General features: G+C 45.0%; 1 long non-coding RNA gene across 1 annotated transcript; it reads left to right on the top strand.

Moving 5' to 3' along the window:
• The first annotated feature begins 12,450 nt into the window (after window positions 1–12,450).
• Window positions 12,451–202,184, top strand: LOC132587899 (uncharacterized). The gene is made up of 4 exons (XR_009556476.1): window positions 12,451–12,584; window positions 28,934–29,108; window positions 191,421–191,486; window positions 202,099–202,184. It is a non-coding gene; the product is annotated as an uncharacterized LOC132587899 (long non-coding RNA).
• Window positions 202,185–247,213: the final 45,029 nt, after the last annotated feature.

Here is a 247,213-nt window from a genome sequence, read left to right as displayed (position 1 = left end):
AGGATGAGTGAAAGACAAGAGAGCCAGCCAGATGGAAACCGTCGCTGTCCTCAACCAAATGCCTGGAGGAACATCTCTGCCTTGCAGACTCTACGGAACTGTACTAAGTCTTTAAGGGCACAGATGTTATTTGGCAGAGAGTTCCACCAGGTTGGAGAAAGCCCTGGCTGAAAACAGAGAAACAAGAGTTTCAGAGTACAAGCTTTCAAGAGCTGAAGCTCCTCTCCTCAGACACACAAAGGGAGCGTTGACTCTTGAAAGTTTAGACCCCCAAACTCTTGTTGGTCTGTAAGGGGGGTGCTGGGCACAAATCGAAGTGTTCTACTGCAGAACAAAATTCAAGACCAGGGATACTTTTGTTTTGCATTTTCTTTCTTTATTAAAGGAAGAATTTAAAAATTAACCGCTTCAACAAAATCTTTTACGCTGTACAAACTTAATATCACTTAAACATTATACAGTACCTTCATGTTTTCTTCATCTTCCTTCGTTCTTCTCTCAAAGATTAAATAATAAGATTTATGATTCACTAGTTAATCTTAGCTCATTATATTAACTTCATATGTTTCAAATCAAGTTTGAGTTAAGTTATTCTGCCAATAATATAATGTAACTCACTCCTTGGAGACCTTAAAAAATTAAGAGCTAGGGGAGAACAAAACTCCACTTTCCAGGGGCTAATTATGCCATGGAGGAACATACCCAGATGCTTACAACAGTCCCACCTCTCTCTAGTATTAGAGAGTTATCAGAGAGACCAACAAGGGCTGTCTTCTAGAGGATGGTGTGGAATTGTTTTCTGTGACCCCAGAAGGTAGGACCAGAACCAATGAGTTGAAATTAAATCAAAAGAGTTTCTGACTCAACATTAGGAAGAACCTCCTGACCGTTAGAGTGGTTCCTCAGGTGGAACAGGCTTCCTTGGGAGATGGTGGGCTCTCCTTCCTTGGAGGTTTTTAAACAGCAATGAGGATCCTGTGAATTTAAAAGGTAAAGGTGCAAGCACCTGTGCAAGCACCAGTTGTTTCCAACTCTGGGGTGATGTTGCTTTCACAACGTTTTCACGGCAGACTTTTTATGGGGTGGTTTGCCATTGCCTTCCCCAGTCATCTACACTTTCCCCCCCAGCAAGCTGGGGGACCTCATTTTACCGACCTCAGAAGGATGGAAAGGCTGAGTCAACCTGAGCCGGCTACCTGAAACCAGCTTTCTCTGGGCTTGAACTCTGGTCGTGAGCAGAGAGTTCAGACCGCAATTACTGTAGCTTTACCACCTCTGCGCCACAGGCTCTTCTCCTGTGAGTTTAGGGGGGAGGTATTTGTGAGTTTCTTGCATTGCGCAGGGGGTTGGACTAGATGACCCTGGAGGTCCCTTCCAACTGTTATGATTCTGTGATTCTATGAAGGTTTTTATTCAAGGTCTGAGCTTTCGTGTGCACACACATTTCCTCAGATACATATAAATGGAAGTTAACAGTCCGAACATGTAGGTAGGAGCAGCAAATTAGCATACAACATAATGAAGATGTTTAACAGATGCAAGGACCGAACAGGAATAACAGCCTTCATTTATATGGTTACCATTTATTTTGGTTTAAATTCTGGGGAGGAAACATAGGGAAGGAAATAAATATATCAAAATTGGAGATTGGAGGGCAGATGTACTCTTCTTAATTGTGGAAAGCTGAGAGTAATTCACCAAGACCCTGCCATCGTGTGCCTTCAGTTGCCTCACAAGCAGTTGCCTCACAAGAATGAGGAGGCATTCTACCACTGACCAACAGAAGCTATCTCACAGGGAGCTGTCTCAGGTCCTGAAGAATCCAATCTCGTTCCCACTCCAACTTCTCAGCTATTTGGCTACCTATTCTTGATTATTCTAGAGCAGCGGTCCCCAACCTTTTTGACACTGGGGACCAGTTTTGTGGAAGACAGTTTTCCCATGGATCAGGGGGGTCCAACTGTGCACTTTATTTTGGTGTGGTGGTTAAGTGTGCGGACTCTTATCTGAGAGAACCAGGTTTGATTTCCCACTACTCCACTTGCAGCTGCTGGAGTGGCCTTGGGTTAGACAGCTCTCGCAGAGTTGTCCCTGAAAGGGCAGCTTATGGGGCGAGCTCTCTCAGCACCACCTGCCTCACAGGGTGTCTGTTATGGGGGAGGAAGGTAAAGGAGATTATGAGCCACTCTGAGATTTTGAGCAGAGGGCAGGATATCAATCCAAAGTCGTCATCTTCTTATTCTTATTATTATTACTACATTGTAATATATAATGAAATAATTATACAACTCACGGCCCGGTTGCTAACAGGCCACGGATTGGTACCAGTCCATGGACTGAGGGTTGGGGACCCCTGATCTAGAGAGCCCCATGGCGCAGAGGGGTGAGCTGCAGAACTGCAGTCCAAGCCCTGCTCACAACCTGGGTTCAATCTCGGTGAAAGCTGGGTTCAGGTAGCCAGCTCAGGGTTGACTCATCCTTCCATCCTTCCTAGGTTGGTAAAATGAAAACCCAGCTTGCTGGGGGGAAGCGTAAATGACTGGGGAAGGCAATGGCAAACCACCCCGTAAAAAGTCTGCCAAGAAAATGTCCTGATGTGACATCACCCCATAGGTCGGTAATGACTCAGTGCTTGCACAGGGGACTACCTTTACCTTTACCTTCTTGATTATCTAACTTCACAAAATGAGATTCCTAGACTGGTGGATGATTTATGTTTGTGGTAAATACCACTGAGCTAATACCAAAAAGCCTGACTATCTTCTATAATTGTTAACTGTTTTTGTTTTTTGTTACTTTAGCATTGGGAGCTATGTTCAGCAGTCTGTAATGTGCATTACTGTATTATTTGATAGCATATTACTGTATACATATATCTGATCTTGTTACCATTTTGATAATCTTCTGTCTATGATAATTGATTTTGGATTAGTACTTTGTTATGTAATCTGATTTAAACTGCAATAAAAATGGTGTTTGACAAGAATCCGATCTCTCAGCTTCCTGGCTCGGACTGCCCAAACTCTCACATACATGGCTTGGTACTTGCAGACTGGTACGCAGGGACACCAGAGTTACTGCAAAGGCACACAAATTTTCCATGTGCGTGCCGATGTCTATTTGTAAGGAAGAATCAGTGTGCATTAACTTTACAAATGAAACCAGGGGCCAGTGTCCTGATAAATGAGCAGTTTCAGTCACATGTCTTGCTGAACACACGTTGAATGTAACAAGAGAATTACTCAATGCACATATAAAGAAAAAATAAGCATATGCTGTACCTGGATCGTGCGCGTGTTTACCAGGGCTCTGCTCTTTGAATGGAGTGGAACTTCTTCATTTGAGTAACTCCTGCGGATCAATGATACACTGTGAGTGCATCAAAATGCACTTATAAAAAGTACTTACAAAAGAAGAAATGCATTGTCTGAGTGCCTGGACGTGAATGAACATCCTCAGCTGCAAGAATATCCTGAATGAAGTCCCTATTACATTTGCAGTTTCAGCAAAGTCTCGTATTTCAGGTACCAACAATTTGTCAGATTAAACTGGCAATGCAACGCTACAACATTGCAAAACACTAGGGGTGATTAAAGAACTTTAGCAGACTTTCCCTTGATTTCACTTACATCAACATTAATTTGCACATCACCCCAGACCTCACTATGGGTGCGTTTTGGAGACACTGTAGTCAGTGCAAGATAATTTGATAGTTTAATAAACAAAAAAAAGTGCCATACAATATAGTTAGGACCCAAAGGGTGATGTTTCATATTCCCGTTTCATAGCACCACGACACAACGAAAGCAGATTAGCCTAAAAAAATACGTTTTAGCACTACCACTAGTTAAAATTAGGTCTTGGTGATTAATTGGCTAACAACTCCATTTATTGATTTACCCTTGCAATAGGGCTGCCACTTAGAATTTAGAATCCTGGAGTTCCAAAATACCTGGCCCTGTTCCTACAATGGAAACAGTGCATTGGAATTACTTCTTCATTTTGACTTTTATTTCCCTCTTTTGGGTGGGACCATCCACTTACAGTTTGGAACACCTGTCATTGCCTATTTAACTTCCCCTTTCCTCCACAATACCCATCTGCATAGGTGAAACACTGCAAGAAAGCTGTCTTTGATGCAAGTTGTACCTTGTGTAGTGTTCTGTTACCAAACTGCTTTTTTTGTAGCAGGAACTCCTTTGCATATTAGGCCACACACCCCTGATGTAGCCAATCCTCCAAGAGCTTACTGTAGGCCCTGTACTAAGAGCCCTGTAAGCTCTTGGAGGATTGGCTACATCAGGGGTGTGTGGCCTAATATGCAAAGGAGTTTCTGCTACAAAAAAAGCCCTCTGCGGAAGCATACATGTTGCAGCACTGTAACACACTACAGAGATTCTTGATAAAATTATTGCATACACTCAAATCAAGATTGCTTTTTTGTAAATGGAGTTTTATAAATACAATTTTGGGGAACAATTTACTAGCTGCAGAACGTCCCATTTAGCATCTTTCTCCTTCCTATATGCAGGTACTTAAAGGCTGTGTAGAAGCTTCATGATCTTTGTTTTCTTTCTTGGTTTATCTCATTGCAATTTGTTTAACTGTGGTTTAAATTATGTTTAAGTGTTCTTGTAAGCTGCTTTGTGTCACGCTTTGGGAAGAAAGTGGGATAATAAGTTGTCAAAATCACTAAATAAAATGTTCTGGAATTAATTTTAGAAATTCTTCTGTTCAGGGTAAAAGAATGCAGTGCAAAGGTATCTTCTAGAACAGCGAAGGGATGGACTGAAGGAAGGTCTTTTTATTCCAAAGGAATCATTTCATATTTCTCAACCCTGCTCGCGTGACCTGAAAAATTCCTTTTTTGTTTCATCATACCCAGATTTTCAGGTAAAATGCACACATTCTTCAGCATTCTTTGTGTATCAGTGAAACAACACCTATATACCATGATTTTATTTATTTTTTAAAAAAACTCACGAGAAAAACAGAACAAGGAAAAACCTTTAAGTCCAGCAACTACATAAAGTTAAAAATGTAAAAAGTGTGTGTGTGTGGGGAGGCGAAATACATATAGAGACAAAAATATAACAGTGGTGGCAGATCTACACATAAGTTTCTATAAACAGTTTCCAAATATCTAAGTCCTTACACAATTGCCCTTTATATGCCATGCATTCAAATACTGAATTCTAAGGTCCTCAATCCATTGATTTACTGGAGATGAACTTGGTTTATCTCATTGCAATTTGTTTAACTGTGGTTTAAATTATGTTTAAGTGTTCTTGTAAGCTGCTTTGTGTCACGCTTTGGGAAGAAAGTGGGATAATAAGTTGTCAAAATCACTAAATAAAATGTTCTGGAATTAATTTTAGAAATTCTTCTGTTCAGGGTAAAAGAATGCAGTGCAAAGGTATCTTCTAGAACAGCGAAGGGATGGACTGAAGGAAGGTCTTTTTATTCCAAAGGAATCATTTCATATTTCTCAACCCTGCTCGCGTGACCTGAAAAATTCCTTTTTTGTTTCATCATACCCAGATTTTCAGGTAAAATGCACACATTCTTCAGCATTCTTTGTGTATCAGTGAAACAACACCTATATACCATGATTTTATTTATTTTTTAAAAAAACTCACGAGAAAAACAGAACAAGGAAAAACCTTTAAGTCCAGCAACTACATAAAGTTAAAAATGTAAAAAGTGTGTGTGTGTGGGGAGGCGAAATACATATAGAGACAAAAATATAACAGTGGTGGCAGATCTACACATAAGTTTCTATAAACAGTTTCCAAATATCTAAGTCCTTACACAATTGCCCTTTATATGCCATGCATTCAAATACTGAATTCTAAGGTCCTCAATCCATTGATTTACTGGAGATGAACTTTTATCTTTCCAGTGCTGTAACATAAGTCTTTTAGCTGTAGTAAGGGCATGTAAACACCATGTATATAGATTATCTTCATAGCATGCAGAAAATACTGTGAAATGTGCATATCAAAGCTGTGCATACAGCAGGAGATTTCTGCAGGAAACTGAAATGGATGCCAAACGTATAAATGAATATAAAAAAAGAAGTGGAATAGGGAATATTTACCCATCCCTAATCCTTTCCTCATGGCCATCTCTCAGACTATTTGCGATCATCCCTCAGGGTCACAGAGGGGTCATGGATCAATGTACGGAGCTTCTGCTTGGCATGCAGAAGGTCTCGGGTTCAAACCCCGGCATCTCCAATTAAATTGAGTAGCTGGTTATGAGAAAGGCACATGGTCTGCACATCTATAAACTTTAGGGAAAAGGGGCTATTGTTTAATAGAAAGAGATATGTTTTACATGCAGAAGACCCACCCCCCCTGCCAGATCTTCTCCAGTTAAAGGATCTCAGCAGGGGTGGAATTCTAGCAGGAGCTCCTTTGCATATTAGGCCACACACCCCTGATGTAGCCAATCCTCCAACAGCTTACAAGGCTCTTTTTTGTAAGTTCTTGGCGAAATGGCTACATCAGGGGTGTGTGGCCTAATATGCAAAGGAGCTCCTGCTAGAATTTCACCCGTGGATCTCAGATAACAGGAGCTGGGAAAGATCTTTCTCACCTGTCACTCTAGACAGCCACATCCAATCAGAATGGAAAATATTGAGGTTGATAGACCAACAGTCTAATTCTGCGCAAGGAAGCTTTGGATGTTTGTGTGACTACGGGAGCCACAAGAACTTTGCAAATTATCCTGTTTCGTTTTCTTAATTCCAGATGGTTGGTCGATAGCAGCAAAACAGAACGGGGGTCGTTTGGCACCTTGAAAGCTAACTCAATTTATTCCATTTAAAGCAAGATCCATTCAAAATAGTAATCACTCCACTCGGAGTGGGTAAGGACTGTTCCTGACCATTGCTAAAGCAAAGCAGGATTAGCACAAAATCAGAACTAATTCAGGAAAGAACAGGGTGATACATGACACCCACACAACCTCGCAGCACATCCCACCTCTCACAGATGTTAATACCCTATATTAGCCCCTATAGTGAGTGAGAAATCCCAAGCCTTGTTCAGACCTGAGAGGAGGGGAGATAATAGCAACTTTGCTGATGAATCCTAATGGAGTGATTTCACACTGGATTCTCCCTTCGCAGTTCGTTCATAAGAGAGCAGTGAGAAGGAGCTGCAACAGAAGGTCCTGGAAGATGGGCTGAACAATCCTGTGCTGTGCCTGCACTGCACAACTGGCCATGGTGCAACAGTGGCTTTGCTAGTCACCTCCCTAAAGGAAAAGTTACACAGTGGCCAAAGGGGGGGGGGGGGAGTGCCCCAGCAGGTGTTGCTAGGCACTGCTGCAAAATTTCTCCAGAAAATTGGTGCTTGGATTTTTGCTGTTCGCTACTGAAGGATCTAGAAGGACAGCATGCCTCTCTGAGGAAGATTCGTTTAGAAACGATGCCACAGGTTGACCATTTTTGTTAGAGGCTTGAATATGTCTATTCCTTTTAGCAATATGTGTGTGTGTGTGTGTGTGTGTGAATACATCAAAAGAGACAAATATGTTAATTGAAATACTTTATTTGGACTTCAGAGGATCAGCACCAGCACTTTCATAGAGATGGGACTTTGCAATATACTTCAGCCAGTTTGGTGTAGTGGTTAAGTGTGCGGACTCTTATCTGGGAGAACCGGGTTTGATTCCCCACTCCTCCACTTGCACCTGCTGGAACGGCCTTGGGGCAGCCATAGCTCTCGCAGAGGTTGTCCTTAAAAGAGCAGCTTCTGAGCTCTCTCAGCCTCACCCACCTCACAGGGTGTCTGTTCTGGGGAAGGAGAGTGAAGGAAATTGTGACTGTTCTGAGACTCTGAGATTCGGAGTGAAGGGTGGGGTATAAATCCAAAATAACCATCTTCATCATCATCTTCTTCAGATGGCATGGCTGTGCCTTATTTACCAATGTCATTCAGAGGAAGTAATGAAGGCACTGGGGTGGGGCTGTGCATCATCGGGCCCCTCAGACCCCCTGGCCATCGACCAGAGGAAGAGTTCCCTATTACCCACTATGTTTTTCACAGTGCTGTGGGCCCCTAGAAAGGGAATGGATGTCCTCCCCAAGTTGCAAAAAGGGGCTCCAATTCTATGGGCCACAAAAGGAGGTGCCGTGCCCCCATCCTCCATTGCTTCCAGTGGAGGGGAAATGCCTTAAGAATATAATAATAATAATAATAATAATAATAATAATAATAATAATAACAACAACAACAACAACAACAACAACTTTATTTTTATATCCCGCCCTCCCCCGCCGAAGCGGGCTCAGGGCGGCTAACAGACATGGAGATCCCATGATTCATATAAAACAATGTAAACAATTTTAAATATATCAATTGCATAATAAATTATTTAAAATAGATAAAATGTATAAAATGGGTGCTAAAGAACATAAGAGAAGCCAGTGGCCCATCCAGTCCAACACTCTGTGTCAAACAGTGGCCAAAAAAAAAACCCCCAGGTGCCACCAGGAGGTCCATCTGTGGGGCCAGGACACTCAAAGCCTTGTGGGCTGAAGCAGAAATCACTGAGAGCCTGTTAAAATTTTGCCTGGCTAAAAAAGAAAGAAGGTTCACAAGTGGGGCTAGAAGCTCTTCCACTTTGCCCCCCCCCAAACATCAAGAATACATAGCATCACTGCCCCATACAGTTCCAATAATATGCTGTGGATAATAGCCACTGACGGACCTCTGCTATGTATTTTTATCCAATCCTCTTTTGAAGCTGGCTATGCTTGTAGCTGCCACCACCTCCTGTGGCAGTGAATTCCACATGTTAATCACCCTTTGGGCAAAGAGGTACTTCCTTTTATCCGTTCAAACCCGACTGCTCAGCAAATTCATGAATGCCCACGAGTTCTTGTATTGTGAGAAGGGGAGAAATGGAGTTCTTTCTCTACTTTCTCTTTCCCGTGCATAATCTTGTAAACCTCTATCATGTCACCCCTCAGTCAATGTTTCATACCATGAAATTGATACTACTCTTGGTTAAGGTAGACTAGGTTGGGATATACCTGGAGATTTGGGGGTAGAGCTTGGGAACTTAAGAACATAAGAGAAGCCATGTTGGATCAGGCCATTGGCCCATTTAGTCCAACACTCTGTGTCATACAGTGGCCAAAAACACCAGGTGCCATCAGGACGTCCATCCTTGGGGCCAGAACACTAGAAGCTTTGTGGGCTGAAGCAGAAATCACTGAGCTGTTAAAAATTTGTGCGCCAGCACCCCCCTAGCGCAGCTTAGAAGGAACTAAGATGTGGGGCCCGCCCCTCTTGTGTTCTCCAGGTTCATGTTGCTTCTGTGGGACCCTCCAGGTGTTTCCTCCTCCCAGAATCCCCCAACACCTCAGATACGTGCACTGGCTGTACCTTATTAAAGGGATCCAGGGCCCCTCAGACTCTGGCCATGGGTTAGAGTGGGATCACAGAGCTTCTGAGCAGTAGCTCCAGGGGCCATTTTAGTGGGAAAAGAGGTGTCAGAGACTCATTAGCACAACTCATTTGCATATGCCACATGCCTCTGACATCAGTGGAAGGCGTGCTAAAGTATATCAGCTCAGCATCAACCTTAAAATGCTTTTTGAATTATGTTTATTTGATTTATATCCCGCCCTCCCCACCGAAGCAGGCTTAGGGTGGCTCACAATGCATGATAGAACAATAAAAACATTTAAATTAAACATTAGATTAAAATAATTTAAAACAATATAGTGCTAATTTCCATCTAGTTTAAGGATGGCATTCAGTGATCCTAACATCCATTTAGATTTAATTGTTATAAAAAAAACCTTACTCCCATCATACTTTTAAATTACTTTCTCCTCTGTGGCCACAGTGGCATGAGGAAGATTTCCATCTGTCTGCTTTATATGTTTTGTTTTTTCCCCCATTATTTGTGGGGGGAAATGTTAGAAAGTTTATCAAATCTTAAGAGTTCAGCAAAATTCTCACAGGGCCTGGATCCCAGAAACAAGTATTTGTGAGGAGAAGGAAAGAGCATACTAAAATTTAGAGGTTCTGGAGCTCCGCTCCTTTGAGCTCCTGCCCAAAATGAGGCCTGAGTAGCACACTTGGTCCTTTGCCACTAGGGGGCATCCTTTGAGAATGACCAGGGGACTGGATGTGTCAATGTGCTTCCAAGGGCAGTTTCTGCAGCGGAGACGGTGCATGGTGGTGTTTCAGCAGCTTGGTTGGGGCGATGGCTCTCCCTGTTGGATTGGCACCTGCGTATGGAGCACAACAGATGTTGCAGCAGTTTGAAGGGCCATCACCAGTTCCGCAGGGGCTTCCATCAGTGTTCCCTCTAAGCTGAGTTAGTGTGAGCTAGCGCAGAGATTTTTGGCCTCTGGCTCACACATTTTTGTCTTAGCTCAGGAAAAACAGCTCGAGGGCAAACTAATTTATGCAGCGGTTCACAACTTTAATGTCAGTAGCTCAAAAAGCAGAATGTTTACTCACAAGGCTCCATGACTTAGAGGGAAGATTGGCCTCCGTGTAGTGACAGGGGCACCCGGTCTGGCACTCAGATGCCACAAGTCCTTCCCCCCTCCTCACAACAGACACCCAGCTGGGTGGAGGGGGCTGAGTGAGAGAATGGCTCTTGAGAGAACAACTCTGATAGAACGGTGACTGACCCAAGGTCACCCAGCTGGCTGCATGTGGAGGAGTGGGGAATCAAACCCAGTTTTCCCAGATGAGAATCCACCATTCTTAACCCCTACACCAAATTGTAAAGAGTTTCCATTTCCTACTGAAACATTTTTTTAAGAAAGGAATGTTTCAGATCCTGGTCTTGAGGTCTTACATTTCTGAGTCCGCATGCGTATGTAAACAGAATTCTGGCTGGGTGCACGAAAAATCCAGATGTAACCCAGCCTGAGTCCCAAACACCTCCGCACTTCACAATAAAGCAACACGTTGTCTCTCTCTCTCTCTCTCTGTGATAAACTGGGGTGCTGTTATTTGTTCATTGTGCCTATTTGCCTATGAGAACAAGGCTCTCGAGTCTGAAATGAACAAAAATCCACAGCCTAATGCGGAGGGAGGCAAGGCAAACAATTCATTTTTTTAAAGAGGGAGATCTCCGCTTGATACCTTTCTCCCACAGCGCAGGCAAACCACTTCTTTATTGATTGCTGAAGAGCATTTTTCGTGTCAGCTGGGGAATGGGCTGGAGGGAGGGGAGAGGCTGACAAATTCCCCAAGATCAGGCCCCGGCAGCCAGTCAATGCGCCTTCATTACGGATGGTGTCCCCGAGTCTCTGATGAATATAAAAAAAAGGGTGAGCGGATTGGATTGCAGGATGGAGGGCAAAAGAGACACATGGAGGACTGGAAAAGACAAAGGGAAGGGAGGAGGGAAGGGCCATGAGGCTGGAGAGGGGGGACAAGAAGAGGGCGCAGCAAACAAACAAGAGGAAAGCAGGAAACCAGAGCGGGGTGGGAAGGAGAAAGGGGGGCACTGCAGGGAGGTGACAGCACAGAGAAGACACGTTCACCGGCGAACGTCTGGAGGACAAATGCCCAAGCGATTAAAAACATTGCTGAAGGGTAGAGAGAACAGGGAGATGAAAAGAGTCACCCGATCCAGGAGGAAGGTGGAAAAGGAACAGAGGAGGATGTTCAGTTCTGTCTTGTGTCAACAGAGGGCGATAAAGAGCGAGGGGCAAATTCACAGAGAGATGGAAGCCACTGAGTTACCCAAGGATCATCTATCCACATCTCTTTTTATCCCGTTTTCCCTTCAAGCAGCTCAGGCAGCCCACAAAGGGTTACCAACCTGCAGATGGGGCCTGAAGATTTGGCATTACAACTGATCTCCAGGCAGCAGACCTCAGTTCCCCTGACAGCTTTGGAAGGTGGACTATAGGGACCCCCACTGATGTCTTTCCCTGCCCACAAACCCTGCCTACCTCATGCTCCACCCTCAAAATATCCAGTAATCCCAAAGACAGGGTGTCCCCTCCACTGTATTTCTCACACCAACCCGGTGTGGGTTTGTTTTATTATGGATCACAGGTTGCTGTTTTGCGGTTTCCCTGAGAATGTAAACGTTCACAACAACAACAAAGATGAGCGTGGGTGAGGAGGCCAACAGCTCCCAGGGACCTTTATTTTATTTCATCGTGGGAAAGAGGCGAGCTGAACCCATTTTTGTACAACCTGGCCAGCGGCTGAGAGAAAGGTACTCTCTAGAGGGGCCCCTAGGGGTCGCTGTAAAGCTCACGTGGCTCCGCCCCACCGCTTCCGCCCGTCTTGCTCGGGTTTTGCGCCGGGGCAGCCCCTCGCCCGCGGGCCACGGCCAACCCGCCCAGCTGGTGTTCCTCGCTGACCGCAGGCCCCCCAGCGCACGTGCCCAGCACGCGGGTAGCTAGCCCGCGCCTTTCCCTGCCTCAGCGCGCCTGCGTCAGTGTCTCCCGCCAGCAGCCCCGTCAAGGAGGCGCTGTGCCCGAAACCCCCGCGGGGTCCGAACGAGACCTGCTGGACTCCGCTTCTAGCCTCCTCAGGGGGACGCCTCTGGCCCAGCCGGCTTTGGAGTTGCAAGCCGGGCAGGTGAAAGGAGGGAGCGCGCCTGTCTGCCTTCGGGGCGGCTGGGGGGAGAGCGCATGCGGGGAGGGGCGCCGGAGCCTCGCTCGCTCGCTCGCTGGCTGCAGCCTCTGCCGCCGCCGCCGCCGCCTTGCCGCAAATGGCTGTGGGAGGGCCGAGGAGGAGGAGGAGGAGGAGGCGGCGGGAGTGAAGCGGCGGAGTTGAGCGCGAGAGCAGCCTCTGGCCGCAGCCGCAGCCCCGCCAGAGCAGCCAGGCGAGCCCCTTCGCGGGGCTGCCACCCAGGGCGGACCCGGCAGCAGCGGGTGAGCGGCGGGGCGGCGCGGGGTGGGTGTGGCCGGCGGGCTTGCGGGCAGCACGCGTGTCGCCCGGAACGTGGGAACGGCGCTCTGCGGGGGGTCTCGGGCTGGCGGGCGAGGGAAGGGGGGGGGAGCGCCCCGGGTTGAGCGGCAAGGGCCGCCTGCCGCAGGGACTTTATGGCGGCGGGGGGGGGGGGGAGATCTGGGAATCGGCGCGGGGATGGGCGGTTGGGGCGTTTCTTTCTTTCTTTAGACATCCTTTTCCCTCTTCCTTGTATTTGTTTTTTTGGACTCCCCCCGCGTTGCGCTTCTCCGAAGTCCTCGTTGCCCCCCCCCCCCCCCCCGCCAGGCACTGGCCCTCTTTGCAATCCAGGGAGGGGGTCCTGCCCCCCTTCCCTGGGCTGGAACGTGCCGCCTTCCGATGGACGCGCAGCAGGAAACTTTCGCCGCCTGGGCTCGTTGAGACGCGGCTTCGGGCGTCAGTGTCAGCGAGGTGCCCCCCTCCCTTTTTTTTAAACAATGCATACTTTGTTATGAGATGTGAATAAATATAATAAAAAGTAAAGCAAACAACAGATATCATCGCAGAGGTTACTCGGGATATATATTGGAACTACTGCCGTGTAAAGTGTCCTTTTAAAAAAAAAATAGGGAGAAGGGTGTTTTCTTTTTTAATAACCCTTTTATGTCATTTTAAAGCCACTGCAATTAGCTCTTGCAGCAGCATCTGCCAACCAAGCCACCCCTCCCCTTCCCGAAGTCGCCTGTGCCAGTCTTTCGCTGCACTGCTTTCTCCTCTCTCCCTCTTTCTCTGTTCCTCCCCATAAATCTCCTGCGCTTTTTGCCTCCCCCCCCCCCCCCTTTCTCCCTGGCAATTCTTTAAGGATGTTTCCACTTTCCAATTATTCTCGCAGCTGGGTGCTCGGCACTTCTGGGGCTGCTAGGCTGAAGAATTCTGATTTTCTTTTCCCTCCTCCCCCCACCCCATCGGCTTTCACTTCCACCACTACGTGGAGAATGGGCTGTTAAAGGTCTCTGCTGCCAGCTGCCCCCCTGAAGCTAATGGAAGAGAGGCTCCCAGTCCAGACTGGATCAATAGAGTGGTGACACCCCCCCCCCCCCGCCTTTCGCATCACGTGTTTAGTCATTGCAAACAGGGCGTGACTAACAGCCGGCATCCAGGGGCTCTCTTCTTTGGCTTGAAGTCTCTTTCGTAGGTGTTGTCTGCTGTTACCTGCAAAGCCCCCCCCCCCAGCATTTAACAGAGAGCGACCTGCCCCCCTCCCCCAAGTGTGGCAGCTTGCAGATCCCAAACAGCTTGTGCCCGTTCAGCGAAACCGGCTGTGAATCCCAATGGACTCTACTACCCGACTGGCCTGCCAGAATATATATTTTAAGTTTGGCAGTGGTGAATGGAGTTGCCAAGTGCGTCGGTTTACTGAGGCACAGAATTCCTAAGCCTCCCTTTTGCCTGGTATGAATAACTCCGTTAAAGTCCAGGGTTTGAGCTCAAAAAGATGACCCCGACACCCCCCCCCCCCCCACACGTCAAGCCAATCACCTGTCCGCTTTTGAAGACTTCACGCGGAGTATGAGTTATTTCACAGGAGTTGGAGATCTCCCTTCTTTTGTGTGAATGTACAATTCTGGAGCAGCTGGTCTTCCCCCTCTCCTCCATTTTATTGCTGAGTGATTTAAATCTCTTTGCTTTCCTGTGGCCTTAGAAAAACTCGACTTTCCCCAGCTCTAAGCAAAACTTTTCCCCTATTGGTCGTGCCCTTTTTGTTTTCAAAGCAAGCATTGTTAGTACCAGCCTTTCGGCTTGGCTGTGTTCAGTATTGATCTTCCATCGGTGTCTGCCTGGGTCCTGTGTTCCTCCTGTTAAGTGACACAATAGCATGGATCTTTTCCAGTGGATTTTGATTAAGAGAGAAAGTGGGACGTAAATACATTTGACTCTCCACCCCCAATGGCCTTTTCAGCTCTCTGCCACACTGCTTGCATCGTGGGTTCATCCAGCTGTAAGTGTAAAAATGGGTTGTGCTGTCTGTCAGGTTTAGTTATTTTCTGAAACTTTGCATAAAAACAATTGGCGGATATCTCTCCACGGTGTTTTTCTCGAACCCATTTTGGTTGCCTTTGATCAGAGAGCTTGGGAGTTTGGGGCTAATGACGACTGTTTACATAGTGCTTTAAAGGGGGGGGGTGTTGCATATTTTGTCTTGGTAGTGTTTTCAGCATCCCTGTAATACTAACCAACCTTGTTAGATGTGAGGGGGAAGTACTGAGTCTGAGGCTAAACAAAGTAAAGGTAGTCCTTCCTGTGCAAGCACTGAGTTACTGACCCATGGAGTGACGTTGCATTGTGACATTTTCTTCGTAGACTTTTTATAGGGTGGTTTGCCATTGCCTTCTCCCGTCTGGGTTCAGGTAGCTGGCTCAAGGTTGACTCAGCCTTCCATCCTTCTGAGGTTGGTAAAATGAGTACCCAGCTTGCTGGGGGGAAAGTGTAGTCTGAGGCTAAGACAACACTTATCAGAGAAATCCGAAGATGAAACTTGAGTTCCGTCTCTTTCTCTCTCACACACACCTAAGCTATACCAACTTGGTCTTGACAAGCATATGTTTAACTGGATTTTTTGAAAAGCCTGAAACTGTTTATTTGATTTGCTGTTCTGTTTGAAGGAAAGAATGGTTGCCTTTTGTTACCTAGCCAGTGTGGGAAGATTGGCAGGTACAAATTGCTAACCTATGAGGGGATTTAAGTCAGGATGCGGTTTTTGAGGTTGTTTGAGCTGACTGTGTCTCGTGCCTGTTACTGCTTACAGAATTCTAGACGCACAGGAGTTAAATATTGGCTACAGGTGTTACTGTGAACTTTTGGGGACTAATGCTTGCTTGGAACCTACCTGTAGGGTTCGTTTGGGCTTCAGTGAAAATGGGAATGTACCCTTTTCCAAAGCATTCTGTTTGCCTTTCCTCTTCTGGATACCTTCAGGGGGAATGAGAATGTCCGTAGCCCCTTTGTGGAGAGAACAGGGATGCTCTGAGGTCACTCTGGGCTCTGCATTTCTAATCAGATCTGGTTTGCCTTCATTGCCTCCATAAGCAATTGCTAGGACTTCTTGGGGCATCCCCTTCTTTTATATGGAATGTGTACAGCAGTGTGCTCATAAATATCTGTCAGGAAAGTCAGGCCACAGTTACCCAAATGCGGTGTTCCCTCTAAGCTGAGTTAGTGTGAGCTAGCTCACAGTTTTTTTAGCTCAGGAAGGATGGCCCCCGGGCGCAAATTAATTTATGCTGTAGCCAAATTGCTCACTCACAACTTTAAAGCTCATGAAGTAGAATTTTTGCTCACAAGACTCCACAGTTCAGAGGGAATATTGCCCAGATGTGGAAGAGACAGAATCCTGTTAAAAACAGTTTCAGAGGGTAGCTGTTTTGACCTGCAGTAAAACAGTGTGAGATTTGAGTCCAGTGGCACCTTACAGACCAACAATGAGTTTCAAGGTATCTGCTTTCAACACAGGACTTTTATCCCACTCCAGATGCTAACTGTCTGCCCCCAAGCACTTCCCCTCTGTGCTAATCAAGCAGATTACAATGGACGTTGTACCTCTGCACACCTCAGAAGCCTTCTTTACAACATCCCTCCCACCTGGGGTAGAAGGACTCAGAAGTCTCCATTTTTGCCCTACTGTATCTGACGAAAGGAAATGTTGACTTCAGAAGCTGATACCCAGTTGAAAACAGTTGCAAGTTACGATTCTTAATATTTAGGTTGCAATCTTGTGCAAGTTTACTTCTGAGCAATTGTTAGCAAAACTGGACTAGCCGCTTTGGGTTCCCCATTGGGAGAAAGGGGGGGTACAAGTAAATTGAATAAATTTAAAAAGATATAATGTCTATTGTTTATATGGTACTTATAACCATCAAAGGGGAGCGGCAGCTTTCTCTTCTAGCAGTTTTTGCAGTCTAAGCAATATGGATGATTTGAAAGGGGAAAGCCATTTGTCCTTAAGGCTGTTCAGGTTTGAAAAGTTGAGAAGGGTGAGAATGTTGTGTTTGGGGAGAGGGGAAGTCCCACCTGTGTTCAAACCTAGTAAGAACAGAAGGCACCCGATACAAACAAAGGAAGGTCAGCATTAACTAAAGGAGAATGGGGACTGTGGTTCTTCCCTGACCTTGTAAAACATGGATCGACCAGCTAACTCCTCTTCCCTCCCCCATCATCTTGCAAAAGTATGACTGTGGTTCTGTGCGTACCTAAATGCAGAAGATGGTAAACCCCTAAATGCAGGAGATGGCAGACCCCTGGAATTTTTAGGTACATTAAAAAAACAACAACACCCAGTTATCTTTGTTTAAACCTGTAGCCCTTAGTGACATAAAAGCTCTGGAAGATAATAGCCATATGCAATATGAAAATGTGTTCTCATACTTCATTGTGCTCTGGGAAGACCTGTTCCCAGCCTCGTTAAGGGCAAAGAGACTCCTCTGGTTGCTGTTTGTTTGTTTTTAAGATTGCTGAATGGTGATACGTCCATTTTTGCTTTATAGGTTGGGAAGCATTGGGTAACCTTTTTGTTTGTACTTGGAGTCAGATAATAGCTTTAAAGAATGACTGTTAGAGCGATTCCTCAGTGGAACAGGCTTCCTCGGGAGGTGGTGGGCTCTCCTTCCTTGGAGGTTTTTAAACAGAGGCTAGATGGCCATCTGACAGCTATGAAGATCCTGTGAATTTAGGGGGAGGTGTTTGTGAGTTTCCTGCATTGTGCAGGGGGTTGGATTAGATGACCCTAGAGGTCCCTTCCAACTCTATGATTCTATGAAAAGAGACATGGCTTCCTGTGTTCTGTATGAAGGTGTGAAGCTGCCTTCTATTGAATCAGACCTTTGGTCCATTGGGGTCAGTAGCGTCTGCTCAGATTGGCAGCAGCTCTCCAGGGTCTCAGGCAGAGGTCTTTTGCTTCACCTACAGTCTGGTCTTTTTACCTGGAGATGCTGGGGCTCGAACCTGGGACCTTCTCTGTACCAAGCAGATTCTTTGTCACTAAGCCACATTCCCTACCAATAATGCACATCTGCTTGGTATGCAGAAGGTCCCAGGTTCAAGTCCCCAGTGTGCCCAATCCTGGGTTGGTTTTGCAGGGTTTGTGGGGGTTCAGAGAGACTTCAGAACTCGTGAACAGGGAAGCTGGTGAGCTGACAGCATGCTCCGTAAGAATGATGGTTCTCTGTCATAGCTCCTTCAGCAATTTTCGATTGTCTCTTCAATCTCTGTCTTGCCAATGCATATAAACATATGGACATATGAAGCTGCCTTATACTGAATCAGACCCTCAGTCCATCAAAGTCAGTATCGTCTACTCAGACTGGCAGTGGCTCTCCAGGGTCTCAAGCTGAGGCTTTTGATGCCTACTTGCCTGGACCCTTTTTAGTTGGAGATGCCGGGGATTGAACCTGGGACCTTCTGCTTACTAAGCAGATGCTCTGCCACTGAGCCACCATCCCTCCCAACGATGCATAGTGACAACTGGCTGTATTGCATGGGTTTCTGCTACATGTACTGAAGCCCCCCAATCCCCAAAATGTGGCCTGAGAAATCAGGCTGTAAGGTCAGCTTCCTCAGGATTAAAATGCTTAACAAAACGAAAACAATTGCTTTCAGTGTTTGATTCGTGATGCTCCTCAGAGCGAGGGGTCGGGAGCTGGGACTTCCGAAGCCGGTGTGGAAAGCAGAGGCGGCTATGAAAAAAAGGCCAGATCTTGGCAAGGAGGCTCGGCAGAGCTGCGTGCTTCCAAAGCAGGCTTCAGAGGAACTTGGCATGCGCTTAAAGTATAAATGAGATAATTGCATGGTTGCAAAACCACTCATCGCAGAGTGGCAGCGTGTCATGGAGGCAGGATTGGTTGTATCTCCCTGCTGAGCTAGCCACTGTAAGGCAGGGGTGTCAAAAATGTGGCCCGGGGGCCAAATCAGGCCCCTGGAGGGCTCCTATCAGTCCCCTGAGCAACTGGCTGTCATCTTCTTCCTTCTCTCTCTTTCTTGCTTCCTTCTGCATCACCACTTGCTTTGCCAGGTTTGTTCAATTGCACAGGAGCTACAGAGGAAAGCCTCTATTTTCTCCATTGACTGAGACTCCTCCCTTGGGGAGGAAGCGGGGAAGGAGAGCTTGCTTTGCCAGGCCCTCTCGATCACACAGCAGAGCTACTGAGCCAAGCCTCTTTTCCTTCTATTGGCTGAGGCTCCTCCCCTTCCTGCTCCCCTGAGGAAGGAAGGAAAGATCCAGAGCTTCCTTTGTCCAGTTCCCTGGATCCCATGGGAGAGATACAAAGAAAGCACCTTACAGACCAATGAGTCCTAATGTTGTAATCATGTTTTATTTTAAGTTTTAAAAAAACTTTGTCTATGTCCTTTATAAAGTTTATATCACCACTACCTGGCATTGCATTTTATGGCTGGCCTGACAAAGTCTCATTTATGTCAGATTTGGACCTCATAACAAATGAGTTCAACACCCTTGGTAAGGTATGGAGAGCTCTCTGGATCAGGTTTGCACCTAGCTGAGGGATGTGGTGCTGAGTGGTAAGGTACATTTTTATATAGCTGTAAACAAAAACCCAGATAACTCATTAAAAACAAACCAGGGGCATAAAAATATCCTAAAGCAACCCCTGAGCACCCTACATTTTAACATTTTCCAGACTAACCAAAGGTATAGCGCAGGGGTGACCAAACTGCAGCTCAGGAGCCACGTTTCACACATATTGTGTGCCTCTCAAAGTCATCCCCCCCCCCATCAGCTGGCCTGGAGAAGGCTTTTGTCTCTTTAAAATCACTTCTCAAAGCCAAGCCAGTTGGCAGCTTGGAGAATGCATTTGAAGTTGTTTTCTTTCCACCTTTCCCTCCCCCATCCTTTCCTTTCCTTCCTTCCTGTCTAGCAGCTCTCAAATATCTGACATTCGTGTTTTGCAGCCGTCAAATATCTGAAGTTTATTCTATGTGGCTCTTCCATTAAGCAAGTTTGGCCACCGCCAGTAGAGGGGCTCCCTGATTGTTTCAGAGGGCCATGTTGGGTCTGCAGTGGAAGAGCCAGATTCGAGTCCACGAGCACCCTAAAGACCAATGAGATCTTTGGGGTATGAGCTTTTGAGAGTCAAGGTTCCCTGAGGCTAATACTCTTCAGCTGGTCTCTAAAGTGCTCAGAGTTGAATCAGGTTCCCTGATTGTTTGGCATCCAGCTGTTCTATTTGAGAACAGCCACAGACAAGGCATGGGTCTCTACCTGCAGGAGCATATACCTGCATAAATTAACCAGAAGGGAAAATGAAAACCTGGTGAAATCTGAAAATACCTTTTAAAACCTGGTGAAATCTGAAAATATTCCAGAAGTGTTTGTAGCACAGTTTGTCAGCTAAAGGGGCGGGGGGAGGGCAAGGGAGGAAAAACCAGCTGCTCAGGTCCTGGATGACTTCAGAGAATCCTCAAGGGGAGATGGTGAGACTTGGGGTGCGATTTCTAAATGGTACTTGTTCACTGCTCACCATGACTCTGTGCTTCCTCAGTGTGTGTTAATAACGTCACCTGACCTTGTTTCTCTTGTTGTTTTGAGACCTCTAAAAATGGGGGAAATAATATTATGGGGTTTTGTATTGAAAGTTTACAATGTTATGGTACAGTGTTTACTTGTAATCCACTTCAAGCTGGACTCTGGAGGGGTGGCATATAAATTAATGTAGGGAGCTTCTCTGATCTTGTCAGTATGCATCCTTGGCTGTCCCTGGGTGCACATCATTCTCCTTCCTGGCCACGTGACAAGTAAGTGGGTGGGGGGAGAGAAACAATACCAATGTGGCATTTTAAAGTGAAGAATTAGAAAACCTGATCGATTCCCTGTCCTTCACTCAGCATCTCGGAGCATTTTACAGTTCCCTTCCCTTCCTCTCCTCACAACAGACACCCTGTGGGGTAGGCGAGGCTAAGAGAGCTCTGAGAGAACACTTGACTGACCCAAGGTCACCCAGCTGGCTGCTTCTGGTGGAGTGGGGAATCGGACCCAGTTCTCTCCAATTAGAGTCCACCGCTCTTAACCACTACACCAAATTGGCTCGTGGCCCCAATTAACTTCTAAAATAGCTGCAGCATCCATGGGTTGGCCATGTGGGTGCCATAATCTCTAGTTGGGCCCTAAAAGTGTCTCATCCATTTGCCTGTAATTTGAATTTGAATCCATAAGGTACTGTTGAAAATCTGCATCGTTTGCGCACAGATATACGTTAAAGCCGTGAACATAAAGAATTGGACCCTTAGGATGCCGTCTGCAAGAGTGTGACTATTCTTAGCATCCAGCGACTGTGATGCACATTTCGGCATCATTTAAAGAGATGTGTGCAGCACTGGTTGGACTCCTGGTAGATGGTGTATAATGTAATCAGTCGTACAGGAAGACCCCCCACACTCTCTCCGCTCTGGTTGCTCAGTGCTTCCCTTGGAGAAATGTATGATGATACAGCTTTCAACATCATGCCCCTAACTTTCCAGAGTCATTTAAAAAAAAATCCCTTTGTCATTAACTTTACAACTAGGTTTCTAAAAACCTGAAACAGGGCTCCCCAGTGAAGACTCAGTGGCTGCTAAGAGGCACGGGCTGTTTCTTAATTGCCTACATTTTGACTGAGCCGGGAGGCAAAACAAAGACCTGCTTTCTGTTCCATGTTCCAGTTGAGTTGTGGTTTAGTGGTAGACCCTCTGCTTTGCATGCAGAAGGCTCCAGATTCAATTCCTGGCAGCTTGGATGTGGGGGTAATCTGGCTGTGACCTCTGTCACCCCATTGGTCGCCAGGGTTGATTTGGCTGATCTGGCTGGTTAGGTGGGTGTCCCCTACCTCCCTCACTGCTCCATGTGCGTCCCTCCTGAAGCTGCACGCTCAGTGGAAGAGGACGGCCATCCCAGATAGAAGGAGTGTACCGTTCTTTGGTCACGGGTATACAGCGGCTGCACTCTCCTGCTAGAACTTCCAGACAAGCTCAAGGTTCAATTCCTGGTAGCTTCAGTTAAGGGGATCAGGTGACCTCTGCCTGGGATTGCTGGATAAGCATATGGAGTAGAGGTCCAGCAGCGGCTATTTGCCACAAGGAATAGATGGAATACTATATCTAGGGAAGTGATGGCTCTGTATTCTTGGGTCTTGGGGGGCTGTAGTGGGAGGGCTTCTGGAGTTCTGGTCCTGCTGGTGGACCTCCTGATGTCACCTGGGTTTTGGCCAGACTCAGATTCAGTGGGAGCTCACAGGAGCACAGCTCCTGAACCTTTCTGAGAGTTCCACCTCCTCCTTCCCACCTTGTCCATTGAATAGTAGGTGCAGCTGCATAACAATCCCTGGATGAGCTCCACCACCTATTTTTCTACAAAATGACTCCAGGTTTTGACCATGGTGTGACACAGAGTATTTGACTGGATGGACCATTGGCTTGACCCAACATGGCTTCTCTTATGTTCTTACAGGGAGTAGCTGCCAGTCAGAGAAGGCAGTGCGGACCTCAATAGACCAGCAACACAGCTCTGTATGAGGCAGACTGATGAGTAATCTCTTTATTGTTGGTCAACCGCTGCTTGCCTTAGTTGTGGGGGGGCTCCAAGGGTCTCCAAGACAGATCTCTGTGAATAGGCAGGGTTCATACATATGGCAATCCCTTTAGAACTTATTTTCTGTTCTGTATGATAGATTCTATGGCAATATAAACTCAAATCCTGATTTGCAAAGCTATAGCACCAGACTTGGGGCAACACTCAGAAGCACCAATCATGTCGTGTGCAGGGCTTTTTTTTGTAGCAGGAACTTCTTTGCATATTAGGCCACACACCCCTGATGTAGTTAATCCTTCTGGAACTTACAGTAGGCCCTTTAGTAAGAGCCCTGTAAGCTCTTGAAGGATTGGCTACATCAGGGGTGTGTGGCTTAATATGCAAAAGAGTTCCTGCTACAAAAAAAAAGCCCTGGTCATGTGTTTTATTTACACTCACACAAGAGCCAGCATGGTGTAGTGGTTAGGCTGCTGTCCCAGGATCTGTGAGACCTGGGTTCAAGTCCCCACTCTACCCTGGAAGCTCATGGGGGTGACCTTTTGCCCTTCTAATCTACCTTATTAGGGGTTGTGTGGGACAGAATGGAGGAGAGGGGGAAATATTGTAAGTTGCCTTCAGTCCCGATTGGGGAGAAAAGTGAGTTACAAATATCCAAATAAAGAAAAGCCAGGTCTCGCTTGCTAATTACTGTGATTTATTCAATTTATTTGACTGGTTTTGTGAGATTAAATCTCATCTCCTCGTGATCTCAGCAGAAGTCAATCTTTTCTTTCCCAGTCCCCTCACTTTTTGCCTCCTTCATCTGCTTTGTTACTCGTACTGTCGTTAATTCATTTTCCCAGCCTCCTGTGTGTGTAGAGGAGCTACACATTTAGATTGCTGTTCAGTTTATCAGGCTAATTCTTGTATCCTCTCCATGTATTCTTCTTTATTGATCTTTATCCTTTCCTCAGTCAAATCAATCCCCCGTCCACTGCTATCTTTTGCTTTTAACTTTCCCATTTCTAAGCCCTTTTGCTCCCTTGTCCAATCAATTGCAACTGAGGTCATCTTTTCAGTTCTTGGGTAAGGTCAGTTTCAGTGGAATCCTGTCCAGTTTGTTCAGTTGCTTCTGATTGTGACTTTGCCATGTATGCAAATTAAGAGAAAGTTAATGAATTTTAACGCAGAGTGGTAAAGCTGCAGTGCTTCAGTCGGAGCCCTCTGCTCACGACCTGAGTTCGATCCCAGTGAAAGCTGGTTCAGGTAGCCGGCTCCAGGTTGACTCAGCCTTCCATCCTTCCCAGGTCAGTCAGATGAGTACCCAGCTTGCTGGGGGAAAAGTGTAGGTGACTGGGGAAGGCAGTGGCAAACCACCCCATAAAAAGTCTGCTGTGAAAGCAACGTCACCCCAGAGTCGGAAACGACTGGTGCTTGCACAGGGGGCTACCTTTACCTTTTTAATTAAATAGTAACTGGGGGTGGGGATTTCAGTTTCTTGTTTTTTTCCTCTTGCTTGGGCTCTCAGCAGTGCGGAGGTACAGTCTTAATAGAGACACGCACAGCAGCTACTTTCCTCATTGTCATACTTGACCTTGGAAGGACAGTGCTAGGTCTTTACAACTAAAGACACAATTTGAAAATTCTGTTGTTGCAACAGTTGTTTGGGGGAATATGGCTTTCTTCAGATTTTTTTCTTAGGTGCTCAAAAGCAAATTATAGAACAATGCGACCAGAAATCTCTGATATAAATTGACAGTATCAGATTCTCTTGTATCATTCTGTTTGATTTGCAGTTCAGTGTTTCTTTATGCCGTGATTCTGTTGACAGTTTGATTTGCTTTAATATTTAAGTAGCGTCTGAAATTCAAGCTCCAGTCTTTGTGGTTTTATCAAAATATCACATGGCTTGTTACTGATCCTAAAGTCCGTTAGCAATGGCTCCAGGACAAAATTGCAGCAGATAGATGAAATGTCTTTTCCTCAAATGCTCCCTCAAATGGCCGTGTCTGGAGACAGCACTCTCTGGGGCACATGAGATGTTACATTTCTAGAAATTTTAGAGCTGTGGAAGAGAAAAACCATGTGTTCCCTTCCAGATCTTTCTGGGGGGAAATAGAAACTTTGGGGAAAACAGAGAGACAATTATTTTCTTATCAAACATAAATTTATCTTGCTGCCTTAAGCAAAATACCGAATATACCCAGTACAAGAGGGAATGCTGCAAACTGTATTGAAGACATAATTAGTCACATTTAAACAATCCATGTATAATATTTCCAAAGATAATGTATACACAGGAATTACCATTTCTCAGTGCTGTAGATTTTTATAGCAACATCTCCATCCTACACACTTTGAGTGACTAAAACCTTTATGTTTAAAAAACACTTCACTCATTCTGAAAGAGAATATTTCGTAAGAGGTTTCCCTCCTTACAATGTTCCCTCTAAGCTGCAGAGTCGTGTGAGCAAAAATTCTACTCTGTGAGCTACTGGTATTAAAGTTCTGAGCTACTGGCATTAAAATTGTGAGCTACTGCATAAATCAGGGGTCCCCAACCCCCGGGTCATGGACTGGTAGCAGTCTGTGCCCTGTTAGCAACCGGGCCATGGGTTGTATAATTATTTCATTATATAATACAATGTAGTAATAATATAATCATAATGAAGATACTGGATTTATATCCTGCCCTCCACTCTGAATTTCAGAGTTTCAGAGCACTCACAATCTCCTTTATCTTCCTCCCCCACAACAGACACCCTGTGAGATGCGTGGGGCTGGGAGAGCTCTCCCAGAAGCTGCCCTTTCAAAGACAACTCTGTGGGAAGCTATGGCTGACCCAAAGCCATTCCAGCAGCTGTAAGTGGAGGAGTGGGGAATCAAACCTGGTTCTCTCAAAATGCTTAACCACCACACCAAGCACTTTAGAAGTAAAGTGCACAGTTGTATCATCCTGAAACCATCACATACACACTCCTGGTCCGTGGAAAAACTGTCTTCCACAAAACCGGTCCCTGGTGCCAAAAAAGTTGAGGACCACTGTTTGTGCTCTGGGGTCTTCCACAAAACCGGTCCCTGGTGCCAAAAAAGTTGGGGACCACTGTTTGTGCTCTGGGGTCACCCTTCCTAAGCTAAGACAAAAACATGTGAGCTGGAAGCTAAAAATCTGTGAGCTAGCTCACACTAACTCAGCTTAGAGGGAACACTGCTCCCTACCCTAGTTCTCTTCTGTGAAAGAGAAAAAGTCTTTTCTCACAACTTTCCCCCTAGCTTCCCCCTGCTAGGCCTTCGTATCTGTAGTGAGGCATAACTCTGTAGGGGCTGAACAGTTATTGAGTTAAGAGCCAGGATGAACTTAATTCATTAAAACATTTATAAACTGCCTTGCCTGAACTGTTAAGGTAATTTTATGTAGAATGTATGCCCATAACCTTAAAGATACAAAGTAAACAAACCTATACATAAAACAAGCTTGTTTAAAGCTAACTCACACTTGACCAAATTTATCCAAAGGTGCTCTCTCTGAAATAAAATTATATCCTTTTCTAAATCCAGTGAGAGGGCACTCTCTTAACTTCAAATTGCAACCTGTTCCAGATTGGTGGGTAAACGGCCTGTAATTTGGGCTACTTCAGTCTTCATTTCCCTACCCAAAGGGGGCAGTAAAGATTAGCTTTTGAGAGCAGCAAAACATCACATGGGCATACCTCTGAAAAAGTGATCCTTCAGATTGGTGGTCTCTGGTGGAATTCTAGCAGGAGCTCCTTTGCATATTAGGCCACATACCCCTGGTGTAGCCAATCCTCCAAGAGCTTACAAAAAAGTCTTGTCAGCTCTTAGAGGATTGGCTACATCAGGGGGTGTGGCCTAATATGCAAAGGAGCTCCTGCTAGAATTCCACCCCTGGGTGGTCTCCCCTGTTCTGACTTTCCTCTGTGGTTTGAGTCGAGATGGAGTCTGCTTCCCAAGCCTTATTTCAGCAGTGGTGAAAATGAAGGCACTGGGGAAGTAGTTATTGAATATTGTGTTCTGTGCCGTCTTTCATGGTGCCATGCATTGCTGAATGGTCCATGCCTGGCTAGTGCAGTCTATAATTTAGCCTAGCATGGCTTCAGGATCCAGCACGGAGCAGAAATGGGCTGGTGAGAATGTATGCCTGATTCTTTTTCTTTTAAATGGGACATTCAGTACCATTATTCAGGATTAGGCGGCCTAGATTAAATAACAAGTAGCTTTTTATTTTTTTGTTCAACCATTGTAAAAGCATCTGTAGATCTCATCAGATCTTGGAAGCTAAGCAGGGTTGGCCCTGGCCGGTAATGGGATGGGAGACCTCCAAGGCAGGCAGTGGCAAACCTCCTGTTTGTCTCTTGCTTTGAAAATCCTAAAGGGTTGCCATAAACTGACTGCAAGTTAGAGTTGCCAGTCCTCAGTTGGTGGTGGGGATCCCCTGGTTCGGAGCCCCTCCCCCTGCCTTGGTGGGGATCCCCTGGTTTGGAGCCCCTCCCCCTGCCTTGGTGGGGATCCCCTGGTTTGGAGCCCCTCCCCCTGCCTTGGTGGGGATCCCCTGGTTTGGAGCCCCTCCCCCTGCCTTGGTGGGGATCCCCTGGTTTGGAGCCCCTCCCCCTGCTGTAGGGCTATCAGGAAGTGGGGGGAAGGTATGCCAGACACCCCCCCCCTCCCATGACTTACCGGAAGCAGGGAGGGAAGACGCAGGAAGTAAACATGTCACCTGGAAATGATACTGGCATGCTGGCGACTGGTGTGTGTGTGTGTGTGTGTGTGTGAGAGAGAGAGACACTGGTTTTGGGTCAGAACTCATATGGTTTGAAGCCTGTTTTTTCATAGAGTTTTGCCCCCAAACCACAGCATCACCCCCAATGTCACCAGCATGCCTTTGTCACTTCCAGGTGACATAGACATTTACATGTTTACTTCCTGCTTCATCACTTCTGGCTAGCGGCATGTTCCCTTCATATGAAGCTGCCTTCTACTGAATCAGACCCTCTTTCGTCCATCAAAGTCATTATTGTCTACTCAGACTGGCAGCAGCTCTCAGGGGTCTCGAGCTGAGGTTTTTCACACCTATTTGCCTGGACCCTTTTTAGTTGGAGATGCCAGGGATTGAACCTGGGACCTTCTGCTTACCAAGCAGATGCTCTACCACTGAGCCACCGTCCCTCACCATTCCTCCTCTGGCCCGCAGTTCCGATGGACCAGGCAACCCTACTGTGATTTGATGGCCCTTTCCACCCCTGCCACCATCTCTCTTGAACCTTGGGAGATTGGGACAGAATTCAATATGTGTTTCAACTGAGTGTTTCAGGTGGGATGCCTTTTTGAGCTCTCCCTACCTGCTTTCAAGGTAAAAGGGGAGGGGGAGGAAAATGCAATAAATATTGTAACGTAACGTTTGCCATGAATGGTGAAGCATCAGAATGACATCTGCTGTGTAAATTTGGGGTCCAACGGTGTGTTGTAGAGTCACATCCCAGTGTACCTTTTATCAGAGGGGCTGGGGAAGATGTTAAATAAGCCAGGGCTTTTTTTGTCACAGAAATTCCTTTGCATATTAGGCTACACCCCCCCCCCCCAATGTAGACCGTTCTCCAAGAGCTTACAGTAGACCCTGTACTAAGAGCCATGTAAGCTCTTGGAGGATTGGCTACATCAGGGGGTGTGTCCTAATATGCAAAGGAGTTCCTGCTTGAACCCTGGGAGGTAATCCTGAAACTTGGTTTGTAAATGGAATTTTGGTAACTTATTAGGAAAACTAGTTGGGGGTCATGTGCTCTCAGTTACTGGGGTTTCCTGGGAAAGGACAGAAACAGCTATTCTAATGAAGAAAAGAGCTGCTACTTAGGAGATATTTCATGCTCAGTTGCCGAACAAAAGTGTGTGTGTATTTGAGAGTATTGTTTTTGTGGTTGGGATTTTTTTTATTTCCAAGCTGCAGCAAAACAGTAAACCTCATGCATTGGATTCAGTGACTTCCTTCCATGGTGGGGGGAGTCATTAGATCTAACCCTATGTAACATGCTAAGACATCTGCAGTATATTTAAAAAAAAGGATCAGCAGTTTCCCAGCAATTACTTCACTGTTCCATTTAAATAAAGTGCAGTGGATCTACACCTGCTGGCTACTTAGAACTTGACAGCTTCTGAGAAGCGCTGGCATAATTCAAATTATGTTTTGTTTAATATGTAATTGAGTGCCTGAACAAAACAACAAAGGGATAATATCTGAGATTGTGTTCAAATGCGTTCATGGGGGTGTGTATCATTTAGGGATAAGTAGGCGCCCTTCTCTTTCTCTCTGCCTGCTCCCTGGATTTATTTGGTGGTGGTTCCATTTGGATTGCTTTCTGGTTTAACGTCGTAGAATTCCTCCGTCAAGTTTCAGTGCTGCTGTGTGCTTGCTTTGCTGCAGTGTTCAGTTCATATTTTACTTTGTCCCCCCCCCCCCCCCCAATTGCTCTTACAGGTGGCTGATCCTGCAGGTGAATAAATGCATTGACACAGTGTAGGGAGGAAAGGAATCTCGGTGTGAGTGCTGAAATCCACAGTGGGCTGCGCATGCACAGTGATCTGCCCAGAAATCAAGAATTGAAGAATGAGAGATCTCTAATTCATCGGTGCTGCTCTAGAGGCAAGATCAGGTAATTAGAACTTCCCCAAATCAGGGGAGAAACTTGCCGGGGGGGGGGGGGGGGGGCAGAATGCTGTAAACATTTTTAAAATGGTTGTTTCCTTTTAAAATGCCTGGGAAAGGGTTGGCTTGTGTGTAGTTTAGGGAGAAAAGTGACGGTTTCTGCACGTGAAATCCCAGTATCCAGTGGAACAGGAAAGCCGTTTTCTTTCTTGGATACTGGGTACTCGGTGATCAGCCAGCCACTGTGCATGAAGTCCTTAGATGCAGATATGGTGAAAAGAAAAGAAAAAGATAGGCAACCAAGGCACATGTGGTTATGACCTTGCAAATGCAATCGGAAGGCCAGAGGGAGCCCAGAATACCTGTAGATTTCTCTCAAGTGGCTTTTAAATACTGTTTTGAATGCATCGACAGGGATAAAGCTGCATTTCCATTTAACTGGCATTTTGCTTAAAGCATAGGATACAGTTTTTTAATAATGCATTTTTTTTTTAAACCAAAGGAATCTTCCTACTCGCAGAAGAGCGCATTCAAAATCCAGTCCGTAGTGTTTAAAGATATGCCAGTCTGTGTGATGTTGTTTTCTTCTGGGGGTGGGGAAGTGATACAGAAATTCCCACTCGAACTAACTTGAAAATATCAAGTGGAGCTGATCGGAGTCTTCTGCTGCATTGCACAATGCAGATGGGAAAATGGTGGGAAACAGCTCAGGAGGCTCTTAATGTTCACAGTGAAATGGGGAGGAGTTTCAGTCTTGCAGAAAGAAATTAATGGATCTAGCTTGGTACTTTGAGCTGCAATTTGTTCCTGTGAGGAGGAAGCCGAGAATAAGGAAAGCAAAATTTTAAAAGAATCAAAACTTGGGTAGAAATTTAAACATTAGACGAAGGTGTATATTACTGGGTTGCATTCTGCAGGTATTGTGCTGACCAGAGAGGGGTGATCTCACAAGATCCTTGCACTTGCTGTGGCCTGTTGACTTGTGTGGCTTTTTGTCCATGAGGGTCCCCTTTGCAAGGCTTCCAGGAGCTCCCAAAGGAAGGCAGAGAAATATCCTAGTTAACTGTGTGGACGAAAAATGAATTTGTGGAAGTGATTTGGGGCTATTGAGTTCCTTTAAGTAGCTTCAGAGAGCAGCCTCGCGGGTCTGCGATAAAACAGATTTTGAGCCCTACAGAAGTCTGATAGGTCTCTAAGGCGCTACTGAACTTGAATCACACATACTAAATAATGCAGTTTCGATCCACTTCGGCAACCGTTTGCAAGTGGATTTTACCATTTCATCCAGCAAAAAAGGTAAAGGTAGTCCTCTGTGCAAGCACCAGTCATTATCATTACTGACCCATAGGGTGATGTCGGATCACAACATTTTCATGGCAGGCTTTTTACAGGGTGGTTTGCCATTGCCTCCCCCAGTCATCTACACTCCTCCCCCCCCACCAAGCAAGCTGGGTACTCATTTTACCCACCTCAGAAGGATGGGAGTCAACCTTGAGCTGGCTACCTGCACCCAGTTTCCGCTGGGATCGAACTCAGGTTGTAAGCAGAGCTTGGACTGCAGTACTGCAGCTTAGCAATCTGCACCACAGGGCAGAACCCAGCAAAGGAAAGGAAAGGTCCCCTGTTCTAGCACCAGTCGTTTCTGACTCTGAGGTGACGTTGCTTTCACAACGTTTTCACGGCAGACTTTTTACGAGGTGATTTGCCATTTCTTTCCCCAGTCATCTACACTTTCCTCCCAGCAAGCTGGGTACTCATTTTACTGACCTTGGAAAGATGGAAGGCTAAGTCAACCTTGAGCCGGCTACCTGAACCCAGCTTCCGCCAGAATCGAACTTAGGTTATGAGCAGAACTTGGACTGCGTTACTTCAGCTTACCACTCTGCACCACGGGGCAAAACCCAGTTACAAAGCACATTGAAAGTAGATTAAAAGTCCATTATTTAGTGTGTGTGAAAGTGCCTAGTTCTTTTAAGTAGATGTGTATACAATCCATTTGAAAATGGTCTGTAGTTTTGAAGGTGGTGGAAGAAGGTTTATCTGTTGCCCCTTGGTCTTCACAGTCATCCCTAATAAACATAATTTGCCTGGGATTGGACTCTTCCCTTCTCGTTGGCTGTTTTCGCACTGACCTTAATCAGCAGCAACGCCCCTCTTCACCACGCAGGATCGGCGTGGATTTCGCACTAATTGCCGCGGAGCACCCGGAAGAGCCGGAAAGTCCCGCAGCTTTTGCAGTGCAAACGGAAACCGCCAAAAACCAGTTTCCATTTGCGCCGCAAAAGCCGCGGGACTTTCCGGCTCTTCCGGGTGCTCCGCGGCAATTAGTGCGAAATCCGCGCCGATCCTGCGCGGTGAAGAGGGGCATCGCTTCTGATTAAGGTCAGTGTGAAAACGCCCACTGAGTCTTCTCACTCACTTCAACACTCATACTGCAGAGCCAGTATGGTGTAGTGGTTAAGTGTGTGGACTCTTATCTGGGAGAACTGGGTTTGAGTCCCCACTCCTCCACTTGCAGCTGCTGGAATGGCCTTGGGTTAGCCATAGCTCTGGCAGAGGTTGTCCTTGAAAGGGCAGCTGCTGTGAGAGCCCTCTCAGCTCCACCCAACTCACAGGGTGTCTGTTGTGGGGGAGGAAGGTAAAGGAGATTGTGAGCCACTCTGAGACTCTTCGGAGTGGAGAGTGGGATATAAATCCAATATCATAATCATCTTCTCACTGAATCCTGAGAAGACTAGCATCACTGGAATAGACAGTAGTGTTAGAAGAAGAAGAGTTGTTTTTATACCCAACTCTTCACTACCCAAAGTAGTCTCAGAGCGGCTTACAATCTCCTTCCTTTCATCTCACAACAGGCACCCTGTGAGGCAGGTGGGACTGAGAGAGCTCTGAGAAAGAGCCATGACTGACCCAAGGTCACCCAGCTGGCTGCATGTGGAGGAGTGGGGAATCAAACCCAGTTCTCCAGATTGGAGTCTAAACCATTACACCAGACTGGATCTCCAGGGGTGGGGGTGCTAGGAGAAGCTGAAGGCACCAGGGAAAAAAAGAGGAAGACCCAACATGAGACGGATTGACTCGATCAAGGAAGCCATAGCCCTCAGTTTGCAAGACCTGAGCAAGGCTGTCAGCAATAGGACATTTTGGAGGTCATTTATTCATAGAATCACTGTAAGCTGGAAGTGACTTAGCAGCACATAACACACACACACACAAGATCACTGACTTGCATGGCTTTTTTGTAGCAGGAACTCCTTCGCATATTAGGCCACACACCCCTGATGGAGCCAGCCCTCTTGGAGCTTACAGTAGGCCCTGTGCTAAGAGCCCTGTAAGCTCTTGGAGGATTGGCTACATCAGGGGAGTGTGGCCTAATATGCAAAGGAGTTCCTGCTACAAAAAAAGCCCTGTGGACTTGAATGAATTTACAAGGTTCAACTCTGCTTCGGGCAGCACAGTTAGTAGTTCTTCAAAAGCTCTGTTGGATCAGAGGTGATGACAGGCAAAATAAATAAGTACAGCCACCAATCCCTCTGTCATCTCTGACTGTCTCTCTCTCCTCCTCCTCCCCAGTTCTTGGCTGTATCTAGCCATAGTTTCTGTGACTTGAATTTGGCAGCCATTCTATGGCTGCGTCCCTCCCTGGCTGCATGCTTCGTTGTAACTAGTGGGAAAAGCTCGAGGGAAATTAATCTGTCTCCCACCCACCATCTCATGGAAAGATTAACATCTGGCCGTACTGGATGTGGGCAGCCAGCTGGAAAGGATCCCTGGCGTTCCACCCCGTTTCTGCCAGGGATGGGAATAGACATCCTAATCCTAGGCATCTGAGCTGGCACACTTTCTGACAATACCTTTTAGCAGGTGTTGCAAGGACACCGTTTTCTTTCTTTTCAGCCCCTAGTGCTTTTGTTACGACTGTTAGTAATAACACCTTCCCCCCCCCCCCCCAATCTGTATATTTTCCGTAAATCAAATTGAGGTTGGAGTAACAGACCCAAGAATTAAATGTTTGAGACAGGGTAAAATGTGTCTACACAGGCTGTATTGATTCCTGAATCAAGGGCATGGGGAGTTAGTATCTCAAGGGAAAGTTCCTTTCTTCCCGTCCAGTGTTTCACTGCTTGTAGGCCCTGTGTGTTTCATTGCAAGTATTGCAAGTAGATGCGGAGCTGGGGATCAAGGGAGGCGTTGTTTGGCTTGGGAGACTGCCGAAGGGTGTTGAAGCAAGCTTTTGAGGAAGTTGTGTTACATGCCCCCCCCCACACACACAGACACACACAACACTGCTCGAGACATCAAGAGAAAACAGTTTGCCAAGTGGATGTTTTATGTTCTCAGAAGTACAATGAGAATTAAGCATCAAATGCATCTAAATCCCATAAACCTCTTCAGCGGGGAGAACACTTTGTGTGTATTTGTGTCTGCGCACTTGTAATCAATTTGCTGTGTTTTCCTCCCCCCCACTTCCCAAACTTGCTTCACTCATCTTATTATCTGCAGCATCTGAAACTTTAGTAGGTTACTTTTGTCACCAAATGGTTTTTTTTTTAAGAGAAAAAATTCATCAGTGCTTAAAAACTTGCGGAAATTGCATTCCAATTAGACTCTTCATAATTTTGTTTGCAACAGAAGGAAGAACATGGCTGGTTTCTGGCTTTTTGCTTGCTTTCTAAGCAAAGCAGTGCCTCCTCCTCCCTCGCTCCTTCTCCCTCTGCATTACTTTAATGTTCTTCAGCATGCCTTTCAACAGATGTGCTTGCTTTGGGAGCATCACGGAATGTGTTGTCCCCCCCCCCCTTTTTTTTCACATACTTGCAGACGGTTCTGGCACTTGAAGGCTGTTGCTGTCAAATCAGTTTTCTCGATTGCTTCACAGGATGGGCAAAGTACTTTTAAAAAGTCATAATTACCTCCCTGAAGGGGGGGAGGGGCGGTCAGGGACAAAAGGCTCCACAATTGACATATTTTTCCATTTGCATTTGACTGACAAGGAAAGGAGACAATTTAAAAGTTAGTTTGTCTGCAGAACTCTGTTTCTGAAGCAGGTGGCTAATGAAGGAGAAGAGGGGAAGAGTGTAGTGGTGAATAAGCCATGATCTGGGAGAGCATGGCTTCCATTGCAGCTCAGCCTTGAACAAGCCTCGCAATGTGCTTTGAAGCTGGACTGGGACTCTTAAGAGCCCGTTGACTTCATTGGACCCAGGAGGATGTTGCTGTGTTCAGGATTGGCACTGCCACGCTTACCTTAACAAGGGTAGCCAAATTGCTGCTTGAGAGCCACATGTGGCTTTTTCACATATATTGTGCATCTCTCAAAGCCCCCCACCGCCCCGTTGGCTTGCTTGGAAAAGGCATTTGTCTCTTTAAATCACTTCTTCAAGCCAACCCAGCTGGCAGCTTGGAGAACACATTTAAAGTTGCTTTCTTTCCATCTCTCCTTCCCTCCCCTTATCTGCTTCTCTCCCTCCCTTCCAGCTCTCAAACATCTGTCATTCACATCTTGTGGCTCTCAGACGTTTATTCTATGTGGCTTTTATGTTAAGCACGTTTGGCCACCCCTCCCTTACAGAGTTGTTGAAATTATCAGAGATAATATTTGACTCTTTGAAAGTGCTGTAGAAAACGTTAAGTTAATAGTTAATATTAATTGTAACCAATACATTAAACTTTTGAGAATAATTTTATTCTAATGTGAATCTGTGCAAAACGTGACACACACATTCCCATTCTACCCAGGGCTGCTTTTGTGGCTGCAGGGCTAGGGACTGTTCGGCGCAGCAGGCTGGGATTCCTGGACTTAGCTGGGCTTGGGCAGCCAATCAGGAGCCAGGCCTGCCGAGGGAGGGGCAGGGCTTCTAGGCACGGACCTTGGAAGCCAGAGTTTTCACTCTGGTCCACCCCTCTGGTATGTAGGGAGCTGTTGTGTACTGGACTCAAGTGAAGACTGTTTTAGGAGTTCCTGCCTGGCTCATTGGAACCATACGAACGAAGCTTGGGGACTCGGGAGCAGTGGGCAGCAGGATCCAAATCCCTGCTACCCTGCACCAGTCAGAGACTCCCGGCTGGTTTGAATGACCCAATAACGTGCTTGCGTGGGAACCCTGAGTTGTATATAGTTGACCCCATTGACCCAGTTCTCCAGTCTTAGTAGTACAGCCACTTACCATGGGGTGCGGTCACACTCACCATTAAATCCATCTGCAACGTGCCTCTATTATAATCCGCACAACCAATTTTCCGATCAGACAACAGCCAGGCTCCCGTTCTATTCTATGTGGGTCCTGCGCTGGTCGATCAGAGTGCTCTACCGGACCTCATTTCATGAGGCGTCAATCTGCATTAGCGCAGGCGCAGTGATGCCCGCTATCTGCACTATCGAGCAGATCCAGCGTCTCCTTCCTTCTCCACGAGAGACCTCGCACACCCACCATGACCTCGTTCTCGAGGGCGGGGATGCGCGTCACTTTTAAATGGGTCGGATCACTAACAGTTTTGCTAATCCGTTGGCACTACTTTTCAAGCACGAGCACTACGTGTGCAGAAAAACACCCAGGAATTGAAATCAGTTCACATCTAGTTTCAAAAGTGTTTCCGGACATAGGGGTAAATGATTTATCGAGCCAACATTCGCTCGCTGTTTCAGTGGCGCAGTGATATCACTTGCAGGGGGCTTTGGGAGGGAAGCGGTGGTGCACTTTTGATGAGTTGCCAATGATGGAGCGTTCAAACAGAGAAATTCCGCTCAGGAACTGTCGGAAGAATTTTGTTCCGGATTTAAAGCAGTATCAAATTAGTCCGCGCCCCAGTCGTCTCAGCGCGGGACTCGAACGAGCTAACCATCATTCGCAGATGCTGACATTTGGACAACCGCTTAAAATCCGACATGCTTCCGGACTCCACTCATGCCCGTAGCGGGATTTTCTGAACGTCTGACCTCACCCATGCTGTATCTAATAAAGAGCTGTTTATCACAACTACCTCGCCTCTTCAATGCATAGAACCCACTATATTGTAGGAACCACAGTCTGGGCTGGCTTCACAAGTCAGCTCTTGCTTGTTAATACTGATTAGAAGCAATAAAGTTAAATTTCTAAAAATAATTTTATTCAAATCTGAATCTTTGCAAGACAAGTCATTTTTGACGCGAGGCCAATCAGAGGCTTCTGGTTTCTGGCAGATCTTTTTTTTTTGGCATCTTAAAAAGACAACCAATCTCCAGCTCCTCGTTTTCACTACTATGTTAGTTATTTAAAAGGGATCACATCAGAGCCAGTCCGGTATCACTCTCATAATCGCATGGTAGTCTTTCCATCCATTTGATGGAATGCCTACAGCTTTACCTGGCAGATGCTGTTCCCAGAACTGTTTGTGTGGTGCTTTTGTATATATGGAGTTCTAGTTCCAGAGGATTTATCTCATTATATTCTGTGCCGTTTTCTTTACGCAGAGCCTGGAACCAAATTTCTTACAGTACTTTTGAAGTGCTTCAACTTTTCCTTGGCAACAGGGTGAACATATGAACATATGAAGTTGCCTTATACTGAATCAGACCCTCAGTCCAACAAAGACAATATTGTCTATTCAGACTGGCAGCAGCTCTCCAGGGTCTCAAGCTAAGGTTTTTCACGCCTATTTGCCTGGACCCGTTTTAGTTGGAGATGCCCGGGATTGAACCTGGGACCTTCTGCTTACCAAGCAGATGCTCTACCACTGAGGTACCCTCCCTCCTTGGCGTGACTGATCTCTCTTTTCTGACATGCAGAATCTCACCAGTTTTGTACAGAGTTGTTTGCTTTGGTTAAGAAAATAGGAGTGAAGGCTGTATCCAGTAGAAGCGAGGGCTCTAGGAAACATGAATTGCTTTAACTCGATGAATACTTTTAGATGCATTTATTCTAGTGATGTTATTTATGATTTATGTCTTGTGTTCCTTGTATTTGATTGGGATGACCTTTGGCTATATGCAATAAATGCTATGTGTACGTTTGTATCCTTTTTTTGCTGTGTTGAATATCAGCTTTTGTTTTTGCTGAGACATTCCTTACAAAAATATTAATGCGAGTGCCTGGATTTCCCTTGCTTTTGTACACTGTTGATGACATCATCAAACAGCCAGATCTGGTCGGCTGCCTGGAGTTGGAATGTCATTCTGTGATCCACACATTGAAAAGCAGCAAGGGCCACAGAAATCCAGAAAAACCATTGTAGAAGCATGATTGGGGACAACGATTAATTGCACAATTGAAATAAGTATTGGGGATGCATTTCTTCACCCCAGTGCGATCACAAAGCAGACTCTGAAATCAAAAGGATCATGTGCTTGCTGCAAAATCTGAGTGGTTGTAAAGGCTGGGATGTGATTAATTTGTGAGATTTCCATTTGGGATGTGCTGTTCTTGTGCCCCAGAAGTTATTGTGAGTCCCATGCCAGTATTAGTTCATTTACTATAATTCTGTCCACAAGCCCATTTTGCAGAAGGCCATGTACAAAATAATTATTTTCTCCCAATTTTTATCCTCAAGGGTTGCATATACATCCCTTCTTCTTATTCTCCCCCCCCCATTGCTTAGAACAGGGGTGTCAAACATGCGGCCTGGGGGCCAAATCAGCCATCCCCTGAGCAACTGGTTCTTCCTTCTCCCTCTCTCTTCCTTCTTCATCTCAGCTTGCTGTACACAAGGCCTGCTCAATTGCACAGGCGCTACAGAGCAAAACCTCAGTTTTCTCCATTGGTTAAGACTCCTCCCTGTCCTGGTCTCCTGGGGAGGGAGGGAAAGAGCCGGAGCCTCCTTTGCCCAGTTCTCTGGATCCCTGGAAGAAATACAAATAAAGCACCTTTAAGACCAACAAGTGCTAATGTTTTAAGCATGTTTTATCTTAAGGTGTTTTTTTTAAAGTCATGTTTGTCTGTGTCCTTTAAAAAGTTTATATCTCTGCTACTTAATCTTAAATAGGTGCACACATGGCCCAGCCTGAAAGGGCCCGGCCTGACAAGGTCTCATTTATATCTGATCTGGCTCTCATAACAAATGAGTTTGACACCCCTGGCTTAGAATATCTCCAGCTCATAAGAAGATGATGATGATGATATTGGATTTATATCCCATCCTATACTCTGAATCTCAGAGCAGTCACAATCTCCTTTACCTTCCCCCTCCCCCCACAACTGACACCCCATGAGGTAGGTGGGGCTGAGAGAGCTCTTACAGCAGCTGCGCTTTCAAGGACGACAACTACACGAGCTATGGCTCACCCAAGGCCATTCCAGCAGCTGCAGGTGGAGGAGTGTGGAATCAAACCTGATTCTCCCAGATAAGAGTCGGTGCACTTAACCACTATACCAAACTGACTCTCCAAGTAAGTAAGAACAATACCATCAAACTATTAAAAACAGCATAAAATTTATCAATGATAAACAAGTTATGGAAAGCAAGTATAAAGCAGTATTCTGAAGCCTAGAATGATATTCATAAAGAAGGGTGGTTTTTTATATCCCACTTTTCTCATAGAGTTGGAAGGGACCTCCAGGGTCATCTAGTCCAACCCCCTGCACAATGCAGGAAACTCACAATCACCTCCCCGCTAAATTCACAGGATCTCCATTGCTGTCAGATGGCTATCAACCTCTTTGAGGAGTCTCAAAGCAGCTTACAGTTGCCTTCCCTTCCTCTCTGGACAACAGGCACCTCAGGTGAACTTGAGGAAATTCGGCCAGAACTGCGACTGGCCCAGGGTCACCCAGCTGGCTGTATGTGGATGAGTAGGGAATCAAACCCACTCCTCCAGATTAGAGTCCACTGCTCTTAACAACTACACCTTGCTTGGCTCTCTTTGGGCTAGAAACAGACAATTTAAAAAGTTAAAAAAAGGCCTGGATTTTCAAAAAATCTTAACAACCCTGTGAAGAAGACCAGACAGAGAGAGTGTCACTTGCCTAAAGTCATCCAAGGAGCTTCATAGCACCCTGGGAATTATAGCCTTGGCTCTCCCTCCTCCTAATCTACCACATTATCCTCCATACCACATAGATCTTGTGTGCCTAAGTATGCATTTTCTTTTGATAATGCTTTATCTTGGTGGGATGAACACTTGATAGGGGGTGATTCCTCCAGTTTCTTAAGCATCCAGTATTATGTCTATTAAAACTCACTACTTTTCACCATATCAATATCGCATGCATTTTGTGTCTGTAGAAGACACAGGTAACAAACTTTTAGGGCTGCAGCCTGTATGTCACTCATAGCCATTTGCTTTCCATAGCTGTTTTCCAATACAGCTCTTAGTGTGTGAATGGCTGGTCCCAAGGCTGGAAATACCACCAAAGGGACTTTATATATTGCAGAGATTTCTTTATTTTGCAGAGACTCAATACTGAAGATTTATTTATGTCATTTATACCTTGCTTTTCTCCCTCCGTGAAAACCCAAAGCGGCTTACAAGATTCTCCCTTTCTTGATTTTATCCTCACAACATCCCTGCAAGGCAGGTTATGCTGGAGGCCTGTGATTGGCCAACGTTACTCAGCAAACTTCCATGGCAGAGTGGGGGATTTGAACATAGATCTCCCAGACACCTGCCACTACACCACCCCGGAGATCTGTGAAAACAGGTTGGCAGGATTCGTGCCACATGTTATATTTCTCAGCATTTAGCTCTTACAGATTTCACCAGTTTATTATATTGAGGGAAAGTAAAAGGTAAAGGTAGTCCCCTGTGCAAGCACCAGTCATTTCAAACTCTGGGGTGACGTTACATCATGACATTTTCATGGCAGACTTTTTACAGGGTGGTTTGCCATTGCCTTCCCCAGTCATCTACACTTCCCCCCCAGCAAGCTGGGTACTCATTTTACCGACCTCGGAAGAATGGAAGGCTGAGTCAACCTTGAGTCGGCTACCTGAACCCAGCTTCTGTCAGGATCGAACTCAGGTCGTGAGCAGAGAGCTCAAACTGCAGTACTGCAGCTTTACCATCCTGCGCTTCTATAATATAGTGGGTTCAACGCAATGAAGAGGCGAGGTGGTAGTGATCATAGCTCATTATTATCACAGCATAGTATAGGGCTGTGCTATAAGACTGCCTACTGGGCCAACTATATATATACTCAAGGTTCCCGCGCTAGCATGCCATTGGACCATTCAGACCAGCAGGGGGCCCATGATTGGAGGAGGGCAGCAGGGATTTGGATCCTACTGCCCATTGTTCCCGAGCCCCCCAAGCTTAGTCCTACAGGCTCCAATGAGCCAGGCAACAGCACCATGCATTATACACATTTCAGAACACATATACAACAGCTTCTTAGGTCCTGACTTCCATTCTTACCTGAGAAGGGTCTTGTGCCTGTACAGCTTGCCGATTGACGTGGGAATCAAAGAGGGATGTGGCTTGTTCCCAGTCAAAAGGCAGAAGAAGATCTCTTCCTTCTAGTTGGGATGGGGGGAGGCACATAATATTGTTGCTGTCAGAGTTCATAAAGAGGCGATGGGGGAAAAAAGATTCAAGTCTCTTGCTCTTACCAGGAGGTGTCACTGCAGTTCAGTAGGAACTCCAGAGACAAAAGAGCTTCGAGCCTGATTGGAATTGTTTTCTCTGTCACTTGCTGTTAGTGGTTTAGCGAAGGATGTCACACAACTCCACCTGGAGAGCCATCATGCACACGCATGCTTAAAAAGTCTCGGCCTTGTGCTCTTGTATACAGCTGTGTGTTTGGAGGAATGCTGTGTTTGCAGTTGATGGAAGTGGCGATAAATGGTTGTCGTGATGCCCAGATTCAGCTGCACCTGAGAAACATTTTCCCTCAAGCTTCTCTGCCCCAGACCACCAGAGAGGAAGCAGGAAGCAGATAACTAACGATCTCTCCACAAGGAGTGTGTCTTTTTAATTGAATTTTAATTGTTGCTTGCATTGCTTTTTTTCTTCCTGTGACCCATCACTTTTGGAGCTTTGAAGAGTAAAAAAAATGATTGTGCAAGCACCAGTCGTTTTTTACTCTGGGATGACGTAGCATCATGACGTATTCACGGCAGACATTTTTACGGGGTGGTTTGCCATTGCCTTCCACAGTCATGAGAGCCAGTTTGGTGTAGTGGTTAAGTGTGCAGATTCTTATCTGGGAGAACTGGGTTTGATTCCCCACTCCTCTACTTGCAGCTGCTGGAATGGCCTTGGGTTAGCCATAGCTCTCAAGAGTTGTTCTTGAAAGGGCAGATGAAATGAGAGCCCTCTCAGCCCCACCCACCTCACAGGGTGTCTGTTGTGGGGGGAGAAGATATAGGACAGGGGTGGCCAGTGGTAGCTCTCCAGATTTTTTTTTTGCCTACAACTCCCATCAGCCCCAGCCATTGGCCATGCTGGCTGGGGCTGATGGGAGTTGTAGGCAAAAAACATCTGGAGAGCAACTGTTGGCCACCCCTGATATAGGAGATTGTAAGCCGCTCAGAGTCTCTGATTCAAAGAAAAGGGCGGGGTATAAATCTGCAGTCGTCTTCATGATCATCATCATCTACACTTCCCCCCCCCAGCAAGCTGAGTACTTGGTTTACCGACCTCAGAAGGATGGAAGGCTGAGTCAACCCTGAGCTGGCTACCTTAACTCAGCTTCCGCCGGAATCGAACTCGGGTCGTGAGCAGAGTTTAGGACTGCAGTACTGTAGCTTTACCACCCTGTGCCACAGGGCCGCTTTGAAGAGTAGGATAAGAATATAAGTCAGGGGAGGGAACCATGGCCCAGTGGCAGAAGCATCTGCTTGGAATGCAGAAGGCCCCAGGTTCATTCCCCAGCATCTCCAGATAAAAAAGGTTTGGGTAGCAGGAGATATGAAAACCCTCAACCTGAGACTGTGCAGGGCTGCTGCCAGTCTGCGTAAACGGTATTGACCTTGGTGAACCCAGGATTCAGCATGTGGCACCTTCATATGTTCAAGTGCCGTGATTAATGCCATGCGAGGTAAAACCATCTCTGAACGATATTCACCTGCTAAGGCCAGAAAAAGAAGTTATTTGGGGTGGGGGTGCTTGTGGGGAACACCTTTCAGTTTTAAAATTTCAAGGTGGCTCACAGAATCCTGAGAAGCAGCAAGTTAAATAAAGTGAATATCAGTGCAATACATTTCTGACGATAAGTGCGCCTTAAAAATGGCAGCAGCAGTAGAGAGAAGGCAGTAGCTACAGCAGTGCCACCCCCCTCCAAAAGAAGACAGCCGTGTGCTCAGCCCCCCTCCCAAGCTTTTTCTGTTTATTATTTTTTTAATAATTTATATGCTCAAGTATGTATGTCTAGAAGCTCAGGTATGTATGACTAGAAGCCAGTGATGTAGAATGGAGTTTGAGGTGACTCATGGCGTGGTGATATAACACCCCATAATATATGGAAGCAGTGATGCCTAAATGCTACCAGAAGGGAACTTTTTACTTATTTCAGACATTTTAATGCTGCCTTTTCACTCGACTTAGTGACTGCCAGGAGGCAAATAATCAAAAATACTGAAACCAGTTTTTTTTAAAAAGTTTATTTATTTATGTTATTTATAGTGTATAAGTATGAAACAAATAAATATGAAAAAATATTTCTGTTGTTTGTAGTCTGCCATTCTCACTCAAGTCAGTACAATCAACAGGATATTACATCCAGTAAATGATGCAATAAGGTCTGGGTTGCTGAAATGGGAAACAAAGCTGAGATATGGCAGTTGCTACTGTTATGTGTGTGTGTCTTTTTTGAGAAGGAATGCACAGGAACAGTTTTGGCTGGCTTGGTGTCAGGGGTGTGGCCTAATATGCAAATGAGTTCCTGTCGGGCTTTTTCTACAAAAAAAGCTCTGGGGAGTGCAATTAAAATGCATAAATAGGAAGGAGGATCAGTGAGACAATACTGAACAAAACAGGGAAGTCTTTGCCTGCTGGCCGATGAGGGACAAAGATGAGGGAAACGGCTGACTCTGCCTTAGAAGGGAATTCGAGACTTGGCACAGGGCTGCCATTTTCTGCATTCATCTTGTGTCCCTTTTAACTTTTTGTTCTTCCCTCAGGAATTTGTATCTATGTTGGGCATTTCCATTCTGTGAGGGGCAGCTAGTTGCAGCTGTCAATTGCAATAGCTGTGGCACTCAAATTTAAGCAACTATAGGATAACCTAAAAAAAAAAAAAGCTGAAAAGGTTGGAGTACATCCTCTGCTTCTGCTTGCAAAAGCTTAGCAGGCAAATACGGACAGTGGGTTGAAACTGCCTTGTGACTACCTATTTGTTTCCTTTATCGTCTCCCCTTTCTCACTGAGACCCAAAGTGGATAACAAAATTTAAAAACAATGCAATAGAAATCAGCAAAAGGCAATAGACAGTGCAATAGGATTAGGTTACAGAATTTGAAACAGTGCAGTAACAAACTAATCCGCACAATAAAAGAGTAGCATAATCTGTGGTCCTAGTTCCACAACACAGCAAAAGTCGAGATGGCAGGACAGCATTACTGAATTAACTAACACAAATTTGAGCAGACTTCGGAGGATGGTGGAAGACAAGAGGGCCTGGCGTGACTTTGTCCACGGGGTCGCAAAGAGTCAGACTTGACTGCGACTGAACAACGACAACAAGTCTCACAGCACCCTGTTGAGCAGTTCCATATATTATAGCCCATTTCTAGTGGTCATCTGCACATTAACTGAGCATGCCACGCACATCCCATCTCTGCAAGAGAATAATCTAAGCCAATGGAATATGTTCAACTGGCACAGCCATTGCTTGATTTGAGCATGCCCTGTAAACCACCCTGGGGTCAAAGGAACTATGTTGCCTTCAGAACTGGTTGAGAAGTATTAGTTGCTTATTGTATCCAGGAGCTTGCACCCCTCCAACTGTGCCCATTGACTGAGCAGACACCGCTAGGCCCTGCAGTGGAGGGAAAAAATGGTAGACTTTCTAGTGATACCCGATGGGTGAACATCATTATTTGGAATTTTGTTCTCTGTGCTTGGCCTCTACAGCAGGCAAAGTAATGAATAAAAGAAGGAGATTTACCAATGATGTGTAAGGGTTGCCAGGCTATGCCTGACACCATGGAAGCTTTGGTGGCGGGGCAAGGGGCAGACATGATGTTGTATGATGCACCAGCATCATGAGTGGGTGAAAACCCAGACATGATGTCACCCCTAAAATAGAATTTACTACATAGTGTGGGGAAGCATCAGCTGACAGTGCATTTGTGTTTTTACCTGAATGTGATATCGACATGTTGCGCAATGTCATTTCAACACCACCCGTTTAGTTCTCCTGCTAGTCTGGAGGCAGAGGTGGAAGAAAGGCCACACCAGTGGGGGTTTGCTTCCCAGAGGAGGCAAATAGCAAGGCTGCGGCCTGTTGATAAGCTTCAGCTGGTATACCGTATTTGCCAGCGTACAAGACGACTGGGTGTATAAGACGACCCCCCAACATTTCCACTCAAAATATAGAGTTTGTTATATACTCGCCGTATAAGACTACCCCTTCTTCCGCACACCATTGTATGGCCGCAGCGCGACCGCAGCGCCTCCGGCTTGTCCCTGCATCTCCCTGTGATCGGCACTAGTGCGCAAGTGCGTATGTCCGAGCTCTGCGTAGACAAGGGGCGGGCCGGAGCGCCGCTGCTTCCCGCTGAGCAGAACGGGCCGGTCACGCCGAAAAGGCTGGCACCCCTGTTTCGCTGCTGATGCTCGCCGCAGCCACGCTGATGACCCGCCGCGGCCGCGCTGGATACCACGCGATACTGGACGGTATGTAGAATGAGGTGGGCGGGCATCGGGAGGCCACTATGGGCACCGGCGAGCATCGGCAGGCCACTATGGGCAGGTATGTCTATCCCAACTGAAGTGCACCCGGCGTATAAGACGACCCCCCCCACTTGGAGGCATGTTTTTCAGGGCAAAAAAAGTAGTCTTATACGCCAGCAAATACTGTACATATGGCGTTGAGAATCCACCCCAGGGAATAATAAAAAAGGACTGTTAAGGTCGTATTCATGCTTAAGTACTGTTAGCTGCCTTTGATGGTGGAAAGTGCCATTAAGTTGCATCCAAATTATGACAACCCCATAGGGTTTTGAAGACAAAAGAGGACCAGAGGTGTTTAGCCATTGCCTGCCTCTGCATAGCAGCCCCTGACTGATTCCTCCCTAGCAATTACTCTGCCCCTGGGCTTCTATGTGAGCAGACTGAAGCAATCGATTGCCCAGCAGTTGCTGCAGGGAGCATTTTGATCTGTGGCTACCTCCCATTCCCCTCACAGTGACTGATCTCTAAAAAACCAGATCCAGTCTCTGTGAGGGGTGTGGGTGGTAGCCGCAGATCAACAGTTGCCCATGCAGCAACTGGTGGGGAATTGATCACTTGAGGTGGCTCACACAGAAGCCGGGGGCAGAGCAACTTCGGTGAGGAATCAGGCCTCGTGTTTGTTGCTGGTCTCCCTCCAAATACTAACCAGGGCCAACCTCTGCTTAGTTTCTGAAATCTGACAAGATAGGGCTAGCCTAGGCCATCTAGGTCAGGGCTGGTTGTCTTTAACCTGAGTTGAAAGTCTCATATATGAGGAAGGTGGTCTTTTTTAGCCAGAATGTCTCCAAGTCTCTAATCTACCAGTGAAGACATTGGAGTGCTGGCAGACAGAATGGAGACAAGGCCTGTAGTTTTGCCAGATGCATTGGGGATACCCTGAGTCATGATGACCCTTGGTGTTCACCTCAGTCCCTTAGTTGGAGCAGCGGTCCTGCATGGTGAGGAGAAATGTTCTGGCATGGTTGACACAGGGTTACTTCCCCGTTTGGTCTGCCACCCTCAACAGAGAAGGGAAGCAAGGCAGCAGTGGCAGGGCAACCCCTCCGTCGTGCCTGAATCCAGTTTGGCTGAGAATCCCACCCCCAAGGAACACTTCGGCTGAATTTCCAGTTGTCTGTATTGGTTTGTTAATTTCTATGAGCTCTTTCTGGAGCCAAATGGAAAAGCAGTAGAAGAATAGCTACTGTGGAGAGTGGTAGTTAAGAATGACAGACTCTAATCTGGAGAACCACATTTGGTTCCCTGTTCTTTCACGTGTAGTCTGCTGGGTGACCTTGGGCCAGTCACAGTGATCTCAGAATTCTCTCCTCTTAAGGTGTCTGTTGTGTGGGGAAGGAAGGCAATTGCAAGCTGACTTGAGGGTCCTGAAGGTAGAGAAAAGCGGGGTATAAAAACCAACTCTTCTTTGGAGTCTGTTTCGGGCGTAGTTTCTACAAAGCCCCAAAAGCAGGCCTCAGATTCAGCAGGAGCTCACAGGAGCACAGCTCCTGAACCTTTCTGAGAGTTCCACCTCCTCCTTCCCACCTTGTCCATTGAATAGTAGGTGCAGCTGCATAACAATCCCTGGATGAGCTCCACCACGTATTTTTCTATAAAACAACCCCTGCCCAGAAGGGTTCTGCAAAGATGACTTTCCTGTTTAGCACGTGTGTAGAGGGGCACCATACTGGAGCTTGGTTGATTCTTTGGCCCCTCATTTCCCTTCTGCTGCTTTGCCACTGTGAGATTTATAGCCTTTCTGAGTGAAAGGGGTGTCTCCCTTGGTGGTGGTGGTGCTGCTGTTTCTAATTCTCACCTAACGTCTTTGCTGTCCTGTTAAGGATTTGTAAAATATGAAGGCTTCTCTTTTGTAGCTGCTTCAAAGAGGGGGGAAAATAACATTTGGAAGGCAAGCTTTTCATATAGCCTTACAATATCTGATGGAAGTTTTATGTTCTTTGTGAAATGAAAAATACCTAATAAAAGGAGTGCGAAATCTGGCAAGATTTCACTTTCTATTTTGGCTCTTTGGTTTATAACGGAGTATATTGCTTCACTCCAATATTGCTTTTTCTCTTGACCTGAAGAAAGTCATGCCAGGTTGCTTTTATAGGTTTGTTGACAGAATTTTTCACTCTGGGACTCTTAAATGTTGGGTGAATGTTGATCTTATACATCATTATCTGTAAACACTAGCGGTGGCTTTTATCAACACATTTGGATTTTGCACCTACAATTAACTTTTCTGCCTCTTAACTCAGTCAGGTTTTATTACATGCAAGTCAACAGCATAGACAAATCTGCTCTACGATGTAAGATCTTAAGAGGTTATATCTAATTTAAACTTCAGTTTATAGATTTCAGCTTAATAGTTCAGTGCAGCTTGGAGTAGTACATCGTTAGGTATCTATACCTAAAAAGGATAAAAGGAAGTACTTCTTCACCCAAAGGGTGATTAACATGTGGAATTCACTGCCACAGGAGGTGGTGGCGGCCACAAGCATGGCCACCTTCAAGAGGGGGTTAGATAGAAATATGGAGCAGAGGTCCATCAGTGGCTATTAGCCACAGTGTGTATATATATATATATATATATATATATATATATATATATATATATATATATATATATATATATATATATATATATATATATATATATATATATATTTGGCCACTGTGTGACACAGAATGTTGGACTGGATGGGCCATTGGCCTGATCTAACATGGCTTCTCTTATGTTCTTATGTTCTTATAAATCCCCTTTACAAAGCTTTGGTAATATTAGCTGTATTACACATAACTTTTTAGCATAGGAGGTGATGATGTTGAAACAAGATGGCTGGTCAACAGAGTTTTGTGGGTAGATCCAGATTTTTTAAAAAATCATCCTTCATAACGTGCTAGCTAATTGACTGGATATGTTATTTCACATTTATAATCTGCCTTGAGTTCTAGTGAGAGAAACCGACTAAAAATGAAGCAAATAAATGTATTCTCCAGTGGAGAATGAATGGCTTTGGGGACATGATATATGTATGTATGTGCTATCAAGTTGCAACTCTTAGTGACCCTGGTAAGGGGCTTTCAAGGCAAGTAAAAAGCAGAGTTGGTTTACCACTGCCTTCCACTTCAGAGCCTTCCTTGGTGGTGGCCTCACTTCCAAGTACTAATCCTGTTTAGCTTCTCCCAGCAAGAGGCCTTCAAGGCAAATGGGAGGCAGAGGTTGTTTGGTATTGCCTTCCACTGCAGCATCTTCCTTTGTGGTCCCCCATCCAAATACTGACCCTGCTTAGCTACTGAGATCTGGGGAGACTGGGCTATAGCATACCATTCTGCATCCCCGGGACGATATAGAGTTTATAAAATTGAGTGGTGTGGCTTCAGTTATTCAGGCATTATGTCTGAACACTCAGCTTGTTCATGAGCTGAATGAATTTGTGTTCTCCTTCCTCCTTCCCTTCATGTGCAGAGCAGTTGTAAACCCTTCCTGGTTCATTAAGTCTTAAATTTGTCTTCTTTCTTTGCTTGAGAAGTTTTCATCTGATTAGCCACTTGGTAACAAAACCCTGGTGAAATCCTGTTGTAAGCCGCCCTGAGCCCGCTTGCGGGATAGGGTGGGGTATACATTGAAAAATTAAATTAAACAAGGATTCTCTTATAACCTTGATATAACTCTTTTTGCCCTAAAAGGGCTAGGTTATTGGCCACAGGGTTGGAGATGCCCTGTTCAAAAAAACACAAACACAAACAACATTTATTGAAAGGTGAGGGAAACAATGTGGTCAGGCAGTATGAATAACAGTTAAAATGCCAGGGAAGTTTAACAGTTTGAATAAAGCTTATAATGGCAATTCCAAACTTGGGGCAAAAAAGAGAAGAAAGTCTTCTAGTCAGTTTTCCTCAGAGTCACTGAGAAGCCATTTTGTTCTCATAGTCACCAAACAGCCACTTTTCCTCACAGGATTGGCAGCTAAGTCCAGAAGATGGCCACTCATCTGCTAACTACCTTTCACTATTTCTATGGTCAGTTTTCCCCAGGGATTACTTCTTTAGAAATTCTGAAGGAAAAACACCTCAGCTTCTTCTCTGGTTCTTTCTCCCCCTTGGAGGTCTCCCCCTCCTCTTGCCCTGTTGCTGTGAGCCTCTTTGTAGGAAGCACCTTCTCTAGAGGGCAGTGTCTTTATGTTAGGCCCACTATGCAGTAGAAAGTATGTTGCACAGTTTTAATAATTAATCTACATTTTTACAAAGCATCGACTAGATTTAAGTAACTTTATTCAAGTCCTTAGATTCGAGTGCCTGCTGAGCTGTGAAATTCACTGCATGATTTTTGGGATAAACTGATCACTCTTTCTCATCCTAGTCTACATTAGGGTCACCTCATCACTCTGGCAGGGGGATTTGGGGATGTTCTGGGACATCTCCAATACAATGATATCATTCAGAAGTGACATTGCCATGTTGGGGATGTTGCACAATGATGCTCTGGTTTTGGGGAAATACTCTATGGTAAAACTGACTTCAAACTATGGAATTTTGCCCTCAAACCAGAGTGTCACCACACAACGCCCCCCAATGTGATGATGTCACTTCTAGGTGATGTCATTGCATCAGAGATGTTGTGCAGTGATGTCACTGTTTGGGAACAGGGTTTCCCCCACCAGCTTGGTGGCTGACTATGAGGAGAAGGCCCCAAAACCAGAGGAACCCCTGGTCCTGGCAACCCTTAAAAAGTAAAGGTAGTCCCCTGTGCAAGCACCAGTCATTTCTGACACTGGAGTGATGTTGCATCACATTTTCACAGCAGACATTTTTTGGGGTGGTTTGCCATTGCTTTCCCCAGTCATCTACACTTTCCCCCCAGCCAGCTGGGTACTCTAGTCTCAATCTATTATGGATAAACCTAAGAGAACCCTTTAAACTTCTAGGAATGGGAAAAAGAGATTGTAGAGGTCTAAGGAACAGTAGCTCTCAGAAACTAAGCAGAGTCAGTATTTGGATGGAGTAACACTGAGGAAGATTCTGCAGAGGAAGATGATGGCAATTCACCTCTGCTTCTCACTTGCTTTGAAAGCCCCTTGCTGTGATTGTCGGAAGTCTTGGATGGGAGAACACCAAGGAAAACTCTGCAGAAGAAGGCAATGGCAGTCCACCTCGGCTTCCCACTTGCCTTGAAAGCTCCTGGCTGGGGTCAACATCAAGTTGCAACTTGACAGTGGATAGCATTAGTTGCTACTGGTTGCCCAGATGTGCATTAGGAAGGGTTGGAAGAGTAACCGACAGTGCATTCAGTTGCTTCCGTCATGTGCACTCTCTTGCTGGGCTGCTTTTCAACCCTGACTTGATTGAATTCTTAATGGACCCGTCTCTGGATCAGCAAGCATAGACAGAAGGGAGGAGGGTCATATGGCGAGTGAATTTAAGATTGCTCTTCATTAAGAACTGAGTGTGGGCACTCTTCATTCAACTGCATTGGTGGGTGCATGGCTCATCACTTGCGCACTGCTGACCTTTTGGTCAACTTCCACTGTAGTGTGTGTGCCTGCATGTTTTTAAAGAATCTAGGAGACCCATGTGTACAAAAGGGCTTGGAGCTTTGGATTAGTTCTCGGAGCACCAGAGGGAGAAATCTAAATAAATGCAAGCTGACAGACTGTCAGGGACCAGGAGAGCTCATGAGTTATGTCTGCATCTGTATCCTTCCTGCTCCATGTGGATATTTTTGGCCCTTTACCCTTTGTTGGCTCAGAGGCCTGGGAGGTGGGTCAGTTGAAATCTCTTTGCATTTTGTCAAAGAAGAAAGTCTAATCAGCTGGTACTTTCTGCATACCCAGAGAGCTGGTGCTTTTACAAGGCACTGCAGAGAGTTCTAGCTTGTCAGAACATAAGAGAAGCCATGTTGGATTAAGCCAGTGGCTCACTCACTCCAACACTCTGTGTCACACAGTGGCCAAAAAACCCAAGTGCCATCAGGAGGTCCACCAGTGGGGCGAGGAAACAAGAAGCCCTCCCACAGTGGTCCCCCCAAGCACCAAAAATACAGAGCATAACTCCCCCAGACAGAGAGTTCCAACAATAAGCTGTGGCTAATAGCCACTGATGGACCTCTACTCCATATGCTTATCCAGTCCCCTCTTGAAGCTGGCTATGCTTGTAGCTGCCATCACCTCCTGTGGCTGTGAATTCCATGTGTTAATCACCCTTTGGGTGAAGAAGTACTTCCTTTTATCAGTTCTAACCCGACTGTTCAGCAATTTCATAGAATGCCCACGAGTTCTTGTATTGTGAGAAAGGGAGAAAAGTATTTCTTTCTCTACCTTCTCTATCCCATGCATAATCTTGTAAACCTCGATCATGTCACTCTATCATGTGCTTCTAAGAGGCAGTTGAGAGGATATCTGCACAATCATTAGGTGCAGTTAGTTGAGTACGTATTTACTGGCTTCACTGAAAGCCCATGTTTCTTTCCAACTTACAGCATTCTCTGTACCTCCATTTTATCCTTACTGGGTAAGTTGCGGTTGAGAGTGTGTGAGTGGCCCAGTGTCTCCCAGCCGCTGTCCATGACAAAATGGGGATATGAACAGGGCTCTCCCATATTCTGCAGCTGTCTTACTATCAGGACCGGATCTACATGTTTTTTGAGGGGGGGGGGGCAAAATTAAACAATGATGCCCCCTTATCGGCCCATTCTATCTTATGGGTCCGTAGAATAGAATGGAGAAGCTCCTTACCCTTGATTTGAGCCAGCATCAGCAAATACACTCCTCTCCAGCCACTCTGCCATTGAAGAGGAAGATCACAGGTTTATACCCACTCTTCTCTCTGAATCAGTCTCAGAGTGACTTACAATCTCCTATATCTTCTCCCCTCATAGCAGACACCCTGTGAGGTGGGTGGGGCTGAGAGAGCTCTCACAGCAGCTGCCCTTTCAAGGACAACTACAAGACCTATGGCTATCCCAAGGCCATTCCAGCAGGTGCAAGTGGAGGAGTGGGGAATCAAACCCAGTTCTCCCAGATAAGAGTCCGCACACTTAACCACTATGCCAAACTGGCTCTCCCTGAGCACACTGGCTCTCTCCTTCCCTCCACTTGCCTGCTGCTCCTTTCCCCAGCGATCTCTGGTGGGGGTGGCCTTAGGAACTACACTGGCAGCCTGGGTCCTGATGTAGCACCTCCCTGACAGAGAGCTGAAGCTACCCACAGCCTGCAGGAGAGCCCTATTGAGGGCCTGTTGTCCCGCCACTCTTACGTTACCTGGGCTTTTCAGGAGAACTGGCTATAGAGTGGCAGAGAGCTGGGTTGGCGCTGCAAAAGAAAAAGACTCCAACATCCCCAAATGCCCATCACACATTTGCAGGAAGCAGTAGGAAGAGCTGGCTCCTCAACGCAGTCATAGAGCTGTGCTCCCAAACCAGCTGAACTGTTATTGTCTGTGAGCTGCAGAATGACTGCTGGCTAGAGCGGTCGGCTACGGAAAGCATCTACTTCCTTCTTGACGGGAGCTGCGTGGCTGCATTTTATAGGCCATGCTGGCCAATCGTAAAAGGAAGGAATCAATAGCGTTGGCGGCAGTGCCGTGCAGTGGAACAGAACTAAAGTTTTCTGGAATAAAAGGGGAGATTGGGGAGGGGGGCTCTGAAGATCCATTAGGCAGGGGTGGCCAACGGTAGCTCTCCAGATGTTTTTTGCCTACAACTCCCATCAGCTCCAGCCATTGGCCTTGCCGGCTGGGGCTGATGGGAGTTGTAGGCAAAAAACATCTGGAGAGCTACCGTTGGCCACCCCTGCAGTAGGGGACTCAGCCCCTAATGCCTCGCCATTGGCGATGGGCCCTGTCTCTAGTTCAAGTGAAAACCTAAGAAAAAGACTGTGGCAGCTACTTACATGATGTCAGTTTTTACTGTATCCCAGTTTGTATTTCCTCCGGCTCAAGATCCTGCACAGTCAGTTTCTGAGCACTATAATATAAAGGAATATAAAGGAATCTTGAAAGCTAAGAAGGGTCAGCCTTGCTTAGTACTTAGATGAGAGACCACCAAGGAAGTCCAAGGTTGCTGTGCAGAGGCAGGCGACAACAAACCGCCTCTTGCCTGGAAAACCCTATGAGGTCGCCATAAGTCAAGTGTGACTTAACAGCACTTTCCACCACCATAGTATAAAGGGAGGGAAACATTAGGTGTTGTGCAGCATCTTGCCCAGAGATGGTTAAACTTGCTTAATGTTAGAGCCACATAGAATTTTAAAAAGTCAGATGTTTGAGAGCCACAAGACATGAACGTCAGATATTTGAGAGCTGCAAGGCAGGCAGGAAGGCAAATAGATGGGAGAAAGAGGGGTAGAAAGCAACTTTAACTTTAAATGTATTCTCCAAGCCACCAACTGGCTTGGCTTAGATAAGTGATTTAAAGAGAGAAATGCCTTCTCCAAGCCTCCCGATGCAGCAGTGGAAGCTTCAAGAACCACACAATATGTGTGAAAGAGCCACACGTGGCTCCTAAGCTGCAGTTTGGCCACCCATGATCTTGCCTAAGTGGCACTGCACTGGTCCTATATCATTGTTTGCACATTGCTGGATCCAAGCCAATGTCTGTTTAAAGGGAGAGGACGTTCCATCTTCCCTTCTCTGGCCCATCCCTTTAGTAGAAAGATTATATGATTTGCATTTCCTTATAATAATTTTTTAATGTATTTTTTTTTTATTATTAATACATTATCCGTTTCTCTACATGGTTTCTGATAATCATTTTACATTTACCCCCAACCCACCCCCCTTAGTCTATACATCCTTTTCTTCTTCCAGCCAGGGACAAAGGACTCGAAGCTTCCACTGAATGTCCACTCTCCTTTCTTCCTTCGCCCATTTCAGATAGGTCAGCCACTTTTCTTTAATTCTTGATCTTCTTTCTTCCCATGATTCTTCTTGCAACATTATAGCGGCTATATCTGACTGGACAAAATCAAAGAGATAGTTATGCCAAGTACTTTCCTTCCATTTACTTTTATCCTTCCATCCTGCCGCTATTACCGCTTTACCCGCTGATATCATTGCTTTTAGTAAATGTTGGTTGTTCTTCCCTATTTTTTCATTCCCTACTAAACTCATCCGCATTAGTTCAAAGTTAATTCTCGGCTCTACCTGAAAGAATTTCTTTATCATTCCCACTACCATATCCCATAGTTTCTTGGCCTCAGGACACTCCCACCACATGTGGGAATACCATCCCTTTTCTTTCTTACAGTGCCAACACTTAGGGCTCAACCCAGGAAACATATTGGCTAAAGTAGCCGGAGTTCTATACCATTTGGTGAAAAATTTCAATTCCATTTCTCTAACCTTATGTATCTTAACTTTTTTTAAACCTTCCATTATCTTCTCCCCTGTTCGTTTTGTTATTTGGCCTTCTAAACTCCATGACCGTTGAAGGTAGCTTATTGCTCCTTCGTTACCTGAATTCATGCTCCTGTATAGGATGCCTACTAATCCTTTTTTTGTTTTACCCATTAATTTATAAAACTTTTCCATAGGTTCTTCTTCATTTAAGTTACTCTTCTCCACTTCCTTCTTAACTTTAGTGTACAATCCTGTAGCCTTAAGCCAGTATTGTGTTCCTACGACTTCTTGAAATTCATGTAATGGTTTTAACTTATCTAATATTAACAAATCTTCTACCCTTCTAAATCCTTTAGCCTTAAGTAGTTCGCTCCACCTATGCTCCTTGTCTCCTTCCATCAACATTTCTAATGGCGTCCATCTAGATACCCGATTTAGCCATTTCGGTTGCCATTTCTTCCAAACATTTAGCCCATTTTTCCTTGGTCCCACGTTTAAATTAAGTTCCTTCACCCCCATGTTTGTAAAGATGCCATGTTTTCCTACCCCATTATTAGCTTCATTCTCAAACCTTATCCATTTCTGATCCCCTTCCTTCTCTATTTCTAATAATGCCTTAAGCTGAAATGCTTCATAATAATTGACTATATCTGGGATTCCCCATCCAAGTTCCGATTTATGATTGTATGCCAATTTTTTTGGAAATCTAAGTTTCCTACTACCAAATATCCATTCCCTTATTTTAGTGTTCCAGTTAGTCATTTTTTGCTTATCTAACTCCAATGGTATCGTTTGAAAAAGGTACAACAACCTTGGCATCCAAAACATCGATACACTCTTTATTCTAGTGGTCAGGCTCATCGTCCTTTTCCCCCACTGCTGCATATCCCTTCCTTATAATAATTTATAGCTCTCCCCACCCACCCACAGACATGTTGGGAGTATTAAGCAATTGCGCTTGTTTCCTTCTGAACAATAGAGATTGTGAAAAGTGGAGCGTAGGACACGGGAAACTTTCAAAGGACAGAGCATTGGAGATGAGTGACATGCATTATCATAAATCCTCTCTCATATCCTTCGAATGCACACAGTTCGACAAAAGACGTTTGGGCCAAGTCCGTAGATTAATTTTTTTCTGGACAAACAGATGAGGACACCTTGGCAAGGCTGTGGATGTGTGCTGGTGTGTGTGTGTGTGCTTCTCTCTGTCAGAGGGATGAGCTGGCCAGTCCAGCATGTTTTCCCGTGACCTTGAATTCAAAGCTTCCTCATGGATTACAGAGGTGAAATTGTCACCCAAGAGTAATGTCCCAGGAGCAACCTGTTTGCTGGCGTCTCTGGTGCTTTCAACCTTTGGTATGTGTGTGTGTGTGTGTGTGTATGTTTTCTGTGTGTTTGGTGACAAATGAGCCAGAAACTTGCAAAGACAAATCAGGCAGAAGAAAATGGTGTTGCTTAGAAGGATTGGTTTTTATTTGTTGCCTTCAGGGGTGGAATTCTAGTAGGAGCTCCTTTGTATGTTAAGCCACACGCCCCTGATGTAGCCAATCCTTCAAGAACTTACAAGGCTCTTTTTTGTAAGCTCACAAGGATTGGCTACATCAGGGGTGTGTGGCCAAATATGCAGAGGAGCTTCTGCTAGAATTCCACCCCTGGTTGCCATCAACGGGAGAAATCTGTTCCACAAGCCAAGGTTGCGGATAACCTTCCCTTGAACAGCCAATAAAAATCCCAGTGCCCCACAGAGAGTATCATAAATGCAATCCAATAACCCACAAGAGAGTTTGCAAGCCCTCCAACACCCCCCTTGCCCAGTGTATTCTGAAGGCTTGGAGCCTCACCAGAGAAGGCCCCAGAATTCACCAAGGACATTCATACCTGGAAGATGGAAGTAACTGCTGGGAAATTGTTCTGGGTCTTAAGCTGGTACAAAATTCCATGTAGGCTTGTGGGAGGTCGAGAAACCTTGTCCCAGCTCAGGCTTACTGTTCCTCTTTTGTAAACCGGGCCCTGCTGGGTCACATTGGATTGGCATCCAGATTGTGAATAAGTTTCCTTGTAATCTCAGCTTTCAAATTCCTAGCCTATAAATCATTTGCTTGTCGTCCCCCCCCCCCCCCAATCACCGGATTGCACCCCCCCTACTTTTTTTTACCAGAAGTACAATTCACTTTAAGAGGATTATTGCTGAAGTCATATATTCTTTCTGCTACTGATACAGCATCCTACCTTTTTCCATATCAAAAGGCAATTTGGTTTTTACCTAATGTGTAGGTATGTAAAAGTTAAAAGAACGGTGGCTTCGAAAGTAGTAGTTACCCTTCAGTGCCCCATGTGGGTCTTTATTTGTCAATGAAGATCTTTAGGCAGTGAAACATAATACACAGAGTTTTTCTGGCAAATTAAGAGCTGCTTGGAGTATGTGATCAGTAATGTTGGGTTTGCACAGCTTTCCCTGTGAAGAAGCATAATCTCTTCTTACTTATTGTGCCTTTATTACCATTCGGAAAAACCTTAAAACAACCCTCTATTTTGTGTTTACTTAGAGCAAAGTGCAATGTCAATAACTGTTTTAAAAAAACCCACTGCATTTTGTAGATCAGCGTGAGGGTGTGTGCAAGTGAGAAAATTCAGTGAGAGCTAGAAACACATTTATGGAATGCTTAAAGCTGAGGTGTCAAACCTGTGGCCCGGGGGCTGGATCAAACCCCCTGGAGAGTTCCTATCAGGCCCACAAGCAAGTCTGCTTTCTTCTACCTCTCTTGCTTTGCCAGGCTTGGTTATTCACACAGGAGCGACAGAGAAAAGCCTTGGTTTTCTCTATTGGCTGAGGCTCCTCCCATGGGGACGAAGGAGAGGAGGACGAGATTACTTTGCCATGCCCTCCCAATCACACAATAGAGCTACTAAGCTGAGCCTCTTTTCCTTCTATTGGCAGAGGCTCCTTCTCCTCCTCATCCCCTGGGAAATGAGGGAAAGAGCCAGAGGTTCCTTTGCCCTCGATTACACAGGAGAGATAAATAATCTTTAATGGTGTTTTTCTGTGTCCTTTATAAAGTTTGTATCTCTGCTACCTGGAATTACATTTTATGACATGCATGGCCCGGCTCAACAAGGTCTCATTTACGTCAGATCTGGCCCTCATAACAAATGAGTGACACTCCTGGTTTAAAGTGTGGGTGGGGTATATTCAGGGCATTGGCCCAACCTGGCTACCTTGATCTTGTCTAATCTTGGAAGCTAAGCAGGATTGGATGGGAGACCACCAAGGAATGCTGGGGATGCTATGAGTGCCAAGCAATGGCAAAGCATTGAAAACCCTACGGGATTACTTTAAATCAGCTGCTGCTGCATATATATATATAGCATTTCATTGATCATTAATTTCCAGGGCTTTTTTGTAGCAGGAACTCATTTGCATATTAGGCCATGCCCCTTGATGTAGCCAATCCTCCAAGAGCTTACAGGGCTCTTAGTACTGGGCCTACTGGAAGCTCCAGGAGGATTGGCTCCATCAGGGATGTGTGGCCTAATATGCAAAAGACTTCCTGCTAAAAAAAAAAGCCCTTTTAAAGTGTGCTGTGGAATTGCAACCAACATGTGGTGACCCCATGAAGTTCCACCTCAAGGCACGTGAGAAGCAGAGGTGCTTTGCCCTTGACTTCCTCTGCAAAGTTCCCTTGTGGAGCTCCCATTCAAGTACTTTTCCTGATCAGCTTCCAAGCTCTGAGTTTGGCCTCGGGAGCCACATGTGGCCATTTCATACACATTGTGCAGCTCTCGAAGCCCCCACTGCCTGGTTGGCTGACTCAGAGAAGGCATTTCTCTCTTTAAATCATTTCCAAGCCAAGCCAGCCAGTGGCTTGGAGAATGTATTTAAAGTTGTTTTCTTTCCCCTCCCCATCTTCCTCCCTCCCTCCCTCCCTCCCTTCGCTGGTTTTATCAGTGGGCTTTGTTCTGTTTCTTTGCTGTTCTGCTGTTTTTATTTTTTATTTTATCGGTTTGTGAGGATTTCTGATGGTGTTTTGAAACAGGAGCTGCTTTGAGGAACCAGAGTTCACAAACCAGGGGAAGAAATGTTTTAGGTAAACAGAAATAACATGTACCCACTCTGTTCTTTTTTTTCTTTCTTTTTTGAGAAAAGAACTGCTGGTTCTGGCATATGTACCTGGTACAGCTTTATAAAAATAGAAGAGATGTGCTTGTTTCATCAGGTGGGTTTGAGGTAGGCGAATTAGCATTCTTAACTGAGGTTTATTTTGATGCGTTGGTTATAAAAGGTGTTCATGGATTGCTGTGGGCATCTTTTTTGTTTTTTGCCTTCCGCTTGCAGCTGACGTGGTGGCTCATCTAGGGGTTTTCAAGGACAAGAGGCACACAGAGGTGGTTGCCCATTGCCTGCCTCCGTGTAGCAGCTCCGCACTTCCTTGGTGGTCTCCCATCCAAGAACTAACCAACGCCAACCCAGTTTAGCTTCCAAGATCTGATAAGAGCAGTCTGGCTTGGGCCATCCAGGTCAGGGCGTGGACACCTTTTGGTCTCTTTTATGATGATTGCAAGCCCCCCCTTCATTGTTGTGGTGTGCCTTTCTTCCTAGAACAAGCATCAGAAATAAATAGCAGCCCTGGCTTGCAGTAGCCAATTGAAGCATAGCATGAACACATTGGCTGCAGATAAGAGCGCTTACAGCATGTTGTTGAACACAGCATGTGACTCTCCTCCCCTCTGTGGTACTTTTTCTGCCATTCTTATTTAGATTTGGTCACCTTTGCTGATACTGAGTTACAGCAGCAAGACCTCGGACCCAGGGCCTTACTTGTAGCAGGAACTTCTTTGCATATTAGGCCACACACCCTGATGTAGCCAATCCTCCAAGAGCTTACAGTAGGCTCTGTAAGAAGAACCCTGTAAGCTCTTGGAGGTATGCCAAATGAAGCACAAAAGTCTTCACCTGCTGGAAAAACACACCAATAGAAGGGGAGGAGGAGATTTATACCCTGCCCTTCATTCAGAGTAGCTTACCATCTCCTTCCCTTCCTTTCCCCACAGCAGACACCTTGTGAGGTAGGTGTGGCTGAGAGAGCTCTGAGAGAACTGTTTTCGAGAGAACAGCTCTCAGAGAGCAGTGGCTGACCCAAGGTCACTCAGCAGCTGCGTGCGACGGAGAAGTGGGGAATCAAACTTGGTTCTTCCAAATTAGAGTCCAGTGTTCATAACTGCCATGCTGAATTTGGCTCTCAGCTACACCAAACTGGATACAGACAAATCTCCCTGGAGAGAGTTCCAAAGTTTTGGTGCCACAACCAACGTCCTGAGAACGTAAACTGTGGAGCAAGGCAACCAGTGGTATAGTTCATAAGCCCGTTAGGGGAGGGTGGGATATTAATGCAATAAAATAAAGTAAAATAAAATAAATAAAAATAAATAAATTGGCACAGATAAAACCCTTGTTTCCCCCTCCCAAGGGAAATTAAATTGCACTGGACTTCTGGAATAGTTATCCTCACCAGCACTGCAATGCTGTCAGCCACAGTAGTTTCTACTGTCTATTTATGCTTTCCTCTCCTCTTGTTTTACCTGGAGTAAATCATATGCACTTGATAGTTTTATGCTCTCAGACTTACCACTGCACTTACTCTCCAAACACAATTTGTTTACAATGCAACGTAAAGAAAAATGAAATGTCTCTCCAGATACACCTTTTTTTCATTGATATAAACCATCATGTCTGTGACAAATTTAATATTAACTGAATAGGCGTTTTGCTCGGTGAATTGACTTTTTCCTCCTCTTTTTTTTAAGTTGCAGTCGTGCCAGAGCATTGCTTTCACATTCAAAATGTGTAAAATTGGAGTTTTTAATATCTGTTCTTCATCAGCTCTCTGCTTTTGAAGATTATGGAGAGTGGGGAGGGAAAACACTTTTGGTATTTTCTTAAGAGAACCGGCAGCGCTGCTTGTGAAGTAAAAGAGAGAGAAAATTGTTTCCTGAGAAAAGAGAGAATACTCCATAATTAGGACTTATTTTAAAATAATAAAAAAAATGATTAGAGTCCTCCAGATTTCTTAACTTTTTTTTTCCTTAGTAAAACAAGATCTGAGGGGGTTCAAGTGATTAGTTCCAATGGTGACTATTGTTCGCCTGCCTCTGCTCTGATTAATGGGCAGGATTTGCTGACAGCCATTTAATAATACTGGTGGCAGAAACAGCTGGGAGAAATTTCCAAAGACTCTGCTGAATTCACCAAAGGGCGGGGTGTAGCCCATCCCTTCTTCTCTCTGACTTGTGAGTTCCCTACATGCAGAGACCTTTTCTCCTGTCTGTGGAATATTCAAGCGTGCTGCCCTGCCCGCCCGCAGTCTGAAAGAGCTTTGCCAACCTCCAGGTAGTAGGTGACAGGAGAAAACCCTAAGGTTCCATGACAACCAACCTCAGACAAAAGAAAAACAAAACACAGCAGCCTTGAACACACGGGCAAGATTCCAATATTTTTGCACATAATTAAGGTACAGTCTCCAAAGACTCTGGAGACTGTAACTTAATTGTGTGCAAAAATATTGGAATCTTGCCATGCTCTGATATACTGTTGGAAAGCTGGTCAAAGCTTAGTGAAACGGGGGAATATAAAGTACTACCTCGTCGCTGTGTTCAAGACCGCTGTGTGCAAGACACATCTGACTACTTTGGAATTGAACTACTGCTACGTGGTTTCCTCAAAAGCCACTGGACTCAGGATTCCTTTTCAGGATTCCTCTGAAAATGAAGGAGTATTGGTTGAAAATACTATCTTTAAGTGTTTTCAATTTTGTCCTTCTTCAGTACTTATATGGGCATTCTGTACATCAGGGTATGTTACTATAGGATATTTTGTATAAGAGTGTTTAGTATAATAGAATTTTTTCAGTACTTCAGTTGAAACTTCTCTTGCTTGATTACATTTTACTGCAACATAAAAGAGCATTATAATGTTGATCTTTGTATTGCTGAAGGGTGTTTGGTGTCCATTCTATTTGGGCATTTTAGAGGAGAGGTCGTCCATTTGGGGGGGTGTTTGTTCCTCAAGTTATTTATATATTTATTTAGATTATTTGGGTGGGTGGGGTTTTTTTGCATTTTAGCTTTTATTAATACAATACAAACAATGCAAAACTACAAAAACGGTAAAGAAAAATAACCATAGAAGCGAGCAAGGCACAAAGTTATCACTATAGCAATACACTAGAAAGTCATTCTATATTTTCGGTAACTTGCATTTAACCGAGTCGTTAGCTTGTATATAGTCAAAAAAGAAAACCGTTCTGTAAAACTAGATTATTTGTTGCCTGCTTTCTCATGGAGACTCCTGGTGTCCGGATGACCTCTGCTGTGGAGAAGAGCTTACAAGCCTGCTATATATGGGGCAGAAGTCCATCAGTGGCTATTAGTCACAGTGTGTGTGTGTGTGTGTTTATTTGTTTATTTATTTATTTTGGCCACTGTGTGACACAAAGTGTTGTACTGGATGGGCCATTGGCCTGATCCAACATGGCTTCTTTTATGTTCTTATGTGACACAGAGTGTTGGACTGGATGGGCCATTGGCCTTATCCAACATGGCTTCTCTTATGTTCTTATATTTCCTTGTACCCACTAAGTTTACCGTGAAGATCCTTATGTCGTGGTGGCAGCTTGTTATGTTTATTCCCTTAGCGAGTGGGGTGCATTATGTTATTTATTTATTATTTATTTATCAATTCATACCTTGCCCTCCCAACAAGCAGGCTCAGGGTGGGTCACAACAATTTTTGTTGTTCAGTCCCACAGTCGAGTCCGACTCTTCGTGACCCCATGGACCACATCACACCAGGCCCTTGTATCTTCCACTGTCTTCCTAAGTTTTCTCAAATTCATGTTCGTTGCATGGATAACACTAACCATCTCATCCCCTTCTTCTTTCACCTTCAATCTTTCCCAGCATCAGGGGCTTCTCCAGGGAGTGCTTCCTTCTCATTTGGTGGCCAAAGTATTTGAGCTTCAGCATTTGACCTTCCAGGGAACAGGCCGGGTTGATTCCCTTTAGGATTGACTACAAACCCATTAAAACAGTTATAATAATAAATAAGTAAAACAAAAGCAGGAAGCATGATAAATAAGGAAAGTACCGCAATTCCAAATGGCCGGAAGCTTCTAGGCCATAAATCAGAGGACAGTGGAGGTCAGATTAATATGGGCTGTATAAAGTTGGAGAACTTCAGCAAGAGAGGCCTAATAGCTGGATCACTAAGTCTGCTGTGTGTTTAAAGATCATGACATATGAACATATGAAGCTGCCTGATACTGAATCAGACCCTCGGTCCATCAAAGTCAGTATTGTCTATTCAGACTGGCAGCAGCTCTCCAGAGTCTCAAGCTGAGGTTTTTCATGCCTATTTGCCTGGACCCTTTTTAGCTGCTTCATGTATCTGCATACTGCTGCCAGCCCAAGGTCTTCTTCAGATGAAGCGGATGTAATATTGGAGGGTTTTTTTTTTTTTGAAGTAGTAGAATATTATCAAAACATTTATCAAGCACTTTGCATATAGTCAGGTGCAAATTAGCACAGGTGCTCCTCCCCCCATCACAGTCACTACCAGGAGCCATATTAATCATGAAAGATAATTTTTGCAGAGCCATCGTGTGGGAGAAAACAGTGATTTTAGTGCACTCTGATTGAACCTTTGCATTAATTCCCTGAGCATTGCTTTGTTCAGTCAAACCACAATCAAAATGAAATTATATACCTTCATTATATCACTAAAAAGGCCTTATGGATCGCTAATATCCTTGCAGGTCTGTTTTATTATTTTTTTTTAGAAAAAAATATTTCTTTTCTACATGGTTATGTTTCAAGATCTTTTTTGGGAGGGGTAAGTACAGAAGAGGAGGAAATAATTAGAGCTTTTTTTGTAGCAGGAGCTCCTTTGCATATTAGGCTACGCCTCCCTGATGTAGCCAATGCACTTAGAGCTTACAGGGCTCTTCTGACAGGGCCTACTGTAAGCTCCAGGAGGATTGGCTACATCAGGGGTATGTGGCCTAGTATGCAAAGGAGTTCCTGCTACACAAAAGCTCTGGAAATAATACATTTAACATGACAAATTGTTGTATATAAAAGCTTCCGTTCACTGATGTGAGTTGTGAAGGTTGTTGTGCTGTGTATATTGTTGTGCAGAAACTGAGAGTTAAGGAGTTTCACCTGAGCAGTTAAGCAAGCAGAATGGAATTAGGGCATCAAAGAGTACAATAAAGGGGGAGGGGCTGAAGAAACACCTATAGCATTTTGGCACAGTGCTTCTTGTGTATGTTGTTGCCCCCTCCCAATTAATCTTTTTCAAGTTTTCTGAAATGGTTTTTGCACATAGACTCGTGCATTATAGATGCACTTGCAGGCTGAGAAAATTAGTCACTTAAGTACTTCATATAATTAAGTACTGCATTTATCCAGTAGACCAGAAGGGTTCTTAATTATGTACATTATTTTTAATAAAATGAGAAAGGCCTAACTATGCGATTTAAAAGTTGAAAGAGGTAGTCTGGAGTTTGGGAGGGGGCAATGCTGAGCCAGCACTGGACAGACTTTTCTTTTTAAGAACTGCATACCTGGAACGGTAAATACCAAAGCTGTCTCTCAGCTTCTTTGCTCTCCTAAATCCCAGCCTTTAATGGTCTTGCAACAATGTTAAGAGAAAGTGACATGACATCCCTTTGGGGACATGGTATGATTAGTGAATCATTTTTCTATAAATATTCTTCCTCTGGGTATTGGCAGAAGTACTGTTATACTTATGGTCCTGTGGTAGGGAGGTCAGATTCTCTGGATTTGAGTGATAGATTTTATTTGAAAAAAAAAAAAACACTTTTACCCAGGGGTTTTTTTATAGCAGGAACTCCTTTGCATATTAGGCCACGCACCCCAATGTAACCAGTCATCCTGGAGTTTACAGTAGGTCCTGTAAGAAGAGCCCTGTAAACTCTTGGAGGATTGGCTACATCAGGGGTGTGTGGCCTACTATGCAAAGGAGTTCCTGCTACAAAAAAAGCCCTGCTTATACCACAGCCTGTTGGAGTGGGCTGTCTTAAACTCCATGCATTACCTATTTAGAGTCAAGATGGACAAGAAGGGATTGGAGAGTTTTATTCAGTCACCTTTTGAGAGTCCCCATTGGGAAGAAAAGTGGGGTATCAGTCAATCAAATAATAAATAAATAAATGCATTTGTAAACTTTTCTTCTGCACATGAGGGCAACTGTCTCACAGGTACTTCCCTTGCAGAAACTAGTGGCTGCCTTAGTAGATGGTTACTGTTGTCCCTAGTTATAGAGGGAAGGCGTAACCCACAAACTTTCAGCTCAGAAGTTAGGTATGCCACATCAAAAAGAGGCCCCCCCCCCCGAAGCTTGCTGTAGGCTTGTACAATTGATAAAAAAAACTGTTGCTTTAAAAACAAGGTGTTCAAGGATAGGTCATTGCTGAGATGGAGGGTAATCACAAGGGAATCTGAGCTGCCCAGAGATGTACTTCCTGCTGAGAGAGGGAAAGAAGGAAAGTGGAAAGGGTATCGGGTGTGTCTTTCAGTTTACTTTGCTCCCAACAGCACCCTTTAAGTTGTCACCCTTAGCAGCCGCTTGTGTGCAGACACTGAGCATGTATCAATGGTAAGGCTTATCCCACCTTATTTCGGACAGCACTTCAATGATTGTGATTCAATGCTGCTATAGCATGACTTTCTCCTACAAAACTTTGGTAATGTTGGCAGGAAGCGGGCCTTCTGGGAAGATCCGACAATGGCTCCTTCTTGTGCCAGCATCGTGCATTCATCAGGACTGGTCCTGGAAGGAGCCCCATTGTGGACATCTTCCATGGGGTGCAGATTTGGGGGCGGGGAGCCGAGCCACAGTTCGGTCATTGCCACAAAAGGTAAAGCTTTAGCTAATGGATGTGTCCAACTAGCCTGATTTTGGAAGCTAAGCAGGATCAGCTCTGGTTACCTTGAAAACACTATTGGGGCGCCATAAGTGGGCTGCAGCTTTTTAAATATAATTTTATTTAACTCATACAAACTGAGATACTAACAGAAAAAACCCACAAAACCATGAGATTCAAACAGAAAAAAACCAAGTTATAAAAAACAAAATCAAAAGTGACACTTTATCAATGATTTGGATGAAGGAATAGAGGGAATGCTTGTTAAATTTGCAGATGATACTAAATTGGGAGGGGTTGCAAACACAGAAGAAGACAGAAACAGGATACAGGATGACCTTGACAGGCTAGAAAACTGGGCTAAAACCAATAAAATGAATTTTAACAGGGATAAATGTAAAGTTCTGCATTTAGGGAGGAAAAATCCAATGCATGGTTATAGGATGGGGGAGACTTGTCTTAGCAGTAGTATGTGCGAAAAGGATCTTAGGGGTCTTAGTGGATCATACGCTGAACATGAGTCAACAGTGTGATGAGGCAAATGCAATTTTGGGCTGTATTAACGGAAGTATAGTGTCCAGATCATGTGATGTGATGGTATCGCTTTACTCTGCTCTGGTAAGACCTCACCTGGAGTATTGTGTTCAGTTTTGGGTACCACATTTGAAGAAGGATATAGACAAGCTGGAACGGGTCCAGAAGAGGGTGACGAAGATGGTGAGGGATCTGGAGACCAAGTCCTATGAGGAAAGGTTGAAGGAGCTGGGCATGTTTAGCCTGGAAAGGTGGTGGCTGAGAGGTGATATGATCACCATCTTCAAGTACTTGAAGGAGGGCTGTCATGTAGAAGATGGTATGGAATTGTATTCTGTGGCCCTGGAAAGTAGGACCAGAACCAATGGGTTGAAATTAAATCAAAAGAGTTTCCGGCTCAACATTAGGAAGAACTTCTTGACCGTTATAGCGATTCCTCAGTGGAACAGGCTTCCTCGGGAGGTGGTGGGCTCTTCTTCCTTGGAGGTTTTAAACAGAGGCTAGATGGCCATCTGACAGCAATGAAGATCCTGTGAATTTTGGGGGAGGTGTTTGTGAGTTTCCTGCATTGTGCAGGGGTTGGACTAGATGACCCTGGAGGTCCCTTCCAACTCATTCATAATCTGTTACGAAACCAAGATTCACAATGACCAACCACCTAAAGTTCGTTATATCAAGGGAATTACATCTGTAGCACATAGGAAATTCAGAACTTTCCCCCATTTTTCATCATATTCAAATAAAGGGACTGCCGTGCATATGTCCCCCCAAAATGGATTATGCATAATCCTATCTGTCAAAAATTTTTCCCAGAGTTTCTGGTGCCATTTTTTGAGCAAAGGTCTCATGAGGGATTTCTGATTACTGGCAGTGACCAAGCAAGCAGAAGCAACCAGTGTTGAAACAAGAGATTTGGTATCTTTATCAAGCAAAGAATTGGCCCAAAAATCCAATAACAAAAATTCCAGGGAATATGCCAATGGAAGAACCCCCCCCCCCCCCATGTTCAATATCACTTTATGAACCACTTTCCAAAAGGCCTGAACAAAATGGCATTCCCACCACATATGCCTTCTTGCATACGAGATCTCTGACATTTTTTTAAAAAAAAATTAAGTTTCTATAAATTTTAAAATACAAATAAACAAGCAGTACAAAGTACTACAGATATACAATGTGTGTTGAATGAAACAGAGTAAAAATACAACATATTAAAAGTATTCTAAAATTAAATCAATTTCTGGAATACTACGTTAGTAGGTAAGTAATCAGTTTGCAACAGATAGCAAACTATAGAATACCATGGTCTTATCACTTTTCTATCATATAATGCAGGAGAGCAGTTAGAGGTAGTAAAAGCCAATTTACTTAAAATAAAGTAAGCCCACAGTTTGTTCATCCATTGGTCATTTCTAGGCGTTTTTGAATCTTTCCATTTCAACACTACTGAAGTTTTTGCTATGGACAAGAGTATAAGCATAATTTCTTTTTTCTTTTTGATTCCTCATTACATTTCATGTTCCAGTAATCTAATAATACAGAATGTGGTGTTAAAGGGATGGTCACTGATAATATTTCCTTGATTTTATCCAGTATTTTAACCCAAAAGGCTTGTACTAAAGGGCATGACCACCAACAGTGAAAAAAAGGTTGCAGTCTGACCACAGCCTTTATAACAAAGAGGACAAGACGAGATCTCTGACATAGTGAGCTCGAAGACTTGTTCATCAGGTTCGATTTGTGTGGTGTAAAATACCAATTAGATAACGTGTAAAATTGGAGGTTAATGTTCCAACAGCGGGATTTGTTGAAGGGAGAATTCCATATCGGTTTCCAATCAGATTCCGAGAAGGCAAAATTTAAAGAAGCAGACCTACCTTCCTTCCTTCCTGCCATTAGTAATAACTTATAAAGGACAGAAATCATGCCTTGTTTACCATCATTCCCATTCCAAAATAAACCCTCCAACAGGGTTAGTGGCCCAAGCAAATCCTTGGACCTGATCCTATTAGCGATCAGATTTTTCAGCTGAAAATATTGAAACCAAAAGACCTTAACTCCAGATCTTTCTTCCGCAATGGATTTATATAAGATTGCCCCATCTTTAATCCAGTCAGCTGCAGCTTGACAGCCCTTGACGTGCACCAGTGGGTTTTCAGCTGTTTGGGAAGGAGTGCCAGAGGTGATGCCGGCCGATCAGGATCAGGTTGCTCACTCAGGTTCCTGCTTGTATGTTTGCACAGCAGAGACAGATGTGTTCAAAGCAACATCCCTTTATTAACAAGGAGATACAGGGATGGCAGCAAGTGGTTTCAGGACGAGAGAGCTCACACAGTCTACAATTCTAACTAGTCATTTTGTAGAAAAATAGGTGGTGGAGCTCATCCAGGGACTGTTATGCAGCTGGCACCTACTATTCAATGGACAAGTTGGGGAGGAGGAGGGGGAACCATCAGAAAGGTTCAGGAGCTGCGCTCCTGTGAGCTGCTGCTGAATTCAAGGCCTGATTCTAACCCACATATAGAACTAACTGAGTGGGGACTCCAGCCTAGGAGACTAAACCAACACACACAAATATTTTTTTTTTTGGGGGGGGGGAGGCAGACTGTTCCATTAGCATGAATACACAAACTGGCTGTAGCTGTGCTTTTGTGCAAATATCCTTTTTAAAATCCTTGACTTCATGTGGCTGCTGCAATACTAGTTGGAAATGCTACAAAACCCCTTTCACTGCCCCATTGGGTGGGTTCAGATTAGAGGCTCTCTGGGCAGCGTCTACCAAATGTGGTTTAATCATGAGTTTTCCTTTAGCTGGCAGTGATAAAGGGTGACATTGATTGCTGGGGGAGGGGGTCGATTCTGTATGCGTGCCAGCCATCTCTTCTCTAAACCATTCTTCGGTGGGCTGCTGTGGTGTTGGTTTTGCTTTGTGCTGCTCCCCATATATATATATATATATATATATTTTCCCTTAGAGTGATGGGTTTTATTTGCTCTTTGTTGCAGAAATAAGGTTTGGTTTCTCAAACAGGTACATCAATTACTTCCTTTATGGTTCTCTCTTTTTATTTTTTTTAAAGGACTTTTGCTTCAGGTCTTTTTAAATGAGAATCCCCGAGATCTTGACTAATAACCGATGACTTCGTTTCATGATATTTCAAGCTCCTCGTACTGGAGCTGCATCTTTCATATTGCAGTTATGATCGGCAGCTCCTTGCATGAATAATAGAGTGGTCCTGAATGAATTCGCATAGGCTCTTGCCTCCGGGAGGAACATGAGGTTAGGTAGATGACTTCGAGTCTGATCCTTTGTCTGTTGACATTACTTTTAAACTTTTCCTTCCTCAGGCTGTGGCAGTGTGTATTAAATAAATGATAACCACCATTTCTCATACAGATGCCTGGCGAAGGATTTTGCGCCCACAAAGGATGCTTTTCCAGGCAGTTGAGAGGTTAAATATAGGTGAATTATTTATTCCTTATAGGTGATAAGTGTTTTCTTCTCCTCTCTCCTGTACCCATGGACTTGTATGGAGGGAAATAAGTAGATGGTAGCCAGCACTATCATTAACTCAGAGGCTTCAAAACATTGCACTGATGGACAGATGATTACTCCCTGTGTCTGCATCAGCCTTAGTTAAATCACTGACAGAATGAAGAGTAAGGGAACGCCACTATGGGATGAAACTGCAAGCCAAGTTGGGTGATTTGACTGCCAGAAGTATTGTATCCAAAATATAAAAGCAAGCAAGCAAGAATATCATTTCACATGTTGGTGATGGGGTGAGATTCAAGTTCTAAAAATCCTGGTCCTGTCTGAGTGCAATTGAAAGATTCATTGTATGCATGTAAGAACATAAGAGAAGCCCTGTTTGATCAGGCCAGTGGCCCATCCGGCCCAACACTCTGTCACACAGTGGCAAAAAACCCCATCAGGAGGTCCACCAGTGGGCCCAGAACACTAGAAACCCTCCCACTGTTGCCCCCCCCCCCAAGCACCAAGAATACAGAGCATCACTGCCCCAGACAGAGAGTTCCATCAATACCCTGTGGTTAATAACTACTGATGGATCTCTGCTCCATTGGTGTGTCCAGTTCCTCTCTGTTTGCTCTGTATTCTGGGTGCTTGCGGGGCACGGTGTGAGGGCTTCTAGTGTCCTGGTCCCACTAGTGGACCTCCTGATGGCACCTGGTTTTTTTGCCACTGTGTGACAGAATGTTGGACTGGATGGGCCATTGGCCTGATCCAATATGGCCTGTCTTATGTTCTTAGCTTTAGAAAACTCTGAAGTTCCATAGGATCAAAGCACAGTCTATATGTTTTGCTGGGCCTAATAAGGGGGTGAGGGCATCCCCCTCAAACTTTATCCACGTGGATTATTTCCACCATTTAAGGGTGTTATGGGTTAGCTAGGACACCATACCTTTAAGATATTCATGCCCATTCTACCAAAGCTGTAGCTTCCTCTGCAGCCTTGCTCTATGGAGTGCTGTTACCAGAGATCTGCTGTGCTGCTACATGGTCATCAGCAGAAACCTTCATTCACAACTGTGCATCAGATCTTCAGGCAAGACAAGAAGCCCAAGTAGGAAAGGCTGTGTTGCACTCACTGTTCAAGTGAGGAGAGCATGCCCCACCACCTGGTGAATCCCTATGTGGGGCTGCAGAGAAGATCCCCATGTGGGACTGCTAGATGCCTCATGTGGGACTGCACAGAAGATTGATGATGAAAACAGGGTTGCACTTATCTGTAACTGTTGTTCATTGAGTATTTTCTGTGCAGGCACACATCCTTTCCCTCCTGCCCCACTGCATGCTCTGCTTCCATTGGCGCTAGAGGAACTGAGGATGGGGTCACTGCTGTATGGGAGCACATGGTACTCGGGCAGGAACAACTTCTGGCTCTGGCATGTAGTGTCCCATGGAGGTTTTCAGTTGTAAAACCCCTCCGGTGGCAGGTCTGCCTGCACAGAACATTAAAAAAAAAGGTAAAGGTAGTCCCCTGTGTAAGCACCCATCGTTTCTGACTCTGGGGTGACATTGCTTTCCCAGTGTTTTCACGGCAGACTTTTTACGGGTTGGTTTGCCATTGCCTTCCCCAGTCATCTACACTTTCCCCCCAGCAAGCTGGGTACTAATTTTACCGACCTTGGAAGGCTGAGTCAATTTGAGCCAGCTACCTGAACCAGCTTCCGCTGGGATTGACCTCAGGTTGTGAGCAGAGGGTCCGACTGAAGTACTTCAGCTTTACCGCTCTGTGCCATGGGGCTTGTTTGCATAGAACATACTCAGTGAATAACAGTTACAGGTAAGTGCAACACTGTTTTAATTATTTTGTTTGGTTAATGCAGATTTGACCACTGAAGAATGGGAGCAGCCTTATTACAGCACAGCCCCATAATGTAGGGGTATTTATTTATATTTATTTATTACTTTAAATTTCTATCCCGCCCTCTCTGCAAGTGGGTATGCACCTGGTGGACTGAGTTAACCAGGTGGACAGAGTTAATTGCACAAGTTCTGGAACTAGTCCCAGAAAATTATGTGCAATCTTCCTAGCTCATATGGTCATAGTGTTTGCGCATGTATCTCTGAAGCATTGGACTGGACCACAGTGAGCGGCTCCAGAGGTCCAGAGCTTGCAAGCAGAGGGGATCTTCTCTGTGCATGGGATGGGACCCTCTTGTCATATTGTCTTATTCTGAGCCCCCTTAAAATCACTGAGAATAATAAGCCAAGTTAAATGTACCTAACTTTTAAATAGAAACATCTAAGTCTTCGCTTGAGGTTTAATCAGAGCCTCTTCTTCTTGAGCAATGATGTTAGGTTTCTGAAATTGCTCCTCTTTGAAGCAATTGGAGATAGATGGAGCGGCTTGGAGATAGATGGAGCGGCAAGCATTTCAAGATGTTTGAGTGCTCTGCTTAGCGTGACCCCCCAAAAAATCCAGTTGAGATGATGGCAGCGCTCTCTGGGCATTATTTTTGAGATTGATCTTTGGCTTCTGTGCCACCCTTTCAAGTTAATTGGTAGGGCCATTGGAAGGGGGAGGGGGCACAATATTTGGACCGTTGTTAAATGGAGTTACCCTGTTAGTAAGGCAGAGGAGAAATCCAAGCTGAGAGGGTCCTGGTTACAGTTCCTGTTGTGTATGTGAGCTGAAGTGTGTATCTTTAATGGTGGCTCATTGGAGCCTGTAGGACTGAGCTTGGGGACCTGGGAACAATGGGAAACGGGATCCAAATCTGCTGCCCTGCTCCAATCACGGGCCCCCTGCCAGTTTGAATAATCCAATGGCGTGTTTGTGTGGGAACTCTGAAGTGTATATAGTTGGCCCCGTTGGCCCAGTTCCTCAGTCTTTTGAGTGCAGCCCTATACTATGCTGTACTTAGTAAAGGAGCTGTGATCATTACCACCTCGCTTCTTCCTTGCGTTGAACCCACTATATTATAGTTCCTGTCTAGTGTTTGTGTATATGGACCAGTGGATCTGAACTGTGAATATGGAATGAACTTTTACATGTAAAAAGATCAAGTTCAATGCATACTTTCAAGAGGATCAGCAAATGGATCTCTCTCTCTCTTTCTCTCTCTCGTGGTAGTCTAAGCTCTCAGAATTAAGGCTGCCTGCGTGCAAGAGGAGAGAAGAGTTCTTTACTTCAACAACCTTCATCCTTAAAGTGCAGGGGCTTTTCTGTACATGGGGAAAGTTATTGCCTGGGAAAGCACCTGGTAATGCCATCGCACCCCTGTCGCCTGAAGGGCTTCCACCCAGGTTTTGCAAAAAAACACTGAGTCATCACATGGATATGATTCTTACTAGTCATGAGCGATATGCAAATAGGTATTTATTTATTAAAGTGGGATTCCCTATCTTCCCCATACCTCAAGGCAATTTTCAAATTCCATTAGAACAACTAAATACAATAAACCTCCCAGATAATGCCTACATCTTAACTCCGTTTCAAGCCCTAGCATGCAGTGTAGTGACGCCTTCATTTTCCCCAGGAGCAGGCTTTGCGATGTGGGAGCTGCAGGGGCAGGGGCACCAGTCGAAGTCAAGTGGGTTGCCCAAACTTGTGGGGACAACTAGCTTGTGGCAACCCAGATTGCCTCTGGCACGCAGGGACATCTTGATTTCAAGCCTGAGTCAAAACTGCTAAATATTCTTTTTTGCTAAATATCAGGTGCTGCAAACAAGGGAGTCTGCTGGACAGTCTGGTGGAATTGTTATGGGAGGCTATAGGTGGCAATGAGCGAGGATATATTTCCAACATAGCAAATGAAATATCATCTGATATTAAGCGTGCCTTGCATAAATTATAAAGCCCTGCTAGTTTGTTATATTGTGAAATTAAGCAGTGGGAGCTGAGCATGCAAAAAGGGTAGGGCTGGGAGTGGGGCCATGACTTACCATGGGCCTCATTTGCGGCACTGTACGGGGAAGAGAGTCGGTGGGATGGCAGTCAGCCATTAAAGTCCCACCTTGAAGAAGGGTGTGCTGTAGGGGCAGGCAGCCTCAGTAGCAGGAAAGCCTGGCCCTCTCCTTCCCTGGTGGGCCAAAGGCAGGTCCTGACCTGGGCTCTGGGAGTGGGAAGAGGGTGGACCACTAGGGAGTTTAAAGTGCTTGGGGCCAACTGCCCCTCATCAACAGATGCAGGTCATGCAGTCTGCTTGTAGGATTGAGATCTGAAGGAAACCACCTCTTTTTTAAAAAGTCAATCTTTTAAAAAATACTTTGGTTGGGTCTAGGGGTGGAATTCTAGCAGGAGCTCCTTTGCATATTAGGCCACACCCCCCTGATGTAGCCAATCCTCCATGAGCTTACAAAAAAGACCCTTGTAAGCTCATGGAGGATTGGCTACATCAGGGGTGTGTGGCCTAATATGCAAAGGGGCTGCTGCTGGAATTCCACCCCTGGTTGGGTTAGATAGACAGTTGACGGGGCCAGTCTGAGAAAGTGCAAGGACAACATATATGCTGTTTCTTTACTTATTTAAAACAGTCATACCTCAACTTTCTTCATGGTTCGAGGCAGCTTACAATAATAGTTAAAAACATTTCCAGTTAAAACCAGAATGAATAATAGACCCCAAATCTCCCCTATCTTTCCCACCTAAAGGTAAAGGTAATCCCCTGTACAAGCACCAGTCATTTCCGACTTCGGGGTGATGTTGCTTTTACAACATTTTCATGGCAGACTTTTTACAGGGTGGATTGCCATTACCTTCTCCAGTCATCTATACTTTACCCCCAGCAAGCTGGGTACTCATTTTACCAACCTCAGTAGGATGGAAGGCTGAGTCAAGCATGAGCCAGCTACCTGAACCCAGCTTCTGCCGGGATCGAACTCAGGTTGTGAGCAGAGCTTGGACTGCAGTAATGCAGCTTACCACTCTGCGCCATGGGGCTCATCAGCCACCTTAAAAGTTTCCAACCATTCGAAGACCCTCCAAAGCCCTGGCAAATAGGCAGACCTTGCAGAATCTCCTGAAGACCTCAAAGGAGAAGGCCCCTCTCACCCCATCCAGGATCGCATCCCACAGAGCCCGGGCCATGATGGAAAAGGCTTGGGCCATGATGGAAAAGACTTAGGTTGATACCAGACTGGACAGTCAACAGATGACTATACTCAACAGTTTCAGAAGAAGAGAAGAAGAAGAGTTTGGATTTATACCCTGCCCTTCACTCAGAGTGGCTTACAATCTCCTTTCCCCTTCTCTCCCCACAACAGACACCCTGTGGGATTGGTGGGGCTGAGAGAGCTCTCTTGAGAGCTGCTCTTGAGAGAACAGCTCTGAGAGAACTTTAGCTGACCCAAAGTCACCTAGCTGGCCGCAGATGGAGGAGTGGGGAATCAAACCCAATTCTCCCAAACTGTAGTCTTCCACTCTTAGCCACTACACCACACTGGCTTTCTCCACAGAACAAATTCAAGGGCCCGATAAAGTGATTAATCAAGGACACCCCTCACAATTTAAGCAGAGGAGTGATCTTAGAGCTTGCGTCACAGGTTTTGGGGAGCCTCTTTGTGTTACAAAGCTGATGGAGGCAAAGCACCAGGATACGTCTTGTTGTTCCTGGCTTTGAAGAGCATTGGGGGGAAGGGGACAAGCAATTCTGCCCATGTGCTTGGCTCGGTGGTGAGCCCCGTTAATGGCTTAGACCTATATGATTTTGGGGTTGTGTCCCAAGGTCTGTCTTGAACTTTTTATAAGTTTTCTAAACTGGAATCTACAAAAACATGGCTACCAATGTGCATGGATTTGCAGAGGCCTCCAGTTCTAATTACAAGTAACTAACTCTGTAGAAAAAGGAATGGAGGGAAATGTGAGGTTATTGATCCCATCAGAGCGAGCTCCAAACATGTAAATGTCAATTGCAGTGGCTGCATGTTTATTTAAGTCCCAATGGGCTATATAAAACTGCTTTCCTACCTTTTTATGATTCTTCATAAAACAAAGCCTTATTAAACCTTACTTGGCCACTGTAAGGCAAGGTACCAAAAAAAGAAAGAAAAGAAAGAAATAAGCTCCATTAAAGCATTTCCCCCACTGAAGGAAATGTTGGCAGTTGTCTTGCTCTTTATTTTGAGTATATGTAAGTGAAAACCAAAGATGCTAAATGTTATATAAAAAACAAAAAACGCCCTATCTTTGTTTTTGATAGCAAATGCCCTAGCTTTTGTTTTGTGACCTAATGTAAGTGTGTGTGTGTATAAATGTATGTGTCTAAAACCTTTTTACTATCTTTTTCCGAAACTGTTCAGCGCTAGCTTGCAATTCAAAAACCAGAGTAGTCTAAAATGGGTAACTGGTCATTAAAAGCAGCCAACTGCAAAATTGTCTGCATGTGGTGAGCTTGAACCAGAGACATTCAAAATGTTTCACCCCACCCTTCCAGCAGGGAGCTCCGAGTAGGGTATGTAGGCCTCCCCTCCAAAAGTCCATCTCTACAAAAACAGCAAGACTACAGAAACAGTGTTTACCAGGCTAGACTAAGAGATGAGGCCTTTTCAGATGTTATTTCGGGGGCATCCAACCACACATACCGAGAGCATTTGCTACCCACAATGCTCTTGATACACACTCTAAATATGGTTATCTATGATGTTATTTTATTATGTATTTTATATTTTATTCTCTTTCTACTATGCAATTTTTTCTAGATTTTTTTTGGTTAAATTTTCTGTTTCTATTTAAACTGGCAATTTATTTATTTCCTTAAATTTCTATCCCGCCCTCTCCACAAGTGGATTCAGGGCAGCTAACAGGCCCTTAATTTGAATACTTGTGTACCTGATAATGTTCTTGTCTGTTGGGTTTGGCCGCTGACTGCAATAAAATTGAATTCAATTGATACACACAGTTGCCATTTTGTCAGAAGTAGGACACTGTGTATTTTTCCAGCTTCAGTAGCAAAAACCTGCATCTTGAAAAATCTAGAATTCTCTTTGCACATATTGAAACTGGAAAAAGCTGAGGTTTCCTTATTGAGCTAAAATTACCACTGCGTGTATTGGCAGCATTTCATACCCAGCAGACGCCGTTGGATCCCCTAAATGTACCATCCACTGATAGGATTTGCCAGGTCTACTGTCTATTGTGGAGAAGGCAGGGGTTTTGCACCCAAACCGAAAGTGATGTCACTTCCAAGTGAAGCGCTTCTGTGTTCAGACACAGTCCCTCCTCCACTTTCTTCTTTTGCTGTGGTCAGCATTGGCAGGCAAGTGAGTGGATTAGGGGTGTGTGGAAAGATGGCAGCCCTACCTATTGAGCTCCATGGTCACATGCAGGACTTTTTTTGTAGCAGGAACTCCTTTACATATTAGGCCACATCCCCTGATATAGCCAGTCCTCCTGGAGCTTACAGTGGGCCCTGTACTAAGAGCTTTGTACGCTCCTGGAGGATTGGCTACATCAGGGCTGTGTGACCTAATATGCAAAGGAGTTCCTGCTACAAAAAAAGCCCTGGTCACATGATGGTTTGAACCTAGAATATGGTAGTCTGTTCACATAAATGCTTTTGTAAGAAAATATGACCAAAGAATTGGCAAGGGCAGAGAGCTGCTGTTTCCAGCATATAGTGTTCCCTGTTGGAATCCCCACCCCCACCCCAAATTCTTCAATATGCTGGAAGGTTTCAGGGATTCTGACCACAGCGAATCAGCTGTCCCCTTACCCAGCAGCCAATTATGCAGATGTACATCATTGACATTTTCTGTAGATGAAACAAAACAAGTGGAGAGGAAATGTTAATTGAAAAAGGGATTTATGGCCTTAATAGTGTAAAAGTTGCAGAACTGTGCACGATATTTCAACACTCCCGTTCCTTTAAGGAGGAAATAATATAGTAAGGTGGCCGTATTTCTTCAGGAGTTTGGACTTTGTGTCGGGAGAGACTTCCTTTTGTTTAAATAAATGAGTAAACTCCGCTGTAAATATCCATGCAAAGGATATTTGGTTGCAATGCCTATCATTTTTGCAGGGGATGTTTCTTTCAGCTCCTTTTAAACACCTGCATCTTCTCTCCCTCTTTCCCAGTAGCAGATGGGTAAAGTAAATTACAGGAATGGTGATTTTTTGATGACCGACGGGATATAAAATGTGCAAGGGGGGGGGGGGAATACTAGAAAAGAACTCTGCTAGAACTGGTGATGGATGACCCCCCCCCCCCCAAATGCCACGCTTACATCAGTTTGAATCATATTTGGGCCACTAATTACCAGTTTCCTCTGTGGAAAAACTGTAAGGGAAAAAAGGAGCTTTTTGAGAGAGATCTAAACTGACTTATAATATGTTAGCGCATGTTCATTCTTGCAGTTCTGCTTGGGAGTTGCAGTTCTGGGGCAAGCAGATCACAGTACATTGCAGTGTGGACCCAGGTGGCCTTTTCACGCATTACAGAGTACATGTAGTGGGTCAGCTAGGGTTCAAAGACAGCAAGGACTCCCCAGGAGAAGTGGAGCCCTGCGTAGGCAGCTCTGAGTCAGCAGAAGCCAGCAAGCAAGAAGATGAGCTGCAAGCTTGTCAGGATTCACAGTCAACAGGTGGTGCAGAGCCACCAACATCCTCCAGCCCTGATTCAACAGGTGAACTCTGTGGGTCGTTTCCAGCCCTCCACATCGTAGAGCGCCACAGAAGGAGGCTAAGAACAGAACCACAGGAGAGATGGCAAAGTGCACACCTCCTGGTCCAATGCCAGTTGCTTGCTGATATTAAAGATGAGTAGTTGTGGGATTACTCCCAAGCAGCTGGCAGCAAGCATGACCCTTAAGCATATGGCTGCAAAAATCAGCCAAGGGAGGCATGGATGCAAGGCATAAAAATACAATAGACGCTCAACCATCAACTCTGCCTTGCCTGATTTTCTGGAACTCTCATCTTTGGCCTGAATGACTTTGCTTTGCCTGACTTCCGGACCCCTGATACTTCAAGTCTGCTAGTCAGTACAGTACAGAGATTGGGTCTGGAGTTCTCTGCCCTGTGTCTTGTATGACACAGTTCTCAGTTCCCATAACAAAGTGGCCAATTTGGATTCTGATGCAAGTGGAAGGATGAAACCTCTTTTTCCCCTCCCAATCTTTACGGGTTAGGAAAGGGATATGGGATCCAAGACTAAGGCCCCCTTTCTGTGCCCCCTGCAGTCATGATCCAAATTGAGCCTTCTGTACATGAGAGTCTGAAGAGCCCCGTGGCGCAGAGTGTTAAAGCTGTAGTACTGCAATCCTAAGCTCTGCTCACGACCTGAGTTCAATCCCCGGCAGAAGCTGGGTTTTCAGGTAGCCGGCTCGAGGTTGACTCAGCCTTCCATCCTTCTGAGGTGGGTAAAATGAGTACCCAGCTTGCTGCGGGGGGAGTGTAGATGACTGGGGAAGGCAATGGCAAACCACCCCATAAAAAGTCTGCCGTGAAAACGTTGTGATGCGATGTCACCCCAGAGTCGTAAACGACTGGTGCTTGCGCAGGGGACCTTTCCTTTTCTACATGAGAGTCTGAGGTAACTTGCCCATAATGTAGGGCTGACAAACTGAACACATTCAACCTTTGTACTCTGTAATGTGTGATGTTCTGTAAATTACACCAGCAGTTTGAAAGTTCAAGTTACCTTTGGGGAGGGAAGCTGTAAGAAGGCCAGGCCCATTGCTACGGTGGGACCCTGTTGGTCCAGGCCCCATCAATCAACCCCCTGTGTAATCTTTCTGGCCCCACCAATCTGTCCCCCATTGCTCGCAATCCACTCTGTTCAACAGGCCTCAACCCCTTTCTTTCTTCTCTCCCTCTTACCATCCAACCTAATAAAAAGTGCAGTGGAAGATGAAAACTTTTGCATAATTTTGTGTTAATAAAAGGGATAATGTGGCATTTGTTTTTTTAGGGGCGTTCACAGGACATTTTGAGAGTTGACGCTGAGAGCCTGTCCCCCTTAAACAAAACATCTTGCCTGTGGCCCCACCAAATTTGAAATCCTGGCTATGGCCCTGGAGAAGCTGCCTTGGATTGCTGCCACTGTGGCTAGACAATCCTGACCTAGGTGGACCAAGGGTCTGATTCACTATAAAGCCACTTCACATGTGCCCATCCCTTTGAGCAGGGGTGGCCAAACTGTGGCTCGGGAACCACATATGGCTCTTTCACACAAATTGTGTGGCTCTTGAAGCCCCCACTGGCCAGGTAGCCAGCTTGGAGAAGGCATTTCTCTCTTTAAATCACTGCTCCAGCCAGCAGCTGGGAGAATGCATTTAAAGTTAAAGTTGCTTTCTCTCCTCTTCCTCCCCTCCATTTTCCTTCCTTCCTCTGATGTTCATATCTTGTGGCTCTCAAACGTTTGACATTTTTTCTGTGTGGCTCTTATGTTAAGCAAGTTTGACCAACCCTGACTTAGAGTCTTCCTTGGAAAACTGTTGGAAGACCAATGTGTTGATCACCTTTGCTGGCTGCAGCTCCTGTTGTTGCTTACCCCAAGTTTCACACACTCAGTACTTTAGTAACTCTCCATAGACATTAAGCAGAGCTTCAAAGGTAAAGGTGGCCCCCTATGCAAACACCAGTTGTTTCCGACTCTGGGGTGACGTCGCATCACGACGTTTCACGGCAGACTTTTTACGGGGTGGTTTGCCATTGCCTTCCCCAGTCATTTACGCTTTCCCCTCAGCAAGCTGAGAACTCGTTTTACCGACCTCGGAAGGTTGGAAGGCTGAGTCAACCGTGAGCCAGCTACCTGAACCTAGCTTCTGCCGGGATCAAACTCAGGTCGTGAGCAGAGAGCTTGGACTGCAGTACTTCAGCTTTACCATTCTGCTCCACGGGGCTCCTTTTATCTTCTACTTATTGGTCCCCATTAAAGAAGTATCTTCCTATTAGCTAAAAAAAAAGTGTTTTTAATTTTTGTATAGGATCTTAGTCTTATATGTTGATCTTAAATGTTATTCCAAGTTTTCTTTCTTTCTTTTTTTTACTATGCCAATAAAGGTACTGTCTATTAGCTAAGCAGAAGGCTTGTGTGTGTGTGTGTGTGGGGGAATCTCCCTAGTTGATAGCTATCACAATAGTGTGTGTGGGGGGGGGGGGGGGTTAGAAACTTCAAGCTGCTTTTCTGCTGGCTGCTGCTGACAGACAAGCAAAAAAGGGCTTTTGAAGACAACGTTTACCCAAATTATAGAGCAAATGATGCACGGCCAGACTTTCATGTTGGGTAATTTTTAGATTGCTCTGGGATATTTTAACTTTGGCAGTAAGACGAAAGTTGATCAGCACAGATTTTTTTAAAAACACACACATACACAAACCAGTTGGTTTTCAGGAGTTCTTTGGAGTGGATAAATGATGAAAACTGCATCGAGGGAGGTGGAGGTTGGGAGTTAATCTGGGGAGAGGCAGGCAGAAGGAAAATTTAGTGAGACTGCAGTTAATCAAAGCTAATTAGGAATTTTGCTCTCCTGAGAGGGACAAACCACACACAAACATATTTCCCAACCTTTGAATAAGAATAATAAGAACTTTTTTTCCTGGGGCATTATTTCACATTGGCAATCATGCAAAAAAAAAAAATCCCTAAAATATGTTAGTACGAGCCAGATGCTATTCTGCTGTGTGCAGGTTTGTTGGGCAGTGGGGAGGGAACACGTGTTACTGTTGGAATTGAAGATAACTTCCCCATTAGCTCTGAATTTACCAGGTAATTAAGAATGGTAGCTAACTGCTCTCTGCAGGTTGCAAAGAGAAATAAGCATAAAATTAGAGCTTCTGAGCATTAATGCGGCCCAATAAAGTATACTCTTTTAGGCCATTTTAGGGCCAAACTACCCATAGCACAGAGCATCCAGCACTGATTTCTTTTGCTTGCAAAAACAATGTTACATGACATGAAGCTGCCTTAGACCAAGAGTAAAGACTAAATATAAAGGTAATCCCCTGTGCAAGCACCAGTTGTTTCCGACTCTGGGGTGATGTTGCTTTCACAATGTTTTCATGCAAGACTTTTTATGGGGTGGTTTGCTATTGCCTTCCCCAGTCATTTACACTTTACCTCCAGCAAGCTGGGTATTCATTTTACTGACCTTGGAAAGATGGAAGCCTGAGTCAACCATGAGCCGGCTACCTCAACCCAGCTTCCGCCGGGATCAAACTCAGAACGTGAGCAGAGCTTGGACTGCAGTACTGCAGCTTACCACTCTGTGCCATGGGGCTCAATAGAGTTAAGAATACAGCACACCAATAGGAAAACAGGAGCTTGGAACCCATATTTGCATGAGTGTCATACAACTGATGTTACCTGATTGGCCAGGTCGGCAAAGGCAGCCAATCCAAAAGCAGCTGCAAACAGCCTCTCGAACAATGGGAGCTTGCTTGAAGCTCGCGATACACAGCACCAAGTCAAGCCATTGGTCTATCAGGCTCAGTATTTTCTACCCTGATTGGCTCAAGTACAAGTTCTGACCTGTTCCTGTTGTTTTAACTAGAGAAAAAGAGACCGGTAAACTGGTCATCATCACCCTTCTAGTGTCCTGGCCCCACTGATGGCACTTGAGTTTTTTTGGCCACTGTGTGACACAGAGTGTTGGACTGGATAGGCCATTGGCCTGATCCAACATGGCTTCTCTTATGTTCTTAGGTTCACAAAGCCCTTCTGAATGTAATCCGCCCTGAGCCTGCCTGGGAAAGGGTGGAATATAAATCAACCAAATAAATAAATATATTGAATCAGACAGTGGCCCATCAAAGACAGCATCACCTACTACCCAATCCCTTTAACTGCAGATGCTGGGGATTGAAACCTGAGGCTTTCGGCATGTGAAGCAGATGCTCTACCACTGAGCCACAGGTCTTTAGGCCTGGTCAAGCGAGACAATCTATACGTTCTTAGTGACATCCAGTAAGGCTTTAAAGCTTGTGCACTGTAGATGAAAACAGGACAGCAGTTCGTCAGGCGCTTTATTGAAGTAGTTGGCTACAAACCACTTCAGTGCCTGCTTATCGTTTTTGAAGGCTTGAAACCTGTTCTGACTAATTACGGCTTCGGCTCTGCCTGCCTTAAACTCCATCTTCTGCCTTCTTTCTCTCCCTCCCTCCCTCCCTCCCTCCCCACCTCCTTCAGAGCGGCTTGTCTATCCCTACTGGGTACAACTTATTGCTACTTTGCAAAGCAGCAATTATCCTAATTACACTTCACCACTTAAAATCATCTTCAGAAGATGATTTACAAGAATTACATAAAAGAGATCTATACATGATGACACACTTGCTTGTTTGGCCCGAAGCGGTGCGTGTTTTTCAGCTTAATCGGAATTCTTATGATAAGGAGAGAGGTTCTAATGAGTTTTCTTGCATGACTCTTGTGCCTGGAGGTATGTTATAAACCACACTGGCCTCCTCTTTCTCGCTGTCCTCCTACCAGTGTCTCCCCCCCCTTTTTTTTATCTGAACAATTGTGTGAGGACAAATAGGTCTTTATGTCACAGTCCCACTGTGGAGTGACTGTTGTTGTTATCTGGGCATTTTCAATGGTTCGTGCTGGGTCTATACATCTCCAGAAGATGCAAATGCTGGAACGTTTTAAAGTTTGTACCTGTGAGTCTCTGTATCTGATGTCGTTCCACAGGCAACGTTAAAGATGATGGAAGTATTGCAATCGTTAGGGATAGCGCTCGAATCTGCCTCAGATGCACTGGAGGTTATGCGTTTATTTAGAAAATGGATACGCCATCTCTCCAGAGACTCACCAGAGGTAATGCACGGCTGAAGCAATACAACAAAGCCAGAGAAGACATCACAAACAAAACAAGGCATAAAAACTGCATAAAACCAACAGTGAGCAGCCTGAAACGATCATTCCTAAAATTATGCTTGCTCTAGAAGCAGATCATGAAATAGTTACTGAATCCCAGTGCCAAGAGGCAACATCGGGGAAGTCCTCGGCGTATATACCCTGTTGTTGGCCCTCCAGAGGAACTAGTTGGCCTCTGTGTGAGATGGGATGCTGGACTAGATAGGCCAATGGTCTGATTCAGCAGGGCTCTTCCTATATTCTTAGGGTGAAACCACTCTGTTTTTAAGATGTTTTGACCTAGTGCTTAAAGGAAAGTAAGATAGGTGCTTATGGAGCCTCAAGGGCATTCTAAAGGTGAGGTGCTGCTAATGAAAAAGCAAGGCATAGAGAGCAGGGCCTTCAGAAGTGGATTTTTAACTGTTGGATTGGATGTTACAGGCAGGTGTGGCCCTTCAAGTCCCCCTAGCCCCAACCCACTTAGGGCCTTAAACATAAGAAGCAGCACTTCGAATTGTACCCAGAATCAGACTATTTTCATTCACGTGTGCATGTATCCACATTTGCCTGGGCATCTGCCTCCATATATGTGCAGTCAACTTTGACATTTTGGGGGAGCATCAAGTAAGTTCATGGGACAGCGAAGCAATCTACATAAAGGACGCAATGCCATTAATATACTGTGTCTTTCCTCCATCTACTAGTTATCTAACTATATTTACAGGATTACTTGTACTTGGGGGCTAAGCCAAGTGAGATGTTCATACTCTGAAGTGTAATATCAGTACACTGGTCCAATTTAGTTTCTCTACAGAGTGAAATATTAGGTCTGACAAACTTTGTCTGAGTTTGTATTGAAAGCCCACTGGTTTGGGTATTTATTTCAAAATCGGTATGACCAATTTCGCACTCACCTTACGCCGCTCTCACGTCCGTCTTTTCAGCGGGGCTTTTTTCTGATTTCACATCTGCTCTGGGGCTATAGCAAACGATGTTTTCACACAGCAAACAGAAACTGGTTTTTAGCGGTTTCTGTTTGCTGTGCAAAAACGCTGATGCTTGCTGCAGCCCCAGGGCAGATAGTGTGAAATCGGAAGGAAGCCATGCTGAGAAGACGAAGGTGAGAGCAGTGTAAGGTGAGTGCGAAATTGGTCTATATTTGAACCCATTGCCAAGAATTGTGTTGCCAGATTTGTGGTGTTCCGTTACAATTTAGCATCCTTTCTCCTTGATGCCCTTGTTGTCCTTTACCGTTACTGACCGTGGCTACTGATGGGAGTTTTGTTTGGTGTTGTATCAGAGCTTCCATTGCATGGGCATGGGCAAAAGTTCAGCCCGATTAAATGACTTTCTCCTCCCTGCGCTTTATCGAATACTTTGCAAAAGAGGAGAGAGGTGCCAGAAAGAAGGGAGCCAGAGGAGCCAAACAGTATCAGAACAACAGAAATACGTTTCCGTTGTCCAGAATCACTCCCCGTGGATGCTGCTTGTCAAGCATCACAAAAATGAATTCACAACTAGATGTTTTGACTTACCGTTACAATATTCAGTACTTTTCCTGTATGCAACACAACTGGCAGTAGCTAGACAGTCTGTAGAGCAAAAAGCTTTACATAGAGGCCTTATTACTAGCACTGGGGAAAAAAGAGAAAAAATGATTAATGGGTTTTTCTTGCCAAAAAAAAAGAGAGAAGTCTTCCAAGTATTCACTTTCTTCCTTTTTTTCTTTGCAAGGAGCAAATATATTGCACCTAGTTTTTCATGCATTATTTCCATTAGGTTTGAAACCCTTTTTTCTACTGCAAGGCATATTTCTGTATTTTTGCCCTAAAATATGTATATATCATTCCGGGAATGGAAATATATGAGTTAAACCAGTGGGATATAGATATCTTGGAGTGCAATTCTATGCAGAGTTGCAACCCAAATTGATAGAAAGGTATAACTCATGTGAATACATGAAGCTGCCTTATACTGAATTAGACCCTGGGTCCATCAAAGTCAGTATTGTCTACCCAGACTGGCAGCAGCTCTCCAGGGTCTCTGGCAGAAGTCTTTCACATCTGGTTTGCCAGTGTGTGAAACAGAATATAGGATATTTGATCTGATCCACCACAGATCAATTTATTCATTGGTGGTTACTTCCAATCAAGAATGCCTCAAGGACTTCTGACCACGCGAGCCTTCTTCACTGGAGAGAATTTTCTTAGTGTATTGTATTATTTTGAGATCCTCTGTAATTTTGCAACAACAGACTAACGTGGGTTCCTCTTTGGAATTAAGATTCGCTATTGGGGGAGTTTGTCCCTTTAACTTTTCACTGGAGGAAAGCTTGAGGACACCTGATTTACCAATTAGTTAAGCTGATGTGGCTGGATTTTAGGTTTAGTTCTGAATCACCCATTTGATTTCAGTAGTCATTGGGTTATTAAGAACATAAGAGAAACCACATTGGATCAGGCCAGTGGCCCAACCACTCCAACACTCTGGGCGTTTTCGCACTCACGTTCAGCCGGCGCGACCCCCCTCTTCACCCCGCAGGATCTGCGCGGATTTCGCACTAAATGCCACGGAGCAGCCTTTTGCGGTGGAAACTCCCGGCGCAAAAGCCATTCAAACGTAAACCGCCAAAAAGCAGTTTCCGTTTGCGTGGCTTTTGCGATGGGAGTTTCCGGCGCAAAAGGCTGCTCCGTGGCATTTAGTGCGAAATCCGCGCAGATCCTGCGCGGTGAAGAGGGGGGTCGCGCCGGCTGAACGTGAGTGCGAAAACGCCCTCTGTGTCACATGGTGGCAAAAAACCCAAGTGCTATCAGGAGATCCACCAGAAGGGCCAGAACTCCAGAAGTCCTCCCACTGTGCCCCCCTCCCAAGCACCAAGAATACAGAGCATCACTGTCCCATAGTGTTTCATCTATACCTTGAGGCTAATAGCTCCGGATGGGCCTCTGCTCCATATGTTTATTCAGTCCCTTCTTGAAAGCTCTCTATGCTTATAGCCACCACCACTTCTCATACAGTGAATTCCATGCGTTAATTACTCTTTGGATGAAGGAGGACTTCTTTTTACCTGTTCTAAGCCTACTGCTCATTATTTCATTGAATGCCCACGAGTTCTTGTATTTTGAGGCAGGGAGAAAAGTACTTCTATCTCTACCTTCTCTAGCCCATGCATAATTTTGTAAACCTCTGCATGCCACCTTTCAATCACGGTTCCTTGGGAAGGCTTATAAACTTGCTGTTAAATATGCACAAGATTAAATTGTGCAAAAAATAACCCCCATGCATTTGCATGAAAACTGTAGCAGCGGAAGTCCCAGGTTTGATATTTTGTATGCATGCTTAATCCACAGGCAATTGGACTTAGAGTGGTATGCAGAACGAGTGAACTGTCCAAAAATAAAAGCCTTTTGGATCACAAATGGACTGAAGCGTAGGGTGGGGTGTGCGCAAAGGTGCTGTTCCTACCCCCTCCTAACCCAAAGAGGCTGCTGCAAATTTCATTTACATTTCAGCCAAATTGTGCTGTTGAATCCCAGTGTGGCCTGTGGGATGGGCATCTCGAAACACAGAACTTCTTCTCTTTCCAAATCCCTTGTCACCTGACCCCTTTTTGATCCCCTCTCATAATTCCCCTCTGCCGTAGCCAGCACCAAGCAGTGCACAATGGTGCCAAAGCGTTTTGTTGCGTGTTCGAAGAAAGCGAAGGGAACAAGGAGCTAGTGAAGCTGTAGGGATGACATGGTTTTTTAGGAATGTCCCGGCCAAGACGGCAAGGAGCTTGAAAGGCAACTGATGATAAATTCAGAGCGATCAGCAGAGTGTCCGGGGGGGGGGGGGGGGGCGGCTTGGCATGAGCTAATGCAAATTAGATTCGAAGGACTATTTTTAAGCTGCCTGTAAATGCTGTTGGCGCCTCCATTTGTTGTACCCCTGTTGTGTTTTTTTTTTTGCGGGGGGGGGGGGGACTGCCTGGCTGTATCTTTAGGCAATTCATTGCAAGCGTCTAAAGCATGTAAGAGTTGTCAGCATGGTGAAATATCATGATGAATGGGTTTATAGATGTTAAAAATAGAGCTGAACAAATGAGCCCTCATTTGAGGGCTCCTTACGTGTTGCCTGCAATGCCCGAGGCAGGCCAGCAAGCCAAGAGCTGCTGCTCATGTCCATGGAGAGGGCTGTGGCTCAGTGCTCCTATCCCCACTGCAAGCAGAGAGCTGTCCTTGAAATGAGCTGGGGAACTGCTAACAGGTGTAAGAGTTCCTTGAGGAGGGAAGGCGGCATGGTGTTAGCCCAGTTTCATCAGATCTCAGAAGCTAAGCAGGGTTGGTACTTGGATGGGAAACCACCAAGGAAGACTCTGCAGAGGAAAGCAATGGCCAACCACCTCTGCTTCTCACTTGCCTTGAAGCCCCTTGCTGGGAGAAGCTAAGCAGGGTTAGTACTTGGATGGGAGACCACCAAGGAAGGCTCTGCAGAGGAAGGCAATGGCCAACCACCTCTGCTTCTCCCTTGCCTTGAAAGCCCCTTGCTGGGAGAAGCTAAGCAGGGTTGGTACTTATTTATTTAGATAATTTATATTCTGCCCTTTCCCAGATGGGCTCAAGGCGGATAACAACATTTTAAAACAGTAAAACAGCATTTAAAACCAATAAAAGTAGGGAGAGAGACCACCAAGGAAGACTCTGCAGAAGAAAGCAATGGCAAACCACCTTTACTTCTCATTTCCCTTGAAAGTCCCTTGCTGGGAGAAGCTAAGTAGGATCGATACTTGGATGGGAGACTACCAAGGAAGATTCTGCAGAAGAAGACAGTGACAAACCACCTCTGTTTTTAGGCAAACCACTAAAACTCTGTGCCTTTTAGAGGGTTTAGGGACTTGGGTTTGGGGGCACTGTGTTTGTCTGGCCTGGCAGGATTAGCTGTTTTGTCTCACAGCATGAGCACCCAAGCTAAGATCTTGCATGATATAAGAAAAAATAAGTCCAGTAAGATTGTTCCAGCCTGTCTTTAAGGAATAAAAAGCTTTACACCCTTTTATTAATGTGTTGCTCCAGATGTCACTCTGCATTGCATTCCATATCTCTATTTTGATTCCAGTTTCATTAAGTGCATTTCTAGAATTAGTTCTGGAGTTGGCTCTTACAAGGCTTCTGGTAGGAATACTTTAACAGTGTCTTAGCTTTTGAATTTGTGGAAGTTTACAGTAGGGCTTCATTGGAGCATCTATCTTAACAAGAATGTGCTCTGATTTCCCAGTTTATTGATTTAAAAGCAGGACCATATTTATGGCCAGGCCAAAAGCAGGGAGGAGGCTACAGAAAGAATTGTGTGCGAAGATCCAGTGTCACATGACATCATTTGAGCTTTACAAAAGGCTTAGTAAGGATTCCAAAGCGGATTAAACATTTCTTTGTGCAATGAGAATATCCGCACTTAGAATGAACAGACAAAAAAAATTGTATAGGCTATAGATATGCTTTGTGTATCTCTAGAATATGAGCTTACTGCTGCTCTCCGAAGGTAGGCACGCTGCAACTTTTCCCTTCCGGCTAAAATGCGATTTTCTTTTCCTTGCTTCGTACCTCTGACAAACTTACAACTGGCTGATATCAGTAGGGAGGTAAGAGACACCTTTATCTAGTCTGTTTTCAGCTCCTTTTCTTTGTGCTTTAGTGTGTGCTGCTAGCGTGTGCTCTGTGCTGCTGCTGCTAAGACCCATTAAAATGAATGGATATACAGCAGTACTATTCCCCGGCAGAGATGCTTCTTGTTCGGAAAGATTGTTTGACCCCGTGTAACCAGTGGAGGCCCCTAGGCTGTCAGGATCTCAGGGGCCCCCTTGCAAATTATCTCTGAATTGGAATGCCTGCCTCGCTGCCCACAGCCCCCACTGCAGCCCCCTTTTCAAAAGCCCCTTTGACAAAGCTGCAAGGGAGAAGCAGAGAGAGGCAAACTTGGTAACGACGCCAGCAGCAGCCGCACCAGGCAAGTCGGGCAAAGAGCGACTCAGTTGCTGGCTGCATGTGCAGGCTGGGAGGGCTGCAAGCAGGAAGAAAACCGGAGGGGAAAGCTGGCCTAGGGCCCCTAAAGATGTGGGGGCTCATAGGCCAGTGCCTAGTTGGCCTAATTGTTAATCCGGTCATGTGTGCAATTGGTTTGCCACTGTATGAAACAGTGTGCTGGACTAGATGGGCTAGTGATCTAACCCAGCAGGGCTGTACATGGTTTTAGGATCTATACCAAGGGTATCGAACTTATTTGTTATGAGGGCCGGATCTGACATAAATGAGACCTTGTTGGGCTGGGCCATGTGTGTCATAAAATGTAATGTCAGGTAGAAGAGATACAAACTTTATAAAGGACACAGACAAACACACTTAAAGATTTTATTTTTAAAAAATGCCTAAAACATTAGCACTTGTTGGTCTTAAAGATGCTTTCTTTGTATTTCTCCTGTGTGATCCAGGGAACTGGGCAAAGGAAGCTCTGGCTTTTTCCTTCCTTTCCTAAGGGACCAGGAGGGGGAGGAGCCTCAGCCAATAGAAGGAAGAGAGGCTTGGCAGATTGAGAGAGCCTGTGCAATTGTGAGAGCCTGGCAAAGCAGGATATTCCTCCCCCTCTTTCTCCTAGCCAATGGAGAAAATAGAGGCTTTGTTCTGTAGCTTCTGTGCAATTGAGCAAGCCTGGCAAAAACTATCTGTGATACAGAAGGAAGCAAGAGAGAGGGAGAAGGAAGCAGATGATAACCTGTTGCTCAGGGGCTTGATAGGAGCCCTCCGGGGGGAGGGTCTGATTTGGCCCCCGGGATGCATGTTTGACACCCCAGAAAAGGAAGCTCTAGCTCTTTCCTTCCTTCCCCAGTGGACCAGGTGGGGGAGGTGCCAGCCAATAGAAGGAGGAGAGGCTTGACTTAGTAGCTCTGCTGTGCAATTGAGAGAGCTTAGTAAAGCAAGATATGCCTTCCCCTTCCTCCCCAAGGGAGGAGCCTCAGCCAGTGGAGAAAACAGAGACGTTTCTCCTGTGCGATTGAGCAAGCCTGGCAAAGGAAGCTGTGATGCAGAAGGAAGCATGAGAGAGGGAGAAGGAAGCAGATGGCAGCCAGTTGCTCGGTGGCCTGATTTGGCTCCTGGGCCACATGTTTGACACCCCTGATCTATACAACACACCTCATTCCATTCTTGTGCAGAGCTCAGGTCATCCAGATGCAGCCTGAGGATCCATAGCCAAAGCTTGCAGTGCTAGCACAAATATCTTCCTGTCCCATTAACAGTCGCTAAACAGTTCAAGAGCGCCAGACCTCAGAGTTGTCTATCCTGAGGCTGCCTTCAGCTCTCCAGCCGATAGCCTGTCTGAAGCATTTCTCCTTGGAGTCATTCTTTCTGGAGATGCATGCCACTGCAACTCATTAGGACAATCCTTCTTGCCATTTATATTTATCATAGTCACCACAAGTCTACCAAGATGCCCCTCCCCCCTTTTCCCCTCGCCTTGTGGATTCAGCACTTCTGAAAGCAATACCTTCTTGTCAATCAATGGGCAGAAAAATATTGCTTCTAAGAGTGCCGATTAAGCAACACAAGGGAATCGAGAACTTGGGAAACAATTTCACAGCTCCCGAGCCAGTTGCTTTTCCTGCATGCAATGCATCGTGGGAGAAAAGAGGGGGGGAAACCACATACACTGTGTTCCATTTTTCACCTCCTCGATGTCTCACCGGATTGCTTCAAAAGCAATTGTTGTGCCGTGCGATTGGCTGTTTCTAGCCAACAATCAATTGTACCAAACTTTGTAGCGCTGAGTTTATCAGTAATCATGTTTTCTGGTTCTGACCCTGTGTATTTGTTAAGGAGGAGGAAGGCAGAGCTGCTTTCTTCCTATATATCGGTCCTGTTGCTACAAATCAGCCAGATTGTCAATAAAGTCGCGCTACATTAGACTCACATGCGAAGTTCAGACTGTCTTTCACACGGTTTTACAGATTAGCTAGTTTAAAATAATGGGGCCACTTTCCTAGTGAGTTAGTGCTGGAACCGTGAATTTCTTGACCTTGTGAGAAAGGGGCAACCTGGGAAGGGGGTTGTTGCCAGCCTTTAAGACTACTGTGGGAGAATAATACTGGCCTATCTCACAGGGCCATTGTATGGATTTCAGCAAGGTATTGTGTGTGAAGTGCTTTGAATGGTATACGTTATTTTACTTTTTGCTTTGCTGAAGTTTCATCAGGGCCAGTGCCAGGACTTCTGGTGCCCGAAGCCCAGATTCCACCAGACCCGGGAGAGTGAAAGCATCTGCCTGCTCCACCCTGCTGCTTTTGCCTTTAGGAAGGTGAAAGTAGTGGCATGGTACCTGCACTCTTTGGAAGGGAAGGCAGACTCCAAAGAGTGCACATGTGCCCCACCACACAGCTTTCACCTTCCCAAGTCTCTGCAGACCCAGGAAGGTGAGAGCAGCGGGGCGGCACGTGCGCTTGGAGTGAGAGCACATTCAGAGGAGGGGGTGCCCCAGTATGCCAGGTGGTGCCCTAGGCAGCCTCCTACCTGGCCTACTCCTTCGTGCCAGCCTTGAGTTTCATATATCAGGGGTGGCCAACAGTAGCTCTCCAGATGTTTTTTGCCTACAACTCCCATCAGTCCCGGCCAGCATGGCCAATGGCTGGGACTGATGGGAGTTGTAGGCAAAAAACATCTGGAGAGCTACCGTTGGCCACCCCTGTCATATGTGTATGACACGGAATGCCCCTGCCTGACCTGTTGCGGGTAAAAGGTGCTGGTTTTATTGATTTACTTCATTTATATTCTGCCTTCCTTGTGGAGAATTTAGATGGCCTGCAGAAATTAACCAACAGTGTCATAAAAACAAAAAATACAAAAGTGCCAACAATAAAAACTGTCTAGAAAGTTTCCAGAAACATTAAGCCAGGGATGAGTGACAGAGAATTTTCCAGTGGGATATATATGCTGGCTGGGGTTGATGGGAGTTGTAGGCAAAAAACATCTGGAGAGCTACTGTTGGCCACCCCTGTATTATAAGTTTGTTATGCTGCAAATCATTCAGATAGGCTAAATGTGGAATGTGAATCATGGACCAACGCCAGTGCATGTGGATGGTCCAGGCCTGCTAAAGTTGTGTTTGCCTTTTCTTGCTAACATTAAAATTTTGCTAGCATTGTTTATTTATTTAGATAATTTATATTCTGCCCTTTCCCAAACAGGCTCAGGGCAGATAACAGCATTTTAAAAAACAATATAAAAACAACAGCTAAAATCAATAAAAATGAACAATACAATCTGGCGGTTTAGTTGGCACATCATAATATACTGAGGGTCTCTGACATCAGATTGTATAAACCCAGTGCTTCAGCAGAGGTGATATTGCAGCATAGGGCCAGCTGATAGAATAGGACGCTCACTGCCTCAACCAGAAGCCTAGTGGAATAGTTCTGTCTTGCAGGCCTTACGAAAAAGTAACAATTCAATGAGGGCCTGGATCTCTAAAGGGAGCTGATTTCACCAGGCTGGGGCCAAGGTCAAAAAGGCCTTGGCCCTGGTCGAGGCTAGTCGGACGTCCTTCAGGCCGGGGATGGTCAGCAGATGTTGGGTGCCAGATTGTAATGTTTTCCGGAGCATATATGCAGGATGTGGTGCTGGAGGAGAGTTTTATGGGTACTGCAGATGGCCAAAAAAGACAAAAAAGTGGTTTCTAGATAAATGCAGCCTGAACCCTCCCTGGAAGCTAAAATCACTTAACTGAACCTATTGTACTTCAGTCACATTATGAGAGGACAAAAGTCACTGAAAAGACAATCATGCTAGGAGAAGTTGAAGGCCGCAGGGAAAAAAGGAGGACCCAACGTGAGATGGATGGACTCAATCAGGGATGCTACAGCCCACAGTTTGCAAGACCTGAGCAGGGCTGCTAATGATAGGACATTTTGGAGAACTTTCATTCATAGGGTCACCGTAAGTTGGAAACAACTAGATGGCACTTAAGGCACACAAACACGCAACGTTATTTGAGAATGTTTTAAGTTTTTAAAGTTTTAATGGAAAGAGAAGTTTAGATCCAGAGTTCCATGGAAAGCACTCATTGCTGCATTAAATGTATAAAAACTCAAACAAATTTCCTTTGTAAAAATGCCCCCCTCCACATTTTGCACATTCCATGGAATGAGGATGGGAGCCTTTCTGACCATATCGGAGAATTTATTCTATTGGCTTAGGGCTATAACAGAGAATCCCCCCGTTGCAGACAAGGTGTTTGCAGGGTGATGCCTTCAGAAGGTCTTGCTCAGATGAGTGAAGCTGTCGTAGTGGAGTACAGTGGGAGAGGCGATCCTGCAAGATAACTGGCTGCTGCAGTTGGGTGTCATGTGTGTCATTTTCTTCCCAACATCCATCTTTGTAGAATGGCTGAATTAATGACACGACCAGGCAGAAGCTGCTGTGGTCCACTCTGGACTGGCCTGCTGTCCTCATTTAGCCTCTGTGTAAAAGAAAATAGACCTGGCAGTCTAACCCAGGGGTGTCAAGAATGCGGCCCGGGGGCCAAATCAGGCCCCCTGGCAGCTCCTATCATGCCCTCGAGCAACTGGCTGCTGGCTGCTTCTTTCTCCCTCCTTCTTGTTTCCTTCTGCATCACAGCTTGCTTTGCCAGGCTTGTTTTAAACAATTTTATTGATAACATATGGTAACAATTTCCGTTAACAACTTCTTTCATCTATCCCATGTGCTTCTTTCTAATCACCCCTCCCCCCGTTACTTGACCCCTGCCAGTGTTATTTACTCAAAATACTAACATTAAAAGGTACCGTTAATTACTAAGAACTAAAATTAATATTCTTCTTCCTTCTAAAGTTTAATCATTATCAAAAATTGTCCAAAGTCCTTTTACTTCCCTCTCGTCTTCTACATAACTTCTAAATTTTTTCCACTCCCTTTTAAAAACTTTTAAATCATAATCTCTTAAAGTTCTTGTTAATTTGTCCATCTCATTCCATGTCATACCTTTTACAATCCAATCCCATTTTTCTGGTATTTTTTCTTGCTTCCATAACTGCGGATATAGTGTCCTAGCAGCTGAAAGCAAGTTATAGTTCTATCTTCTTATAGTTCTATCTTCTTTTGGAAATTTTTCCATTTGTAATCCCAACAGAAAAGTCTCTGCAGCTTTCTTGAATTCATATCCCATGATCCTAGAAATTTCTTGTTGGATCATATGCCAATACTTTTTCGCTCTTTTAGAAGTCCACCACATATGGTAGAAAGAACCTCCATGTTTTTTACATTTCCAACATCTGTCTGGCATCTTGTTATTCATCTTTGCCAATTTTTTAGGAATCATATACCATCTATACATCATTTTAAAACAGTTCTCTTTAATACTCTGACATGTTGAAAGTTTCACAGAGTTCTTCCATAAATATTCCCATGTATCCATCTGTATTTCTTTATTTACATTTATTGCCCATTTAATCATTTGAGATTTCACTACTTCATCTTCTGTAGACCATTTTAAAAGTAACATATAAGTTTTTGAAATTAATTTTTCATTATCTCCAAGCAGAACTTTTTCCATTTCTGTTTGCTCTCATCTTATTCCTTCTGTTTTAATATCATTTTCCACTAAACTCTTTATTTGTTGCATTTGAAACCAATCGTATTTGTTATTCAACTCCACAGCAGTTTTCAATTCTATTTTGCCACTTTGTATTTTTAATAGCTGATTGTATGACAGCCATTTTTCCTCACCTGTCTCAGCTGTTATTTTTATCACTTCTGCTGGCACTATCCATAATGGTTTTCTTTCATCACCGTATTTCTTATATTTCATCCAGGTATTCAACAAATTATTTCTTATATAATGGTGAGAGAAAAAACTATCCATCTTTTTCTTCCCATAATACATATAAGTGTGCCAGCCGAATTTATTTCCATGACCTTGCAACACTAAAAGTTTTTTATTCAACAGCATCACCCAATCTTTTATCCACACTAAACAAACTGCTTCATGATATAGTCTTAAATCTGGTAATTGGAATCCTCCTCTTTCTTTAGCATCTATTAAAACTTTCATATTAATCCTTGGTTTCTTCCCAGCCTATACAAATTTCGAAATCTTCCTTTGCCATTTGTTAAATTGTTTACTGTCTTTCACAATTGGAATAGTTTGAAACAAATACATTTTTCTTGGCAAAATATTCATCTTAATTGCAGTTATTCTTCCAAGCAATGACAAGTTAAGCTTATTCCATTTTATCATATCTTCATCCATTTTACGCCATAGCTTTTCATAATTATTTTTGAACAGGTCAATATTCTTCATTGTTATTTCCACATCCAAATATTTTACTTTAGAGGTAACTTCACATCCTGTTAGTCTCTGTAACTCCTTTTGTTTATTTACTTGCATATTTTTACATAAAAATTTTGATTTTTCTTTATTAACATAAAATCCCGCTAGTTCTCCATATTCTTGTATTTTAGCTAACACCAAAGGTGTTACTTGCGTAGGATTTTCATTTATAAACATTATATCATATGCAAATGCTCTATATTTGTAAATAAATCCTTTAACTCTCAACTCTTCTATTTCTTTATCATCTTGTATTTGCATCAATAAAATTTCAAGAGTCATTATAAACAACAAAGGTGAAAGTGGACAACCTTGTCTTGTACTTTTGCTGATTATCATTTCATCTGTAAGATCTGCATTTATACATAAGCTTGCACGTTGTTCAGTATATATTGCCTTTATCATTCTTATAAAGTTTTCCCCAAACTCTGTTTTCTCCATAACTGCAAACATAAAGTCCCAGTTCAAATTGTCAAAAGCTTTCTTTGCATCCGCAAAGAATAATGCAACTTCCTTCTCTGGATGTCTTTCATAATATTCTACAATATTTACAACAGTTCTAATATTGTCTCTTATTTGCCTTTTAGGGAGAAATCCCGCTTGATCTTCCTTTATGAAATTTATCAAATATTGTTTAAGTCGTTCTGCCAAAATTCTAGTATATATCTTATAGTCATTATTTAGTAATGAAATTGGTCTATAGTTCTTTACATTCATGACATCTCTATCTTCCTTAGGAATCAAAGAAATTACAGCTTCATTCCATGTATTTGGTATTTTCCCTTTTATTCTTATCATATTCATCAATTTTTGTAGTTTCGGTACTAATTCTTCTTTAAAAAATTTAAAAATTTTTGCCGTATATCCATCGGCCCAGGTGCTTTTCCAATTTTCATTGCATTAATCGCTGCTTCAATTTCTATTTTTTCAATTGGATCATTCAATTTTTTTTTTCATATATTCAGTTAAGGGTGCTGTTTTAATCTTTTGCAAATACGCTTCCATCCTTTCCTTCTTTACTTTAACACCTTTAAATAATTTAGCATAGTATTTGAAAAATTCTCTCTTTATTCCTTCTTGATCTACCATCTCTCTTCCATTAACCACAATTTTATTAATAATTTTACTTCCTCTCTTTTTCTTCAGTTGCCAGGCCAAATACTTTCCAGGTTTATTCGCTCCCTCAAAGGACTTCTGTTGTAATTTTTTAAAATTCCATTCCAACTCCTTATTTAACAAATGTCTCATTTTGTGTTTTTAGTATTGTAATTTCCCTTATAATTTTCTTTTTCCCTGACCTTTTCCTCAGATCCCCTTTTTTCTTTATTTCATTTTGAATGTCCAACATCTGTTTTTCTTTTGCCCTTTTATCCTTATTGTTTAATGTAATCAATATTCCTCTCATTATGGCTTTATAAGCATCCCACACCTTCTGAAATTCTATATCATCTTTATCATTTATTTGGAAGAAAGCTTTAGTTTCGTTTTCTAGTGATGTCACTAATTCTTTATTTTGTAGTAAATCTTCATTTAATCTCCATCTTCTCACTTTTTTAGACAATTTTGTAATCCATAATATTGGGTTATGATCTGCACCTTTCTTCGGTAAGATCTCTATTTTCTTAGATATAAGGCCTAAGTTCTTTGTACCCCATAACATGTCAATTCTGGAAAAAGTATTGTCTTGCTGAAAAAAATGTATAATCTCATACTTCAGGATTAAATTTTCTCCATATGTCTTCCAAGTTTTCTTGTTTAACCAGTTCAAAGAAGGATTTTGGCAATTTTCCTTCTTTATTGTTATTTTTTTTCCAGAACTGTCCAATGTATTCTGAATTGTTCCATTAAAGTCTCCCATAATCATGACCTGGTCATATGTCACTTCATCAAGTTGTTTTATAATATCTTTAAAAAAACATCTTTTGCACCATTTGGTGTATACAGTCCCAATAATAAGGGTTTTTTCGCATTTATTATAACTTCCACTGCAACAAATCTTCCATCTTTATCTTTAAATATTATTTTTGGGTCCAATTCTTGTTTAATATAAAAAATCACACCCCTTTTCTTCTGTTCAGCCAATGAAAAAAATTCCAGTCCCAATTGTTTATTCCATAAGAATTTATAATCCTTTTGTTTAATATGAAGTTTTTGTAAGCAAATTATATTACAGTTTTGTTTTTTAATCCAATGAAATATTGCCTTTCTTTTTTGTGTTGAATTTAGTCCATTTACATTCCAAGATAATAATTTATAATCCATCATGGTGCAACTTCTTTATTCTCTTCATAAAATTTACGCAACTCGTGTGTATTTGTAATTGTAATCCTTCTTCCTTGTAGCTCAAAGCTCAAACCTTCAGGTATTATCCATCTGTACCTCATTCCGTTATCACGTAGTTTTTCTGTTAATTTCTTATATGTTCTCCTGTCATTTATCACTTGTCTTGACAATTCTTTCATTATTCTTACTCTGCTTCCTCCCGCTATCAATGTCTTTTCAAAATTTTTATTCAAGATTTTCCCCACCATTTCTTTTGTCATATATCTTATAACCACATCTCTTGGTGAGTTATTTTTCTTGGCATATGATGAATTCACTCTATACATATAATCATACATATTTCTAGTCCCTTCAGGATCTTCCTCCAAGAAATCAGCAATTATTTTTATTGCATGTTCTTTTAAGTCTGTCCCTTCTTCTTCAGGTACTCCTCTCAGACGTATTTGTGTCTCCATCAATTTACAGTCATGGATTGTTATTTTTTTCTTGCATTTTTAATAAGGTGGAATCCTGGAGTTTAACTTTCCCTTCTACTTCCTGCACTTTTTTTGACACCACCACTGTTTCCTTTCTAAGCTCTTCCATGTCTTTTTTAAAGTCCTCAATATCTTTTTAAGTTCTTTTTTGCAAGCATTTATCATCTTTTCCACCCATTTCATTATCCTAGCTTCCATTGCTTCCAACTGATCTCCGACCTTCCCGGGCTCAGATATTAATTTTTAAAAAATTTAGCCTCTAGTAATGGCCGCCGATGTTTTTCTATGGTAAACCAATCCTAGAGTAGGTCCACTTCTTCAATAGTTACTTCCTGCTTTGCTTGCCCCATGTCACGTTCTCACTGGTAACAAAGTCTCATGATACTTGATGTAGTTCCTGTGTTGACTGTAGAAACTGCAGATCTCTGACGATGGTGCTTTCACTCCACGCCCGCAGGTATACAAAACAATAAATTCCTTTCCAATTTTTAACACTGTCCTTAATTTAACAAAGTCGAAAATTCACCCCTTCTCCTCTTCTTCTTCCAAGCTTTCAAACTTTTTCTTTCCCACCTTCTAATATTATTTTGGTTGCTTTAAAATAGTCCCGGAATGGTAGATAGCAATCAGTACTTTTTTCTAAGGTTATCCAAATCAACACTGGTCTCGTACAGCATCAGATGTTTGGCAGTCTCAAAGAAGATTATGATCTTGTCAAGCTTATGTCAAATAAATGACTCTGTAAGCTTCTGCAGATGATGAATATGCAACTCTTCTCCGGGGATCCCTCAAAGCCTCAAAGGAGCCCCCCCACCAGGACTCCCTTTTAGCCAAGGTAAATCACCTCAAAGTTTCCTGTGTGTATCTTGGACTAATCTCTCACTGAGAAAAGTAGGCAGAAGGCAAAAATGTGCCCTTTACTACCCCGAACAGAAGCTCCAGTCTGCCCTCCTTAGAGAGGCAGGTCATCTCAGCATTCTCCAAATCCCGGAAGTCCTGCTTGCTTTGCCAGGCTTGCTTGATCACACAGGAGCTACAGAGCAAAGCCTCTATTTGCTCCATTGGTTGAGACAGCTCCCTTGGGATGGAAGTGGGGAAGGACTACCTTGCTTTGCCAGGCTCTCTCAATCACACAGCAGAGCTACTGAACTGAGTATTGGCTGAGGCTTCCCTCCCCCAGTCCCCTGGGGAAGGAAGGAAAGAGCCTGAGCTTCCCTGGATAGCATGGGAGAGGGGGGGGGGGGAAACACCAACAAGTGCTGATTTTTTCAGCATGGTTTATTTTAAGTTTTTAAAAAATCTTTAATTGTGTTTGTGTCCTTTGTAAAGTTTATATCTCTACTACCTGGCATTACATTTTATGACACACCTCTGTTCTGAGGCACTGTGCCCTTGATGCTAGGGAAGAACAGAGACTATTTGTTTGTAGCTTTCCAGAAGTTCTTAGGCCCCAGAATGTTGGATGTAGATGGGGAGCGGCCATGGCTCAGTGGTATAGAGCCTTCTGCAAGCCAAGCAAAGGTTGCATGCTCAATCCCTGGCATCTCCAGTTAACAGGATCAGGAAGCAGGTAGAAGAACAAGAAGACTGCAGATTTATACCCTGCCCTTCTCTCTGAATCAGAGACGCAGCGGCTTACAATCTCCTATATCTTTTCCTCCCACAACAGAGACCCTGTGAGGTGGGTGGGTCTGAGAGGGCTCTCCCAGCAGCTGCCCTTTTAAGGATAATTCCTGCAAGAGCTATGGCTAACCCAAGGCCATTCCCGTGGCTGCAAGTGGAGGAGTGGGGAATCAAACCCAGTTCTCCCAGATAAGAGTCCATGCACTTAACCACTACACCAAACTGGCTCTCAGTTTGGTGATGTGAAAGACATCAGCCTGGAACCCTGGAGAACCCCTGCCCCTCTAAGTCTTGATGGACCACAGATCTGATGCAGTAGAAGGCAGCTTCTTATGTTCATGTGCTGTTTGTCTCAAGCAGCAAATTCAGTCCTTATAAACAGGATGGATACGAAGGGGAAATATTTCTGTCACAAAGGAAGATTAAACATTTCCTGAAGGGCTTGTGGGAATATCTTCCCGAGCCCCTGATCCCATAGAGTGCTTGTACAGCATCAGCTTAAATCTGTTGAGTATGTTTTGGCTGCAGGATGAATCTTCAGAGTTAAGCCCAGAGGGAAAATTAATGGACTGTTCTTTTAGAGGAAGGAAGGGTTTCTCCTGTAGAAGAGAAGCAATATGAAACTCACCTGTAAAGCTCTGTCAGAACTATCAGTTTGTACAAGCCACAGGATTATGTTAACATGAATTTATCATTCAAACCCTCACCCTACTTCAAGAGCATTGTGCTCTCACTTTCAATATGAAGAGTGTTGAACATTGTGTGCAGAGGCATTCGGGAGATTTCCGGTCCAGACCCATTAAAGATCATGGGGATTCAGTCATGGATATCTGTTTTTCCATATAACGTAGGATGAGCAGGAGGAGACTGGATTTATACCCCACTTTTCTCTACCCTAAGGAATCACAAAGCGGCTTAAAATCACCTTCCCATCCTCTCCTCACAAATTTATGGGTCAAGAACAGTGTTCCTTCTAAACTAAGTTAGTTTAAGCTAGCTCACAGTTTTTTAGCCTTCAGCTCACACATTTTTGTCTTAACTCAGGAAAAATGGCCCAAGAGGAAACTAGCTGATGCAGTAGCTCACAACTTTAATGCCAGTAGTTCACAAAGTAGAATTTTTGCTCACAGGACTCCACAGTCTTGTCCACAGCTTAGAGCAGGGGTCCTCAACCTTTTTAAATAGGGGGCCAGTTCACTGTCCCTCAGACTGTTGGAGGGCCGGACTGCCGTTACTGTACAAGGCCGCGGGCCGTCAATTCTCCATCTTCTGCATCTCTCTCCCTTCCCCACACCACACACCCTGGCCTGGGAACTCACCTCACCTCAGTATCACCTCACACTCTGTCTCCGCCGCCTCAGCCCAGTGCTGGAAGTGTGCGTTGCTAACGCAAATTTAGGTCGAACGTCACTTCCGGTCTGATTTTGCCATAACCCGGCGGGCCGCATAAACGTCCGCAGCGGGCCGCATCTGGCCCACGGGCCGTAGGTTGAGGACCCCTGGCTTAGAGGGAACATTGGTCAAGATACTCAAATGGAGCCTCTGTTCTGAGGCATTGTGCCTTGGAGGCTAGAGAAGAACAGATACCACTTGTCTGTAAGTTTCCAGGCACCTTGTGAGGCAGGTGGGGCTGAGAGAGTTTGGAGAGAACTGTGACTGGCCCAAGGCCACCCAGCAGGCTTCATGTGGAGGAGGAGTTAAGAATCAAACACAGTTCTCCAGATTAGAGGCTGCCACTTTCCAACCACTACGCATCTGTCTTTCATATTATTTTGGAGAGATAATATGCACTGCAGTTAGAATTCTTTTGGAAAAGAAACTATTCTATGCTGTCACGACAGGTATTCCTTCTGACCTCTTCGACAATATTGGAGCAATTATCCAATATGAAGGTAAGACAAAAGTAAGAGCCCCGTGGTGCAGAGTGGTAAAGCTGCAGTACTGCAGTCGGAGCCCTCTGCCCACGACCTGAGTTCAGTCCCAGCGGATGTTGGTTCAGGTAGCTGGCTCCAGGTTGACTCAGCCTTCCATCCTTCCGAGGTCGGTAAAATGAGTCCCCAGCTTGTTGGGGGGAAAGTGCAGATGACTGGGGAAGGCAATGGCAAACCACACCGTAAAAAGTCTGCCATGAAAACGTTGTGAAAGCAGCATCACCCTAGAGTTGAAAACAACTGGTGCTTGACTTCCTTTTCCTTTATGGCTCATTGGTAGAGCATCTGCTTTGAATGTAGAATGTCCCTGGTTCAACTCTCAGCCATTCCACGTTAAATGTTTTGGGTAAGGATAGATGGATGTTCTCTTTTTTCTTTTTTTTTGGTGTCAATTTATATTTATCAGTAGTTCATCTCTTCTTTAGAGTTGTAGATTCTTTTGTAGTATACATACACGTGTTGTATTGAGTATATGTGTGTGCGCGCCAGTTTTACACATAATGGTGAATTGAGGACAAAGGTTTGTTTACTTCATTTGTACTACACTTTTCTCCCCAGTGGGAATTCCAAAATGGCTTATAAAATTTCTTCCCTTCTCCATTTTATGCTCATGAAACTCATATAGTTTAGGCTGCATGTGTGTGACTGGCCCAAGGGTCACCCAGAGAGCTTCCAAGGCAGAATGGGGCAGAAGTTGAACCTGGGCCTCCAACCTCCTAGTCTGGCACTCTAAGAGCTACACCCCACTGTGGAAAAGTCATATTTTGGAGGGGGGGGATTCAGCATGAGAAGACAAAGTGGCATCAAGAAGACTGTTTCCATTTGCACAACAGAGAAACAACATCAATATGGGGATCCCCCCCCCCATTTAAAACGATACTCACTTGATTTGTAGACAGCCTTTTTCCATTGATACTCAAGGCAGATTACAATTAAACACATTATGATCTAGACACCCAACAAAATGAGACAATATCGTACTGAAAACACAGTATAATACAAATGGTAAAGTAGGATTACAAGACTGGGCATCAATGTAATAGACACAGAATAAGATTGTACAATGAGGTTTGCCTTTGTTTCCACATATTGGGCTGGATCCAAGTAGTTTTTCTCTACTGTTGAAGGGCGGGGGGGGGGTCTGCTTTTGACCACCCCCAAAAAGACCACGCAGAGGATCATGGGACCTGCATAACCAAACACCATATTGGATAAGAATTGAGTGGGATTGAGGGGGAAAAGGTGGCTAGATTGAATTTATTGAGTGGGATCTGGGCCTAAGTTTCTGATTGTGTGTTAAGTACTGTCAAGTTGTATCCCGACTTATGGAGACCCTAGGAATTAATGACATCCAAAACACCCTCCTTTTCACAGCCTTACTCAGATCTTGCAAGCTGAGGGCCGTGACCTCTTTGATAGAAGCCAGTTAATCTCTGATTGCATCTTCCTCTTTTTCAGCTGCCTTCAGTTTTTCCAAGTATTATTGTTTCTTCCACTAACTCTTGTCTCCTCATAATGTGACCCAAGCATGATAGCCTCAGTTTAGATATTTTAGCTTCTAGGGACAGTTCAGGCTTGAATTCATCTAGAACCTACCACCGATTTGTGGTAGGTTCAGGGTACAGTCCAGGGTACCATAAAACTCTCTCCCAATAACACGTTTCAGAAAACAATTCCACACCATCCTCTCTATGACAGCCCTTCAAGTACTTGAAGATGGTGATCATATCACCTCTCAGCCGTCTCCTCTCCAGGCTAAACATCCCCAGCTCCTTCAACCTTTCCTCATAGGACTTGGTCTCCAGACCCCTCACCATCTTCGTCGCCCTCCTCTGGACTCATTCTAGCTTGTCTATATCCTTCTTAAAATGTGGTGCCCAAAACTGAACACAATACTCCAGGTGAGGCCTTACCAGAGCAGAGTAAAGCGATACCATCACATCACATGATCTGGACACTTTACTTCTGTTGATACAGCCCAAAATTGCATTTGCCTTTTTAGCCACCGCATCACACTGTTGACTCATGTTCAGCATATAATCCACTGAGACCCCTAGATCCTTTTCGCACATACTACTGCTAAAACAAGTCTCCCCCATCCTATAACCATGCATTGGATTTTTCCTACCCAAATGCAGAACTTTACATTTATCCCTGTTAAAATTCATTTTATTGATTTTAGCCCAGTTTTCCAGCCTGTCAAGGTCATCCTGTATCCTGTTTCTGTCTTCTTCTGTGTTTGCAGCCCCTCCCAATTTAGTATCATCTGCAAATTTGATAAGCATTCCCTGTATTCCTTCATCCAAATCATTGATAAAGATGTTGAACAAACCAGGTCCCAGGACAGATCCTTGAGGCACTCCACTTGTCACTCCTCTCCAAGAGGATGAGGAACCATTCACAAGCACTCTTTGGGTGCGATCTGTCAACCAGTTACAGAATCCAAACCACATTTTACCAACTTGTCAACAAAGATAGTATGGGGAAGGTTGCAGAATGGCCATGAAACTCAGCCTGTGGCTCAGTTGAGGAATCATATGCGAGGACTGCCTCTCTCCTCACATGCTGCTTGAGACCCAACAATTCTGTAAAGACAGGTCAAACTGGTAATTTGGCATTCACTGGCTTGGTCTACATATACTGACATTACTTATTCTGTTACTATTGCACATGTTGTGTAAGGCCAACTGGACTATGATTATACCACCCTGTGATTCCCTTCCATGATATTAATTCCAGATATTAGAAGATTATTCGATTTATACCCCAACCTCCACTCTGAATCTCAGAGCAGCTCACAATCTCATTTAATTTAATTTAATTTTTTTATTTATACCCCGCCCTATCCCGCAAGTGGTATTCTGGGCAGCTTACATCATTAAAAATCTTACAAAAACATTAAACAGACCACATCCGAACTAGATAATACCATAATTACAGAATTAACAGAAACCATGATCCACATCATTGACAAATCATAAACTACATATAGGCTGGTAGCGTTCAGCATAACATAAGCACCTAGATGGTAAGGTGCTGGGGGGAGCGATGACTTCAGGGGACACCCTCTGGATCAATTAAAAGCCTTTACCTTCCTCCCCTACAACAGGCACCCTGTGAGGTGGGTGGGGCTGAGAGAGCTCTCACAGCAGCCACCCTTTCAAGGACAACCTCTGCCAGAGCTATGACTGACCCAAGGCCATTGCAGCAGCTGCAAGTGGAGGAGAAGAAGAAGAAGATATTGGATTTATATCCCGCCCTCCACTCCGAAGAGTCTCAGAGCGGCTCACAATCTCCTTTACCTTCCTCCCCTACAACAGGCACCCTGTGAGGCGGGTGGGGCTGAGAGGGCTCTCACAGCAGCCTCCCTTTCAAGGACAACCTCTGCCAGAGCTGTGGCTGACCCAAGGCCATTGCAGCAGCTGCAAGTGGAGGAGAAGAAGAAGAAGATGATATTGGATTTATATCCCGCCCTCCACTCCGAAGAGTCTCAGAGCGGCTCACAATCTCCTTCACCTTCCTCCCCCACAACAAACACCCTGTGAGGTGGGTGGGGCTGAGAGGGCTCTCACAGCAGCTGCCCTTTCAAGGACAACCTCTGCCAGAGCTATGGCTGACCCAAGGCCATTCCAGCAGCTGCAAGTGGAGAAGTGGGGAATCAAACCCGGTTCTCCCAGATAAGAGTCTGCACACTTAACCACTACACCAAACTGGCTCTCTTAGTAAGCCTTTAAACATATACAGCATCCCACTCAAGTTCTGAAGTCTCTGTAGGTGTTTTCTGAGTAACCCTTGCCCTTCTCTGTACAATGGGACTCTAACGTTACTCCTGAATTCAAAGACTTGGGGAGAAGAAGATGGCAAGAAACTGTCTGGGGACTCCATAGTTAAGCTGCTCCTTGAACAGGCGACAGCTTGCTCACGCTTTGAACCATAAACGTTCCGCAAGAAGCTAACAGCGAAGACAAATGAAAACAAGAGTAAAGGGGGAAAATGCGGAACCAGACACCATTTGTCATTGTCCGAACTCATCAGCAGTACAGGATTATAGGCAAGCACGGCTGGAAGAATAAAAGCTTTAGTGGAACGTTTGTGAATCATACTAAAGTTAGATTTGTGGTAATACACTTAAGGAAAATAAACAGCTGCCTCCATTTCCTGCTGTAGTGCAGAAAGTCTTTTCTCCTGATTCTCCATTTATCATTTGATATCATTGTCTTGTCCAAAGACTAAATGGCCCCAGCTCTAAACTGAAATTAACTGGATGGTATCCTTCATACCATAGGTTACATTCAGGGCTTTTTTTGTAGCAGGAACTCCTTTGCATATTAGGCCAGACACCCCTGATGTAGCCAATCCTCCTGGAGCTAACAGTAGGCTCTGTAAGAAGAGCCCTGTAAGCTCTTGGAGGATTGGCTACATCAGGGAGGTGTAGTCTAATATGCAAGGGAGTTCCTGCTACAAAAAAGCCCTGGTTACACTTACATTAGGTATATGGAACTCTTCAGCATACATGTCCATTGCATGACCAAAAGGTTAGAAAAGGGTTTCGTTGTTGAACATTGGCAATCTATGACCCATGCTTTTGGCATTGGCATTCTATTGGACATTGGCGATCTATGATCCATGTAAAACATAGCATTTTGGATTCAAGTTTTTCTAGGGGTATGGTTTAGTGAGTGAAATCAACATGCAATCTAACTCACTGAGAGCCAGTTTAGTGCAGTGGCTAAGTGCACAGATTCCTATTTGGGAGAACAGGGTTTGATTCCCCACTCCTCCACTTGCAACTGCTGGAATGGCCTTGGGTCAGCCACAGCTTTCGCAGCAGTTGTCTTTTAAAGGGCAGTTTCTGTGAGAGCTGTCTCAGCCCCACTCACCTCACAGGGTGTCTGTTGTGGGGGAGGAAGGCAAAGGAGACTGTCGGCTGCTCTGAGACTCTGAAATTCATACTGAGGCTCCTCCCCTCCCCAAACCCCACCATTTCCTGGCTCCACCCCCACTGTCTCCAGGTGTTTTCCAACACAGACCTGGCACCCCTAGTCCCCCTGCCTGCTCCTGAGACCAAGGCCTGGAGCCTGGCTGCTCTGACTGCTATTCCCTGTTGCATTCCTTCCGCTGGCCCTGCCTCTGTAGGTGGAATCTTCCCTGCCCCCAGGTCTTGCCAGGCACTGCTGGCGTCCCAGCCAGCACTTCCTCCACGCTCCTGAATCAACTGATTGGTTGTCTTGTGGTTCCCCACTACTCCATTTTGTGCCCGCCTCTGCCTTACTCTCCTCTGATGTTGCCTGTGCTCCCTCTTGGAACAAGGGAAGGCAGTGGTGGCATACCCTGGAAGTGTGGGTCTGCTGGGGAACCCAGTCATCTGTTTCTCTTCTTGTTATTTGACAAAAGACTGTAAGTGGTAGCTGTAAACAGCTGTTTCATTCTCTCCCACTGTGTTGCTTTTTGACAGGGTCTAATATTGAAACAATAAGAACATAAAGAGAAGCCATGTTGGATCAGGCCAATGGCCCATCCAGGCAAACAGTCTGCATCACACAGTGGCCAAAAAAAACCAGGTGCTATCAGGAGGTCCACCAGTGGGGCCAGGGCACTAGAAGCTCTCTCACTGTTGCCCCCCACCCAGCACAAAGAATACAGAGCATCACTGCCCCAGACAGAGAGTTCCATCAATATGCTGTGGCTAATAGCCACTGATGGACCTCTGCTCCATATTTTTATCCAGTCCCCTCTTGAAGCTCTCTATGCTTGTAGGCTAGTTATGTTATCATTGTAGGCATGCTGTTCTGTACTGGCTTCTTGCTTGGTGACTTCTCATCCTGGAAGAAAATTGCTGCATAAAATAAACTTTCTTTTGAACACATTAAGCTGCCTTATGCTGATTCAGAACCTTCATCCCTTAAGGTCCGTCTGTTTGCTCAACTGGCAGTGACTCTCCAGGGTCTCAGGCCACGATCCTTCCCATCACCTACCACCTGATCCTTTTAACTGGAGATGCCAGAAAGTGAAACTGGGACTTTCTGCACGCTAAGCAAAATCCCAGATGAATTGTAAAATCCCCATAACAAGTCTGTTGTATTTTCCCACCTGCCAAGGCAGGAATGGTTTCTATGCAGTAGATCTTTATGGCTGTCTCTTCTCTCATCCAGTTTAGGCAGTAGTATAAGCAGGGGTCATTTTGTAGAAGAAGAGGTGCTGGAGCTCATTAGCACAACTCATTTGCATATACCACAACCCCTGACATCACCAGAAGGTGTACTAAATTCTGTCAGCTCAGCATCTACCTTAAAATGCTTCTGAAATTATAATTGTCATAACAAAACTTTACTCTCATCATACTTTTACAATTACTTTCTCCTCTGTGGCCATAGTGGCATGAGGAAGATTTCCATCTGCCTGCTTTATATGTTTTGGTTATTTTCCAATTTTTTTTTTGCAGATAAGAACATGAGAAAGTCTGTCAAATTTTAGAGTTTAGCAAAATTCTCACAGGGGGTTTGAAGAACGGAGCCCAGAAGCAAGTCTTTTTTTTGGGGGGGGGATAAGAAAGAAAGAGCACAATAAAATTTAGAAGTTCTGGAGCTCTGCTCCTGTGAGTTCCTGCCCAAAATGAGGCCTGAGTATAAGGTTGTATTATTTAAGTGTTTCTTTTCTTGACATGGTTTTAATGGTGTTGACTTACGTTAGCGTTCAATGGGCTGGGTATCTGTTTTTCTTTAATTCACCATCAAAATTTGACAAAGCGAACAAAAATCCATTGGCACTTCCTAGACTTCTAACTTCTGAGGTCAATAAGAAACATCTCTTCTCATTTCTCCTCTAGCAAAATCTCAATGCTAGGCCCAGGCACTGTGCCATGCGGCTTCTAAAGCAGAGAGCGAGAGCTGGGCTCTTTTAGCAAGGAACCAAAGAACCAGTGGCCTGTGAAGATGGATGGTATTCTGTCAATTATTAAAATGATTGTTCTGTCTTCTTTTTTTTTTTAAACAACAACTCTGTTTGGAAATATTCCCAGGGTCCTTTTATGCATAGGTCAGACTCTTTAATATTGAAGCAGTTTTTGTCTGAGTGGTAGCTACTTTTATGTGCTATTTTGAAGCTGATGTAGGGAAAACGAAAAAAGGTATTGTGAAGAACGCTCTCTTCCTTAGTGGTGAATTCCAGGGGGGCTAGCCTTGTTAGTCTTCATTGTTTCCCCCCCTCTTTATGTGGTCCATCTGCCATCTTTTGATTCCTTAGCGTAGCCACTTGTTACCCTCTTGGCCCTCACAAGAATGAGGTACAAACATCAGTAAGGCAATTTAAGTTTCCCTATATATGCATCTGTTTTTACCCAAAGCAGACTGGAAGTGGCTCTCCAAGTCTTAGAACCCCCAATTAGATTACAGAAAAAGCGTTATTTTCTGTGCTTCACAATAAAGTGTTGGCATTTGTGTAAACTACCTCTAAATGCACTGCTTTGGCCTCTGTACTTCCCAGTGGAGTTGGGATGGGACAGTGCTTGGCTAGGAAACATGTGAGACAGGCTGGCAGCAAGCCAAGGGTCCTTCCCAAAACCTGAGGTGTGGTTTTGGAAGCAGCTCAGAGCCCTCTGGGTTGCTTTCCCCCATTCCCACGCTTAGTCTGGGGTCATATTAAGCTTGTTGATCTGAGGTGTTCCTGTTTTGTTGTCTAAAGCCATGTGAACCCCTAGAGCAGAGTTCCCTAATTTTTTTGAGCTTGTGGACAACTTTGGAAGCCTGACACTGGCTGGTGGACACTACCACAAAATGGCTGCCACCAGGTGCATAACCCATCACAAAATCTCAGGGAGTGAAGTCATAATAACTCTTCAACATTTTAGGCAGAAGCTCTTGTTCTCTTTTAACATGGATATATAGTTTGAAAATATATTGAAAAGCTTATCAACAGTCATATAATGAAGATCCTTATGCTGTGGTAGTGGCTGCTGCAGAAATAATTATTAAAATATCTACACAGCCAATCGGATCACCAGTGATCAAGCCAAAGCCCTGCTGGACAAAAGCTGACCCACTTTCTATAAATACTTGGTGGGCACCACGGGTACCGTGTTGAGGAACCTTGCTCTAGAAAGTGTGCATATGGCTTAATCTCCAAGCCCAACTAAAATCACGTAAGTGTAGGAAGTGATCTCCTTTCCACCACCTCTTGCTTCAGGCTCCTGCTGGCTTAGTTTCTACACTCACCTTACAGGTGCCCTCTGATCTAGGCAGTAACCCACACAAATTGTATTCAGGGATCTGTGACTAAATGACAAGATGCCTGGAAGGCACACTGAGGTCTGGATAGAAAGAAAACCAGAAGTAATATTTGCTAAGGTGAAAACACACAGTATCTCTGTTGGAGAATTGGGATGAATCATTGAAATAATATCAGGTGTTTGTAGTCAATGCCCAGTATTAGACTAGTTGAAGAGCCCATCACGCTTAACATACACAAGTTACTGTGTTCCAGAGGAGGGGCAAGAGGGGAAAGAGACAGCAGACAGCACCATAGCTACCAATCCGTACAGGTCCAAGGAGAAGCCTGATTCCCAAGGCAGAGAACTGAGTATCTAGACCAGGGGTGTCAAACTCATTTGTTATGAGGGCCAAATCTGACATAAATGTGACCTTGTTGGGCCGGGCCATGAGTGTCATAAAATGTAATGCCAAGTAGCGGAGATATAAGCTTTATAAAGGACACATGCAATTAAATATATTTTAAAAACTTAAAATAAAATATGCTTAAAACATGAGCACTTGTTGGACTTAAAAGTGCTTTCTTTGTATCTCTCCTGTGCAATCCAGGGAACTGGGCAAAGAAAGCTCTGGCTCTTTCCTTCCTTCCCCAGAGGACTAGGAGGTGGGAGCCTCAGCCAATAGAAGAAAGAGAGGCTTGTTTAATAGCTCTGCCATGCAAATGAGAGAGCCTGGCAAAGCAAGCTATTTCCCTCCTCCTCCCAAAAGAAGGAGCTGCAGCCAATGGAGAAATGGAGCAAGCTATTCCACCCTCCTTCCCAAAAGAAGGAGCCACAGCCAACGGAGAAATGGAGCAAGCTATTCCACCCTCCTTCCCAAAAGAAGGAGCCACAGCCAACGGAGAAATGGAGCAAGCTATTCCACCCTCCTTCCCAAAAGAAGGAGCCGCAGCCAATGGGGACTTTGCTGTGTAGCTTCTGTAGCAAGCCTGGCAAGGGAAGCTGTGATGCATAAGGAAGCAAGATAGAGGGAGAAGGAAGCAGACAACAGCCAGTTGCTTGGGGGCCTGATAGGAGCCCTCCAGGGGCCTGATTCAGCCCCCGGGCCATATGTTTGACACCCATGGTCTAGGCAGCAAATAATCCAGCCAGGGAGAAGACAACCCCTGTGTTGTTGGAGACAGGCTGGACCTTAAGCAGGTGGGTGATTTGAAGCCTAGTAAAAGAAATCACACTTGGGGAAGATTCTGGCCTCAATTATAGTACAAGCAGCAGATTCCAGAAACCAAAGATTATTTCCTTTCTTTACTTTACTTTACTTTACTTTATTCGATTTATATCCCGCCCTACCCCACCGAGGTGGGCTCAGGGCGGCTCACAACAATAAAAGCTAACAAAGGTCGATTTAAATACAATTAAAATTATACAATAAAATACATAAAAGCCTAAAAATACATAAAACTCACATCGATATACACTATGCTACTATTACTTAAATCAGTCCTTCAAATTTCCAATATTCAGTAATCTGATGTTTAAGATTTAATATTCAGGCATTCTGCTCACAGTTAATTATATGCCAACCGGAAGAGGGTTGTTTTACAGGCCCTGCGGAACTGTTCAAGGTTCCGCAGGGCCCTCACCTCCTCCGGGAGCTGATTCCACCAACAGGGAGCTGCAATCGAGAAGGCCCTGTCCCTGGTCGCTTTCAGACGGGCCTCCTTTGGCCCAGGGATTATAAGGAGGTTCTGAGACCCCGACCTCAGCACTCTCTGGGGGACATGTGGGGAGAGACGGTCCCTAAGGTAGGCAGGTCCCAGACCTGTGCTTGGAAAGAGATCAGGGGGCAAGAGGTGTCACCTGACTGGACAATCAGATCACCAGGGTCCTGGGGAAAGTTTCAAGTATGTTTAAGAGGAGTTTTCAGGGAAGGAAGTCTGTTTTGGAAGCAGTCCTGATCTCATCAGGAAGTTGGACTTTGGTAGACATTTCAAATGGATCATTGTGAAAATCTCTTTTGGGAAGTTCTTTAAGAAAGGCTAAGGCTTGTGGCTAAACACACGCTGATTAGTTACTGGAAGTCCTTTATGAATGATCTGATGGCCAAACACAGGATGAAGTTTCTCCCTCGAGCAACTTTGCAGTGCCAGTTAGCATGACTGGATGAAGTGTAATCTGCTGTCTGTCTCTGTGATGTCCAGAAACCTATTTACTGGCCCGAATGTTTCATGGAGAGAAGGAGGCTGCCTCCTGCACAAGATTTGGGGTGGGGAAGACAGCATGCACAAGGTGGAAGCTTTGCTATGAAAGAGACAAGTTAGAAAGAATCCAAGTGGCATGTTTTGGAAGGCCCAGAACTGCAATTTGAAGAAGAAGACGACCGTAGATTTATACCTCGCCCTTCTCTCTGAATCAGAATCTCAGAGTGGCTCACAATCTCCTTTAACTTCTCCTCCCACAGCAGACATCCTGTGAGGTGGGTGGAGCTGAGAGAACTCTCCCAAAATTTGCCCTTTCAAGGGCAACTCTTAAGAGAGCTATGGCTGACCTAAGGCCATTCCGGCATCTGCAAGTGGAGGAATGGGGAATCAGATGCGGTTCTCCCAGATAAGAGTCAGCACACTTAACCACTACACCAGACTGGCTCTGGAGATCACCCCACTCAGCAGTACTGTCACTAATAATGAATGCTTCCATGTGGAAGCTTGAACACAGAAAAATGTCTTAAAGTCAGACCATCTAAACTACTTGATGGACCCATCAAGGCCAAGATTGTCTACTCAGATTGGCAGAGCCTCTCTGGGGTCTCTGGATGGAGGTCTTCATGCTTCCCACTACCTGATTGTTTTAACTGGAGATGCTGGGGATTGAACCTGCATCCTTTTTATCTGTTGCATTTCATGGGATTTGCCCTCACATTTCTCTTATTTGTGGGTGGGTGTATACCCAGCTTTGTGCTTCTATTAAAAACTGGTTTGATCCATGAAAGTTGATGCTGCAGTTATGTCTCTTAAGTGTTTCATGAACTCCTTTTGGAGTTTTCTGTAGGAGATTAACTCAGAATTAAAGCAGGTGGCATGTACGACAGCCTTTATCAGTAGCCCCTTTCAGATGTTATGTCCAGCGACCATGTGTATCAGTAGCACGCTTCTCCTAGTATGTACAGTTGTCACGTTTCCTGAATGGACACCACATGCATGCATGGACAGCTGTGATATATGCTAACCAATCTGGTCAATGACTGTAATAATAAACTGAGCTGAACATGCTAACCAATCACTGACTTTTGCAGGGTTCTGGATAACACACTCTAAAGCCGTACAAGTTCTCTCTAAATTGCAGAGTTTTGTGAGCAAAAATTCTACTTTGTGAGCTGCTGCTATTAAAGTTGTGAACCACTTCATAAATTATTGTGCTCTGGGGTCATGCTTCCTAAGCTTCAACAAAAGTCTGAGAGCTGGAGGCTAAAAATCTGTGAGCTAGCTCATGTTAACTCAGCTTAGAGGGAACACTGATGGTGACCATACATTTCAGGAGGAATGCGTCCCTGATGAACTATGATTGCTGGCCACTTTGGTTTGTGCAGATATAATGTCTGAAAATGGCTACTGTTTCCTACTTGTCTACAAACAGGGTTGTTTGGTGTTGGCATAATTGGGCAGTTGGATCACAGGGTGGCCCTCTGCCAACTTTTTATTATTATTCTTTTTATTTTCTCTCCAAAACCCAAAAAGCACAAACGTGATACAAACAAAGCCAACAACGATCACGACAACAACAAAACTAAGCAAACAACATAACGTAACAAAAGTTGGCCCTCTGACAACTTTTGACTGCTAAGCACAGGGCCTTGAGGTTGACCCCTAACAAACAGGAAGGGGGGGGGTTGAAGAGATACGTGCTCTGCTGGTTCCTCCAGGGAGCTTCTCCCAGATGCATTCTGGGAAGTTGTCCCCAGGGCTTCTAAGGGAGTGTCCTGTTTCCACCTGGGAGAGATGCCCAGTGAATGAATAGAACATGGCTCAGCTCTCTTGCCTCTTGAAAAGTAGTGGAGAGAACAAGATTGAGCGAGGATGGGAATGTCTACATGCATATGCATGATGGGGAGAGGAGGGTTTCATAGGAGAGAATTTTGCCTAGAGCCCCTCCAACCATGGAGCCAAGCTCTCTGCAGGTTCTTCTTTGATGGGAGCTTGTGCCCGTAGTGCACTCGCACAGCATAATTGCATTTCTAATCAATACTGCGCTTTCTTCTTAATGAATGCAGCTCTGCTCCAGCTTGTACATCGGAAGGCAGCTCTGCTGTGCTGAAGCAGGTGCTTTCCATAGGCAAACATCCCAGGCCGTAAACGGAAGGCAAAATGTTTAGCACATCACGCCACTGAAAACAACGGGGGTCAAAATGCTAGGACCGGAGCGCCAAATAGTGAAGCCATGTGTAGTGTAAATTTCATCATCTAAAATATATAGGAAAATGGATAGCCGCTGAATGAATAGCAAATTTTAAGTCCCTCCAGGGACTCTGCCGACAGCGAGAGTGTTTTGGAGTTGTTTGTGTTCAGAAGCAGAGTCCCGGGAGTGATCCAGCCCTATCCACTCACTCCATTTGGTGGCCTTTTTATTGTTGTTTATAATGGATTGAGGATTCCCACCCTCTCTGCTCACATTTTTAACTGCTGCTTTGAAGAGCTTTAAGAGAGGAGCTCGACCTGAAAATCAGTGTTAAATTATAAGAAGCGTTAGGTGGACCATTCCAGAAAGAATTATTGGTAATATATATTATTAAAATTTGCATTTCTGACCTGAATTCAACCGGAAAGCCTCATGAATTTATTAGCTGTTGAGTTGTAGATCTTCTGAACAGCCGCAAAGCACCTGCTTGCTAGAAAATTGCCGGTTCCTGTTATCCTAAAGCATTAAGGAAGTAATGCATTTAGTATTATTAAAAGACGTATTTATTGGTGCAATAAGTCACAGTAGCCTGCTTTTACGTATTGTATTCAGTATCTTGGTGAGGTTTTTAGTAATATTATTCATTGGCATAAGGATATACAGAGGAACCCTGGTTACAAGGAGGAACGGAGAAGGATGACTTGCACATAGTGTACAGTGTATTAACAAAACAGTAATTGGGACGTCTTGCTTCAAACAGGAAGGAAGTGGGTAAGGGGATCTCTGCCATGGGAGGCCAGGAGATAGTGCTGAAGATACTCAGGCTGAAGCTGAACCTTTTGCTGCAGTCTTAAGGATGTGCGAATCAAGGCCATAGCCAGGATTTCATGTTTGGTAGGGCCCACAACTGGATTTGGGGAGAGCAGGGGGCCACCCGGTTTGGTGGCCCTAGGCTAGCACTGTAAGCTATCTTGAGTTCCACAAGCAAACCCCCCTTCGCCTGGACAGTCACAGCAGCTCTGTGGTACGGTGACTCAGTGGTAGAGCATCTGCTTGGTAAGGAGAAGGTCCCAGGTTCAATCCCCGGCATCTCCAACTAAAAAGGGTCCTGGCAAATAGGCGTGAAAAACCTCAGCCTGAGACCCTGGAGAACTGCTGCCAGTCTGAATAGACAGTACTGACTTTGATGGACCGAGGGTCTGATTCAGTGTAAGGCAGCTTCATATGTTAATATGTTCATCCCTTTTTTATGTGCCCCTCTCTCAGAGAGCCAGAGACCTCTTGACTCCCACCCACCACTTTGCACCCTGTGTTAGGAATATCTTTGTTCTTGGTTTGTTTTTCCTTTATGCCATTTTTATAAACTACCAACAAACCAAAATAACGTTACAACATTTTAATGGTGAAAGAAATGCACTACAAAGAAACAGAAAATGCTGTCGTGCTTGGATTTCAAACTAGGGCTTTTGTAGCAGGTTGCCTAACCAAAGCTTGTACAAGTTGTATAATTTGCCAAGACATCTGAATTGACAAACCACAGCTTTTTGAATAGCACCGCAACTCATGGCTGCTTGGTAACAGAGAGGGCAGTAGAGAAAAGATGTCCTCTATACTGGGAAAAGGGAGAGAGGACTCCACAAATTCAACATACCACAGTTTATGCACAAAATGGATTTTTAAAGACTTTTTTGCAACAAGCACTGGTTGGTCAACTACACATAAGCAATCACAAATGATTTAAAGAAACCACACCTCATAGTGGTGGCTTGACTGCAGTTACTGTTTGTAGGTTCAGCTGTATTGGGAGAGCTTTTTAAAAAATTGCAAAAGCCACTGCACTAGGTGCTGCTTCTGCCTACCCTGAAAGAAGCTTTTGATCCCTGGACTTCATTTCTGAATGTCTAGATGCCTCCCTGGCTGAACTAAATGCTGGCTTTTGTAAGCAGAGTATTTGCGAGAAGTGACTTTTCAGACTGCTGAGGGTACATGTAACTAGGCTGAGCAAATATGTCCAAACATGCTTCCAGTCTGCAAAGAAACAACCCTGTTTGTCCTTGTTCACCTTTAGTGAATCATGTGTAATCTAAAAGAAGAGAGCGGAAAACACCAGCTTTTGTAAAGCACCCCTGCCAGGCAACTGGGAAGAGATTTATTTATTTATTTATTTATTTATTCCGTAACTTATATCCCGCCCTTCCCACAAGTGGCTCAGGGCGGCTTACAACAAACAATAAAACAATAAAATCGGAACAAATTAATACATTTAAAATCAAGCATTTAAACCTAAAAACCTTAAAATTTTACATTATACATTAAAACTATACAGTATAATCACAAAAATCTAGAATCTGAAAGCTACATTTGTCCAGTCAGATGCTAACTCACCAAAGGTGACCAACCAAGTGGTCTAGCGCAAGTTCTTTTGAGCAGGGGTGGAAGTCTAGCAGGAGCTCCTTTGCATATTAGGCCACACACCCTTATGTAGCCAATCCTTCAAGAGCTTACAAGGCTTCTTTTTGTAAGTTCTTGGAGGATTGGCTACATCAAGGGTGTGTGGCCTAATATGCAAAGCTGCTCCTGCTAGAATTCCACCCCAGCTTTTGATTAAGTCTGTGACAGCTCCTAATCTGCCTTTTTGAGCTGTGGATTTTGGGCTTCCCCTTATCATGCTTCACAACATCTTTGTTTAAGCATCCATTCCCCATCAGAGGCCGTTGGCTCTCGAAAACTGCTTTTCGACAATTCAGTTAGTCCCAGTAAATAATGACAGTGCTTGGAATGTTTTTGTTTGTTTATTGCAGTGGTTATTTCTAGTGTGGGGAATAAATACATCTCATAAGGAAGAAGCCTGAGGTCGCTTTTAGCTGCTTGGGCTTTTGCTAAGTATTAGTTGCAAGAGAGTTGGGTTAAGTTGGCAGTCGTTTATCGAATCCTCTCTGACACTGGTGTCCCTCCCTTCCTCCAGACAGCCTCAGATTTACATGTTTTTCACAAGCAATTTCCTCTTCAGACACCAGTCAGGCCCGGACCTGCTTAACACACCAACAGGTGTCTTCAGACACTTTTATGAGCATTCTTGGCTTCTGAAAAAGCAGCACAAACAATTTGCCATTTCCACAAACTGGGATGGGGTGCAGACCAATAGTAATTAGGCAAAACATATGTGCAAATTAAGGTTGTTTGAGGGCATGCATCTCGTGCTGTGTACAAATGGAGGAAACACAATTCCATCTAATAAGCAAACAGAATCCTGTACATGGAAACATAAGAAGAAAAATGGAAATGGTATAAAACACATGCCGTAGCCCCCTAATTTATGAATTTTAAAAAGTTTTATTAGTTTCAGAAAAAATAGGAGTAGGGAATAGAGGGAATAGAGAGCACAATACATTTTAACCTTATTCGGCATAAAGATACTTTCAAAGAATACAAGCCTACATCTGCAATACTTTCTTTACATAAATTGTCCCATATTATTAAACATCAACATTTTAAAATTTTATATTATAAATCTTTTGGTTAAGTTATCTATTGGTTTTGACAATTCCAGTAAAGGCAATTTTGTAATATAAAATACAGGGAAAAGGGGAGAAATAAGTTCACACCAGAGAATCTTAAGAGTCTTGAGTGTCTAACCAGGCATAGAATTTCATCCAGTATTTTCTTGCTTCTTCCTTAGATCTCCCAGCCAACAGCTGGGATAGAAAGTCCAGCTCTGCAGTGTAGCCCCCTAATTTGGGTGTATGTGTGTGTGTGTTTGTGATTTTGGTTGGATTGCTGTTGTTCAGGCACAAAATACTTGACTATTTCAGAAATGGCAAACCGTTGCTTTAATATTCATGTACTTGCTGGTGAGGCTTTCAGGACCAAAATGGGGGAGACTTTCAGGTCTAGGGGTACTTCAGGAAGGTACTGACCACCACAGATAAATCGTATGGATGGTATAATCAGAGGCAGAGTACTTGTGAATACCAGTTTGTGCTGGGCAGCTGCAGTGGGAGGTTTTCACCTCTGTGCTCTGCTTGTCGGCCTTTTTATGGGGGTGGGTTGCTTGGCCCCTATATGCAAGAGGAAACTGGACTGTGTGAAGCATTGGTCTGATCCAGAAGGGCATCATTTTTGGTCTTATGGTGGACATAGAAGACCATAACACAGGCTTACCCTTTGCAGTGAAGGCTAGAAATGAAAGGTGGGTAGATGCATGGGTTGGGGGTTGTAAACAAGAGCCTTCAGGCAGACCAGAAGAGCTTTGTGTGATATAAGTGACCATAGATCCCAAAGTTGGTCTTCTCTAGTACCGTGCTGGAACTTAGCCACAGTATCTACATGCAGTGTACGTCCTTCATAGACTCACAAGCAGGGCTGGATTGAGGCATTTGATTGGCCAACTGGCTGTGAAACCAGGTTCATGGGTGCCAAATTATGCAACAAACTCCCTTTGTGAGGCTTATTTGGGAATAGGGTTGTCAATTCCCAGTTGGGGGCAAGGGAGCTCTCTCCCCCTGCTTCAGGGTTATAAGAAAGTGGGGTGGTGGTGAATGTTCACTGAGCACTCCTTTATACCCTATGGAAAATGGTCCCCATAGGGCATAATAGAAAATCAATTCATGGGTATCTGGGGCTCTGGGGGGCTGTTTTTTTGAGGTAGAGGCACTAAATTTTCAGCACAGCATCTGGTGCTTCTCCTCAAACAACCCCTCCCCCAGTTTTAAAAAGATTGGGCCAGGGGTTCCAATTATGTGAGCCCCAGAAGTAGGTGCCCCCATTCTCCATTGTTTCCAGTGGAGGGAAGGCATTTAAAAGGAGCACAGTCTCTTTAAATGTGATGGGCAGCACTCCCTGTGGAGTTCAGTCGTGCTTGTCACAACCTTGCTCCTGGCTCCAACCCCAAAGTTCCCAGACCTGGCAACCCTGTTTGGGAGTGATTCAGGCCCTCCTTGTATGTTGAAGTTGTTGATGCAAACATCACTTATGCTTATGAAGCTTTGCTGATTAAGTATGTCCCAAGCAGAAGAAGTAGTTCACCAGCCTGTGTACACTGGGAACTGTATACACAAGGGTCTGGTATACCACAGCTCTGGTACACTTGGGTGTGACTGAGTTGAATCTACCTCTTCTCACACCGCCGTCTTCTCCTTCCACACTTGGATTGCATGCACGGTGTGATGATGCTACCAGGAAGTCATGTCATCACCCGAGGCACGTTGTGTCACGGGCTGGGGCCAGGCCAGGCAAAGTCCAGGGGCAGTCCAAGGTCTGTAGCTGGGTAGCAAGGAGGGTCCAAAGCGCCAAAACCAAATCACAGTCCAGGTATCGTAGGTCAGAGGTTCAGAAGCCGAAGTCAGGGGGTCCAGAAGTCAATGCCAGAGTCAGGAGGTCCAGAAGCCGAAGTGGATGCTAGAACGTCAGGTAAGTGACTAGTTTCTTCCACAAAGCCTTCTCTCAAAGCCCACAGCTATATAGCCCTCTGCTGTCTGTTGCCCATTTGGGCTAATTGCTGACTCAGAGGGCAGCCAGGATCCTGCTGAGACTCAAGCACCCTCACTCCTAGAAGGGCCAGAATCCTTTCAAAACTCAGGGCTCAGGGAGCGTCTTGCTTGTGAGCGTGTCGCCCTCCTCCGATCCCTGAGGTCCTGATGAAGGCGGTCACGCACATGAGCCACCCGAGAGGGCGAGGCAGGGGGGCTTGGATCTTCTCCAGCAGGAGGCAGGGGCACTGGTGCAGGTGGCAGGGGCACAGTTCCTTCTGCGGGCTCGGCTTCTTCTGCAGGGCCCCCAGCACCCATGACACGTTGCATCACAGATGCTCTAGGATTTGTAGTAAAACTCTATTGTACCTTAGCATTTTACCCTGAATCCTAGAGCATCCATGGTACAGTGTGTCTGGCATGATGACATCACTTTTGGGTGATGTCATCGCACAGGGCACATTGCATGACGATGGGGCTGTTTGGGGACAGGGATTCCCCTGGTGGCCGGCTCTGTTCCAGCCCGTGCCTCCCCCCCCCCCCCAACCAGGGAATCCCCCGCCCCTGTTGGGAGCTTGGCAGCCCTATTCCACACCCAGCCCTGCTCCGCCTTGCCTCCCTAATCGCAGCAGTCCTTCTGTGGCCTCCCACGCCCTGTTTTATCTGGCCATCCTCTTTTGGGTATTCCTCAGCTCCACCCAAGTTGTGTGCTTTGGTACAGTCTTTCCTGAAAGATTTGTGGTCAAAGCATCTCTGTGGAAAGCGTGGAGGGGAAGGGAGGGAAAGAATTTCAAGGACTGACACAATTAAGGGAGAGTTCATGTTTGGAGAAGAAGCCATCTGCCTCCTTGCGGTATCAGGGAAGCTCCACTGGTCGTTGTTAAGATGGCTGCTGGGGTTGTGGCAGTTAGGCCTAAGTCGTACATATGTAAATAAAACCAGTTCCTTGACAAGTGGCTGGAATAAGTTGTTTGTGGAAGGGATCTTCCTGAGTTCTCATTACAACAAAGGGGAAAGTGCACATTTCCACAAAGCTTGCGTGCCATTCCCCTCCTCCACTGCCAGTGTGTTTTTTTGTTGGTAATTAAATATATTCCCATAGTGTTTTAACAAATTGCCTGTTTTTTTAAAAAAAAGGCATTGGCAGGGCTGGGGCGGGGTGATTGGTAGAAAGGGAAAGAATGGGGAATCACCCCCTGCGGAGTCTGTGTGCTACTGTAAATGTCTTTGCATTTGACATAGTTTGGTAGCGCGACTGCAGAAACCAAAGTGGTCTCTCACATCTTGAGTTCTTCCTGCTAAGTAAGCTTCCATGGTTGAGATTCTGCTGCAATCTTCATCCCCTTCTTCCCTTTGAAATTCATGAGTTCCGCAGGGCTGCCAGTGGCGGAAACAAGCTCGTATTGTTTGTGTGCAGCTAGAGGTTACGAAACTACCGGCACAAATGCCACTTATTCTGGATTAGCCGGGGTTTTGAGGCCCGGATGCCAGCTTTGAGCACCAACCGAAATGGTCTCCAGGGTGCCGGTTGACACTGCTGGGGTTTTCTTGCTGTAAAACGTACTTGTTTTTCTATTGAAATATACAACTAAAGAGAATGTGTGTGGTTTTTTCCTAGTAACTTAGTTTTGGGGTCAACCCACTTTTGTATGCGGATGTAATGATTATTTCTTTAAAAAGGATGAAAGATGGGTGCAAAAAAAAAAGATTGCATGCGTCTGGTATTCCTGATTGTTCTTAGAAATTAAATGAAAGCAAAGACAACAATTGTAAAGGTCATGATGGGATGCAGTGCCTTTCTGCAAAAAAAGAAAAGAAAAGAAAAGATCTACCAGTATGCCTGAAGTCCATTGAGATATAAAGACTGTATTGAATTGATCAGGTGGAAAATCTAGCCGCTTGCTCAGCTGTGCTGAAAAAAGAAGAAGACCATTTGTTTGGAAATTCAAAGGAGGAGGAGAGGGGGAAAGGCTAGCATAGGAAGTAATCTTGGGTTTATTCTGATAACATATTGCAGGATGCCTTATGCCAATGTGAATTTGAAGAGCAGGAAAAATCTTGGATAGAATGGGGAGTGAGAACTGATTCGACTGAGGCTGGGAGATTCCAAGACACATTTTCCTTTCATAGAGAAGCCTAACACCCACCAGTTGTGGTGGGAGTACATCTCCAAATATTATGGCACTCTGAAGGTGCTTGATGGCCCTTGCTGCATAGCTGGAGGTTATAGATGTCAAGAGCCACTCCATTTTGTTTTATTTCAGTTTGTTCCTCCTGCCATATGTATCTAATTCATATAATGCTATGCTTGTGCTTTGCTATGCTGCCTTTGAAGCATCCCGTTGCTGCGGCTTATCAGGAGGGAGGATGGCATGTCTGGAACTGGCTAGTTACTATGCAACCAAGGTCGAGAACTGGAGGAGACACAACCCAAGAACTGATAACACCACCTGGGGTGATGTAAACTTAACAGAAACCCCGCACAAACCCCCGCTTTAGCTTGGCGCGCTTTGGCTTGAATTATAACGGTCAGGGCAAAAGTTTATAAGCACTAGGAACTGTCGGGAAGGCCAGTTCCAACAATGTTTGTGTATGCCCATTCTGCTGGATTAAAGATCTTGAACTCTGCTTGTCTTATCCTTGTCTCTGAGTCTAACAATAGATGCAAAAGATCATTGGGTTTTTTCTCCCTCCCCTGAAATCACTGTGGCTGATTCCACACTAACCTTTCTCCACAACAGGCTTCCATTTCTCTCCAGAGCAAGCTAGCGATGTTACACCAGCTGCTTCACGCTGCCATTTTGTGCCAGGGCAACCCGCAATTTGACATGCCACAGCATAAACCTGTTTTTTCAGGTTTATGCTGCGTTGCAGCAAATTGTGGGTTGCCCCGGTGCAAAATGGTGGCACAGAGCAGCTGGTGCAAAATCGTTAGCTTGCTCTGGAAAGAAATGGAAGCCTGGTGTGGGGCAAGCTTAGTGTGGAATCAGCCTCAGATTGCCATTAGGACAGCAGCAACAGTACCAGGGATAACACAGAGCTGGTGGAGAAACTTTTAACACAATATCTCTTTCTCCCCCAGCATCACTCTTCTCCATCACTGAATTACAGTCCTGTGCAAAGCCATCTTTCTGGCATTGTCCTAATCTATGACCATTGTAGATTCTTTGCAATTGCAAGCTACCTTGAAGATCGATAGAGCAAATGACAAGACATAAATCTTGCGAATAAATAAATGTTTGCCATGCCGAGCTCCTTGGAAGGAGGCCGAGATAACAATGCACCCAATTCAGTGCATAGAGAGCATGTAGATATTACCCCTGATAAAATTCTGATTGAGTGGGAGAGGAGAATGCCGAGAAATTTGTTTGGAATCTGGGCAGGGGCTGCAGTGGGACTCCTACGATGATCAGAGGACTGACTGCTTTCAGAATTGTCAGTGAGATCTCAGTTTTTTGTTAGCTGAAATATTTCCTTCAGGCAGAGAATGAACGCCTTTGCCCCTGACTGGCCAGAAAATTAAAAGCCTTCTAGCTATTTCTCCTACAGGTTGCGAGAAAGAAAGAAAAGCATAGATTGTTCATTCAGTTGTTTTAGAAAGCTGTAGCATTCAAGGCCTTTCCTCCTCCGTGATAGCTGATAGACACGTACCCCTGTCAACAGGGATGTGTGTACATTATCATAAATATTTGTGAGCATTTACAGTAACTCCACTGAACACTCCTTGTTCACTATGTATATGTCGCTGTGGGACAATCAAGATTACATATTTGTCCAGTAGCCAAAGTTAACTGCTACAGTGAAATGTAGTGGTTGCGGTGAGGACCCTGAAGCTTCAATGAAAAGACTTGTTTGTTTGTTATGGCATTGTCTCCTACTCACCTGCATTTCATAGCTGAATATAATAATGCTCCTATTCTCATGGAATACTATGCTCCACCCCCTCCATTGTCGAACTGGGCAGCATTAATGTGCTATAAGAACATAAGAACATAAGAGAAGCCATGTTAGATCAGGCCAATGGCCCATCCAGTCCAACATTTGTGTCACACAGCGGCCAAATATATATATATATATACACACACACACACACACACATACACACTGTGGCTAATAGCCACTGATGGACCTCTGCTCCATATTTTTATCTAACCCCCTCTTGAAGGTGGCCATGCTTGTGGCCGCCACCACCTCCTGTGGCAGTGAATTCCACATGTTAATCACCCTTTGGGTGAAGAAGTACTTCCTTTTATCCGTTTTAACCTGTCTGCTCAGCAATTTCATCGAATGCCCACGAGTTCTCGTATTGTGAGAAAGGGAGAAAAGTACTTCTTTCTCTACTTTCTCCATCCCATGCATTATCTTGTAAACCTCTATCATGTCACCCCTCAGTCGACGTTTCTCCAAGCTAAAGAGCCCTAAGCGTTTCAACCTTTCATAGGGAAGGTGTTCCAGCCCTTTAATCATTCTAGTTGCCCTTTTCTGAACTTTCTCCAATGCTATAATATCCGTTTTGAGGTGCGGCGACCAGAACTGCACACAGTACTCCAAATGAGACCGCACCATCGATTTATACAGGGGCATTATGATACTGGCTGATTTGTTTTCAATTCCCTTCCTAATAATTCCCAGCATGGCGTTGGCCTTTTTTATTGCAAACGCACACTGCCTTGACATTTTCAGTGAATTATCTACCACGACCCCAAGATCTCTCTCTTGGTCAGTCTCTGCCAGTTCACACCCCATCAACTTGTATTTGTAGCTGGGATTCTTGGCCCCAATGTGCATTACTTTGCACTTGGCCACATTGAACCGCATCTGCCACGTTGACGCCCACTCACCCAGCCTCAACAGATCCCTTTGGAGTTCCTCACAAACCTCTCTGGTTCTCACCACCCTGAACAATTTAGTGTCATCCGCAAATTTGGCCACTTCACTGCTCACTCCCAACTCTAAATCATTTATGAACAAGTTAAAGAGCATGGGACCCAGTACCGAGCCCTGCGGCACCCCACTGCTTACCGTCCTCCACTGCGAAGACTGCCCATTTATACTCACTCTCTGCTTCCTATTACTCAGCCAGTTTTTGATCCACAAGAGGACCTGTCCTTTTACTCCATGACTCTCAAGCTTTCTAAGGAGCCTTTGATGAGGAACTTTATCAAAAGCTTTCTGGAAGTCAAGGTAAACAACATCTATCGGGTCTCCTTTGTCCACAAGTTTGTTTACCCCCTCAAAGAAATGTAACAGGTTAGTGAGGCAAGATCTTCCCTTACAGAACCCATGCTGAGTCTTCCTCAATAACCCGTGTTCATCAATGTGCCTACTCATTCTGTCCTTGATAATGGTTTCTACCAACTTTCCCGGTATTGAAGTCAGACTGACTGGCCTGTAATTTCCTGGATCTCCTCTGGAACCCTTTTTAAAGATGGGGGTGACATTTGCTACCTTCCAGTCCTCAGGAACAGAGGCAGATTTCAATGAAAGATTACAGATTTTTATTAGAAGATCCACAAGTTCAACTTTGAGTTCTTTCAGAACTCTCGGATGTATGCCATCCGGACCCGGTGACTTATTAGTTTTTAATTTGTCTATCAGTTGTAGGACCTCCTCTTTTGTCACCTCAATCTGACTCAGGTCTTTCAACACCCCTTCCAATATTAGTGGTTCTGGGGCGGGCAAACACTTCTCATCTTCCACGGTGAAGACGGAGGCAAAAAATGCATTCAGCTTCTCAGCCATTTCCCCATCCTCCTTCAGTAATCCTTTTACCCCATGGTCATCCAAGGGCCCCACTGCTTCCCTGGCTGGTTTCCTACTTCTAATATATTTGAAGAAATTTTTATTGTTGGTCTTTATGTTTTTTGCAATATGCTCCTCATAGTCCCTTTTTGCTATGTAATGGCAAACCCAAGTGTTGTATAAGTGCTTAGAACTCTGCACCAAGGTAATGGTTGGTTGGTTACAGATAAAATAGAAAAGCATGATTTACCTACAAAAGTGGATCCCCAGAGTTTTAGAGCATGTAGGCACTTCTGGAATTCTGACCTAGAGTGCTAGGTGACCACTACAAAATGACCGCAGCAGGAAGGAGAGTCAGCCACAAAATGGTGGCTGCAGAAGGTAGAGCCAACCATACATAGGAAGCCCAAGTGGAGAGAAGAGAGGTACTTTAAAAATACACAGGGAAAGGGGAGGGAGAGAAAATAAAACCAAAGCCGTGGTGGCAGCTGCAGCTGAATAATTGTTCATTTAGCTTGCACAGCCAATCAGAAGCTCTGGTGGACAAGAGACGCCCCCCTCGGCTCCACCCACCTTCTAAAAACAGTTGGTGGGTTCCACGAAAGGTGTTGACGGCACAGTGGCACCCTCGAGCTCCTCATTGGGAAACCCTTATCCTACAGTGTCTTATCCAGAAATAGAAATATATGCAGTCTGTCCAAAGGCAGGGTGTATCAGGCCTTAGTTCTCATGCATTTACTTGCATATGCATTAGAAGCAGGATACAGCCTTCTGTTTGCTTAGAGATTTAACTCTTGGAGGCCAGGGAGAAGGAGCTGAACTCTGAACAACGGCAGTGCGTCGTATCCACGTAGCTTTCTGACTCCATCTCAGCTAATTCTCACCCTTAGTACAGGTTCTATTGTCCAGGCAGGTTGCATGAACTTAAGCATAGCCTTTATGGTGGTTGGAGAGGGGGGGTCTTCTCTTCCTTTTATCACCAGCGGTCATGCTGTTTGAATCCAATGCTTTGAATGCACTCTTGCCAGTTTTTGGCAGGGTATCCCTTGGTTGCATTAACAGGAAATGCATAACAGAAATGGGGACGGTCAGAGCACAGGTCCAGATCTAATGCTGAGGTCACTTGGGGTTACCTTCTGGACTCGAGGCAGTCACGGTTTTGAGTGAATCATATTTATTGCAATAGCTTTTTGCTTTGAGTGAGCTTGCAGCTGTTTCTTTAACCTTTTTAGAAGGTAGCATAGAACATTAGCCCGCCCTTTCTCAGAAAGGCTTAAGACAGTTTATCAATAACACAAGTCATGAGAACATGTGTAAGTCATCGGAAACATTCATAAATCTAGATTCGAGTCCAGAAGCACCTTACAGGTCAACAAGGTTTTCAGGGGATCAGCTTTCAAGAGTCAAAGCTCCTTTCGTGAGATCATGATAGGTCATCAGACTAGTATTTACATCATGTAACATTGCATTTTTATTTGCCAAGTTTTGCTTCACTTAATGGTTTTCTTCAGGCATTGCTTTCTTGCCAGTTTGGTGTACTGGTTAAGTGCACGGACTCTTACCTGGGAGAACTGGGTTTGATTACCCAGTCCTCTCCATATGCAGCTGCTGGAGTGACCTTAGGTCAGTCATAACTCTCTCAGAGCAGTTTCTCTCAAGAGCAGTTTCTGTTAGGGCTCTCTCAGCCCCACCTACCCTACAGGGTGTCTGTTGTGGGGAGGGAAAAGGAAAGGAGATTGGAAGCCGCTCTGAGACTCCTTTGGATAGTGAAGGGTGGGGTATAAATCCAATCACATCCTCCTCCTTCTTGACTGGATTGAGAGAGAAACTAATATAAATTGTATTCCAGTTCCATCTTTGGGAACTCTGTGATGATCCCATGTGTGTGTGCTCTCAGCCATGCACTTTGTCATGCCACATGCCCAGTTTGAAGATCAGCTGTTTGCATGATACTGCAGAAGTTGCCTATTGAACATTTAAGTGTATTGGGCATGTACGTGGCAGTTCTATAGATAGAAATGCTAACATAGATCCAAATACCAAGAGGGCTCAGAGAATGGGCTGTTAACATTAACAGAGAACTGGAAATACATCAAGATAGGTAGGCACAAGGCTTTTTTTGAGCAGGAATGCACAAGGGATGCAGTTCCGGCTGGCTTGGTATCAGGGGATGTGGCCTAATATATAAATGAGTTCCTGCTGCGCTTTTCCTGCCAAAAAGCCCTGTACAAAATAATGGTGATGTCAGGGGGTGTGGCCTAATATGCAAATAAGTTGCTGCTGGGCTTTTTCTGCTAAAAAAGCCCTGGGTAGCCATGTTATCATCATCGTTGCTTTATTACAGTACATAACCAGCACAAAACAATCCAGACATATTAAAAACCAATATCGAAATATAATAATGTAAGATTTAGAAGTCAGTGTAAAAATGGAACAAAAATGAAGCATTTACAAATAATTAAATAAAATATCTTCGAACCCATATCACACCTTCACACACTGTTTACGAATTCTGTAGGCTGCTGCTAGATGTTTGGCACACGCCGAAGTGACCTCTAGATTAGAATCTGAAAAAAAGCATGTTGCTTATTACAGTATTCGAGAAACCTGAAAATCTCTCCTGTATTAATCTAGCATGTATTTGGTTGTTGGTGTGCCTGTAGCAGTACAAAAGAGGCCAGTAGCACCCTAAAGAATAACCATACTTGTGGCTGGGTATGAGCTGTTGTGAGTCATGCCAGGCCCAGTGCTAAGGGTTTGGTCGCCCCTAGGCAAACATCCGTTCCCCCCTCCCCCCCCCCCGTTCTTCCGTGCGCAAAGCGCGCTGGGGCCCACTGACATCATCTGAAGTGATGTCATTGGGCTGCCCACGCTATATGCGAGCTCTCATCTCAGCCCTCACCTGCTTAAAAGGGAACCGGCTGGCTCCCTTTGAAGTAGGGGAGGGCTGGGATGATTGTCACGGCCCTGGGAAGCATCTTTGGGTGCTGGGAGGGAGGCGCAGGGCAGCAGGAAGGTGGCGGCCATGGAAAGGATTTTTGGGTGCCGGGAGGGAGGCGCAGGAAGGCAGCGGGAGGAAGCATTTTTGGGTGCTGAGAGGGAGGCGTGGGGTAGCAGGAAGGCAGCAGCTGCGGAAGGCGGCGGCAGGAAGTGTTTTTGGGTGTCGGGAGGGAGGCGTGGGGCCACAGGAAGGTGGTGGCGGCAGCCGCGGAAGGCAGTGGGGGGAAGCATTTTTGGGTGCTGGGAGGGAGGCATGGGGCCACAGGAAGGCGGTGGCGGCATCTGCGGAAGGCAGTGGGGGGGAAGCGTTTTTGGGTGCCGGGAGGGAGGCATGGGGCCACAGGAAGGCGGTGGCGGCATCTGCGGAAGGCAGTGTGGGGAAGCATTTTTGGGTGCCGGGAGGGAGGCGTGGGGCAGTGAGAAGGCAGCAGGGGCAGCCACAGAAGGCGGCGAGAAGCATTTTCGGGTGCAGGGAGGGAGGTTTGAGGCAGCTGCGGCCGCAGAAGGTGGCGTGGGGCAGTGGGGAGGCGGTGGCCCCCACGGGGAGAGGGGGTGTGGTGCCCCTAGGCCAAGTGGTGCCCGAGGTAGCCGCCTACTTGGCCTACTCCCACACACCGGCCCTGGTCACTGCTCATTTCTTCCAACCAAACCAACCATTCCCTCATGCTGATTGTCCCATTCAGCTTTAGTTTTAAGAAGAGTTTTGGTCTGAATTTGTGCTGGTGTGTGTAAAAAGTCCAAAGAAATGAGTAGTGATTCACAAAAGCTGCTATCCTGCCCCAGATTTTGTTAGTCTTTAAGGTGCTGCTGAAATCTTGCTCTGTTCTACTTCTGCAGAACTGGAAAAAGTCCCATGTGCCTTTGGTTCTGTGGGCACTTAAAATTTGATGCCAGCTCCTCCTAATTTAGATACTGGCACTGAATAGCAAGCTGAAATATAGGCCTAGAATGCAAAGCTGTATTTAGAGACGGCATCCCATAGCAGTATATATAATGGGAAGGTGCCTATCATCTGGCCCTCCCTTCTCCAAACCAACAATCTCACCATGCTAGTCATCCAATTCAGCTCTAATTTTAAGAAGGGTTTTGGTTTGAATTTGCACTGGTGTGTGTTAAAGACTATGGCATGCCCATATGTAGAAAGAATACTACCATACACCATCCTGTTTGCCCTGGGCCCAAAATACAAAGGGGAAAAACCCCTATCGCCATGATACAAGGCTTCTAATTATACAAATGTCCAATAAAGCATATACTAAGAAGAAGAAGACTGCAGATTTATACCCCGCCCTTCTCTCTGAATCAGAGACTCAGAGTGGCTTACAATCTCCTGTACAGATACAGATACAGGAGATTGTAATCCCCCACAACAGACACCCTGTGAGGTGGGTGGGGCTGAGAGACCTCTGACAGCAGCTGTGCTTTCAAGGACAACTCCTACGAGAGCTATGGCTGACCCAAGGCCATTCCAGCAGCTGCAAGTGGAGGAGTGGGGAATCAAATCCGGTTCTCCCAGATAAGAGTCCACGCACTTAACCAGTACACCAAACTGGCTAAAAAAATCAGTCTTGTATTGGTGGCTTTTTGTCAGCATTTGTACAGTTTTCCATCAACGTTTGTACAATTTCCTCAGAAATGCATAAATTTGCATGACATGATGCCAAATAGTTATAGAATTGTAGTAATTACAAAACAAAGGAGAAGCTGTCCAGATGCATATAAAAGTTCTGTTTGATCCTGCAACAATGAGAACTGAAAATTTCATGGATCAACAAGGCTACAGTTATGAGTAACTGAATGTAAATTTGTTTCATGCAAGGTTCTCTTCTTGGTGGATAAAAGCTTCCCAAAACATCTTTCCTTATCACTACATTCCAATATGGAACCAATGTTTCAAATGTAGAACTGCCAGTGTAATAACCATTCACCTGTTAATCTTCAGGCCACGGAAACCTGTACAAATGGCGTGAAGACTTAAAAGGTTCTGCATGGTGTGAAGATTTTAAATTCCCCCTGAAACCAAAGCAGACTAGCTCGTGTGTACTCTTACACAAGTTAATGTTTGGACCAAGACATTCAGATTTATTCCTCTTCAGTCTGCTAGCAGACTGAGAAAAGGTTAAGCTGCTTTATAAACTGGATACTCACATTTAAAAAAATAACAACCAAATTTGCATGTGGAAAGTCTGCAGTCTGTGGGTTAATGGAGCCAATTCATGAAATATTATTTGGCCGGTTTCCATGGGATTCTTGGAGTATTTCTCTCACTGATAAACTGTTCTTTGTTTACCATTTCTAAGACCACTTGAGGCTTCCTGGAGTTCTTCCACTCCTCCTTTGTGGTCTTGTTTTTAAAATGAACCTCTTTGTAGGAAACCTCCTTCTGGGAAAATCCCAGAATGTTAAAATGTGTGCGTCTCTCTGCATGCAATACCATGACTTTGAGTTTTCGTGAAAACCTGCCTCTCAACAAGTTTTTTTTTAAATCAAGTTCTTTTTTAAACTGTGTGGGGTATTGGACACTAATTCCTATCTTCTACAACCAGTTTAATGAATGTATCATTCTGTACAGTGGTGGTCTAGTGCTTTTTTTTGGCGGGGGGGAGTGCAGGTTAAGGAATAACATAGCAGAACTATACAGTGACCCAACATCTGTTGATCTGTCTAATCTTGAGATCATTCAGACATTAGATTAATGAAAGAAAGGTTTTGCTTTACTACTCCATCCTCTAATTGCCAAGATTTTTTAGTCTTGTCGAAATGCATGCTTTGGTAACATCTAGATTAGATTACCGCAGTGCGCACTGTTCATGGAGCTGCCCTTGAAGACTACCTGGAAGCTACAGTTAATCAAGCTACAGTTGATCACCATCTTCAAGTACTTGAAGGTTATCATATAGAGAATGGTTCAGACTAGTTTTCTGTTGCCCCAGAAGATCTGACCAGAACCATTGGGTTGAAATCAAATCAAAAGTGTTTCCAGCTAAACATCAGGAAGAACTTCCTGACAGTCAGTGGAACAGGCTTCCTCGGGAGGTGGTGGGCTTTCCTTCTTTGGAGGTTTTTAAACAGAGGCTAGATGGCTACCTGACAGCAATGCTGATTCTATGAACCTAGGCAGATTGTGAGAAGGAGGGCAGGAAGGTTTGCATCAGGGCTTAGTTCTCATGGTCCTTTGACTGATCACCACTTTGGGGTCAGGCAACAATTTTTCTCCAGGCCAGTTCAGCCAGGAATCCTGGATGTTTTTGCCATCTTCTGAGCATGGATGAGGAGGGGTCACCGGGGATGTATGTGTATAGGGGGAGGTATTTGTGAAGTTCCTGCATTGTGCAGGGGGTTGGACTGGATGACCCTGGAGGTCCCTTCCAACTCTATGCTTCTATGATTCTAAGAATGCCGCCGCTAGAATGTTGGCTGGAGCAGCTTGTAGGGGCCATATCACTCCATTCTCGTTTCAGCTATATTAGCTTCCAGGCTCAATTCAAGGTGTTGGTATTCACCTGAAGGATTACTTTCTCCTATGTGAACCTACACATCCATTCCAGTCATCTTTGGAGGTCCAGCTTTAGGTGCCCCGGTCACCTGAGACTTCAGGAACCTGAGGAAGGGTCTTCTTGGTTGTGGTACCAAAACTTTGTAACTCCTTCCTCGGGAAGATTTGTCCCTCTAAAAATGAAGACTTTTGTGTTTGGTTTGGTGTATCTTGCTGACTCTTTTCCCTGGTTGTGGTATTGTATGTGTTGTATGTCTGTACATTTTCCCTAAACTGTTTAGATATTTTAAATGCTGTTTTAGATTATGTTAATACTTTGATGTTTATCGCCTTGGATGGAAGGGTGTCACGGAACCATTTTAAATAAAAAAAATTATAAATACTTTTCACCTGCTGCTCTGAGCACCTGCACCAGACAGAGAGCATTAATGGAACAGAATATGCCAAAGCCACATGATAGTTAAGCTCTCCAGAAGTACACTGAAACATTTTTGGGGGCCTTTAGCTGCAGAAGTCTTATGTTTAATAGGCTGGTCCAAGCTTTTTCAGCCATTTTGTAAATATGCTACAGTTGGATCAAGCATCTAGCTGTACTCAAGGTGGAATTCTGGCAGGAGCTCCTTTGCATATTAGGCTACATAACCCCGATGTAGCCGATCTTCCAGGAGCTTATAAAAAAGAGCCTTGTAAGCTCTTGGAGGATTGGCTACATCAAGGGAGTGTGGCCTAATATGCAAAGGAGCTCCTGCTAGAATTCCACCCCTGGCTGTACTATTCTGGAAGACTAACAAGTCACGCCTCCCTTCTTCACAAAGCTCATAACCTGCCACAAATGCTGTTAGTCTCTAAGGTGTTCCTGGCTTTTTTCTACTGCTACAGACAGACTAACACAACTACCCACCCTGCTCCATTCCCGAAGGTATCACTCCGTCTCCAGATACTGGGATGGGGAACAGCTCATCCTATGGAAGCTCTTGCATTGGCTGAGCTACTCGCAGTAAATTTACCTAGGAGCGCTTCAGAGACTAACACCATTTTATTCCAACATGAGCTTTCGCAAGATGTGCCCCTTTGCCTCCAAGGAACTGAGTCACAGCTGCAAAGATGTGGGCATTTATCAGCAGTCATGTAAAGTTCTATAAAATCTCAGCTGATTTACAATGACCCCATTGGGTTTTCCAGGGTGGAACTTTAGCAGGAGCTCCTTTGCATATTAGGTCACAGATAGCCCTGATGTAGCCAATCCTCCAAGAACTTACAAAAAAAAGCCTTATAAGCTCTTAGAGGATTGGCTACATCAGGAGGGTGTGGCCTAATATGCAAAGGAGCTCCTGCTAGAATTCCACCCCTGGGGTTTTCAATGCAGTAGATGTCCAGAAGAGGTTTGCCATTGCCTGCCCCTGTGTGGGAACCGTGGACATCCTCGATGGTCTCCCATCCAAATACTAGCCAGGGCCAATCCTGTTTAGCATCAAAGTTCTGATGAGATCAGGCTAGCCTGGCCCACCCAGGTCAGGCCAAGGCATCTATTAGGCATAGTTAAAATACCCAGCAGAAGCATGTTCCTGCTTGGGGCACAGATGTCCGCAGCTCAGGGGCCATTTCGTAGAAAAAGAGGTGCCAGAATTCATTAGAGCCACTCATTTACATGTGGTGTAGTGGTTAAGTGTGCGGACTCTTATGTGGGAGAACCGGTTTTGATTCCCCACTCCTTCACGTGCACCTGCTGGAATGGCCTTGGGTCAGCCATAGCTCTCGCAAGAGTTGTCCTTGAAAGGGCAGCTGCTGTGAGAGCCCTCTCAGCCCCACCCACCTCACAGGGTGTCTGTTGTGGGGGGAGAAGATACAGGAGATTGTAAGCCGCTCTGAGTCTCTGATTCAGAGAGAAGTTAAATCTGAAGTTTTCTTCTCATTTGCATATGCCAGGGGTGGCCAACGGTAGATCTCCAGATGTTTTTTGCCTACAACTCTCATCATCCCCAGCAAGCATGGCCAATGGCTGGGGCTGATGGGAGTTGTAGGCAAAAAACTTCTGGAGAGCTACCATTGGCCACCCCTGGCATATGCCATATACCCCTGATATCACTGGAAGGTGTACTAAATTATATCAGCTCAGCGTCTACCTTAAAATCCTTCTTGAATTAAAATTGTCATAATAAAACCTTACTTCCATCATACTTTTTAAATTACTTTCTCCTAGCTGGCCACAGTGGCATGATGAAGATTTCCATCTGTCTGCTTTATGTGTTTTGGTTATTTTCCCCTTTTTTTGGGGGGGGGGGGAGGGGAAATAATAGAAAGTTTGTCCAATCTTGGAGTTCAGCAAAATTCTCACGGGGGGGGGGTTGAATAATGGAGCCCAGAAGCAAGTATGAGGGGTGGGGTTAAGAAAGAAAGAGCACAATGAGATTTAGAGGTTCCGGAGGGGCTTGCCGCTGCTCATTCTTATGCATTTTCCATCGTATCTTATGGAGGAGGTTCCCCCAAATAGCAGGCAAACCACCATCCCTGCTACAGTTCAAAAGGCCCATGAAGCAAGGTTATATCTGCGAGTTTTCCAGGGGTGGAATTTTAGCAAGAACTCCTTTGCATATTAAGCCATGCCTCCCTGATATAGCCAATCCTCCTAGAGCTTATGAAAAAGAGCCTTGTAAGCTCTCGGGGGATTGGCTGCATCAGTGGGGCGTGGCCTAATATGCAAAGGAGCTCCTGTTTGAATTCCACCCCCGGAGTTTTCCATGAGTATTTGTGGACAGTCAGTTGTTGCAATGTACTTTCTTATGAATATTTTTTGGGCTGTTGGCTAGGATGTTTTTAAAACTCTTTATTCTTGAGCTGTTTTCAAGTATGCTGCAGGAAGCCCCTGTTGCTGACATGTGGCTTTTATCATCCAAAAGCTTGCAAACTGTGTTGAACTTAAAGGGTAAAGCAGGATAATTTTTTTAAAAGTTGACCAGAAATCTCCTAGCTATGGCAAGGGGGTGGATGCATTGCAAATCCATCTAAACAGCTGCCCTCCCAATGTTCCCTTGTGCTCTCCCTATGCAATTTCATTCCTGTTTAAACCAACAATTTCATTTCCATTTAAATCAACTTCACTGAACTTCATAATACCAGATTGTGAGTTGCGTGTGTGTGTTTGCAATTATTCTTCTGTAGGCTTTTTTTTTGGGGGGGGGGGATGATTTTCCATTAACGGGCCCCATAAAGAGGTTTTCCTTAAACATGTCATTTCTTACTGAAAACACGTAAGCTGCCAGGGCTTGAGGTGGGTTTGCCGCCGAAGACTTGTATGGTTGTCATCCAAGATAAAGGCCGATCATTAGGGCCAGAAATGGCTGTTTGTCGTCTTGTTTGCAGGAGGTGGGTGGGATATGTGTAGATTTCAAAAGGGGCTTAAAATCCACACTGTGCTTCTGTTTTCTGGCAGGGCGACGCACAGAAAAGAGTGACAGAGTGGATTTGCTCAGCGGCCAACTCTTCCGAAAACGGGCATGTCTAACTACCCATCCAAGAGGCTTTAAAAAAAATAAAATACCACCCAGGGAACAAAATTCTGAATTCTTCAGCCCTTATCATCAAACATTGATGTGCATCCATTAAAGGCCTCTTTAGTGCACAAATGAAAGCTTGGAAAGCAAAGTTTGAGTATCTGATTAAAGATGGCAAAAGGTTTTGCTTTTCCCATGGAGGGGTGTTCAGAGCACCAGCAGGGTTTCCTGTGTTGTGTTTGGACCGTCAAATCATTGTGCAGAGAGTAATTGTACGTTGTTTTGCAGCGTCGCTCTCCTCTTGTTTAAAATGATCATAACCCACCCTTCTTTGTATAATTTATTTATTGATTTATTTAATTTCTATCCCGCCCTTCCCACCAAGGCAGGCTCAGGGCGGCTAACAGTATGAGGGGTCAGCAATAGCAGGCCCAACCATTTAACAGTAAAGATCAACAATATTGAATATAAAAACGGTAAAACATTAAACCCAAGGAAGCCCCCAGTTACCGTCTGAATATATTTATTTGGGATATTTCTGTGCCGCCTCTTCAGGGCCCTGCTCGTGGTAGCTTACAGTCTCCATGTCAAAAGCAAGCCAGAGCTGCATTTTGCAGTCAAACTGCACAAATTGGTCATGGAGTCCCTGAGATCTCACAATCGCACAAGTGGGTGGAGGGGGTTGTCTCCATGAAGCTTGTTGTGTCTTTGCCCTTCCCTCTCTAGTCTTGAGTCGTTAGAGCAGCAGTTGGGTCCTGGATTCTTCTCATGTGCATCAGAGGGCAGTGCCCAATTCAGGCTGCAGCTTTGGCTCATGAGGAGGAGCTTCTCCAGTGGTCAAGGGATGGGGCAGTCTTCTGGGATAGTAGCTCCCCCTATCCGCAGGCAGGGTCTTGATGATCTTGGGGGGGAACGGCTTGACCCTTCAGCCCTGCCTTAGCAGCAGGACATCTCTGCCGGTGCTCCATAGAGCACTGCAATCCTGACCACAAAGAAAAGCAACTCAGGATTCTGAGTCTTAAAGGGAGTGGGAAGGGCTTCTTTGCCTCCCACCCTCTCCCATACCACATGCCTGTGGAGGAGAGGAACCAGGAGCAGATGGCAACAGGGGCTCCCCTCTTGGCCTAGCAACTCCTGATCCGGCTCTTCAGTGGGGTATCCAGCCCTAGAGCAAGCAAGCAAGGAAGGAAGGAAAATAGAAGGAGAGATGGAGGAAAGGTGGAAAGAAAGCAACTTAAAATGCATTCTCCAAGCTGCCAGCTGGCTTGACTTGGAGAAGTGATTTGAAGTGAGAAATGCCTTTTCCAAGCTGGCCAACAGGGTGGTGGGGGCTTCAAGAGACACACAATATGAAAGAGCCATATGTGACTCCTGAGCCTCAGTTAAGAAAGGAAGGAAAATGGAGGGAGGAGAGGTGGAAAGAAAGCAACTTTAAATGCATTCTCCAAGCCTCCAGCTGGCTTGACTTGGAGAATTGATTTAAAGAGGCAAGTGCCTTTTCCAAGCCAACCAACAAGGCAGTCAGGGCTTCGAGAGCCTTACCAATTTGGCACTAGACCTATAATCCTGGTTTAACTCTGTCCCCAAACTGACATTCTACACCAGGATAATAGAATCAGAGAAACCAACTCTAGGACTCTATGATTCTATGGTTTTAGTGTAGAATGTCAGCTTGGGGACACCACTAAACCAGGATTAAAAGTATAGCGGACTCCTGAGCCACAATTTGGCCACCCCTGCTATAGATCTTCCCCCTCTCTAGAGATTAAATGTAAGGCTCTACCTGGACGTCTGTACACTTATTTACAGGATAGACAGGATAGACAAGGTGGCTTCAGCTACCTTCAGCACACTCTTCTGTACTAGGAACCAAGTTCTTCTCTCCCTGGGAACTGGGCTTTTTTTGTAGCAGGAACTCCTTTGCATATTAGGCCACACAGCCCTGATGTCGCCTATCCTCCAAGAGCTTACAAGGCTCTTAGTACTGGGCCTACTGTAAGCTCCAGGAGGATTGACTACATCATGGGTGTGTGGCTTAATATGCAAAGGAGTTCCTGCTACAAAAAAAGCCCTTTTTTATGGCCCAGAGGTAAAGGCTGCCCAAAATGCAATATCCCAGCAAGAGCTGTGCTTTAAAATGCCTGTTTGTATTATTTATGTTTTGTGGGAAATGTAGTTATCAGATTGTGCTTCAGTTTCTCTTGAAATAGATGTGATTTAAAATTGCTTAACTTTGGCTCGATCGCAGCCTAATTTAGTATGTGTTTGATGATGTAGAGTACTAATGAGTTGGGTTTTGAATTTGTACTAATTAGGCTTGTTTCTGCTTCCTTTCCACCGCAGCTTCGTATTCTTTTGTGATCCTGGAAGCCATCCTAGAATGACACTTGTTTAGAAAACCAGCCTGATCCTGAACATGCAAATATACCTTTAATGTTTGTCTAGCCACATTATTAGCTTGAGTGGAAGCTAAACAGGGTGAGTCATGCTTATTATTTGGATGAGAGGCCACCAGTGAAGGCTGGGGCTGCTGTGCAGAGGAAAACAAAGGCAAGATCAGTTTGATGCCACCTTGAGAGCCAGTTTGGTGTAGTGGTTAAGAGCAGGGGAGTCTAATCTAGAGAACTGAGTTTAATTCCCCACTCCTCCAAATGCAGCTCTCTCAGCCCCACCTACCTCACAGAGGGTGTCTGCTGTGGGGAGGAAGGGAAGGAGCTATAAGCCACTCTGAGACTCCGAGTGAATGACGAGGTAGAAATGCCTCCTCCTCCTCTCCTCTTCCTCCTCTTCTGCTGATCTCTGGCCACGAGCTCTCCATGGTCTTGGGGTCGCCATCAGTCGGTTGCAGCTAAATGGCACATTCTTCTTCATTCATTTGGGGAGGGACAGTGCCTCAGTGATAGAGCATCTGCTTGGTAAGCAGAAGGTCCCAGATTCAATCACTGGCATCTCCAACTAAAAAAGGCACGTAGGTGTGAAAAACCTCAGCTTGAGCACCTGGAGAGCTGCTGCCAGTCTGAGTAGACAATACTGACTTTGATGGACTGAGGGTCTGATTCAGTATAAAGCAGCTTCATATGTTCATGAGTGGAAAATCAGAGGCTAAATTCAAAGCTGAACTGTTGGCCTCAAACTTGTTGCCTTCTTGCTGAATAGAAGCTGGACGGAAGTCAGAGATGTGACCTTGAGTTCTCTCAGAGGTGTTCCTCTCAAGAGCAGTTTCTGCCAGAGCTCTCTCAGCCCCACTTACCTCACAGGGTGTCTTTTGTGGGGAGGGGAAGGGGAAGAAGATTGTAAACTGCTCTGAAATTCTTTCGGGTAGTGAAGGGCAGGGTATAAATCCAATCTCTTCTTTTTCTCACTTACTTCACAGGGTGGTGGTTGTGAGAACAAATAAAGGTGGGGCAAATGATGTAAGCCGATTTAGCTCCTCGTTGGGAAGAAGAGTGGGGTATAAATATCCAAATGTAAGGAGATTCTGGAAAAATGAAGGTTCATACTGCATCCTTGCGGAACTCACTGCCAGGGGGAACAGCAATGGTCTGTAATGTTGTTGGCTTTAAACAATGATGAGCCATTGATTGGCTTATCCCTCGTGACAGTCTGGTAATCATGATGGCTGAATGGAATGTCCACATTTAAAGCAGTAAACATCTGGTCATCAGGGGCTGCGGGGCAGCCGCAGGAGAAGGCTATAGTTTATCTGGCTCTGTAGGACCTTCCAGAACATCGGATGAACCATTGTGGGAAATGAGATATAGCAGGGGTGGCCAATGGTAGCTCTCCAGATGTTTTTTTGCCTACAACTCCCATCAGCCCCAGCCAGCATGGCCAATGGCTGGGGCTGATGGGAGTTGTAGACAAAAAAATATCTGGAGAGCTACCATTGGCCACCCCTGAGATATAGGACAGGGTGAACCTTTGGGATGTTCTTAGGTTCCGATACTGTTTTAGGGTGTTCTCTTTGCCTCAGAGAGCCAGTTTGGTGTAGTGGTTAAGTGCACAGACTCTTACCTGGGAGAACTGGGTTTGATTCCCCACTCCTCCACTTGCACCTGCTAGCATGGCCTTGGGTCAGCCATAACTCTTGTAGGAGTTGTCCTTGAAAGAGCAGCTGCTGTAAAAAGCTCTCTCAGCCCCACCTACCTCACAGGGTGTCTGTTGTGCAGGGGGGAGGTAAAGGAGATTGTGAGCCACTCTGAGACTCTGGCATTCAGAGTATAGGATGGGATATAAATCCAATATCTTCTTCTTCTTCTTCTTCTTCTTCTTCTTCTTCTTCTTCTTCTTCTTCTTCTTCTTCTTCTTCTTCTTCTTCTTCTTCTTCTTCCAGGGTATGATGATGTGACTATATAAATTAAAAGCAGCTAAATTGAAAAATTCTGGACTTCTCTGGTGAAGAGTTTTTGTGGATGCAAAAGTGAATTAGTGGCATTTCAGCCATTTCTTCTAAATAGTCTTTATGGCCCATAAGCCATACAGAAGCAAAGAAAACACTGTTATTAACTGAATCGCCTACATAAAATCTCTACATACTTCAGTCAACTTCATATAATCTAACGGTTTAAGGGTCAAAATCTGAGTAAATTATACACAAGACATTATCTCAGCCCCCATTTTCATTGTAGAGAACAAAAACTTCACTACAAATGCAGTAGGTTCTTTGGTCAACCCCCACCAATAAAACTTTGTAAGTATTCTGCTCAGAGAACAGTTTTTTATTGACCAACATGGCTTCCAACATAGGAGAGCCAGTTTGGTGTAGTGGTTAAGTGTGTGGACTCTTATCTAGGAGAACCGCGTTTGATTCCCCACTCCTCCACTTGCAGCTGCTGGAATGGCCTTGGGTCAGCCATAGCTCTGGCAGAAGTTGTCCCTGAGAGCCCTCTCAGCCCCACCCACCTCACAGGGTGTCTGTTGTGGGGGAGTAAGGTAAAGGTGATTGTGAGCCGCTCTGAGACTCTTCAGAGTAGAGGGTGGGATATAAATCCAATATCATCTTCTTCCTAAATGAAGGTCTTACACTCCTGGTATGCGCGTTCCTCCAGATTCCCAGAGCTTCACAGAGGAGCATCTCTGCACAAAATTTATCCATGTTTTCAAAATACTTTAAAGATTGGCCCTGTCAGCTCGGATGCTAGATGTATTTCCTGTTAGCTTGTTGCTCACACACTTTCACTGCATATATTTTTTAAAAAGACACAAGAGCAACACAAATTTTACAACTTCCATATAATAGTTGTTTGGGGGTTGTTTGTTTTTTCAAAACTTAGTGTAGTGTAGAAAACAAGACCATACGCCGTCCAGACAAATGGTATCATGAACTGTACTGCATAAATTCTCTGTTGCAAAGTGGTGTTCACCAATATGGATAGAAGGTATCCCATTAGAATAAAAGCCTTCAAATGCTTTCTTGAAAAAAATAAATCTTTGCACTTCTCTCAAGAGCTTGCAACATCTGTGTTCATTGGGGTTTTTAAAATGTTTTGTAAAGAAATCAGAATGTTTGTAAAATATTATGAGGGTTGCTTGGAGTGTATTATATAAAATATTCATTCCTTAATGAGAAGCGGCAGCTGTTTTAACATGACACAGGGCAAGAAGGCAGACTTGAACAGACACTGTAACATCTTCGTGGTTCTTGTTGCAGAGCAACTATAAAGTACTTCTAAGAATTAGCAGCTACTTCTTGATTTATATTTTATTAAGAATTTCCTTTTTTAATGGCCAAAGGTTTAACTTGTTTCCATGTAAAGCGTTTGCAGTTCTTGGGAAATCGTGAAGGAATTTTGAGCTTACCAAAGCGATTTTTTTGCCCTAGTAAGGCAATGGTGGCTCAGAAGGAATTAGGCTAGGGCAAGATCTGTCTGCACATGACCTGGGAATCCCAGATGTGCACCCCAGCTCTGTTGCATCCCATCTGTGCTGGTGGCCTTCCCCACATCACATTCCCTACATCTTACATCCCATCATCTGGATAAGCATACAGAGCAGAGGTCCATCAGTGGTTATTAGCCACAGTGTATTGTTGGAACTCTTTATCTGGGGCAGTGATGCTCTGTATTGTGGGGGGCATAGTGGGAGGGCTTCTAGTGTCCTGGCTTCACTGATGGACCTCCTGATGGCACCTGGGGGTTTTTTTTGGTGACTGTGTAACACAGACTGTTGGACCATTGGCCTGATCCGACATGACTTCTCTTATGTTCTTACCATATTGCTTGTTGAATAAAGAAGTCTCTCCCTTTGTCCACCTATAGTCTGGTGCAAACACCTGTATTGGCCCTCACAGAATAAAGATGCAGAAACAAAGTTGTGTAATACTTTTTATAGATGCCGACCCAAATGAAAGCAGGCATTGTGTTAGCTTTTGAGTTCCCTTCATCAGACAGATGTTTCCAAAATTCAAAGATGAAGGAAGAGGGGCAGAAGCTTGTTTTCCATGTCCAGGTTTTTAAGATTCTGCAATGCCCACTGGTGTTGGCAGCCAGCCAGTTTGGTGTAGTGGCTAACTGCGCAGACCTCTTGGAGAGCTGAGTTTGATTCCCCACTCCTCCACTTGCAGCTGCTGGGATGGCCTTGAAAGGGCGGCTTCTGTGAGGGTTGTCTCAGCCCCACTTACCTTGTGGGGGAGGAAGGTAAAGGAGATTGTAAGCCGCTCTGAGATTCAGTGTGAAGGGTGGGGTATAAATCCAATATCATCATCTTCTCCTCCTCCTCAGTTTGACTGCAGAGGATGTGGGATTACAGCACTTGCATTTTGGGAAGAAGAAACAAACCATGGAGGGTGGTCTTCTTATTTGAAAAAAACAGAGTCTCACAAGGTCCAACTATAACCCCCAGACCATGCAAAAATCAGTGTTTTTTGCGGGCTGTTGCCCATCAACTTCATTGGGTGCTAGTATTACTGGAAAGGGAGGGAAACTCTCTCTGTTCCACCACATAATTTTACAAACCTCTCTCATGTGTTTCCTTCTTACCAGTCATCTTCATTCTAAACTGGAAATTTTCAGACTCTTCAGCATTTACTCATAGGAAAGGTGTTCTTGGGCTGTGCTCTCACACACTAAATAATGCACTTTAACTCCACTTTCAGTGCACTTTCCAGCTGGATTTTTGCCAGTTCACACAATAAAACCCAGTTGGAAAGTGCATTATTTTGTGTGTGGGATTGCAGCCTTGATCATTTCAGTTGCCTTCTTCTGCATCTTTTCCAGCCCTTTAGTATCTTTTAGCTCCAGCTCCACCTGTCGTTCAGGAAGCACAGTGCTCCCTGGATCTGTGTGCCTTTTGGTTGTACAAAAATAGGATTATGGAACATCTGGCAGAGCAGCAGGGATATTCCACACTTAAAAGTAGCAAAATACAGCCAAGAAATAGCACAAAGGGGTGCGTGGCAGGTAAGAAATGATCAGTTCTTTTGTCTCCAATGGCATCAGCCAAGCAGCAGCACTTGGAGGAGGGAGGGGGGTCAGTTATGAGATGACAAAGGGAGGCAAGTTGGTGAGAATTAAAACCAACTCCGTGTCATTAGCCCACACTGATCCTGCTGCTTTAGCTAGCTTTAGCAGAGGTTGACATCTTTCAAACTTTGGGGCAGTCGATAGCAAGAGAAGGGAACCTTTTGTTGTTTGGTTAGGTCGTGTCTCTGCATCTTCTAAGAACAGATCTGACTTCTTCTGGAGAGGCAAAAGAGGTTGCTGACTATTGCTGGGGAGTGTTCACAGTTTTTAAAAACTGCTTATGCTCTGTTGGCAGTTTAGGTTTCCCTGGTTTTCATTGCTGGCTTTGAAGATTCCCTTGTATTGTGTATGCCTGTTGCGTGGCTTGTATCTGAAAGGTGCATTGCATTGATAAAGACGTGCACGTAATGTGTGTGTGAGGAGCTATCAAGCTGCAGCTGACTTAACGATGGTCCTGTTGGGTTTTCAAGGCAAGAGGTGAACAGAGGTTGTTGGCCATTTCCTGCCTCTGCCTAGCAACCCTGGCCTCCTTCTCAGTTTGACTGCTGAGGATGTGGGATTACAGCACTTGCATTTTGGGAAGAAGAAACAAACCATAGAGGGTGATCTTATTTCAAAAGTCTCTCATACATGTAGTAACCAGGGTTAACCTCTGAAGGGCTGTTGTAAAATGTGCCCTGGGGTTGACTGGGAGATTGGGGTTCACTTTCACATGTGGGGGGCAAATTCCCCAAGTCTGGATTGGCTAAGAGGCTTCCCATCAGCTATGGCAGGAAGGGTTAAAGGGTTAGTCTTTATACAAATGACAGGAGTCGAATTCCCCCACATGGAGCAGGTAGGGGTCACACTAGGCTTTTGCTCCATGGACTTCCAGGGGGGATGTTATTGGTTCCTGCTGACAGCAGAGGACTGGACTCGCAATAATGTTTAAATGAAGGGCTGGATATTAGGAAAAACTTTTTTACAGTAAAGGAGGTAGTGAGCTCCCCCACACTGGCAGTCTTTAAACAGCAGCTGGATAAACATTTGTCAGGGATGCTGTAGGCTGGTCCTGTATTCAGCAGGGGGTTGGACTAGATGGCCTCTATGGCCCCTTCTAGCTCTGTGATATGGTTCTATGTTATTGGTATTGATAAGTCCAAAGATTGATCTTTGGTATTGGTAAGTTTAGCTTAAAAAAGGCAAAGGTAGTCCCCTGTGCAAGCACCAGTCGTTTCCGACTCTGGGGTGACGTTGCATCACAATGTTTTCACGGCAGACTTTTTACGGGGTGGTTTGCCATTGCCTTCCCCAGTCATCTACACTTTCCCCCCAGCATTTTATTTTACCGACCTCGGAAGGATGGAAGGCTGAGTCAACCTTGAGCCGGCTACTTGAACCCAGCTTCCTCTGGAATCGAACTCAGGTTGTGAGCAGAGCTTAGGACTGCGGTACTGCAGCTTTAACACTCTGTGCCACGGGGCTCTTCAGGTTTAGCTTAGTGTTATGCTTTTCCTGTTTTTTTCTATAGATCTGTAAATCAGCAGGGGTGCTAGTTATTTTCACCATCTTGTGCTCAAATTTGATTTATTTATTTGATTTATATCCCGCCCTCCCCACTGAGGCGGGCTCAGGGCAGCTTACAACATAAAATCGAAGAACAATAAAATTAGTAAATATTAAAATATTCAATAATAATTTACGGTAATTAAAACAAAACAGAAACAGTCTATTAATTTGGTGCTATTCTGATGGTGACGGCCTTCCTCCGCAGTTCTTAAATGCCAGTCAGTTGTATGCTATCTTGCAGGCCTTGTGAAACTGCCCAAGGTTCCGCAAGGCCCTCGCTTCATCCGGTAGCTGGTTCCACCAGCAGGGGACTGTGATTGAAAAGGCCCTATCTCTGGTTGATTTCAGTCGGGCCTCCTTCGGCCCAGGGATTACTAGCAGATTTTGAGATCCAGATCTAAGTACTCTCTGGGGAACATGTGGGGAGAGACGGTCCCTAAGGTAGGTAGGTCCTAGGCCATATAGGGCTTTAAAGGTAATAACCAGCACCTTGTAACGAACCCGGTATACTATTGGGAGCCAGTGCAGTTTCTGGAGTCCAGGCTGAATGTGCTCCCGCCTGGGAAGCCCTAATAACAGCCGGGCAGCTGCGTTCTGCACTAGCTGCAGCTTCCGGATTCGGCACTAGGGCAGCCCCATGTAGAGGGCAATATGGTAGTCCAACCTCGAGGTGACCGTTGCATGGATCACTGTTTCCAGGTTGCCGTGCTCCAGGAAGGGAACCAACTGCCTTGCCTGCCTAAGATGAAAAAATGCAGATTTAGCAGTGGCTGCTATCTGAGCCTCCATTGTCAAGGCAGGCTCCAGTAGTACCCCCAAGCTCCTGACCCTGTGCACCATTGTCAGTGGTGCACCGTCAAAGGTAGGGGGATTTCCCTTCCCGGACCACCACAACCCAAGCAAAGGTCCTCTGTCTTCACTGGATTTAGCTTCAGTCTACTCAGCCTAAGCCATCCAGTCATGGCTTGCAGCACCAGGTCCAGATTTTCTGGGACACAGTCAGGCTGGCCGTCCATCAGTAGATAGAGCTGGGTGTCATCAGCGTACTGGTGACAACCTAACCCATACCTCCGGGAAATCTGGGCAAGGGGGCGCATGTAGATGTTAAACAACATCAGAGAGAGCACCGCCCCCTGAGGCACCCCGCAATCAAGTGCGTGTCTCCGGGACAGTTCACCCCCAATCACCACCCTTTGTCCCTGGCCATCAAGGAAAGAGGAAAGCCATTATAAGGCCGACCCCTGAATCCCTGCATCGGCAAGACTGCAGGTCAGCAACCGATGGTCGACCGCATCGAACGCTGCCGATAGGTCTAACAGCATCAGTACTGCTGAGCCACCTCGATCCAGGTGCCACTGGAGGTCATCCACCAGGGTGTCCAGCACTGTCTCCACCCCATGGCCTGCGCGAAAGCCGGACTGGTGGGGGTCTAGAACGGAAGTGTCCTCCAGAAAGCTCTGTAACTGCAGCGCCACTGCCCTCTCAATAATTTTACCCAAGAAGGGTAAATTAGAGACCGGCCGGTAATGTGACAATTCGGTCGGGTCTAGTATTGATTTTTTCAGGAGGGGGCGGGCCACAGCCTCCTTAAGAGGTGTTGGAAAACGCCCTTCCATAAGGGATCTATTCACGATATCCCGTATAGGATATCTGAGCTCCCTCTGGCAAGTTTTAATAAGCCAGGAGGGGCAAGGGTCCAGATCACAAGTTGTAGGACATGCAGTAGAGAGGATCCTGTCAACTTCCTCTAGGCTGAGAGTACTGAAGCAATCCAGAGCAAAACCAGAAGACAGGCACGGGGCCTCAAGTTCACATACTGTCTCCAATGTGGTGGGAAGGTCGTGGCGGAGCAACGAGATCTTATCTGCAAAGAAATTCGCAAAGGCCTCACAGCCAATCTCCAGTTCCTTAGAATTTGGTCTGCCTTGTGGCAGCGTTGTAAGAGTCTGAATTGTATTGAACAATTGTGCTGGGCGCGAAATTGCAGATGCAATCTCGGCCGCAAAGTACGTTTTCTTTGTGGCTTTGACTGCCATCTCATAGGACCTCATAAACTATAAGATGTTCTAGTCGCTTCATCTCGATACGCCACCATTGCCTCTCTAGTCGTCTGAGTCCTCACTTCATCTTCCGTAACTCCAGGTTATACCATGGTGCCAGCTTTGAACGAGGGCGCAGAGGACGCCGAGGTGCAATCCCATGGATGGTTCTGGAGAGTCTGTCATACCAAGACTCCGTCAGGTCATCCAGGGAATCGCCAGGAGGCCAGGGATCCCGTAGAGCCATCTGGAACCGTTCCGGGTCCATCTGGCTCCACGGGCAAGCTAAAATATGCTCACTGCCTAAATGGACATAAAAATTTTCTGTTTAAGAGACCAGACTGTGAGTCAAACTCCTTCTTGTGTGCCTTAGTTACCCTCTCACACTCAAGCACGCACACACAAGAGAAAGGCGCATGTAACTGGGAAACGCCTTGCTCAGAAGCAGTGTTTACTGGTATTCTCCAAGTCCCTGGAAAAGTCCCTGGATTTTAACATGGGGTGGCACAAAAAAGAGGAACATGCTTCACATGCACACAGACATACTACACAAAGACATACAGAAGCAGGGTGGGTTTATGACACTTGGTGGTATATAATGTGTCTGCCAAGGGGCTCACAGTGGTTCTGTAAGAAAAGCGGAAAAGTAAGGCGGCCTTAAGGCAGCTAGAGTTTTCAGGCTGGGCAGGAATTTGAACTTCATCCCTTGAAATCCAAATGTTCTATTGAGTGTCTTCTTCCAAAATGTGTTTTCGGTTGTGTTGAATGACAAGACTAATGAATGTAAAATACAGCAAAGGATGTTTTGTTTAAATTTGAGGAAGAATTTCCTGATGGCATGGTATGTTTGACTCTGCTGCCTGTTGAGATGGTGGATATCAATGGATGTTTTTAAAGTAGCAATTGGATACCTGCTTGTCAGGGATATTGTAGTTCAGGGGCGACCAACCTTGCTTAACATAAAAGCTACATAGAATATCCGGCAGATGTTTGAGAGCCGCAAGACATGAATGTCAAATGTTTGAGGAAGGAAGGAAGGAAGGAAGGAAGGAAGGAAGGAAGGAAGGAAGGAAGGAAGGAAGGAAGGAAGGAAGGAAAACAGATGAAGGGGAGGGAGGGAAAGATGGAAAGAAAGCAACTATAACTTTAGATACATTCTCCAAGCTGCTGGCTGGTTTGGCTTGGAGAAGTGATTTAAAGAGAGAAATACCTTCTTCAAGCTGGCCAACAGGGTGGTGGGGGCTTCAAGAACCACACAATATGAAAGAGCCATATGTGACTCCTGAGCTACAGTTTAGCCACCCTGTTATAGTTCCTGCATTGGCGGGAGGATGGACTAGAAGATGACCCTGATGGTCCTGTTCATCTCCGAGGTTGAATTAAAAAAAAGGGGGGGGGGTTGGAAACAGAGCCGTTTAAGGTTTGGGATTTTCATCTGTTTCAGAAACTTGAAAATCACTTGTCTTTAATGTTTAGTAAAAGCTGTAAGCTGATGTGGCAGAGAGTGGCTAAGAGACTGAGCTGCCAGATAGAATAAAAGGTTCCATAAGTGGAATGGAGTTATGGGATCCAGGCCCTTGCTCCAGAGGAGAAGACTTCCTGCTCACCAAGGAGAGTCCTACCACCAAAGCCATTTCAGCGCAAGTTTCTTAACTGCTTCCCTGACATTCAACAATGGAACTTGGTGGGCTTGTATTGGTTGCACCTGAGTGAGGGATATTTTGCAGGGACTGGAAGGCTCAAGTATGACCAGAGCTTTTTTTGTAGGAAGAACTCCTTTGCATATGAGGCCACACCCCCTTATGTAGCCAATCCTCTAAGACCTTACAGGGCTCTTATTACAGGGCCTACTGTAAGCTCCAGAAGGATTGACTACATCAGGGGTGTGTGGCCTAATATGCAAAGGAGCTCCTGCTACAAAAAAAAGCCCTGAGTATGACAAATGCTATGGGTATACCATTACTCTGTCTATGTGTTCTCATTAGCTAGGGAGAATCGGAATGAAACAGATCAGTTTTGCAACAAAAAAAGGTGTTAAAAATAATATTTAATGTTTACATAGCTCCTTAACAGTGCACTTCTTAGCAGAGTTACACCCTTCTTAAGACTGTTGACTTAAGTGTTCTTAGAAGGGTGTAGAACCACTTAGGATTGCACTGTGAAATGTGTCTTTGTGCACGTTCTAATTGGTAATTGTTCTAACAGCCCGCTATGGTATTGTTACCTTCATACTGCCGCCTGTGATGACTTTTGTGAGGCGGCTTTGGGACAATCACAGCAGCACCTGGATGTCATGTGGAAAGTCTCCTGTCTTTGTTGAAACGAAACAGCAGCATTTGCAGCTGCAATGGGAGAGGCGTTGAGGTGTTACTCTTTTCATAAGAACATAAGAGAAGCCATGTTGGATCAGCCAGTGGCCCATCCAGTCCAACACTCTGTGTCACACAGTGGCCAGAATAACAGGTGCCATCAGGAGGTCCATCAGTGGGGCCAGGACACTAGAAGCCCTCCCACTGTTGCCCCACGCAAGCACCAAGAATACAGAGCATCACTGCCCCAGACAGAGAGTTCCATCAGTACGCTGTGGCTAATAGCCACTGATGGACCTTGCTGCTGTTTTCCATCTCAGAATCATCCCAACATACACTTACTTATTCGCCCTGGGGGGTGGGGGAGGGAAAAGTAAACTCCCCTCTATGGAGAAAAGTAAACTCAGTATTAACTTGGTGATGGCTGTTTTAAGCAGACAACTGGAAAGAAGGAGAAAGATTAAGAATTCCCTCCCCACACTGTCCTTCCAATGAAAACACAGTTCCTCCCTGTGGCTGCTTTTCAGCTTAAAAAAACAGAAGAGATACTTTTCTCCTGTCTCTCTTTTGACCCTCAGGCAAGATCTCACTTGAGCCGCATCCAGTTTTCGACTCATATTCTTAGCGGTGACACCATGCTGGTTTTTATGAACACATTATTAAAAATCAAATTTAGTTTTTGAAATCAAAATATGGAAACCTCACTGGAATGAGGTCATGAAGCTATAATCGCTAATCCAGAACTCTGTCACCCCTTGGTGATAGTTAATATATCTCCTATAGCTGGGAGGGGGGAATCATAGCGCCTCTCCCCGTATTTTAAACTGCCAAAGTTGACACCTCTTTTAGCAATGCAATTAATTGTTATTGGAGCAGCCTGCAAGTTTGTCTCATATATGAATGATGGCCATGTTGGAGCAAGAATCTACATAAACCCAGTCTGACAGCTACAGTATGACAGCTGGTGATCTAGCTGCCAGGCTAGGTCACAGTGACCTGATCAGCAGACCGGCTTGAGCCGGCAGAAGCCAAGTGATGCAATCTGCTGAGTCAGCATGGCCAGGATTGGCTGCTTGGACTATATATGATCTGTGTGTGCATCACCCAGGTCTCTCCCTGTGAGATGGTGGTTAGGCGAAGCACTTTGTCCGTGGAGGTGATATTGTATAGACTGCACAAGAGAGCACTTGTCGTGTATATATGTTAATACACCTTTTGGCACTAGTTGCACGCGTCTGCCTGATTTTCTTTCCTGAAGCCCTGTGTCGGGCAAGTCATCTCCCTCACTCTGCTACTCCCGCTCCGACAGGGTTATGGGCCCAGGGCGGTTCCGCTGCGCGGAGGAGAGAGTTGAGAGTTGAGCTGACTGTGAGTTTGGAATGAGCCGGAGGCGAGTAACGCCGGTGAAGGACACAGAAGCACCACCGTTCTCTGTTTGAGAGCCAGAGGGACGTCGGCAGCCAGCTGTGAGGAGGAGTCGGCACGATGGCTCAGCAACAGCTTGGAGTAGCCGTTGAGAAGCTCACCTCAGCCAACTACGCGGTGTGGAGCCTGAGAATGCAACACTACCTCAAGCGTGAAGGGCAATGGCTGTTCGTGAGTAACCCCCCTGCTGACTTATCTCCTGCCGAGACTGTGTTATCGGATAAGGCACTGGCCAACATAGTGCTATCTATAGGAGATGACCAGCTGGTTTATGTGCGAGGGCAGGACACTCCCAAGGCTGCCTGGGACGCGTTGAGTGCGGTGCATGTTAGCACCACTGCTGGTTCCCTCATGGCCTTGACAAGGAGGATGTTCCGCACCGTTATGCCGGCTGGAGGGTGTGTGAAAGATCACATCAAACGGCTAACGGACTGTTTCGTTGAGCTGGAGGCAAGAGGCAAGACTGTAGCTCCAGACGACAGAGTGTACATTTTGCTGTCGTCGTTGCCACCTGAGTACACTCCCCTGATAACTTCTCTGGAGACGGTGGACGTAGCGACCCTGACCATGGAATACGTCTGTGCCCACCTGCTTGACTTCCAAGAGAGAATTGCGGCCGTGAGCTGTCCGGGGGTGTCGGCCGGGCAGCGTGCTGTTATCGGTGTGTCCGGGAAGACAGCCAAGAATGAGCCAGCTTTTGCTGCTGGCAGGCGTCCGAAGGTGGAGGAAGTGGAGCCGACTGCGTTTGCAGTCCGTCGCTGCTATGGATGCGGGTCGTCGCAGCACCTGCTCCGAGCTTGCCCTGAGAGGGAGAAGAGGCGGGGGCGTGTGCGGCGAGAGCGGAGGACCGCCAGCCCGTGTGAGGAAGCAACCCGGCTGGTCACGTCTGCAGTAGAGAGCACAGGGTCTGCTTGGATTTTAGACTCCGGGGCAACGAGCCATCTCTGCTGCGAGAAGGAGTTGTTGAAAAACATTGACAGTCCTGAGCATGAGTATGTGAGATTGGCTGATGGGACCACTGCCAATTCTGTTTGCTCAGGCAATGTGGAATTTCCTGCACTGAAATGTATGTTGCAAAATGTGTTGTATGTACCCTCACTGCAGTCTAACCTGTTGAGTGTTAGCACACTGTTTGACCAGGGATACCAGGTGAGATTTGAGAAAACCTGCTGCAAAATCCTGGGAGGTGGGGGAAAGTTGCTTGTGACAGGAAAGAGGGAAGGTAAACTGTATGTGATCCAGAGTGATTGTGCCCAGGTGGCTCAGGTGTCGAATGAGCCTGTGCACAATAATTGTATACATTTGCTCCATAGGAGACTTGGGCACTGCGGATTTAGGGCGTTAAAGAAAACCCTGGAGCTTGTGCCTAGTTTGAAAGTAAATCCTTGCAAATGTTACTTGGATTGCCAGGTCTGCAAGAAGACCAAAAGCAAGGCGTGTGCTGTTGCTAAAGAAAGCTCAAGGGAAAGCACACGAGCCCTGGAACTAGTCCATTTAGACGTTATTGGCCCATTGCCAAAGAGTCTGTCGGGGAGGAGATACTGCTTGGTGGCCACCGACGACCACACGAGGTACGCGTGGGTTTTCACCATGGTGCATAAGTCTGAGGTGTATAAGACATTCACCAAGTGGGTCAAAGCAGTGGAGAGACAATTAGGGGTTAATCTCCTGGCTGTACAAACCGACAGAGGGGGGGAATTCTTATCTAACCAGATGAAACGTTGGCTGGAGAACAAGGGCATTGCCCACCGTCTGACGAACCCGGCAACGCCCCGAGAAAATGGGCATGGGGCTGTATTGCAGAATGTGATGTATTGCATGTTAGAGGATGCACAACTGCCAATGACCTATTGGGCAGAAACCATACATGCAGCTGTTTTTTTGCAAAATAGGGTTTGGTGTAATACTGTGAAAAATGTGCCTTACAGGTTACTGTTGAACAAGACCCCAGATTTGAGTTCTTTAAAAGTCTTTGGGTCACGGGCTCGGGTTGGCATCCACTCCACGAGTAGCGGGGAGGGGGATGTCCGGGCAGAGAGCCTAATTTTTCTGGGCTACAAGCCAAGGGCCAGGTGTTATCGTTTCTGCAATAGCAAAAGCAAGATAACACTTAGTAAGAGTGCCCAGTTCAATGAAGAAAGCAGCTGGCCAAGGTTGCGCTCCTTGCAGAAACAATTTGTCCTGCTGCCAAGTAGCGATAACGATGTTGGAGCGCAGCCCAGAACTCCAGCCCAGGAGGTGGCACCCAGTGGGGCTGGAGAAGGTGAGCCGAATGCTGGCACAGAGCCTGACGAGCAGAGTCAGGAGGCAGAGCCTCAAATGCAGGAACTGGAGGTAAAGTGTGAGAGTCAGGAGGTTCAACACCCAATTACAGGGGCAGAGCAACCAGCCCAGGAGGTGGGAACAGAGCAACCCGAAGAAGACAAAGCTGGTCCAAGCACAGGGCCACGGGTGTCTGCCAGGTCCACCAAAGGCCAACGTCCCGCTAGGTACAAGTGTCCCTATGTCACTCTGACTGTCAATCCAGACCCACCCGGATTTGAGGAAATGTTAAAAGAAAAGGCTAAGAAATGGAAAGCCTGGGTGGCAGAGTGCGAGGCAAGGGAGAAGGAGGCTGAAGCCAAGCGTCTGAAAGAGCTGGCTGAACAGGAACACGATGATGTGTTTTACAATCATGATGAGTTCCTGAACGAATTCCGGAAAGGGTTCCGAGCTACGTAAATATGAACTGTAATGTTGCTGGTGGACATGTATGTAAACTGTGTAAAGTGTTTTGGTGCACTGGGTTTAAATAGATTAGGAGGTGTGTTGGAGCAAGAATCTACATAAACCCAGTCTGACAGCTACAGTATGACAGCTGGTGATCTAGCTGCCAGGCTAGGTCACAGTGACCTGATCAGCAGACCGGCTTGAGCCGGCAGAAGCCAAGTGATGCAATCTGCTGAGTCAGCATGGCCAGGATTGGCTGCTTGGACTATATATGATCTGTGTGTGCATCACCCAGGTCTCTCCCTGTGAGATGGTGGTTAGGCGAAGCACTTTGTCCGTGGAGGTGATATTGTATAGACTGCACAAGAGAGCACTTGTCGTGTATATATGTTAATACACCTTTTGGCACTAGTTGCACGCGTCTGCCTGATTTTCTTTCCTGAAGCCCTGTGTCGGGCAAGTCATCTCCCTCACTCTGCTACTCCCGCTCCGACAGGCCAGGCTTAGTGGAGAGTCAGTAATTTCCATTTCAAAACTGAAACAAGAAGGCACTGGGCTTTCTTGGGGAGTTTTCTGCTACTCAAAAGTCTTCTAGTGCGATGTTTTTGTTTGTTTTTGCTGTCAGGTCACAGTTGATTTATAGTTACCTAACCAGGGGTATGGAACTCATTTGTTATGAGGGCTAGATCTGACATAAATGAGACTTTGTTGGGCCAGGCCATGTGTTTCGTAAAATGTAATGCCAGATAGTGGAGATAAATGTTATAAAGGACACACACAAACAGAATTAAATAATTTTTTTTTAAAAAAGCTTATAACATGCTTAGAAGATTGTCACTCTTGCAATATTTTGTTTATTTCACAGTTTCTGATAACTGAAGAATTTGCTCTGAATTATTGTATCAAAATCTAGAGACAGTGTCTGTGCGGTCGCAATCCTGAGTATGTCCTTTAGGTGTATCCCTGTAAGTTGCAAACCTACTTTTGATTTATTGAGATTCATTACAGAAATCTCATGGTCAGTGCTTTGAGCCTGAGACTCAGGGGAAAACATGAAACAGCTGGGCATTGCAAGTTTTTGTACATACATTGCTTCATATGCTGGTCAGCCAATGGAGAAAACAGAGGCTTTGCTCTGTAACTCCTGTGCAGTTGTGCAAGCCTGGCAAAGCAAACGGTGATGCAGAAAGAAGTAAGAGAGAGAGAAGGAAGCAGATGACAGTGAGTTGCTTGTGGGCCTGATAGGAACCCTCTGACCCTTGGGCCACACGTTAGACACCCCTGTGATTTTCAAGGCAAGAGGTGTTCAGAGGTGGTTTCCAATTGCTTACTTCTGTATAGTGACCGTGGCCTTCCTTGATAGTCTCCCATCTAAGTATTGATCAAGGTCAACCCTGTTTAGCATCCAGATCTCACAAGATCAGGCTAGCCTGCCATAGTCAGGTGTGTGTTTATGATGGTTTTGAAAATTTGTGTTGTGTAGGCAGTGAATAACACATTGGTGATTAATTAGTAATACCATTTCAGACAACTCATTATTTCTCAGTCTCATTTCCATTATCTGTAAAATGGCGATAATGGCTCTTTCTGGAAGATTGTTGTGAGAATTCTTGCAAATTAAGAACATAAGAGAAGCCATGTTGGATCAGGCCAGTAGCCCATCCAGTCCAACACTCTGTGTCACACAGAGGCCAAAAAACCCCAAGTGCCATCAGCGGGTCCACCAGTGGGGCCAGGACACTAGAAGCCCTCCCACTGTGCCCCCCAAGCACCAAGAATACAGAGCATCACTGCCCCAGGCAGTTCCAATGGTAAGCTGTGGCAGCCACTGATGGACCTCTGCTCCATATGTTTATCCAATCCTTTCTTGAAGCTGCCTAAGCTTGTACCTCCTGTGACAGTTCAGTGAGAAAGCCAATGATAAACAATGTAAATATATAAATTGGTATGCTTTACTCTTAACGAATGACTGTCTAGTGTTTGACACAAGTGCTATAAGAAGAATGTAAGAATATTGCCTGCCCTGCTCTGGATAGCCCAGGCAAGCCCAATCTTTTCAGATCTTGAAAGCTAAGCAGGGTCAACTCTTGTTAGTGTTTGGATGGGAGACCTCCAGGGAATACCAGGATCAGGAGGCAGAGGCAGGCTATATCAACCCATTTCTCTGGGTATCCTCCATGCTGCAGTCAGAGTCGCCAAAGGTTGCCATGATTTCCAGGCATAGGCACACACACACACAAACACAAAACCAACCCCCAAAAGAAGAATGTAAGAATACTTCTCAGAATCTGGTTTGTGTGCTATTACTGGGTTCAGATATTTTTTCACATCTAGTAAATGAGATTCTCTGGAGCTTGGGGGTTAGCTGTTGTCAGGGTTTGTTTGTTTTTTTGTAGCAGGAGCTCCTTTGCATATTAGGCCACACACCCCTGATGTAGCCAATCCTCCTGGAGCTCACAGTAGGCCCTGTACTAAGAGCCCTGTAAACTCTTGGAGGATTGGCTACATCAGGGGTGTGTGGCCTAATATGCAAAGGAGTTCCTGCTACCAAAAAAAAAAAGCCCTGGGTGTCATCAGTATACAGGCTATAGCAAGCTCTATATTTCTTTAATTGACCTCCCAGATTTGACTGTTCCAGTCTTAAATCTGGAGCATGGAATTTGTACTGGAGAACAAGTTGAAGCTTAATCTGGACCAAATGGGAGCAGCACAGGTTGGTACGACTGATTCATTGGGAGGGATCTGCTTATGATGGAGGGGTGAAGGGTACCCACTTACCTTTTAAATGGAACATTGCAGTTTTAGGCCCACTCTTAACCGCCCCAACACTGTCTCATTAATTTACCTTTATAAAAAGGGTGAGCTGAATTCTACTGTGTTTGATCTTTTGTATCATATTTCTTGTTTTCCACAGGGCATAAACCTTTACTGGAAAGGCATGTACTTTGTACAAATTACAGTGAGTATATGCCAATTAGGCAGCTGAAGATGGTGTGGGAAGGTGGGCTTACATGTGGAGCAGAGGTCCATAAGTGGCTATTAGCCACAGGTTATTGATGGCACTCTCTGTCTGGGACATGTGATACTCTGTACTCTTGGGGGGAGGGCTTCGGAGTTCTGGTCCCATTGATGGACCTCCTGATGGCACCTGTTGGGGTTTTTTTGGCCACTGTGTGACACAGCGTGTTGGACTGGATGGGCCATTGGCCTGATTCAACATGGCTTCTCTTATGTTCTTATGTGGTATCTAAGAGGACTTGGGGGAAGGGGAGGAATTGGGGGGCGGGGGTGCTCAGAGTCTGCCGTCCCTCTTCAGCCAGGGATATGATTATTCAAATTCCTACTTATTTTTCATTTTCACATATAAACTTCAACAGGATGCGGAGTGATTTACTGCCTGTTTACTGGACGAATGTCAAAAAATATGATTCGGCTTACCGTGAAGGCATTAGAATGTGAGCCCAATGCATCACTGCCATTTAAAATATCATTAGCCACCTTGTCCCCATCTATTTTTAAAGCCTTCATCAAGTCAGGCTTTGGGTCTTATTATCACAGCAGGATTGCTTAGTCTCATACTATAATACGAGATTCGGCTGTTATGAGGACAGACGAGTTAATGGAACTTACAGCCAGCTCCGGTCGGAACCCCAACCTAGAACTGGATAAAAGGTATTGGCCTTTTAGGTATTTGTGGAGAGGTATTTGTGACTACAATTAGGGTCAGCAACCACTCACCCAGGGCCAAATGTGACTCAGTATAGAACCAAATATGGCTGTCTTTATAAAAAAAAAAAAGGAAAAGAAAATATTTAAGTTAAGGTATATTGAAAGGCTAAGTGTGATGCTAGAAGCAGCAATGGGGGGGGGCTCTCCTTCTTTGCAGGTTTTCAAACAGGCTAGATGACAGTCTGACAGCAATGCTGATTCTGTGAACTTAGGAAGCTCATGAGAAGGTGGGCAGGAAGGATTGCATTTGTGGTTAGTTCTCATAGCCCTTTCCCACAAGCCCAGGCAAATAATCACCACTTTGGGGTCAGATAGCCGTGATTCTCCAGGCCAGTTTTGCCAGAGCTCCTGGAGGATGTTATTACTGTTGTTGTTGTTATTTTCCCATCTTCTGGACATGGAGAAGATGTCGCTGGGGGAGGAGTGTGTGTGGAGAGGTATTTGTGAATTTCTTGCATTGTGCGGGGGGTTGCATTAGATGACCCTGGATGTGACGTCCAACTGTATGATTCTGAGGGAATGGAAGGCAAATATTGTAATGGGCTTCTTACAGTGAGGGACATTATAGAGACAAACGTCCATATCCCAAGTGCTAACCTAGCACAGATTTACGCCAATACACTATAGTAAGAGTTACAAATTAGTCCTTGTGTGTGCTGCTTTCTAATAAAAGGCCTCCCACCAACCAGTGTTTGGGCTGCGGAAAAGTTACAGTTTAATAGGCCTTTATTAGGCTTTATCATCCTTCACCAAGTGAGATTTACTGCCTGTTTACTGGACTAGTGTTAAAAAAGTATGTTTTGGCTTACAGTGAAGGCATTAAAACATGAACCCATTTCATCACTGCCATTTAAAATATAAAGGAAAATGAATAAAGGAAAACCTAATAAAGGCCTCCCAACAGCCAGTGTTTGGGCTGCAGAAAAGTTTATGGTTTCTCACTTAACACATTGGTGACCCATTATGTCAAGTTGAATATTTTCAGCTTTGCAAATGGGGGCCCAACTGTGGATTAGCAACCCTGGTTTAGAATACAGAAGGGGAGGGGGTGGAGGTAACAAACATCAAACAGTCCCCCCCATAAAAGTAGTATGCTTCAAACTCCTGTGTCATAATTTCACTTCTGAGTTGTTGCATGTTGATTTATCTAGGATCTGTTTTATCCAGAAGATCTGAGCACCTTGCCTACTTTTTACCTGTTCATATTGAAATCCAGAGCCTGGTTTTCCCCGCCGTATCTTAATTCTGTCATCTTGAGTTGTTACCTGGGTCGAAATATCGCTCAGCTCGATCCAAAATAAGCAGCTCTTGCGACTTCTGTATAAATCTGGGCTGTCCCTTTTGGCCCCAAAAGCAAACAAACCCAGCCCAGCAAAATTGTTTGTGCGGCAGGAAAAAGGAAGGCAAGGGCTGTTGGCTTGACAGTGCCGTCCACCCAGTAGTTACATGAATGGATGTTTTTTAACTTGCACTCAGCTAATTCCTTGCCAATTCCTTGCGCCTGGCAAAATTACTACTTTGAGGGAACGCAAACGTTAATCTGCAGAGCCCAAATCATCACTGGAGTGGGAGGGAGGCATTTATGCCAACTGCCTGGGGTGGTTTATCTGGGGACAGTAAACAAATGCAAGTAGACAATGCGGAAGCGAGCAGCCAAAGCCAACTTTAATTTTCTTTCTCTCTTTTTCCCCCTCGGTTCTGTTTATAAGGAAGTTGTTTGTTCACCGCAAACTGTGCAGTGATTCCAGTAATGATGTCAGTTGCTCATTAAACTTTATTCTCCGCTGGGCTTCGGCTCTTTTGTATTCCTTTGCCCCTGATATATAATGGGAGCATACAATGCAAAGAATGGTCATGTTTCCTCCTTTCCTTTCTGCAGAGAGGGGATTATGGGGCGGTGTGCAAACCACTGGGGCTCCTTGCCTTTCTCTTGCTTGATGGAGGATGATAAAGCGTGGCCAGCCCTGGAACCCACATAGGAGCCATGTGCGATGCAGCCTGGAAAGCAGCTGCAGGAAAGCTGGGGCAGAAAGAGACTTCCCCGCCTCTTTTGACACGGACCCATCAATTGCCTTTACTGTTACGCATCCTGTCGTTCGTCCCCCAACAGAACGGAAAAGGGAACACCTGTTGAGTGCCTAATGAGTAAGAGCAAAATTGCCAACTCCAGCGAATTAAGATTTTCAGAACTGTTTGGCGCTTTTGCAAACCCTCTGAATTAGGGGTTTGCTCCAAGGGGGAGTGGTGGGAGGGGTCTTCCACTTCCAAAATTGTTTTAACGCTGATAGCTTATTTTGCAGTGTGCTGTAATCAGGGCCGGCTCCGACTGTCTGGCACCCTAGGCAAGGCCAACGTCTGGCACACACACACACCACCACCCCGCCACATTGATAACTTCACTGAGTCACATGGGGGTGCCCAATTTGGTGCTCCCGGAAGGCTGGTGTCCCAGGCAATCACCTGGTTTCCCTAGTGGCAGGACCAGCCCTGGCTCTAATATTTGGTTATGCTTGAAACTGGATTGAATGGTTCCTTTTTGCTGAAAGAGTGGTTTTCGGTTGTCTTGGCTCCAAAGGTGATTTTATGCAGTATTGGTAGACAGGTAGATATATAAAAAAATTTTGGCACCGAATATTTCAAGGGATTAAGCGGATAACAATGACAGAACTACCTCTACTTCCTGAAATATTTCTTTAGGGCAAATGGTCAGATCCCGATGGTACCAGATACCCGTTATCTGAAGAAGTGAGCCGTGACTCAGGAAAGCGCTTACCCTGCCACAAATTGTGTTAGTTTTTTAAGGTGACCCTGGAGTCCACACACTTAACCACTACACCAAACTGACTCTCTCTTTAGAGTCCACCCTTTTCTCCAGAGGAGCTGATCTCTGTAGTCTGGAGATGAGCTGTAATTCTGGGGGATCCCCAGGCCCCACCTGGAGGCTGGCATCCCTGGTTGGATGTGTGGCGGAATTCCTCATGGCACGGTAGCGAATGTAACAATTGGTGCTCAGTCCAAAGCCATCTTTTTTGTTCAAGTAGGACCTTTTTTGTTTTATTTTGTTTGTGCCGGTAGGAAATGTTGCTGACTTGGGGAGACAGAATCCTTTCTTTTCAGGTTGGGACTTGAAGAGGTTGCAGAACAGCAGCCCTGACTTCTGCAGAAGTCCTTTTGTTTTTTGGGCACTAATAAGCCAAAACTCACAGGAGAATGTCTTGGCCGCACTGTCCACGCCCTGCATGCTTTGTGAGTCAGTGAGCAGCTGTTGAGGCCTGATAGCACTGAGCAGAGACAGGGAGGAAGAAACCCGAGGCTTTGTTTTGTAGCGGGAACTCCTTTGCATATTAGGCCACATCCCCTTGATGTAGCCAATCCTCCAAGAGATTACAATAGGCTTTGTAAGAAGAGCCCTGTAAGCTCTTGGAAGATTGGCTACCTCAGGGGGGGTGAAGCCTAATATGCAAAGAAGTTCCTGCTACAAAAGAAAGCCCAGAACAAAATCCAACTTGGCATGTGCGGGGTGTGGGGGAGGGCTGTCCCTCTCCATTGCTCTGGCTTCTGGTTCTCCTTGTCTTTAAACCTGAGCACTGTCTGTGGACTGGTGTTCTTTATTGTCAAGGAGGAAGAAATGAAAATCCTCCTTAATTTAAAAACAAACAACCTGGGCACAAGGTATTTTATATTTGCTGGATTACACTTAAGCATTTGTGTCTTTGTCTGAGTGGCACCTCAGGCTGGATTCTCTGCTGCTTCTAGGTCTCCCACAATCACTGGATTTGGAAAATGAAGAGGCCGTATTTCTCATTCTGTCTTGAAAGCCTCTCTCCTAATGCCCAATGTGTGGAGGAGGGCTCACAGTTGTGTGTGTATGTGAGAGAGAGGTGTCCTTTATATATAGCCCTGAAAAAACAGTGATTAAAAGTCTTTCCCAGGTGGCCAGGCATAGAAAATTCCTATACATTTCAGGGAAGTGTTTTTGAAAAGGAAAAAAAAAGAGAGCTTTATTTTTAAAATGGGTACTATAATGAATTATAGGGAATGGAGAAAAGTGCTATCTCCAGAATATGAAGGAAGTTATGTTGACATTGTCAAGAAAGGCAGAGAGATTAAAAAATAATTTCATGATCAGAATTAGTAGGCTTTGGAAGGGGGAGTATGAATGGGTGTGTTGTATTCACCCCCTGCTGAAATTGCTGTTAAATTGGATGAGATTGGTTATCACCAGCATATAGTTTTGTTTTGTTTTAATAAAGCAATATTTTATTTATAGTTAAATGGTATGTATGTTAAGAATGCAAGCTCGCCTTTTATTGAAAAGTAATGAAAATCTGACTGGCAGAATTTCTATGTTCCGTTTATTTCATACAAAGTTTATTCATGTCACTTCCATTCATGATATTCCACCCAGAAGAGACATTAGATTTAGATCTAAAAACAGAGATAAATGAATCCAGGCTGATAATCCAGTTTTATATTTTATTTATATTATATTATAGAAAGTCAGTTTGGTGTAGTGGTTAAGCCTGCAGACTCTTATCTGGGAGAACTGGGTTTGATTCCCCCACTCCTCCACATGTAACTGCTGATGTGACCTTGAGCCAGTCACAAGTTCTCACAAAACTATTCCTCTCAAGAGCAGTTTCTGTCAGAACTCTCTCTGGTCCACCTACCTCAAAGGATGTCTGTTGTGGGAAGGGGAAGGCAAAGGAGATTGTAAGCCACTCTGAGACTCCTTTGGGTAGTGAAGGGTGGGCCGTAAATCCCATCTCCTCCTCTTCTTCTTAATGAGAATTAGGGCTTTTTTTGTAGCAGGAACGCCTTTGCATATTAGGCCACACACCCCTGATGTAGCCAATCCTCCAAGAGATTACAGTATGCCCTGTACGAAGAGTCATGTAAGCTCTTGGAGGATTGGCTACATCAGGGATGTGTGGCCTAATATGCAAATGAGTTCCTGCTACAAAAAAGCCCTGATGAGCATATATAGTAAGCATTTCATAACCCTAATATAAACTTTCTAGAAAAGGCACAGAAGGGTATATTAGTGGTAGTGTTGCTCTATATATGAAAGTGGTCAGGGGAAAAAAAAGAGGATTAAACACATATGCAGAAGTTAAACTTTTTTGGGGAAGGGTTGCAAATACAGTAGAAGACAGAAACAAGATGCAGGATGATCTTGACAGGTTGGAAAACTGGGCTAAAAGTAATACAATGAATTTTAACAGGGATAAATGTAAAGTTCTGCATTTAGGTAGGAAAAATCCAATGCATAATTATGGAATGGAGGCAGTAGTATGTGTGAAAAGGATCTAAGGGTTTTAGTGGACTATAAATGGAACATGAGTCAACAGTGTGATGCAGTGTGATGCCTAAAAAGGCAAATGCAATTTTGAGCTGAATTAACAGAAGTAGAATGTCCAGATCATGTGAAGTGATGGTATCGCTTTGCTTGTGTAAGACCTCACCTGGAATATTGTGTTCAGTTTTGGGCACCACATTTTAAGAAGGATATAGACAAGCTAGAACATGTCCAGAGGAGAGCAACAAAGATGGTGAAGGGGATGGAGACCAAGTCCTATGAAGAAAGGTTGAAGGAACTGGGTATGTTTAGCATGAAGAGGAGGCAGCTGAGAGGTGATATGATCACCATCTTCAAGTACTTGAAGGTCTGTCGTAAAGATGATGGTGCAGAATTGTTTTCTGTTGCCCCAGAAGGTAGGACCAGAACCTACAGGTTGAAATTAAATCAGAAGAGTTTCCAGCTCATCATTAGGAAGAACTTCCTGACAGTTAGAGCTGTTCCTCAGTGGAACAGGCTTCCTCAAGAGGTGGTGGGCTCTCCTTCTGTGGAGGTTTATAAACAGACGCTAGATGGCCATCTGATAGCAACGCTGATCCTATAAACTTGGGGAGGGGGAGGTATTTGTGAGTTTCCTGCATTGTGCAGTGGGTTGGACAAGATTACCCTGGGGGGTCCCTTCCAGCTCTGTGATTCTATATTTTGTGTGTGCTAAATGACAAACCACCCTGTAAAAAGTCTTCCATGAAAACATCATGATGCAATGTCACCCCAGAGTTGGAAACGACTGGTGCTTGCACGGCGGGCTAGCTTTTAAAAAAATTCTGATGTAATTTACATTTCAGCCAGAATGTAATTATTTTTCTGGTGATGATTTAGATGATTTTTACTAAAAACAAGAAGGCTATTTTGGAAGCCAGGAAACTGAAGAATCCATAACTTTAAATAGTTGAGCCATATCTCTAGCAAACCTGCCTACGTAAGTGTGAAAAAGAAGTTTCCACTAACAGGCAATGAATTTGGCTGAGCCACTTGGACGAAATTGGAGGATAACTCAATCTGCCTTATGCAAAAGATGAGACAGGAAAGGGCTGGGAGGGGAGAGGCTGATCTTAATTATGAACAGAAGTACAAGATTTGAGTCCAGTGTCACCTTTAAGACCAACAAAGTTCAATTCTGGCCCGACATAAGCTTTTGTGGGCATGCACACTTGGTCAGATACATTGAAACAAGAAGTGTGCATACATACAAAAGCTGATACACGGAAATAAACTTTGTTGCTCTTAAAGGTGCCACTGGACTCAGACTTTGTTCTATTGCTTTAGACCAACATGGCCACCCACCTGAATTCTCTATCTGAATTATGGATGTTAGGAAGCAGCAGGGCTTTTTTTGTAGCAGGAACTCCTTTGCATATTTGACCACACACCCCTGATGTAGCCAGTCCTCCTGGAGGTTACAGGAGGCCCTGTACTAAGAGCCTTGTAAGCTCCAGGAGGATTGGCTACATCAGGGGTGTGTGGCCTATTATGCAAAGGAGTTCCTGCTACAAAAAAGCCCTCGGAAGCACGGTTAACAATACCACTGGCAGCCATATCTCACCAGTGTGATCCAGAGACTTTGATCGTTGCTGAGAAATACTTTTTCAAAATAGTAGCTATTAAAATAAACAGGACTTTACCTTTTAAAATCTTTCTGAAAGATGCCATTTGATCGTACAAAAACAAGCTGTTCCTGGTGGGAGGGAGGGTCTCTAAAACTTGATCAAAGGGGAGCTTCTTTTGGCAATAACTTCGGCTGTCTGCCATCCATAAACAATTTCATCTGTGAGCAAAATCTGAAGAATCAAGATTTCTTCTACTTGTGGCATTTAAATTTTGCACCGTTGGTTCTGCATATTGTACATTACACAATTCCACTAATGATTTCAGAACATGGCGGGTCTCTTCTGGTCTCGTCTGAGCAATCTTGCTGTCCAAATTGTATCCCTGGAGTATCGGTTTATAACTTCTGTTTTCCTTGCTCAATTCTGGAGCTGTGCTAAAAGTACCCTTGTAAACATTTTCTTTTCAATAAACTCTTTAAACTGTTGATGTTGGGAGTGGTTCTCTATACCACCTAGATCCCTACTGCCTTGAACACACTATCTGAAAAGGGGCTCCAGCGGGGTTGGCAAGCAGCTGTTCCTCCAAGGGTGCCCTAGGCAATCTTTTCCCATGGGGGCCAAGTGGTGGGCAGTGGGAGACATACAGGCAGGGCCTCAGAACGTGGGAGGAAAACTGGGGGGGGTACTGATCCTCCCAGTGGCAAATCCCTACAATGATCAGATGGTGGTGGTGGAGGACTACCCTGAGAGTGAAAGAAAGGCCCCTCTGGAGAGCTGGGAACTCCTAGGAGGGTAAGCCAGAGCAGGTACGTTCTGCCAAAGGATGAATTACAAAAAAAGGTGACAGAGAAAAGTTTCATATTATATGAACAGTATGGGGCCAAAACATGCGTTCCTTTAGTGCAGTGTATCAAGCAATGCAATGGCCACTCATTTTGCATGCAGGTCAGCCATCACCCCTCCCCGAGTGTGCAAGCCACAGCCTCGAAGGTCTGTATCTCAAAAGAGCAAGGTTACTGTCCCTAAGTCCCACTCGCCTGGTGGTTGCAGAGCATCCTAGGAGTTTCAGACTCCAGATACAAGCATGAGCTCTTTAAGAAGCAGTCCTTGCCCTCAAGGGTTGGAGCTGATCCTGTGAGAGCTTCTTGCACGGTTTAAGAGTTCAACCTTGGAGCAAGTTGGCCAGCTTGGAGCTCTCCTTGGTCCTGAAATGTGCTTCCAACCAAGCCTGACTCTACAGCGTCATCAGCAGTACCTGATATCCTCGAGTCTAGGCCAGTACCAGGGACCGGTTTCATGGAAGAAAATTTTTTCATGGACTAGTGGGAGGGGATGGCACTGGGGGTATTTCTGCCCCAGGCTGCCCCCCCACCTATGGCCATTCCTGCCCCCATGCGGGTCTTTAAATAGGGGAGAGGAGAGACTGAGGCTATTTCTGCCACCTCCCCACTAGGTGGCCAGGCAGCAGAAGGCCAATCTGCCCCCCCCCATTTAAAGACCCCCCACCGAAAACCTGACTGGTGGCAGTCTATAAATGGGGGGTAGGCTAAGGTTGCAGCAGCACTGCCCCTTCTGCCAGCCTGCAAGGGGAGGCAGCCTTGGAGCAAGGCCGCACTGCCTCTTTTGTCCGCCTGGGTTCCGGGCAAAAGGGGAGGCAGGGTTGCTCTGCTAGCGGGCCATGGACTGGTACCGGACTCCTGCTTTAGGCCGTTCCTACAGGAACTTCCCTTGGGGGTTCCCAGCCAAAACTGAACAGGTTGTCCATTGCATCTGAACCAATGAGCTAACGGGCTGAATCCAAAGTTTCTTCTCTGCTAAGTATCAGAGAGATACTCCATTTCGAAAGCATGAAAATCAAATTGTGTTGCTGAAAGGAAACAGATGTGAATGGAAGGGGATGGGGGGGGGGAGCAGTTTGCTATCAGCTTGGCAATTGCTACACAAACAGAGCAAGTAGAACTGCTATACGCATGAGGTTCAGCTCCCTGATCATTCAATAATATATAATCTGAAGCTTAATTAATAAATGATTTAAAGAGTATTACAATAATTTTTATTGCTTGCAGCCTTGCAATAACTTTCTAGACGTACGGGAGTTAATTAGATAAGCAGATCTTTCTCAGTTACACTTTAACCTTGATTTAGCATGAGAATGAGACTTTCTGTATTGCAGATATTAAAAATGTATCCTTCTCCCTGCGCGGGGTGAAATGCAGAGATCATCTGTGCTGTCAGATGGCTTGTATGAGGCATACGAGAATAGAAGAATCTCCTTTTAGTCAGGCTATTTTTTCCCCCTTCTCGTCATGCCGAGCAGCTTCCAGGGGGCTTAATAATTTATTCTATTCAGAGTATAATTTTAAAATTAGAATCCTGGATTCGGTGATTCAGACACATCCCTTGCTTTATTAAGCACAGATTTAAATATTTTAGCAAAATAAATTGCAACATGTATTGAAAACGCTAAGGTATTTTATCTGCCGAGAGCTGTCTGGTTGAGTGTTGAATCAGATGGCTTGGTAACTTACTTTGAGCATTTCCTTAGCATTGTGTCAGAAGAGCAGCACAAGTTATAAATATTTGTCTAGTGATGTCTACACTACAGCTGCAATCCAGTGTCTTTTGGTTAGCTTGCTGGAACAAGTTGGGTTATGCTTATTTAATCCTACAGAGATCCAGAAGTCTACATGTTTCTCTGGCAACAATTGCATTTGGTAGTTTCTAGATTGGCTTAGTTTGATGCACTGTATATGAGACAGTCCTTAAAGGTTGTATGGAAGCTGCAACTGGTCTAGAATGGGGTAACCTACAAGGCTCCTACAGAGACCAGAGGAAATAATGCTAAAGGAGAGAAAACTTCACCTGCTATCCAGAATTTCACAGATGGAAATAGGGACACTCTAGCCTTACTGTATTCTCAGGGCTTTTTTGTAGCAGGATCTCATTTGCATATTAGGCCACACACCCCTGATGTAGCCAGTCCTCCTGGAGCTTACCGTAAGCCCTGTACTAAGAGCTCTATAAGCTCTTGGAGGATTGGCTACATCAGGATTGTGTGGCGTGATATGCAAACTGAGTTCCTGCTACAAAAAAAGCCCTGTCTATTCTTATTCTGCTTGAATACCATGATCTTCCACACATACACTAACGCTTTTGAGATGTTTATCCACAGAACGGGTCCTGTTGTAGCTGTTACAGAATTGCTGTGAGCACACTCACAAATGTTTATTATTTGCATAGGCATTTCTTCAGTCCCCCTCCCGTTTCAAAGATTTACAGTGCATTTCTAGGCAGAGTTACCCATGGTAACTACTTCTAAGTCCATGGGCTTCAGTGGACTTCAGAAGTGGTAGAGCCTCTGCTTTGCATTCAAAAGGTCTCCGATTCAGTCCCTGGAATCTCCAGTTTAAAAGGTCAGGGAATGGGTGATGTGAAAGACCTTGACCTGAGACTCTGAAGAGCTGCTGCCAGTCAAAGGAGGTCATACTCACTGCAGTAGACCAAGGGTCAGACTCAGTATAAGGCAGGAGCCACATGTGGCTCTTTCTCACATATTGTGGAGCTCTTGATGCTCCCCCACCCCCACCCCATCAGCCAGCTTGGAGAAGACATTTCTCTCTTTGGAGAGGAGGCGGCTAAGAGGTGATATAATCACCATCTTCAAGTACTTGAAGGGCTGTCATATAGAGGATGGTGTGGAATTGTTTTCTGTGACCTCAGAAGGTAGGACCAGAATCAGTGGGCTGGAATTAAATCAAAAGAGTTTCCGGCTCAACATTAGGAAGAATTTCCTGACAGTTAGAGCGATTCCTCCGTGGAACAGGCTTCCTCGGGAGGTGGTGGTTTTTCCTTCCTTGGAGGTTTTTAAACAGAGGCTAGATGGCCATCTGACAGTAATGAAGATCCTGTGAATTTTGGAGGAGGTGTTTGTGAGCTTCCTTCATTGTATAGGGGGTTGGACTAGATGACCCTTGAGGTCCCTTCCAACTCTATGATTCTATGATTATTCTTTAAATCACTTCGCCAAGCCAAGCCAGCCGGCAGCTTGAAGAATGCATTTAAAGTTAAAGTTGCTTTCCTTCTACCTCCCTCCCCCATCTATTTGCCTTCCTTCCTTCCTTCCTTCCTTCCTTCCTTCCTTCCTTCCTTCCTTCCTTCCTTCCTTCCTTCCTTCCTTCCTTCCTTCCTTCCTTCCTTCCTTCCTTCCTTCCTTCCTTCCTTCCTTCCTTCCTTCCTTCCTTCCTTCCTTCCTTCCTTCCTTCCTGTCTACCTACCTACATCTGACATGTATTCTATGTGTCTCTTATGTTAAGCAAGTTTGGCCACCCCTCTGGTATAAGGCAACTTCATATTTAATAATACAGTGATCTTAGAAGATCTCCCATCCAGATGTTGACCAGACTGTGATATGTCCACCTGAACTGGCTAGGCTGGTTGTCTTCCAGTCATACTCTAGGATTCTCTACATAGGCCTTGAATTCAGCAGGAGCTCACAGGAGCATAGCTCCTGAACTTTTCTGATGGTTCCCCCTCCTCTTCCCCACCTACCCTTCCCATTGTATAGTAGGTGCAGCTGCATAACAATCCCTGGATAAGCTCCACTACCTATTTTTTTCTACAAAACAACCCCTGCTCTTACAGATGTTCCTCACAGTGTCCCAAGAACAAAAACCACAGGAAGCAGTGTTAAAAAAAATGCTACACACAAAGTTATACAATGTTCATTGAAAATCCAAGAAGATATCTAATTAGCAAATAGATACAAAGAACTCCATTCTCTACAGACATAGTCCTTACAATGAAATAGTCTCCTTGTAATAAAGTCCTTACAATCAAATAGTCTCTTTGTGATGATCAATGCTGTCTTCAAATGAGTAGATATTTTGGTACAATGTGTAGTAGCCTCAAAATATGAATGTAACACTACACACACAATGCCCTTCTAGAAGCCATAGTTGCACTCATCACATATGCGCACCAGTGTGCAGGGCTGCACATACGAGTCATAGATAACACACTTGCCATCGCATTTTTTACACAGTCATCCAATAACTATCTCCTCCCGTGCCCCAAAGAGAAACGCAGTTTGTTCCACAGGAGCTCTGCCCACAAGGGTGTGTTATTTAAAAGCAGCACCTCACAGTGTCCCAACAGAACACTGTGTATTGAAAAGACCACATTCTACTGGTCACCAATACAACTGCTAGATCTGCCGGAGACATTTTACAGTGCCAGCATTGGTATGGATCTGGGTGATGTCTCTCCCACATTGTACTAGAGATGTCTTGGAATTCATTGCTGGTGTTACTTGGAGATGTAGATGTGAGAAATCACTTAGCAGCATTGTCTGCTCAGAAGCAATAACAAAGTATGCTGGAGTATACAAGCTGAAGGGGAACGCTGATGATTTACAACATGGATGCTGTGGATCTCCACTGGTTGCAGGCCAAGAAAGGGTTATGGGAGCACTAGCTCAGAGAAACCTCTGGGTCTCTGAATAAATCCTTGAAATATGCAGTTGGTTGTTGCTGTTGTTTTGTACAGACGCATTCATTTTTTTGGGGTCTCTTGTAATACCGAACAAGGGCATTTTTCACCAAGAAGGAAAGCCCGATGAGTCTCAAGCAGAAAGAACATAATTAGAATAACACGTAACGTATACAGAGCGTGGTTTCTTTCCCCATTTATCTGCTTCCAAACAACAATCTGTTAGAAAAGCTATTTTCATTTTTAAATGTGTGTTTCCTGTCTTCCGTGTCAGATAATTTGTCCTTTTTTTGCCTCTTGCTTTTCCCTTTGTGTATTTTAGGAACGCTTTAAGAGTGATTATATAGCAGGGCAGATCACATGGTTCTTTTTACACCATAAAGGTGATCAGTCAGGTCTGGCGACAGCATAATTACATTCATAGAACCAGATGGTAATATATTTTCCCGCTAAACTCATGACTCAGTGTCCGGGTTCCTAGGCAATAATTTAGGAAGCCGTTTGAATATTTTTCAAAGTTTTGTTGTTTTGTCATTGTTGGGTTTTTTTTTGCTTTATAAAGTCAGATGAGTAATCTGTTTTATAGATTCCTATAAATAATTGATCAGGATTTTGTTTTGCTTTTTTCCGGGGCAGGGGGTTGCTTGCATTATGGGCTAGGCTCTGCGATAAAGAATTCAGGACATGGTGCTTTGCAGATTACCAGGATCCCACCAGCCGCCTTCTACTAGAAGGGCTGTTTAATTACTGCAATCTGTAGCTACACCACTCTATTCCTCCCTCACCTCCCTCCATGCCTTCCAGTTTAGCTATAGCAGATGCCATTTGCATTGGAGCAGTTCCCAGTATTTTCTCCTCAGTGGGGGAAGCGAAGCCACCGAGTGCTGCCCCATGGCAGGAAACATCAATGTTTCAAGGCTCCATTGACATATCACAGACACATCTGTTTGCTCTGGGGGTTGGATGCTGCCAGGGGTCATTTAGTAGAAAGAGGTGTCGGAGTTCATTAGCACAACTCATTTGCATATGCCACACAACCTCTGACATCATTGGAAGGTGTACTAAATTCGATCAGCTCAGCATCTACCTTCAAATGCTTCTTGAATTATAATTGTTATAATAAAACCATTCTCCCATCATACTGTTTAAAATGACTTTCTCCTCTGTGGCCACGGTGGCATGAGAAAGATTTCCGTCTGTCTTAGGGTGGCCAGATCGTCCCGCCCACCCGGGAAAGTCCCGCCCCTGCCCCCAAATTCCCGCCTCATGGGTTGGCTAACCCGGGACCAATGAAATCCCGGGTTCGCCAAAATCCCACGGCAGGGGTTGCGTGTAGTCCTGGCCGAGGCGGGAGAGGGTGGGGAGAGAGGCTGGCTGGTGCTGCCGCCGCCGCTTTCAGCCCACCCCCAGAGAGGCTTGCCTGCCTGCCTGCCGGTTTCGCTGCGCAGTTTCGCCGGGCTCCTGCTTTTCCTGGGGGCTGCCAAGGCTTGTCCCAGCCCCGCCAGCGCGGCTCGATCCAGCCCGTCTCCCCGCCGCGGCTGTCCCAAGTTTGCAGCCAGAAGAGCCGAGAGGCACCGGAGCGGAACGCACCACCCCGGCCGGGCTCGGAGCTCGGCTTAGCCCCGCTCGGGGGGCGGGTGGGGGCCGAGAGTCGGGCCGAGGCCCCTGCTGGGGCTGCTCCCGTCAGCCGCCGGAGCCGCATGGCCAGGGGCGCCCTTGCCAGCCATGCCTCCTCCCGCCTTGCTGCTGCTGCTGCTGTTGGCCGCCGCCGAGCTCTGCACGTGAAGTTACCTCTGGCTGCTACTTTCGGCGCAGGCGCCGCGTGGCTGCCGTCAGAGCCCAAAGGGGGGAGGAGGCCTCGGCAAGGCGGGCCGGTTCTTCCGTCCGGATTCGAGAAGTGGATCAAGACCGGCTCGGCTTGAATGAAACGAAACGATGCCGCGCCCGCCGCCAAGAAGCGCCACCAGGAAGTAGCCGCGGCAGGAGCTGCCGCCAGGAAGCGAGGTGGGGCGGGAGAGGGGCGTCTGATGCAGGGAGGCTCTGGTCGCCTCAGCAGGTAAGTGCCCTCGCCGCCATGGAAGAGAGAACTGGGGGGAGCGGCGGGATAGCTTCTCCTCAGAAGGGGCGGGGAGCAGGCGCTGCTGCCGAGAAAGAGCTTGGCTGCTGATGCACCTGCTGCGGAGACTGCCTGACTGAGCGGGCGGGGAGGCGTCTTGGCGGCGATTCCAGCGGGGGGGGGGTTCTCGGCTTGCGTCTTACGTGCCCTGAAGATCGAGGGCTCGTCCGAGAGCACATGATAAAAGAAGACGCCTCAGGCTGCGCTCGTTGTGGGCTTTCTTTATGCAGGGTCTGAAACCTGGAGGGAAAGCAGCATTCTCAGCTCCTCTAGCGATTTGTGAGCGGATTATCGGAAGGACGGTGAGGTCTGGGCTTCCCACTAGGTGAGCTGTTGGGGGGATACCTGTAGTCTACTCCAATCACGTGTCTACTCTCTGTATGGATGAGCGGAGAGAGGCGCGTTGCTTCCCCTTTTCTCGGAGTTTAACGCGCGAGTTAGTCTGCTTAGTCGCCGCTTTTCTGGCTCCCGCGTTGCCTTCCGCGCTGTCTTGCGCGACCTGCCGCAGGTAAGTCTTCCCCTTCCTTCCAAATTGCCACCAATATTTGGCTTTGCCCTTCCCTTTTCTTCTGGTGAGTTTCCTACATGCGTTTTTTTTTCCGGGGGGGGGGGGGGGCGTGTAGGCCAAGTCTGCATTGTCTCTCTTCTTTTGGGGAACATCAGACTTCAGGAGCTTTGCTGATAGAGGAAACAGAACCTGGGCACTCTTAACACGTTTGCAGTGCTGGCAGTGCAAACCAGTACCGTTAGCTGCAATGGAAGCCCATTGAAATCAGTGGGTTTCTGGCCCTATTATTGTAATATAAATCTTGGGATTGCTGCCTTTCCCCTTTGCTTCTGTGCTGCAGAGACACCTTTTTGTTAACTGTTTTCTCTAGTCTGGTTTCCATCTTTTGCCGCTACTTCCCAGCGTGCGTGGCTGCTCTCTAATTTTTAGCAATGCCCTGTGCCCGTTGATATCGGTCTATTGTTCCCCAAAGGCTAAGAAAACAGCCGCTAGGAGCATGTTTTAATGACCCCACTTTTGTTTTTGAAGACGAAGCGTATGGGGAGACCTTGAAAACCTGCACGCCTTTGAGGTGTCTGAGCGTTTCTTGGGTGTGGGTAGATGAAGATGGGTTGCCGTGTTAGTCTGCAGCAGCTGAAAAAACCGAGAGTCCAGTAGCACCTGAAAGACTAACAAAACTTGTGGCAGGGTAGGAGCTTTCCTAACTCACTGCTTCCCTTCTTCAGATCCCTTACTTCAGATTTTGGGTGCTGCTGGACTCTTGGTCTTTTGGGTGTGGAGGCAGCCTTAGCCATAAAAGGGGAGGGGTGGCAGGCCCCCACCATGCCCTTCTTTCATTCTGTCTGGTTTCAGCTGTTAATCAAACATTGCAACCCACTTTTCCAAAAACTACTTATGTGAAAAAATGTGCCTGTCAGTTCACCTGTGGACAACTCCTGACTTTATCAGCCTTAAACATTGGGGATACTGTGGTTTGTTTGTGTGAAAATGTAGAGGCGCATGTGAGTATATATATGAGTCTGTAAGGATGTGGTACCCTGACCTGGATAGCGAAGACTTGCATGATTTCAATAAGTAGGTCATCCCTGACTAGTATTTGGATGGGAGATCTCAAAGGAATACCAGGGTCACAACACAGAGGCAGGCAATGGCAAACCACCTCTGAAGTCTCTTGCCTCAAATCCCGCCCCCCCCCCCCATCGCCATAAATCAAGCTATGGTGTGATGGCAAAAAGGAGAAATAACCGTTGGCAGAATATATGAAGAGCATAAACATTCTAACATCTTTATTTATTTGATTTGTTTATTAGATGACTATGTAAGAGATACACACATTCAGAGGTGGAATTCTAGCAGGAGCTCCTTTGCATATTAGGCCACACACCCCTGATGTAGCCAATCCTCCAGAGCTTACAAGGCTCTTTTTTGTAAGCTCTTGAAGGATTGGCTACATCAGGGGTGTGTGGCCTAATATGCAAAGGAGCTTCTGCTAAAATTCCACCCCTGCACACATTGATAAATATAAGTGGATAAATACAAAGAACTCAAGGAGTAATATAAGTTTATTGTAACTTAGTAAAACTGGTAACCTAAAACACAGCCAATAATTTACATTTTAGAGGGCTGAGTCTTTGGAGTGATAGAGGGTTGAGCTAAACTCAGAAATAAATAATAGTTTATTCACATGGAAGTGTGACACTGCCTTATATTGAATCAGACCATGCGTCTATTCAGACTGGCAAGTGGCTTTCATGGCACATACTGCCAGATTGTTTAAATGAATATGCAGGGATTGAATCTGGGACCTTCTGCATGCCAAACAGATGCTTTGCCACTGAGCCAGAGCCCCTCGCTCCCTCCCTAAAAGGGGCTTACGTCTACCAAAGGCCTCACTTCAGGAAGGATGTGGAGAGAATGGAGCAGGTGCAGAGGAGAGCGATGAAGGTGATCAAGCCCTAGCAGAAAAGGCTGAGGGACTTGGAAGTGTTCAGTCTGGAGAAGAGGAGGTTGAGGGAGGACATGATTGTTCTCTATAAGTATATGAAGGGCTGTCACTTAGAGGAGGAGGGCAAGGAGCTGTTCCTGTTGGCAGCGGAGGAGAGGACTCAGAATAATGGATTTAAAAACATTTTAAGCAGCATCCTAGGGTGGCCATAATGTCACTTCCTGTTTCCGGCGGTGGCATGACATCACCGGAAGTGCCGTCACCGGAAGTGATGTCACTTCCTGTTTGCGGAGGCGCGCGCTTTGCGCACGCACACACAAATTCATTCCCCCCTCAAGGTGTCCCTGGCTGGCCTGCAAATATTATGGCCACCCAGTCTGTCTGCTTTATATGTTTTGGTTATTTTCCCATTTTTTGTGGGGGGAAATATTAGAAAGTTTGTCAAATCCTCCAGCAAAATTCTCACAGGGGGTTTGAACAATGGAGCCCAGAAGGAAGTATTGGGGTGGGGGGAGAGAGAGAGAAAGAAAGAGCACAATAAAATGTAGAGGTTCCGGAGCTCTGCCCCTGTGAACTGCTGTCCAAAATGAGGGCTGGATGTTGCTGAGGTTAGCTCAAGACTCTGAGTGGATACACCATCAGAGGAAATGAGTCAGACAGCACTCTTTGGGCTGCTCTCTGGAGGGGGCAGGGGTTGGATGTTCGCTTCCCACCCCACCCCTCCCCAAAAAGAAAAGAAAAGTGAAGGCCAGCCTTGCATGTGGAAAGATAGTGTGCCATGGAGAAGGCAAATGAGAACATTTCTCCCCTGCTGCCGCCATGTTGGTTTAAACAAGCAGGGAACGTCGAAGAGTCAGCACGGTAGAATGACTAGAAGGCTGGCTTTTGCTTGGGTTCAAAACTGCACTTCCCGAAATGTTGGCTTTTTTTGACTAGTCATTTCATGACACTGATGGCAGGTGGAAAGGCAACATAAAATTTTATAAATAAACACGTGTATTTTCCATCTCTCATTCTAACCTTTGCAAGGTTCCTGTAAGAAAAAAAAATGGGCAGGTTAGGGTGGGGGCTGGGCCTTGGACACCTTTTTGAACTCTAGGGGTAAGATTTTAAAAATATCATGAAGCATTTACTACTGCATTCCTCCCTCTGCGGTGCAGAGTGGAACAGTCCCAGGAAGAGGCATATGACCTTGCTTATAACGCAGCCCGCACCCATGTTCTTGGAACATTCTACAGGAATGTGCAGAGTTGCAGACCACACTTCTTGCCCTGGTTTTGAGTTCTAATCCTGTGCACCCAGCAGAGCAGAACACCATCTCTTCATACCCCAGATGTTGTCAAATTTTTTTTATAATGCTAACCAACACAGTATTCTGAAGTGAAATCTGCACTTGATGCCAGAACATTTTCCTTTGCAGGGCGGTGTCACCACCCATCTGACCATGGCTTCTTAATCCCTGGTGTTCTATCATAGTAAAATAGGAGTCTAGCCATGAAGATTCAGCCACACAGTCTTTAGAAGAAGATGAAGAAGACTGCAGATTTATACCCCGCTTTTCTCTCTGAATCAGAGACTTAGAGCGGCTTACAATCCCCTGTGTCTTCTTCCCCCACAACAGACACCCTGTGAGGTGGATGGGCTGAGAGAGCTCTCACAGCAGCTGCCCTTTCAAGGACAACTCCTGTGAGAGCTATGGCTAACCCAAGGCCATTCCAGCAGCTGCGGAGAAGTGGGGAATCAAACCCGGTTCTCCCAGATAAGAGTCTGCTCACTTAACCACCACACCAAACTGGCTCTCTTCATACTTCCGTTCCTTACCCAGAAACTTGCATTTATTCCACTCTGCCATTGCTGAGGCAAACTTAAGGAGCCAGCTGACAGAGTTCTAGAAATCCATAAGAGTCCAGGCTTATTTTGGGAGCTGGCAAGCTAAATACTGCCTTGAGGGAAATATGAGAGTCACGGTCTCCTCTGATTTAACGTGGAAGTGACCAAGGGAAATACTGCCTGCTCAGCTGCTTGCCTGCTGTTCTAAACTCTAAAGGTCAAAACATAGGAAATGAAACCAGCTCTGTGCGCTGGGCTCTCATTTTAAATAGACAACAGAGTTGAAAACAAAGTTTGGGTCACATGACTGCTTCAAAGACCAGGGCTCAGTGGAAGAGCCTCTGCTTGGCATGCAGAAGATCCCAGGTTCAGTGACCGGCATCTCCAGTTGAAAGTGTTGGAATTCTGTACCTATCCTGCATGCCTTTGCAATGATCTAAGGTCTAGTCATTATAGGGTTAAAATGTTTACCAGTTCTCTATTGTTTGCCTGACTTAGGAAGAGGAACTTGGCTGTCGGCCAATGAAGAAAAAGCCCACAAAAGGAACGTTGGCTTTTTCACACCGCAAACAAAAACTGCTTTTTAGAGGTTTCTGTTTGCGGCACGAAAAAACCGATGCTAGCTGCAGCCCCAGGGCAGATAGTGTGAAATTGGAAGGAAGCCCCTCTGAGAAGAGGAATGTGAGAGCGGCGTAAGCTGAGTGGGAAATCGGTCCTAGTTTCAATTCCTGGCAACTCCAGTTAAAAAGGATAAGGTAGCAGGTGATGGGAAAGACCTGAGCCCCTGGAGAGCTGATGTCAGTCGGAGTAGACAGTACTGAGCTGGATGGACAGATGGTCCGACTCAGCATAAAGCAGCTTTAAGTATGTGCGTTCAGTGGTTTTTAATGGTGTTAACATTTTAATATGTCAGTTTATGGTGACTTTAACGGCCTCATTTTATTGTAAACCACTTTCAGCAGCGAGGGAAGCAGGCTTAGAAATAGAATAGGTAAATAGTTCTGTTGTTTTCCTTCCTCTCTCTATCCTTGAGATTGACTTCATTGTAATTCATCCCTGTGAACCAGGGGTGGAATTCTAGCAGAAGCTCCTTTGCATATTAGGCCACACAACCCTGAGGCAGCCAATCCTCCAAGAACTTACAAGGGCTCTTTTTGATAAACTCTTGAAGGATTGGCTACATCAGGGGAGTGTGGCCTAATATGCAAAGGAGCTCCTCCTAGAATTCCACCCCTGCTGTGGACTCTGGAAGTCTTTGTTCATTTCCTGTGTTTCCCTGACATGCTGCTTCTAGGCACGCAGATAAGTCTGAGATGAAGACAACCATTGGTGGGGTGGCTGCTGATGTCATAGAGCAGGGGTGGCCAACGGTAGCTCTCCAGATTGTTTTTTGCCTAAACTCCCATCAGCCCCAGCCAGCATGGCCAATGGCTGGGGCTGGTGGAAGTTGTAGGCAGAAAACTTTCTGGAGAGCTACCGTTGGCCACCCCTGTCACAGAGGCATTCAGGTCTCCTTGCAGCAGGAGAAAGTGACTCCAAAAGGGAAAGGGAGCACTTGGGGTCGGTGGGAGGAGTTTGTTCCTTAGTTTCAAGTGGTATGTCCTTAGTTTGTGTCGTGCCAGGATGAGAAGGCAGATGAGAAGGCATGGCTCACAAGAGTTTGAAAAGAAAGTGTGCCATCAGGTTGCACTCGACTTACGGCCGCCCCATAGAGTTTCACCTCACAGGGTTTTGAAGGCCAGTGACTAAAGTGAGGTAATTTGCCATTTGCCTTCCTCTGCAGAGCACCCCTCGACTTCTTTAGGGGTCTCCCATCCAAGCACTGACCCAGCTTAGCTTATGAGATCTGGCGAGACCAGGCTGGAGTGGGCGATGAGGTCTGCTCACTAGAACTACTGGAGGGCATTAAATGAGGTCGTCTGGATACAGGCTAATCCCCACCCTGTTGATATTGTGGCTGCTGCACAGTTAGATCCAATGGTCACCTACACAACAGGTTTTTTTCTTTTTTCCCCAATTAACCAAATGATTTTGGCAGAGATGCATCTAACTCACTTTGCAAAAGATGCTTGTTGCAGCCTCATAGCCAGAAATGTTTTGACAGGGGGTGGAGTTATGGATGTTCCCTATGTGGTGATGTCACTTGGTGGGGTGATGTCACTGAGTGGCCAACGGATGGGTGCGGAGGCGCCCATCACATCTATGGTCCAGATTGAAATCACTGCAGGGCCACTGGGTGAAGCAGCTGGACAAACCAGGAGCCTCCTCCTCGGCTTTTGCGCAGCTTTCCATTGCATTGGGCCCAGCCAGCCAATGGGTTGAGTGGCGGTGGCATCTGAGGTTGCCTTCTGCTCTGCCTGCCTGATTGAGGCTCCTCAAGCTGAGAGCCAGCTTGGTGTAGTGGTTAAGTGTGCAGATTCTTATCTGAGAGAACCAGGTTTGATTCTTTACTCCTCTTGCAGCTGCTGGAATGACCTTGGGTCACCCATAGCTCTCACAGAGTTGTCCTTGAAAGCACAGCTTCTGGGAGAGCTCTCTCAACCCCATCCACCTCACAGGGTGTCTGTTGTGTGTGCATGTGTGTGGGGAGGGGTAAAGAAGATTGTGACTGCTCTGAGACTCTGATATTCAGAGTATAGAGTGGGATATAAATCCAATATCTTCTTCAGCAAAGCTGTGCAAAAGAGAGCCAGTTTGGTGTAGTGGTTAAGTGTGCAGACTCTTACCTGGGAGAACCGTGTTTGATTCCCCACTCCTCCACTTGCACCTGCTGGAATGGCCTTGGGTCAGCCATAGCTCTGGCAGAGGTTGTCCTTGAAAGGGCAGCTGCTGTGAGAGCCCTCTCAGCCCCACCCACCTCGCAGGGTGTCTGTTGTGGGGGGGAGAATGGGAGATTGTAAACCGCTCTGAGTCTCTGATTCAGAGAGAAGGGCGGGGTATAAATCTGCAATTCTTCTTCTTCTCTTGTGCACCTCAGCTTGTGCAGCCATGGTTGCAGTCATCACGAGCTGGCAGGAGCAGGCCCTGGGGTGAGGGCAGAGCAGAATCGGAGTGGGGCATTGCCCCTGTGTGCCCCTGTCTGGCTACAGGCCTGGGTGCTCAGTGCCACAGCTAAGTCCAGATTAGCCATGCTGTCCCATCACGGTTATGGAAACTTTTAGGATTTCTTACCTCTTGCTTTTTGTTTGAAACCAAAAGTAATAGAGAGGAAGCTGTAATTTAATTTGATTTATACCCCGCCCTATCCCACAAGCGGATGCAGGGTGGCTTACAGCATAAAAAACAAACATCAGGATGAAAACATCATAAAGCATCATAAAACAGTTTCAATAGTCAAAACAACATATTCACAATGAAACAAGCAAAGACCAAAATATGGTTACAATTACTGGTGTGCTCCTATACATATGGGAAAAAAAATACTTTCTCAAGCATAAATATCAAATGCATTCATATGATATAGCTGGACGTGCTGGGAGGAGCCAGCATTTCGACGCGTCTTGTGTGTAGATGGAATATAAAATGTAATGCACAGAATGTAGCACCCCAATATGAATATCAGAAGAAGCTCTACTGTGAAATGACCGGTTCCAGCCTGCAGCTCCGTTACCGGATTTTGAACCTACATCCTGACCACTGGCTTGAAGAGAAGGGGATATTTCCCATTGGGAAACATTACAAATTATGCAGTGGTCTGGGTCTTGTATACAACATGGACACTTTTTTCTGCTTTTAAGAGCTTTGCATGACAAGCTGTGTTATACAGAAAGTGCTATCTTGCACTGTTTGAATGTGTAAAATTTACATTGAATGCATTTGATTTTTTTTGCTTGAGAAAGTATTTTTTTTCCATATGTATAGGAGCACGGCAGTAATTGTAGCCGTATTTTGGTCTTTGCTTGTTTGTTTGAAACCGGCATACATCCACTCTCCTGCTCACTGATCCTAGTTACAGTAAGCAGCATAGTGTTGCCAATCCCCAGATGGGGGCAGGGGATCCCCCGGTTTGGAGGCCTTCTTCCCTCTTCAGGGTCTTCAGAAAGCGGGGGGAGGATGTCTGCTGGACATTCTATTATTCCCTATGGAGACCAATTCCCATAGGGTATAATGGAGAATTGATCCACAAGTATCTGGGGCTCCGAGGGGGCTGTTTTCTGAGGTAGAGGCACCAAATTTTCAGCATTGCATCCAGTGCCTCTCCTCAAAAGACCCTCCAAGTTTCAAAAAGATTTGACCAGGGGGTCCAATTCTGTGAGCCCCCAAATCACCCAAAGGGTGATTAACATGTGGAATTCACTGCCACAGGAGGTGGTGGCGGCCACAAGCATGGCCACCTTCAAGAGGGGGTTAGATAAAAATATGGAGCAGAGGTCCATCAGTGGCTATTAGCCACAGTGTGTGTGTGTGTGTGTGTGTGTGTGTATGTATATATATATATATATATATATATATATATATATATATATATATATATATATATATATTTGGCCGCTGTGTGACACAGAATGTTGGACTGGATGGGCCATTGGCCTGATCTAACATGGCTTCTCTTATGTTCTTATGTGCCCCTATCTGTTATTTCCAATGGAGGGAGGGCATTTAAAAGATGTCCCTTTGAATGTGATGGCCAGAACTCCTTTCAGAGTTCTGTCGTGCTTCTCACACCTTGGCTCCACCCCCAGAGTCCCCAGATATTTATTGAATTGGATTTTGCAACCCTAAAGCAGGATCACTTAAAGCTTTTCATAAAGAATGTTGCTAAATAGTCGTATCTTGGTGGTCATACTGAAATCAGAGCATTAAAGTACTTAGGAATTTCTTTTCAGGGCTGCCTTTGACAGCCCCTGCTCTTGATTAGTTCTTTTTTGGGGGGGAGGGGTGGGGGAGTTATTGGTGCGTAGCCCACCGCAAAGGTAGATGACAAGGAAAGTTGCCTCCACCAGAAAAAGCCCCAGGGCAGAAAAATGCATGACAGGGCTAAAAGCAAATTAGAGGGGAAGTGACCCTTGCAATTCAACACATGAGCTCCTGTGAAAACATTTCTGCTTGCTTCCCTGCTGGTGCAAAGGGGGTCTTCTGCAGCTGCAAAGTTCCTTGCTTCGGAAGAAAATGCTGCCATTTGCAGAAAAGTTACCTGGGCTCCAACTAACAACTTTTGAAATTGTTATTTTTAAAGTAAGATCTTTGAAATTGCTGGGGAGAGTCAACTTGATGCTTGAGGAAAGCTTTAAATATTCATCTGTGAATTTTAAACTGTAATGGAAAAACACTGGCAGGAAGAATGCTGCTTCATTTGCAACGTGGTGTTGGAGCAGAGTTTTACGGATTCTGTGGACCGTAAAGACAAATCAGTGGGCTCTAGATTAAAGCAAACCTAAACTCTCTCTAGAACAGGGGTGTTGAACTCGTTTGTTATGAGGGCCGGATCTAACACAAATGAGACCTTGTTGGGATATAAACTTTATAAAGAACACAGACAAAAACAAAGATTTGTTTAAAAAAAAAAAAACTTAAAACATGCTTAAAACATTAGCGCCTGTTAGTCTTATTTATTCCATGGAATCCAGGGAACTGGACAAAAGAAGCTCTGGTCCTTTCCTTCCTTCCCTTGGGGACCCGGAGGGAGAAGAGAGCCAATAGAAGGAAGACAGGCTTGGCTCAGTAGCTCTACTGTGCGATTGAGAGAGCCTGGCAAAGCAAGCTCTGTCTACCCCTCCTTCCTCCCCAAGGGAAAAGCCTCAGCCAATGGAGAAAATAGAGGCTTTGCTCTGTAGCTCCTGTGCGATTGAGCAAGCCTTTCAAAGCAAGCTTTTGTACAGAAGGAAGAGGGAGAAGGAAGCAGATGACAGCCAGTTGCTCGGAGGCCTGATAGGAGCCCTTTGGGGGCCTGATTCGGCCCCCAGACCACACGTTTGACACCCCTGCTCTAGAAGCTAAAAGGTCTGAACCGAGACTATCACAATTTGGTCACATTATGAGAAGACAAGACTCTCCGGAAACAGCAATGCTAGGAAAAGTGGAAGGCAGCAGGAAAAGAGGAAGACCCAACGTGGGATGGATTGACTGAATCAAGGAAGTCCTGGCCCCTGGTTTGCAAGCCCTGAGCAAAGCTGCTAACGAGAACATTTTGGAGGACATAAATTCATAAGAGTGGCCATAAGTTGGAAGCAACCAGATGGCACTCACTGTGCACTTAACACAATAGCTTTACAAAGAACTGAGCTGTGCCCGGTATTATTGATAGAAGCCAGCAAGTCTTTGTGACACAAAGAAACTGTATTATCCACTCATGGCCCTATAAACACTTTTGTAGATATAGCTGGGGATGTGTTTAGTTGACGTTCAGTGTGTCGTTGTGCTCTGATGGTTGTTACAAGGAATAAAAGGCTTCTCAACTTTACTCTTGTTAAAAAACGCCTAGTAAGGTTGATTTAGGTCAGTGTTCATTCCGTTCTGAGGACAGAATAGTGCATTAAGTACCCAGTTACAAAATCCAAACACTGATGTCGCCTGTATTAATCTACATTTTTACAGCTTGTGATTTATGTTACCTCCATTGCAGGGAAAAAAATAATTGAATATATTCCTCCAGGTCTTAACAAGCCAATGCCTCAAACTACTGCACTCTTGGATCGGCCTTTTAACTACATCATAGAAAAGCTTTTGTGCAAAAATGTCTCATGGTAGCTGGTTGCAGAACTGGAGGAGACTGGGCCCACTGAAGTCTAGGGTACGTTTTCTGAATCCATCAACATATTGAACACACACTTCTGACCTGGATAGCTTAGACAAGCCCGATCAGATCTCGGAAGCTAAGCAGGGTCGACTCTGGCAAGTACTTGGATGGGAGACCTCCTTGGAATACCAGCAGGCAGGAGGACAGGGCAGGCTTTATTCCTCCACTGAACTGAATATCCTCCAGGCCCCCAGTAGGGGTCAGTTACCAGAGGTCAGCATGACTTCAAGATGCAGACACACACACAAAATACAACCCTCCCCCCCAAATATATATATATATATATATATATATATATATATATATATATATAACATGTATGAAGCTGCATTTTCCTAAGTCACACCTTTGGTCTATCCAGGTCATTATTGTGTACTGTGATTGGCTGCAGCTCTCCAGGGTCTCAGGCAAAGACCTTTCACATCACCTACAATGTGATCGTTTTCACTGCAGGTGTTGGAGGCTGAATCTGGGCCCTTCTGAAGGGCAAGAGGATGCTCTACCACTCAGCTGTGGTGTGACCCGCTACATAGTGTGTTAGTGCTCATGAATTCCATCTGCAAATCTCATCACAAGTGCAGAATATTGCTTTGGAAAATGGTGGGATACAATTCTGGCCTGAGTTTAGTTTGTGCCTGAGTGCATTTATGGCCTAGAGTAAACTGAGCCGGAGGAACTCAGGAAGAAATCCAGGGAAACAATCGTAGGAGCATCTACAAAACTGGCTTGCTAGATCAAACCCAACAGTCTATCTAGTGTAGCATTTGGTTTCCTAGTGGTGGACAACCTGATGCCAGCAGTATTTTCCTGGTGGTGTTTAATAATAATAATAATAATAATAATAAAATTTTATTTATATCCCGCCCTCCCTGCCTAAGCAGGCTCAGGGCGGCTAACAACATCCATAAAATATACAATACAATAAATATACAAGACTTTAAAATCAACATTATCCCAAACAATTCTAAGTTCACATTTGACATGATTTGACAGTAACAGTGATGTTCCTGGCGCTATTTATGTCAGTTTACATGATAGCGAGGGTCCCTAGGCAAAGTCATTTTGGCGGATCCATTCGTTTAGTAATCATAAATCAGCAGTCTGTAAAAGCTGACCTAAAAAGGATGGTCTTGCAGGCCCTGCGGAATTGGTCAAGACTCCGCAGGGCCCGCACCTTTTCCGGGAGCTGGTTCCATAGGCATGGAGCTGCGATGGAAAAGGCCCGTGCGTGGGTGTTCTGCAGTTTGGCCTCTTTTGGCCCAGGGATAGTCAGCTTGTTCTTCCCTGCTGACCTCAGTGCTCTCTGGGGCTCGTATGGGGAAAGACGGTCCTTCAGGTAGGCAGGTCCTCGGCCATATAGGGCTTTAAAGGTAATAACCAGCACTTTGTAGCGAACCCAGTATGTAACTGGCAGCCAGTGCAGTTCGCGCAGTGCCGGCTGTATGTGCTCCCACTTCGGGAGCCCTAGCAACAGCCTAGCCGCAGCATTCTGCACTAGCTGCAGCTTCCGGGTTCGGCACAAAGGCAGCCCCATGTAGAGGGCATTACTGTAGTCCAGTAAGGTGACCGTCGCATGAATCACTGTTGCTAGGTCCCGACGCTCTAGGAAAGGGGCCAACTGCCTTGCCCGCTTCAGATGAAAAAACGCTGACTTGGCAGTGGCTGCTATCTGGGCCTCCATTGATAGTGAAGGCTCCAGTAGAACTCCCAGGCTCTTGACTTGGTGAAACTCACAAATACCTCCCCCTAAATTCACAAGATCCTCATTGCTGTCAGATGGCCATCTAGCCTCTGTCTATAAACCTCCAAGGAAGGAAAGCCCACCACCTCCTGAGGAAGCCTTTTCCACTGAGGAACCGCTCTAACTGTCAGGAAGTTCTTCCAAATGTTCAGCTGGAAACGCTTTTGATTTAATTTCAACCTGTTGGTTCTGGTCCTACCTTCTGGGGCCACAGAAAACAATTCCACCCCATCCTCTAGATGACAGCCCTTCAAGTACTTGAAGGTGGTGATCATATCACCTCTTAGCCGCCTCCTCTCCAGGCTAAACATGCCCAGTTCCTTCAACCTTTCCTCATAGGACTTGGTCACATCTCATATGGTAGGAGCCTTTTATGCTTTGAGCAGATATATTGGATTGCTTGTTGTCTGACTGATAAGTTTCTGTATTCTTCTTTTGGTTATGCCAATAAAGGTGTGATATTGATATGGTAGGATCTGAACACAGCATCTCTGCCCCTGGAATACCATGTTTCTGTATTGGGGGTGGGTGGGGAATGAGAGAAACCTGTCAGCACTGCAGCAAGTTCATGCCCATTTTAAACAAACCTTTATTTGTCAGGACATCTGCGTGCATCCCTGAAGTACTTTCCACTTTCAGAGTACTGTATGAATGCTACGTCATTGTCTCCTCAGTTGAATGGGGCATGCAACCATCCCGTCTGCGTGTGCACACATCTGCTTTTCCTCTTTCTTCACCTCCAACCCGGTGTTAATTTTAAGGCATCTCTTTTTGACGGAGGGGACGATAAAAAAAAATCTTGTCACTGCACGCTAGGCGCAAAAGGACAGAGTAATATCTCTGAGCTTTTTAAAGTCTGTTTTCATATGGAAGTGATAAAAAGAAGTTGTTCAATTTGATACTGCTCTAAAATATAATTGATGGCTGTAGCATCCTCACACAGCGCTTGAGTGGAAACCAGCAGTAACGGCTTTGCAAGTTTCCAAAACACCTTTTTAAATAGGCAAAGCTCCCTTGGTCTGCTTACCTGTGCAAGTTCTTTGGCTGCCGCCGGACGATGCAGTTTGCTACTTTCAAACCACAGCGGGTTCTAGCTTTAAGTAGGGATGTGCACGAGGACCAGGGCTTTTTTTGTAGCAGAAAGGCCACACCAGTGGTGGAATTCTAGCAGCAGTTCCTTTGCATATTAGGCCACACACCCCTGATGTAGCCAATCCTCCAAGAGCTTACAAGGCTCTTTTTTGTAAGCTCTTGGAGGATTGGCTACATCAGGGGTGTGTGGCCTAATATGCAAAGGAGCTGCTGCCAGAATTCCACCCCTGGGTCACACACCCCTGATGTAGCCAATCCTCCAAGAGCTTACAAGGCCCTTTTTTGTAAGCTCTTGGAGGATTGGCTACATCAGGGGTGTGTGGCCTAATATGCAAAGGAGCTGCTGCCAGAATTCCGCCCCTGGGTCACACACCCCTGATGTAGCCAATCCTCCAAGAGCTTACAGGGCTCTTTTTTGTAACCTCCAGGAGGATTGGCTACATCCTTTGCCTAATACGCAAAGGAAATCCTGCTACAAAAAAAGCCCTGACTAGGACCAAGCCCTGAACTGGATGGTGCGGACTAGCCCAGTGTCCTCAGATCTTGGAAGCTGACCAGGGACAACCCTGGCTAGTACATGAATGGGAGACCACTGCTGAAGGCCAGGGTTGCTCTGCAGAGGATGTCTCTTGCCTCGAATACCCTTCAGGTACACCACAAATCAGCTGTGGCTTGAGATGGGGGGAAAAAATAAACAAGAAAAATATAGCACCAAAATCCATATTTGGAATTCCTGGTACTCACCAGTTGTTTTTAGAAAGTGACTAGGACCAGGCAGGGCTGCTGTCCATCAGGACTTCTGATTGGAGCTGGAGATCTGATTGGCGGGTCATATTAACATTGCATTGTTTCTCTGCAGCAGCCACCACAGTGTTGGTTTTGTTCTCTCTCACTCCTCTTTCCCAGTGGATTTTTAAAAATTACGCCTTGTGTCCCTCTGCCCTTGCCCGTCTTCTTCTTCATCTTCTCCTCCTCCTCCTCCTTTTGAATGGTGCCTATTAAGACTATATGTATGCCTCCTACTTATTTAATTGTGCTGGAATAGCACCTGATAGTTACTCTTAGCCTAATGTTTTTATACTGAATCCTGTGGCGCAGAGTGGTAAAGCTGCAGTACTGCAGTCAGAGCCCTCTGCTCATGACCTGAGTTCGATCCCAGCGGAAGCTGGTTCAGGTAGCCGGTTTGAGGTTGATTCAGCCTTCCATCCTTCCGAGGTGGGTAAAATGAGTCCCCAGCTTGCTGGGGGGGGGGGAGTGTAGATGACTGAGGAAGGCAATGGCAGACTACGCCCTAAAAAGACTGCCATGAAAGCAACGTCACCCCAGAGTCAAAAACGACTGGTGCTTGCACAGGGGGACTACCTTTACCTTTAATGTTTTTATATTTATGTTCTTTTATTATTATGAACTGTGAGCTGCCCTGAGCCTGCCTTAGCAGGGAGGACGGGATATAAATCGAGTAAACTAACTAACTAACTCCTCCCCCTCCTCCTCCTCTCTCTCTCTCCCTCTCTCTCTCTCTGTAGCTCCATTTTCCATGATGACTGTTTTGTGGTTGCACCTATTGCCCTGTGTAAAAATGTTCCCAAAATGCCCTTAGGCTCAAAAAAAGGGACCTCCCTGGCCAAGCAATATAGCAGGGGTGGCCTACGGTAGCTCTCCAGAGGTTTTTTGCCTACAACTCCCATCAGCCCCAGCCATTGGCCATGCTGGCTGGGGCTGATGGGAGTTGTATGCAAAAACATCTGGAGAGCTACCGTTGGCCACCCCTGCAATACAGCATCATATTCAGCATGATCTTCCTTTTCCATTTTCAACAGCTGTTCATCAAGAAGTTCTTACTATTTTGACGATTGTGCAGAGGATTATTTATTTATTATTCCACTCCTAGCTCTTCCTCCCCCCGCCAAAGCAAGCTCATTTCAGGCACTTCTCCACAGTCTGTACATATGTAGTTCTGATACTGATATGCCAGAGCATTTTTTTTAGAGCACTTCAGGTCTCTGTGTCTTTTGTGACAGTAAAAGCAATCTAGTGTTAAACATAATTTAGTCTTCTGCATCTTCACTCTTGCAGTGGTATTCCCCATGCTCTGCTCTGTCACATCCAAGTTTGAGAACATGTACTTATAATAATATCAGTTTCATCCTCTTTTGTAGCTGCCTCAACAGTCATGTTGTCTGGTTTCTACAGAATTGTAGGGATGGGATGGGGCTCTCTGGAAGAGCATCTGCTTGGCATGCAGACTGTCCCAGGTTCGATCCCTGGCATCTCCAGTTAAAAAGATCAGGTAGTGGGTGATGGAAAGAGCCCCGTGGTGCAGAGTAATAAGCTGCAATACTGCAGTCCAAGCTCTGCTCACAACCTGAGTTTGATCCTGGTGGATGCTGGGTTCACGTAGCTGGCTCAAGGTTGACTCAGCCTTCTATCCTTCCGAGGTCGGTAAAATGAGTACCCAGCTTGCTGGGGGTAAAGTGTAGATGACTGGGGAAGGCAATGGCAAACCACCCTGTAAAAAGTCTGCTGTGAAAATGTTGTGAAAACAATGTCACCCCAGAGTTGGAAACGACTGGTGCTTGCACAGGGGATTATCTTTACCTTTTACCTTTAGTGGGTGTTGGAAAGACTCCCACCTGAGAACCTGGAAAGCTGCTTCAGGTGAAATCTAACAATAATGACCTTGATGGACCAAGATTCTGACTCAGTATAAGGCAGCTTCATGCGTGCTGAAACGTTCAAAATCTTGGAATTGGCAAAAGCCTGAGACACCCAAAAGGACAAGTGTTTGTGGTCAAGACTGCCCAGAAAGGAATGATGAACGTGGCCAGTTGTGATGGAATTTTAGTGAGGAGACTTAAAATTTCATGTACACATCCATTTTTGTTCACATTTGTTCACTGTTAGAGACTTTGGTTCTTTCCCATGATCCTCTACAGCTTCGTCTCTACGCAAGTGTCCCGTGTCCTAGAAAATAGTTTATATTTTCAGAATCAATGGTACTAGCTTCAGAGCCTAAACATTAGATTAGGAACCTGTGACATAGTATTTGTCTACTTGAAAAAATGCCAGAATAGTCTGGCCCTTATAGTATTGTTTTGACTAAGTCAGAGTTCATGCCTCACTGTTTGATACAGGCTGGGTTTTATCAGATATGTCAGATGTTCATCACAGACCTGGCTGATGATTGCATTAGCTCTTATGGATGGGAAAAGGTATTTCATATGTGGTGTTATTCTTGCCCCTTGTTCTTCTGGACAAACACCGTATAGATCTTTGGGGAGAGCAATCAGGATGCTCAAATAGAAGGCAGGTAATTTAAGAAGGTGAGGTAGGGCTGAGCATGGTCAGATCTGGGGGAGGGACAGAGGGGGGGTGCTTGCCCTGGGTGCCAACACGGTGGGGGTGCTAAATTCGGTATGGAGTCCATTGTATTCTATGGGACCATAAGGGGGTGTCATTTTTTAATCCCCCCCCCCTCAAAAAACATGTAGATCCAGTCCTGGGGCTGAGTCATTATCTTGTAGATATAAATTGCCTGCCTACCATCTTCTTCTTACTTTGACCCAGCGAGAACTCCAGTTTTCTGGGTTATACCTCTGAGGATGTCAGTCACAGTTGCTGGCAAAGCGTCAGGTCTCACAATTCCTAGACCATGGCCCTACAGCCTAGAAAATCTACAACTACTAAGGTTTCTCTCTCTCTCCAACATGGGATCACAGTTCATAATAGAGGACATGCAAACAAACAAACACTGCGATATGCTGGTTAGCACATTTAGTAAAACTTCTATCAAGAATACTTTTATCAAGAATCTTACAAAGCTTTTGTCACATTATGAAGTACATTACAGTATTACAAAGAAGAGTCCATCCCAATGAGCACCCGGATATAGGCTACAGAACTGTTTCAGGTCCCATGGGGCCTGGATCTCAGCTAGGGCCATGGCTGAGAAGGCTCTAGATTTAGTTAGAGCCAATGTTTCCTCTAAGCTGCAGAGTCTTGTGAGCAAAAATTCTATTTTGTGAGCTGCTGGTATTAAAGTTGTGAACTATTGGCATTAAAGTTGTGAGCTTCTGCATAAATTATTGTGCTCTGGGGTCATCCTTCCTGAACTAAGACAAAAATGTGTAAGCTGGAGGCTAAAAATCTGGGAGCTAGCTCACACTAACACAGCTTAGAGCAAGGGTGTCAAACATGCAGCCCAAGGGTCGAATCAGGCCCCTGAAGGGCTCCTATCAGGCCCCCGAGCAACTGTCATCTTCTTCCTTCTTCTCTCTTTCTTCCTTTTGCATGTCAACTTGCTTTGCAAGGCTTCCTCAGTCGCACAGGAGCTACAGAGCAAAACCTCAATTTTCTCCATTAGTTGATTGCCCCTCCCCCTCCTGGTCCCCCGGGGAGGGAGGGAAAGACCCAGAGCTTCCTTTGCCCAGTTATCTGGATCCCATGGGAGAACTACAAAGAAAACACCTTTATGACCAAAAAGTGCTAATGTTTTAAACATATTTTAAGTTTTGTTAAAAAAAAAAACTTTAGTTGTGTTTGTGTCCTTTTAAAAGTTTATATCTCTGCTACCTAATCTTAAATAGGTACACACCCAGCCCAGCCTGGCCCAACAAGGTCTCATTTATGTCAGATCCAGCCCTCATAACAAATGAGTTTGACATCAGATACTTTGCAGGCCCAGGATCACCAGTGTGTTGGGATGTGATGAGTGCAGTGCAGTGCTCTTTTTTTTTTTTGGGGGGGGGGGTATGCCAAAAGAGGTGTAAGGGAGGGGTGTCAAACCCATTTGTTATGAGGGCCAGATCAGAAATAAATGAGACCTTATCAGGCCAGGCCAGGCCATGTTGGGATGGACCAAGTGTGTACCTATTGATGATTAGGTTGCAGAGATACAAACTTTATAAAGGACACAGACAAAAACAACCTCAACTAATGGAGCTGGAGGAGCCTCAACTAATGGAGAAAATAGAGGTTTTGCTATGTAGCTCCTGTGCGATTGAGCAAGCTTGGCAAAGCAAGCTGTGATGCAGAAGGAAGCAAGAGAGAGGGAGAAGGAAGCAACCAGAAGCCAGTTGCCCGGGAGCATGATAGGAGCCGCCTGGGGGCCTGATTCGGTCCTCAGGCCTCATGTTTGACACCCCTGGGGTGTTCTTAAGATAGTTTTTAATATGGTTTAGATATATTGTATATGATCATGTATTATTACTTTTTCCCTACTATAATGATATACGTCCCCAATATATTTTACCAATTTTAATAAATTCCCCAGGAAGATCAGAGCAATTCTACACTTCCCGCTTCCTTTCAGACTCCTCTAAAGAAATCAATTGTAACAAAAATTTGTATTATGGCATGCAAAATGCCATTAGCAGATTGTTGAGTCTTCAAATAACTGACCCCATTATTGTGGATGTATAGGAGAATTTTGAAGTGCTGGATTGTAATGGCACATATAAGTCTCTTATTTGTGTCTTCATAGTTCTTGTGGTCATTTCTTTTGCTTTTATTCATACTTTTCAAGCTGATCAGGTATCAAAATAAACTGAACTGATGTTGTACAACTGCAGTTTTAAGGCTTATTTTAAAATATTTTTATATTGTAATCCCCGTTCAGTTATGGGATATGCAGGAGAAAGGCGGGTGTATGAATGTTTTCAAAATGAATTTGTTATGCACTTAAAATAAATCTCCTTTCATATTCTATACTTCATGCATCTTGCATTTCTCATAAGGGTTTCTTGCTTCCAACTGGGCATTTTATTATTATTTTTAAGAGAGATCTTAAAATTAACTATGTCATGCTCTGTTTCTGTCTTGGGTTGTTGTGGCTGCGTCCATGAAGCTTTTCAAAATACTCTTTGGGAATGGTTGTCTTGGTCAAGAGGTGAATCTGTTGAGGTGTTATGCTACTGCTTTGGCGGTATCATTACTAAACTTGTTGTAGCGCAGCTCCTGAACCTTTCTGATGGTTCCTCCTCTTCCTCCCCACCTACCTTGTCCACTGAATAGTAGGTGCAGCTGCATAACAATCCTTGGAGAGCAGGCAGCCAGTCAGCCACCAGGAGCTTTGCCACACCCCCAGCAGCCCTCATTAACGCCTGGAGAAGCCCACACTACGCTTTCTCCATTTCTTATGTGATTTTGGGTGGTGGGTGGCTTGCTGGCCTTTTGACCCACACGTGGATCTCTAGTCAGCCCAAGCAGGCCTCGCTCGCCTGGGGTTCTCCTTTCTTGCATTGGGTTGCTTTTGGCTGGGGGGATATGCTAATGAGTTATGTTAATGAGCTCCACCACCTATTTTTCTACAAAACAACCCCTGGTTGTAGCCATCTGAAGTCCAAAATTATAAAGAAGACCTTGAAAGTCATTTTTGCTTTTGTTTTAAATCATGTATCTGATATAAAACTTCTTTCAACAGGATCATCTACCTGAGCTGAGGCCAACCAGGTGGGAGACTTCAAAGAAGGCAATTTACGGATCAGTGGTAAGGCTCAGAGAGATGTTGTCATTCCAAGATTTTTTTAAAAAAAACCAACATTAAAGTAAAGATGAATTGTTTCCCTTCCACAGACAGAGATGACATTCCTTTGTTGTTGCTGGATCTGATGGTCTGAACCTCCAAAACATAAAAAATTGGAGATTTTCTTCCTCACTCACAAAAGCAGACCCTATTTGATGCCTGTACTTGCTCAGCCGCAAATAGGGATTTCCCTGTTTACGCAACACCATTTAAATTCCTCACTGTATAAAGGCCCCCCCGGTACATTTACATGCCCTTGGTGGAGGCTGCCTGTTGCATTTCTGCATGAATCACTATTCTGTGCTTACTTCCTCGCAATCAGAAGACATCCTTAACTCAGTCACATGGGAATAAACAGGTGGGCTCTTCTTTCAGACACAAAAATGGTGTGTGGCCTTTGGCAAAGTCCTCCTTAGCCCCCATCCATACTTGGAGAATAAGAGGTATGAGCAAACAGACTAAATAATGCGCTTTGCAACTGGATTTTTACTGTGTAGGAATAGCAAAATCCACTTGCAATGTATGCATCTCTGGGTGTGGAAGAACCCAGAGATGCATAAATGGAAGAAGTAGACCTTTTAAAAATACTAATGAATCCAGTTTGTTTTTTCGAACTGAATAACTCACGCTTGTGAACATCGTTACAACCTTGTGTCATATGTAGCATGTCCAAGCCTTTTTGACTGCCGTTGGCTCAGCTGCTGTGATGTCACAGAGGATTTTGGCCCAGACCGATGGACAATTCAAAGGTTATTTGTGTGTTTTAATTCTAATATCATGGGGCAATGGGCTAGAATATATGTATTTATGGCTTATGTGGGTGCACATCTGTTGAGCAGTCCCAGAATGCCTTGTGATCCTCCTGACTTTCTATTTCACATGGCATAATATGTCAGTACTGTTGCAGCCCTAATTGACAGTTATCCATACTTGGAATACATTTGTGGTAGTTTCTTTGACGAGTTTTTAAACCATTATAAGGATAACTGGCAGTGAATTGTTAACAGAGTCAGGTACAAATCCTCTCTGAAGTGCTGGGGTCTTTTACTTCAGACCAGATGGACTGACAGCAAAGAGAAATGTGTAATTGTTGAAATGTGGATAAAACCCTCAGAATAGTTGTTTTATTAAAACTTCACTCAGTCTTCAGGAGTTGCCCAGCACCTGGTTTGCATGATCTTTTCCTGTAGGACTGGTTATTGCTCCGCAAACATGTGCATTCTTTGATGCAGTGTGGTCTTTCACACAACACTACTCCTGTTTGGATTTCACTTGGAGGACACCACTGACTTGAAAGTTTTCTCCTGTGTAAACAGTGGCTCAAACTGAAGCTTACTACCCTGGAGGGAAGGTAACTCTTCTATTTGAGATGGCATGAGAAGGCAAGAATAGGGTGAGGGGAGTTTCCAAAACAATAGAACTGCTCCGCCTGAAATTTTAGATGATATAGTCTTTGAAATGGCCATGCTATGTCAGTTCCTGGATGTTGTGAATTGGCCTTCCCTCATACTTTATAGCAAAGTATCCTCTGAGATGATGTAGAATCATAGAGATGGAAGGGATCTCCAGGGTCATCTAGTCCAACCTCCTGCACAATGCATCCCACTAGATCTCTTTCCTGCTCTTATTCTGAGGAGATTTTGGAAACCCACTTGTTCCTCAGTGTGATCTTAGTTATTATTTGTTTTCAATCTTTACAGAGGTGTTCTTTCTTCACAAGATGGTATAGTCTTTATCTGAGGTGGTTGAGTCTTTTAAATGGCCATACTATATCAGTTCCTGTTTGTTTCAAGAAAGGTTTAGATAAAAATATGGAGCACAGGTCCATCAGTGGCTATTAGCCACAGTGTGTGTGTATATATAAAATTTTTTTGCCACTGTGTGACAGTGTTGGACTGGATGGGCCGTTGGCCTGATCCAACATGGCTTCTCTTATGTTCTTATGTTGTGAGTTGACCTTCCTTTATATTTTATAGACTTCTCTTATGTTTTATAGAAAAGTACCTTCTGAGATGATGCTGGGGGAGGGGATCTTTTGGCATCCCTCTCAAAATTTTCTGAGATCGCTAAATCTCCTTCATATTCTTATTCTGAGGGAATTTTGAAAGCGTGCTGACTCCTCAGTGACATCTTAGTTGTACCTCATTTATTTTCAGTCTTATTTTCAGAGGTGTTCTTTCTTCAGTCACGGCACTTACAAATGCCCACCCCTCTCTGGGCATAGAGCTTTTTGTATCTGAGCTACCTAATGTGTCCTTTTGTTCACACTTCCTTTCAGCCTTTATGTGGCTTTTGGATCATGCTTTAATATATTTTCTTGACACAAGAAAGGATTTCAGTGAGCGTGTGTGATGAATGTCCATATTAAGTTGCATCCTCCCTGAATATAATCAATATAATTAACTTTTTAATTAAGTTCATCTAAATTTAATTTTGTAATTTGGCTGCGCTAAACCCACCTGACTCCAGCTGTTGAGAGAGTGTGTGTGTCTTTTCTGACCACAATTCACACATAATTGTACCTGTGAAAGATTTATGACTTGGGGAGACATTTCCGAGCATGTTCCTCATATGCTTCATGAATGACTAGTAACTTGAGCAATTAGTACTTGGGACCGCGTGTTACGTTTCCAGGAGCTGTGTGTTCAAAACAATTCCCCCTTACAATGTAAGTTATTGTCAATGTCTCATGAACAGCCAGTTCAAACCAGAAACACTATGAATGAAGGATCTTAATTTGAACCTTCAGAATCCCACCTTAAAAATGCTTTTGTCTATTTATTTAGATATTTATATCCAGGGCTTCTTTTGTAGGAAAAAGCCCAGCAGGAACTTATTTGCATATTAGGCCACACCCCTTGATGCCACCATTGTTTCATGCAGAGCTTTTAAACGGCAAACATCAAGAACTCATTTGCATATTAGGCCACACCCTCTGACACCAAGCCTGCATTCCTGCGCGTATCTGCTCAAGAAAAGCCCTATTTATAGCCGTATTTTTACTATGAGGTAGGTTGGACTAAGAGACAGTGACTAATCCAAGGTCACCCAACAAGCTTTCATGTCTTCCTAAACCTGAGCTTGTAGATACTAGTTTCTCTAACCACTACACCAAGGTGCTGGTCAAGATGGAGTGCCTTCGGGTATTGGAGTGCCTCCAAGTTGACACATCCTGTTATCTATACCACCCTTCTTCCAAGGCACCATGTTATCCTCACAACAGCCCTATGAGGGATTTGTTGATGGGCAAGGATTCAAACCCCAGGTTTCCCAGTTGTACTCTCACACTCAAACCACTACTTTAGAGGCTCTAAGGGCTTATCATGAAACTAACTGCCTATTACCCTTGTAAAACTTTTCTGTCCTGCTTGGCATGTCTGGACATTTGTTGGCAACTCACCTAATTTTGATTATATTCAGATGCATCCACAATGTTTATATAGCCTTAATTTCAACTATAATGCGCCCTAAGGTGGCTTGCAACAACAACAACAAAATGCAACCACAATAAATTTCAAGTGCAGCTGACTGAAACAAAATTCAAATTAAAAGGTGACACATGAATAGAATCATAAAAATAGTTATTCCTCAGGGTCCTGGGTGAATAAAACTATTTTATTTGCTCTTGGCATGACCAAACAAATTGAGCCAAATGCAATCACTTTGGAAGAGGCTGTTCAGCGAAGTGGGTGCTGTTGTAAAGAGGTCCTGTTCTGGGAGATGTTTGTGAATGACTCAGGACAAAACCATGCTTTATTTTAACTGAGTTTACCTTGTGAAACCAGGGAGAGGAGGTGGCTGAGAGGTGATAGGCTCACCATCTTCAAGCACTTGAAAGGCTGTCATCTAGAGGATGGTGTGGAATTGTTTTCTGTGGCCCCAGAAGGTAGGACCAGAACCAGTGGCTTGAAATTAAATCAAAAGAGTTTCTGGTTCAACATTAGGAAGAACTTCCTGACCGTTACAGCGATTCCTCAGTGGAACAGGCTTCCTCGGGAAGTGGTGGGCTCTCCTTCCTTGGAGGTTTTTAAACAGAGGCTAGATGGCCATCTGACAGCAATGAAGATCCTGTGAATTTAGGGAGAGGTGTTTGTGAGTTTCCTGCATTGTGCAGGGGGTTGTACTAGATGTCCCTGGAGGTCCCCTTCCAACTCTGTGATTCTATATAGAAGATGATTAAATGCTGACTTGTCTTGCCAGTTCCTCGTTGGAGTGTTGTTGCTCTTTCCCCACCACACCACCAGACCTGGATAGTACCAACACAACTGGGGGTGGTGTGTGTATCGTGGCTACCATCACATGGCATAATTCTGTACACAGTTGCACTAAAATGTGGAATTCACTGCCAGAGGACGGAGTGACAGCCACAGGAGTAGGCAGTTTTAAGAGGGGATTTGATAGATTTGAGGAGGTTAAGTCTATTTGCCATGGTACTTGCCATGGTAACAGAGGAGAAAATTCAGAGACACTAATCCTCTGGATCCCAGAGTCAGCCAGGAGGCAACATCAGGGGTAGGTCTCAGCCTTTATGCTCTGTTGTTGGCCCTCCAGAGGAACTGGTGAGCCCCTGTGTGGGACAAAATGGACCCCTGGTCTGATCTAGCAGGGCTCTTCTTATGTTCTTATACCCTGATTGACTTAAGCTGGATAAATTGTTGTGTTCTTATCCCAATGAATGCTGGGAACTGTAGCTCTGTTGGAAGGGGCTGAAGGTCTCTAACAGAGAATTCTTGGTGTCTGCAGTTCTCAGAAATCATAACTGTTTAGCGAACTGCAGGATCCAGATTTCATATTTAATGATTTGGCATCTGATGTGAGGTTACTGCATTTTTTCAGCACTCAAATGCTATAGCATCCTGCTGCAAGTAGAATAAGGTGGCACCACATTGGATAGTGTCTGTGATGTCATTAGCAATGAAGGATTGTATTTTGCGTTGTTGGTTGAAAGCACTTCTGTAGTCTCAGATCAGTGTTGTATGTGCCATGACAAACGTAGCACGTAAAGAATCTGGAGTTAGGGCCAGAGAACAGCCACTGACGAACAAATGAGAAATGATCGAGTAATTAACTGAAATGCTGAGTAATTAACTGTAAAATTGCCCTCATAAACAGGACAATAGCTAAAGTTATCCACACAGATACCAAAGCATTTTGGTCCTGTTTCTAATGAAATTATTGGGGACAAATTATGGAGAAGCAAAGCATCTATTTTTTAAAAAAGTTCAAGATACTAGAGTTTTTAAGGTTAGAAAGAAGATGACTGCGGAGGGAACCATATATACATGTGAAGAATTTTATATGGATTTAGAATTATGAATGGGGTGGAAGAAGCGACTAAAAATCCTCTCTCAAAACATTGTGTTGGAATAATGTGTGTTCAGAACTAAATTATGTGTTCAGAACTAAAAAAAGGCAAAATGATTTGGAGGGGGAGAACATGATTAACCTGAAGGAAGAAGGCACCTGTACACTCTTGACTTGGGGGTGGGGGGGAGGATTTGCCCTGACTCCAAAGCGACCCCGCTCAAGAGTTAACTAAAAGTTCAGTTTTGTTACTCTTTCCATTTCTGTGTCTCCCCCTCCCAAAGATGCCCATTGGTAATTGAATATGTGTACCTCTTTTCAACCTTGGACTAAATGGGAGTTGGTAATAAAGCCATTTGAACCCAGGGATTCCAGCCGCTAATCCTGCACCCTGACTGCTAAATTGGTTTCTAAAGAACACTTCTATGGAACCAAACAATGTGTCTTTCTTGTACTGTGTGTATATATGTTGGGGGTTTCCCTCCCCCCTTCCCTCTTTCCACTTTTCATTTTTGGCCTCTAAGAAAAGCTCTCATTATTTAGCGGTGGGTGAAAATGTTGTTCTTTCCCAGACTTCTGAATGCCTCTGGATTAAATTAACTGCAGTGCATAAGGCTGAGCGCAGATACACGTATAAAAAGTTTCAGCACAGAAACTCGAGTACCTCATTTAATCTCTTATAGGGAGAAAAAGAGGAAGTGGGGGGGAAGGGGGGGCCCTTGCAGTCCTCAGCGTGACAGAAACACACCAGAGTTTTAAAAAGGATCTGACGTGGGAGTCGGGATGAAGCCCAGAATTACAAAATGACACAGTTCTATTATTGTTCAGGTTTTGAGACGGTGGCAGTGCAAGGGGGTATCTTTTAAAAAGATACTGACGAGAAAAGGGGTATGTTAAAAGCCCCCAAATCTGAAGAATGCCTTAATGAGTCGCTGCCAGTACAGCTGGTCCCTGCTGGGTAATGGGGGAATGCCTACCATGTAAATATAAAGGGGGATATTTAAGAGGCCCAGCGAGCTGTGAATTATTGCCCCGGTTGTCACCAAAAAAGGGAGGGGGAAACGAGTTGCAAAAAGGAATGGACGTGTGTTGAGTTCTGAAAAGCTTTTCCCCAAGATCTTTTTGGGTGATACGAGGGGGTGGGGGGAAACTCATATGCACTTTTCCGTGAAAAGAAATATTTGTTTTGTCAGATTGCGAAAAGCCACCAACCCACCTCGGCCGCTTTGTAAAAATCCATTACGAAAACAAAGGAAGTCTATTTTTATGCCGCATGCCATGCTGAAATGAGAAGGAAATTGGGGTTTCAGGCTCACATTTTCTTATCTCGTTGTCCTAATATTTGCCTGCTTGATCCGAGTTAGCTGTGATTCAGTCCCAGCCCATGGCAGCAGGGGCCCATCTTGGACCTAAAGTGATGTGGGATAGAGAGTGGGGACTATTGATCATTTCCCCCCAACTTTGTCCTGTTCAGAATTTGATCCCCCTCTGTTCCAAGGGATTCAGTCCAACTGTCTTCCATCAAAGATTGTAAACTCCGAGAAGTAGAGAAGAATCAGTCTTTCTCTGCTCTTCTCTAACCAGTTTGGTGTAGTGGTTAAGTGTGCAGACTCTTATCTGGAAGAATGGGGTTTGATCCCCCACTCCTCCACATGCAGCTGCTGCTGTGACTTTGGGTCAGCCACAAGTTCTCTCAAAGTTTGTTCTACTCAAGAGCAGTTCTGGGAGAGCTCTCTCAGCCCCACCTACCTCACAGGGTGTCTATTGTGGGGAGGAGGAGGGAAAGGAGATTGTAAGCCGCTCTGAGACTCCTTTGAGTAGCAAAGGACGGGGTATAAATCCAAACTTTCTCTTCTCTTCTTCTTCATCTAACCCTTTTGAGCCCGTTTTATTTCTGGGGTGGGGAAAGATGCATTTCCATAATGCCATTGTTTAGTGAACATGGTGGAAATATCTTACTGGCTTTCCTAAAGAGTGTTCACCAAGGGGAGAAAAAGGTTTCCTGAATTTTTTGGATACTTACCATCATGATTAAGGCATTTCTGGGAAAATTGGTTGAAAGTCAGACTCAATTCTGGAGAACCGGGTTGGTTCTCCACGTGCAGTCACAGTTATCTTGGAGCTCTCTCAGCCCCACCTACCTCACAGAATGTCTGTTGTGGGGAAAGGAAAGGAAGGTGATTGTAAGCCGCTCTGAGACTCCGAGTGAAGGGTGAGGTAAAAAAACAGCTCTTCCTCCTCCTCTTCCTACAATTACAATTACAGCAACAACAGATCTTATGAACATATGAAACTGTTTTACACTGAGTCAGAACCAGTGCTTTTTTTTTCTAGCAGGAACTCCTTTGCATATTAGGCCACGCACCCCTGATGCAGCCAATCCTCCAAGAGCTTACAGGGCTCTTATTCCGGGACCTACTGTAAGCTCTGGAAGGATTGGCTACAACAGGGGGGCACGGCCTAATATGCAAAGAAGTTCCTACTACAAAAAAAGCCCTGGTCAGAACAATGCTGCATCTTAATCACCATTGCTTTACTCTGACAGGTAGCAGCTCTCTAGGTTCTTGTGCGATGAAATATCTTCCCCAATATCTGGAATAAGCTGGAGATGCCAGGGATCGAACCAGGGACCAAAGCGAGCCTTGCACCTCCCCCAGTCTTCTCAGGAGCCTCTGGCTTCTTAGCTTGCAAACTTCTTAGGATCCCTGATATTTCCCACAAGAAAGCTTGAAAACCACAAGAGGTGGAAGTTGGTTCCTTATTTGCAGATCCTCATTCATTCCTTATTGGTGAATACAACCAAAAACACTGATGAGAGTTTGAAAGCTCTGAACCCCAAAATAAGGTTTGGACCCCCATATATCATACACCCCCACATTCAGGGGACTCTGCCCTTCGAGAAGACATGTGCTGCTTCAATGTGCAGTTCTCATGCCAGCTGCTCCACAGCAAGGTGCCCCCAGGACACTCAAAGAGGCAGACACCGGGGCCAGGCTGTACCCCAAAACAATGTTTGGACCACCCCAAGTGACACATCCCCACACTCAGGACACTGTCCTCTTCAAGAAGACATGCTGAGGTGCCTGGTCCAAACATTTGTTCCGGTGCCAAAAGCTTCCAATTGGGGTGCCTCCTAGAAGCCTGTATTTTAAAGGGTATTTGAATAAGGAACTGTTTTGATTGCTTGCCCTCTGCACCCCAAAATATAGCATGGACCACCACATGCCATACACCCCCACATTCAAGGAACTCTAACATATAAACATCATTCTAGTTTGCCATAGAAAAAAATACAATAAAATATAGTGAAAATGGGTTAAGTATATGTAATAAGATAAACAGCCAATATCCCTATTTTGAGTATGCCAGAACAAATAATTATTCTAATACACTATTCTAAAAGAGAAATATATTGGAATACTGTGGATGTATAACTATACTCAGTGAGAGTGGGTTTAGCACCTGTAATGAGATAAAAAGCCAATATCCCTGTTCAGTCCTGGGGAGGCGTTTGTTCCAAGTTTCATAATAATTTGTAATTCAGCAATTTCTCTCTCCATTCTGTTCTTGAAGTTCGTTTGCAGTAAAACAGCTACTTTGAGGTCACCCATTGAATGCTTTGGAAGGTTAAAGTGTTCCCCCACAGGTTTCTCAGTTCTGTAATTCCTGATGTCAGATTTGTGTCTATTTATCCTCTGGCAGAGGGTTTGTCCTGTTTGCCCTATGTGAGAACTGAAGGGCATTGTTGGCATTTTATGGCATATATGATATTGAAAGATGAGCAAGTGAATGAGCCTGGGATGGTGTAGTTAGTGCTGTTAGGTCCAGTGATTGTGTTGTCTGGGTGTATGTGGCAGCAAAGTTGGCACTTGGGTTTATTACAAGCTCTGGTACGTTGTATCGTTGTGGGTGAGGAATTGTTTTAGATTAGGGGGCTGTCTGTGAAAGAAAAGGTTAACACCCCAGTACTTTTGAAAGAGAGCTGTCACTATCCAATAGAGGTTGTAAGTTGCTGATTATTCAATTTTTGGCATGCAGAGGACAAGCAATCAAAGTAGTTCCTTATTCAAATCTCCTTTGAAATACAGGCTTCTCGGTGGCACCCCAACTGGAAGCTTGTGGCTCTGGAACCAGCGTTTGCACCAGGCAGCACTGCATGTCTTCTTGAAGGGGACAGTGTCCCGAGCGTGGGATGTGTCACTTGGGGTGGTCCAAACATTGTTTTGGGGTGCAACCTGGCCCCAGTGTCTGCCTCTATGTGTGTTAAGAGGCACCTTGCTCTGGAGCAGCCGGCATGAGAACCGCCCATTGGACCATCAGGACATGTCCTTTCAAAGGGCAGAGTTCCCTGAACATGGGGGTGTATGGCTTGTCGTGGTCCATGCTTTATTTTGGGGTGCAGAGGGCAAGCAATCAAAACAGTTCCTTCTTCAAATATCCTTTAAAATACAGGCTTCTAGGAGGCACCCCAATTGGAAGCTTTTGGCGCTGGAACAAATGTTTGGACCAGGCACTTCAGCATGTCTTCTTGAAGAGGACAGTGTCCCAAGTGTGGGGATGTGTCACTTGGGGTGGTCCAAACATTGTTTTGGGGTACAGCCTGGCCCCAGTGTCTGCCTCTTTGAGTGTCCTGGGGGCACCTTGCTGTGGAGCAGCTGGCATGAGAACCGCTCATTGGACCATGTCTTCTCGAAGGGCAGAGTCTCCTGAATGTGGGGGTGTATGATGTATGGGGTTCTAGACCTTATTTGGGGGTTCAGAGCTTTCAAACTTCCAGGGTTTTTGGTTGTATTCACCAATAAGGAATGAATAAGGATCTGCGAATAAGGAACCAATTTCAGCCTCCTGAAAACCACTGCTCTGCTCATTAGCTCTAGAGTTCCAGACCATACCATGCCAGACTTTTGTGGGGAGGGGTTGGCACGCTACTTCAAATTATTGCACTCCCAAGAGCCCTTGAAAGTTATGGCAAGAGGTCTGGGAACTATGAATTAAATTTACCAGACTATCCACTCTCTAAACTGACTGGTGATGAAGCTAAATAGTATGTTCTCCCTTCTTCAGTATCTTCCCTCGAGGATGTTTTTGGTCTCTAAATATGCAGCATTGCTGGTAAAGAATGTAAACATTTTTTAAAAAAAATGCTTTGCAGATGCAAACAAAATATAGCCTAATAGCTGTCCAAAGCCTTGTGTGAAGGCCTCGTACTGCATTGCTAATGAGGACATATTTGTGGATAAATAAATCTTTTATTCCTTTCATAATTCGTTAGATTCCCCACAATGAAGCCATCTTCCCAGGCCTCTCTCTAATGAGTCGAAAGCTTCAATGGGACCTTTTATTTATAATAAATATTGCCTGCTAATGTTACCAGTGTCATTGTGCGACGTCTCAACAGAGGATTATTACTTTGTGTAATAAGTTAGTACGATGCCTTCTCCTGTTGATAATGGAGTTGATTTCCCTTCCCTCCCTTGCAAGAGGAGAAGCGTTTAATCCATGAACCGTGCAATGAATAGTTTGTGCAAAACTGATACAAATTCAGTTTGTCTAAAGCATCCAGTGAAGTCCCAAGGCAGAAGGTTCTGTTTAGATTAACTCGATCAATGCTAATTTTGATGTGGAGGTAAGGGCTGGTGGGAAAGCATTAAAAGTTACGTTAGCAAACAACTGCGCTAGCCAGTGTCCCCTCTAAGCTGAGATAGTGTGAGAGCTCACAGTTTTTTAGCCTCTGGCTCACATTTTTGTCTTCTCTCGGGACGGATGGCCCCAGAGCAAACTAATTCATGCAGTAGCCAAATTGCTCACTCACAACTTCAGTGCCAATAGATCCAGGTGGGCAGCTATGCCCTCTTTTTAACCCAGAGACTGAACAACAAAAACATTATAACAGACTCTCTATTGCACTTCACACCCAGGATGCTTAATGGGTTTAGTACATGGACATCTATCTGCTTTATATTACCCTTCGCTGTTGTTTCAGCCTAGTTAACACTATCTAACAAACACCAGACCCCAACTTGTGATTCTTTAATCTGCTAAAAAAAACATTTCCTTGACTCTGCATATTAACTCATCACTGTCCACTTTCTCTCTGTTTTGGTCTGCTTGCCATTCCATACTATTGTCGGATGAAATATGCTTCCAGCATATGAAAGCTTACATTCAGAATAAAACGTCATTGGTCTTAACGGTGCAACTTGTAACTTCAATGAAGTCGAATTTTTGCTCACAAGACTCCACAGCATGGCGGGAACATTGGTGCTAACATATCTTTATATCTCAACATAGAAAGTAAGTTTTTGAATTCCCCCGAACGTTTTGTCAGATGCCCTGCATTAAAAAGGAGATGAGAAATAACGGTGCAGGGCACAACAGTGATGTCCCCCGCCCTAGTGTCCATGGGGCCTTTTTTAAATAAAGAATCAGTGGCATATTTTATTGATAAAGTCAAAATACATCCAAAATCACAAAAGATAGTTGATGTCAATAAACAGTAGGTACAAAAGTGTATGAACACATACGTTATTATAGATCAACCTACCAAAATTATACTAAGAGAAGTAAAAATATGATATATCCCAAGGGTGGAATTCTAGCAGGAGCTGCTTTGCATATTAGGCCACACCCCACTGATGTAGCCAATCCTCCAAGAGCTTAGAAAAAAAGAGCCTTGCAAGCTCTTGGAGGATTGGCTACATCAGGGTGTGTGGCCTAATATGCAAAGGAGCTCCTGCTAGAATTCCACCCCTGATATATCCATAGCGCCTTAAAATGAATGCTCCTCTTGTGTCACTATCAAGCTTTCTCCACCTTGCCCTCAAAGAAAAGCCTCCAATGATCTCAGCCAATGGACAGGTTCACTTTGGGCAAAATCCCAGATGTTTTAAGGCACTGCTTCCCGCAGTGGTACCTGTTGGCACCATGGTGCCTGATGATGTATTACCTGGTGCCCACATGCCTTCTTCCCAAAGCAAAGAGCCAGTCCTGGCTTTCTCCCACTTCATAGGAGGAGGAGGTGCTTCAGAAGACCCAAAAAGGCAATAACCTTTGGGTCAACAGGCTGTTCTCATCACAGCAGATGCTTGAGCAGGGATGGCCAAACTTGGTTAACATAAGAGCTACATAGAATAAGTGAAGAGCCCCATAGCACAGAGTGTTAAAGCTGCAGTACTGCAGTCCTAAGGTCTGCTCACAACCTGAGTTCGATCCCCGGCGGAAACTGGGTTTTCAGGTACCTGGCTCAAGGTAAAATGAGTATCCAGCTTGTTGTGTGAGGGGGAAGTGTAGATGACTGGGGAAGGCAATGGCAAACCACCCCATAAAAAGTCTGCCATGAAAACATTGTGAAAGCAACGTCACCCCAGAGTCGGAGATGACTGGTGCTTGCACAGGGGACCTTTCCTTTCCTCACATAGAATAAACATCAGATGTTTGAGAGCCACATGGATGGAAGGTAGGGAAATAGATGGGGAAGGAAGAGTTGGAAAGAAAGCAACTTTAAATACATTCTCCAAGCCAGCCAACTGGGCAGTGGGGGCTTTGAGAGCCACACAATGTCCCTGTTCACACAGTGTGTTGAGTCCATGTTAAACTGACCTGGTTCTGTTCCAAATATCTTTGTTCCGGATATTATTGATCAGACTGCCATACTGCAATTCGAATCACTCTGCGGTGAAACCGTCTTCTGCCATCCACACGACAGCACCATGCAGTTCTTTTTTTCTCCACTTTTATGCGCATTATGTGCATGCACGCATATGCACGTGCGCATAGGTCAAAACATTATGTGGTTATGCAGTTATGCGCATATTGCTAAGTAGTAAAAAAAAAAAAATGGCGACTGTAAACCGGATGTCTGAGGTTCCTTTTGCTCCAGGACAGCCTTCAGACATCCGGAAGTTGGTCGAGAACTATCCAGACGGGGAAACTACGAGGTGAAACCAGAGAACTCAAAAAACACCACAAAGGAGCAGGTAACAAAATACTCCGGTTCCGAGGATTTGGGGGGGGGGCTACTACGAGTTAGTACTGGGAGACAGATGTTGCTGTCTGATCAGCCACTTTTAATCCAGGATGAAACAGCAGCGACAACTGATTATACTGTGCGTTTGAACAGCCCAATATGTGTGAAAGAGCCACATGTGGTTTTTGAGCCACAGTTTTGCCACTTTTGTGCTTGACTATGGTACCTCCCATTTAACAGTGGTGCCTGTTCCTTTTCTTAGAATGCTGGAGGTTCCCATAGGCTCAACAGGGTTGGGAACCCTTGTTTGATTGCCCCAACAGTGGCACACATATTTTAGAATAAATATTACAGACTTGGGAAGATGGGGACTGAAATTAAGAGAACAATAGCTTGCCTGAACAGAGCCCCATGGCACAGAGAGTTTCAGTACTGCAGTCTGAGCTCTGTGCTCACAACCTGAGTTTGATCCCGGTGGAAGCTGGGTTCAGGTAGCCGGCTCAAGGTTGACTCAGCCTTCCATCCTTCCGAGGTCAGTAAAATGAGTACCCAGCTGGCTGGGGTAAAGTGTAGATGACTGGGGAAGGCAATAGCAAACCACCCCGTAAAAAGTCTGCCGTGTAAATGTTGTGAAAACAACATCACCCCAGAGTCGGAAATGACCGGTGCTTGCACAGGGGGCTGCCTTTACCTTTTTTAGCTTACCTGAAGCTACAAAGCAGGTTTGTGGTTGAGGTGAGTCAGGCTTCCCACCAGAGATCCAAGAGTCCATCCTGAGTTTCTAATGTGAAGATGTTACCATGGGTAAGAACATTTGACCAAGGACCAGAACACGCTGTAATCTTCCAAATTAGATCCCATCAAGTACATGCTCTTGCATTCTTGGCTAATTGACAAAAAAACCCCTATTTTTGTATATATTTCGGTACCCAAGGAAGAGCATCTTTATAACAGTTGTATAAAAAGATAAAGGTAGTCCCCTGTGCAAGCACCTATTGTTTTCGACCCAGGGGTGATGTTACTTTCACAACGTTTTCACGGCAGACCTTTCGCGGAGTGGTTTGCCATTGCCTTCCCCAGTCATCTACACTTTCCCCCCAGCAAGCTGGGTACCCATTTTACCGACCTTGAAAGGATGGAAGGCTGAGTCAACCTGAACCGGCTGCCTGAACTAGCTTCCACTGGGATCAAACTCAGGTGGTGAGCAGAAGGCTCCGACTGCAGTACTGCAGCTTTACCACTCTGTGCCACGAGGCTCTTAACAATTGTATATAGTACTATAAAAATGATTCTGCATGATCTTTTTAAAAAATCCTGTTTTAACAGAAATTCTGGGATAGTATATATAGTATAAGAGCATCCTTGCCTCCCTCAGTGGTCCAAAAGAGAATTTCTTTGACAGCTTATGAAACACGATCAGGTTTCAGAGGAGAAGGGGGGGGGGGGGGACCCATCATTAAATTCCATTTTTAATATTGTATAACCAAGCAATGCAAATGACACAACTGACTAACGGCAAGAATTTGGGTGCAGGGGGTGGGGGTGGGAATAATCAGAATTTGGCTTAATTGAAGGTAAAACGCGTGCATTCCTGTTAAATTAATACTTCAACTTTTAGTTAATGCGGTCTTGCAGTTTCTATGAATAAATGAAATTTGTTGAACAGCTGTCTGAGAAGTGAGTTATGTTAACACGATTTGCAAAAGGCAGATTTTTAATAAATGACAGGTTAGGACTCTTGAAGGGCTTGTATTTGCACGAGCTGCAACACAAGCAGATCTTTTATGTGTGTGTGTGTGTGTGTGCACATCTATAAAAATGAACATTCACATGGCTATAACTGGTAACATTCATTAAGAGACGTGGATAAAGTGTAATTAGACCTACTCCTGATTTTTGTTATTCCTTTCCTTTACCGTTTCCTTTATATTAGCTTCCCATGTTCTTCAGAATATTTTTTCCTCTGTTTTCTGCAAAAAAATAAGGGTTGGATTGCCTGGTGGAATGTGTATTCATAAGTAGAGCTACATCCTTGTAAGTCCATTGAAGTTAATGGGCTTAAAGGGTTTAACTCTATTTAAGATTGCAATATCAATATGTTTCAGTTCACTGTTTACAAAGATATTTCACACGTGTTTGGCTGAATGAATATCCAAGTTACAGAGCTGTATGGTGGGGGGGTGGAACAGGGGCAGATGGAAGGTGGAAAACTGCCTTTAAGAACTGCTTCCAGAAGAGCACAGCTTTTAGGTTTCCCTGCATTCCAGCATTGTATTGAAAAATATACAAATAACAATGTATTAAAATCAGTGAGTAGGTAGCAAAAAGAGGAGAGGGAAGAACATGAGTCCATTTTTGTGTGCCATGCCACCAGATGGAACAGTTTGGTACTAGAGGATTTATTGAGCACCTGTGTTCAGGTAGCTGGCTCAGGGTTGACTCAGCCTTCCATCCTTCCGAGGTCAGTAAAATGAGTACCCGGCTTGCTGGGGGGAAAGCGTAGATGACTGGGGAAGGCAATGGCAAACCAACCTGTAAAAAGTCTGCTGTGAAAACGTTGTGAAAGCAGCATCACCCCAGAGTCAGGAATGAGTGGTGCTTGCACAAGGGATTACCTTTACCTTTTTTAGTGGATATACCCTTATATACTATTGACCCTAGGTTGCAATTCTAAATGCCTTCGTTTGTTTGTTGGGATATTTCTCTGCCACCTCTTTGGAGTCCTGTTTAAGGTGGTGTCCTATTAAAACTATGTTACAGTATTAAAAACAAGCCATTGGACATAAACAGCATCAAAAACTTACCCATAAAACAGAAGCAGACCATTTTTGAAAGCTGGTGAAATAAAAGCTTGGGTAAAAAAAGATGTAGATAGATCCAAGTAGGCAACCGTGTTGGTCTGAAGAAGTAGAACAAAATAGGAGTCAATTGCACCTTTAAGATGTAGTTTGACCTGACACCTAACAGAAAGTGCAGTAGGTACCAGGTGAATCTGAATGGGTAGGGTGTTCCAGAGGCAATGTGCCATCACCAAAAATGCCCTGTCTCTAGTTGCCACCTGCCTAGGGTTGCCAGGTCCTCTTCACTCTACTGCAGGGGGTGGAAGGGAACTCTCCAGGAGTGTGGGGACAGGGCGACGTCATCACACGTGACATCTCTGATGTGAGAATATAATGTGGAAGTGATTTCATCATGCTGGGGATGTGGTATGAGGACACTCTGGTATTGTGGACAAAACTCTATGGTTTATTATTATTAGTATTAATTACATTTAATGAATCTGGCTAGCGCCAAGCTCAAGGCAATGAACATCAGTAATTGATAACCCTGATGGCGTCTTTAAAGTGCTCTTATTCAGTTATTGCATCACATCAGAGGTGGGAGGATCCCCCCAAGAGGGGGTGGGGAGAAAAAAGTGCCAGCACGGCAACCGTCGCTGTCCTCATGCAAAGTCTTGACAGAACATCTCTGGTTTATAGGCCCTGCAAAACTGTAAAAGATCCCGCAGGGCCCTGATGTCTTCTGGCAGAACGTTCCACCAAGTTGGGGCCAGGACTGAAAAAGCCCTGGCCTTCGTTGAGGACAGCTGGACCTCTTTCGGGCCAGAGATCACCAGTAGTAAAATACTAGAGCTTTGCCATCTGGTGTCCCCAGTGGGATGACATCACTTCTACGTCGAGGACCTGGCAATCTGAGAGTCAAAACTCCTTTTGCCAGATACAAGATGAAGGAAGCTTTGGCCCAAAAGCTTATGTTGGACTCAAATCTCTCTTCTACCCCTCTTAAATCTAGCAGTTCTATCTCAGACCAATATGCCACCCTCCTGAAACTAGTCTCAGTCTAATTACATTTATTTTTCTTAACCATCGTTATATTATTGTTGTTGCTTTTTCCAGACAAAGGATTAACATGCAGGAACATTCCGGTGGCCTTCGTTTAATGGTTACTTTTAAAAATTGAATCCTTCATTTGTTTTTACTCCCCTCACATTTTGAAAAGGTCTTTAATAATAACTCCGGAAAGGCAGAAGAGAAATCTCATATGGGATGAATGAGAAAGAACCATATATCCCAGCTCTGGTCATGTTCTTGAGAAAATTGGGTTTCTTGGGTAATGGCAATCTAATTTATTTTCCTGATTAATTCAATATGTATGATTAGGATAAGGTCAAGAAAAATGGCTTGATCTCTGTCTAAAATGAAGTTTTGGAACTTGCAGAAAAAACTGGGAAAGAATGAGAGAGGGACCGAGCTTGAGATAACAAAGCATAAGCACTAGTCATTAGCAGAAGTGATAAAGATGTCTCCTCTAAATGTTCTGGCCTTGTGTTCTAGTTCCAAGAGTTGGATCATTGTGTTATACAATTTGTAGGCAGAGGACAAAAAACTAAGTGCCATCCAAAACAGGAGCACACTTTTCTAAGTTCATTGAAGTTGATCATAAACAGAGTTTCATCCTTCTGAATCCATTGTAGGGGGTCACTGTGCTTTGGAATGGTGCTGCAAATCAATGTAACTTTGTGCTTTTAAAAAATCTTAAAGAGAACAATTCCCCCCCCCCCTTCTTAAAATCTCTTTTGTTCTGTATTCTATTGTGCCTTAGACTCCTAGCCTCCCTTTGCCTTTGGTTATTGTCCTATTCTGCTTCATCCATGATTATTGCATCTCTTCTCAGGCTCAGCAAAAGTCTCTGGCACAAATCTAAATCTATTCAATTTTGTTTGTGTTTTCCTTTCTCTTTATCTGCTTTATTCCCCACTAACCAGTTTTACTAGTCTCCTCTTTGAGTCTCTTCTTCTACCTCCTCCTGCCTCCTCCTTTACCTATATCTGTTTCTCCCATTTCTCCTTTACTTATTTCTTCATTTTCTCTTGACAATTTAACATAATGAATTTTGTTTAAACAGTCTTTTTTTCGCTCCTTTTCCCCTTCCTCTTCTCCTGACACTTGTTCAGTATTCCTCTTAACTTGGTGCACCATTTTGCTTTCTCTTTCTCTTCTTTCTAAAATTAAGCTCTCCTTCCTCTTTTTTACTAGCTATTGCACTTGGTTCTTCTCTCCTGTATTATTCCACACCATAGACCTTTATTGGCATTAATACAAGAAAACAGTATACTTTAAAACCAACAGTGGCACTATAGAATATAATAAAACCTTAAAAACCAGCAAAAGTTAAATGACATAAAATAGCAGTAGGCTATGCATGAGTAAAAGCCTCTCTGATTTGGATCGCAACCTGTAAAAAGCAAGCAACGTGAGTAGTGACAAAGTTGTGTTTCCCGTGGAGTAAAAAACGAACCTTGGCATTGTCAGAAAGGTCTTGATGGTCAGAAAACAGTGCATCTAGATATCTTGCACGTGGACTGATATAAAAAGGGCAGTCCAAAAGAACATGAGGGACCGTTTCGATGACTCCTTGACTACAAGGGCATCGTCTAAGATTGCGGGGGATTCTGTGGTATCTTCCGAAAAGGATGGCCGATGGTAATGCATTAAATCTAGCCAGCATGAATGCTCTTCTTTGGTGAGGATCAGTTAAAAAGAGGAAATAGGGAGCTAAAAGCCCAGGAATCTGGGATAAACCCAGATAGCTTGGGGAGCAAGTTTTCCGAGCTGCCTCAGTTAGACGTTGCAACTGGATATCTAGTAGTCTACGTTTGATGGATTGAAATACCGCAGAAGCAGAGGATAGATAAAATGCATCCAAGGAAATTATTCATGATTTCCATCTCTTGTCTTTCTTCTTGAGTTGTCCTCCCCCCCCCCCCCTCCCAGCCACCATTTATGCATGCTAGCAGCCTGAACAGCCCATAGGAGCCTGGTCTTCTGAGAGTTCAGATTAGGGTTGCCAGGTCTACCTGACAGCCAGCAGGGGAATCCTTGGCCAAAACTCTGTCATTTATAGCTGATTTTACCATAGAGTTTTGCCCAAAAACTAGAGTGGTGCCATGCAACATTGGCAACGTGATTATGTCACATAGGGTGATGACATCTTGTTGTCTTCAGGCCAGTTGGGGGCAAGATCCCCCCCCCGCCAGCTGTGGGAAACATCCTGCAAAAGCAGAGGTTTCCCCGCCCCTAGCAGGGGTCTGGCCACCTTAACTCAGAAGCTAAGCAGGGTCAGTCATGGTTAGTACTTAGAGGGGAGACCACCACGAAAAAGCTGGGTTGCCATACAGAAGAAGGCAATGGCAAACCAACTCTGCTTGTCTCCTGCCTTGAAAATCCATAAGGTGGTGTGACTGGACAACACTTCATTATTTTAAACACGCTGTGGTTTTCCCAGTTCTTGAAGAAATCTCTTTAAGAAGAAAACCTCTCCTCCTCCTCCATTATCATATCTTTATTTTGCCTTCCTCTTCCTCCTCCTCCTCCTCCTCTCTCTCTCTTCCCCATGTCTCCTTGAGCAATTTCTATTCCCAGTGCCTCAAGTGTTCTTTGTTCTAATTTGTTTGGACCCTTTTCAGTCTGCTTTTCTCCCTTAGCATTCTTTTAAGACTTGCATTTTGTAAACTCTCTAGGGATCTGTACGACATGAAGTCACAATCATTCTTTTCTATACTTCTCCTTCTGTACTTCAGCTTTTGATATATTTGAACTTCTTAAGTTAGGAGGAGGGTGGTCCTGCCTTTTCTTAATTCCATTGTTTTTTGCCAACCATTTTCTTAAATTTTGTCTAAGATTCTTTCTTCTGAGTTATATTTTCCTGTTCGGGCACTGGGCACCTCAAGATCGGTAAGTGCTTTGCTCCCTTCACTCTCCATAAGCGTCTTTCTTCTTTCTGCTTCCCATGCCACTTTTGCTGTTGAAAGCAAGCTTCAATTACTGTCCCTCCCACACACTACATGCCTATGCACATTTTCTCTCTGTTCTCACTGAATGATTTGTGTCCACCCCGATCCTCCTCTCTCAGCAGGAGCAACACACACCAACTATCACTGCTTCAGTGGAGAAACCTTCGCCTAGATGCTGGACCTGTCCTCCAAGAATGTGCTGCATGGAAATGCTCCCTGCTCTGCTGGGAATTAAGTACTCCACCCAATTTGATCTATTTATTATTTATTACGTTCGACTTATATCCCGCCCTTTCCGCAAGCGGACTCAGGGCGGCTCACAACATCATGTCAATACAATTAAACCAATAAAACATATAAAACCATAATTTTCATATTTCAATCTGTGGTGCTGCATCTGCCGCTATAATATAGGGGGTTCAACGCATGGAAGAGGCGAGGTGGTAGTGAACATAGCTCTTCATTCCATACAGCATCATATAGGGCTGCACTTAAAGATTAACTACTGGGCCAACAAGGTTCCCACACTAGCGTCCTATTGGACCATTCAAACCAGCAGGGGGCTTGTGATTGGATCCTACTGACCATTGTTCCAGAGTCTGCAAGCTCGGTCCTACAGGCTCCAATGAGCCAGGCGGGAACTCCATATACTAGACACATTACCGATCACATATATAACAGCCACCTCACCATCTATGCTGGCAGTTCCAATATTGAGGGAGTCATGTATGCAAGTCAGCCCTAGACTGTCTGGCACGCTAGGCAAAGCTAACTTCTGGCGCCCTCCCCTGCACTGTTAACATCACCAAGTCACATGGGGGCGCCCAATTCGGCACCCCCAGAAGGTCAGTGCCCAGTTTGCGTAGTGACAGGACCTGTCCTGCATATGTGCTGCTAGCAGCCCAGATGAGGGGCCATTTTCCTTAGGACACTTCCAGATCAACACTTGTGTTTTGTCATTTGGCAGTGGTTGATCCATTTACCCAGGGGTGGAATTCTAGCAGGAGCTCCTTTGCATATTAGGCCACACACCCCTGATGTAGCCAGTCCTCCAAGAGCTTTCAAAAAGAGCCTTGTAAGCTCTTGGAGGATTGGCTACATCAAGGTGTGTGGCCTAACGTGCAAAGGAGCTCCTGCTAGAATTCCACCCCTGCATTTACCCATACCTTTTTCTACTGTCCAAAGTATGAAACAGACAGAGAGAAATTCCTTAGAAAATGACTGCTGAAGTACTTGACCACTCATGACACTTCAGGATTCAGATTCCTTCTCAGTAGCCTCTGCAAAAGCTGCCTTGTGGATGTGGCAAACTTTTGTCTTATTGTGATTTTTAAATCTTAAACTTGTTTTATAGTGTATGACCTATGGACTGTTAAACTTGAATAAATTTGCCTTGACAAACAAATGATTTCTCTTAAAAATTATTTAAAAGATTTATAAGGCGGGGGGGTTTGTTGCCCAAAATTAAGGCCTAAGGGAGGCAGCAGAATCAAGCAATCATCGTCAACAGAAAATAAAATTATAATCAACATCTAAAGTAGGATACAACAAACCTGGCGGCAAAAAACAAAACAAAAACAAAACACCAGTGCATTGGTTCTCAAGAAAATTAGCTTCCATTCCAGTACTGTAGGTATCCTCCTGAATAGCAGTTTTGCAGTCCTCCAAATTTTTTGCATCTGCTCTTGGGGGCTTGTTCCCCAGAACAAAATCCCATGAATGGGCAGCAGTTGAGCACAAGTTGGTAGCCGGAGATTAGAAAGAAGGCATGGCTGTGCCTTGTGGAGTTCTACAGTGGACTTACATTGCGAGGGGCTTGTGATGGGCTTTAAACGGGATCCCCATCAGCATCTTGAAGGGGATACAGAAACAAATTGGTGGCTCAGGAGGACATTATAAAATGGAACTGCTTCCAGCAGCTAGCTGCAAACCAAAAGTGTCCAAGCAGTCTTCAAATAAATAATCTAAATAATGTTTAAAATGATCTTACTACTATTTTTTTCAAGATGTCTAATCATTAACTCAAACTTAATATGTAGAAGACAGAATTTATAGTCCTTCCTTCCTTCCTTCCTTCCTTCCTTCCTTCCTTCCTTCCTTCCTTCCTTCCTTCCTTCCTTCCTTCCTTCCTTCCTTCCTTCCTTCCACCGTAGCGCACTTTGGGTTTTTTAACCAAGCTATGAGCGTGAGAGTTAACTTTGCTCCTTCTTTTTTTTGTCTCAGAAGAGGAGTTTGAATAAAGAAAATTAAAGTATGGAGAACAGATTAGTCACTCAAGTGCTTTGGAGATGAAAGAGAGGGGAAAAAACAAGATGATATTTGGAGAAGAGATGGATATTGAAAGAAAGTGAGCCTTTTTTTAAAGAGTTGAAGAAACAATAGCACATGTATAGCAAGAAGGGACAGCATGGAAAGGAGAGATATTGGAACCTGCGATGTGTCTCTCTCTGGTTTCTGAAATCTCTTTACATACATAAGAACATAAGTGAAGCATGTTGGATCAGGCCAATGGCCCATCCAGTCCAACACTCTGTGTCCATTGATCTTACTAAAAACCTTAACTTGAATTCTTTTTGTTAAATAGTGAGTCCAGACAGCTCTCATCTCAACACAACTCACTTATTAGCAAGAACAGTCACAAGCAAAACAGGCAACAAGGACGAACTATATATATTTGGAACAGGGAGAAACCACACCCATAGGCAGGCACTGTCCAATCCTGTGCTGCTCCCCAGGATCCTTCATTTGCATTTCCTTGTTACATGCCTAGCATCCCGATTGGCTGGTTCCAATAGAACGTCCAATTGGGATGCGGGCTTCAGGATCCTGGATTGCAATGAGCGCCTCCCAGAAACAGGCAACAGAACAGAACATAACACTTTTTGCCTTGTGTTGATTATTTTAGTTTTGTGTATCGGTTTCCTGGTCTCTCAGCTTAAACCTATTATCTCTTTTCCACACTTTTCTGCTTGCTTAATTTTTTCTCCTTCCTGCTTTAATCACCTTAACCTCTCTTATGTTTCTCTTCACTGGCTTGCTATATTGTTTTGTATTAACATTTTTCCTGCAAGTTTTTTCATGGTCCTGCGCCTCCTTATCTGCTTTTGTTGGCCTGCTTTCTAATCTCCTCCCTTGTCCTTCAAATATTAATCTGGGTTCTCAACCACCTTTGCCCTGTGCTGTTTCTTGGCCCTTTCTGTGTGCAGCCAAAGTTTTCAAAGTTCAGCTGCCTTCTTTGTCCACCTATAGGAAAGCTCTCCTATATTTTCCCTTCGGTTATCTGTTTTGCTCCCTTCAATCTTTTCTTATGTGTAGTTTAATTAATGTGTGGTTTCGCAGTTATTACCGTCTTTGCTTCCTTTTCATCATACCCTTCGAGTGCTAAGTCCCCCACCCCCGTTTCCCCTCCATCCATCCTTCCCTTTGTCTGCTGCTTATATGGTGCATATGGGTTTGCTTGTTTGTTTTATTTTTGTACCGCACGTTGCATATTTTAAGCTCCTGTATAAATACCGTTGACAAACTAGAGTTGTTCTGAGCATTCTTCACCTCTAGTTTCTGGGTAGAAAATAGTAATTATTTTCTGGGGGGAAAAATATTTAAGCTACCACTATTCATCTCCACTTCCTACCCCCTGATTTGTTCTGTTCCTTAATTCTTCCAGGCTGTTAGCAAGTTCAGCACTATTTATTATTACTTTATTACTTTATTTTTTTTCATGGTGACTTAAAAATGAAAGTAGTAAAAACAAAATGCTGCTACAGCTTCCTGTTTTCAGGGCTGGCACGTGGGAGTAGGCAGGGTAGGTGGCTGCCTAGAGTGCTCCCCTGCCTTGGGGGCACCATGAGGCACCCCCATACTTGAAGGCAGGCTCAGAACACGAGCTACACAGCACACTATGCTCTTTGGAGGCTTCCTTGGAAGAGTGCACTGAAGAGCCTCTGAAAAGTGCACTGTTTTAGCGGAGCCCTGCCGCTTTCGGGTTGAATGGAAGGTGCAGCTTGGCCACTTTCAACCCAAAAGCAGTCAGGCGCCATGTACTGTAGGGGAAAGTGGTGGCATGACAACACCCTTGTGCGCCACCCATCACTGCCTCCTCCCTGCCCTGTGTGATGATGTCACTTTCAGTGATGTCATCATGCCGTGCTTGTGAGAATTCCCCTCAGTGGAGCTTGTGGGGTGGGGCGCGTCACAGGAGCCTGCCTTGAGCAGCAGAACCCCTAGCACCAAGGCTGCTGTTTTCCTGGGTTGGTCACATGAGTGATCCTATCCAATCTGTTATCTAAGCATGATCTCATAATATAAACAATAAAATTATGTGCATGATGACATCACTAAGGGCAATGGGGAACAATTTAAGTGGATAAAAATCAAGGAGTGCTGAAAAATAATAATAAAAAGGAGAGGTCTTTTTTGACACTACCAAACAGTGATGAAAACAACCCCCCCCAAAAAAAAAATACTTCTAGCTTATTTCTAGTGATAAGCTAGTCTAGTGATAAGATAGGTTAAGAGAGGAGGATTGTAATTTGGAGAATCTGATTTGATTCCCCACTCCTCCACATGAAGTGTGTTGGGTGACCTTGGACAAGTCACAAGTTATCTCGAAGCTCAAGAGCAGTTGAGCCCCATTTACCTCACAGGGTTTCTGTTGTGGGGAGGAGAAGGGAAAGGAGATTGTAAGCCACTCTGAAACTCTAAGGGTGGGCACATATCTCTGTAGTCTGGAGATAAGCTGGAATTCTGGGGGATCCCCAGGTCCTACTTGGAGGCTGGTACTCCTATCACTCACTGCATAGGCCCAGGCCAATCTCCTCCTTTCTGCTTCCTGTTTTCTTTCATCCCATACCAAATCTCCCAGCAGGCAGTGCTTCTGAACCTTCTTGTTAGAGCCACTGCTATATCTGAGAACACCGTACGTGTCTCCAAAATTTCAGAGATTCAAATGAGTTCTGTATAGCGGTGGCATTTGATGGATTGTAGTGAGCAGTAAAAGGGGCAGCAGATTTTAATGTTTCTTTAATATAACAGCGTCGGCGTGCAGAGATGGATTTGAAGCGCTCCGTGGGCAGGGGAAAGCCTCCTTCTCCACAGTGTTTGGGTTTTGCCAGAATTGATCAGGCCAAGTATTTCTGTTAAGTAATTTATGTTCCAGAGATGTTTTTCTCCTCCATCAACACAGACGCCCAGAGACCGGGTTTTAAGGGGAGTTAATCATGGTATTTGGAAAAGAGAAACACCTGTGGGTGTACTTGACTTAAACCCCCCTGCTCGGCAAGCTTCAACCAATTCTGTAATTGCAGCCCTGTTTCCAAGGTATTATAGCCTGAGCATAAAATCTGGCTCACCATCCCACCTCTGTTCATATATAAGCCCTGTAGTACAGATTTGGGGGTGGGGGTGGGGAGGCAGATAATTAAGATGGTGAGAGCCATACGTTTGCCAACAGCTGTCTTTGGCTGCATTAAAATGGAAGCTTTTGAAGTCAGCTTTAAGCAATTATCTCTGAGTGCTTGTTTGGGAAGTTTTAAGAAATAAAGCAGAACTTTCTAAGCCGTCATTGTGCGTGTCGTCTCCTTCCCCGCTCCCCCTTAAGTATTATTTATCATGTCTAATGACAGATTGATTGAAATTAGTTCTGGCTGAAGAAACAAGACTTTCCTTGACAAGGAATAATTCAAGATGCATGGGGGGAAATGGTGCCACTTATTCATTTTCCCCTCTTTGTTAAAAAATGCATGATTAAGATAAATTAGGTGATAAAGATATATACCGAGCTTTTTCTACAAAAAAGCCCAGCAGGAACTCATTTGCATATTAGGCCATACCCCCTGACATCAAGCCAGCCAGAACTGCATTCCTGTGTGTTCCTGCTAAAAAAAAAAAAAAAGCCCTACACACACACACACACACACACACACGTCATTTCGTAGACAAAGAGGTGCAGGAGCTCATTAGCACAACTCATTTGCATATGCCACACATCCTTGGCATCACTGGAAGGTGTACTAAATTATATCAGCTCAGCATCTGCCTTCAGATTCTTCTTAAATTAGAATTGCCATAATAAGACTTTACTCCCATCGTATGTTTTAAATTACTTTCTCTTATGTGGCCACAGTGGCATGATGAAGATTTCTGTCTGCTTTATATGTTTTGATTATTTTTTCCATTTTTTGTGGGGGGAAATACTAGATAGTTTGCCAAATCTTCGAGTTTGGCACAGTACTCAGAGGATTTGAACAATGGAGCCAGAAGCAAGTGTGTGAGTGTATATGTGTATGTATATATGTGTGTGTGTGTGTGTGTGTGTATATATATATTTCTTTGGGGGAGGGTAAGAAAGAAACAGCACAATAAAATTTAGAGGTTCCGGAGCTCCACGCCTGTAAGCTCCTGCCCAGAAATTTATGTCTCTGTGTGTGTACCCTCTAAGTATGAACCTGGTCTCCTTGTGAATGAAATACTGCAGTTTCCAGAATCATAATAGAAGAGTTACTGTAAATCTTGGCTGTATGTCAGGTGCTATCTTCTGACTGTGCATGAAACGTGGCTGATGCATATGAACACGGGGAGGTAGCCATGTTATATGTGGCGTGTATGAAGACTGGAAGGTAGTCATGTTAGCCTGTTGCAGGGAAGACTTAAAGGAATAGGATTGCCACCTCAAGGTGAGGCAATACCTAGATGTTTTGAGGGGTGGTGCCTGGGGAGGGTGGAATTCGGGGAGAGTGGACCACAACAAAGCCCTCTGAGCCCACCCTTCAAAGCATTTTCTCCAGAGGAACTGATCTGTGTGTTCTGCCATTATAGCGGAAAATCTCTAGGCTGCACCTGGAGGATGGCAACCCCGTTAATTAAATTTATGGTTTTAATTATTATGTTTTTAATGTAATAGCAAATATCTTTAACTGTATATTGTTGGATATAATGTTTATCATTGTAACCTGTTTTTATGCCATATTTTGTGAGCCGCCCTGAGCCTGCTGCAGCGGGGAGGGCGGGGTATAAATAAAATATTATCATCATCATCATCATTATTATTATTATTATTAAATGTATCTTGAAAACAGATTTATCATGGAATGTGGCTGAATAGGAGCCCTTCTGTGCACCTAAGTGTATTCTTCAGATCATGGCCATGTATTTTTTTGAAAAAACTGGTTCCATCAACTTTCATATTATTTAACAGTACCTCTTATGTTGCAGTTAATATAGATTCATTTGAAGAGAATAAAATTTACTTGGCTGGATTAACTGTGCCTCATCTAGTAGGCTCTGACTCATTTTATTGGTTTATTCAATGGCTTCTGCCCTGCTTTTCTCCTCAGCTGAGGATACAAAGGCGTTTAAGACATTCTTCCCTTCTCTGTTCTATCCCCCAGCGACAACCCTGTGAGGTAGGTTAGGTTGGGTGAGAGAATAAGTAGGTGTGGCCAGCCTGAAGTAACCTCACATGCAGTTGCAGGTTCCATCTCCGGCATCTCAAGTTGAAAAAATCAGGTAGTTGGTGATATGAAAGACCATGAGAGCCGCCGTCAGCCAGCAGACAATCATCGCCTTGATAGATCAGGGGTCGAGTTAGTCTGAGGCGACTTTACCACAGCAATCTGAAGTAGGTAGGCCTATTCAGAATCTCTACGCAGTGGGCCTTACTCCTAGGAAAAGGTTCTTAGGATTCCACTGTATTTGTTCGCCTGACATTTTTAGAGTCACCCTTTCATGGTTTTATCATGTTTTGTTTTGTCAAGCTGTTCTTCTCCTTTAACCTTTTCTTGTTAATTGCGGTGAGCCTCTTAAGAGCATTTCTGGGGAGTTAAATATCCTCCCTAAATTACATAAACATGAAACAAGTACACCTCTTTTCCTCTGTCAAATGTTGAAGGGTGTGCTGTTCTACTCAGCGATGTCCCATGGAGCACCAGCACTGAAAGTGACACCTACAACTGAGAGTAATTTGGGGAAGTGGCAAATGACTTGGCAACTGTTTCCGAGATAATATGATTCCTGATCAATTTGAAAGCACTCAAGGATGGTCCCAGAATGGGTGGGGGTGGGGGAGCCTGATGCACAGCAGATGTTTGATGTGCTCCTGTTTGTGCATTCAACCATCAGTTCTTCTCCCCTTGATACTTTTTTTTTTGCGGGGGGGGGAGGGGGATGGAGCATCTGAAATAACCATGGATGCCTTTGATTCTGCACCACTTTGCAAATGCAGTGGTGATGTTAGAAGAAAGAGAGAGATGCCAATCCAAGAGCAACATTTTGGAAGCAGCAAGGCCAAACGCTGGCTCTTATTTGTATATGGGAAACTGAGTTATTTTAATGTTGATTTGCAACATGTATCCCACTATGTGGGAGGGAAGGTGCCAAGGTGTAGCCTGATCTCATCAGATCTCAGAAGCTAAATAGGGCTGCTACTTGGGAGGGAAGCCACCAAGGAAGACTCTGCAGAAGAAGGCAATGGCAAACCACCTCTTCTTCTCACTTGCTCTGAAAGCCCCTTGCTGGGAGAAGCTAAGCCGGGTTAGTGCTTGGAAGGAGACCACCAAGGAAGGCTCTACAGAGGATGGCACTGACAAACCACCTCTGCTTCTCACTTGCCTTGAAAGCCCCTTGCTGGGAGAAGTAAGCAGGGTTAGTACTTGGATGAGAGACCACCAAGGAAGACTCTGCAGAAGGCGGCAATGGCAAACCACCTCTGCTTCTCCCTTGCTCTGGAAACCCCTTGCTGGGAGAAGCTAAGCCGGGTTAGTGCTTGGAAGGAGACCACCAAGGAAGGCTCTACAGAGGATGGCACTGACAAACCACCTCTGTTTCTCACTTGCCTTGAAAACCCCTTGCTCAGGTTGCCTTGATGGTACTTTTTACAAACTAGGGTGCCAGGCCAACTTACCTGGCTGGTGAGGGTCTCCCAATGTCCTTCTAGGAGACCAGAAGTGATGCGGTGCATTTTTGGGCCTACTTCCGGTTTCGGGCTTTCCGTCATGTATATTATAGCACAAATGGCTGCTTCCTTCTTGCATTTTGACTTGCACAAGTAGAAATTTTGCACTAGACCCATCCTTTTCTTTGTCTCAACCTGGTCCACTTTCGCAGGGTCATTGTGAGGATAAAATGGAGGCAAGGAGTTCAATCCGGGGGGGTGGGGCGGGGGGAGAATGTAGGACAGCAGTACTCAAGGACTCGAGACACGCCCGCCTGTTCTCAGCACCGGTCCCCAAGGTGACGACTGCCCCATGTTTCAGGGAAGTCCAGAGCAGTTTGTGATTGGCAGAGCAGTTTGTGATTGCCACCTTGAAACAGCCAATGCCAGAGGAATGCATAAGCTACGAGCCTCCCTGAGGTGTAGTCCTCAGGCCAAAGATGGAAGTCAACATGGCTCCTTTCAGCTGATGGTAATTGCGAATGTGGTTTTCATGAGCCACAGAGCAAGTATCACAGTAATGTCAGACAGAAGAGTGAGACTGATTGAAAAATAGAAGAGACAGATAGGCCCTTCTGGACTTCTTGTTCTCAATATAGAGAGATTTATTGTCATCCCTAGGTTCCTGAAACCCCAGCGGTTTGAATTGGTATAAGCAGATCCAGGTACGGTTGCCAATCCCCAGGTGGGGACAGGGAATCTCTTGGTTTGGAGGCCCTCTCCCTGCCTCAGGGTCATCAGAAAGTGTGTAGGGGGGGGGGGGAGGAAATGTCTGCTGGGCACTCTATTATTCCCTATGGAGACCAATTTCCATAGGGTATAATGGAGAATCAGTCTGTGAGTATCTGGGGCTGTGGGGGAGCTGTGTTTTGAGGTAGACGCATCAAATTTGCAGCATAGCATCCAATGCCTATCCTCAAAATACCCTCCAAGTTTAAAAAAGATGGACTAGGGGGTCCAATTTTATGAGCCCCAAAAGAAGGCGGCCCTATCCTTTGTTATTTCTAATGAAGGGAAGGCATTTAAAAGGTTTGCGGTAACTTTAAATGTGATGGCCAGAACTCCCTTTGGAGTTCAATTATACTTGTCACAACCTTGCTCTTGGCTCCACCCCCAAAGTCTCCTGGCTCCACCCCCAAAGTCCCCAGATATTTCTTGAGGTGGACCTGGCGACACTAGATCCAGGTGGTTCAAGACATCTGCAGGTTCCAACGCCTGCTTCTCAGTTTTACTTCCGTCATAGGATTTTGAGTTTGGGATGTCAGATATTCCCGTATTGGCTGGAAGTATCAACCCCACATGCATTCCCCCTCCTCCTCTCACTCAGGAAGCTCAAATCCATGCATCACAATGGACTCATTCCCGTGACAGGAATGAGAGATGTTGTTCTGCCAGCATTTCTGCTTCTTGCTGCTCTTCCCTGATGCTTGCAAAAAATCCCAGGCCCTCCGGGGCCCTTGGAAATGTTTGCTTGCTGAGCCAAGTGAGCTGTCCTTTGCTGTTCTTCGCCTCACAGAGTGTTTATCCCACTTTGGGTCGCAGCTGGGGCAACGTGAACATCTGGGCGAGACGCCACGGCTGCGAGAGGAGTTGTTGAGTGTCAGAGAGACCCGGCCTTGAGCAAGACCAGCTCTTCCTCTCTTCGCTCCTGCTACATGGAAGTGTCAAAAGCGGTGCGAATGAACCTCAGGTTTCAATTTGACATGAAATCTGTAGCTCTGAACTGACGTGACAGAGAAAGTCCTCCTCGGGCTCTGCCACCTAGCATTATTTTTTCACAGCTTCAAATTAATATTTGAAAAGGGAAAATAGGGATGCTTTCAGAAATTGCAGTTGATAGAAAGCACAGTCTCTCTCTCTCTCTCTCTCCTTTCAAGACTTTCCAAAACTTGCTCTTTCTGAGCTCCTCCCCCAGTCAGAATGATTGAATGATTAACTCCTTAGGAGAGAGTGCCTAACCGCAACCTGAACCACAGCTCATTCTGGACTGATCTCTACTACTGAAGTACTTTTGATCTAAGCTTTCTGGACAACATGGTTGGGGCAGGACTGGGGGACAGTAGAAGAAGATATTGGATTTATACCCCATCCTTCACTCTGAATGTCAGAATCTCAGATCGGCTTACAATCTCCTTCACCTTTCCCCCCCACAACAGACACCCTATGAGGCAGGTGGGGCTGAGGGTTCTCACAGCAGCTGCCCTTTCAAGGACAACCTCTGCCAGAGCTATGGCTAACTCAAGGCCATTCCAGCAGCTGCAAGTGGAGGAGTGAGGAATCAAACCTGGTTCTCCCAGATAAGTGTCTGTGCACTTAACCATTACACCAAGCAGCTTGGTAGAAGGAAAGGTGTCATTGTGTGGGTGATGGGTCATAATAGACCTGGTTTAGCCCAGACTAGCCCAATTGCATCAGATCACAGAATCTAAGCAGGGTTGGCCCTAGTTACCACTTGGTTGGGAGACCACCAGGAAAGTCCAGGGGTGCGACATAGAGAAGAAGACGACAACATTGGATTATATCCTGCCCTCCACTCAGTCTCAGAGCAGCTCACAATCTCCTTTCCCTTCCTCCCCCACAACAGACACCCTGTGAGGTGGATGGGGCTGAGAGACCTCTGACAGCAGCTGCGCTTTCAAGGACAACTCCTACGAGAGCTATGGCTGACCCAAGGCCATTCCAGCAGCTGCAAGTGGAGGAGTGGGGAATCAAACCCAGTTCTCCCAAATAAGAGTCCACGCACTAAACCACTACACCAAACTGGCTCTTGAGGCAGGCAATGGCAAGCCACCTCTGTTGGTCTCTTGCCTTGAAAACCCTGCAGGGTCCCCATAAGCCAACTGTGACTTAACAGCATTTTCCGTCACCTCAACAGAATGAATTACTTTCCAGACAAACTGTTATTTCTCTTTGGTGGCTTGTTTGATTCCTATTTCATGCATTTTTTTAAAAGTTCACACATAGCTTTCTTTAACAAAAGAACTGAATATATATTTTAAATCCTACTTATTGATGCAAATAGGAAGCCAGGATGGAGGAGAGGGAGAGAGAATGGTCAGAGGAGGATTTCAGGACCCTAAGCCCCCAAATGTTCCACCAGACGGTTGGTTTCTCTCCCCAGTTAATCACTGTCCTTGGTTTGCTTGGGGTTTTGGGTCCCCTCCCCAAATTGGGGAATGCCTTTTTTCCCCAATGGTTGTGGTTTATCTTTAGAAAACAAATTTCTGTTTGGGCGCCTTCCCCAGATGTATTCATACTGATGAGTGTCTGCAGAGTAAATTCTGCTCATTAGATGTGAAGTGAAGGCAGGGCTGTTTGTGTAGCAGGAACTCCTTTGCATATTATGCTACACACACACACCCCCGATGTAGCCAATCCTAGAGCTTACAGGGCTCTTCTTGAAGGGCCTACTGTAAGCTCTTGGAGGATTGGCTACATCAGGTGGGTGTGGACTAATATGCAAAGGAGCTCCCACTACAAAAGAAGCCTTGGCAAGATCTGAATCTGGAGGCACCTTAAAGACCAACAAGATGTTCAATGTATGCGCTTTCGAGAATCAGCACTCCTTTCAACAGTTATATCTGGTTGGTCTTTAAGGTGCTACTAGGCTCAAATGTTGCCATTTTTTCAAAGCAGCTCAACACTCAAGGAGATGCACTGAACGGGGGGGGGGCGGGAGGCGGGAAGCATCTCTAGTGGGATTTGTATCTAATAAAACAATGTAAATGCATCCTTGGTGATGGTGGCCATCTTAATACAGTGCAGCAGAAATGCCTTTAAATATCCCCTGTGGAATTAAAGATGGTTCGTCTCCCAATGGCTTGGGTTTAAAAAAAATGTTCACTTTTCTGACGTTGCCGTGGAATTAATCGGGGGGGGGGGGGAGGAGGGACCCAAAATAAATCACTGCTTTAAAATGTATATAGCATCTGGCTTCTACAAACGAAGCCTGCGTTTGTCTGTGGGTTGTGAAGAATGTGCGTTAAGGTTTCACTGAGCCAGCACCACAAAAGGAGAGAGCTGTTTGCAGAGAACAATGCTTAAATCAGGTCTTTCTGAGTAGTGATTTTAAATCGTAAATCACAGTAGTTTTTAATCAATCCGGTTTTAAATCAGATCAGTTCTGCCAAGGAGCAAACTGTTCTGAAGGGAACAAGAGAAAGGGCAGTAGCTCAGAGCCAGTTTGGTAGAGAGTCAGTTTGGTGTAGTGGTTTAAGAGCGGTGGACTCTAATCTGGAGAACTGGGTTTGATTCCTCACTCCTCCACATGCAGCTGCTGGTGTGACCTTGGCTCAGTCATAGTTCTCTCAGAGCTGTTCTCTCAAGAGTAGTTCTTTCAGAGCTCTCTTAGCCCCAACTACCTCAGAGGGTACCTGCTGTGGGGAGAAGAAGCAAGAAGATTGTAAGCTGCTCTGAGACTCCAAGTGAAGGGCAGGGTATAAGTCCAGCTCCTCCTCCTTCTCTTCTTCGTCTTCTGTGGTAAAGCATCTTCTTGGCATGCCGAGGGTCCCAGGTTCAATCCCTGGCATCTCCAGTTGAAAAAATTCAGTAGTAGGTGATGTGACAGACCTCTGTATGGGACATGCAGAGCCACTGTTCATGTGAACAAACCACGCTGATCTCAATGAACCAAAGGTCTGATTTAGTTATGTGTTCTTCACGTGTTCTTGTGAGATCCATGTGCCTTGTAGGCTTAGGGGTTATACTTCTTGTGTCCCAATGAGGATGGTGCCCAGCAGGGGTGGAATTCCTGCAGGAGCACTTTTGCATATTTGGCCACACACCCCTGATATAGCTTACAAGGCTCATTTATGTTAGCTCTTGGAGGATTGGCTACATCGGGATGTGTAGCCTAATATGCAAAGGAGCTCCTGCCAGAATTCCACCCTTGGCTGCCCAGTAAAAACATTTGGATTTAAATTATACTAGAAAAAGTGTAATCGGATTCATTGTAGAATTTTGAAAGCAATCCAAGTCGAATCACTGTGTTGTAACTCTGCACTGGGTACAATTAGATTTTTTTTTTAAACACTTTAGAAGGCCAAAAATGCAAACTGTAAATCTTCAAAGTCAGTAAAACAAACAATCACAAGTCATGTGTTTAAAGTATAGATACTGCCTCAGCCATGTCTGAGGTGACTTCCAATCAACCACACAGATTAAATTGAAAAGTAAGCAAAATTTGCTGTGTTTGAGACAAATTGTTAAGAGATTAAATGGCAATCAAATCAATTTTGTGATAATTTAAATGAAGTAACTCACAAAGATGCGATTTGACTAAATGACACAGATTAAATTCAGGTGGGCAGCCATGTTGGTCCGAAGCAACAGAACACAGTTTGAGTCCAGGGGCACCTTTAAGGTGGAAGTTTAATTTTGGATATAACTTTTGCCTGCCTCCATCCATTCCATAAGACTTGGAGCCTTTTGAGTACATTTGCAGCTAAGGCAAAGTCTGCTAGGCTCCTTTTGGCTGATGGTAATTGCGAATGTGGTTTTCATGAGCCACAGTGCAAGTGGAATAATAGAGTGCCCAGCAGACACTTCCCCCCCCCATACACACTTCCTGATGACCCTGAGGCAGGGAGAGGGCCTCCAAACCAAGAGATTCCCTGTCCCTACCTGGGGATTGGCAACTGTACCTGGATCTGCTTATACCAATTCAAACTGCTGGGGTTTCAGGAACCTAGGGATGACAACAAATCTCTCTATATTGAGAACAAGAAGTCCAGAAGGGCCTATCTGTCTCTTCTATTTTTCAATCAGTCTCACTCTTCTGTCTGACATTACTGTGATACTTGCACTGTGGCTCATGAAAACCACATTTGCAATTACCATCAGCCAAAAGGAGCCTAGCAGACTTTGCCTTAGCTGCAGATGTACTCAAAAGTGGTACAACGAGAAGGGAGTTTTAGGCAGACCTAACTGTTGATGGCAATCCTAAATACATGGTTTGATAACGGTCTTTAAGTACTGATGATATAATCACCATCTTCAAGTACCTGAAGGTATGTCATATAGAGGATGGTGAGGAGTTGTTTTCTGTTGTCCCAGAAAGTTGGACCAGAACCAGTGGGTTGAAATTAAATCAACTAACCATTAGGAAGAGTTTTCTGACAGGGTTCCTCACTGGAAAAAGCTTCCTTAGGAGCTGGTGGGTTCGCCTACTTCAGAGGTTTTTAAACAGAGGCTAGTTGGCCATCTGACAGCGATGCTGATTCTGTGAACATGAGAGGAGGGCAAGAAGGGCTGCATCAGTGCTGTGTTCTCGTGGCCCTTTCTTACATGCCCAGAGAAATGTTGACACTTTGGGGTCAGGAAGCAATTTTTCTCCAGGCCAGTTTGGCCAGGGATCCTGGAGAGCTGTTGTTGTTTTTTTGCCATCTTCTGGGTGTGGAGCAGGTGTCACTGTGGTGTGTATGGGGGAAGGTATTTGTGAGCTTCCTGCATTGTGCAGAGGGGTGGACTAGATGACCGCTGAGGTTATTAAGCTGCGCCTTGCCAGAGGCTGAGCACATTTCAGAGAGCTCTGAGAGAGAGCAGAGAATAAGTGCTATAACGGTGAGGTTTGGCTTTCTAGGCAGCTGGGGAAGTTGCTGAGTTTGTGTGACTGCTGAAAATTCTGAGTTTGTGGTTGCTGGGGAACTGCTATCTGTTTGGTTTGAGTGGGCTGAAGGTGATTGAAGGTGATTGCTGCTGATTGATTAGGAGTGGCTGTGTTCTCCATCCTCTTTGCATTATTAAGCTGCGCCTTGCGAGGCTTTGGCGCGAGCCAAAGGGCGAGAGCTAAAGGGCTCTTGGCCTGGGGGCTGTGTAAGGACCAGGAATCCTGATTCCTTGTGTTCCCAATAAGGTACAGTAAGTTGACCCTCCAGAAGGGGAGCCACATAAACAAACAGGATTTTAAAGGGGACTGTATATTTTTTAAAAAGCTATCATGAAGGTAGAATGCCAGCCGGGGGGTGGAGGCTTTCCAGTGTTTTGCACTGAGTGTCACATGTATGACTATCTGCCCACAGGACAGAAGTCTTGGGTGTGTTCTCAATGCAAGGAGCTTCAGGGAACGAGTTCGTACCCTTGAGGCCAAGGTGACTGACCTGGAGAAGCAGAGACAGTCAGTTAGGCACTCACAGAAGACTCTCGGGGATGTGTTAGATGAGCCCCGCTCTGAACATGGCAGCCCCGTTGCTGCCAGGGAGCATGAGGGTTGAGAGGGAACAGGGCACCGTGCTGAGGATAAGGGGAATGCGCCCTCAGAAGGGACCTCTTCTTCAGTTGGTGAGTGGGTATTCTTTTGCGCCAAGGAACCATTCGTGGGCAGGGAGAGAGGGGGGTCTTGGTAGTTGGTGATTCGATCCTTAGGCAAGTAGACAGCTGGGTGGCAAGAACGTGTACTGACCGTGTGGTTACTTGCCTGCCTCGTGCGAAGGTAGCGGACATTACGCGTGTAGTAGATAGGCTAATAGACAGTGCTGGGGAGGAGCCAGTGGTCGTGGTGCATGTTGGCACCAATGATGTGGGGAAATGCAGTCGTAAGGTCCTGGAGGAAAAATTTAGGCTGCTAGGCAGGAGACTTAAGGCCAGGACCTCCAAGGTAGCCTTCTCAGAAGGGCTACCTGTTCCACGTGCAGGGCTGGGGAGACAGGCACAAATTAGAAGACTCAACGTGTGGATGAGACGATGGTGTAGGGAGGAAAGGTTTAAGTTTGTTAGGCACTGGGATGCTTTCTGAAACAAGCGGGAGCTGTACAAAAGAGACGGTCTTCACTTGTCTCCAGATGGAACCAAGCTGCTGGCGCTTAAAATCAAAAAGTTGGCAGAGCAGTTTTTAAACTAAATCTTGGGGGAAAGCCGACAGGAGATGAAATGTCTCTGCTTCGGGAGGACTCATCTCAAAGAGATGAAGGGTTAGCTCTTACTTTTCTATCAGGTAATGGATCAGAGTTGTCCACTGAGACAGTGACAAACAGTATGCAGCGTCTGCCAAAGTCTCGAGGCAGCAGGAGGAAGGTTGTGGGCCTTACTTGCCTGGGAAATTATAGATGTTTGTATACAAATGCTAGAAGTGTTTGAAGTAAAATTGGTGAGTTGGAATGTTTAGTGTCGGGGAAAACATAGACATTGTGGGAATTTCAGAAACTTGGTGGAATGAGGAGAATCAGTGGGACACAGTGATTCCTGGATATAAGTTATATCGGAAGGATAGGGAGGGAAGGGTTGGAGGTGGGGTGGCTCTGTATGTCAGAGAGGGTATACAGTGCAGTAAGACTGAGGTCAGAGAATTAGATTCCCTTCTGGAAATGCTTTGGGTCGAAATAGATGGCCCAAACTATGGGTTTGTTATCATCAGTGGCGTGGGGAGGGGGGGGCGGGGAGGGCGGGTTGCCCCAGGTCTGGGGGGCCCCTTGGCAATGCCAAGGGGCCCCTCAGAAGCCGGCTGCACTCGCCGCCTTCCCCGCGCGCGGGGCCCGGCGGCGGTGGCGGAGGCCGGAGAAGCGGCGGAGAAGCCTGTCGGTCACTTCCGGGTTCCTGTCCTGCATCTTGACCTGTGTTATTAGTGACAGGCTGCTTCGGTGGGTCGCTGCGCCGCCCCCCTGGGTCCCACAACGATGGGACCAATGCCACAGGGACGGGCTCGAAACACTCTAAAACTCCTCAAAAGAACAGCAGTCTAGCTCGCTTCCCCCGAGCCCTGCCGCCATAAGCCTCAAGGGGGCTCATTTTGCGGCATCTCCCGGCGGGAGGGTGGCACCCGCACGGGACACATATCAAATGAAAGAGGGGGCGCAGGGCTATCAGAAACAGCCGGCGGAGGGAGTCGGGAGCCCACACCACTGGGGGATCCACACCCCGAAAGTGATGAAGGTGGCGCAGATAGAGCCAACAGAGCAAACAGGACAAAATAAATAGGCTGCATTATGCAGCACAGTTGAGAAAGTGCCTTATCCCATATACTGATGAAGTATATACAGGATTTGAGAACAAAATTGTTTCCGGCGGTGATATTTGGGGGATTTTTGGGGACATCACAGGAAGTGCTGTGAAGTCACTTCCTGTTTCCGGCAGTGGCATTTGGGGGAAATGATGTCATTTGGGGGGAAGTGATGCCACAGGAAGTGATGTCACTTCCTGCTTCCAGCAGGTGGCACGGGGGAAAATGATGTCACAGGAAGTGATGTCACTTCCTGTTTCCGGCGGCATGCACACACGTAGGGGGGCCCACATAAATCTTGGGCCCCGGGCCCCGAAAGCCCTAGCTACGCCCCTGGTTATCACCCACTAAATCAAAAGATAGAGGATGATTATAATGTGATGGAAGGATTAAAGATAGCGGCTAAATGTAAAAACTGTGTCGTAATTGGTGATTTTAACTACCCATAGATTGATTGGGTCAATATGTGTTCAGGTCAAGAGAAAGAGATTTCTAGATGCTCTCAATGACTGTGCTATGGAGCAGATAGTCACAGAACCTACCGGGGGTGGGGCGATCCTGGATTTGGTCCTAAGTAATGCCCAAGGCTTGGTGAGAGATGTAAAAGTGATCGCACCACTTGGGAGCAGTGACCATAACATTATTGATTTCACCATTTGTATAAATAGGAAGTTGCCCCAAAAGACCAGCACAACCACGTTTAACTTTAAAGGGGGTAAATTCTCTGAGATGAGGAGGCATGTGAAGAGGAAATTGAAAGGAAAGGTCTCTCTCTCTCGGCTTGGCTTCGCGAACGAAGATTTAAGAAGGGTGCAATAGTCCACGTCTGCTGCAGGCTCGCTGGTGGCTGACAAGACCAATGCGGGACAGGCAGGTCCGGCCACAGTGGCTGCAGGGAAAAGTCTGATTTAGGGTTGGTGCTGTAGCAGTGCGATTCTTCCTCAATCTCCTTTTGTCCTCAAGACCAGCTATGTGTGCGTTCTCAAAAGAAGAGACAGCCTGGTGGATGGTGTGCCTCCATGCTTTGCAATCTGAGGCTAGGTCAGACCACTGGTGATGATTGATGCGACAGGTGCCAAGGGATTTCTTCAAGGAGTCCTTGTACCTCTTCTTTGGTGCCCCTCTATTTCGATGGCCGGTGGAGAGTTCGCCATACAGGGCAATCTTGGGAAGGCAGTGGTTTTCCATCCTAGAAATATGCCCTGCCCAGCGCAGCTGCGTCTTCAACAGCAGTGCCTCGATGCTGGTAACCTCCGCCCGCTTGAGAACTTCAGTGTTGGTCACAAAGTCACTCCAGTGGATGTTGAGGATGGTGCGAAGGCAGCGCTGATGAAAGCGCTCAAGAAGTCGCAGGTGATGATGGTATAAAACCCACGATTCAGAGCCGTACAGTCAAAACCCTTGGGGAAGCTTGCAGGCTATTTAAAACTACAATCCTAGAAGCTCAGATGAGATATATACCACAAGTTAGGAAAGACACAAACAGGTATAAGAAAAGGCCTGCATGGTTAACAAAGTAATGGAAGCTGTAAAAGGTAAGAAGGACTACTTTAAGCGGTGGAAAGCTAGTCCATGTGAGATTAATAAAAGGGAACACGGGCTGTGGCAAATCAAATGCAAGACTATGATCAGGCAGGCAAAAAGGGACTATGAGGAGCATATTGCAAAAAACATAAAGACCAACAATAAAAATTTCCTCAAATATATTAGAAGCAGGAAACCAGCCAGGGAGACAGTGGGGCCCTTGGATGACCAAGGGGTAAAAGGATTACTGAGGGAGGATAGGGAAATGGCTGAGAAGTTGAATGCATTTTTTGCCTCCGTCTTCACTGTGGAAGATGAGAGTGTTTGCCCGCTACAGAACTACTTGTTTTGGAAGGGGTGTTGAAAGATCTGAGTCAGATTGGGGTGACAAGAGAGGAGGTCCTACAACTGATAGACGAATTAAAATCTAATAAGTCACCAGCTCCGGATGGCATACATCCAAAAATTATGAAAGAACTCAAAGTTGAACTTGTGGATCTCCTGACAAAAATATGTAATCTTTCATTGAAATCTGTCTCCGTTCCTGAGGACTGGAAGGTAGGAAATGTCACCCCCCCATCTTTAAAAAGGGTTCCAGAGGAGATGCCGGAAATTACAGGCCAGTCAGTCAGTTGGTAGAAACCATTATCAAGGACAGAATGAGTAGGCACATTGATGAACACAAGTTATTGAGGAATACTCAGCATGGGTTCTGTAAGGAAAGATCTTGCCTCACTAACCTGTTACACTTCTTTGAGGGGGTAAACAAACATGTGGAAAAAGGAGACCCAATAGATGTTGTTTACCTTGACTTCCAGAAAGCTTTTGATAAAGTTCCTCATCAAAGGCTTCTTAGTAAGCTCGAGAGTCATGGAGTAAAAGGACAGGTCCTCTTGTGGATCAAAAACTGGCTAATTAATAGGAAGCAGAGAGTGAGTATAGATGGGCAGTCTTCGCAGTGGAGGACGGTAAGCAGTGGGGTGCCGCAGGGCTCAGTACTGGGTCCCATGCTCTTTAACTTGTTCATAAATGATTTGGAGTTGGGAGTGTGCAGTTTGCAGATGATACTAAATTGTTCAGGGAGTTGAGAACCAGAGAGGATTGTGAGGCACTCCAAAGGGATCTGTTGAGGCTGGGTGAGTGGGCGTCAACATGGCAAATGAGGTTCAGTGTGACCACATGCAAAGTAATGCACATTGGGGCCAAGAATCCCAGCTACAAATACAAGTTGATGGGGTGTGAACTGGCAGAGACTGACCAAGAGAGAGATCTTGGGGTTGTGGTAGATAACTCACTGAAAATGTCAAGACAGTGTTCGATTGCAATAAAAAAGGCCAACTCCATGCTGGGAATTATTAGGAAGGGAATTGAAAACAAATCGGCCAGTATCATAATGCCCCTGTATAAATTGATGGCGCGGTCTCATTTGGAATACTGTGTACAATTCTGGTCACCGCACCTCAAAAAGGATATTATAGCATTGGAAAAAGTCCAGAAAAGGGCAACTAGAATGATTAAAGGTTTGGAACACTTTCCCTATGAGGAAAGGTTAAACGCTTGGGGCTCTTTAGCTTGGAGAAACGTTGACTGCGGGGTGACATGATAGAGGTTTACAAGATTATGCATGGGATGGAGAAAGTAGAGAAAGAAGTACTTTTCTCCCTTTCTCACAATACAAGAACTCATGGGCATTCAGTGAAATTGCTGAGCAGTCAGGTTAAAACAGATAGAAGGGAAGTACTTCTTCACCCAAAGGGTGATTAACCTGTGGAATTCACTGCCACAGGAGGTGGTGGCGGCTACAAGCATGGCCAGCTTCAAGAGGGGGTTAGATAAAAATATGGAGTGGAGGTCCATCAGTGGCTATTAGCCACAGTGTGTGTGTGTGTGTATATTTGGCCACTGTGTGACACAGAGTGTTGGACTGGATGGGCCATTGGCCTGATCCAACATGGCTTCTCTTATGTTCTTATATCCCTTCCAACTCTGTGATTCTATGACCAGGCAGTAGGTGATGTGAAAGTTCTCTGCCTGAGGTCCAAGAGAGCTGCTGCCAGTCTAAGCAGACACTACCGACTTTGACGGATCCATGACCTATTAGGGTACTTTCATATGTACATATATATGCTTGGTACCTCTCTCAATATTCCCATATTGCTTGCATTTACTTAAACATATGCGTCTGGGGAATTCTCATTAATTGGATCAAGGCAGATTGCAGAGTTCTTAAATATGCCTTCCTCACTTCAACTTGCGAAACATAGCCGCACGGTTACAGCACAAATGCTTTGTTTTGGTCACCACCGTGTCTAATTTATCAAGGAAATTGCACTTGAGAATCCCTCTGCAAAATAGTTTAGGCCTCATTATCGGCTGAGGTTGTTTTTCAGCCTTCCTGTGAAGAGGTCCCTGCAGCAGCTACCCATAGGAAACAAGGGAAAGAAGAAAGAATCACAACATTAATGTTCCGATAAGTAAGATAAAGGACAGCTGTAGGACTCTTATGGGTTTCTGTCATGACATCTCTGTTTAAAAACAGATTAATAATACTCTTACGCCTGAATCAATCAAATGGTATTTTGTAGCCAAGGATATATTTTTTCATGAAGATAGCAATGCCAGGTGACCAATTACCCAGCCAACAACTCTCCATAGGCAGGGTAGAGGGAAGGATGTGAATCTAGATTAATAAAGCGACTTTTTCTTTTTTGGTAGATGGAACTCTTAGTATCCTTGTATTTTATGCACATTTATTATTAAAAGTTTTAATCATTTACAACATGGGCAATTTTTAAAAACGTTATCGATCTTTTAATTTTTGTTGCTGAAGAAATGAAAAAATGTAATCTGTAGTTGTACATCCTCCAGCAATTTTATGCCCACTCCTATAGATGTTTACTTGGAAGTAAATTGAATTTTCTGGGCTTACTTCTAGGTAAATGCACATGGACACTGCAACTCAATCCTAAATGCACTCATCAATAAATTCCTTTGCTTTCAGTGGGGCTTGCTCTTATATTAGTATACCTGTGTGACTGGTCTTCTACAGTTTGATCCTAGGCGTGTCTACTCAAAAGGAAGTCCCATCATTAAATACGGTGCTTCTTACTCCCATGTAAGCACGCAAAAGGCTGCACCCTTACGGTGCCATCCAAAGCAACAGCATACCCTTCTAAGTCCATTGAAGCAAATTGACTTAGGTATCACTTTGGTTAGGATGCCTTTGTGGATTAGTTCAGGTGAGTAGCCATGTTGGTCTGAAGCAGTAGAACAAAGTTTGAGTCCAGTGGCACCTTTAAGACCAACAAAGTTTAATTCTGGGTATCTGAAGAAGTGTGCACGCACACAAAAGCCCAGGGCTTTTTTTGTAGCAGGAACTGCTTTGCATATTAGGCCACACCCACCTGATGCAGCCAATCCTCCAACAGCTGACAGGGCTCTTATTACAGGGCCTACTGTAAGCTCCAGGAGGATTGGTTACATCAGGGGTGTGTGGCCTAATATGCAAAGCCTATACTCAGAATTAAACTTTGTACATGTTTATGATGCCACTGGACTCCAACTTTGTTTTAGTAGATTAGTTTGGCATTTTTACGATGATAAACTTCTGTCCATAGTCTTTGATTTCCAATACCAGGTAGGCAGGCATGGGGCGAAAATAGGCATTTGCTATAAAAAGTAACTTGTGCAGGCATGCAGCTGCGATTTGTGCCTGAGCAATTCTGGAGATCCATAATCTCCATCCTGTCTGTTTCCGTCCATGTTTGAGCTACCAAGTCGTGGCTGTAAGTACGATATAATAATCATGACTTGTCCAGGGGGGTTGCTGTTTCTGATGAACAGGAGTTGCACGGCTGAATCTCCTCCAGTTAACACAGCAGTGAGGAGCAATCTGGGCTTGCAGTTGACAAGTCTGCGTTTTGATATCGAAGGTGGCCAAAATAAATCATCTGGAGAGCCAGTTTGGTGTAGCGGGGTTGTGCAGACTCTTATTTGGAAAAACTGGGTTTGATTCTCCTCCACTTGCAGCTGCTGGAATGGGCTTGGGTTAGCCATGGCTCTCTCAAGAGTTGTCCTTGAAAGGGCAGCTGCTGTGAGACCTCTCTCAGCCCCACCAATCTCACAGGGTGTCTGTTGTGAGGGGAGAAGATATAGGAGATTGTAAACGGTAAGACACTGAGATTCGGAGTGGAGGGTGGAATATAAATCCAATATCATTATCTTCTTCTTCTTCCTTTGCCCCTCCCCTTTTTAAACAAAGAGCAATGTTGCTTTCAGCCTTTTGCCTGCAGTCGACATGCTGTGCACATTGGCATAGATGAGGACGATTTTTTTGCAAAAAAATAAACACCTTCTCTTCATTGTTTTTTTTTTATTATTATTTAACATGAGTGAGATTGTGTTTGACTTTCGTGCATTTGGCAAGGGTGTACGAGAGCGAACACAGACGGTGTTAAAATGTAATATAGCAAACTGTTGCACTTGGCTGTTCAGCTATAATGTCCCTGAAAGAATATGGCTTGCTTAACATCCGGGGGGAATTTTGAGCACGGCGACTGTTGCCTATAAAAATTAGCCTTTGTTAAAGTCAGGGAAGCTCAGTTGGTCTCTCAGCAGATCACAACCTGCAGAGATAGACAATGCACACCCAAACATTGTGTGACAGACAATGCACCCGCAAATATTGTGTGACAGACAATGCACCCACAAATATTGTATGCTTACTAAAACCAAGGTGGCAGATGAGATGGGCTGTTGGCTCCTTCGCCAAAGTGTAATAGTGTGAGCTGCTGAAATCAATTCCTTCTAATAAAATTCTGTCGAAAGGGAGCAGCTGGCTCAATAACAAATGAGCAGCGCTGTTTTCCAGGAGGGAATGGTTTTAGAGGATTAGGATCAATTTATGGAACTTGAAAAAGGTTTCAGTTCTGCAACTCAGTTCCTCATAACGCCGCGTCGCTGAATTTGTGCCAAGAGTACATAGTCTTCAAAAGACATTTTAGGGTTGAGAAATATCCCTCCAGTAAAGGGAATGTTTTTCTTGGGGGGGGGGGGGGGTGTTTAATGCATGAACTGGTTTAAATGATTGCGCCTGCACCTGATTCAGTGCATTCTGTGACTTCTTTGTTTGATAAAAATGGTTGACTTTGCAAGATTGGGTTGAGTGATGTTGGAGGATGGTGTCCAATTAACACCTTCCTCTTCACCTGGATGTTGCCTGTCACTTCGCAAAGCTTTGCAGCAGCAGAAATGTTGGCTGGGTTTTACGCTGTGGGAGGGGGGAGAGAGGAAGTGCGAAGAGAAGACGGAGGCCTTCCAACCCTGGCAGATGCATGGGGGAATGCCTGCTGCGAAGATGCAATTGGCTGCGGCTCCCCTAGTGTGTATCTCTGGTGTGCGGGGAGAGCGGCATCTCTCTTTCACAATTTACATGAAAGGAGGACTCCCGGGTCCACACATGCAAATGCGATGGAAGTGTGAATTGGTACTTATGTGGGGGGAAAGAAAGCAAAGGCACACAATTTCAGCACCAGCTTTCCTTTGGCTCTGTGAAGCTGCACAAATTGTCCTCCTTAGCCGTCAGCCACCAAACAGGTGGACAGTGCCACCCGCATCCAAGAATACCACCAATAGCTGGCAACCAGACACACCGGTGCGTGCAAAACATGGGCTGAGAAAATGTCTTTTTGTTTTGATGCTTTTTATATTTTGACTTTTCCCAGCTATTTCCTTTTTTTTCTTTTTAAAAATATTTATATTTTTATTGAGAAGTTCTTTCTTTCTTATGTTCCATCATAAGTAAACACCATTCAAAAGCAATGTCAAAATCATGCAAGAAACAATGAGACAGTTACAGGTTAAAGAAAGAGCCAAACACAAGCATCCTCTCCTCCACTTGCAGCTGCTGGAATGGCCTTGGAAATGGAAGGGAGGGAGGGAGGGAGGGAGGGAGGAAGGAAGGAAGGAAGGAAGGAAGGAAGGAAGGAAGGAAGGAAGGAAGGAAGGAAGGGGAGGGAGGAAAGGAAGAGAGGGAAGAAAGGAGGGAGGAAGAAGGGAAGGAAAGGGAGGGAGGAAGGAAAGGAAGGAAGGAAGGGGAGGGAGGGAGGAAAGGAAGGGGAGGGAGGAAAGGAAGAGAGGGAAGAAAGGAGGGAGGAAGAAGGGAAGGAAAGGGAGGAAGGAAGGAAGGGGAGGGAGGGAGGAAAGGAAGGGAGGGAAGAAAGGAAAGGAAGAAGGAAGGAAGGAACGGGAGGGAGGAAGGAAAGGAAGAGATGGAGGAAGGAAGGGAGAAAGGAAGGGGATGGAGGGAGGAAGAAGGGAAGGAAGGAAAGGGAGGGAGGGAGGAAGGAAGGAAGAAGGGAAGGAAGGAAAGGGAGGGAGGGAGGGAGGAAGAAGGGGGAAGGGAGGAAGGAAGGGAAGGGATGGAGGAAGGAAGGAAAGGAAGGGAGGGAGGAAGAAAGGAAGGGGAGGGAGGGAGGAAGAAGGGAAGGAAAGAGGGGGAGGGAGGAAGCAGGGAAGGAAAGGAAGGAAGGAAGGAAGGAAGGAAGGAAGGAAGGAAGGAAGGAAGGAAGGAAGGAAGGAAGGAGGCAACTTAAACTATAAGTGCATTCTCCAAGCCACTGGTTAGCTTGACTCGGAGAAGTGATTTTAAGAGAGAAATGCCTTTTCCAGGTCAGCGGATGGAGTGGCGGGGGCTTTGAGAGCCCTGCAGTATGTGTGAAAGAGCCACATGTGGCTCCCGAGCCACAGGTTGGCCACCCCTGGTCCAGAGCCTTCTCCTCTCTCTCTTCCTTCTCAGGAGAAGAATAAGGAATTGGGAATTGGACTTCCAGTGCATCTGAAATAAACACAAACATTGTGTGATGATTGTCATTCATCTGGGCTGGTAGAAATGGTGTGCGGAGAGGGTTGTTCCGAGTGGGTCTTTTTATTATAACGCCTCTTATGAAGCCCTTACATAATCTTGTGTGAAATGAAGTTGGTGGTGGCGCATTCGTTTTATCTCCATTCAAAACACAGGGGAGAAAACAATCAATGTTTGCCTAATGGAAAAAGACAATATCGGGGAAAAGAAAATTATATTTCCCAGTTTCTAAGACAGCCTTACAAATAGTTGAGAGAGGGCAAAAGGGGGAGGGGGAAATTAGAAGGTTGGGAAAATAAGATCTATAAAAATTAATTCAGAGTGTGCTGCTAGGAATGTATAACATTCTTTCAACAACAGTCTAATAGAATTCTAAATGTGCCTCGGACGGATGGGATTCATGCTGGGTGTATGTGCATGTGTGTATCTATAAATATATGGATTTTTTTTTTATTAGCTGAGAACATTAGCAAAAGACAAGATTGATTTCCTTTTTTCTTTTGGAAACTTTTCAGCTTAAAGCAGTAATTAAATTTTCTTTTGCTAGTTGCATGAATTTAAAGGAACGCCATATGTTCCATCTGTCCCTGTTTGCTGGGGACAATTCCGTTCTTTCTTGTTCCTGGAAAACCATTATTCCTATTTTGTCTCTTCTTTGGAGATGCCTTATATTTTTTTAAAAAATGTAAATCGGAGTTGTTAGGGTCATCGCTCTTCAGGACAGTTTCTTCCCAAAGGTCTCTTTGGATGGCTATATCTTACATCTCTAGAGTGCATATAGATTATCACATGTGCAGGGCTTTTTTTGTTACAGGAACTCCTTTGCATATTAGGCCACATCCCCCATGATGTAGCCACTGCAAGAGCCTACAGGGCTCTTAGTACAGGGCCTACTGTAAGAGTTTACAGGGCTCTAATTACAGAGCCTACTGTAAGCTTTTGGAGGATTGGCTACATCAGGGGTGTGTGGCCTAATATGCAAAGGAGTTCCTGCTACAAAAAAAAGCCCTGCCTGTGTGCATTAACATTAAGAAACCTTCCCATGCCCATCCTGCTGTTTTCCGAAGCATAGCTGATAAGTTGTATTATTGATAGCATACTGTAGGACAATGGTTTGTTTCTAATGTCTCTTCAACCAAAAGTACCCTCTTCTTCTTGGGTGGTGTTTAATGTCGTTCAGTGTGAAGTGACTGACAGTCAAATACAGAGATATGATAAATATAGCAACTAATTCCTCCCACTTCCCAAGCAATGATCAGGAGATAAAAGTCCTTTACGGACATTATAATCATTCATCTTGAAAGCGTGTGTTACCCATGATCTCCCCAACATGCGAGGTCATTGTGCGAGAACAGTTTCGGCGTTTGTGAGCTGACTACTGGGTTCATAACCATGGCTGTAAGCGCATGATAAATATGAACGCTGCCTTGTTCGTTCATTGCGCTGACTGCACGTATTGGGAGGATTGTGGATAGTGTTCACTTTTACATTTCGTGTGGGTGGTGGGTTTCTGGTACAACTGATTAGGATATCTGAAAAGGCCTAAAGTCACATATCACACAACCTTTATTGAGATAACAGCATGAATCCATATGGATTGCAGTAGAATCTATGGACAGAAGGAGCATCTCCTAGAAGCATAGTAAAGGAATTTTGCTACAAATTCAATGATTTCACACTTATTTGAGGCTAAAAGTAAGAAGGTCTTACAATCTTCAGCTTGAACTTCTAAAGCAGGGGTGTCAAACATGCGGCCCGGGGACTGAATCAGGCCCCTAGAGGGCTTCTGTCAGGCCCCTGAGCTACTGGCTGTCATCTGTTTCCCTCTCCCTCTCTCTTGCTTCCTTCTGCATCTCTTGCTTTACCAGGCTTGCTCAATCGCACAGGAGCTACAGAGCAAAGACTCTGTTTTCTCCATTGGCTGAGGCTCCTCCCTTTGAGAGGAAGTGGGGGAGGGAGAGCTTGCTTTGCCAGGCTCTCTCAGTCGCACAGCAGAGCTACTGAGCCAAGCCTCTCTTCCTTTTATTTGCTGAGGCTCTTCCCCCTCCTGGTCCCCTGGGGAAGGAAGGAAAAAGCCAGAGCTTCCTTTGCCCAGTTCCCTGATCCCATGGGAGAAGTACAAAGAAAGCACCTTTAAGATCAATGAGTGCTAATGTTTTAAACATGTTTTATTTTAGGGGTTTTTTAAAAAAAAATATTTAATTGTTTTTGCCTGTGTCCTTAAATTTAAATCTCTGCTCCCTAATCTGAAATAGGTACACACATGGCCCAGCTTGACATGGCCCAGACCGACAAGGTCTCATTCATGTCAGATCTGGCCCTCATGAGTTAGACTCCCCTGTCAATTCAGTGCCAAGGATGATTGCCACACAAACTTTAGGTTATTAACCAAGTGTTTGTGGACTGCCTGACACAGTTTGTGCAGCTGGATCAACAAAGGCACTCTTCACATTACCTCTGGGAAGATATTCTTTAAAAGTTGAGTGCTTGTAATGAAGGAGGAGGAGGGGACTGGATTTACACCCTGCCCTTCACTCAGTGTCTCAGAGTGGCTTATAATTGTCTTCTCTTCCTCTCCCCTCAACAGTCACCCTGTGAGGTATGTGGGGATGAGAGGGGTCTGACAGAAACGTCCATCAGTGGCTATTAGCCACAGTGTGTGTGTATATATAAAAAATTTTGCCACTGTGTGACACAGAGTGTTGGACTGGATGGGCCATTGGCCTGATCCAACATGGCTTCTCTTATGTTCTTATGTTCTTGAGAGAAAAAACTTGTGACTAACTCAAGGTCACACCAGCAAGTGTGGAGGAGTGGGGGAATCAAACCTGGTTATCTCAGATTCGAGTTCACGCTCCTAACCACTACACTAAACTGACTCTTCATCATTCTTTGCTTCACTTCATCATTCTTCATTATGGAATCCTTGTCTTTTGGTGAAAAAAACAGTTCAGCTGCCCGACTTATGGGTCTTTGTGGAGACCCTGATCTATGAATGTTGCCCTTTCAATGTCTTTTTCTTTGTCGCTTGTATGTAGGTTGCCTGGCAGAGAAATGTACCTCTCAATCAGAAGAGGTGGTTATGTCCCTGTACATAAACCCGAGGGCCCTGTGCAGTCCACAACCTGCCAGTTCACATATCATACTCTCTGACATCTTGCTTTGATCTGTTGACAACATTGAACAGTCCATAATATCTAGGATAGTTTTTTCCCAGTAAGTCTTTTGGATAGGAAACAAGCACTGGTCTGAACTTTTAATCAGTGGAAGATGGGTATCGGCAAAGTAAAATACAGCATACAAAAGATAGTGCAAGAACTTTCTGACTGTATATTAACAGTCTTGGGGTGGGGGAATATATTCAGGAGTAATCTGTGTTATGAGAATTTGGGTGTTATAAGAGTGCCCCTCTTGTGTCTGTGAAATGTTGGCTGATGTGGAATAATAGTGGGTACCTAGACAGGAAGTCATCATTCTTCGCAACAGAATCCATGTCTTTTGATGCAAGAAACAGTTCAGCAGCGCTAGTTATGGGTCCTTGTGGAGATCCCAATCAATGAATGTTGCCTTTTCAATGTCTTTTTCTTTGTAATGAAACCTCCAGATTCTTCTGAACTATCGCAGTTAGCAGCTTGCCTTCTCCACATTTATGTTTTGGGAGGTTCACCTGGCCGTTAGTAAGAGCTGAGACCAAGTAAAACTGGGGGGAAGAGGTAACATTGAGCGAGATGCTGGCGCACTCTTTTCCCTGAAGATTATGCCTGGTTTCTGTTGCGAAGCTCGTTTTTCTTGTTTAATCGTTTTAATTGATCTTTTCATTTTTCTTGAGTTTAGGTTGTGCGTGCGTGTGTGTGTGTGTGTGTGTGTAAAGTGCCATCAAGTCACACCCAACTTGTGGCAATCCCACCCTCCCACTCCCCCAATAGGGTTTCCAAAGCAAGAGGCATTCAGAGGTGGTTTGCCATGGCCTGCTTCTGTGTAGAAATCCTGGTGTTCCTTGGTGGTCTCCCATCCAAATACTCACCAGGGCTGACCCTGCTTAGCTTCCTAGCTATCCAGATGAAGTGTGAGTTTAGAGCTTTGTTAACTGCATGTTCTATTCTTAATTAGCTATTTTTGGTGGCAGTGGTGGGGGGGAGGGAACCATTTCCGACTGTCACGTTTTTGTTTTCCCGCCAGTTCTTATTAAATTATTAGGGATTGTATCTTTCATTTTAAGGAATGGGGAACACTGGGAAATTTGGGGGGGGGTGTGGGGGGGAGTAAGCTATGATTTTTTTTTCCTGTAAACCAATCTAGCAACGTGAGAGAATAATCATTCTTTTATATAAAGCAGAAATATGCAGCACATTTTCAAGGATTTTTGTTTGTTTTGTTTCTCACAATGTATTGGTTTTGGGGAGGCGGCCATGGTTCAGCGATAGATGAGGTTGCCAGCCTCCAGGTGGGGCCTGGAGATCTCATGCTTAGACGACTGATCTCCAGCTGGCAGAGATCAGCTCCCCTGGGGAAAATGGCTGCTTTGAAGGGTGGCCTTTATGGCATTGTACCATGCCCCTCCCCAAACCCCGGCCTCTCCTGGATCCGCCCCCAAAATCTCCAGGTATTTTCCAACACAGACCTGACAACTCTAGTGAAAGAGCATGTGTTTGGCATGCAGAAAGTGCCAACTTTAATCCCCGGTGTAAATATAGAGTATATGAGAGGTGTGGTTTGTTGGTAGACCAGAGGGGGGCGATAGAGTACTCACTCTCCCCTCCCCAAACCCTGGCCTCTCCTGGATCCACCCCCAAAATCTCCAGGTATTTTCCAACACAGACCTGACAACTCTAGTGAAAGAGCATGTGTTTGGCATGCAGAAAGTGCCAACTTTAATCCCCGGTGTAAATATACAGAGTATATGAGAGGTGTGGTTTGTTGGTAGACCAGAGGGGGGCGATAGAGTACTCACTCTCTATAAAGTTCTGTTCAAAATGGCTGAATGAAGGAATTGTTGTTCGGTTCCTGAGGCCTTGTGGTGCCATGCTAATTGGTGAGAGACCAGATATGTAACACTCAGGATCTTTGGTTAAAAGGATCTGGCAGTAGGTGATGAGAAAGACCATGGAGAGTCCCTGCCAGTCTGGGTAGACAATACTGACTTTGATGGAGCAGTGGTCTGACATAAGACAGTTTCATATGCTCTTGTACAACCTTCGGATCTCTGTGAGGTGTCAAACTGTGATGCCAACACAAGGCAAATGTGATATGGGGTCACAGGCATTTGTGGCAATAGCTTGCTGGTTCGACTGCTGTGGTGTCAAGAGCGTGGCCCACCTCCCTTCTCTCAGTTCTCTGAGAGCTCCACCCAGCCAACTGGTTGTTGATCCCTTAGTCTAGCTGTTTGTTTTGAGGAAGAATCTAGTGTGTTTTGTTTGCTTTCTGCAAGATCCAGATTATCTCCCTGTGCTGGCAACAACTTCTGTGCACCGTTGCCGATCTGATTCCAAATCTCCAGCCAGGTATATCTGTCCATTTTTTGGTTTTGCTTTTGTGCTTTTTGAAAATAAGAAGGGCTGTCTGGTTGCAAAGCTGCTGTTTCTCGGCTATTCAAGCAAAAAAAATTATTAAATCAGTCAACTGTTCTTTATTCACATAAAAGCTTAAAATAGCAAAATCAATATGTGAAGGGCAGCTTTTTGTGAAGGAAGGGGGGGAAAGGCAAAAAAGGGGGGGTCTCTGCACCTGAGACTTGTGTAGCAGCTTTCATCTGGAGTGTATTTTTATAGCTTGAGTTATGAACCTCTCATAAATGGGTTTTATTGGAGAGGTGCTGACACAAGGTTTAACTATAGCATCTTGAACAGCCAACAGGGCAATAAAAGATGTGTCTTATAAGGCTGAAATATTGAGAGAAGCAAGGGGAGTTGGGTTGCTGTTTTTAAATAAGCCTCAACCAGACATGCGTAGGTAGGTCTCACCCCCACCGGCCACTTATGCAAGGACCTCTATTGTTGCATCCTAAAATAGAAACCAAGGGGGAAAAGAATACTTGGGTTTTTGCTAATTTTGAGCCAAAGGTTAGAGTTTAAGGGAATGTTTTGCAAGCCATGCCCCTGAACCGGATGGTTCAGTTCGCCTGATTTCATCAGATCTCAGAAGCTAAGCAGGATTGGCCCTGGTTAATACTGGGATGGGAGGCCATCAAGGAAGGCCAGGGTTGCTACGCAGACAGGAAACGGCAAAGGGCCTCTGAATGTCTCATTCTTTGAAAACCCTACTGTGTTCACAGTAAGTCAGCTGCAACTCGATAGCACCTTCCACCAGGACTTCTTTTGAGCAGGAACTCAGTTCCGACTGGTTTGGCATCAGAGGGTGTGGCCTAATATGCAAATGAGTCCCTGCTGGGCTTTTTCTCCCCAAAAAGCCCTGCCTTCTACTACCACCGTAAGACATGGATCAGGACCCTCCGGTGGGTCATGGGCCCCTGACTGCTGACTTGCAAGTCCCCCCTGGATGTCTAAATCCACAGATAAGGGGACACGCCTACCCCCAAACAGGCTTTTCTGTAAACTTGGGTGACTCCCCAGAAAAATCTGAAAAGTTAAGAAATGTTTGGGGAGTTTGAATCCCTTCAAATGAAAAAAAATCTTTGAAGCCTGACTGCTGCTGCTCAAATAGGGCTGCTGAAGAAGAAGAAGATATTGGATTTATATCCTGCCCTCCACTCCCAAGAGTCTCAGAGCGGCTCACAATCTCCTTTACCTTCCTCCCTCACAACAGACACCCTGTGAGGTGGGTGGGGCTGAGAGAGCTCTCTCAGAAGCTGCCAGAGCTATGGCTGACCCAAGGCCATTCCAGCAGCTGCAAGTGGAGGAGTGGGGAATCAAACCCGGTTCTCCCAGATAAGAGTCCGTGCACTTAACCACTACACCAAACTGGCTCTCTGCCGCTCCAGGCCACTCCAGCCACTCCAGAGGAATGTTGGGGGCTGTTTTGGACCCCATTGCAGCAGCATGGAACACCAGGAGAGGCTCTGGGCCAACCTGCAGTGGACTGCAGGAGTCACTCTGAAACTGGCTGCCCCCAGGTATTTCTCCAGGCTTGGAGCATCTCCCAGGCACCTCCACTGCACTACAGAGGAAAAGGAAGTGGAGAAAGAGAAAGAAGGAGGGATTGGCTTGGTGTGGAGGGACAAGGGGAAAGATGGAATATTGGCTTAGGGTGAGAGAAAGAAAGGGGGGTTGGCTTGTGGGGGGAGAAGGGCAAAGAAAGAGGATTGGCTTGGGGAGAGAAAGAAAGGAAAGGAAGTAAAGGTGGGTGAATGCCCCCTGCCTGAAGTTTCTTGTGGGTCCCTGCATGTAAAAATATATGGTAGGATTAAGTGCCAGAATAACCAGTCCAAGAAGAGAATGGCAGGCCAAGATTCTGATGGGACAAAAGAATCTTGGAGATTCTTCACAGGTTCATTGTTGAATTTTGACATAGTTTAGCTGTTTAATTTTAAAAGGCTTCCGACTGCTGCCCTGTATGAGTGTCAGGCTTCTGAAAACAATTGCCCAACTCCAAAACCCCACCTGTAATATGTTTTGTATCCAGAAAGATACAGGAAATAGTCCCGCCAGCAAAAAAAGAGCAGTGACTCGGCTTTGTAACAATTCATGCTCAGTACCATGTCGGAACTTGTTGGCAGCTGTCAAGAATGTGTTTTTTGTGTCTCTGCCTGGTTTGATCCCCATTCTTGAGCTCTGCTGGCAGATTTAGAGCTGGTTTTGAGTCCAGGAGCACCTTAAAGACAAACAAGATTTCCAGGGTGTCTGTTTTCGAGAATCAGTGCTCCCTGGATCAAATAGAGGTCCTATTTGTATCTGACAGAGGAAGCTTTGACTCATGAGAGCTTCTACTTTGGAAGTTTTGTTGGTCTCTAGTAGACTCTCTGCAGAGTGGTCAGCTGCAGTACTGCAGTCCAAGCTCTGCTCATGACCTGAGTTCGATCCCGGCAGAAGCTGGGTCTAAGTAGCTGGCTCAAGGGTGACTCAGCCTTCCATCCTTCCGAGGTCAGTAAAATGAATACTCAGCTTGCTGGGGGGATAGGGTAGATGACTAGGGAAGGCAGTGGCAAACCACCCCGTAAAAAGTCTGCCAAGAAAACATCCTGCTGTGGTGTTATGTCATGAGTCAGTAACAACTTGGTGCTTCCACACCTTTAGCTTTATAGTGATGCTGGGCTCAGATCTAGCTTTTCTCCTGCAGACCCTCACAGCATCCCATCCGAAACTATACTCACACATTTCATCCCAGTTTCCTACAGTTCCTAAAAAGACTTTGTCATGTCATGTGTCTCTCCTGTTGGAGGGGAAAGTTTTAGTCCAGTGACACCTTTAAGACCAACGAAGTTTTATTCAGCATGTGAGCTTTCGTGTGCACACACACTTCGTCAGACGATGAAATGGGGTACAATGAGCAGTGCTATATATAGCTGGTGGGCAGTGGTTAAGCATGCAAAGTAGTACAAAGTTAGAATCCAATAGGAAACATGTTGAAATTAACAAATTGAAAGAGCACCAAGTTTGGTCTGCATAACATCTGCATGGGACAACAACAAAGGCAGTAAATGACAAAGGCAGTAAACATGTCAGAACAGGGAAGTGATGGTGTGTCACAAGACAATAAATGCAGAGTCTGTTAATTGCTCTACTGCCTCTCAAGCCTGGGTTAAACTGAGAACATGTTTTTCTAAGAGGTGTTCCTGTCCACCTAATTACTTTTTAACATGCAGCATACATTATAAACATCATTCCAGTTTGCCAATACAAAAAAAAAAAAGCATTAGAATATAGTGAAAGATGGATTTAGCCAGCACTTTTTGTAGAAAAAGCCCAGCAGGAACTCATTTGGATACTAGGCCACACTCCCTGCTATCACACAGGGACAGCCCAGCAGGAACTCATTTGCATATTAGGCCACACCCCCTGATACCAAGCCAGATGGAACTGTGTCCCTGTGCATTCCTGCTCAAAAAAAGCCCTGGGTTTAGCATACGTAATGAGATAAACAACCAGTATCCCTTATTAAAGTTTGTCAGTACCAATCAAGACATTATTCTGATACACTATTCTATTCTGATACAGTATTCTGTATAGCTCTACTTGCTGAATAAAACTTGGTTGGTCGTAAAGCTGCTAGTGGACTCCAACTTTGTTCTACTGCTTCAGACCAACACGGCTGCCCACCTGGATCCTCCTGTTGGAGGAGGGGGGTTGCCAGGCCCGTAGCCAGAAAATTTTAGATGGGGGGGGGCAGGGGATAAAAATTTAGGGGGGGGCCACTGGGCAGGTGATCGAGGAAGGCGGCAGGTGACTGAGAAAGGTAGCGGGCAAGGAAGGCAGCAGGCAGGGAAGAAAG

Source organism: Heteronotia binoei, chromosome 19 (assembly GCF_032191835.1).
Source record: "Heteronotia binoei isolate CCM8104 ecotype False Entrance Well chromosome 19, APGP_CSIRO_Hbin_v1, whole genome shotgun sequence".
Lineage (NCBI taxonomy): Eukaryota > Metazoa > Chordata > Lepidosauria > Squamata > Gekkonidae > Heteronotia > Heteronotia binoei.
This window is presented reverse-complemented; position numbering and strand designations above follow the sequence as displayed.